The sequence below is a fragment of the Macaca nemestrina genome, chromosome 1 (assembly GCF_043159975.1).
Source record: "Macaca nemestrina isolate mMacNem1 chromosome 1, mMacNem.hap1, whole genome shotgun sequence".
NCBI lineage: Eukaryota > Metazoa > Chordata > Mammalia > Primates > Cercopithecidae > Macaca > Macaca nemestrina.
In genome coordinates, this window is record NC_092125.1 from 195585276 (window position 1) to 195853852 (window position 268577).

Below are 268577 nucleotides of genomic sequence, written 5' to 3' on the forward strand. Positions count from 1 at the left end.
GTCACTCAATGTGACTGTGTGGGTACCTTCTTGGTACAATCAGGCCTAGACTAGACACATGAGTGCTCCAGGAAGGTTATATTTTGAACCACCTTCAATCTGATAGACTTAAAGGATTTGCTCATTATTTATTTTGAGGATAAATTGAACCCCGCCTGATGAAAGGTAGAGAAAGCAGATGTGTGGCCTCTCCTAATTTGTGTCATGTTCATTATCCCAGCAATTACACTCCACCCCAAACTTGCATGCCCTCATTTAGCAAAGCAAAAGCCCTGGATTCAGCTAACCCACTCTCCTTAGAGGGAAGTTTAGAAGCCACCTATTTTTCCTTTGGTTTCAGGCAGGGGGAATGGCAGTGCAAGGAGATACCTTATCCCTGCCCCTCACTCCCAAGCAGCTCCTGTTCAGCCATACCCAGTGTCCTCCCTGAGACAAGTTCTAGAAAACATAATTGACCCCATATTATTACATTTCCAGCATTGTTACATGCCCTAGCCTTGGTCAGTGGGAACTACCATGGTGAGGTGGATCAAGTCCCTGACCTCAGGAATGAACATTCATTGAGCACCTACTGTGTGCCAGGCACTGGCTAGTGGCTTTCATATCGTTCATCTCATCAAACTCTCACCATGGCCCCAAGATGTAGGAATTGTCATCCTCATTTCACAGATGAAGAAACTGAGGCTCAGAGAGATGCAATCACTTGCCTGGGGTCCCACAGCACAGGACCAGGGTTTATTCCCAGTTCTGCATGTCTGTTGCCCACCCTATCTCAGGGCACAGGATTTCTTTCTCCCTCCTCATATGGGCCCCACTTCCTAGATGGTGCAAACAACTCCACAGGAATAAACTGTCTGAGCCTGGTTACTCAGAAAACCAATCCTTTCTCCCACGGTCACTTGGAAACCCTGGGGTAGAGGGGCAGTTCTCTAGCTTGCAGTCCAGGTGGGCTTTCTGTGACCTCTGCCCTGCAAACCCCAACTGCTTAAATAGTACCTTCATTCGCAGAGACTGGCCCCCTTACTCCCTGACTGCTATTTAGCACCAGTTCCCCAAAGGGTTAAAAATGGGAACCAAATAATTTATTTCAAGATCTTCAAAAACAAATTCAAATTTTTTTTAATTATGTCAAATTAAGGCCATTAAAAGTTAAGCTGTGTACCCAGAGCATTTTCCTGGGAAAGGTGCTGTAACATCATTATTTCTCCCCAAAACGCACTTACTGTACATTTCTCAAAGCCATCAGCCTTGATTGAAGGCTAATGAAAAAGCTGTCCTGCGTCAGTTTATTCCTTGTATCCATTAAGAATAATTACGGCTGAACAATTTTTGATGCCTGTAACCTTCGAAAGCGTTGCTAATGGCATTATAAATTGCTCCTTGTCCAATGACTATGGCGAGATGCTTAATTCAAAGGCGCTCTGTCAACAGGACTGATTTGTGTGGCTAATGAGTGCGTTTAAAACAACAGCCTCGGCTCATGCATCCGAATGTCAATAAGAGGACGAGGTTCAATAAGGAGGCTTGTCCGTAATAATTAGCAGGGACAAGCGCTCCAGATCAGGCCCATTGTGGCTTTCACAGCACTGTTCTCAAGACAGCGCTAGCATCCCTGAGGCCTGCCCGGGCACAACTCTTCACTCTTGGACTGGAGTTAGAACCAGGACCCAGAAGACCAGGGCAAGGGACAATGGCAGAGGAGGACATGGTGACCACGGTGTTCAAGACAGTGATAAGAAGAAGCCTAGAAGTATTTATTAAGCACTTCGTCATTAATTCTGCAGACATTTATGGAGCACCTACTGTGTGCAGGTGCTGGGGGAGACAGTGGTAGGATAAACACAGATCCTGGCCTCCCCATGTTCACCAACTAGTGGGGCCAATGAACTAAGCCATCACCGGTGAGGCTGGCAAGTGTCATGCTGGGAAAGCAGAAGACGCAGCAAAAACAGCAAGCAGGGTGCCCAGACAACCTAGTACCAGGGGAAGTGGTGTTTAAGATGAGACGGAAGCATCACTGAGAGCCAGCCAGGCAAGAGAGCTGCCATCGAGGGAACAAGACAGGATGAGGAAACTAAAGGAAGGCTCACCTGCTGGAATGGTGGGAGGTGACACTGCTGGGGTTGGCAGAGTTGGTGGGGGGATATGGAGCCGTGGCTGCCATGCACATGAGGTGTGGGTGAGGAGATACCTAGGGGACACTGAAGCACTTTAATGTACACCTCTCTCCCCTGTCTCAGAATGCCCTCTCCTATCCCAGCCCTCTAAGTCTCAGTGCCAATGCCATCTCCCCCAGGAAGTCTGCCCTGATTTCTCCTTGCTTTCTTGTTTGGCTACAACCCCTGCTAGCAGCAAGGCTGCGCTTGTCAGCACCTCCTTGTGTCCTGCGTGTCATGTAGACAGTCATCTCCTTAAGAATAGAGACTGATGCCTTAGTTTGCTGTTGCCCCACAGAGCCAACCACAAAGTCACACACATAGCTGGCCCTCAGTCGGGGCTTGCGATCTCCCTGTTTAATTTTTCCTGGTATTCCCACTGCTATTGCTATTCCCTTGGTTAGCTTTTTATTGCACAAACATTTGTTACAAATTAGGATAGGGGAAGGAACAGGAGTAGAAGAGGAGATGCAGGAGTTGGAGGAGGTGCTCAGAGACGAGAATGTGAGCCCTGGCCTCCAGGACCCCCCACCTTTGTCCTAGATGTGAACACACACAGCATGTTTGCTGAACAGCACAGCTGGCCAGAGGCTAGGGTCTGAGACCCGTTTGAGGGAGGATTACAAGTGAGGCCTCGAAGGTCCAGTGAAGGCATTTGGCTTTTAATGTACAGCTAAGGAAAGCCAATGCTTGCTTTAGGCTTGGGAGTAACATCATAGGTAATATAAGGAGATGCCTCTGACTGCATGTGAGGACTGGATTGGAAAGAAAAAATCAGAGGGAAAGAAAGGGCTAAGAACTCAGGATCCAACTGCCTGGGTTCAAATCCCTGCTCTGCCATTTACAAGCCATGAGGTTTTCAGCAAAAGTTATTTGCCCTCTGCAGACTCAGTTTCCCTCTATTTAAGATGGCAATAATAAGAGAACCTACCTTACGGAGTTATGGAGAGGGTAAGGTGAGAAAATGTGTGTAAAGGATTTTGCATAGTCCCTAGCACTTAATAAGTACTGTTATTGCTATAGTCATTGTATATCAAGCACTCCAAAAGAAAAAAAATGGAACCTTGTTTTACCAAATGAGGAAACGAAGATGCAAAGAGGTGAAGTAACTGGCACAAGGTCACTTAGCTGGTATGAAGCATGAGAGGTGGCTCCAACCCAGTACACTTTCCTCTACTCCAGGGGCCTCCCCAGCACCGTGAGTGATGGTTTACAGCAGCCGGGCTGTGTGTGCATGTGTATGCATATGTGTGTGCGTGTGCACATGCGACACGGGTATTTGCAGGAGGAGCAGGGCGTTGCATCAGAACTGGATATGGTGCAGTCACACAGCCCTGCTTCAGAGTGGGGCTCTGTCCCAGGACAACCCTGGGCCTGCTAGGAGGGCTCCAGGTGTTTGCCTGCAGGAGCTGAGGGGAGCAGTCACGTGGGGGCCACTCCCCCGCCCACCCACTGGTGCCCCCTGCCTCCGGGGGTTCTCCAGGTGTGAAGGCAGCAGACAGGTTTCAGAGGATAGGCTGTCATGATCTGTCTTCCCTCTTTGGATGACAAGTCTCAGATTCCTATCTCAGCAGAGAGGTGCTAGTGAAATCCCGGAGGAAATGATAAACGGGGTGCTTGCTCCAATCAATCTCCGAGGAGAGATTTTGTTTGAATGCTTTCCACTTCCTCTCCTACCAAGAGAGTGAGGAAGCTGCTGTTGAGATCCTGTGCTTCAGTCTTCCGTTTTCTCCAGGACGGCGGGTGTTTGAGGCAGCCCAGTCTCTGCCTCAGTAAATGGAGCAGTTTTTAGTCCTTATCATAGAGGACCCCCCTGCAGCCTCTGACGCTTCTCACCTTCCGAAAGCATTCTCCTCCTCTGGCTTCCATGACAACTCTTCTGAGTTTCTTCCAAAATCTCTGGCTGGTCCCTCTTGGTTTCCTAGACAGATATTTCTTCCTTTGTCTTTCTTGGAACTATCCACATTCCTCTTATTTCCAACCTGTGTTCTCTTCCCACTCCAAGCCTTCTCCCTGAGTGAGTTCAGCTTCATTTGTCACCTAAAGGCTATGGCCCCTAATCTCTCACTCTGGCCAGTGCTCTGCTGACTTAAACCTAATGTTGCCAATTGCCCTTTGAATATCTCTATTCAGGTGACTTACAGCGATCGCAGCAAATGTCATCATTCACCATAGTCCTCCCCAGCCAGGTCTCTTCCTGTGTCCTTCAACTCATTAAAATAGTACCATCATCCATCTGATTGACAGATAGATGATATCTGTCTCCTAGAAACTTGACCTAAAGAAGCTTCCCAAAATGCCCCTCCTCCTACAGAAAACTGGGGAGCAAGAATGTTTGGGTTTAGATCCAGGCTCTACCATTTACCGGTTGTGTGACCATAGCATGTCACTTAACTTCTCTGAGCCTCAGTTTCCTCATCTACAAAATGAAGCTAATAGGCCCCACCTCAGGAGTTGCTGTGAACCACAAATGAGTTAATATATGCAGAGTTAAAAGAGAGACCCCTATATCTAATTAGTCACTAATTGGATCAGTTCTAACCCCTAAATGTTTCCTAATCCTCTACTTCTTTCCACGATATTGTCAATACTTATAGTAAGTTCAGGACTTACTGCAAAACCTGCCTAATGATGCTCCCCTCCATCTGTCTTGCTCCCTTCATGAACGGCCAGAGTGAGTCTAGAGGACATATCAGATCATATCCCTTCTGAGGCTCCTCATCACCGTGTGACAAAGTTGAAGATTCTGACCTGGTTTTGTCAAATGGGGCCCTTCAGGGGTTTTTCCCCCTGTTTACTTACCCAGTCCCTTCTTTTGCCACCTTCCTCTGAGCTCTGGGCTTGAGCCACATTAAATTACTTGCTCTTTTCCCAAAACATAAGGCCTCTGAGCCTTGCATATGCTGTTCCCACTACCACCACCACCACCATGAACAACAATTTCATCAGAAGCAGTCTTGCTCCTTCTTCAAGTCTGGGTGTAGGCCTTGCTCTCTGGGAGGCCCTCTGTAGTGGATACTGTAGTGTGCTACCCAGATCTCCTCTCAGGACCAAGGTGCTCATTCCCAGCTGCTGGGAGCAGGAGCACTGGCTGCCTCCCTCATGGTTATGCCCCATCCCTGGGGCACCCACATCCAGTGACTGGTTGGTATAGTGTATAGGCCTAGCCCCTTGCCTCAATTCTGGACAACTCTGTCCTTCCCAGCTCCAGGACTCCCTGTGAGACTGGCTGAGGCCTCTGGTGCAACTGCTTAGCAATTAAACCTCTCCTGGGCCAGGGTGCTCCCTCATCTTCTTATGGGCATGACTTCCCAGAACCCTCTCCTGTAAACCTCCCCCATACAAATCTTCATCTCAGAGTCTGTCTCCAGGAAACCTGACCTAAGATCCTTCTTAAAATGCCCCTCCTCCCTAGGCTGGGCTGGGTTCTCTTACTTACTGCGGCTCCCCACAAAGCAGTCTCCCTCTGCTACCTTTATTAAACTCCTGCAACACTGGATAAAATCAGTGGTTTCCTTGTCCATCCCCCTCATTAAGTGGAAGCTACCTGAGAGGAACCACACTCATTCCTCTCTGTCTCTACAGTGTCTGGCCTGGTGCGTAGAATGGTTTCATGATACTTAGACTCAGAGCTTTGTTTTGTTTTGTTTTGTTTTGAGATGGAGTCTTGCTCTGTCACCCAGGCTGGAGTGCAGTGGTGAGATCTCAGCTCACTGCAACAGACTCAGAGATTTTTATGGAGCCATCTCCAGAAAGGATTTTTGATGTGGCTTATACAACAAATCATTTAACATTTTGTTCTTGGTGGTTATCAAATAATAGGTATGATAGCCATCTCAGAGCATCATTCCATCCTTGGACCTGAAGGATGTAGGAGGCTTGAGGATGCTATAAGAGATGGTAAGAGGCTGGTGGCTCACGCCTGTAATCCCAACACTTTGGGAGGCTGAGGTGGGCAGATCACCTAAGGCTGGGAGTTCGAGATCAGCCTGGCCAACATGGTGAGACTCATCTTTACTAAAAATACAAGACATATATATATAGGACTCAAGGCTCAAGTTTCTTCATATATATATATATATAAAGAGACTTGAGAAAAGATGGTAGAGACCAGAGAGAGTGAGGGACCAGGAAAAAGATGAGGATTAGTGGAGCATGCCTGATAGTCACGTGACTTGGTAATGGAAAACAGCATCTTTCACACTTTGATGCAGCCAGTAGGGTAGCAGAGCAGCCATATAAAATATGCCTCATGCCCTAGCATGGCATATACTGGGTGCTCTCTAACAGTCTATTCAATGGCTGCAGTTGCCCCCCTGATAAAACCTAGACTGCTTAGCAAGTCTCATCATGGCCCTACGCCAGCTAACCCTTGCCCACTTTTCTGGTCTCATTTCTTGCCCTGCCTCCTCACATAACCTCCTGTTCACATGCTCCTGCCTATGCACAGGCAGCTCCTGCCTTTCCCCATTTTTGCCACTCAGGGAATTCCTATGCAACTGAAGCCCTCCCAGATTGCTCCAGGAGGCCATTTCCTTTCCTTCTCTGATTGGTTTTGTATCACTCCGCATTGGGATCACCTGTAATCTTGTCTGTCTCCCCAAGCAAACTGTGAGCTTCCTGCAGGCAGGGAATATGACCAATCTGTCTCTATCTCCAGCACAGCGCTTAACCTAACCCAAAGCATAAGATCACACATTGTTGGCTAAGGAGACGGATGAAGTTTCTCTGCATCTGAGTTGGCTCAGGGCATGCCTTTGGGTATGATCTTCAGCTCCCTGGGACATAGATTGAGAAGAAGCTTAGAGCACTCTGGCACCTCTGGAAAGCATGTAGTTAGAGACCCAGCCACAGTCTCCAGAGAAGGTGCCATGGACTTGGTGAGTAGAGCCACAGGTTTCATCTAGATCTCACTTGGGGGCAGTGGGGACCAACAGCCTTTTAGAGCACCTGCCCCAGCACCATCCCAGCCCACAGTATCTCTACTTCACAGCAACCCTGCAGTCGGGTGTGATGCTAGCCCTATTTGACAGATGGTAACTAAGGCTCCTAAACTCCTTACAGCTCCACCATTCCTTGATTCAATGACTCTTCCCAGATCTTGTCCATCTGTGACTCTGGCCAAGGAGAGCCATGGAACCCAGTGCTGGCCCTAGCTCTAGAGCCCTTTGCTGAGAGCCAACTCCTGCCCAGAGAGCGGCAACAGGACTGGGGAACAGAGGAGGCATCTCTTTCCTTTAGAAGGGCTTACCCTGACCCTCCAAAGTTGGCTAGCATTTCAAGACCCTGCCAGCTTACCCTCCAGTTTGGGCAGGACTTAATCCACACTTGGTCTCATAAACCTCCCATGGATTCTGAGGCCAACCTTGAGATGCCATTTACAGGACAACTGATACAGCATGCATGATTGGGCTTTTGGAATTGCAGAGTGTCACAAGGAAGTTATTATTATTATTGCTGCATTGTTATTTTCATATATTTTATTTTGGGGGAAGAGGGTTCCTGGCATCCCTTTGTTCATAGAAATATATTCAAGAGCCATCCTGAATATGGAACATTTCAAATAAACCATTGAATAGAATCTGTGATTACTTTTTAAAATACAGTTTTTTATTCTAGAAATATCTCAGCTGGGTGCAGTAGCTCATGCCTATAGTCCCAGCACTTTGAGAGGCCAAGGAGAACAGATTTCTTGAGCCCAGGAGTTTGAGACCAGAACTAGGCGATATGGTGAGACCCCATCTCTAAAAAAAAGAAAAAAGAAAAATCTCAAACTTGTCAGAGATTAAACAGAAAGATAAATGATCAGGATGATTTTGAAGTTTTTTTTTTTTAGTTTGCAAATGTATTTATATATTTTAACTCACAAATCATCTGTGGGGGCTGGGAGTATTGTATGTGTGTATATGTGCACACATGCACACACAGCCATCTGAATACACATGTATGTAGATACACCTTGGCTGTAATGTCTAAATTTTGAGTTCCCCAAGGGCAGAGACTGTGTCTTCTTTCCTGTCCCTCACACAGAGCCTGGCACATGACTGATGCTCAATAATTACTTGTTGAGTGAAAGAAAGTGAAGACAGTCCGGTCAATAAGAAAGAGCTGATGTAGCAACCTTCCCCTGGGCAGCATCTTGATGGGCCGTGACCTTCTGTCAGTTACCAGCAGAGGAATGGGGCAGGAGAAAGGGACTGAATTGCTAATGCTATGAATCTGCAAAGTACCAGGAACTATTTCCCAAGGTTGTCACTGTGCCCACCCCTGCACCCTCATCAGAGGTTGGCTTTCTTCTTCATCTACCACACATCAACATGTGCACACACATGCATGCACACACACACAAACAAACACACACTGTCTCCTCTAAGGGCCCGAATGGCCTCTACCATTCCTGATATTGTTGTCTTCAGTGCTCTGTGTCACCTCTCCTCCCTCTTTGAAGACCTTAGCACCTGGATCTCAGTCTACATCCTAGAGGACCTGTGTTGGGGCTGATGGTCTCTCCAATCCCCTGGACTCTCAGGTGGCCTTAACTGCAGTAGATTGGAAAATACCTCTTCCTTGTGGTTTCTCCCATAAAGATGAGGAGATTAGTTCTTGTCCCCTTCATTTTGGACAGGACTCCATGCTCCCTTTGGCCAATGGAAAGAGGCAGAAGTGATGTTGTGCACATTCTCAATCTGGGCCTAAGCTGCATGACGAGACAGACACACAATGCCTGGTCATCTCCAACACCCAGCCAATGGCCAGTCAACCAACCCCCAGCCATGTGAGTGAGGCTGTCTGAGACCAACCATGCCAGCTGACCTCAGACACATGAGCCAGCCCAGCCAAGATCAGCCAAGCCTGGCCAAGATCAGCAGGACCTCCCAGCTGACTCTAGACATGGGAGCAATAGCAAATGGTTGTTTCCAGCCACTAGGTCTCTGGGTGGTTTGTCGCCCTTTAGTGATATCCCTGCACTGTGTCTCAGCTGCCACTCCATGACCCTTTTACAGTCCCTTTTACCTAGAGCCACAACACCCCTGAAATGGGTGACCTATCTATCTACTCTTGGACCTGAGCCCCTGGGCCCTCCAGCCCCTCCACCCTCTTATTTTCACTGCACCTGTCCTTTGATCTCCACAAAACCGCCAACTTTTCTTCCCCTCTGAGTTTTCCCAATCTGCCCTTCCAGGCTTTCCTTTCCTCCCAATTCCACCGAGGTCCCATGGTCTATCCCATCATCCATGCTTTGCCAGTGGCTTTGGTTCCTTTGTCCCTTGTCTTTCCATCACACCCTTAGAAAAAACCCACTCCTGGGTCAACCCAATGGTCCCCTTGTGTGCTGCAGCATCTGTGCTGCTGAAGGAACTCACCCACCCGCAAGTTCATGCTTATCAACAGCAGTCCTCTGCTGCCCACCAGGCCCTCAGAGTTTTCTTGTCACATGGCCCTCTGAGACCTGTCCAGGCCCTCACCTGTCCTCCCTCCTTACTGAATGCCCTGCACATCCCACAAGCAGGCGACCTCCCTTCCTACTTCACAGAGACACAAGGCCATCGACATCCTGCAGCCACCTGTAAATGTGTCTGCCTCCCTATGCCCCCGTTTTCCTCCCACTTTCTACAGTCAGAAAGTCATCCTTCTTTTTGCCCAAGACTTCCTCCTACCTGGACTTCCTACTCCAGAACAGTCAGGCTGCCAGGGTGGTTAGAAGCACAGGATTCAGTGTCAGACGATCTGGGTAGGTAGAAAGTACCCTGCACACATGACCTGGCCTTGCCATGGAAGGGTGACCTGGAGAGCTGAGAGCTGAAGGACCCATTTCTCTTCCAGCATAAGATCGCCTCCTGTCTCTCTGTCTCTTTCTCTCTCTCCCTATCTCCCTTGTCTATATGTCTCTGTGTGTGTCTCTCCCTCCAGATGCTCATCGTGTGTGTGTGTGTGTGTGTGTGTGTGTGTGTGTGTACATATGTGTGTAGAGAAAGAGAAACACCCACACACACACAGTAGAGTGGAGCCTGGAGGATTAAGAGGGATGATCTTGGAAAGGTGGGGAGGAATCCCGCCAGGGTCTGGTGGGGAGCCTTGAAGGATTTTAAGCCAGGGAAAGACATGGTTCAATTTGCATTTTAGATAAATCGCTGTGAGAGGAGAGTGGAGAATGGGGTGAGCTGGAGACAAAGAAGCCAGCACAGAGCTGTCAGGAGAATGCGCCTGGCCGGAACCCAGGGAGCCTCACTGGAGAGGGGCAGGGGGAGGCAGAGAGAGACAGACATGGAGGAACGGGAAAGACCCACAAAAGAAAGAAAACAGAAAGAGATGGAGGTACAAACCAAGAGAGCATCTCAGAGACACGATGAGAACACAGAGAAGCAGAAACAGAAACAAAATTGGGAGGGGAAGAGAGAGACAGAAATTCCATCCATCCAAGGAAAGTGTGGCAGAGAAACCAGACAGGAGATGCAAGCAGGTGTTGGTGATCTCTGCAGGACCGGCCCTCATGGGACCCCCTCCCTCCACCCTCTCTGCCACCCCTGGAGGTACTGAGCCTGAGGGAGAGAGGCAGAGAAGAGAAAAATTTTAAAAAGAAATAGAGAAGAGGATGGGGTGGGATGGAGGAAGGGTGAGGGAGGGCGACCTCCATGCAGGCCAGGCCCAAGAAGCCCAGTGGCCATAGCCCCAGCCAAGCTCCTTAACAGGCTGGCCTCTGCAGTTCCAGCCTCTACACATCCTGAGACAGATTTATAACTGGAAGTCTATCTGAGTTTATCAAGCAGGGGAGCAAGGCGGAGTTGGATATTTCTCATTTTGGTGGTCCCCAGAGGCCCATGTCTGCATTAGCGAACTGGAGACATCATCGGAGATTCATTCCCCTGCCCTTCCTTATAAAGCAATGGGAAGAAAAAGCTAAAGGAGAGAAATGCTTGCCTCAAAGAACAACACAAAAAGCCAACTAGAATTGGGAGGCCCCATTCGGAACAGGGAGGCCAACTACTCCAGCTGGGGCCAGTGACACGGATACCTGCCCCCAACTCCCACGTGTCCTCCCCAGCATGGCTTTACCTCCTCTGCTCTCCTCCTGCCCAAGAGAGGATAAAGACTCCAGTCTAGGCTCACAGACTCTCTTTGCTCCTCAGAGAGTAGCCATGGAACATTGGGACCTCTCCCAGACGTGCGGAAAATCTGTGCCTCAGAGTGAGGCCAAGTCTGCAGGCCCACCCCACCTTCCAATCATTAGGTGACCCAAGACAGATCACTTAGCCTCTCTGAGTTTACCTTTCTTCATCTCTAAGATTGAACCCCAACCAGGTGCCCGGTGCCAGACTTGAGTGGATCTGGTGAAATCATCTATGTGAAAAAGCCTTCTGTAAACTGAAGAGGGTGGTGCCCGTGTGATCTGTCCAGGCAACGGAGAAGACCATGTAGCACTTCCTCCAGCACAGTGCCTGTCTCTTCTCCAGAAACGTGCCAGGGCATCAGACCTCACACCCTGGCCCCTGGCTCACATCCCCCTTACTCTCTTTGTGCAAGTCTTATCTTTCCACACGGTCAGAGTGATGGAGGCTCAAGGCTCAGGAGGCAGGCCCAGGGCCAAGGGAGGAAACATCCACTCAAGCTGCCTGTCACGGCGCTCGTCAAAGAGCTGCCAGGCCAATGCCAGGGCTGGGTCAGGGCAGCTCTGGAGAGAACAGAAAGGGGCTCCTGGGAAGAAACCAAGTGATGGGCGGCTGCCCAGGGCAAGCCTGGGCCATTTCACAAAGGAGAACAAGGCTTGAGACCATCTGCATTTAACTGAGGGTCTCTGGCCAGACCCCAAGCAGCCAAGGAGAAGCAGGCTGATGAGTGGAGGCCCGAGGAGGGGACCCCCGTCAGCTGGGAAGACAGCCTACGCACCTCCAGGGCCATGCCACACCCACCGCACCAGATTCAACAAAAGGAACCAACCAGCCATGCTTGGGTTGGTGGGGGCGGGGGTGGGACACAAGGCCCAAGACAAGTGTGAGGAGGAGCGGGATTCTGTCCATAAACATCTCAATAGCGTGATTAACTGAGCATCGCAAATTGTAACCCTTTCCTTTAATGCACTTTCCCTGAATTACCACAGGAGCCTGTGGTGGAGGAGCCTGTACAAATTGCTGGAATGGGCAGTTAAGCGGGGAGGTCGGAGGTTAAATGAACACGGTTGTTTATGAAGACACAGCCCGAATCCATTTGCATTTTAATATTCTCTCAGTGAGACGGAAAGCCACTTTGAGGACAGCTTGTTTGGAAATCCCATTAACGGGTTATTTATGGGGCTCGTGGCTGCGTGACCCTTGCCCTTGTTTTGTTAAACATGAACCAGACATGAATCAGACGGGCAGCGGGCTAGCTGCTATTGTTTCCTGTAGCACAAAATGTCATCGGATTCAATTATTCTGAGGCTGACACTTTCTGAATTATCACCCTCATAATGCTCAATTTTCCCTTTTTTCCCCTTTGGTCAACCTGATTATTTCTGTCTTTGTAGAAAGCTGAAATCTTGAAGCAGCCATTTCACCACCACTGGCTGTCAAGGGGGCTGGAGGCACCACCGTTTGGGGCTGGATGAGGCCCCCGAGAGGCTGCCAGCCTTGGGGGATGGATGGCGCAGGTGGTGTTGGGGAGAAATCCACCCCCTGAACAGCTGGCAGCCTCTCCACCCCACTTTTAGGTGTGGGGACAAGCTCCGGGGCCCTGTGTTTCCTTGAGAACTGAATTCATGGGCTCTGTCACCTGGATCTCTGAAAAAGCCTTTTGATCAACATTGAAATTGACTTCTCTGAAAAAATGAACTGGAAACTTATCATAAAGAGGGAGGTGGGCACGGAAAGTCAAGGGATATTCTGGCATGAAAAGTTCAGTGGATTAAAAAGTCTTATTTTAACTCACATGATAAAACAGAGGCAGGGAATACTCCAAAGTGAGGAAACAGCCCAGAGTTTAGTCTCACGCTCAGATGTTTGCCATGTGGAGGCAATTCACTAGTTCTCAGATGGATTTGCCTTAAAATGGATGTCATTTTAAAAGTAAAAAGGGATCCTGATGTCCTGGACCCCAAGTTTGGGCCATGGCCTGGGGCCATCTCTCCTCAGCACATTCTGGCTCCCAGCCTGGGCACATCCAGGGCTAGTAGGGCCACTTCATGGGTGTGGTATCCATGGCTTCTCTCTGGCTCAGGAGACCAGGAGGTGGTCAGTCTGTCTGGCCAGAGCTCGGCCTTGCAGCCCCACAGTCCAGCACCATTCAGCAAGTGTCACTGGCCTACTAGGCCCAAGAGCCAGATCTGGGTGCTGGGAGAGGTGACAGAATCAGACTGACATTGTCACCTTCCCCCTGCCATAGAAGCCATTATTTCAGAACAAGGAAAAGCCTTGAAGGGCATCCCAAAATACCTGGGGATATTGTGACCCAGAGAGAGGGCAGGAGGAGCTCAGGCTGACAATTTGCCAGGCAAAGAACTGGGACTAGAACATAGGGCTTATCTCTTTGGCATGGCCCCTTCTGTGACACAGAAAGCTGACATGGCACCTGCCCGTCTGGAATAAAAGAAGAGCTTGATGGCCAGGCGTGGTGGCTCACGCCTGTAATCCCAGAATTTTGGGAGGCTAAGGTGGGGTGATCACTTGAGACCAGGAGTTCAAGACCAGCCTGGCCAACATGGCGAAACCCCCTCTCTACTAAAAATACAAAAATTAGCTGGGCATGGTGGCACATGCCTGTAGCCCCAGCTACTCGGGAGGCTGAGGCAGGGAATCTCTTGAAACTGGGAGGGGGAGGTTGCAGTGAGCCGAGATTGTACCACTGCACTCCAGCCTGGGGAACAAAGCAAGGCTTTGTCTCAAAAAAAAAAAAAAGAAAAGAAAAGAAAAAGACGTGCTAGAACCCAAGGAAGTGCCTTGGGATGGGGTTTGGGAATCAGAGAGAATACCAGTAACCAGGTAGGATGCGCTAGATCCCGTCACACTGACCACTCCAGGCTGTACCTGCCTGGCTCCCTACAACCTTGCAGAGGGCTATCTCTGGCTGCTGGAGCCCACGTTGCCACCTTCAGGGTAGAGATGAGGGAAGCCAAGAAATGAAAACCAATACATTTATGGAGCAGCCCTCCATGATGCCTTTTAGGATTGGGCGTGATAAACAGCCCAGCTCCCCAGCCCTCGTGGAGGCTAACTCTAAGAAGCATGGTCCCCTCTGCCTCTGGTTGCCCACAGGCGTGGCTGACTTGATGCAGGACTCTTTACTGGCCCCCCCAGTCCCCCAGCCCTGACATCTCACTTCCCTGCTCCCCTCCCTCACTCCCAAATAAGCAATTTGTACTTAAATCACTGTCTAGGGGACATCTGACCTCAGCATTTACACCACTCAAGGCTGTACCCAAAGGGGGCCAACCTGGGGTGGGCATGAGAGGGCTCAGGCCTGAGCGCCCTGCTCCCTCTGCCCAGGTGCAGGGACTGCTGCGAGAGCACCTGCATCTTCTCAGGAACTCTCTTCCTAACACTTGCCGCAAAAGCCTTTCCACCAAGTTTAAAATAGATTTCTCCTTATGAATGGGCCGTCTGAGGAATTCTCCTCCAGTGGTTAATTCAATCTTAATAGAAGCTGATTTTTTTTTTCTCCCAGAAGAGAAGGGAACAATACATCTTTAGAACGGGGTTTATAAGTGTCATGATTTTTCTACTAATTTACGCTGCATTCTCTGCTTTAAAATGTGAAATTACCTCATTGTGTCTCTGAATATCCTCTGTGCTTGGGCCTGAAATTAAGCTTGCCGGAGAGAGGCCTAAATGACCACAATTTGCTGTGTGAAATGCCCTGATTGCAAGAGCAATCCCCAGCAATCCCCAGCTCCAGCGCAGCCCAGCTCACTCAGGCTGATTGGCCTTCCCCACGCAGGAGGCTTTGCCAAATACACCTGGTGCTACCTGCTGTGTGGGGGAGGGGCGGTGGCGGGGAAGTCGCCCGCCTGGGCCGATCCATCTCCAGTCCCCACACAAGCCACCTCCCAGGAACCAAAGAGGATATGCTCCCTGCTCAGCCACCAGGTAAACAGGGTGGCCCCACAGATAAACACGGCCCACGGCCCACCAGTCCTCCCCGACCAACATCTCACCTCCAGCACAAGTGTTACTAACCCTCCACAGCCTCTGGATTGCTCCTCGTTCTTCATCAATTGCTCTGTGGTCCCCAGCTTTTTCCACTTCTCCCAGGGCTTAGCCTCTCATGAGAAGATTCTGTGTCACTGGGTGCCAGGCCCAGCCTGGGGTGGGGGTGAGGAGGTCAGACTCCTTGAGTTCGAATCCAAGCACTTACTGTGTGACTGTGAGTCACACATCACTTCCCCGTGTCTCAGTTTCCTCCTCTGTAAAATGGAGACAGTAATATGTGCAAAAATAGCATTGTCAGTAGGATGAAGAGAATGCAGTGAAAGTGTCTGGCTGTGCTGGGTACTCAGTCAGTATTAATGGGTCTGTTTCAGGCCACAAACTCAGGTGTGCATAAATTTGAACTTTATTTTTCTATAATGCACACTAATGTCTCCTTTTTCTATAACACACACTAAGTGGATTCATTTCCATGCAATGAAAAACACTTTCATTTGGGAGAAAAGCAAGTTGACCTGGGAGAGTCTAGAAGCTGAAATTAGCTCAACACAAGCATCTTCTCTCATGTGCCCAGAGGCAGACATCCCTGCTTTCTGCTCTGGGTTTCCAGGTGGGGGTTCAAGACCCCCAACCCTGAGCAATGAGTGGCCCTCAACCCAGCACCAGAGCTCCGCCTGGGCTCATATACTTGGGACCAGCCCCCTCCTCCACCCAACTGTCCCCAAAGGACCAGCAGTTCCTCCTGGGCCTTTTTAACCATTGTGGTTTGGGAACAAAGACAGCCAGTGGCTTCAGCTCCAAGGTCCTACCTGCTTGGCTCCCACCCTCCAAGGTTTCCTGGAGCAGCAGAGAGCAGATTCACTCATTCCAGCTGGTCCCTCAGGCTGAATCCTAGCTTCATAGACTCAGGGAGTGTCCGAGTGGGCGGGGCTCCAGCTAGCATATTCATTTCCTGGGACTGCCTTAACAAAGCACCACAAACTGAGTGGCTTAAACAACAGAAACATGGGGTCTCACAGTTCTGCAGGCTGGAAACTTGAGATCAAGGCACTGCCAGCGTTGGTTCCTTCTGAGGGCTGTGAGGAAGACTCCGTTCCTTGCCCCTTTCCTAGCTTTAGGTGGTTTGCTAGCAATCTTTGGTAATCCTTGGCTTGTAGACACATCACCACAATCCCTGCCTTTATCTTCACGTAGGGTTCTCCATGTGGTGTGTGTGTACAGGGTATGCGTGTCTATCTACAAATTTCCCCTTTTTATAAGGATGCCAATTACACTGGATTAGGGCCCACCCTAATGACCTCATTTTAACTTGATCACCTCTGTAAGACCCTATTTACAAAAAAGTTCACATTCTGAGATGGGGAGAGAAGTTGGACTTCAACATATGAATTTTAGGGGGACACCATTTAACCCCTAACAGCTAGCCATTCCCTTATTTCACGGATGGGGATGCTGATAGCCAACAGGGAAAGGGTTTGCCCCCCTCCATCAGCAACCTAGTTTCAGAGGTGGGATTCCAACTCAGGACTCTCTTAGCCATGACACATCTCTGACCTCTTGACATTGTAGCCTGGGAGAGGTGGGAGAGGCCTGAAGGAAAAGACTTGGCTGTGACCCAATAGAGCTAACAGTGACAGCATCTCTGACCGGTCCCATCCAGGCCCAGAAGCTGGGCCCACGCACCCCGCTCCAAGCTGAGTGTTCCTAGTGGTCAATCAGGCTGTACCAAAGAGCTTTTTAACAAACATCATTCATCTTATTCCGGTGCCAGCAATGGGACTGGCTCGCACACAGGGAACGCAAATCCTAAATGCAGCATTAAAATGATTTTAATGTTCACCGTCAAGTGCCAAAGCTTGGGGCTCCCATCTCCACCACAGCCCATCTTGACGTGGAAGTTGGGATCCTGAAAGGCAATTTTGTTAATGCTACTGGGAGGAGCATTCAGGTCTGGAAACTCATCCATCATCTTAACACACTTCAGGATGGACTGGGAAGATAAAGCTTTCATTTTCTCTACCAGGCAGAGTCTCTTCAATTAGGCTCTGAGGGATGCAGGGGAGGGTAGGAGCAGGGATGGGCACCCTGAGGGTGGAGGGAAGGGGTGGAAATTCCTTGTGTACAGAACAGCCTGGGGTCAGGGGAGTGGCACAGACCCTTCATCCTGTAAAATAAGGAAGCAGGCTGGGTGTAGTGGCTAATGCCTGTAATCCCAACACTTTGAAAGGTTGAGGTAGGAGAATTGCTTGAGGCTGGGAGTTTGTGATCAGCCTGGGCAACATGGCAAGACCCCATCTCTACAAAAAATTTTTTTTAAAAATTAGCCAGGCATGGTGGTATGCATCTATAGTCCCAGGTACTCAGGAAGCTGAGGTGGGAGGATCGCTTGCGCCCAAGAGTTCAAGGTTACAATGAGCTATGATCATGCCACTACACTCCAGCCTAGGTAACAGAGTGAGACCCTGTGTCCTAAAAAAAAAACAAAATAAGCACAGTATAGAAAATGAAGGGCTGGGTCTGCCCCAGCTCTGGTAGGGGAAGCTCAAGGTCTGAGTCTCAAAGCAGCCCCTGGGAGAGTGAGCAGAGGGGTCAGAAAACAGCAACCTCAGAAGGGGTCCCGGCTGACCTCTCCATCTGCAGCTAGGAAGGGAAAGGCAACAGCTCCAGGATATGGACAAGAGGCCATGGCTGTGCCACAAAGAGAAGTCACCAGACTCAGAGGCTAACCTAAGTAGACTGCTGGTGGGCCTGGAGCAAGCCAGGAGGACTTCCCCAGAGGAAGGGCTAAGTAAAATGCAAAGTTTGCCTGAATTTGGACTTGGGGCAGGGTATTTGCACTGCCACTTACCTGATATATTGTCACCTGCCACGGCTGGACTTTCCCAGAGTCAATTGATTATTGATCAGGCTGCCAATAAGTCAACTAGGAATTTACTGAGCAATATCCACTAGGTGCTTAATGGGCCTTGCCCTCTACCGATCAGCCAAGAAACATTTATTGAAACTCTGCAGTAACAACAACAACAATAATAATATGACAGCTGCAGCTTATTGAGCACTTACTATTCATTTTAACTGCTTTACATGTACCATTCATTGCTTTTCTTGCCTGCTTCACCTTCCATCTCTCCCTGCCTCCTGCTTTATGCCCCAGTAATACCTGTCTGCCCACATGGTGGTTCATATCTGACACCCATGCTATTTCCCTGTCCAGAGCACCTTGCCCATCCTTCTTCAACTGACTATCCTCTTACTCATTCTACAGATGTCTGCTTAGAGATCACCTCCCTAGGAAGCCCCTCTGAGCTCCAGCTGGAGCTCAGAGTCCTTCCTACATGTTCCGAACTGCTCCCAGCTGAGAAGGCAAATGGAATCATGATATTCCCATGGCTTCATCCATGACAGACATCACTAATAGATCACCACACTGTTTCTGAGAATTCAGGGCTCGGCTAGAATTGCCTGCCATGAATGCACAAAACGGGTGATTAAATCAGAGAGCTGAACTGCAGAGCTTAGCATAACACCTGGGTCATAGTGGCACATGTTCAGTGCTGTTGCATCATTGTGTCCCAACACTGACCCCCACCCCACCAAGGACCCACATTTTGTCACTTTGGTGGGGTAGTGGAGGGGAGAGGAGGCCTAATAGACAAAGAACAGAACAAGAAGAGAAGGGCCCTTTCTAGGGAAGAATGTGAACTAATAAAAGCAGGGGAACAAATGGCCCGTGACTTCTGCCCACAGCTATGGGTGGGTATCTATCTGAGCCTGGGTCAGATCAAACAGTAGAGTCTCTTGGAAGGATGGGAGAGAAGGCCAGACTGGGGCATGTGGTTGAGTTTTTGCTTCCTAAACCTAAATAATAACTACCACTCGCAGATGCCTTACCTACCCAGCACTGCACAAACCACTTTACATGCACACACTTCATCTCTTCATCCCCAAAACCACTCCATAGAGTCGATGTGATTATCCCTATTTTACTAGTAAGGGAAACTGAGGCCCCAATGGATTCCTTGTCAAATGTCAGTATGTCCTGCATCAGCAGCTCATGGAGGGTGGCACTGGGATTCAATATGGGGCTTTTGACTCCAAAGCTCTTCTACAGCACACCTTGCCTTTCTGTCCCATGACTGCTCACCTTTGAAATAAAAATTCTGCATGTGTGTGTGTGTATGTGATGGGAGTAACAGGGCTGGGGAGGCTTGGCAGAATTTAAAAACAGATCCTAAAGGTTCACAAGGGCATATGTAAATAAGGAATAAAATTGCTCTAAAAACAAATACAGAAACTAAATAGCATGTGCCTGCCCAACACCTCATTTCTTCCTTTTGTTCAGCCTGCTTTCCTCCCCCAGCCACCTACTCGGTCTGATGGCCCCTTCAGAGTTGCCTAGAAAATGGTAGGAAGGGCAGGAGGCTCCCTCATCCCGGATCCACACTGTTTCAAGTGACCGGTAACCAGGAGTCTCCTTTTTTCTGAAAACGGAGCGGTTTCCTTGTGTTCTATGTAAATCAGCTGTTTGCAAATGTGCATCATTAATGGAGGAGCTGTCAGGTTGGGCTAGAGGATGGCTGGGATGGAAGAGGACAATAGATTCCACGCTCTGGGGTCAGGCCTGTAGGGAGGGGACTGTGGGGCTCAGGAGGCTGGGAGAACAGGAGCCAGATGCAGGGGTCGGAGAGCAGGAGTGACAAGGCCCAGGGCTGAGCCTTGCTGAGACCTGGAGCCTCAGGCATCAAGGTGGCAAGGAGCAGGGAGCCTGTAGTGACAGCTGGGCTGGGGGAGTGCCATGTGCTAGGGTGAGGAGGAGAGGCCTCAGGCTCTGGGGCAGCTGGGCCACCCCCTGGGTGCCAGGAAAAGGCCTCAGGGCAGCCTCAGAGCTCCTTCAGCAAGGGTTGTGTGCTAACTGAGGTACTGCAAGTGAGTGAGGGGCCCCATGTGGCCTGCACTGCAGGAAGTGACCTGCTTAGGTTCCACAAAGCAGGAAAAGGCTCCGCACAGCCCCTGATGGATACAGTGGCGCTCAGTAAATGGTAGTGTTGATATTTAAGACTTTAATTGCAAGTAAAAATAAGGCCATTCTCATTAGCTTAAGCAGAAAGGAGGAATTTATCATAAGGTCCTGGGGTGTCTCCTGGATGCCAGGGGGAGGATGGAGCTGGGGCTGGCCTCTCTCTGTCCCCTGCAATGCCTCTCAAGTCTCCTCTCCCTGCAAACCAGCTCCTTCCACCTTAGCATGGGGTGAAGTGCCACCCTACCACCCCTGAATTCACAGGTCTGAATTTCTGCCCCTCCACAGCCTCATCAGCTCTCAAGCCCAGTTCCAAATTCCCCGGAGAGACAATCTCGTTGGCCCAGCTTGGGCCAGAGGTCTAATCAGTCTAATCCCAGCTAGGGAAGCGGGCATTGCGTTGCCGTCATTCATTTACTTAATCATTTGTTCATTTAACAAAGATTGATGGAGAACCAGCAATGTGCCATGTCTGCTATAGACGCAGGCAGCCAACAGGAAAAGCCTCTGCCCTCAGGGAGCTTACGTTCTAGTTCAGAGAAGACAGAAAAGAAACAGCTGACAAAATGCACAGGATGTCAGGACAGCAATATGGCAGGGCAAAGAGAGAGATGGGTGGTGACAGGGATGAAATTCCGTAAGGTGGACAAAGAAGGCCTCATAGACAAAGTGACATTTCACAAGAGGCCTGAAGGAAATGAAGGAGACAGGCAGTCCAGATTGTGAGGGAAGAGCCCTCCAAGCAGAGAAAAGCAGGTGCCAAGGCCCTGGGGCAGGAGGCTTGAGAAGGGCTGAGGACAGGCAGGGCTTTCAGTGCTGCTGGAGTAAAGCTCACCATGAGGGAGAGGAAGGAGCAGAGCTCAGAGAGTGGCAGGGCCCAGATAGGGCAAGGTCTGTGGGCCAGTATGGGGTGAGACATCATGAAAGTTCTGAATGGCATAATCTGATTTTCTTTTCACAAGGCGTCTCAGAACCTCCTATGCACGGCCTCAAGTCCTCTGGGCCTCACTCACCATCACTAGTGCGCTTGACCTCTTGTTTTGCCCCAGCTGCTGCCGCAGGGACCAACTCCCCAAGTGAGCCGCATCCCAGCCTCAGCTGCAGGGACCCTACAATTCTGTAGCCTGGGGCCACCTCCAGGTCCGCAGGATCCTCCCTCCACTTCTGCACCCAGAAAAAAGTTACACCAAAAGGCATGTTTTCTGATTTCTTCAGGGTCACTGAAGGGGTGGGTGACACCACCCAGGAGTGCAGGAGAATTGGTGGTCCATGGGGCAAGCCTTTATAGGAGATGGAAGGAAATCTGAGGATAAATTCTCTTTACAACCCACCCCCATCACCACATTTTCAGGTCTATTCAGATACAGCGTGGATGGCACAGTCCAGTTTCATGCTGCTAATAAAGACATACCTGAAACCGGGTAATTTATAAAGGAAAGAGGTTTAATTGAATCACAGTTCAGCATGGCTGGAGAGGCCTCAGGAAACTTACAATCATGGCAGGAGGGGAAGCAAACACATCCTTCTTCACATGGCAGCAGCAAGGAGAACTGCCGAGCAAAAAGGGGAAAAGCCCTTATAAAACCATCAGATCTCATTAGAACTCACTCACTATCATGTGAAGAGCAGCATGAGGGTAACAGCCCCCATGATTCAATTACCTCCCACCAGGTTTCTCTCATGACATGTGGGAATTATAGGAACTACAATTCAAGATGAGATTTTGGTGGGAACACAGCCAAACCATATCAGATGGTCCTGAAAGCAAGAAGATATACCTGGGACCAAGCCATCAGCTACACTTGTTACAAAACTGTGTATCAACAAAGCTCAGCATTACGGTTCCTTTGGTTCGCTCTCCTTCTCTCCCTGCCTCACTCCCCACTGCCCTCAATCTTGCAACCAAGAGTCTGCACTTCTCATTAATGTGATTACATGAGTTTCTGCCTCAGGCTCTGTCTTCTGGGAGGACTAAGGCGGTTGGTACTAGGCATGGCCCTCAGGATGGGATTTAGGAATCGGATTGCCTACCCATGTGAAGACAATAGGGACCCCATTGCTGCTGGTAAATGGAGTGGTGACCTCTGGAATGCAGGGCTTCACCAATGCTAAACTTTCACCTATAGTTAGTGAGATGCGGTACAAGGAAGAAGGCGAGAAGCTTCGGTGCTTGATCAGTCTGGAGGAAATTATAAGGACTGTGGTGGGGGGTGGCTGTTTTTGACAGCCTCGAAAGCCTTGCAAAATAAAATGGGGGGTCCGGGGAGGCTAATTGCCAGCTGAAGGCATGCCTTGGAAGGCGGAGGATCCCATGGCATCTTTAAAGGAGACTCATCTCCTCCTGCCACAAAGCAGACTCTGCTGAAAATTGGGCTCAGGATTTGATTATTAAGGGAGAGACCTGCAAAGGAGATGAATGCATAGTCTCACTGGTGACCTTCAGGTCTGTAACACGTAAGACGTGGAACCCTGACAGAATGGAGGAGAATATTTGTATAGATAAGCCTGAAAATCTTGAACCGCAAATTCCCCTGGAGCCCTCTGTACCAGAAGAAGCAACCCCTCTCCTTTTCTGGTAGAAAACAACCTGCTCTCACCTGGAGACCATGCAATGCCACCACCCACAGCAGAGTGAGCTGGAAAGGTAAGGTGGTGTTCCGAAAGTGGGATGCTTGAGATTGTGGAGGGGATACAGTTAGTGTTAGTGATAAGCACTGGTGTGTGACCTTAAGAGTGACAAGTGGAACTAGGTGGAATGAAAGGGGCCAAGGAAGTGAGAAGCAAGGCTCGGAGAAGGATCGTCTCTATGCATGATCACCAAGAAGGATTGTCTCTATGGAAATCACCAAGAACTGAGACAGGGCAGTGTTGCAGAAAGAGTGCTCAGCATTTAAATATCTTCAGGGAACAGTAGAGGGGAGTGACTAGGGCTCTATATATGACTGCAACTAGGAGTATCAAAGAGGTGTGGTCTGACGGCACTACTTCAAAGCCACAGTTTCGCGGGGATGCGCAGGAACAAATGATCTGACAGTGGCAACAAGGAGCAGGGAGGACACCTACCCCACCTGCCAGTGGTTCAGGGGCTGCGGGAATATGAACAGTCACCACTTGAGAGGGATTCAGGAAAGGCAGCGTCCTTGAAGGGGAGCTAAGTTTTCTCTAGTGTAAGAAGGAGAAGGGGAATGTTCAGGGACAAGGATGAGGTTATAGGATAGTTTTCTGGTAACTAACCATAGGAAGCCCAGTGGAAGGATTTGGGGAGTAGGAAAACAAGAGAGTTAGGTCATGTTAGGGGATGTACAGAGCCAGATGAAGATCAGAGGGCAGGGGATGAGGAGTAAGCTAGGAGTGTGGGGATTTCACAACGACTAATTTCAAAAAGGGTAAAAGGCATAACGAGATTTGTCTGGATAGCCTCCAAGGCGGATGGTTGTGGTAAGGCTGTAAGTGTTGGGAAAAGAAAGAAGGGGACCTTGAGGAACATGGAGTTCTGGAGTCCTCCCATTTTTGAGACAGGGTCTTGCTCTGTCATCCAGGCGGGAGTGCAGTGGTACAGTCACGGCTCACTGCAGCCTCGGCCCCATGGTCTCCAGTGATCCTCCTGCCTCAGCCTCCCTGGTAGCTGGGACCACAGGCGTGCACCACCACACCCAGCTACTTTTTTTTTTTTTTTGGTAGAGATGGGGGTCTCTCTATGTTGCCCAGGCTGGTCTCAAACTCCTGGGCTCAAGCGATCCTCCCACCTCACCACCCAAAGTGCTGAGATTACAGGTGTGAGCCACTGCACTTAGCCTGGGGGCCTCCTCTTTACTCTTGCCAAACGCATACAGACCTGACTGCTGGGGCCCAACCCTGAGGATCAGAAAGAAGGTCAGATTCTAGAGAAGGCATGGATAGTCATTGACTGGAGAGACACCCCAAAAGGTTGAAATCTGAGTCCAATTCCTCACTCTGCCTTAGCTGAGTGATCTTGGGCAAGTCCCTGAGCCTCTCTGAGCCTGTTTCCTCATCTATAAAATGAAGAGGTAATACTTCCATCATGGGATTATTGGGAGGAGTCTATAAGATGGGCAGTAAAGAGTACTGAGCACAGAGCCTAGCTCATCCCAAGCCCTTAGGAAGATGTCACTCTTTGTTTGAAGAGACTGCGCACTTAAACCATGCAATCTGGTGTGGCATCTTGACTGCAAATCTCAGAAGGTCTCCCCAGTTCTGATCCCTCTTTCCTCAGCAATGTCTGTTGGAGTTCTTTGGACTGAATATTTATTTTTAAAATGGCTAGACTGGGAATGAATGAAACCATCATGGAATGAACCACATAGTTTTCTAAAATGTTAACTTTGGTATACACATAGACATGGCACACTCCAAATACCCTACAGAATGGGTCTGATGTCTATACCTGGGCTGCCACACTGAGGTTGTTGTAAACCTCCAAGATAGAAGTAACTGAGGTCCCTGCCCCAGCCCCTGAGAGTGCTCCTTTGTGTCTAGCATGGATTCATTCTAGACCCATCACTTCCTTCTATCAAGGCATGTGTAATCATTTAATAATTTTTTGAGTGCCTATTGTTTGCCATGACTTGTATCAGACAGTTCATTCAAGAAAACAGAAACTGGAATTCCTAGGAGACAGGTACTTAAAAAAAAACTTTGAAAGGGCTGGAAGGACATACGTTAATGAAACTCACCACTATATCTTAAGAAGTTGCATGAAATAAGGAAAATGGCCAAAATGGTTGTTTCTACTTCCAGGGCTAAGAAGGATACTTTCAGGGAAACCCCAGAGCCCACTGCAAACATGTCATATTTACCAAAACCCATGCATCAGCCCATTGCTTCTGGAAGAACAGTAATATAGATTCTGCTTCTCTTCCACCTTCCAAATCTTATGTGTGCCATCAGCAGAATCAAAATAAGAATTCTGGAAAACGTAATTTCCAAGTGTCTAGCCCTTATGATACAAGAATGTGCAAAGAAGAGGGGAAATGGTGCTGAGCTGCTACCCAACAGTCCAGCATAGGTCTATGCTAGGTGTGGGGCTATGATGGAAAACAGACAAAGCTCTCACCCTCTTGGAGCTTATATTCCATGAGGAAGCCAGATGAGAAAATGAATTTAGCACAGATAATGTCATTAATGAATGTTATGAAGACAAATCTGGGTAAGGAAAGAAAGGGACAGATTAGGATGTCCTTTTAGTTAGGGTGGTCAGAGACTTGAATAAAGTAAGGAAGCCATGTGGACATACAGGGGCATAATGTCCCCCTTCTGAGGGGACAGCAGGTTCAAAAGCACTGAGTCAGGAGGATGCTTGACCTGTTCAAGTAACAGCAAGACCATTGTGGACAGAGCAGAGGAAGAGAGGGGCACAGTGGTGGGAACTGAGATCAGAGAAATGGGCAGAGTGGGATGGCACAGGGCCTTGTGGGTGCTTTTCTCAAAGTGTGATATGAAAGCATTTGAGCAAAAGAGTAATATGATCTGACTAAGTTTGTTTTTTGTTTTGGGGGTTTTTTTGAGGCAGAGTCTTGCTCTATTGCCAGGCTGGAGTGCAGTGGCATGATCTCAGCCCATTGCAACCTCCACCTCCCGGGTTCAAGCGATTCTCCTGCCTCAGCCTCCCGAGTAGCTAGGACTACAGGAGCGCAGCATCCCCAGCTAATGTTTGTATTTTCAGTAGCGACAGGGTTTCACCATGTTGGCCAGGATGGTCTCAATCTCTTGACCTCGTGATCCACCTGCCTTGGCCTCCCAAAGTGCTAGGATTATAGACATGAGCCACCGCGCCCAGCCCTGACTTAAGTTTTAACAGAATCACTCTGCTGTGTGGGAACTGGGGAGGGTGAAATGGGAGAAGTGAAGCATGGGACCCGATGAGAAGGCTACTGCAATAGTCCAGAAGAGAAATGTTGGGCACAGCTGGTGGGAGCGGGGTAGACCAAGGTGGTGGTAGAAGAAGTGGTGAGGAAAGGTCAGATTCAGAATCTGTTTCAAAACAGAACTGGCAGGACTTGAGGAATGGGAGGTGGACTGTGAAAGAAACATGGGAGTCAAGGATGACTCCAAAACTTTTGGCCTGAGCAACCAAGAGGTTGATGATACCATTGACTGAGGTGGGAAGAAGCAATGGAGGACAAGGGAGACAAATTAAATATTTGACTCCTGACATGTTCAGTTTAATATCATTTTTATATATCCAAGTGGAGATATGGGGTAGAAAATTAGATATACAGGTACATAATTCAGGGAACAATTCAGATCCAAGGACAGACATTTGGAAACCATCAGCCAGCAAATGATGTCTAAAGCCATGGGACAGGAGGAAATCACCCAGGGAGTGAATGCCAACAGGAGAGAGTTCTGGAGGCCAGATGTCTGAAATGAGTCTTCCAGAGCTAAAATCCAGGTATCAGCGAGGTTCCCTCAGCAGACTCCAGAGGAAAAGCCACTCCCTGCCTTTTCCAGCCTCTAGTGGCTGCTGGCATCTCCTGGCATTCCTTGGCTTGTGGCTGCATCGTTACAATTTCTGCTGCTGTCATCACGTGGACTTCTCTTCCATAGTCAAATCTTCCTCTGCCTCCCTCTGACAAGGATGCTTGTGTTGATGTTGAGCCCTCCCAGATAATCTAGGATAATCTCCCCATCTCGAGACCCTTATCTGCAAAATCCCTTCCGCCTTATAAGGGAACATTCACAGGTTCCAAGGTGACGGAGGTTAGAGCAGGTAGGACCTTAGCCTTGGTCAGGGTTAACACTAGCCGCTGCATCACTAAGTCCTCCAAAATCACAGAGGCTTAACAGGGAATCTCTGCTCACTTCCCAGCTTAGAAACTCTCAGGTCCTCCAGGCCTCCAAGTGCTTCGCGGGGTCTCTCATATTCATTTGACAAATAGAGGAAAGAAACAGCAGGGATCTCTCCAGAAATTTTAGGCCCCAGGCCTGGAAGCCTTGGACATCATTTCTATCTACTTTCCAGTACCCCGAGCTAGTCATATGCCCCCTCATAGATACAAGAACGAAAAGAAATATAGTCTTCCTTTGTGCCCATGAGAAAAATGACCTGGCTTGGTAAACCTATAGCCTTTTCTTTGCCACAGCCCTGTAGGACATTGTAAGAATTTCAACTTTTACTTAAGGGAAATGGGAACCCTCAGAAAATGTTGAGCAGAGGAGTGACACGCTTTGACTTAGTTTTTTGAAAAAACACACTGCCATGGAAATGTTCCCTATCTTGATTGTGGTGGTGTGAACTTGACGGTTTACATTAGTCAAAACTCATTAAATTGTACACTTCAAACTGGTGAATTTTATTGTATGTAAATTACACCTCAATACAGCTGATTTTTTAAGAAAAGGACCACACAGACTGCTATTTTGAGAATAAATGGGGTTGGGGTGCAAGAATAAAATCAGTGGGACTAGTTGGCAGGCTATCGCAATAATCTTGGCCCAAGGTGGTAGCCGTGGGAGTGGCAGGAAGTTGGGTTTGGAGTATGGTTTGCAGGTAGAAGCAAACAGGATTTGCTGACATACAGATATGGGGAAGAGGGTTAAGGCACAGGCTGTAGGCTGAGGCTTCCCAGGACTGAATTGTGGCTCCACCACGTATGATCTTGGGCAAATGGCTTAATATCACTAAGCCTATCCAGTACCCTGAGCTAGTCATATGCCCCGTCTAGATACATAGATACAGATTTTTCTGTGAAATAAGGATAATAGAAACAACTTCATAGCGTTGTTGGGAGGTTAAAAGGAGATAATGTATGAAAAATACTGAGCAGAGGCCCCGGCATAAAATGAGGACTTGGTACATTTCAGTAGAGGCGATAGCTACCCTGGACTGAGTGATTACAACAAGCCAAGCCATGTGTACATTCTTTACATCTCTCTTCCCATGATGTGATGGTCAAAGAGCTGGTCTCCATGTTTTTCTGGTCCTGAACTGCAGTGACCACAGCTGGAGACTTTAGTGACCAGAACCTGGGGTCAGAGTTCCCAGCTCAGACCTCACAAGGTCTCTTTCAGAGAAAGAACCCCCAGAGAGCAGACCTGCTAACACGAGAGGCAGAATTCAGGCCTGCCACCCCACAGGGAGGGCCAGAGCACTTCCTTGTAGGAAAAACACAATTTTACAACAAACTCTTACAGATTTTCTTTGGTTTTGTTTTGTTTTGTTTTTGAGACACAGTCTTGCTCTGTCAACCAGGCTGGAGTGCAATGGTGCAATCTCGGCTCACTGCAACCTCTGCCTCCCGAGTTCAAGTCATTCTCCTGCCTCAGCCTCCTGAGGTGCCACCAATCCCAGCTAATTTTTGTATTTTTAGTAGAGACAGGGTTTCACCATGTTGGTCAGGCTGATCTTGAACTCCTGACCTCGTGATCTGCTCACCTCAGCCTCCCAAAGTGCTGGGATTACAGGCATGAGCCACCACGCCTGGCCAATGTTTTTTTAAAAAAAGAAACAAACTACAGGAGGCAGTGGGAACTTGTCACTTCAATTGCTTGAACAAGACCCTCTCTCTCTTTGTTTCTTAGCAATTCTTAGATTCTCTGGGAATCGCTAAGGGAGAGGCAGGAATTAGCATTCTCTGAGCGCCAGCTAAGTTCCAGAACCTAAATAAGATGCTTTCACAAATCACAGGCAACCTCGGAAGAGCCCTACGTGATAAATAATCACAATTCCCATTGTCTGGCAAGGAAGCCAAAGTTCAGAGAGGGTAGGTGACTTGCCCAAGATCACATAGCTGGTAGGCTGTAAGGGTGGAATTTGCCATTTTACAGGGAGCCGTGATTTACTCAAAGTGATGCAATAAAATGGCAAGTCAGTACAGGGGTTGGGAGCACAGACCCTGGAACCACATTGCCTAGGTTTGCAGCCCAGCTCCACCTCTGACTGATTGCAGGGACCTGTGCAAGTTACTTAACCCCCATGTGCCTCAGTTCCTTCATATGTAAAATGGGAATAATAATATTGGTTCCTAATTGTTATGGATTAATTTTATGTGTCAGCTTGACTGGGTTAAGGAAGAACCAGACAGCTGGTAAAACCTTCTTTCTGGGTGTGTCTGTGAGGGTGTTTCTGGAACAGATTAGATTTGAATCAATGGTCTGAGTATAGAAGATCCACCCTCACCAATGTGGGTGGACAGCCCAATGAGGGCCCAAACAGAACACAAATGGGCAGAGGAAGGGCAAATTTGCTCTCTCACTTTACATTCTCCTGCCTTTGGATGTCAGAACCCCAGTTTCTCAGGCCTTCAGACTCTGGGACTTACACAAGCATGCGCATGCACACACATACACACACACACACACATTCTCACACACACACACATACACACACACAGACACACACACACATACACACACACACAGACGCATACATGCATATACATACACACACATATACACACAGACACACACACATATACACACACAGACACACACATATACACAGACACACACACATACACACACACGGACACACACACATACATACATATACAAACACACACACAGTCACATACACACAGACACACACACATACACACAGACACACACATACACAGACACATACACATATGTATACACATACACATACACACACAGACATACACACACAGAGACACACACATATACATATACATTCACACACATACACACACATATACACACATGTACACATACATATACATACACACATATACACACATATACACATACATACACACACACACACAGACACACACACATACACACACGTACACACACAGAGACACATACACACACATACACACACACACACACACACACACACACACACTAGTGGTTCTCAGGCATTCAGCCTCAGACTGAGAGTTATATTGAAACTGCCTTTGCAAAATTATGACCAAGACAGTGAAAGAGATCTGACCTAACCAACTTCATCTTGGTTCTAACCTTTAAGCTGTCCTTGTTCCTTTCTGGGTGTAGGCTGAACTAACTTTGGGAGGAACTTAGTTTATAGTTTAAAACAAAGATGATAACAGCCCTTTTCCAAAACAAACCTCCTTCTTGCCTGGGGACTAGACTGCCTTTGTAGGACTAACAAATTAGCCACAAGATTAGAAATTATGGTTTAGGAGTCATGCAGCTGGAGGCCAAGATTCTGACCCTCCCTAAACTGCTCCTAAGATCAGTGCTTGAGATACTTTGCAGACCCTGCAGTTGATGGATCAGCTGGCACCACCCAGATAGATAAGCTGGCTCATCTGCTCTTGTGGTCTACACCCAGGAACCAACTCAACGCAAGAGGACAGCTTCCGTTCCCTTTAATTTCATCTCCTACCTAACCAATCAGCACTCCTGGCTCACTGGCTTCCCCCCACCTACAAAGCTGTCCTTAAAAACTCTGATCCCTGAATGCTCGAGGAGACTGATTTGAGTAATAGTAAAACTCCAAACTCCTGCGCAGCCAGCTCTGCGTGAATTACTCTATCTCTATTGCAATCCTGCCTTGGGAAATCGGTTGTGCCTAGGCAATGGGCAAGGTAAACCCACTGGGTGGTTACCACTGGCTCCCCTGTTTCTCAGGCCTTCCGACTTGGACTGAATGCACCACCAGCTTTCCTGGTACTCCAGCTTGCAAACAGCAGATCATGGGATCTCTTGGCCTCCATAATCATGTGAGGCAATGCCCATAATAAATCTCCTCTTATACACCTCTGTATATGGCCTATTGGTCCTGTTTCTCTGGAGAACCCTAACTAGTACACTACTTGTATTATTTCGTTCTCATGCTCCTGATAAAAACATAGCAGAGACTGGGTAATTTATAAGGAAAAAGAGGTCTAATGGACTTACAGTTCCACATGGCTGGGGAGGCCTCACAATCATGGTGGAAGGTGAAAGGCATATCTCACATGGCAGCAGACAAGAGAAGAGAGCCTGTGCAGGGAAACGTCCTTTTATAAAACCATCAGATCTCATGAAACTTATTCACTATCATAAGAACAGCATGGGAAAGACCCACCCCTCCCCCACCTGCCATGATTCAGTTACCTCCCACAGGGTCCCTCCCACAACACGTGGGAATTCAAGATGAGATTTGGGTGGGGACACAGCCAAACCATATCATTACTTTTCAGCATCATTGTTAGGATTAAAGGAGTTAAAACATAAATAAAGAGCTAAGAAAGGCATGTGGCATATAGTGAGATTTATGTAAGACTTAACTCATTATTATTGATTATGGCAGGCCCTCATGCCAGTGCTCAGCCCAGCACAATAACTTAAGGAACAAGAAGAGAATCATAAAATTTCTCATTGGAAGAGCCTTAGAATAGGGGTTAGGAAATTATGCCCCCTGCACCATATCTGGCCATTCATCTGCTTTTATAAATAAAGTTTTATTGAGACACTGCAAGAGTCATTTGTTTGTGTATTGCCTGTGTCTGCTTTTGCCCTATAACAGTAGCGTTGAGTAGCTGGGACTGAGACTGTGTGGCCTGCAAAGTCTAAAACACTTAATTTCTGGTCCTTTATAGAAGAAGTTTGCTGGTGCCCCTAGGAGATAGCTAGTCCAATGCCTTATTACCTCTATCATTGCCACAGCTGGACTTGATGGAATAACTCCAGAGATGGAGAGTGTTCTCCCTTCCAAGATAGCCCAGCCATGTTTCAGACAACTCTAACGTTTAGAAGATTCTTCTTTAAGTTGATAAAATCTACCTCCCTGTAACTTAAAATCATAGGACATTATGAGATCCAACCTTTCACAACGGGAGCAGGGAAACTTGCCTAAGGCACTCAGTAACAGACTTCAGAGCTAGGATTTCAACTCACTCCTCACCGTTAGACTATAGATTCCTCACGTCACAGAGGTAAGCCTGGAAGCCAGTTCTCAGTCACTAAAAAAAAAGTTACTCCATGTACTGCTTCCCAAGACAGAGAAGTATGTAATATATTTAAGAAAAACCTTTGGCCGGGCGCGGTGGCTCAAGCCTGTAATCCCAGCACTTTGGGAGGCCGAGACGGGCGGATCACAAGGTCAGGAGATCGAGACCAGCCTGGCTAATACGGTGAAACCCCGTCTCTACTAAAAAAACACAAAAAACTAGCCGGGTGAGGTGGCGGGCGCCTGTAGTCCCAGCTACTCGGGAGGCTGAGGCAGGAGAATGGCGTAGACCCGGGAGGCGGAGCTTGCAGTGAGCTGAGATGCGGCCACTGCACTCCAGCCTGGGCGACAGAGCGAGACTCTGTCTCAAAAAAAAAAAAAAAAAAAAAAGAAAAACCTTTACCCTCCAAAACTATTTTAAGTTTACAGTTTCAGTGTTCATAGGAGTAAAACTTCTGCTATTGGTAATCTCTTAAGAATGACTCATTTTTTTTTTGTAAAATAAAAGACTTGCTTTTTAAAAGGATGCAGGGGGCAGATAATAGAGTAATTGACAGCCGGGGCTGAGAGGTCAGACAGACCTGGTTTTCCATCCTGGCTCCACCACATAATAAACATGAGAAGGTAGATTCTCTGAGCCTCAGTTTTGTCATCTGTAAATGGGAGCCACAGTGGTACCGATCTTCACCGGACTATTGTGACGGTGTGACGATATAACACAGGTAATGCACCTAGCACAGTCCTGGCACTACACATCTGCTCCATAGGTATCTGCCCTTATTATAACTGAACATGTACTACGTGGCTTTCTCCTGCCTTCCTTCTCCCTTCCTTCCCTTCCCCAAGCTGGCATAAAAATTATTTTCCGTTTCCTTGCCTCCAATTAGATATTGATTAGAGTATCTGATTGAGAATGGGCACTTAATAAAAGTAAATAAGTTCTGACATTTTATTTTTGCTCTTGAATAAAAATGCTCACCATCCTCCTGAAAATGAGCCGTCACATTTTATTTAACAGCAGAAAAGATTTGTACATTTGGCCCTGCAGGAGCTGAGGAATCTATTTTCATTATAACAAACATTGATTTTGCATTAAAAAGTCTCATTATTTGAGATAATGACTGCTGGGCTCCTTAGTTATTCTTTTGGTTCCTAAATCATTAAAACTCTAACATTTAAAGAGCAAGTGGGACCACAGTGACTCCCAAATTACTGCCAATGAGTCGCTCCCTGGGTGACCTAGTCACGGACAAGATTCAGGAGCAGGGCAGGCCCCAAAGCACACGTGGTGAAGTCCAGTTCTTTCTCTTGCAGTTTCAGAATTCTAAATTCCAAATGGACTTGTTTTTCTTTTATGACCATTTTACAAAATGAAAAGAGAAGGGAAAAAAAACCTCTAGTCTCTGTGTTTACGTGCAATCAGTTCTTTGAACAAATTCTAATCTCAAAAGAACTGGAAAGGAAGAAAGCAGCGCTCATCCCCAGGACTGGGAGTTGGTGGCATATTGGGTGATCATGGCGGTGGCAGAGGTGCCTGGTAGGCCTACCTTCCACCAGCAGCAGATGAATTATTGACTTCAAGAATATTCCTCAGTGGATGGTTTTCCACTGTTACACTCTCTCTGATCCAGGGCATTTATGCTGCCTGAGACCCGCTGGACCCCTCATTGGCAAGCCACGTGTGACATAACTGAGTTTTGCAGAATTTCAACCACATGCACCAATTTGGATAATGTATTCTTTCAGATGCCAGGACTGAGCTTTAAACAAAACATAATCCTGCCTGCATATCAATTTCCCAGGACTGTGAGAAGGAAAAGGAAAAAAAAAAAAAAAAAACCCAGAACCACGATGCTTTCAGCCGCAGCATTTCCATTTGGGGGTTAGCAGTGGGGACGTCCGAACAGTATGCACAGTCTCCTGGTTCATTAGGAGGAACACAAGGAAGGAAGGGGGGAAAGGTGGGGAGTGAATCATAAAATATGAAAGGGCTTCCCTGGAAATTGGCATCAATGTGATTTATTCAATCCAGACCTATGCTCGACTATTTAAAAATAATTGAATAGTTAATACCCACTGCCACTTGCAAGTGGTGGGAACACGGGCCGGGAGTGCAATGAAGGAAGGTGCTGGGAGGAATTTGAGATGTCCCAGATTTCAGCCCTACCCAGCCTTCTGAAAGAGGAAAAAGAACTCTCCCTAGACCCCGCCCTAACCACCAGTCACTTCTTGTGGGATGCTCCTCATTCCATTCCTGTCCACGCAGACGTGAGTTTCTGTAGAGTTGTAACCACCATATGTAAGCAATTTTGCATCCTACCGTCTATATTTGGCATTGTGTTCGAAGCATTTTCTCTTTGTAAAAATCATTGGTTTTAAAAACATTACATAAGCAATATATGCTTATGGTAACAAATGCAAACTATGCAGAAATATATGATATAAAAAAGGGAACATTGCCCCTCCCCAATAGACATCCATTCCCTAAGATTGCCACTATTAACAGTTTAAGGCTCATCCTCCAGACATTTTTCTGTATCTATAAACACACACACACATACACATACATGTATACTTTAAGACATTTTTACCAAAAAAAAAAAAAACAAATTCTGTTTTGCAAGTTTTTTCTGTAAAAATGTTGTGAAAATATTTCAAGTCAGTATATATGGAGACCCACTTCTACCTTTTGGTCTACTTCATACATTCCACTGCTTATTTCACTTACCCCTCCATTGCCAGGTGATTAGAATATTTCCAATGTTTATCGCACCGTGCCACCATACATCCCTATACATACATCTGTGCAAATGTTTCTGGAGAATTGATTCCCAGAAGTGAGAGTGCAGATCTGAGCATGTGACCTACAAGTGTTTTCCATGTTGTTTCAGGCATCCCAATGATCACTTTTAATATCTGCAGAACCACCTTTTGAATCCAACTTAGCTGACTCGCATAGCGGAAGGGAAAACAAATCTGCTTAAAGCTCTCCTTTCTGCAACGTCCTTCCTATAGAAAAAGGAAAATAACTTGGTGAGCCCCTGAGGGTGTGAAATGTAAAGTGTCCACCCCAGGACGTGGTCTGGAAAGAGACGGCACAACTAAGAGACGGTTGAACTGTGTGTAGAATGTGGAGTTTCCCAAAAGATGTGGGAGAAATGGATGTGTGGGGAGTTTATGGAAAGAGAATACCAGCAATATGGCAGAAAACTTAGGGTGCTATGAAATAATTCCAACAGCAGGAACTTTCCCAGCATGGGTTTGGGCTGAGGGGTTTTTATACAGGCCCGGATATACAATCGTCACTTAAAAAGTGTGATTTGAACTGTGCATAATCAGTGGTATTCCAATGGGGGATGAAGAACCAACTCTAGGGAAGGGCCTGAAAGACCTTGATGTGCAGCATTTGCTGATTTCCATGATCTAAATACCCCTCCCACGGTGAGAGTCTGCTGGAGGGTACAGAATGCCCCACCACTGTCCTGTAAACCATCGACAAAAGTCTACTCCACCCAACCTCCCTGGGCCAGTGGACTCCCGGAGCAGAGGAAATCAGGCAGGGTCCAGCTTGGAGTGAAGAGATCAGCAAGTGAGGACAGGTGCTACAGGATCCAGAGGGAGCTGGGCAGCCGGCTGCAGTGAAGACTGAAAAAAGGATGGGAAGCCTCCCTTGAGAATACTTAGGGGCTTCCACTGTGTGGAAAGGGCTTGAGTTCCTCTTTTAAATGTAAAGGAATGACCCCAAAGGCCTGGAAAATGTGGGGACCCCTGGTGCCCCGTTTGGGGTGACGCTAGTGTTGCACACTTGAGCCTCTTGCATTAGTGGCTATTTCAGCTAACACTGGGATGAACTCTTTAGCATTCGTCCAAGACTCTGCAAGCTAACCCTCAGTTCCTTTTCCACCCTACCCTTCCTCTTCCCACCTGCACACTCTCTGTTCCATGACACCACAGTCCTTGCCAGTCCCCTAATACACGCTGCATGCACCCAACTGCAGTCTTTGCCCAGCCCTTCCCTCTTCCTAAACTGCCCTTTCCCTCCATTTGGGCTAACCACTGCTATATCTATTCCTCAAGGCCCAATTCAAATACTCCCTCCCCAACAAGCCTTCTCAGGCAGAATCTGTCTCCCTCTCCCCTGAAGTCCCACAGTCTTTTGTTTAAATGGGTTCCATACCATTAGCCCAGAGAGCTCCACTGAGGAGGAGACCTCACTGTCTCCCTGTCCTCAGACAGCACAGTGGTTTCCACAAAGCTGATCTTGAGTCACCATCTAAGAAGCTTGTTATGTACTCTGAGCCCTACCTCAGCATCTGACAACATCTATGTGATGGACCCCGAAAGGTAAAAAGAATTGTTCTTATCACAGAGGGAAAGAAGCTGGGCTCAGAGAGGCTTGGCACCTTGCTTTGTCATCCAGCAGCAATGCTAGAGCTCGGGTCTTGCCCTTAAAGTTCAGCCTTGTATTCTGTCTGTCCGAAGGAGGAGAGATCTGCAAATGATCTATCCCGAGTGCTTCCGACCTGGGGCCTCAACCTCCTGGGGATTTGCAGGTTTATTTAGAGGAGACCTCGTGTTCATTTGCACACAAAGGACAGATGAGAAAATCCATGTCTCTTTGCCTCTTTTTTGTTTTGTTTTTGTAGTTTTGGGGTTTGGGGTTGTGTTGTTGTTGTTTGTTTGTTGTTTTTGTTTTTTACATTGAAAGAGGAACCACTGAGGAGTCCATCCCAGGTTTTACTGATGACAAACCTGAGGCTCAGAGAGGGTCAAGGACTTGGTCAAAGTCACACAGTGAATGTGGAGGCTTTGTCCTGTATCAACATGGCAAAGCTGGAACTACATGTCCTAGAATTTCCTTCCCTGCACAGCTCTGGGTTAGGAGTGGCCACAAGAGAAATTTGTGTGAGATTTGGAAGGTGGAAGTGGAGCAGCAGCTTCGTTTGCACTCAAGGTCCATGTGGGTTTGGGTGATTCTCAGCTCATGCATGTGCAGCCCACCTGCTGGCTCACCTTATTGGCTTAGGATCTTGGGGTAGCAACCCCAGATCGATCTCCTCTTTCAGCTTCTCCAAACTCTGGGCCAGGCTTGTGTGCGGCTTTGTGGAAAAGCGGGCTAGTTCTTCTGCAGATCACCCATATCATCAGTTGGAGGCTTAGAGGCAGTGGGAGGCCACCCAGGTCCCAGTGAGAAGCAGATGCTGTCCCAGCAAGCCCTCGACTGGTGATGCTCTTCCTTTTGTGTTCAGGCCATTCTTTTGGGTTCTGCCTTGTCCTTGCTCACTTCCTCTTCCTGTCCATCTTCTCTTGCTGACCATCGGCCCTGCTGACTCCAAGTCTGGAGCAGACAGGTGGATACAGGCTGACACCACTGCCTAGCAGCTCCCATGATCAGGAAAGGCCTTGCCCTGAGCATAAAGCCCTCGGATCACACACGTTCTGCTTCTCTGATAGAACTCTGATAGAACAGTGAGCTCATGCAGAATTAACAGCCTGGGGCTCCTGCCCCTGTTCCCAGACTCCTTGCCACTCTCAGGAGCTAGGATGATGGCCTGAGCCCGAGGCCCCAGGCCCCAGGCCCTCCCCAGCGAGACCACTGCCTCCATCAAAGGGCTCTCAGATCTCCCCCAACCCAGTGGCCAAGGGAGAGAGATGTCTGGCCTGTCCCCCACCTCATCAACATGGTCCTGCAGGCTCCAGGGATCCCAATCCTTTCTCTCTTCATATAGCCCCCAGCAGACTGCGGGGCAGACATCTCATCCTGGCTCCACATCTTCCCCCACCAGGCTGGGGTTTTTGAAGGCTATTTATTTCTCCTGGTCCCCAAGCCCATAACCTCAGAGCTGCCTTGGATGCCTGCTGTCCCAGGCACTCTATAAATAATCAGACAGTAAAGATGTCACACCACCAGCTTGGGTCACTGCCCAAGCAAGCCTGCGGCTGGCCCTTCCTCATGGGCACCTCCACCCGCATGCTGAGCTGGGACTTATTACCGCTCGCCCCATATAGGGTTCCTGCAGTCGGGCAGGACAGTCTCCACCCTGCAGCACTGAGCAGGGATTTCAGGATCAACTGTTTTCTCCTGTCCTCACCAGGCCCTTCCTTTCTCTGGAAAGCCCCAGGTAGCCCCGGAGACTCTCCCTTTTTGGAAGCTACTTCGAAGGAAAAGGTGATGGTAACACTGTGAAAATAAATGGATCTGGATTCCAGTGTCTCGACTGCCACTTGCTAATTCTGGGACCTTGGAGAAGTCTCATAACCTCTCTGGGTTTTAGGTACCTCATTTATAAAATGCGGATATTAAGATGAACCTCATAGGAATGTTGTGAGGATTCAATAAGGTGCTAGATGAAAGCACATAGCCCAGGCTCTGGGCATGTTATAATATACTTTACAAATGGGCACCATCTTGTTATTATTCTTATTTGTTTTTTATCACTATGGCCACCAAATTGCATGCTCCATGAGGATGAGGACTGTGCCCGACTTGTTTTCTCACTCCCTAGGACAGTGCCTATCACATAATAGCACTGAATACCTACTTGTTAAGTGAATGAAGGACTATAATGATGCTGACTGATTAGGGCCAGTGTATGTTTAAAGTAGCCAAGACTGGAGAACATTTGGAGATTTCAGTAGGTGAGGTTGCTAGAACATTTTTTGTCAAGTGTGACCATCTGTGTTCTCTTGAAGTTTTTCTTTTACCACCTGCGGACGACTACCCCACAGGCAGTGACTGCACTGGAATTCACCCATGGGGCGAGGACTTCCACACCTGCCAGCAGTGCAGAGCCAAGCAACACCTTGCTCCGGGTGCTGCACCTATAATTAGGGCAACTTTGACCCCCAGCCCAGCACTCCTTCACAGCAGAATGCAAACAGGGTCCAGTCCAATCAAAAGGTACGCCCTATTAATATCACCCATGTAACAGAGGAGGAAACTGAGGCACAGAAGGGTTACAGAAACTTGTCTAAGGTCACACGGCTAGTTAGCACTGGAAGTAGGATTCAAACCCACCTATTGCTTATCATAGACAGATCATATGCAGATCTTATAAACTGTGTAAGGTAGCTATTAATATCTTCATATACAGATAAGGAAGTTGAGGCTCAAGGAGGGTTAGTAACTTGCCCAAAGCCACACAGCTACTACAGTTATCTTATATAGCATATGAGCATTTGGTTCCAAAATTGGTACATCAGGAAAAAGTTGCATAGAGTTCAAATTGCTCTTCAGTTCCCTGAAATCGGCTCCTTGGTTTTCTTTTTATATAGCCTAGTACAGTAATTTTTACCTAAACACCTTTGAGTTTGAGAGCAGATGAGCTGAACTGAAAGAAGGACAAGAAGGAAAGTCTAGGCCAGGTGCGGTGGTTCATGCCTGTAATCCCAGGACTTTGGGAGACCGAAGCAGGCAGATCACCGAAGCAGGTCGAGAGTTCGAGACCAGTCTGACCAACGTGGAGAAACCCTGTCTCAACTAAAAATACAAAATTAGCCTGGTGTGGTGCCACATGCCTGTAATCCCAGCTACTCAGGAGGCTGAGGCAGGAGGATTGCTTGAACCTGGGAGGCGGAGGTTGCGATGAGCCAAGATCACGCCATTGCACTCCAGCCTGGTGACAGAGCGAGACTCCATCTCAAAAAAAAAAAAAAAAAAAAAAAAGGAAGAAAGCCTGGGAGAAGGCATCAGGACATCAGGACACAACATCATTCAGCTGCTTCCCCCTTTTCTATCATGATTAGCCCCCTGGCACACATGAAGCAGGGGAGGCGATGTGAAGCATTCCTACCAGGCTCACTCAATTGAAATTTAATGTTAGTGCCCACTGGTCTTAATAGATATGAATAGATGTCATTGCTAAGCCAATTAAATGTGTAACATATGTAAAAGCACCTGCACAGTGATGGGCCTAGAGTAGGTGCTCAATATATGTGTGCAAAATTTGAATCTACAATCGTTCATTCGTTCAGTATGTATCGAATTTCTACTAGGGGCCAGGCCCCAGGGGAACAGCAGAGAACAAGACGGGCAAGATACCTGTCCTTATGGAGCCAACATTCCAGTCGAGGAAACACACAATGAGCAAGGAAACTACTAGGTATACAATAAAATGTCAGGTAGTGATGGGAAGAAAAATAAAATGGATGGGGGAAAGAGAGTAGTGGGGGCGGCTCTTAGATAGGGCAGGGAGGGCCTCTCTGAGGAGGTGGCATCAGAACCAAGAACTAGTCTGGCCCGGACAAACCGCCCACACCATTGTCTGAAAAGTACAAAACCTGGTCACCTGCTCCCTGCCTTTCCAAATTCACATTTTATTTTGTGGCCTCCACTGAACAACCATCACTGCCACGCCCTTAGGCGTTGGGCTCATGACCTCTTACAGTGGGATGGTAGGGGTAAGGAGGGGCTGCTAATGTGACTCCTCTGTAAAAGGCAAATCAGGCTCATGCCCATCCGCCTGACACCAGGGCCCCAGGTCTCTGTACCACAACATGGCTTTGGTGCTAGAAAAAATCCAGCTGTAGCTGTGCAGACAAGACACAGCAATGACTTGAACCAGAGTATTGATTCTAGAATCTCATGATGCCTCTGATCTACAGGGTTCTGGACCCAGGAAGGGTCCTCAGACACACCTAGCACTTCACATTCACTAAGTCATGCGTGATCATCATCTCATCTGATTAATTCCCTTACTCTACAGGTAGGCAGACTGAGGTCCAGAGGCCATGAGACTCCACAAACCACAGGGCATCAGTGGTGACTGAGATAAGAACTCAGCTCTCCCAGCTCCCAGTCTGGTGCTCTTTATACCAAAAGTCCACCTTCCAGTTCACGGGTAATGCAAAACTTTTGTTTGGTCTCGGGTCGTTTCAACAGTAGATGCACTTGTCTCTGTGCAGGACCTGCCTCCCAGAGGAATACGGTAGAGGCGAGAAGAGGGTGCAGACGGACCAAGGGCTGAAGATGTCCTGGGGATGGGGTGGCGATGGTGAGTGTGCCTGCTGAGCCCAGGAGATGGACCACAGCACCGGGCACTCGGGTGGGGTCCAGAGGGGAGGAGCCACCTGCAGGACAGCAAAGCTGAAGAGGGGACAACATAAAGCCACTTCTGTCTTTACCTCGCATTGCCTTTGCACCACGTGCATTTGAGTGCGGTGCAAAGCTGCTCACGTTTTATTCCTAAGTCTGAAACTGCGTAGGGGGAGGAGGGAGAGGAGAGTTCTTTCATTCTCTAAGGGCCTCCCGTGTGCCCTATGCTGGGAACTTCTCCTTTCTCATTTTATTTCCTTCACGCAGCAACCTTGTAAGACGGCGATTCTCATGCCTGTATTACAGATGGGGCCTGAAGCTCAGTGTGGGGGCAGCTTGCGTAGCAGCCCCCTCCACCCTCTCGCCCCAGGCCACCACTCAGAGGTGCAAGGGAGATTCCAGCCAAGGTCTGCAGAGCAGAAGCCTGTGCTCTCTGAGGCCTGGTCTCCCACGTGGCCAGCAGGAGGGCTCCTCCGGAAGGGTTTCCAGGGAGGCCATGCGGGCTGTCTAGATTGATAGCGAGCTCCCCACATCCTATAACCCCCTCCCTGCCAGGCCTGTGCCCGTCGCTCTGGCTGCAGGTGGGGAGCAAGGCTGGGCACTAATTTACACTTGTTTAACTACAGCTGCCGCCCTCCCGCCATGTGTCTATCCGCCATTTATTGCGCTTTCCAAAGCCCTGCCCGGCACTCAGGGGCATTTCCTGCCTGCGCTAATGGAGGAGAATAGACGCATTATATGTGAATAATGGATTATGATGATACAATTTGGGTCTCTTAGCTCTCACCGAGCCTAGGCTGGCCTTGCATTATTGATAACTTACACACACCTTCCCGAGCGTGTTTATGTAAATATTTAATAGGGAAAGCAAGTTAACCCATTGGTTTCAGCCATTTCCATAGCACTAGAAGTAAGGGCCATAAGGGGTGACTTGGGGGGCGCCCAGCAGGAGTTAGGTCTCTTTGGAAAAACCGGGAAGTTGCCAAGACGCTCGCTTGGTCACAAGGAGTGTATGGTCTTGAGGTTTGGGGTTTTCCAAGAGCTGAAACAAAAGGGTAGGGCTGCCTCACTGTGGGAGATCACCTCCAGTCAAGAAGACGAGTTGCCCAACACAGGCAGAGCACGGCGAAGATGTTGGGATGAGGGGTGCAGATTACTGGAACGCAGCTGTGGTGGGTGTCACCACTGAATAAATCGAACCGTTGCTTCCTATCTCACATGGCCGATTTCCTGCGCTTCCCCATGGCTTCCACATTTCACACTCCATTGCGTGTTGGAAGGCAATGCTTTAGAGACTGCCTGGGTTTCACCCTGGGCTCCACCATATGCCCACTGGATGGCAAGTTAGTTAATCTCTCTGTGCACTGGTTGTCACATCTGTAAAATGGGAAACTAATTTATTTGTCTCATAGGTACCCATTGTTGGTGCAAGAATTCAGTCAGATAATACATCTGAAGTCCTTTTACAGTGCTAGGCAATACTACCTATTACCATATAAGCTGCCACTGGAAAGATGCACACACTTTCACATGGGTCTTCATGCCACGGCACACATTAGCCGGCAGTGTTTCTGAGTGGTGTAGAACATAGTTGTGCATCCCAGACACAGTGAAATATGGTTATTTTGCTAATATCCTGTTTCTGGCAATTAAACTACTATGTCTCCTTTGGGAAATCACGAGGGTGGGTGTGTGCCCCATCTGCTTATGCAGAGGGTGGAGGACCAGGCAGAATCGGGAGGTCTGAGCTGGCCTCCCTCTGCACCCCGCCCCAGGCACCTGCCTCCTCTCCAGCTTATCTCCCCCATCCCCTTCCCAGGTTGCCATTGACAACCTGCCATTCTCAGAGCATGCTTCTGAGCTGCCAAGCCTTCACACCTGCTGGCTCCTCCACCTGAATGCCCTTCTCTCCATCCTCTTCCTGGAAACCCCAACTGATTCAGGATACAGTTCAGTCATCACCTCCTTCATCCAGTCTTCTCTACTTCTTTGTCTTAACATTGAAATGGCCAGCGTGTTCTTCTACCTGCCCACTAGACATGCAGGCCTAAGGTCCCGGGAGGCAGATGCCGACAGATGCATCTCAGTATGCCCGGCACCTCCACCCCACAGGGGCTGTGCTGGTTGCTGTTGGAATGCTGCAGGGCACAAAACGGATAATGCTGGAGGGAGAAGACAGCCAGCAAACACAAGGCTCAAGAAACTCTAGTATGTAAGAAGAGGACACACATGATGGAAGAGGGAAGCCGCCATGCAGAGTGCCTGGTGCACTTTTAAATGGGAGAGTCAAGGTAAGCTTCACTGCAAAGGTGACCTCTGAGCAGAGGTCTGAGGGAGGTGAGGAATAAGAAGAGTGAACAGCCAGTATGAAGATCCAAGGTGGGAGTGTACTCCCGGTGTGTTCAAGGGAAGCACCGAGATGGGCATGGCTGGCACAGAGTAAGAGAAGGAGGTCTTAGCAAGTGGGAGGTTCTGGTAGTGCAAGGCCTTGTGGCCTTGGCAAAGACTTTGCCTCTTGGAGGATTATAAGCAAGGTGTGACTGGGTCTAGTGTTTGTATTTTAAAGGGATCATCCCGGCAGCTATGTAGAGCATTACTATAGGGGTCAAGTACCGCAGCAGGGACAGCAATCAGTAGGCTACTGCAAGAGTCCAGGTAAGATATGATGGTGCCTTATGCTAGGGTGGGAGCGGGGGAGGTGGTGGGAGATGGCCAGTTGCTGAGGTTCTAACAGAGGTGGAAGATGGAGCTGTCCGGGTTTCCTGACGGTTTAGGTATTTGAAGTGAAAGAAAGAGCAGAATCAAGGATGACTCCAAGGTGTCACCAGAAGGATGGAGCCGTCATTAACCAAGTGGGGAAGACTGTAGGGGTGGTGGGGAACAGGTTTGCAGAGGGAAAGATGAGGAATTCCGTTTGGGATGCATCATTTGACATATTAGATCTGAGATATCAAACATCTAAGGGGACAGTTCGAATGGGCAACTGCTTGTAGGAGTCTGGAATTCTGGGAAGAGGATCGAGGCTAACATTAGAAATATGAAAGCCATCAGCATACAGATGGATGAGCTCAGAAGTGAGAGAGTGTAAGGAAGAAAGAGCCACCGAGGCCCGAGCCCAGTGCGCTGCAAGGAGTAAGGTGGGGAGGGAGGAGAACCAGCAAAGGATGCAGGAAGAAGTGTCCATGGCAAAGGCGAAAACCCACTTGTTGAAGCTTCAGTGCGTTGGCGCTGTAATAAACAATTGTAATAAAATAGCCGCCATTAATTGAGTACTTACTCTTTGTTAGACACTTCACATATAGTTTTCCCTTTGATCCCAAGATTTGGCAGTTCTCATTCCCATTTTACAGATAAGGAAACTGAGGCTCAGAAAGGTAAAGCTGCCTGACTAAGGTTTCACAGCTAGTTATGGCAGTGCAGCAAAAAACCCAAGCTTCAAGTCAGCCCAACTAACATTTTTTGACCATCTGCTGACAGCTGAGTGCTCTTGATAGACATTATCCTGTTTAACACTCTCAATACCCTTGCAAAAATACGTGTCATTTTCTACCCATTTTACAGATGAGGAAACTGAGGCTTGGAGTCTCATTAAGCGACCTAACCAAAAGTTACCCAAGGAAAAATTGGCTGGCGGAGATTTGAATCCTGGTCTCCTGCCTTCCTTTAGACACTTGGGGTGCTCCCGAGTCTGCATTTGGAGAAGGGAATAGCATTAAGGTATCAGCTGAAGCTTCTCAGCTTGAAATTCTAGTCCTCTTCCAGAGGCCAGATGTTAGGCTGGTGTCATGGGGCTCTCTGCTGAGTCCTAGGCTGGGAACAGAGAGGGAGGGGACTCTGTTACCAAATCCCAGACCGGGCACTCCCAGGGAGTCCCTTCCTCCCCACCTGCCTGGCATCTGGCCTCCGCCAGCTCCTGCCTGGCTGCCAGATGTACCAGCTGTGGCTCCTCTCCACGGAGAGTCTCATTTATTAATTAACGTGGACGCCAAGGGGGCAACTTCTCAGACCCAGCCTCAGAGCAGATCTTGGCACATTTTTCAGACTTTGTTTAATAATTTATCATCTTTTAATCATAAAAATAATTAGCACAAGAGCGATAATCTGTGCTCTGCCGAGAGCAGACCAACGGAGGAATTTTCAGACAGTTCCAGAACCCAGAAAGCAGAGCTTTGGCAGCGAGGAGAGGAAGGTTGGCTCCAGGCCAGGTGTCCTTTCCAGGACTGGCCCCTGGGAGTCAGATGTCAAAGATGCCATCTGGCTTTTGGGGGAACTCGAGGACCATGCTGCTTTCCCAGGAATTTGAGACTCCTACTCCTAACTCTGACTTGGCTCACCGGATAGCTCTCTGGGAAGTTCCTTCTCTCTCTGGGTCTTAATTTTCCCACCTGTAAAATGGGAGTTCAATTAGACAATGAGCAAGGACACTTTTGTTTAAGGCGCCATGATCCAATGAGATAGCAAACGTAGCAGCAGTGGCTGTGGCAGTAAAGACAGTGAGCTGGAGTGCCCATGAGAGCCATGAAGCCTTCCACAGTCCCCGCTGCCTCCCACCCCGGCCAGCTTCTGCATCCCCAGGTGCTCAAAGAGCCCTGGGACAGACTCAGTTCCATCAGGGATAAGCCGTGTGGCCTGGGGCAAGTCCATCCCCTCTCTGAGCCTGAGTTTACTCAGCTGAAAAGAAAGAGTGATCGCTCACAGCTCTCCCAGAGAAGATCCAAGGGAGAGGATGATGGGGTTGCCCCTTGGAGACATTGATCTCATTCTGCCCCACATTTAACTGCCACTCCCTGTCCAGACTTTGGGTTCTAGAGGGCGGGGCAGGACTGCCTCATCCTCTGTGCCTAATAGCCCTGGTAGTGACCAAATGAGCTAAATGTTCTGCCAATTCCAGCAACCTGTCTTGAGATTGTTCAACCTGTACAGGCAGACACATCCTCCTCGCACGGTGGCAGCAAGGTCCAGTGACTCTGGATAAAACCACAGCAGTTCAAGAAAGCGACTCCTCCTTTCTTGTGGGGTCTTGTGCAAGCTGCTTTGCCTCCAGCTGCCTCAGCCTCTTCATGTGAAATTGGGGATATCTGTCTTAGATTGGAGGTCCCCAGAAGCAGACCCAGAGACAAGAATTCAAGATCAAGTCATTTATTTAAGAAGAGATCCTGGAAGCTCCAATAGGGAGTGGAGAGGTGAGACTGGGAAGGGGAGGAAAGCAATGAAAGGTGGGTAATTAGCTGGTGACCACGCTGGACCCAGGCCCACTGGGGCCATCTCAAAGGTTGGCAAACTACAGCCTACAGGCCAAATCAGGCCTGCCTCCTGATTTTGTAAATAAAGTTTTATTGGAACACAGCCATGCCCACTCATGTCTGTATTATCTATGGCTGCTTTTCTGCCGCAATGACAGAGTTAAATGCTTACAACAGACACCATATGGTCCTCCAAGCCTAAAATATTGACTCTCTGGCCATTTGCCAACAAACTTCCCCAGCCCCTGGTCTAGAACATAGTATAGAACTGACCTCAGAGCTGTCTCCTTTGAAGGACAGGAAGCTGGGCTCTTTATGCTTCCACCCCAGTCCATTGCTGACTGTTCCTAGGGGCCCTAACACCTACTCCCCTAAACATACACTTCCAGTGCCAGGGAAGCACACTCTGGCAGCCAGAGGAACCCCAAGGAAGAGTCATGGCAGGTACGGGGCAGTGAGTGCCCAGGAGAAGTTGGAGACCAGGGCCGCAGCTGCAAGATCTCAAAACTGTTAGGAGGACTAGATCAAATCATGTTTGGAAGTACCAAGAACAGGGAGTGCTCCCTAATACTCCACACCTTCCATCATTACCACCAGCCCCTAACCAAAGTCTTTCCTGGCTGGCTCATTCCCAAATGATCTGCGTTCACCTCCTTGCTGGGCCTCTGCCTGCCTGTCTTTCTTAGGTGCTGCTGATTTCTGAGCTCCAGGTGACTCTGGTCCTGGGAAGAGGGTTCCTCTCCAGGCTCCAGCTCTGGTCACAACTGCACTCGCATTGTCCTCTCCCTGGCTCTGGCGGGCAGCCCTGCCTTTCCTGCTTCATTCTCAAGTGCCTCCTGCCTCCTGCCTCCTGGGACTCCATAAGCCCACCCACCTGGGCTCTGTCCTCCTCGGCCTGAATTTTGGACCTGCTTGAGGTGGGCAGGGGACACTGCCCTCTGGTCTCCGTCCCAGCAGGCAAGTCTTCTCTCTCTGGTCAGTTATGTCACCCCTCGACCCCACCACCACTCTTAGTCCATTCTGCTCTTGCTCTCCTGTGCCATCCAGAGACTGTTAGCACCACCTGGGCCCGGCCCTCACCTTTTACCCACCCCTCCTCGCGAGTATTGCGGGCAGTCGGCTCTGGGCTGCTTTCAGAGAAGGACGTGGGCAAATAGATTTGACCAGAAGGCAGTTAGCATGATCAGGGCTCAGTCTGGGGTCATGGTCAGGGCTCAGTCTGCTCAGTCTAAGACCAAGGTCAGGGCTCAGTTGAGCAGAGGCCAGAGTCACGGCTCAGTCTGGGTTCCAGTTCAGGATTCAGATTGAGGCTGGAATCAAGGCAAAGCCCGAGGTCAAGGTCAGGGCTATACTTGGGCCGAGGCCCAGGGATCAGTCTAACCAAGGAGCACAGCACACCCAACTGGTTTATCTAACCGCTCAGCCCAGGCTATAGCTCCTGCCCCTTGGCTCGCCCCTCTGGCCCTCCCTGGGAACCTCCACCCCATCCCTCCCTACTGGGGTGCCTGCATTTCCATTCATGTGTGCGCCCTCCTGGCCAGGCGGTGAGGATTCCCAGGTCCATCTGTCTGCTGAGCTGTCGTGGGAACCAAGCTCAGCGAATGGGCCCAAGCCTGTCTCCCTCCGGAGCCTGCCTCCAGACTGTTGGCGTTCACGGCTCTGCCTCGCAGCCTCCGAGCTGGGCTCGTGCTGCTGAGTCCAAACGCCGTCCACTGCTCAGTTCCAGCCAGCCACCAAGCACTCCCCAGATGGGCAGGGACCGCGCCATGCCTGCCTGCCTCCTGCCTCAGGCACTGCTCGCTCCCTGCCAGAGGCCCAGGGGAGGTGCCCAGTCCCCAGACTCACAGCCCCGGGGGCCATGCAGGGCCGGGGGAGGGCAGGGAACCCATCTCCACCAGCTCCAGGGCCCTGAACACCATCCAATCAGTGATTGCCTCCAGCCTGGCCACTGGCCCTGGTAAGGCCTGGCCTCCCTCCAAGTGCCTGTCGGCCTGTGTCCTCTAACCACACAACTGCGCAGAGGTCTTGGGGAAGCCAAGGTGATCCATACAATGTGACCCCCAGGGACTCTGTCTGAGAAGCTCCAGGCAGCATAGAGTCCAGAATCAGGCAGCCCTGGGCTTGCATGCCGCTGCTGCCACTTCAAGCTGTGGGACCCTTGACGAGTTACTCTGTGCCTCAGTTTCTTCATTTATAAATGGGAGCTTCTAGGTTGTAGTGAGGGCTATTAGAAGGTGTAAATCCCCTGCAGGGGCAGGAGCTTGCAGTCTCCATCTATTGTCTTTGTCTGCCTGGCACCCCTGCCCCCTTCTGGTTGTGACACCCCCTCCCTGTACCAAGCTGGCCCTTCTCCACAACCTGTGGGTCTGGTGGGGCAGCCAGTCCTGGGAGCTGGCCCCCATGGCCATGGAACAGGCACAAGCTGGCTCACTGACAGGAGCAGAGCAGAGACGGAGAGAGGTTGCATGAATGGTTGGTCTATTGACATCACCTGGACCCCCAGAACCCTAGGGCCAGGCCCTCCCAAAGCTCCCAAGAACAAAGCTAATACCTCCCTTTTAGCTGAAGCTGTTGGACATGGGCTCCTATCTCTGGTGACCTGGTGACAGGGTTCAGAAACAGACAGGAAGCACATATTAAGGTTAAGAGCCTAGACCCTGAAGCCACAATATTGGGGTTCAAGTCCCAACTCTGCCACTTCTTAGCAGTATCACCTTAGATGAGTTACCCAAGCTCATGGGATAGCAGTTTCCTCATCTGTAAAATGGGGATGACACTAGTATCCACTTCCAGGGTGGTTATGAGGATTCTTTTAATTAATACATGGAAGACACTTAGAACAATACTTGGCTCGTAGTAAGCACGGTGTATAAGTAAGTATGGTGTATAAGCATCTGCTAGTATTTTTATTTTTTTTTTAATCATCCCCTGCTCAGTTGTCCAGCCTAGAGGATAAGATGGGATACTCGACAAATATTTATGGGGTCCCTACTGTGTGCTCCACTCTGTGATGCACTGGCCATAAGGCTGCTGTGGGCTCCATCCTCCAGGGGCTCACTGCTGGTAAGGCTGGGTGGCAGAGGAACTGCTACTCCATGGCCGCCAAGATGAAGCTGCACCCACAGCACCCACGGCACCCACAGCAGCCACTGCACAGTCAGCTACTTTCTAGTAAGCCTGTGGGGTGGCCAGCCAGGGTTTGGGCCAGGGCTCCCAGTACTCATTTGGTCCCTGGAATCTTTATCTGATGCTGGGGAATTCTTTCTAAGTAACTGGGGCCCCCAAGACCCTGCTGACCAGTATCCTTGAGAAACCCCCTCATTTTCCCCAAACCTGACATCCCCAGCTCTCACTCAGGACCATGGAGAACAGGGGATCGTGGACACATTGAGAAAATCATGCAGAGATCTGGGAGAGAGGGTATGGGCTACAGCAACGAGTGGCCAGAAGAGTTTCACGGGGACCCCAAAGGACAGAAAGTGACTTTGTTGTCCAAACAAGAACATTAAGAGAGGAGGAAAGAGGCAAACTAGGGCAGACTCTTAAGTTCGTGTAATTAAGCACCCCTACCCTAGGCCACATTAAGAGTGGGTTGTACCCTCTGATAGAGATTCAGCTGAATGGACAGAAAACCTGGGTCAGTCAGCGGCTTCCTTGACAGCCAGATATCCCAACCTGAGCCATCTGGGAGGCAGAGGGGCTCAGACCAGTGGACAGAGAAAGGCAGGTTGAGCGTGTCCAGGAAGTGTCAGGGTCTGCACACTACTGCCAACCTAGTATGGGCACCAGTTCCAAGTTTTGGTTAATTAAACTTTGCAATATAATTTTTGCAAAATTATATGAAAATTGTGTAATAATCGTTATTAACAGTGACATTTGTATCACAGTGAGAGGCTACATGGCATGAGGGTTAAAAGTGGAGCTTCAAGGCCGGGCGCGGTGGCTCAAGCCTGTAATCCCAGCACTTTGGGAGGCCGAGACGGGCGGATCACGAGGTCAGGAGATCGAGACCATCCTGGCTAACCCGGTGAAACCCCGTCTCTACTAAAAAATACAAAAAACTAGCCGGGCGAGGTGGCGGGCGCCTGTAGTCCCAGCTACTCGGGAGGCGGAGGCAGGAGAATGGCGGGAACCCGGGAGGCGGAGCTTGCAGTGAGCTGAGATCCGGCCACTGCACTCCAGCCTGGGCGGCAGAGCGAGACTCCGTCTCAAAAAAAAAAAAAAAAAAAAAAAGTGGAGCTTCAAAATGCCTGGGTTTGACCAGTTTCACTACTTAATGGTTATTTCGCCTTGAAAAAAAGCACTTCCCCTCTCTATGCAGCAGTTTCCTCATCTGTCAAGTGGAAATAATGAAATAACATAATAGTATTCACCTCATAGAGTTGTGAAGAGAATTACATTCTAAGACCTACATGGGAAGTCTTAGAAGAGAAACTGGCACATAGTAATAAATGTGTATTACTTGTTATTGAGCACTTACTATATATCAGGTACTGTGCTAAACACTTTATTTGCATCATTTAATTTAATCCTCACAACAATCTAGGAGATAGGTGCTCTTTTAGCCCCCATTGCACTGATGAGAAAAACAAGGCACAGAGTAAGAGCTTTCGCCTGGGCTCCCGTGGCTCTTAAATGGCTAGCTAAAATTCAGGTTCAAGATTGTCTGAATCCAGTTTAAACTCTCAATCAGGGATCAAATACAAAAATGGGGATGATAGAAATGAGATCCAGCAGAAAACAAAAAATCGAGCTAGTTGCGTACAGTAGAGACATGGGGGGTGTGGTGAACTGAAACCCTCGTGCCCTGTCTAAATGGTCTAAATGGAGCAGACCGCTCAGTGCCAGCTGACCAATGCCCTGAAGGGCTCCAAGGGCTGGCATTGTGACTGGGCCCCAAGCTGAGTGAACCAGGTCCCCTGACCATAGAGCCTGGAGGCAACCATCTTCAAGAGACCATTGAAGCCAGCCTCCCATGCTCATAGCCCCACATCAATGCTCAGAGTGTGAGTCTGTGGGTCATTAGTCTTCCTCCACACCCACCAGCCTCATAATGCTGTTGCGTTATGTCCTTGTCCCGCTTCTCCAGTCCCTCCCTCAACCCCTAAACTCTACCTGGAGCTGGAAATCCAGAGAGCTTCCCTAAGGGTTCCCTCCATCTCCTGCCTTAACTGGAACCAGGCTCTTTCTCAAAGACACCTCCTCCTCTGCAGCCCCCCAAGAGATGTTGCTTTCTGCTCATTTACCCTGTAAGAATCAGAGGTGGGGTTGGTATCCATCTTACACTCCATTGCTCCTCTTCGGCCTAGAAAATAGCACACCTTCGAGGGCCATGCCATTCAGCTCTGCTACCCTTTCCCCTTGCCTCATTGTGGTAGACATTGTTGTTGATATCACGATCAGCCCCCAGAAGCCTTTGGCACCTGGCCGAGGTCTTCTTTTTCACTTTAAGCTTTTATTTCATGCTTTTGGCTTTTTTACCCTGTGCCTTTATCTTGGGTGAATTTGACATCCACAGGAACTATCCATGCAGCACGCAGGCTTCTCAGGTCCTCAGTCTCATCTCCAATAATCCTCTCTCCCACATCCCCCAGCTACTCATTCCCTGTCTCATCACAAGCCTTGCCATGACCCCAAACTGTAGCCCCCAGCATAACTAACTCAAGCATCCTGCTCTCTGACCAGCCTACTCTACTTCCTTACAAGCTTGCATCATGGGCCTTCTTTAGCTTCCTCAAGACTTTCATCAACCTCTTCATCTTTCTCTCAGCCTATCAGCTGTCTTCCTCTGCTTCTCCTTTTATCCTGGCATAGATTCTGTGGTCCATCATTTTACTAACACTCCTACAAATACTCCAAATTCTCCCCCACCACTTTCTCTTCTCTACCTGTTTATCAAAACCCCAATCTTCAATGAACCCAAATCTTTGCTGTCTCGTGCTGCACACAAACCTACAAAATTCATGATCACTGGCTTCCTGTGATTCTCCAACGTTTTTTCATCAGCTTCCTCTTTTGCCTTCCATGACTTTCAAACATTCCCAGACTCTTCAAACCTCATATGCTTTACTCCTTCCCTCTCACTCTCATCAGGTGACCTCACCCCTTCCCGGAGAAAATGGAATTGATCAGAAAGGAACTCTCCTACAAAACTACCTACATCAGTACCCATTCTCTCTCCCACCGCTGCATGAGAAGAGGGGTCCTTCCTCCATGCTCCTCCTGTGTTTTGAACCCCATTGTCTCCCACCCCACATTATTCATTATTTCTTCTCTCTCCTCTGTATCCATCCACTTCATCTTAAAAGGATCTTTCTTGTTGACATTTAAACACTTATGTCTCTCCCATCTTAGGATAAACCCTCCTTGGCTACAGGTCTCTAGTTATAGGTCTCTCTCCTCTCCTTCACTGCCAAACTGCCTGAAAGAGTTGTCACTATGTAATCCCTTGGTATAAGTTATTGGCTGGGACTATGGGCCCTGGAGCCAGACTGTCTGCTTTTGAATTCCAGTTCCATTTCTCACCAGCTGTGTGACATCAGGCAAATCACCTAACCTCTCTGAGCCTCTGTTTCCTCTTGTCTATAAAATGGAAACACATGTACCTACCTCAAAGAATCATTGTGAGGGTTAAAGGAGTTAATACACATAGAGCACTTAGAACAGGGCCTGCCCATAGTAAGTGTTCATTTCCTATTTGCCATTGTTTGCTATTATTATTATTGCTCTGATTGCTTCCTCTCCTCCCTGCTCCTTCCTCCACCCAATAATCTGATTTCTGCCCTTTATTCTACCAAACAGCTCTGGCTAAAGGTACTAGTGTTCTTCTTATCTCTTAATCCAAAGGACACTTTCCAATCCTCTTCTTATTCGACATCTCAGCGAGTTGACCATTCCTTCCTATTTTAAACATTCTCTCCCTTCTACCTCTCTGAGGGTTCCTTTCCAGTTTCCTTTGAAGTTTCATCCTCCTGTCCCAGACATGGATTTGGGTGGCATTGCCATGAGTAACTCCCTACCCTCCTTAAGACAGGGTCTCCCCAATTGATATTGACAACCCAAGGCTCTCCTCTGACCTCAAGACAAAATCCTACTCAACACTTAGCGTTCCCAAACACTCTTGAAATCAAATACAACCAAAATGAACTCATGACCTCCCTCCCATTCCATTTTCCCAAAACAAACCTGGTCCTCTTTGAGATGTCACCACCATCTATCCGGTTTTGCAAGTCAGAAACCTGGAAGCTATCATTTTTCTCTCCTGCTTCTTCATCCCCTCCAATCATTCCCCAAGTAATTATTACCTCCTAAAGAGCCCTCACCATTTCTACTGCCTCCTCTCTAATTCAAGCCAATCTCATCTCTTCCCGCTACTTGCTGACTAACTGGTCTCAATGCCAGATCCCTCTACCAATACTAATTTCCACACAGCACCCAAACTGATCTTTTCAAAAGACAGACCCAGTTTATCTTCCCCTCACAGCCCTGTTCTCTTCCAGGTTGACTTCTTGGGCTCCAGGTATTGGAAAAATGGCTGCCACAGCTCTGAGCCTCACATCCTTTGCCTTTGAGTCCAACAGTCTCTTATCCAGAATTTCCTTCAAAGTCCCATAGCATCTCCATGGCTGTGATCAAACCATGTGCCTATCCTCAAACCAATTATTGTGGCCCAGGGGGTGCAAAGTTGTGAGTGACTTAGCATGGGTTATGTGCTCACTGCTGAAGTTGAGGAATAAACTCCCAACTACATCACATGTACTAAAAAATTGGGGAGGGCTGTTTCTGCAAGGAGAGCCAATGGCTGCCAAAAACAGATGGTGTCCACTACAGTTGCCAGTACAAACATGAGTCGTGGTATATCAGTATTTCTCTGACTGTGTTCAGCTGAATACTAAACTCTCAAAATCCTCTTGAGTGGGGACCAGAGGATAAAAAATATTTTTGGGTAAGTAAATTTGAGAAAACTTGAATTTTATTCCCCTGCCCTTACAGATGCACAGTACATGTTAGCATATTAGGAGCACTGAAATCTCCTGCAGCTAAGAAACCTGTCTGGCTTTCTTTAACCCAGCATTTCCTAAACATATTTGAGTGTATATCCCTTCTATAGTTACTATGTGTCCCCCAAAGTTCATGATTTGGAAACTTAATCTCTAATGCAACAGTGTTAGGAGGTGGGGCCTAATAAGACTTGATTAGATCATTATCATGAGAGTGGTTTTGTTATAAAAATGAGTCTGCCCCCTCTTGCTCTCTTGCTTTCAAACTCTCTGGCCCTTCCACCTTCTGCCATGGGATGACACAGCACAAAAGCCCTTGCCAGATCCTGGTGCCATGCTCTTGGATTTCCCAGCCTCCAGAACTGTGAGCCAAATAACTTTTGTTGTTCATAAATAACCAGTCTCAGTCTGCTATTCTGATCTTGGTGCCATATTCTTGGATTTCCCAGCCTCCAGAACTGTGAGCCAAATAAATTTTGTTGTTCATAAATAACCAGTCTCAGTCTGCTATTCTGCAACACAAAGCAACCCCTTTCCCTTACATTCCCCTATAGGGATGTTTTTCAACATACTTTGAAAAACCTCCCTGGATGAGAAGACTTCAAAAAGTTTGTGGAAACATGAAATTAAAAGATAAAAATAAAAACTATAAACTTTATTTCTCAACATAACCTTCATCAAGGTCAAGTTTCTTTTGTAAGCAATGATACAAGCCATTTAGTCCATCTCTAAAGAACTACAGGTCCTGGGAATTTGACCATGTCAATACAGTCTTTTTTACATTATTAACTGAAGAAAAATGGGTACCCTTTACAGATTTTTTTAAGATTGGGAAACTAAAAGCAGCCAGAAGAAGCCAAATCAGGACTGTAAGGTGGAAGCCTAATGATTTCCCATTGAAACTCTTGCAAAATTGCCTCTGTTTGACAAAAGGAATGAGCAGGAATGTTCTTATAGTGGGGGAGGACTCTCTGGTGAAGCTTTCCCAGGTGTTTTTCTGCTAAAGCTTTGGCTATCTTTCTCAAAACATTCTCATAATAAGCAGATGTTATCATTATTTGGCCCTTCAGAAAATCAACAAGCAAAATAATTTGAGCATCACAAAAAAAAAGAAATGTTGCCATGACCTTGCTCTTAACTGGTCCACTTTTGCTTTGGCTGGACCACTTCCACCTCTTGGTAGCCATTGCTTTGATTGTGCTTTGTCTTCAGGATTGTACTGATAAAGCCATGTTTCATGTCCTTTACAATTCTTCAAAGAAGAGCTTCAAGATCTTCATCCCATTTGTTTAAAATTCCCGTTGAAAACTCTGCTCTTGTCTGTAGCTCATCTGGATACAATGGTTTTGGCACTCACCAAGTGGAATATTTGCTCAACTTAAATGTTTTAGTCAGAATTGTGTAAGCTGAACTAATTAAGATGTCTATGGTGTTGGCTATTGTTTCTGCTGTTAATCACTGGTCCTCTTCAATTAGGACATGAACAAGATTAATGTTTTCCTCACAAATTGATGTGGATGGTCTGCAGCTGAGGGCTTCATCTTCAACATCATCTCATCCCTTCTTAAAACCACTTACCCATTTGTAAGCTGTTGATTTCTCTGGGGCATTGTCTCCATAAACTTTTTGTAAAGCATTAATGATTTCACTGTTCTTCCACCCAAGCTTCACCATAAATTTGATGTTTGTTCTTGCTTCAATTTTAGCAAAATTCGTGTTGCTTTGATAGGGGCTCTTTTCAAACTGATGTCTTATCCTTCTTAGTGCCTCAAAATAGATCCTGTTCAGACATGTTATAACAAGTTAGTGCGGGTTTATTTTGGTGCAAAAAGATTTTGAAATCCATCTATAGTTTTTTCATTTTTATCCTTTTTCATTTTTTTTTTAAGATAAGGTCTCACTCTGTCACCCAGACTAGAGTGTAGTGGCACAGTCACGGCCCACTGCAGCCTTAACCTTCCAGACTCAGGTAATCCTCCCACCTCAGCCTCCCGAGCAACTGAAACTATAGGCTCCTACCACCACAGTGAGCTAATTTTTCTATTTTTTGTAGAGACGGTGTTTTACCATGTTACCCAGACTGGTCTTAAACTCCTGGGCTCAAGCAATCCACCCACCTTAGCCTCCCAAAGCGCTAGGATTAAAGGTGTGAGCTGCTGCACCTGGCCTAGTTTTTTCTCACTACATATTTTCATGAAGTTTTTGAAGACATCTCATATTGAGTTACTCTGTGTGCTTTTAGGGTTCTCTCTTCATTCACTTTCAGCTGCTGCTCTGGGTGTTTTTACTTCTAGAAGCCACTCTCCACCTCTTTTTTCTACTTCTAAATCCTCTGTAGGCTATACAAACACTAATGAAGACTGTTAAAAACTATTCATAACGTAAGAGAAAGGGACTCTGAGCAACGTTCTGGTGCATCCTCCTGTGAGTAAAGTGTGGAGATGCTACAGCATTTTGTCTCTGTGGTTCTAATTATTTTAGGTCTCAATCTTGGCTGGAGAGGAGTTGTCAGAGAGCTGAGTTTTGAGACATGCTATTCTATACTGACCCCTCTTCGTAAGAAAGTCTTGAGGGTCCAGGCAACAGGAGAGTGCTACAGAACAGGAGAAGGCAGGGGTAGTCTGTGTACCTCCAGGGAGTTCCTATCATGGAACACCACTAGAACAACAGCAGGACAGCCCAGGCAGGCTGAACTCTGAACTCTGAAAATGCATTTCAACAAGAGGGCCTTTAGTCACACTCAGGAGAGATTTTATATGGAAAAGTGGACACAGCAGCCAACATGAGGAACAATTGTAAGGCAGAGACCAATAGTGATTCTAGGATCGTGTGTGAGCTTGCTAGCATGCATGCAAATATAGACATAGACGAAAGGTTGCCTTTCCGGAACATAGGGACACACAGAGACAGGGCTATGTGCACAAGAGAAAGGGAGAAAGAGACTTTGACCGGATCTGACCCAAGGAAAGATACTTAGATAAATCCAAGGTATAGAGCTGTAGTGATGACGTTCTCTGAAGCCTAAATCAGGAGCCGTGGACATCACTGTGGTCTGATATGTGGGTTTCTTCCCAATTTGTCTCATGAACCTCTGACACATAATCTGCCCCACGGGCTGGCCTGTGGTCTGACTTGTGGTCTGCCAGCGTGTTCTGTCACAGCTCTGCAGGGAGACTGAGTGTCCAAAACTGGGCCAGGTACAGGGCACGCTATCCAGGCTGGAATGCTCAGCTCTCCTGCAGTCTGTCTAGACCCCCTTTCAGAGGAGAGGTGTTGGAGGTCCCTGTGAGTTATGACTTTTATTATGCAGAAAACAGGCACATTAACTTCAGGTCTTTGAAAAATGTGATCCTGTAATCAGAGTCTGTGTCTGTCCTGATGCACAGTGGCACCAGGCCAGAGAAGTGCAGGGATGAAATAAACATTTAGAAAGACAACTGCATTTGCAGATCTAAGAATTGAGTTATATTCATTTCTGACAGCTTCCTGAATCACAGCCCACGTCTCCGCTTGGCAAAACTGGGACCTGGCCCTTTAACTGGACTCCATTTCACATAATTAAAGACTCACAAAATTAAATGGCCTGAATGGAAAGTGGCTTTCAGTGGACTAAATGCCGGGAGCAATCTCCTCGCCAGAGTGGAGAAGTGACACTAGCTTGCAGATCAATATCATCTCTGTTATTAATATCAAAAGCACATTACTTTGTTTTTGCCTGGCTCTCCTCCAAGCCTCCGGCCCTGCCGCGGAGCAGCCATTTGCTTGGGCCATAATTTACTTTGGTGAGTTTTTAAGGTATTGTTTTGTCAGGACCAATCACCGTGACGTTATAAATGGCTGGGAGGACTTGCACTCTCCTTCAGTGACATATGCAGCGAAATTAATTTTTAAAAGTTTCACGTCAATTACTCCTGTCCTTGAGTTATGCAAGGGGACAAAGGAGCAGAGACGTAAGGACGTGAGTGATCTCAAACAGATGAGGTAACGACACACAGGAGCTGAGGCTGAAGACCAGAGCAGACATTACACTATCTTTAATTGATGCATTGAATTAAACAATGCTAAAGCCAAATAAATATTGGCCACTTAGCAAAAGAACCATTGATTTTTATGATGGACAACAACGCCATCCTCCACTTTGCTGGTGGAGGGTTTCAAGCCGGGGTCTTATCCAGTCCAAAACAGCCACTTCACTGGATTACACAGCAAGATGCCACCGCTCTTTGGTGGGACTGTGCAAAGTGAGTCTAACTGTTTTCACTGTTTCTTGCTCGACCGAGCCCATGTTCCCTCTCTCATTCACTTTTTTTTTTTTTTTTTTTTTGAGACTGGGTCTCACTCTGTCACCCAGGCTGGAGTGTAGTGGCTCAATCTCAGCTCACTGCAACCTCCACCTACTGGGTTCAGGTGATTCTCCTGACTCAGTGTCCTGAGCAGCTGGGATTACAGGTGTGAGCCACTGTGCCTGGCTAATTTTTGTATTCTTTTTTTTTTCTTTTTTTTTTTTTTTTTTTTTAGTAAAGATGAGGTTTCACCATGTTGGCCAGGCTGATCTCAAACTCCCAATCTCAGGTGATCCACCCGTCTCGGCCTCCCAAAGTGCTGGGATTACAGGCGTGAGCCACCGCGCCTGACCTTTAAGGAGACCTCAGGCTGGGTCTTGCCTCACTCTGCTTCAGTATTGGCAGCGAGGGCAGAGGCACTGAACATCCTTTTTCCCGAGATCTCCAGGTATGTCTCATCTTCCTCCTATGCCACCTCCCCCAGCAGGCTGTCCCTGAAACCAAAGAAGTGGCTTGCCTTCAGCCCTGAGTACAAAGGGTGCCTCTTCCTGCTCTGCCTAAAAATCAGGGCAGTGAGGAAGACACAGGAAGGGGGACCCAAAAAGATTCATGTTGGAGAGAGAAAGAGATCTACAACTTACAAGCCCCCAGGATGTGCCCAGCGCCATATCAGACACCGTACAACATTATCTTCATTAATTCCCCCAGAAACTTGAAATGTGCACATTAGGGAGGCAAACTTGAAGATGGATATTAACTTCCAGGAGTGAGCATCTAAAGCCTGAAGACCAGGAATCAGACTCTGTCAACCTCACAGACCCCAGGTGCCTGTGTGTCTCTCCCCAAAAACATCCAGCCCCTTTCCGCTGGAATGCAGGTTCCATGAGGGCAGAACCTTATTTTGTTCTCCTATATTCCCAGTGCTAACTGGCACTTGCACGTGCTATGCTCTTAGTACCTATCCATGGAATGAACAGATATTACAAGAGAATCCCTGAGATGTGAAGATTAACATCATCAATGGAGAGGAGCAGGTTGCCATTTGGCACCTAATCACACAGAGGCACCTGCCAGGATGGCTTCAACCTGGAGGGGTGAAGGAAGGAAGCTGCCAAGCAGCCACTGTGCTCAGGCCAGGTACACACATTGACTATCTGCGCTGGGGGTTAAGAACAACAGTGTCTAGCATAGCCTTGAAACCTCCCATCACATCAGGCTCTGAGATGTCAGAGCAAAGCAATCATGGATTTAACCAGAGTTGGGACAAGGTCCTTTTTCTTGATTCTCTACTCTGATGTCAAAGGCCAAGATAGGATGAGGGCAGTGGGGAGTCAGTAACACTTGCCTGCACTTCGGCAGTCAGATACGGCCACTAGTCTTTGGAGAGCTTTCTTACAAAAAAATATATTATGATTCCCATTTTACAGGTAAGGAAACTGAGGCTCAAAGAAGCTAAACAACTTATCCGGGGTCTTAGTGTCTTTGCCAAACAGTCAAGTGAAAACTGCACATTTCAGTGATCCAGTTGTTTCCCCTGTATCTCATCACTGGGCATCCCAGTGCCATGTTCATAGGACTGCCTGGTGTGAGGACATTCACAGCGCAGTACCCAGGCTGAGTGTGAAGTAGATCCCTCCCAGCACAGTGAAATCAACTGGCAGGCCTCAGGCCCAGCCATACACTGTCATGGTGGGAGGAGGCGCAGTTGAGTTCGGTGGAGGGAATCCTGGCCTGTACATGCCAAGGTTCGCTCATGCCTCCATCAACAAGCATCTGCTGCTGCAGGCAGATCCCACGCTAGGGCAGCCTCAGCAAATGAGGATCCCGTTACCTTCCTTGCCCTCACCAAGCTTACAGTTGGTAGAGAATGAGACCCCACCTTGTTTCAAAATTTTTTAATTTTTACTTGCATAGACCATGAACAAGGAAGACAGCTTTCAAATATTCCTAGCTTACTAAGAAGCTGCACAGTTCTTCTGTATCAGTAGCTGAATTAGAAAAATATCAGAGAGCGTACACAGCATCCTGTGACAAACACAGGTTTACAACTGCACGTGAACAAACACCAGGATTTACAGGGATACAGGAAGATTTTAACAAATGTATTGTTTCCAACACGAGTATTTACAAGAAGTATTATAACAAGCGTATTCTCTTTTTCACAAACATTCCTAGTCTCAAGGTGGCAAGGGAACAGTCCTTGAGAAAGAACTATTCAAATTTTGACGATCACAGGCTATTACCGCTTTTAGTAAACACTTGGAAACTCAGCATCCAGATGCCAAGATTTCTAGTAAGTATGAATTTAAACTAAATGCTGTGGTAAGTAGTATGTTACTGTACTTCTAATCTTATTATTTGTTTACACAGAGGGTGCTTGCTAACCTCGCATTTCTGTCAATGACTTGGGCACTCAGTGAGTTCGTGTCGACCCAGAAAGCATTTGTTCAGTTGGCAGGCACCCAGGCTGGGCCCGGCTGTGCGCAGGTCCTGGGCTCTCACAGCCAAGTCAACTGCAATCCTGATGTCTGAGGAGCTCCTGGTCCAGTCGGGGGAGGGACCCAGAAACAGGCTGAGTCTGCTCACGGCTGGAATTGGGTAATGGCAATGAGAACATGAACTTACCCTTACTGTGGGTGAGGGGGAGGGCCCATCAGGAAAGTGCCTGGGGGCGGAGTCCTGAAGAGTGAACAGGAATGTTCTAGAAAGTAAGCAGAAAAGCATACCTGGCAGAGGGTTTTGCAGGTTAAAGGACCTAGAGGTACGGCAGGGTGCGGTGCACCTGGAGGAGAGTTTGGCATGGGTTAGGATTTGTGGCTGTCAGAATTCTCGATAACCTGTTCTCAACGTGGAAAGCAGAGTGATCCTTTACAGGGCAAACCAGACCACATTTCTCCCCGATCCAAGCCTCCCAGAGCTATGGTTACACTTAGGGTAGAATCTAAAGTCTGACCATAGGCTCCGAGCCCCTGCAGGATCTGATCCCTACCCACCTCTGCCCCTGCTCTCCAAGCTCCAGCCTTATTTCTCTTCCTTGAGTTGGTAAAGTCCATTCCAACCTTGAGACCTTGGAACTTGTAGCTCCCTTGGTGTGGAATATTCTTCTTCTAGATCTTCCTCTGAGTGGCTTCTTCTCATTTAAATCTTGGTTCGAACATCCCCTCTATGGAGTGGATTTCCCTACTTGCTAGCAAAACAGCTCCTCTCGCATCCCCCAGTCACTTCCAATCACACCCACTTGCTTTAGTAACATCAAAGCCCATGCCACTCCCTACAATCTTCTTGTTGATGCATTTGTTCATGATAACCTCCATGCGGACAACAACCTGCCCTGCTGTGTTCACAACCCCTACGACAAAACCCAGAACATACCAGATGCTCAGAAAGTATTTGTTGAATGAATGAGTGAAGAGCCTGGAGGTCTTTGGGCTTCTCCCAAGTCTTAGAACATTTGAGAAGCGGAGAAAGCAGAGGAGGAGGCTCCTTCCCCTGCCATGCCCAGGCTGTGGGAGGAGGGGAAAGGCCCTAACAAATGGATGGAGGGACAGAATCGAGTTTGAAAGCACTGGATCAAGTCCAAGAGGGCCAATTCATCCATCACAGGCCAGGAGCAGGCAGCACTGGGCTTCCCTGATACTCACAGGAGGTGAATGGGCCTGGGCCTGGAAAAAAGAGTGGGGAGTGAGGGCAGAGCTGATGAAAACTCAGGAAGCAGCCCAGCCCACAGCCTATGGGTCCCTCTCCCACCTTGAGCATCTTTGCACCTCAGGGAGGTGGAGATTGAGACTAAGACCAGAGGGAATCCAACACTGCATCTGGCCAGGCTCAATAGTCACATCCTTCAATCAGCCTTGCTCTTTTTTGCCTTCCTGCTCTGCCTAGAACATGATCCCCTATCATTTATCTGACAAATCCCTACTCATCCTTCAAATGTCAGCTTAGAAGCCACTTTCTCTAGGAAACCTGCCCTGACAGTTCTCCGCTCCTCGCTGCCTTTGCCAGGCTGGGTTTGGAGATCCTCCCTCATTATAGCAGTCACCACCCTTTATCATAATTACCTGCCTCTGGAATCACGAGAATCTGGGCTTAAGTTTCAGCTCATGGAATTGCTGCTCTTTGAGTCTCAGTTTCCACATCTATACAATGGAGAAAATAATAAACATCATGCAAGTACATTGTGAGCATGATTTGGGACAGTATGTGTAGCTGGTGAGTAATAGGTATTTAATCAATATTAGACATGGTAATGATGAAGAAGAAAAATTCCTGAATCTACCTCCAAATGCCTAACAGGTGGTCAGCTGGGCTGAGGTGGGAAAAAACCCATTGGACTTGGAATCCAAATCGTGGCTCAGTCATTATAGTTGTGATTTTGGCAGATGTTATGCTCCCTCTCAGCTTCCTATTCCTCTTCCGTAAGATGGAATTCCCAAACCATCCTCACAGGATTGCTGTGAGGGTTGGATTTATTTAATCATCTTTCTTTTCTTTCCCTTTTTTTTTTTTTTTTTTTGAAATGGGATCTCGCTCTCTTACCCAGACTAGAGTACAGTGGCACAATCACAGCTCACTCCAGCCTCAAATTCCTGCGCTCAAGCGATCCTCCCACCTCAGCCTCCTGAGTAGCTGGAACTACACGTGTACACCACCATCCCTGGGTCCAATCGTTTTTCAAATATATATAGACTAATATGTGTCTAGTACTAGCTTAGACTTAAGGTGATTGAGGTCTGATTCTTGTACTCACAGGGGATGAGGGTCATAAGGCAGTGACAGCAGTGTCATTCAGGTATGCAGGCCTGCTTGCATTCAGCAGTTCGTGTTGAGTGCCTACTACGTGCCAGTGTGGAAAAAGAATAGAAAAGACTCCTGCCCTAATAATATTAATAGCAGCAGCTAATATTCATTGAACATTGACTGCATGGTTCAGTTCTTTAGGCTTCCTAAAACACAGACACAATTAACAGCTACCTCAGAGAGTGGCAGGCAAGATTATATGAATTAATGCATGTGACGCTCAGAGCAGAGGTCCTGGCACCTCGTAAGTGGTCAATAAATGGGAGCCCTAATTCTATTTATTAGTTCACTAGGTAGCAGCCTTGTGTTTAGAGCTTTACATGTTTTATCTCATTTAATCATTTAATCCAGGGTGATAAGTACTAAGATACAACACGTGAAATCGCCTATAAACTTAAAAGCCTTTCCACATGTGAGTGCTTGTTAATGTTTCAGAGGGGACAGCAGAGGACCATAGAATGGGATGGAGCAGTCAGCATGCGAAGAGATCAGCCAGAAAAGCTTCTGGAAGGTGAGCCTGGGGATGAGGCAGGGATCTGGAGCCACCAGGGCTGAACAACAGAGGGCAGGAGGAACAGCCTCTCTCCTGCAAACCAGGGCGTTTCTGCTGCAGAAGGCCAGATTCAAACAGGGCAATTTAAAAACATGTAAAAGGCATAAAGCGAGAGCAGCTGTGAACAGCTGCCGCCGAACGCTCCATCGCTGCCTCGCTGTGGACTCTAAATGACAATAAACCTTCCACCCCTTATAAATTAAGCAGACTTTCAAAAAAACCATATCTCCTCCTGCAACTTTTTATGGCTGTTTGGCAACTTTAATCATTTTGCAAAATGCAATTCCTGGCCATAAATTCTCTCCCAAGTACAGATTTAGGGAGATCTAGAGGACTGCGGCGGGTTGATAGGTAAGTTTTAATCTGACAAGGCCAAAAAGTCTATTAGATTTATGGGGAGGCAGCAGATACCTTGTAATTACACCAGGCTCGACCTCCGGGGAATCTTGAATTCAAGGGGGGTGGTGGGGAGAAAGTGGGAGGGAAGTGGCTGGGGCGGTGGCAAGGGCAGGCTGGAACCCCTCAGTCGGTCAGTCCCTGGCCCCAGCCTTTTGGTCACAGCCCATGGTGATTTCCTAGCAAAGGCTCAAAGACCTTGGGTTCCAAGTCACTGAAGCCTGTGACTGATACACATGCACACACACGCACACATCCACAGTGCCTGTCAAAAGAAGCTGAGCTCTTGTGAAGGAGGTCACATATCCCTGTGCAGGGTAAAGAGTGAGTGAGAAGGCAGTGGATTGCATTCAATTACACATCCAACAAGAATTGATTCCACATGCATGCTGTGTCACACACTGTATGGGACACTAGGGACAGAGCCAGGGACAGTGCATGGGTTATGCCCTGCACAGAGTACCCGACTAAGAGGGCATTTGGCATATGACCCAGTACAAGCAACTTTAGCCTGGAGGCAGGAGAGCCTTTCCTGACCTGGCTGCCCAGGAATGCGCCTCTGACTACCCTGCCCTAAGGTGCTAGCCTCTCTGCAACCCCAGCTTCAGCTCACAAGGTGGTCATAGTCTAACAGGATCCCGAGGAGCAAACTGGCAGTCTGCAGGCTGAATTTGGCCAACATCATGCTTTAAAATTTTTGCATGTGGAAGGGCTTTTCCTTTGTCACCATGCTACCACTACTTACTACCCTACACTCAGAGGATTAATTTGCATTTGCTCCTGGCCCCTAATGTGAGTTTGAAACCCCTGGAAGAGGGCTAAAGTAGTGATGGGATAAGTAAAGGATGTTGTAGAGCCCCAGACCCCCTGTGGAAGTGTGCTGGGTGGAAGAATGGCCCCTGAAGAGGTCCACATCCTAAACCGCAAAACTGAGAATGTTATGTTATGTGGCAAATGAGAAATTAAGGTTGCAGACAGAATTAAGCATACTAATCAGCTGACTTTAAAATAGGGAGATTATCCTGGATGATCTGAGAGGTCCCAATGTAATCACATGGGTCATTAAAAGTAGAATCAGAGGGCAGAAGAAGGGCCAGTGTCAAAGTGACGTGATGTGAGCAAGACTTGACTGTCCGTTGCTGACTGTGCAGAGGCAGGAAGGTGCCACAAGCCAAGGAATGCAGGCAGCCTCCAGAAAGTGGAGAGGCAAAAAAGGCACATTCTCCTCTCAATTTTTTTTTAATTGAGGCAGAGTCTCTCTCTGACGCCCAGGCTGAAGTACCATGGCACGATCTCAGCTCACTGCAACCTCCGCCTCCCAGGTTCAATCAATTCTCCTGCCTCAGCCTCCCAAGTAGCAGGGATTACAGGTGTGCACCACCACACCAAGCTAATTCTTGTATTTTTAGTAGAGACAGGGTTTCACCATGTTGGACAGGCTGATATCTCAAACTCCTGACCTCAGATGATCCTCCCACCTTGGCCTCCCAAAGTGTTGGGATTACAGGCCTGAGCCATTTTGCCCGGCAGTCCCCTGGATCTTCTAGAAGGAAACACAGCCCTGCTGACACCTTGATTTTAGCCCACTGAGACCCATCTCAGACTTCTGCCTCCTGGGACTGTAAGATAATAAATTTGTTCTGTCTTAAGCCACTAAATTTGTGGTGATTTGTTACAGTAGCAAGAAGAAACAAGTGACATTTAAGTGGAGGCCAGAGAGGTGAATAGATTTGGGCTGGAGGTATTTCAGATTTGGGGGAGAACACACGACCTCATTCCTCCATGCTCCCTTTTTGCTCTCCAATGCTCTGGGCTTGGCTCTGGTGATCCTGGGGATGTGAACGGTTTGCAGGTGTGGTCACAACAGGGGTACAGGGAGCACACAGAGACTACCAAAGGAGACCAAGTCACAAATGGGTTACTTTGGAGCGATATTTATTAGACCTTGTACCAAACCTGTACTCAGTATCTTACGTGTTTTATTTTCACAAGCAGCCCTGGGAGGCTGGATTGCATGGTGGCTAACAGTCTGGGCCCTGGTGCCAGAGCATCTGATTCAAGTCCAAACTCTACCTGCTACTAAGTATACGGCTGTTACTTAAGCTCTTGGGCTGCCATTTCTTCATCAGTACAGTGGCAATAATTATGGCACATCATGGGGTTGTTTGGAAGATTAAATGAGGTAGGATACAGCACCTAGAACATTGCCCAATGCTGAGTAGTTACAGGCTATCATCTTCAGATATGGTAGACAGGCCTGAACACTATGACTCCAGCCCTCCTGGTGTTCATGCTTCTAACAGGATATGGCAAAGGTAATGGGCGGTCTCTCCCATTATTACATCCCATTCCCAAGACCATCTTAGCAGGCTGGAGATAGAGGCTCTCCCTGCTGGCTGGATGACATAAGCAGCAATGTTGGAGGAGCCCACATGGCAAGGAACTGTGGAACTAGGAGTTGCAGGCTACCTCCTGCAACCAGCAGGAGCCAGAGCCTTCAGTCCTACAACTGCAGGGAAGTGAATCCTGCCAACAATCTGAGTGAGCTTGGAAGCAGATCCTTCCCCAGTCAGTCCTCCAGATGAGAATGCATCTTGGTTGACACCTTTACTGTAGCTCTGTGAGACTGTCAGAAGAGGATCTAATCAAGCCTTGCCAAAACCCCTAACTCACAGAAACTATGAGATGTGTGTTGTTTGAAGCCACTACGTTTGTGGTAATTCGTTCAAATTTATGCAAAAATGTACAATTAATACATCAGTTAAGTACTATAATTTTTCCCATTTGACAAATGGGAACCCGGCATTTGGAAAAGGTAGGTTCCTTGCCCAAGGTCACAGAGCTAGTTAGAGGCACAGCTAAAACTCAAGTCCAGGACTGTCCAGTTCCAGGACCCTTGCTCTGAATTACCACACCAATCTGCCCTGCTCCCTCCAAGGTAGCCATCTCCTTTGGCACAAGCCCCTTCAGGCTCCTTCATCCCTTTCTTGACTTTCTCTTCTTCCCTCTTCTTTCCATCCTCCTCCAGCCCCTTGTCCTTCTCCCTTAACTTCCTTTCTCCCCTCTCCCCTCCTCCTCTTCCCATGCCCACTTCACCACCATAGGGTAGTTGCTTTGTAACAGTCCCTACCTTCCCAAACCTCTCCCTGCAGGGTCACTAGGGCATCCCTTCCAGGCTCACCCCTGCAGACACAGTCGAGGAATTGACAGCAGCTTCAACCCAGCTGGCCAGGAACTAGGTGCCATGCTGCTCTCCCCTGACCCCTGAGCCTGAGTTCTTCTCCCAAGGAACCAGAGTCAGAACTCCCCAAGGCAGGGCTCCTAGGCTCAGGGACAGCCCCCCCAGCCTGGCCCCAACCCACACCTGCAGCTCAGCAGACAGACGATAAGAACCTCCAGGCCCTTCTACTCTAGCCCTTCTGCAGGTCTCTGGCCCCACCTCCCTTTGCATGAAAGAAAGAGAGGGTTCTTTAAAAATGGAACAGAATAAAATATAGATAAGCATTAGTCAAATGAAATTAATGCTTCCAATATTGTTTTAGGCTTGCACATATGCATCAAGCATTTATGAAATTGCAGTTTATCACGTGAGAATATTGCAGTTATATATTAGCTTACTGTCTGGTGGCCACTCCACGGCTCTCTCTGGACCCTAGATCGCCCTTCACAGGCAAAGTCAGCCTTGCCGACATCTATCGCCTTCCTCTGCCGACAAGTCCCCAGATGCTGATAAAAGGCCTTGCCCCCAACAACATATGAATATTTAAATGACAGTTAATTATTCAGCATATAATGATGTTATTAGCATCCACTTCATTGCTGGCTGTGGGCCCAGCCAATTCTTGTCCCACGCTGAGGGGTGCCGAGGAAAAGCCTAAATCAGGCAAGCCCTATGTCTGCTGCATCTGCAGGGATGCATTGTTATTTGGGGGAGATGTCAATTCACAAAAATGATCACTGAGGATCTCCACCCCCGACCTGTTCCATGTCAAGCCATGTGGACATAGATCACAGGAGGAGTGTTCTAAATCTTCCCCTCTGGGGAGGAGATTTAGCCAACATAGCTCCTGCTCACAAAGTGCTTACAGTCTCATGGGAGCTCACATTCACCCTGCCAAGCACTTCACAGGAGCATCATTAGTTTCACAAAACAACCTTACAAAGTGAGGGCTTTTCTTGCCCCTCTTTTGTTAGATAGAAGAAAACTGAGGCCAGGTGCGGTGGCTCACACCTATAACACAAGCACTTTGGGAAGCTGAGATGGAGAGATCGCTCGAGCTCAGGAGTTCAAGACCAGCCGGGGCAACGTGGCAAAACCCTGTGTCTACAAAAAATACAAAAATTAGCCAGGTATGGTGGCACGCACCTATAGTCCCAGCTACTTGGGAGGCTGAGGAGGGAAGACCGCTTGTGCCCGTGAGGCAGAGGTTACAGTGAGCCGAGATTGCCCCACTGCACTCCAGCATGGGTGACAGAGTGAGACCCTATCTCAAAAAAAAAAAAAAAAAAAAGGAAAAGAAATAAGAAAACAGAAGCTTAGAAGTAAAGTGCCGTGCACAAGGTCATGAGGTACATGAGGGAAGCGGGATTCTAACACAGAGAGCCTTGCTCAGAGCTCTTGCTCTACTAGCCACGAGCAAAACTTGTGCTCCCAGACAATGGGAAAAAGTGCAGCAACACACACACAAGCCAAAGGCTCTGAGATCCAGAAGCGAGGATGCATTCAGATGGAGATACAGCGGAAAAGGCTTCTAGAAAAAGGTAGCATTGGAGTTGGACCTGGAAGAATAAATAAGTAAGCACAGGATGCGGGGGTGGAGAGGGCACCCCAGTCAAAGAGAACAGCTCACACAAAGGCACTGGAGAAGAAAGGTGCTTTGAAAATGGCGAGATTCCAGATAAACTGCAGCACAAGCTCTGTGTGGGGTGCACAATGGGAAGATAGTTTGGAAACAGGTGACAGAGGGTATAGAGGGTACGACTGTATCCTGAGAGCACTATGGAGTCTGGAAAGATCGCGGTAGACTGCAAAATGGTACAAATTTCCCCTTGCCGTAAAGACACGGAATCTGTTTGCCCTCCCCAGTCTCCCCACTACATCTGGACATAAGCATGTCGGCCATGTGACTTGCTTTGCAGAAGGGGACATTCGCACAGGCAGCACAAAGGTTTGAAAAGTGTTCTTGCTGTTCTTGAAGTCTGAGACCACCATGGAAACAAGCCTAAGAGGCCACATGGAGGAGAAATGAGGTGTCCCAGAGGAGCCCAGCCCAAATTACTGGCAACCTGCCAACAACCCAATATGTCAGCGAGTCCATCCTGGGTCATCCAGCCACCAGTGGTCCCCAGCTGACCTGCCAGCAGACACATGATAGAGCCCAGCAGAGGTCAGTGGAGTTGGCCCAGCTGACCGAGTAGGATCGTAAGCTGAACAGAATAATGGTTGTTTTAAGGTATTCAATTTTGGAGTCGTTAGTCGTAGCAACAGCTAAGTGATACAAAGGTTTAAAGAGGAGTGGCCTGACCAGGGGTGTTTTAGAAAGAGTGCTCTGGCCACGGGGTGGAAGATAGATTAGAAATGGTGAAACTGGCAGCTGGAAACCCTCGAGGAGGCTGATATCAGAGTCCCGAGTGAGAAGATGAAGGTGAAATCAAGGCGACGGGAATGGATGAAGTGAAGGTCCTCCCAGTGTCTCCCAGAGAGGCACTATGATGCCACTGAAGCAAGTCTTTGGGCCAAGCCTGGTGGATCACTTGAGCCTAGGAGCTCGAGACCAGTGTGGCCAACATGGTAGAAACTCCGTCTCTACCAAAAATACAAAAATTAGGTGGGTGTGTTGGTGCATGCCTGTAATCCCAGCTCCTTTAGTGGCTGAGGCAGGAGAATCGCTTGAACCCAGGAGGTAGAAATTGCAGAGATCGTGGCCACTGCACTCCAACCTGGGCAATTGATACAGTGAGACTCCGTCTCAATTTTAAAAAAGAAAGAAAGAAAGAAAGTCTTTGGGGAACTTCTACAGACACACATGCACCCTACACCCCACGCCCTGTGTTACCGTGGGGGATCCCACACTTTGAAAGCCAGTGCCCTCCTGCCTGTGCTGTTCCCTCTCTGCCCACCTCCACCTCCATCAGCTCACTCCCGCACCCCTACACTGAGCACTCCGCTTCCAGCTTCCTTTCCATTCTGAGAAAAGATTGCCTTGCGCACAGTTTTCACTGCCTAAGGAGTCTAGGCTCTCACCTGTGTTCCACTCCCAGCTCTAACTCCACCTGTGACGTGAGGAAGGCCTCTGCCCCCCATCAGGCCCCAGTTTCCTCAGATGCCTTCTGCTTAAACACTGGGCTCGTGGCCTGGCCCTTTGGCTTCCCCAGATTAGGAGGCCTCCTCAGGTCTCACTGCCACACTGTGTTCCACCTACACTTGAATTCTTGGGAGAGGTAGAAGAGATACCCACTCACCCACCCTACTCTGGTCCTGGTGGTATCATGGGGGACTAAAAGAGACAGCCACTGACCTAAAGCATCTTCTCAGATTCCAGCCCTTCAGAGCCACCACTCAGGGCCTACTGAGGACATGATCATGCCAGGCTGACCCAGCACGATGGAACCTGGGCTCCAGACTAGAGCATCCACTGGACATGCAGACCCAAAAAGGACATCCAGGGAGAGGGGCTGGACCGGGAGAAAGACGATCTGAATACGAAGCTAGCTCTACCCCTCAACTGACCTTGGAAACTTAAGTGAGCCACCTGACCTCCCAGAGCTCCCTGTGTAATGAAAGCATCACAGCTTTCACACCTGCCCCGTCCCTGGACCCCAACGGTTACTTAACAAGTGTTCATTTTCTTCCCTGCCCCTGCCACCTCCGTGCCCCAGCTCTTCATCTATAAACTGAGGACGCCAATCTCCTCTTCTCCAAATTGTTTTGTAAGTCCATATAAGAAGCTCTGCAAAGCACTTGGCATATGATAGGTAATCATCAAACCTTATTTCATGCTTTCAAGTTGAACGCCAAGAAAAGTTCAAAGGAACTAGGATACATTCCTGATGTGTTACAATGTGATGTGCACAGTACTAGGGACATATTCTTGTAAACAGTGTAATTTGAATCTAATTAAGCATCTAGGATGAACACCCAGCTTACAGGAAAAAATGAAGATGGAGAAACAAGTTAAATGACATCACATAGAAACAATCAGACAAATACAGTGTGTAGAGATTTCTACTATACAAGGAAACTGGCCTAGACTCTTCAAAAAACTAATGTGATAAGAGAAAAAAAAAGTTAAAAGGGCTATTCTAGATTTTATTTACTTTTTTTCCTCCTAGATACACAGTATCTTACTCGGTTGCCCAGTCTGGAGTGCAAGGGCACAATCAGAGCTCATTGCAGCCTCTAACTCCTAGGCTCAAGCAATCCTCCTGCCTCAATCTCCTGAGTAGTTGGGACTACAGGTGTGTGCCACTACGCCTGACTTTAGAGATGGGGGTCTCACTATGTTGCCCAAGCTGGTCTCAGGGACTCCTGGCCTCAAGCAATCCTCCCACCTCAGCCTCCCAAAGTGCTGGGATTCTAGATTTTAAAAGACAAAATGCAAAGCATAAAATCATATGCCACAATTGAGTTCTAGTTCAATTTTTAAAAAAAAGCTATAAAAAGCATTTTAGGACAATTGGGAAATATGGATAGAAACTGGAAATTAACTGATATTATGGAATTACTGTTCATTTTCTCACATGGAATAATGGCATTGTGGATATGAAGAAGAATGTCTTTATTCTTAGGAGAAGCATGAGAATTATTTGGGGATAAGAATCATGATGCCTACAACCCATTTTTGAACATTATACCAAAAAAAGAGAGATAGCAAAGACGGCAAAATGTTAACAAATGCTGAATCTAGATGGAGAGCTCATGGGTAATAATTAGACTATTCTTTCAGTTTGTCTGTAAATTTGAAAACTTCCAAAATAAAAAGTTGGGGGTCAGTGGAAAAAACCCAGGATTGAGAACTGCGGAAGCAAACTCAGCCAGCTGCAGAGACCCCGCCTGGCCCCATGCAGCCCGGCTGTCCAAGGACAAAGGCTGAGTCACTATTGGAAGTGGTCCTTCCGGCCCTGGCTCCAAGCTGGGGACGGCAGGGGGTCGGGGGCCCAGCTGCGGCCCCACCTCCCCCACCACCCTTTTCTTGGAAATGTCAGCTCCCCAGGCTTCAAGGAGGGCCCTGTCCTGGTGCAGGCTGGAGTAACCAGTGTTCTGTGAAGCTCACTGCTTCTTGGCCGGGAGGTGACCGTGGTCACCAGCCCCTGGGGACAAAAACGCTTTTGTTTGCACCAGTGTGAGCTTTTGGTCCGTGGTGCAAGAGTTGACATTGGTTCCCATTTCCAAATACTCCTGTAGCAACTTCTCTCCATTTCCTTACTTCTGCTGGATGATGGGGGAACAGGTATCTGGGGTGGGGGATTGTTCGGGGCTCAGATCACTAGGATTTCCAGGCTACATGGGCTGGGCCAGTCAGAGCAGAGCTAACTACTTGGGGACACAGCAGAGAGGGTGCCTCCAGAAGACAGAACTGGAGAGTGGCTCAGACACCCCCCACTCCCAATCCCCAAGAGTCCAGGTGGGGCGTAAATAAGCTTTGCAGGGCACAAGGGTTGTCATGGGCTCTAACCTATGCAAGCGGCTCTGGGTCTTCCATGCAACCTAGATCCCTGAGATTTTGGCAAGATCTCAGAATCCATGGGAAGTAGCTGTGAAATTCACCGAGTCTGGAGGCAGGTTTTAGCCTGGTTTTTTTTGTTGTTGTTGTTGTTATTGTTGTTGTTGTTGTTCGTTTGTTTGTTTTGAGACTGAGTCTCGCTCTGTCACCCAGACTGGAGGGCAGTGGCACGATCTCGGCTCACTGCAACCTCTGCCTCCTGGGTTCAAGTGATTCTCCTGCCTCAACCTCCTGAATAGCTGGGACTACAGGCACATGCCACCATGCCCAGCTAATTTTTTGCATTTTTAGTAGAGACAGGGTTTCACCGTGTTAGCCAGGATGGTCTCGATCTCCTGACCTTGTGATCTGCCCACCTCGGCCTCCCAAGGTTTTAGCCTGTTTTTTAACCTGAGTGAGGATATATTGAGGGTCTGGAGCAGTGCAGGTGGAGCCCACAGCAGCCAGCATTTGTTTAATCCTTCCCAAGTGCCAAGCACTGGGCTAAGGGTGGTCTGTGGGTTACCCCATTCACTTCTACTAAAAGTCCTGTTTCAGCTCCTTAACTATAATCAGAGGATGTGGACACAGCTTTCTACTGTGGCTGAGAATGGATAAATAAACCCTAAGGAAATACTAAGGAAATAAACAATGCCCAGCTTATGGAGCAAGGTAAACCAGGACTTGAACCCAAATGTACAGTCACTCCTGTCCACAGAGAAGACAGTATTTTTCCTCTGAAAATAGCTCTAGCTTCAATCCAGTGCATAACCAAATGGACCATCAAAAATTCAAGTGTTTGGGAGGCCTAAGTGGGTGAATCACCTGAGATCAGGAGTTCGAGACCAACTGGCCAACATGGCGAAACCCCGTCTCTAATAAAAATACAAAAATTAGCTCCAAGTGGTGGTGGGTGCCTGTCATCCCAGCCACTCAGGAGGCTGAGGCAGGAGAATCACTTGAACCCAAGAGGCGGAGGTTGCAATGAGCCGAGATCACACCACTGCACTCCAGCCTGGACAACAGAGCGAGACTATGTCTCAAAAAAAATCCAAATGTAGGCCATAACGGTTTTCCAGAGTGGGTCTTTTTTCCCATGAGATAGTCCATAAAAAGGGGGTTCTGGCCCACCATGGTGGCTCACGCCTGTAATCCCAGCACTTTTGGAGGCCAAGGCTGGTGGATCACTTGAAGTCAGAGTACGAGACCAGCCTGGCCAACATGGTGAAACCCTGTCTCTACTAAAAATACAAGAATTAGCCAAGCATGGTAGTGTGTGCCTGTAATTCCAGCTACTTGGGAGGCTGAGGTAAGAGAATCTCTTGAACCCGAGAGAAGGAGGTTGCAGTGAGCCTAGATCGCACCACTGCATCCAGCCTGGACAAAAAGAGTGAGACTCCATCTCAAAAAAAAAGCGGGGAGGGGTGCAGCAGACAAGGTCAAAAGAGCCCTTCCATGACTGGATTCTAAGACGAAAGTGGGGGCAGGGCAGAGTAGGGGTGATCCAGGGTGATCTATTGGCAGTTCCGAGGAATGATTCAGTCATTAGACCGGTTGTTCTACACACAGAGCTCAACAGATCATCCCCTGTTTAAATGAGACCTCAGCTCCACTAGAACAACAAAAATTCTCATATGAGTCAGAGTTTAACCATGAAAACAGAAATCACCTTAAGAATTTATAATAGAAGGAATTTAATGCAGGGAATTGGTTACATAGGTCATAGAGAAACTGAACCCCCAGCAGGTGACAGCGAGGTGACCAAAGATAAGCAGGAAGTCACTGTCACCTCTAGATTAAAGAGACAAAGGGAGGAGGTAATGTCATGGGCCAAGGCCACTCAACAGACTGGAGCCACAGAACCTAGAGCAGTTGGAGCCATGGAGGGGATGCAGCCACACCTAGAGAAGCCACCAAGACAGAAAGGGAAAGGGACAAATATCCTAGGTTCTCCCTCTTCCTCCACCATCTCCCTCTTCCTCTACCATCAATGTTTCTTATTGGCCAAATCCAGGCAGCAGGCAGCTGACAGAGTGTATTAGCCCATTTTCATACTGCTGTGAAGAAATATCCAAGGCCAGGTAATTTATACAGTAAAAGAGGTTTAATGGACTTCACAGTTCCATGTGGCTGGGGAGACCTCACAATCATGGTGAAAGACGAAGGAGGAGCAAAATCATGTCTTACATGGCAGCAGGCAAAGGAATGTGTGCAGGGGGACTGTCCTTTATAAAACCATCAGATCTCTTGAGGCTTATTCAGTCATAAGAACAGCACAGGAAAAACCTTCCCTCGTGATTCAATTACCTCTCACCAGGTCCCTCCCATGACACATGGAGATTATGAGAGCTATAATTCAAGATGAGATTTGGGTAGGGATATAGCCAAACCATATCACAGAGGATCCTGGACATGAAGTCAGCAGGGTTAACTCCCCAAAAGGGATCCGAGTGCAAACAGACTCAGGATATACACAGTTCTCAGATCCACATTTCACATGAACTTTTGAGCTTCATGTTCTCCTTCTGAAGGCCCCCAAGGGAAGAGAAAGGGAGGAAGAAGTATTGGGGATCCTCTGGCTCCATTCTGACTGTCCCAGGTACAGGCAGGTCACTCCTTTGAGCACAGGCAGGGATGCAGAAGTCAGACTTGCATGGGCATAAGCATGCCACTTGGCAAGCCCTGCCTACTTTCCAAAGCTTTAAGTTCAGTGGAAGTCTTGGGTTGAATTTAAAATCCCACAAGCTTCAGGCAGAGAGCACCTGAGATCTTACCACATTTGACCCTGAATCCTGGCTACCCAGGACAAGCTATGGTCATGCCAGTCTTTCTCAGTGTAAAACATATGGTTTCACATGTATGCCAAAAGCATCAAGCATTGGAATGCTGCAAAGGTCCCAGGTGGCTGGTGCAAGTCAGATTCCCCAGGAAACACTCTGAGATGGAGATTTATGTAAATGGCGTTTATAAGAAACTCAATGCGTGTCAAGGGTGAAGGAAGCAGGATTGGACAGAGAGAGAAATTGAACTGTAATGCAGTCTAAATGAAGGCCTCAGCCACTCCCACAGAGAGCTCTGAGGCTTGGCTGGGACTTCAGAGAAGGTTCGATTTGAGGCCAGGGGCAGGGCCTTTGTGCCCTTGCACAGCCGGTCTTTGGATGTGGACTGCCCCCAGGGAGGAGACAGAACCTGGAGCTGGCCGGGTGTCTTCAGCCAAGAGCAGTTCCCGGAAAGGGACTCCACAGGGAGCAGTCAATGCTGCAGAAGCCGGGGAATGAGTGCCTTCATCCCACAGAAGGGATCCGGCAGTCACACACAGCATTCGCTACCACTGCACAGGACCAAAAGAGTTCTCCAAGAAGAAAGGCCCAATGCTGTGCGAGGTGTCTGGGGAGCTAACTGTGCTCTATGTTTTTATTCTTGTTGCTTTATTTATACATCCCAAGTAAACAGAAAGATGAGAGTGGGGGACACTACGTGATGGCCAGTCATGAGGACTGCAGACCAGCATCTGCGCCATGGACTTTCCCACCCACCCACGACGTAGTGAGACCTGGAAGTTCATCTTGCTGGGTGAATAAATGAGGTGCCCCGATACTCGGGTTTATAAGCCAGTTATGTGTCAGAAGTATTATGCCCAAAAAGGATGATGTAGGGTTTAGAGCTTTTAGCCAGAAACCCTTTTTTCTTCTTTTTTTTTTTTTTTTTTTTTTTTGAGGCAGTGTCTCACTCTGTCACCCAGGCTGGAGTGCAGTGGGGCAATCGCAGCCCACTTCAACCTCCACCTCCCAGGCTCAAGAGATCCTCCCACCTCCACCTCCTGAGTAGCTGAGACTACAGGAGCACGCCACCATGCCTGGCTAATTTTTGTACTTATTACAGAGATGGATGACATGGGGTTTCATCATGTCACCCAGGCTGGTCTCAAACTACTGGACTCAAGCAATCTGCCTGCCTCTGTTTCCCGAAGTGCTGGGATTTACAGGTGTGAACCACCACACCCAGCCTAGAAACCCTTCTTTTAAACAATCATTAGCAAAACCAACTGTCTTTTTTTTTTTTTTTTTTTTTTTTTTGAGACGGAGTCTTGCTCTGTCGCCCAGGCTGGAGTGCAGTGGCCAGATCTCAGCTCACTGCAAGCTCCGCCTCCCGGGTTTACACCATTCTCCTGCCTCAGCCTCCCAAGTAGCTGGGACTACAGGCGCCCACCACCTCGCCTGGCTAATTTTTTGTATTTTTTTTAGTAGAGACGGGGTTTCACCGTGTTCGCCAGGATGGTCTCGATCTCCTGACCTCGTGATCCGCCCGTCTTGGCCTCCCAAAGTGCTGGGATTACAGGCTTGAGCCACCGCGCCCGGCCTCAACTGTCTATTAAAGAAACTTATGGTTTGTTCCAATTAAACCATGCAGCATCCAGAAAACTGCATTAAATCTGCGGCGTCCGGAAAACTGCAGTTCCTTCTCTTCTTTGGAGGTGAGGGGACAGGCATCTGGCCACCCAGAAGCTGGAGCAAGTGTTCTGACAGAAATTAGCATAATGAGTGGGTCAGGATTTGTCACTGCCCTAGCCCTGATCAGTCAAAAGACTACCAACCTCCCCTTCTGACTTGTAGTAAAACTGGTCAGGCATGACCCAGTGCAATTGTGTATGAAGACTTCAGAGCATGGCTTTTAGAACATGCTGCTGCCGCCAAAAGAATATTTTCCAGGCCAGATTATATCTAGAAATAACATTGCCTTGTGAAAACCTAAACTGATTATGACTCCCCAAACCATCACCCACCCCACCCCCTGCAGCCCAGACAGGCCAGGAGTTTGAGACCAGCCTGGCCAACATGGTGAAACCCTGTCTCTACTAAAAATACAAAAATTAGCCAGGTGTGGTGGCAGGTGCCTGTAATCCCAGCTACTCAGGAGGCTGAGGCAGGAGAATCACTTGAATCCAGGTGGCAGAGGTTGCAGTGAGCCGAGATCGTGCCATTGCACTCCAACCTGGGCAACAAGAGCGAAATTCTGTCCCAAAAAAAACAAAACAAAACAAAAAAAAGAACAGGCTGCCAGCAGCACAAAGGAGAAAAAAGCATCTCCTTAGAAATACAGTTAGCATTGGTGTTGTATTTGAAATTTGCAACTGTAAATTGCAACTGTTCACGCCTGTAATCCCAGCACTTTGGGAGGCTGAGGCGGGCAGATCACGAGGTCAGGAGATGGAGACCATCCTGGCTAAAACAGTGAAACCCCATCTCTACTAAAAAATACAAAAAACTAGCCAGGCGAGGTGGCGGGCACCTGTAGTCCCAGCTACTTGGGAGGCTGAGGCAGGAGAATGGCATGAACCCAGGAGGTGGAGCTTGCAGTGAGCCGAGATTGTGCCACTGCACTCCAGCCTGGGTGACAGAGCGAGACTCCATCTCAAAAAAAAAAAAAAAAAGTAAAAGAAAAAAGAAAGAAATTTGCACTTTTCGGACCAAGTCCTGGAATTCGATGCTGTTGGCATTAAAAGAAGTGACCCTCCTGGTGCCAATGTATGCGATTGGATTGCCATGGGACACAGAAAGAAAACACAACAGAAGAAAGGGCCATGACTTCTTTCAGCCATCTACGTACTGAGGACCTGCTGTGTGCTGGGCATTGAAATATAAAGGTAAGCAGAGAGATATGGCCCTACCCTTCTGGAGCTTACAGACCAGTGCAACACGGTGTGGAAGAGCCATTGTCACCGGTAGAGGTAGAATAACAACTGTAACAAGTGCTGTGAAGAAAAGGAACACCTGTGACTTCGCAATCTTAAAACAGCAGACCTGACCCAATCTGGGGAGCCAGGATACACACAGCCCCACCAGTGATAGGCCTTCATCACTCTGCAGGAGGAAGATCTAGAAGTTAGTGTGAGGTCCAATCGTGCAGCGTGTGTATATTTTTGTACATTTTCTTTAACCATACATTTTTCTATTTCTATGTATACATACATGTTTATATATGTATTTATATAACTATGCATATAGACACTATGCCTAGATACTTGAGTTAACCATATAGTAAACTGTATGTCATTCTCGTTCCAGAGCAGATTGTGCTGGTCTCAATTAATTCTGTTGTTGACTTTCTGCACAGGAAGCCCCTTTACAGAGTGTTTACAGTCATTGGTGTCCAGAGTGAGCGAAGCAGGGAAGAGCCCCCATCCAGAGTGAGTGAAGCAGGGAAGAGCCCCCATCCAGAACCAGCCCTTAGCCAGGGAGCATCCTGTCCCCGTGGACCACATGTCTGAATAGACAGGGGAGTGTGTATGAATCTGGACAAGGGTATGCCTGCAGGCCTATGAGGGAGACCATGAGGACACACGAGAATCTCTGTGTGCCTGCATGTGTGGACACATGTGTCGGACATGAAGTGAGGGCACACGTGTGTAAGTGCAAATGCTCTGTGTTCTGCCAAGAGAGGGGTGGAAGGGAGCGCCTCATTTTCCTGGGTTGGCAGTTTTGTGGCTCGATGCCTCTGGGAGTCGGGTACTTGTCGCACGTCCTGGTGTTCCTTACAGCCGTTTTGCCTGCAGCGGTCACACAGTTGAAAAATCTGGGTCCATGTGACTGCTCAGAGACTCTGCAAAGGCAAACAAGTAGGACTTGTGGCCATTTTGCAATTCCTGCTCATTAGACATGTCTGGGGCCTTGCGAGTCAGCTCTGAGGATAAATAAGTATAAATATTATATTTGCCTCCAGGTTATCTTTAAAAATGTATTTCCCTCTCCCTCTACCCCCCCAACCCCCACCAACAACTGTCAGTGCCTCCTGAACGCTCCTGGGTATCAGGAGTGCCGTGCTGAGAGTCTAGGGTCCTGAGCAAGTGGCCTGCTTCCCCTGGGCTGTCCCCCATCACCCAGGGCATGGGTAGCCAGAGGTGGCAGGGCACCCCAAGAGCCTCTTGATGCCCCCTAGGTGGGGAGGGGGACGCACATGACCCCTGTGGTGCAGACAGTCAGCCTCCAAACAACACCACACAAAGAGATGATGGGGCTTCGTCCTCGCCAGTAGGTGTGGCTGGCATGGCCAGGGCCACAAAGGAACTGAGGTCAGAGCCAGGGGCTGGGTATATCAACCCTCAGCTGCCATGATGCCAGCTTAGGAGGGACTAAGGTCCCCATGTTGGGGCTAAGGGTGTCCAGGCACCTCCAATTTGTGGGTCATTGGATTTTAAGAAAGCAAAACCTACTCAAATAACTCAAGGAAAAAGGGGGGCAGGGAAGAAGATGGGGATTTTGCATCCCCATTAACACCCACACCACTGCCACTGTGATCTACTGAACTGGCCGTGTTTTCCTGGTGTTTGGGAACTGGCGTATTTAGAGAGCGCCTCATGAGAGCCACCAGTGTGAAGTGAGAAGGGGACGGACGGGTGCAGAGCCCCGCTGGGCGGGCTGTGAGCGGCAGAGGCGGCACTGTCACAGGACACCTTCGGCACTTCCCTCCCTCCTCTCCGGGGCTACCGCCAGCATCCGCTCTCTGCCCATAACAGCCTTTCAGTGTGTGAGGAAGAAAACAGACCCTGCATGCATCTCCAGGCTAAGCTGCCTCAGCTCCGCCTCATGGGACAATATTTGCAGTCCCCTCGCTGACCCCAGCTCCCAGCCACTGTCCTCCAAATGAGCCCCATCTGCCAGCGTTGCATAAAATACGGGTCACAGTGGGATCGGCTCAGTGTGGGACCAGAATCGCAGGTCATGGGCTGCCCCAACCACCCTGGGAGAGACTGCCTGTCCTCCCTCCCTGTCGCCTGCCCCAGACTCAGGCCAAGAGACCTTCTTGGGCTCTATATCGGGAAAGCGGTGGCACCACCCCAACGACATGAAAAATGTCCCCAAATGGCATAACAATAATAGCTACCACGTGTTTAATACTTCCTGTGTACCGGGCACTTGACTGATGACTTTGCACACATAATCTTATTTTGTCTTTACTACAATAAAGGTAGTGTTATTTTCATTTTGCAGATGAGGAAACTGAGGCCTAGAGTGGTTGGATAACCATCCTAAAGTCATATACACGGGAAGAAACAGAGACAGGCCTTGAACCTCGGTCTTTCTCAGCCCAAGGCTGTGATCTTAACCATAGCTCTACACTGCCCATAGGATTTTCATAAAGTGACAGAATCCAGCTGTCTATGTGTCACTGTCTCAGTGACACTAAGGGAATGGGAGCTCCAGAGTCACCACATGGAGACCAGAGCTCCTCCAGAATCCTGTGAAGAGGTGAAGCATCCCTAATCACCGCAACATGACCAGTCTACATCTACTACCTACACCCAGGATCATGCCATTTCACTTTCTGGGCTCCCTGTGGTGTGAACAGAAACCATGGACTATGTCAAGCCTGGAAAATGGAACTTAGGTTAGTAAGATGAGAAGAAATTCAGTGATGGAAAACCCCTAGAAGGCACCCAATCTAACCCCTTCATTACACAGAGAAACCCATAACTAGAGAAGGGAAGAGGGTTTTCAGTACCACCAAGCTACTTAGAGATGCAAATGGAAAATGGATTTCATCTCATATACCAAGTCTGACCAGTTGGCTGGCTTTGAGCATCGTATTAAGAATTCTAGGGCCATATCTGGGTTCAGTGGGAAGGAATGCTGTAGTTAACCAGCAGTGCTTACCATGGTTTCTAGAAGTAATGGTAGCAAGCATGCAAACCCAAGATTAGGTCTCAGGTCTCCTGAATGCAAGTACAGTGCCACACAAGCACAAGCACTCTAATCAATTATAAAACACTCTAGAAAAGCCTATTCAAGAAAATTATGAAACAAAAGCGTCGAGAAGTGTCTCAGTGGTTTTCTTAGGCACGACATACTTGGTTGCAAGGAATGGAAACCCACTCAAGTTAGCTTAAGTAAATGATAATTAATTGTCAGGATATCACAGGCAATTTCACAGACACTCAAGGACAGGAAACAGCACATCTAGCCCACAGGAGCCCAGAAGTGGATTTGAAACCTCAGGAACAGATGCCATTCTCTTTACCTCTTAAAGCTGCATGTGGCAGAAAATGTTGGCTAACTATTCAATAGCTATACCCCATCCTTCTTCCTTGCTAACAGAATGCAGAGTTTGCTCAGATATCAGGCTATAAAGAGACGAGCCCAAGGGAGCATCATGACTCATCTAAACCAGCCTTGATAATCCTAGTCTCCTTTGTCAGTGATTGGTGTATTCCAGTTCTGGGCAATGACATAGAAGGAAAAGTCTGTATGGAGCTTAGTGGAAGAAGGAGACACATGGAGAAGCTTATCCTTCCCTTCCAGCCTTAGATGTGGCCACTTGAGGTTGTTTCCATGTGATTGGTCCAGATTGGTGGGTGTTTCCCCCTGCTCCAATCATCCGTGAGTAGCTCTGAGATCACCTGCTACAGTTGGCTGACCAAGATGAGATCACTTACATTCTGAGGGTAGTAAAATGAAAAGCTGACAAGAAACTTGATGAGACTTGAACCACCAGCTACAGCTTTCCTGGATTTGCCCCATCTTCTCATGTCCCTCTTAAGTGAGAAAATAAATGGGCATATCATTTAAACCTTTTTAGTAGCTCGGTGGTACTGAAAAGCCTCTTGCCTTCTCTAGGTATGGGTTTCCTTGCATAACGAAGTGGTTGGATTGGGCAAATTTCTAGGGGTTTTCCATCACTGAGTTTCTTCTCATCTTACTAAACCTTTTTTAGTTTAGTCAGTTCTGCTTCTTTTTTTTTTTTTTTTTTTTTTTTTTTCTGAGACAGAGTCTCACTCTGTCATCCAGGCTGGAGTACAGTGGCATAAACTCAACCCACTGCAACCTCTGCCTCCCAGGTTCAAGTGATTCCTATGCCTCAGCCTCCCAAGTAGCTGTGACTACAGGCACCTGCCATCATGCCTGGCTATTTTTTCTTTATTTTTAGTAAAGACGGGGTTTTACCATGTTGACCAGGCTGGTCTCGAACTCCTGACCTCAAGTGATCCACCCGCCTCGGCCTCCCAAAGTGCTGGGATCACAGGCGTAAGCCACCGCGCCCGGCCTAATTCGGCTCCTTGACACTACAATATCCTCCATATCTTATTTCATCCTCTCCATGAGTCAAAGTCCTCAACTATAAAATGTGTAATAATAAAATTGTTCTAAAGATTAAAGGAAATGGTGTATATAAAGCACTTAAAATAATGCTTTGCACAATTGTTAACAAGCTTCACCAGTTACCATTAGAAATCATTATTATTTATGCTAGCTTAGGTCCAAGACAACCACCATCAATTCCTTCCCTGCCTGTACCACTGCCATTTTCCCCATCGAGAGGTGGAGTCTATTGTTCCCACCCCTTAAGTCTAGGGTAGACTATGACTGTTTGAACCAACAGAATAGGGTAGAATTGACATTATGTCAGTTCCAGGGCTAGCCCTTAAGAAGACTGGCCATTTCTGCTCCCCTACTCTTTAGACACTTGCTCTTAGGACACTTCCACTTAGAACCCAACTACCATGCAGTAAGAAGCCCAAGCCACATGGAGAGGCCATTTGTAGCTACTCTGCAAACAGCCCTAGCAGAGTTCCCTGTCTATAGACAGTGTCAATTGCTATGATTGGCATCCATCCCAGCTGGGCTTGCAGATGACACCAACCCCAGCTATAGTCTGATTGAAACAGTATGAGTGACCCCAAATGAGAAGGACCTAGCCAATTCTAGTCAACCCACAGAACATGAGAGATAATAATTAATTGTTGTTATAAGCCACTACGTTTTGGGCTGGTCTGTTATACAGCAAGAGGCAACCAAAACATTATTAATATATTTATTATGTCTGTTTCTCTATATTCCCCCATAACTGACTTTCATGTGAAGGGGAGTGTGTCCCAGGAGCAGGAGCATCTACTTTGGCCCCAGCTCTACATGACTATTCCATTCTAGTGCCCAATACCATCTTACTGATTTAGTCCCTGTGTCTCAGTTCCAAGTGCTAAAAGAATAAATCTGATTGGTCAAGTGGAGCTAGGTGCTCACCCCTGGTAAAATCATTTGTGGTCAAGAAAGAAGGTCATGTGCTCCCTAGTACTGTATGGAGTAGGGGTAGGAGGGTTGTGGGTACAGAATAAATAGTATGTGTCTCTTTCAAGATATCTCTCAATTCATCTATTTTATGTTGGTTTTTTCCTCAAGCACAACCTAATTATCAAGGTGGCTTCAGGAGCTTCAGCCACTACATGCTCTCAGGTTCAAGTATATGAAAGACAACCACACTGTTTTCTGGTAGCTCCTCCCAAAGTCCTGGGATTCACCATGAACGAATTTGCAATCAAGGAGAAGAGATGCTCTGACTGGGGAGGCCTGGACTATAGACTCTCCTTGTGGAATCTAGAGCTGTTTCCAGGCAAGGGTGAACGGATGTTGGTGTGTGCATGTTGCAAGGGAGGGTACAGGGAGCTAAATAACAAATCCCCACCACGCTCACCAAATACGAGTGGGAATTCCCAGAAACTTCAAGGGGAGGGGGGATGTTCTGAGCAACGAACACTATGCTGATCAATGGAAGGCATAGCTCATTGGTAAACAAGAGATGGCCATCTCCTTAACCTCTTACTCTTAGGCAAGCATCACCAGTCTCTGTGAGTCTTCTCTTTTCCAGGCTAAACGGTTCTGGCTTCTTCTACCCTTCCTTGTAGATCTTAATCGCACAGGATCATGGTGGCCAGGCCAGTGGTCACCCCTATGAGGGGCCTTGCTGCCTGGACACCTCTTCAACACTAATTATAGCAAAATAATATCTCTAGAAATCCACACCATCACAGTCAGGCCCACTTGGGGTAAGTTGGAGGCAAGTCTCTATTTTCTTAAGCCATATCCTTAAGCCTTCGTACTTCTAGCTATTTCTCTTTACCTCGGAGTCCTGTTTCTATTAACATTTCTACTGGTTATAACTGCCCTCCAGTAAGGCAGGTGGAAGGCTTGTCTCCTTAAGAATGACAATTATGTTGCATGAGGTGAAAAGGCATTCTCAGTCCCAGGATGGCTCTGTGGTTTTCTGCCTTGCCCGAAGCAGCCATTTGGGAGGGGGTAGGGAGAAGTGGGCATCAGAAACCCAAACTCTGGGCCTCCGAGTCATCCATCAGGGGCTGATAGTCTCTTCATTGGTGGCCCAGGGCCAGGGCAGTGAGTGGCTTATTTCTATTGCATTACAGTTTGAGCCCATATGCAAACCAGAGGACTCTGTCTATAAATAAGGTATTATAGTTAAATCAATATTGATTATTAGGAGTTAGTGTTATATTTAAAGCCATAAAACTGAATAAATATTATGGTGAAAGTGTCCTAAATCTCATGGGCAAAATCACTAAGCAAGACAAAACCACAGGCCTTGCATGGATGGAGGAGTGACTCGGCCTCCCACCCCCCAGAGGAGGTGTCAAGCAGATGGCTGTCCCTCGTAGGGTGGGGAGAGGGAAAGGCAATCTGGGGACAGTGTAAATGTCTTTCAACCCATTTCTCAGCCACATTCTTGGTTTTGTTCAGGGTCTGCGTTACACATCACTTAGTATATGCTCAGCTGATTTTCATGACTGGTATTAAAAGACTGGTCTATTCAGACTGTCATGATGATTCTATTCATCAATGTAATGACAAATTTATTTTTCTAAGATAACCTTTTTTCTGATTGGAAAGTAACTCATGTTTATTATAGAAACTATTGAAAGGTGACCAGGCATGGTGGCTCACGCCTGTAATCCCACCACTTTGGGACGCCAAGGGGGTCAGATCACCTGAAGTCGGGAGTTTGAGACCAGTCTGACTAACATGGAGAAACCCCGTCTCTACTAAAAATACAAAATTAGCCAGGCATGGTGGTACATGCCTGTGTTCTCAGCTACTCGGGAAGCTGAGGCAGGAGAACTGCTTGAACCCGAGAGGCAGAGGTTGCAGAGAGCCGAAATCGCTCCTTTGCACTCCAGCCTGGGCAATAAGAGCGAAACTCCATCTCAAAAAAAAAGGAAAGAAACTATAGAAAGGTAAAATAAGCAAAGAGAAGAAAATAAAATTCACCCAGAATCCTACTACACAAAGATAATCACCGTTAGCATCTTGATGTACATCCTTCCAGTCATTTTTCTGAATGTGTGTGTGTGTGTGTGTGTGTGTGTGTGTGGTCTGTGTGTTTGATATAATTGTTTAATAGGGTTGAAATAGCCAAGCTGTTTTGCAACCTTGACAGATTAATTCTATTATATGTACTGAAATTTATTTAATCAACCTCTTATTACTACATATTTAGATTGTTTCCAAAACTAATTAAATTACTTTTCCGTTTTGTTCATTCTTTTAATAAGTGGAACTAAAAGGTGCTTCTCTTTAATAAATAAGACATTATTTCTTGGTAGTTGATAAGGAGGAATAAAACCTGAGACAGGAACAGGGTCCCTTGTGCAGTAAAACAAAGGAAGTCACTGTATTCCTGACTGTAGTGTATGCCTTAGTGTAGTTCAGAGGCAGAAGCATGCGGTGACGGGCTCCAGTGGAAACCCCAGGTCAGTAAGGCCTCCCCACTCAGCCTCTGCCACACATCTCCTCACCTCACAGAGCCTGGAGTCCTCTCGAGGCCCTGTGCTGTACCATCACAGCACTAACTGCTCCATCTGGAAAAGGAGGGGTGCCCTCCTCACTAGTGAGCACTGGTTGGGAATAACCACTGTTGCATAGAGCTTTGGCAAAAGGGTAATTCCTGTGTCTACTGCCCACTACTCCGCACCAACTATGCACATAAAGAGGGCTCTAGCCTTCACCTGTCTGCAGGGATTGGGGAAGACAGGACCTAAAGTCTGCCAGCCAGTCACTGTCTCCCGGGAAGCTGAATCCTGAGCAAAGGCACAGGGATCACGGCCATTTGGAGGCTAACTTGAACAGTGGCAGAGCCTGATCCTGCTGAGAACCAGTTTCTCAGCTTCCTGCTTCCTGAATCCAGACTGCCAAGGCTTCCTCAATCCCGGCCTTTCACAGGTGTGAGTTCCTAGCCTCCTGTTAAGTACTGTATTAATCAGGGTTCTATGGAGGGTGAAAACCCCCCACAATCAGCCATCTGCAAACTGGAGACCCAGGAAAGCCAATGGTGTAAATTCCAGACCAAGTCCACAAGCCTGAGAACCAGGAGTGCCAATGCAAGTCCCAGTCCAACAGCATGAGAAGACCAATGTCTCCGCTCAAGCAGATGGGCAGAGAGAGCCAACTCAGCCTTCCTCTGCCTTTTCGTTCTACTCAGGCCCTCAACAGATGAGATGAGGCCCACCCACACTGGGAAGGGTGCTCTGCTCTACTCTGTCCACCAATGCAAATACTAATCTCCTCAGGAAATACTCTCTCAGACACACCCAGAAATAATGTTAACCAGATATCTGGGCATCCTGTGGCCAGTAGAGATGACACATCAAAATAACGATCACAATTGGTGGTGCTGGGTTAGTTCTGTTGCTTGCAGACAAGAATCCTAACAGAAATCTACTTCCTCCCTATTCCCCTCACTCATCTTTCAAAGCTCAAGTTAAATGTCATCTCCTCTCTGAAGCCATCCCCAAGTCCCCTAAAGGTAATCAATATTACCTTTCTGCCTCACTTCCACAGCCCTTTGCTTTATAACTCTTAGAGCACTTACTTTATCCTGCCTATCATTTCAAGTAATTTTTAACCTGACGCAGAGCCGAAGTTGTGTCTTATACTGTAATTATAGGAGCTTGTTGAAAGGAGCTTATGGGAATAAATGGATATGCATATATATATATATGAGAATAGGTATAGCACACTTTGTGTTCAGCCATCAACTGATTAACCAGTGTTAACAAGGACACTGGTTATTGTTCAGTATTTAGTGAAAATGAAAAGTCACAACCTTTCCATCTTCTACAGATGTGAACAAAGTATTTCCGGTCAGGATACATGAACATGAAGTTGTCAGTGTTTCCTAGTGCTTTATATTTGCATTCGCTGTGAGCTGGTGCACCTGGCTACTGTTAGACCCTAATTATTCCCCGGTGACTCTATATCAGGCTTCACAAACTGGCCACCTGTGGGCCAAATGCATCCTGGAACTCTTGTTTGTCCCACATTGGTATTTTTGTTTAATTTACTTAGTTGCCAACATTTAAAAATCAGGAGATCTCCCATAAAATTGCAGATTTCTGACTTCTCTTGAAAACTCAGAAGACCTGGCAACACCAGGTTCAACTTCCCAAACGTCAACAATCGGCTGGAGCTAAGCAGTGGCTACTCTTCTTCCCCTGACTCCCTTGGGATGGAGCATGAACGCTCATGCTGACCGCAGCCCCCACAAAGCCCACTTCACTCATGCCCTGCCTGGTCCCTGAACATATTACTACCCTTGATCTCCACTTGCAAAGGTTGATCATTAAGGGTGAAAAGATGGCTTCAGTGTTTCCTTCATATCATAATCAGGAAAAGGCATATCTAGAGAATCCTGGGAGACTACCCTCCTCACTCCATTCCCACCATCCCTCATGGAGGATTCACCCGCTTCTGCAAAACTAAAACAAAGTTCTTCTTTTCCCCTAAAGCCTCCAGAGACACAAATTCATCCTTCCTAACAGACCAGAGAGGGGAATTCTAGCACCCAAAGTCTCCAAAGCCCAAAATGGAGTCAGAAGTCAAGGCCTTTCCATCCTGCCATAACCCAGTGGGATAGAATTAATTTGCCCCAATATACGATGAAGAAAGTGAAGCCCAGAGAGGTGAAATGATTTACCCAAGGTCACATAGCTGAAAAGCAGCCCATGTGGGACTCGTGCCCACTGCTCTAGCCACTGCCTGGAGGCATCTGGAGCTCGGCCAGGCTGGGGTGGGGCGGAGCCTATAGGTGATTGTATGACTTTCAGCCTTCCAGGCAGTGTCAGGGAATCTGCGTCTCCATGTGGGAGCATCTCCTGGCTAACATAGGGCGGCAGGATGAGGGCTTTAGCTCTAAGGACAAGGAGCACTTGGGAGTGGGAGGATGACCCAACTCTCTCCCCGACGGCTCAGTTCATGATGCGGCCCACCCCAGGTTCAACCCCAAGCCAGGATGCCTCTGGGCAAGACAAGTGTGGCGCCAGAACCTTTCTGTGCCAGGGTGTCAGTGCAGGAGAGGGGGAAAGAGATGGAATTCTTGTTCAGGGCTTGCTCTTTTTTCTTTTCATAGGGAAGGAGAAGGGTAAGGTCTTGAGGAGACATCCTTGCCTCCTGTTTCTCTCACACCCCACCATTCAGTCCATCCACAGACTGATGGCATCACCTCCAAAACAAATCCTGACCCCACCACATCCCTTCCTGTCCTAGTTTCACAACTTCATTCTAGCCACACAACTACAGTGGCCCCTGTCTCCCTGCCTCTGCACTTGACCTCATGCAACCCACTCTCAGCACATAGTACAAGCTTTTTTTGGGTTTGTTTTCTTTTCTTTTTTTTAAATTGAGATAGACTCTCATTCTGTCACCCAGGCCGGAGTGTAGTGGCAGGATCTCAGCTCACTGCAATCTCTGCCTCCCGGGTTCTAGTGATTCTGCTGCCTCAGCCTCCGAGTAGTTGGCACATGCCACCCTGCCAAGCTAAATTTTTGTATTTTTAGTAGATACGGGATTTCAACTTGTTGGCCAGCCTGGTCTCGAACTCCTGGCCTCAAGTGATCCACCCACCTTGGCCTTCCAAAGTGCTGGAATTACAGGTGTAAACCACTGTGCCCAGCCCAAGCCTTCTAAAATGTAAATCAGAACTCATCTGCTTAAAATCCTCTCAAAGGCTTCTCATTACCCTCAGAATACAATCTAAATTATCTACCACGGCTTACAGGGTCCAGTATGTTGTGGCCTTTACCTGCCTCTTGAAATGCACTTCCTGCTGGTCTTCTCCATACACACTACACCCCAGCTCCAACAGCCTTTTTCTGTTCCTTGAACCCAGCCAAGCTAATTCCCACCTCAAGTCCTCCTCACCAGCTGTTCCCTCTGCTTGGAATGCTCTTTCACCCATCTTTGCATGGCTGCTCCTTCTGGATCTCAGCTCAAATGTCACCTCCCCAGACAGCCCTTCCTGACCTTCAATCTAGAGGAGTTTGCCTCCAGTCACTTTCACTCACATTATCCAATTTTACTTTCTTCACAGGACTAACATTATCTAAAATTATCTTATCTAAGTGTTTTATCTATTAAAGCTCTCTCTGTACTAAGAATCTGAGCCCACGAGAGCTGAGCAAATGTTTTGTCTTGTTCAATACCATTTCCCCGAGAGAGTGGCACATAGTAATATGCAATAAATAGTTGTTAAATTAATTAACTAATTAATTATCCAGGTGAGAGATGACAGGTACATAAAGTAAGGCAGTTGCATCAAGAGTGAAATGGAAAGAATAAATGTGAGAGGGATTTAAGAACCAGAATCAATAGGGCCAATTCTAAAGAGGAGATGGGACAGCAGGAGCCTCAGGCTTAAACAGCTTGGTAGGTGGTAAAATAAGTCATCAATATTGGTCATGTATGGGGAGGGGCAATAATGAATTCAGTTTTGAAAAGTTGATTTTCAAAGTACCTGAGCTACTTCCAGATGACGTCTGGTTGTACTTTGAGGAAAAGATTTAGGATGCTGGTTGAGATCTGAGAAAATCCTGGGGGAATAAGCGGTAAATGACTGGAGCTATGGCTTGATCCTACATGCGGTAAGAGGAGGATCTAAGATGCAACCCAAGACAACCCAAAATTGAACAAGACAGGTGGAGCAGAATCAGAAAAGGCTCCTGAGAAGGCATGCCTGGAGAGATGGAAGAGCAGAATGAGTGTTGCTAGGGGGCAAACCTTTCAAGGAGAAGGGAGGGCTCAACAGTTTCAAAAGGCAGGAGAAAGTCTGAAGATACAACTGGAAAGTACTGACCTTCCCATTTGGGGACCACCAGGGACCTTCTTGGAACAGTCTCCATGGTGGCCTCTGGATGGACACCAGATTGGAGTGGGTTGAGGAGTGAATAAGAGGGAAGGACATGGACACAGTCATGGAGTAGAAACTCATCTAGTCAGTCTGGCTGTGAATGGAAAGTCAAAGACATGGTGATAGGCAGGGAGGACAAGTGATCAAAGAGTGATTTTTTTTTTAATTGGGAAAGACTGCCATCTCTGTAGCCCAAACTTTTGATTGTATGCTAGTCTATAACGTGGTTTAACTTCTTTCCTAAAGGGCTGATAATGACCATACAAATCACCAAATATAGTGTGTTCTAGGACCTCAGCAGCATTTATGGTATGAATGAATGTTGAAACTGCCCAAAAAAAGAAACCCTTGAGCCAGGTACCAAATTCCTCCACCAACCTAGGAGAGTAAAAGAAGAAATGACTGTGAGAAAGAAATGCATTGAGTGATGTAGTAGATAATATGTCTCTCAAATCTTTGGTGGGATGGGAGATGTGGGTGATATGGGCTCAGCTTTAATGGTCTTTGGATCCCCCTGCATGGCTCTGATAAAAAGAAGCTGAGTAAAACAATGTAATAATAACAACAAAGCGGCCGGGCGCGGTGGCTCAAGCCTGTAATCCCAGCACTTTGGGAGGCCGAGATGGGCGGATCACGAGGTCAGGAGATCGAGACCATCCTGGCTAACACGGTGAAACCCCGTCTCTACTAAGAAATACAAAAAATAGCCGGGCGAGGTGGCAGCGCCTGTAGTCCCAGCTACTCGGGAGGCTGAGGCCGGAGAATGGTGTGAACCCGGGAGGCGGAGCTTGCAGTGAGCTGAGATCCGGCCACTGCACTCCAGCCTGGGCTACAGAGCGAGACTCCGTCTCAAAAATAATAATAATAATAATAACAACAAAAAGACCTGGCCCTGGAACCCTTATCTGGATTCTACTTCCAGCTGTACCACCAGCTGTGTGACCGCCCTTTGGGCCTCAGTTTCTCCATCTGCTCTTTGGGGACATTGATCTAGACCTTCCCTGAGAACCTGCCACCTCTGACACCATCTCTGAAACCAGTCAGCCTGGATTTATATCCCAGCTCTGCTATTTTCTACCTGTGTGACCTTAGATGAGATACTTAACTTTTCTGTGCCTCAGTTTCCACATTTTTAAAATAGTGCTAATAATTGCCCTACCTCAAAGAGCTGTGAGGATAAAATGACAATTAATAAATGTAATACTCTTCGGATAGTGCTGGGTACCTAGAAGGGCACTATGTAGGCTTTGGCTACTGTTATTATAGTAGCCACTCAGTCCAGGGAGCCCCAGAGTTAGTAGATGACGGATGCTGGCCTCATTTAAAAGGGCAAGAGAGAAGACACCCTAGAATAGAGGTGGGCAAATTTTCCTACACAGAACCAAGTAGTAGATATTTTGGCTTTGTGGGCCCTATGGTTTCTATTGCAACTACTCACTTCTGCCTTTGTACTATAAAGTAGTTGGCCGGGTGCGGTGGCTGATGCCTGTAATCCCAGCACTTCGGGAGGCTGAGGCAGGGGGATCACCTGAGGTCAGGAGTTCAAGACCAGCCTGGTCAACATGGTGAAACCCCATCTCTACAAAAATACAAAAATTAGCTGGTCATGATGGAGGGTGCCTGTAATCCCAGATACTCGAGAGGCTAGGCAGGGAGAATTGCTTGAACCTAGGAGGCAGAGGTTGCAGTGAGCCAAGATCACACCATTGCACTCCAGCCTGGGTGACAGAGCAAGACTCCATCTCAAAAAAAAAAAAAAAAAGAAAAAGAAAAAGAAAGCAGTCACAGATGACATGCAAACGAATGGGCGTGGATGTTTTCCAATAAAACTTTATTTACAAAAATAGGCAGTGAGCTGGATTTGGTACAAATGTCCCTGGAAAGAGGGATAGTGAGTTTTCCTTTCTGGTGGGTAGAACTAAGAAATCCCATGCATTCCCCGTCCAAGCCGGAGCTCTGACCACTCTGGCTGCATATTCACTAAAAAGCAAAGCTCCCAACTCACAGAACAAGCAAATAATAAACGAGTTTTGAAAATAATTAAAATTGAAAATTGATTGTCTGGGCCAAAGCAGATTTATGCAAAGGGTCCCTGCTCCACTGGGAGTGGAAGGAGGGTTTCTAAGCTCTGTGTTGAACAAGCTAAGCATTTTTTCAGATTATTCCCAGCATAATATGCCAAAGGGAATAGGCTCCATTTATTATTTCCTTAAAAAAATCAATGAGCTGAAACATTCCCTCTAGACCTATAATATTTATTTCAATGTTCTGTCAATAAATATAACAAGGTTAGCTTTCTATCAGTTTAGTTGGAAGAATCATTTGAGGGAAGTTCTATTTGTTAAGCTCGATTACAGAAAGCAATCAATAGAGGAAAATTCCCTGGTCACTATAGGCAAGAATTATAGAGCTCAGAGGAGCCATCCCAGGAAGGAGATTGATGCTACTGTCCCATAATCCTTCCCTCCTTCCCCCAAAGGTAGGAGATGTGGGTGCAACCTTGAGTTATGGAGTGTCAGGCTGGAGCAGTCCCCATCTGGTGCTGACAGGGAAACTGAGGCCTGGGAGAGAAAGGGAATTATTCAGATCATAGAGTGGCAGAATCAGAACTAAAATCTAGATATTCTAATCTCAGATTTCTCCCAGGCCTTGAGCTATTCGGTTGGCTCAGGTTGGACACAGGATACAGAGACCCTTGGAAAAGGAATGCTTTTCTCTTTCATTTGAATTCAGCTTTGTTGGACAAGGCTTTTCAAAAGATGAATCTGGGTAAGATGGTCTCAGAAAGGTGTTTGAAAATATGCTCTTCTGTGAGTTGGGAATTTCTGAGGGCTTGGAGAGTTGGGGGAGATATTTCACCAATTTACCCTCACCCTCCTACACAACCACATATACCCACACATGGGACACACACTTTCCTGGCTAAGTTGGCAGGTGTGTCTGCTCTCATAGAACTTGAATTTCACCTTTTGGCATTGCTATTGGACTTGGCTAGATAAACCTACTCAATTATGCCTCAGTCTTCCACAAGATGAGTCATGGGAAATACAGGATTTGGGGTCAGAAAACTTGACTAGTTGGCTCAGCTCTGCCATATTCTTAGCTAGGTAAAGTCATTTCCTCTTCTCCAAGCTTCTTTTTTCCATCTGTAAAATGGGAATAATAATATTGACACTTTTTCATAGATCAGAAGTATAAAGAATACATGATATTGCTGGAAAAATAACAATTATTACTACGATTGATTATTTAATGGTTAGTAGCATTATTGAATTTTTGGTAGCATTTATTGAATGCTTTCTATATGCCAACATTGAACTAAGCATCTTACATGCTTTATCACATTTCATTCTCACAACAACATTATGAGGTGGACGATATAAATATCTTTATTTTACAAACATGGAAAATAAGGCCTGAAGCTTAAATAACTTGCCCAAGGTCACAAAGCTAGAAAATGGTGGATTGAAGACTGAACCCATGTCATCCAACTCCAAAGCTTATACTTATAACCGCTACAATCAGAAAGATTACAGTAGAATCCTGATCTGGAAGGAGGGAATTGCCTTTCCTCTCCACACCCATCTCCCAATCCACCTCACTCATAAAAGCTAAGTCCCAGGATGCCTGTGGGTCTTCATCTTTCACCTCCTTGAATATCCAAAGGAGGCTTCAATGAGTCAAGAGCTATATGGAGACTACCCCAAGACATGCTCATCAGCAAGAGGTCTTCAACCTTAACCAATTCACCCCTCACCTAGAGATTCAATTATCCTAAACAAAAAGTTGTAACAACTCTCCTGATCTGTCATTGAGTTTGGATGTTGCTGGGGGAATTGGAGAGAAGAATTTAAGATGAACAATTATTCACTGAGTTCCTACCATGCCAGGCATTATTCTAGACACTAGAAATACAAATACATTCCACAGCCTGCTGAGCGTTACTCCCTGGATGTTTCTCAGTATATCCAAAACTAAATTCAATGTCCCACCACCCAGTCACCTAAGCTAGAATCCTGGGAATTTTCAGACTCTGCCCCACCTCTCACACCACCCAGCACACATCTACTGAGTCCCTACTAAGTCCCAAGTGGCCAATCACCAGGCCCCGGTCATTCTGAGACACCACTATCACCATCTTTAGATATTATATTCAAGGCCATGGGGAATTCAGGCTCTGGGGAGACTGTCTGGGTAGCCAAAATTATTCCAGGAGATCCATGAAATAATAAACATTATAATCCAAATGCACTGGGCTTGACTAGCCCCTGAACACCAAGGCAGTCTCATTACTCTGAGAACTTGGAGCCCCCAACTAACTGATAACAAGAAATCCAGTCTTTTGAAGAGTTTTCTTCAACTCTACTTCCTTGCACCTCCCCTACAAGCATATCTCTGAGAATCTCAAGGGCCACCATTGTGTTTCCACAAACCAGTCCTTGACCCCCTTCATCACAGTGAAAATCAACTAAATGCCATAGCCTTGGGACTCAAAAGTTTTGCAGGGTTACCACTCTGGGTGGCTCAAACAGAACTGAAACTTGGAGTCTTTGCTATCCTAAAGAGAGAATCATCTCTCTCTGTTAGGCTAAGCTAGAGAGGTCTCACCGCATTATTGATGGAGTTTCAATATTCAATGGTTAAATTATTTAATGCATACATAGAGCCCTTTCCTCCCAGGAAGCAGCTGCCAGTAAGAGACCTAAGCAGGACTTGCCCTAGAGCCACTGACTGGCCTTGGAGGGGACAAAGAGTGCTCAGACAAACGTCTGTCCATGCACTAAGGCAAAGTTCTGAACAAATTGATCTGAAACAGATCAAGGGAACTCTTGTCCTATTGATTCTGTTCACTATAAAATATCCTGCGTCCACCAACTTCTCTCTCCATCTCTACCACGACCATCACACAAGTCCAAATCACCACCTTCTTATGTCTTAACTACTATAACTGTCACCTAACTTCCTAAATCCATTCCAACCCTTCCAATTCACTCTTCACACAGCCACCAAGGTGATCTTTTTAAAATACAAATCTGATCATGTGCCACCCTTGCTTAAAACCCTTCAATGAATTCCATTGCACTTACAGCAAAAATTTAAATTTGACTGTCTTCTTGTATTCTCTCAAAAGCATAGCTCTGGCCATATATTCACATGAACTTGGGTGCAAGAGATAGTTCCCAAGAGGCACAAGTAAAGTAGGGAATGGGGAAAGTTCACAGGGAGGGTAGAAAAGTTCTAGACATATTCCTCATTGTCCCCATTATGTAACAGCAAACCTAGCTCCTCTCTCTGTATGCTGGTCTACTGGCATAAAGAACCCAAAATAACTTGGTGGGAATCTTTGGTTTAGGTTCAATAGAATCCTTACTATTCCCCCTAGTGAAAGTGCCTCATCCCTTGGGACCAAGACCTCTAAATCCACAGAGCCTTAAGATTCTCGGATAAGAAGTACAAGTTCCCCCAAGTTGGTCCCTGGAAATGATGGTGAAAGGGCAGAATCCCACTTTCACCCCTTGATCCCTAGATCCATATATTCTAGCCATTGTAACATGACACTACTCAATGGCCATTAGTGTTAACATATACACTGCATCCTGGAGAACAGAATTCTAGACTTACAAGTACCATTCCTCAAACTGCCACCTTAACTGAGTTTTTATAACATTCTATCAAGCCAGCAGCTTCCAAGTAATTTGGTATGTAATAGGACCAATGCATCCCAACGTCATTTGTTCATTGTCATATCTCCTTTGCTGTAAAGTGGGGGGTCTGGATCTGAGAAGATGCTATGTAGAATTCCATGTCACTAATCACTCTGTAAGCCCCTGGGTAGTGGTGCTGGCATAGGTACCATGGGCTAGGAAGACAAACCCATGTCCAGAGTTTTGTCAGTCTCAGTAAGGACAAATTGTTTCTTCTTCCAGAGGCAGTTGCCACCAAATTGTTGGTCATTCTCCATAAGGCTCAGTACCATGCTAAGGGTTCGATGTTGGGCCCTGCTGTTGACAAGTCACACATTTAGCAGCTGCATTGGCTATATCTGCCTTGGTGAGAGGAAGCCCATGTTGTTGAACCTATGCAGAGCCTCCATCCCTGCCACCATACATGGGACAGCTGAGGACAGAGGCTGGTTGACACTCAATGGACAAGTCTTGTCTTCTAGTTGTCTGAAACCTTTTCCACATTGGATGCTTTCTGGGGAGCATTAATATCAGACACAAGAATAAAATTTTGTGTCCATTCCTATAAGGCCATCCATGTTCCTTATCCCCAGACTCCTTAGCATTGATCATTTCATCTTGCTTCTTCCAGGCCCCTGACCAATTAGCCAAGCAATTCGCCATTGCCCAAAACTTTATGTATATACCCATGTCAGACCACTCCTTTCTCCACAAAAAGTTAATGATCTAACTGTACTGCCTAAAGATCTCCTCTCAATGCTGCACTTTAGGGTCACCACTATATTGAACTGACCCATGTTTGAATCAACCCAGGATTTTTCCTCCTCCATTAACTGGTCATAGGAATCTCCTGACAAGAGGATATATGTGAACTGAGAGGAAGATGTTGGTTCAACCAAGATAGATGACATGGGAGTCTAACCCACCCGTTCATGCACTTACTTGAGCCTCTGAACCTGTTCAGATCTGACTCAAATGTACCATTTCCTTCATACGATGGATTGCTAATATGTCTAGCCAACCTTGTGACTCAGACATGATAATACCTAGCTCATGATGGCCAGCTGTGGCCATACAATCACTTAATGGTCCATGGTCAGGTGCTCAGTCTCTGCTAGGGCCCAGTAACACCCCAGGAGCGGGGTTTTCAAGCACTGAGTAGTTCTCTACTGAAGAAGGCATAGCCTTGCTCTATAACTCTAAGGATTTCCCCTGTGAGTCTCCTAATAAAGCTTGTCAGACTACAGATACTTCTAACACTATTGGTTTACCAGGGCATATGACACAAGAAATAGGGAAGTTTACACTGCAGCCCAGGCTTGCTGCTGAGTCCTCTTTTGATCTAAGATCCATTCAAAGCTGGCAGCCTCCGGGGTAACTCAATACGTGGGTTAGAACACTATTCCTAACTATAAGTATTAACTACCTCAAAACTCCAAATAGGCCTACCAAGAACTATGCCTCTTTCTTTATGGTGAGAGATTCAAGGAGCAATACCTCTAAATGCTTGATTAAGGCTTCAAGCCCTGAATCTTTGTAAGCTTTATGTCCTCTTGACATGCATGTCTCTTACTACAGCATCCACTCCTTGCCACTTCCTTTTCGTTGGATTTGTTGAGAATGATGCCATCAGTATAGTGGACCAGCATGATGTTTTTGGAATGTCAACACAATCAAAGTCCTTTTAGACCATATTGTGACAAATAGCAAGAAAATCAACATAGCCTCGAGGCAAGACAGTGAATATATATTGCTATCCTTCCCGTGTGAATATAAACTGCTTCTAATCCTTTTTTCTGATGTGAATTGAAAAGATCAAATACCATGTATCAAATGCTGGAGGCTATGTTGATCTGTTCTAGTAAAGATACCATATCCAGCACAGCAGCTACAATCAGAGCTACCCCTTGTTTTGGTGGTCCACTGGTCATTATCCTTGACCAATCTGGATTTTTAGGTCCCTATCAATAAATTGAATGGGAATGTGGTGGGGAAAACCAACCCCTAAATCCTTTAAACCGTTGGTGGCAGTGCTAATTTCTACAATGCCACCTAAGATATGGAATTGCTTTGGATTTAATATATTGGCCAAAGAGTTAAAGAGCATTTTTAAAGACCTCAACTTGGGCTTCAGAACCAATATGAAGGTTCTGTCAACAACTAAGTATATCCATGCTAATTACATACTCAGAAACGAGGAAAATCAACAAAGCTGCAGTGTGGGCATCTATTGAACCCACTGTAAGACAAAGTTAAACCAGGGTTCCCTTATCATCTGCCCTCAATATGCCCAATTCTAATATGGGGGCGATTGTGGCATTTGCACTCCCAGCTGACTCATACTCCACAGCTCTCAAAACATCTTATTACTCCCTCTTTTCCTCATGTACAGGCACTCTGATAAATAGATATAAGTCTCTTTGGAGAAGGACTGGGGAGATGTTTATTGTAAACACTTGAAGTGGCTTTGCAGAGTCCTTCCTCAAGGGGACTTGGCCTCCTCCTCAATCAATGGACTCTGGGTCTGAAAAGGGGCTCAGATCTGGAAAATGGCTAAAGATTCATTATTTTCTATTATGCAAGCTGCATTGGCCTTGATCTTTTTTGCTCACCTGTTCTTGATCTTTTTTGGTTGTGTAAGGTAAGTAATACTTTGTGGGTTGCCCATATGTCCAGTTCCTAGGAATATGGTCTGTTAGCTATCAGCACAGATCCTTTGGGTGAAGACCTCTAGCTGCCACTTGACTCTACTGCTTGATGTGGCGAACAAGTCCACCTTTCCTCTATTACTCGCTGGCACCTGGCCTCTGCTATTCTAAATTCCATCATTCCCATTGTCATTGAGGAGCCCAGTTCCAGTGCAGCATCTCTTACCATCAATCCTGCCTGAAGAAGATAGCCACTACTGGCTCCTCAATAATATTGTATATCCCTAACTAGTGCCTTTCTTATTGCTTTAGTGAGGGGAATATCCTCTGGACTTTTCTAGAAAAATAGTCAGTGGGTATCATAGTCTCACATCACATCTCTAAGTCTTCTGATTACTTCCTCAATACTCTACCAGCAATTCCAGCATCCCTCCATCTAATTAACTGCAGGTCCAAGCTTCATGGAGACATCCTGGCAGCATCTTAGCAGTGATTCCAAGTGTCCTTGCCAGACATTAAATCCTTAATCCCAGGCAAGGGTTCCTAGATCAATAAACACTCCCTGATCTAGACTTATATTTCCACCCCCAACCCCGCCCCAGTCTGGGATCCACCTCTACATGGATGCCCCCTGGTTCCTCCTGGTACATGTTGGCAGCTCATTCGGTAATTTTGGTGAATGAGGTATTTCCTCCTGGAGCAGGGTCTGTACTTACTTGCTCAAGCTATGCTGAGACCTGACCCTGGTTAGTTTTTCTCCTTCTAAGTGACTTTGCAACTCTCTCCATTAAGAATGGGAGAGCCACAAAATGGAAGGTGCCTGGGTCCCTGATTGCCACTTGGAAGAAAGCCACCGCTTATCAGAACATCTATTTTGGAGACAAAAAATGAACTTTTTTCTGTTAAGATACCAAGATGTTAAACGTTTATCTGTTATAGCAGCTGGCCTTGCCTTAACTAATACAATGTTCTAGTTACCTCCAGGCCTCAGAATCCAGAACAAACTGAACCAAGACTCCAGAAAGAGGAGGAAAATGTCCCCTCCAGCTAAATTCCACCTCATACCTCCTCATTTTCTGCTCCAGGATTCACTTCCTCCCAGGATGACTGAAATTGGAAATGTCATTCCTTTCTAAGAGAAGTCTTACCCCCAACCCACATAAGTGCCATCAAACCCTAAAGCCTTAACAAGCAATAATCGGCATTAGCACATTTCCTGAAGTCTGAGGTTTTCTGCCTTAATCCTACATACGGGTCCTCACCAGCCCCACAGGTGGGGCTAACTAGGCTAACTGTGCTCAATCTAGTTTCTTTGGGCTGACCACAGCCCAAACGTTTCAAAAAGTCTCTCCCAGAGACTTATTGTAAAATAAGTCTCTGACCTTATTTTACAAAATGATTTTTTAATCAAAGAAGAGGAAAAAGAAGAGAAAAATGAAAAGGAGAAAAAAGAGGAAGAGAGGTAGGAGGTCTGTTTGTAAAAGATGCTACTTTGCTATCAGTACCCCACAAATCATCCACACTGGAGACCTTAGGAGGTATCTGTTTTGTCAGAGTACAGGCCAGAAAGTAGTACGGTGTCTGAGAAGGAATTCTACTCAGCATCTGGAGAGCAGATTCTGGAGCTGACTCTGCCACTCACTGGCCCTGAGTCTTGTCTACTCTCTGGGTCTTTGTTTTTGCATCTGGAGATAATTCCTATTTCTCAGGCCACAGAAGCTAGAGGTGAGAATAAGAGTAAATAATAGCCCAAAACAGATGGAAATGGATCTACCATCACTGCTTCAGTGCCACAGTCACTATCACTGCCACTGAAACCACTATGATACCATTCAATCGTTCATGCAACAAATATACATTGCATGTGCTAGGAATACAAGAATAACAAGGAAGCCGTGGCCCCTGCTCTCCTAGAGCTTACATTCTAGTGGAAGAAACAAGTGTTCATAATATAATCAAACAAATTAGTATATAATTACAAACTGACATAAATATTCTGAAGGAAAGCAACACATTCTATGAGAGCAAATAAAGAATAAGTTGGCTTAAATGCTTATCCAAGGACGTAACATTTGAACTGACATCTGAAGCATACGTAGGAGTTAACCAGGCAAAAATGAGAGGGTGGGGGAAGAACATTCTGAGCAGATGGTATAACAGGTGCCAAGGCTCTGCAATGGGGTAGAGGGACAGGAATGTGTCAGTGAAAGTAAAAGGCCAAAGGGGAGACTGCTGTGAAAGGAGGCTGGAGAGGCAGGCAAGGCTGAATCCTGTGGTCTGAAGAACACATTAAAGGTGTCGATCTTCTTGGTAAGCGCAATGGGAGGCCAGTGAAGAGATTCAGACAGGGGAAGGAACGTGACCAGATTGGTGTTTGGAAAGGATCGCGATGGCTCTGGTATGGACAATGAATTGGAGGGAAAAGGAATAGAAGCAAAAAGGCAGTTAGGAGCCCTTTACAGTAATCCAGGAAAGAGATGATGGAGGCTTAGACCATGGGTGTAAAATCAACAGGACTTGGGGGATGGGTGGATAATGGGCTACGAGCAGCTGCTGCTGACATTTTGTGCCCTCTATGTCTCATAAAATTTGCAAGGTTCTTTTGGTTTTGAACAATGGAATCTCATCTTACACAGAGGTTAGATTTTGAAGTCTGTGCATAAGACAAGAATTGCATATAGTCTAAAGTACCCTTGAAAAACGCAAACCACTCATAAAGTACAGTATACATGGGTTTGTTTATACAGCCATGAACAGAAATTTTTAGGCACACTAAAGTTAGAGAGCCACCGAACTAGAATAAAGAAAGCAACAGAAGGAAAGCCCATATGCAAATGTCTGGGCATTCAAATCACTCTGCCTTTAAGACAACTATTCAAATCCCTTGCAGTGAATGAGGGGATTTGGGGGAGGGGGAGGGGAAGGAAAGAAACATACATGTAGGAGGCAGGGGTAGGAATCTTTTTAATGGCCCCACTTTCCTGAATACTTATTCCATTCAGCGTTACTATGACGCCTTTACAACTCTAACACATGTTAATATATTAGTTGTTTATATTAGTCAGGCTGCTGATACAGTGTTGGATTCCTACCCCATTATCTACTCCAATCTCTACTCCTTCTTCCCTGAAGGTGAGTTATTTCCCCAGAGCTCTGCCTCTATCCCACTCTAGATATATCTAAATGCTAAGATGAGCTCAAGATGAGTCAGGGCCCTTGTATCACACAGGGTAGACTCAGTCATGCTGCCATAACAAACAACCCCTTAATCTTAGCAGCTTCAAACAGCAAATACTATTTCTCACTCGTGCCACTTGTGCATCATGGGTTGGTGGGGCTCTGCTCCATGTATCCTCACTCAACTGATGGAGCAGACACCATCTCGAACATTGCCAGTCTCCAAGGCAGAGGCAAAGAGCTCTGAAGGGCTTCACGCAGCAATTAAATGCCCATACATGGCACAAGTCACTTCCATTCACAACTCATTGGCCAGAATTAATCACTAGGCTTCACCCAACCACAAGAGGGCCAAGAAGTGCAATCTTTCCATGTGTTCAGCAGGTGCATCGCCAGAAATATTTGACAAACAACACTAATGACTTCCACATGCTCTAAATGTACAATGACAAGAGAGAGAAGAGACAAGCTTTAATTATTCAGCCTGTGTTTGGTTCTGGGGCCCTGGCCCTGGGTAACGATGTGGCTGAATAAAATGTGCCCCACTCATGCCCCAGAGGCAGAGTCTGTGCCCAGAAATAGACTCCAGACAGCATTTGAACTGCTATCTTGGAAATTAAAGCAATGTCCCCATAGAGGCAGCTGACAGCCTGTAGCTTGGCTTCACTACATCTTTACCCCCTGCCCAGGATCTATGGGGACCAAACGCAGAAAGAGGAATATTAGGGCTGGAGCTCACTCTGTCACCAGAAATCTCTGACCACTCCTGGAAGTGCGTGGGCTAGGGACAACGCTATACAGATGAATCCCTGCCCTCAAGGAGCTCCCAGTATCACGGCGTTACATGCTGGGGTAGATAGTTTCCAGTGGTCTTTAACTACTCCCTCTCATCCCTAGATGGAAGTGATGCTCCTCCCATCAGCAGGTGGAGCTTATTTCCCCTCCCCTTGAATCTGGCAGGCCTGTTACTTGCCTTGACCAAGAGAGCGTGACAGAAGTGAGGTTCTAAACCTTATAAGCCCCATCCCTAAGAGAAGCGGCCATTTCCACTTTCTCCCTCATGGAATCCAGCTACCATAACATAAGGAAGCCCAAGCCAGACTAGGGAATGATTAAAGGCCATGTGGACAGATGTCCTGGAGGATGAGCATCCATCCTGGACATTCCAGCTACAGTGGAGCTCCCAGGTGAGTGCAGACACATGAGTGGCCTAAGCTACACCAGGTGATGCAGAACTGCCCGACTGAGGCCAGTCAACCCATAAAATCATGGGAAAAAATGTAGCATTATTTTAAATCACCACATTTAGGGATGGTTTGTTACACAGCAACAGGATAGCTGAAAAATACATAATAGCAAATATATATGCATGATTCTGAGAGAGCCCAGAGAAAGAAAATCTACGAATGCTTAAAGAGGTATTTTCTCTGGAAATAGACTTTGAAACACGGGTGCCTGAGGATCATTGCAGCAGGAGGGTTGCTCTGGAGAGATCTGCCTATAAAGATGGAGGAAGCCAGGATTGGCCCAGTAATATGGTTGCAACTTAAACCTCACCTATGAGAAGCTCTGAAGGTAGGAAGGAAATTCAAGGTTGTCCCAAACTGAGGGAAAGGAGGCAGGCGTTTGAATCCTTCTCAGCCACCGTTAGCTGTGGGCTGGTCCTGGAGGGGGCATAACCCTAGGGAAGGCAGCTTCTAAGCAGGGCAGAGATGTGGTGAGATATCTGAAAAGATCCCTGTAACAGCAACATGGAAAATAGAGCCGCAGGGTGGAAACCAGAGGTGGCAAGCCTGTCAATGACGCAAGAAAGAAATGAAGTTAAACTCCCGGCTCCTGCTGGTATTCACTGGCTGCATCCTGCAGTGACTTCCTCCCTTAGCAGCCAGGTTATGTTGCAGCTTAACCCAAGTTATTGGTCTGGTTGCTGGAAGAGGAGGTGGGAGACCATATGCTGGGGCAGGAATTGGGGGAGGGTGCATGATGCATGGCATCTTGTAAGGTAGAGGCCTTTGCATCATCCTCAAGCCCGGGTGTATTAGGGTTTTCTAGAGGGACAGAACTCATAGGATAGATATAGATATAGATATAGATATAGATATAGATATAGATATAGATACAGATACAGATACAGATATAGATATAGATATATAAAGGGGAGTTTATTAAGTATTAACTTACATGACCACAATGTCCCACAATAGGCTGTCTGCAAGCTGAGGAGCAAGGAGAACCAGTCCAAGTCCCAAACTGAACTTGGAGTCCAATGCTCTAGGGCAGAAAGCATCCAGCATGGGAGAAAGATGTAGGCTGGGAGGCTAGGCTGGTCTCTCCTTTTCACATTTTTCTGCCTGCTTTATAATCGCTGGCAGCTGATTAGATGGTGCCCACCCAATTAAAGGAGGGTCTACGTTTCCCAGCCCACTGACTCAAAAGTTAATCTCCTTTGACAACACCCTCACAGATACACCCAAGATCAATACTTTCTAGCCTTCAATCAAGTTGACACTCAGTATTAACCATCACAAGTCCACCCCTTGTCAACTTGAACCCATACACATCTCCTGAGATCATACGTAATCTTCAAATAAAGACAATAAGGTCATAATTATGCCTAATATAATACAACTATCCTTCTTACAACCTGTAGCTGGAACAATCCCCAAATATTATTACATAAAGTTAACAATACTTAAATGCTGATATGAAGTCAATAAATCTTATGTCACATGATAAAGGAAAAAGGAAATAAAATGAAGATATTTTCTTAGTACAAGCGTACACATCCACAAACATGTTTTTAACAAAAGAAGGAGGAAATACTCATGACAATCACCATCCTCATTTCTGCAGCTGGTCACGCGGTTGTAGCTGGTATTGATGACTACCTTCCTCTACTACCAATTCTGTATTCCCTTTGCCTTCAACAAGCACCTCAGCAGGTCGTGGGGGTTTTTTCCTGGTGGAGTGACCCAAACCTTCATTTCTGATGGGTCTGGGCCATTTGTAGTCCTGCCTGGATTGGGCTGTTATAGTTTTCCATTGACCTTAATCACAGGGCATGGTAATACTAAAAGACACTCTAATGGTCTCCTGTGTTCCATGCATACTCTTCCTTACCTCCTTTGTAGAGTGAACTGATTTCATCTTGATAGTCCGGGTAAATCACCCCAGCTAACACTGTAACTCCCTTCTTAGCCTGTTGACTTAAAGGTAGGAGGCGCCCAAAGTGTGCAGGTGGCGATCTTAACTTCCAGTTTAATGGGATCATTGCTGTTTCTCCCGGTGGCAGCATTCCTCCCTCTGGAACTAAGACCTCTAGGCCAGCAAAACATAATGTCACAGGAACAGGAAGCAAAACTTTTGCTCACGGATCTCTAGGGGTGATTGTGAGTCATGCCACTTCCACTTCCACCCCTTAATTCCTGGACCCTCCTGGCTATGGGAGAAACAGTAACATATATTGGACCCTGATTCAGAGCATACACTGCCTTCTGGAGAACTTTACTGCAGCCCTGCAAAGTATTGTCACCTAGTTGGCATTGTAATTGTGACTTCAAAAGGCCATTCCACTGTTCTATTGATCCAGCTGCTTCAGGATGATGGGGAACATGGTAAGTCCAGTGAATTCCATGAGCATGAGCCCACTGCCACACTTCTTTAGCCATAAAGTGTGTGCCTTGGTCAGAGGCAATGCTATGTGGAATACCATGATAGTGGATAAGGCATTCCATGAGTCCACGGATGGTAGTCTTGGCAGAAGCATTGCATGCAGGATAGGCTAACCTATATCCTGAGTAAGTGTCTATGCCGGTGAGGACAAACCTATGCCTTTTCTATGATGGAAGAGGTGCAATATAGTCAACCTGCCACCAGGTAGCTGGCTGATCACCCTGAGGAATGGTGCTATATCGAGGGCTCAGTGTTGGTCTCTGTTGCTGGCAAATTGGGCATTCAGCAGTGGCTGTAGCCAGGTCAGCCTTGGTGAGTGGAAGTCCCTGTTGCTGAGCCCACGAATAACCTCCATCCCTGCCACCATAACCACTTTGTTCATGGGCCCATTGGGCAATGATCAGGGTGGCCGGGGAAAGAAGCTGAGTGGTGTCCACAGAATGGGTCATCCTATCCACTTGATTATTAAAATCCTTCTCTACTGAGGTCACCCGTTGGTGAGCACTCACATGGGATACAAATATCTTCAGGGTTTTTCACCACTCAGAGAGGTCCATCCACATACCTCTTCCCCAGATTTATTTATCACCAATTTTCCAAGCATGCTTGTTCCAAGTCCCTGACCATCCAACCAAACCATTGCCTACAGTCTCCATGAATTAGCATATAATTGCACACCTGGTCATTTCTCCTTCCATGCAAAGTGCACAACCAGGTGCACTGCTCAAAGTTCTGCCCACTGAGAAGATTTCCCTTCACGGCTGTCCTTCAGGGATGTCCTAGAAAGGGGCGAAATTGCTGCAGCTGTCCACTTTCGGATGGTGCCTGCATATTGTGCAGAACCATCTGTTAACCAAACCCTAATCCTCTCTTCTCCTGTCAACTGATCATAGGGAACTCCCCATGAGGCCATCGGTGCAGCCTGGGGAAGAGAAGGCAGGGTGGCAGGAGTGGAGACCATGGGCATTTGAGCCACTTCCTCATGTAACTTACTTGTGCCTTCAGGAACTGCTCGAGACCGATCACATATATACCACTTCCATTTGATGATGGAATGCTGCTGTGCACAACCCATTTTATGGCTCCATGGGTCAGAAAGCACCCAGTTCATGATAAGCAGTTCAGGTCCCATGGTGACTTGATGTTCCATAGTCAAACGTTCAATTTCCATCAAAGCCCAGTAACAGGCCAAGAGCTGTCTGTCAAAAGGAGAGTAGTTATCTGAAGAAGATGGCAGGGCTTTGCTCCAAATTCCTAGAGGCTTCCTCTGTGATCCACCTATGGGGGTCTGCCAAAGGCTCCAAACAGCATCCCTATCTGCCACTGACACCTGCAGCACCATTGCATCTGCTGGGTCCTACAGTCCAAGTGGCAGAGCAGCTTGCACAGCAGCCTGGAACTATTGCAGAGCCTTCTCCTGTTCTGGACCCCATTCAAAACTGGCAGCCTTTCAGGTCACTCAATAAATGGGCTGGAGTAACATACCCAAATGAGGAATGTGTTGCCTCCAAAATCCAAATAGGCCCACTAGGCATTGTGCCTCTTTCTTGGTTGTAGGAGGGGCCAAATGCAGTAACTTATCCTTCACCTTAGAAGGAATATCTTGACAGGCCCCACACTACTGGACCCCTAGAAATTTTCCTGAGGTAGAAGATCCCTGAATTTTAGTCGGATTTATTTCCCATCCTGGGGTACATAAATGTCTCATTAATAAGTCCAGTGTGTTTGCTACTTCTTGCTCACTTGATCCAATCAGCATAACGTCATCTATGTAATGGACCAGTGTGATATCTTGCGGAAGCAAAACAGCAATCAAGGTCTCTCCGAATAAGATTATGACACAAAGCGGGAAAGTTGATATACCCTTGAGATAAGACAGTAAAGGCATATTCCTGGCCTTGCCAGCTGAAGGCAAATTGCTTCTGTTGGGCCTTATGGACAGGAATGGAGAAAGGTGTTTGCCAAGTCAATGGCTGCATACCAGGTACCAGGAGGTGTGTTAATTTGCTCAAGTGATGAAACCACATCTGGTACAGCAGCTGCAACTGGAGTCACCACTTGGTTAAATTTAATCCACTGTCATTCTCCAAGATCCATCTGTCTTCTGCACAGGTCACATGGGAGAACTGAATGGGCATGTGTTGGGAATCCCCACCCCTATGTCTTTCAAGTCCTTGATGGTGGCACTAATCTCCACAATTCCTCCAGGGATGTGATATTGTTTTTCCATTTACTATTTTTCTAGGTAGAGGCTGCTCTAATGGCTTCCATTTGGCCTTTTCCACCATAATAGCCCTCACCCTACCAGACATGGAGCCAACGTGGGGGTTCTGCTAGCTACTAAGTATATCTATGCCAATTACGCATGCTGGCACTGAGGAAATGACCACAGGATGAGTCCGGAAAGCCACTGGACCCACTGTAAGTCAGACCTGAGCTAAAACTCCATTAATTACCTGACCTCCACAAGCCCCTACTTTAACTGGAGGACCACAGTGATGTTTTGAGTCCCCCGGAATCAATGTCAGCTCAGAGCCAGTGTCCAGTAGTCCCCGAAATGTCTGATCATTTCCCTTTCCCCAGTGCACAGTTACCCTGGTAAAAGGCTGGATATCTCCTTGGGGAAGGATGGGAGAAAGATTCACTGCATAAATTATCAGTAATGTAGTGGGGTCCTTCCTCAAGGGGACCCTGCCTCCCCTTCATTCAAGGGGTTCCGGGTCTGTAAACTGGCTCAAGTCTGGAAAATGATTGAGGGACTGTGATTCTCTGTTTTTATAATTCAAATTAGTCTTTTGTCCATTCAACCAGGAAGTTTTCTGCTTGTATAAATTAAGTAGGAATGCAGTAGGCTTCCTATCAATTCCACTTATAGGAACACCATGATGAATTAGCCAAGGCCAGAGCTCTACATGAGTCAGACTATTCTGATTGCCTCTTTGCCTCTGCTGCCCATTATGGTAGCTATGCCCACCTTGCCTTTGATGGTTGAGTGCTGCCACTTGGCCCATGCCACCTCGGGATCCAATTATTCCCATTGAATTTAAATTTTGTAGTTGAGTGACTGTGGTTCCCACTGTTAGATCTGACATACAGAGAAGAGAAATTACAGGGCTCTTCAAAGATGCAGGTGCTGCCCTCACAAATCTATTTCACAAGGTATTGGTCAAGGGTATATCTTCTGGACCCTCCCAGCTGGGATGAGTAGGTCTAAAGTGACTAATCTACTCCACCATCCCAATCTTCCTAAGCCTTTGGATCCCTTCCTCTACATTAAACCAAGGGAGATCAGACATTTCCAGTTCACTCACAGTGGGCCATCTTTTAATCCATATTTCAGCTAACCAAGCAAATAACCTATTAGAACCTTTTTTAACTCCCCCAGCAGCAACATTAAAACAAGAGTCCCTGCTTAGAGGGCCCAAATCAATGAATTCAGCCTGATCCAACTCTATGTTCCTTCCGCCATTATCTCATACTCTTAATATCCATTCCCATGCCTGTTCTCCAGATTGCTGTTTATATAAATTAGAGAACTCACCTATTTGAGTGTAGCACACCTGCTCATGGATCATACTCTCAACCTCACCTTCAGGGGCCTGCTGGGACTTTATTCTAGTTATAGGTCTAGAAGCAAACAGGGGTGTTGGGGGTGGCTCCTGAGGAGAATCAACATTATTTTGCCTGGCAACTGCCTCAGGGGAGGCCGTCACTGTTGCCTCAGGCAGTGCAGGGTTTATCTCCTCAGGCAAAGGTGGAAAGGCTGATGGCAGTATGGGTCCAGAAGGGGATGTTGCCACTACTGGGGATGGCGAAGCTGTTCCTTCTGTCATAAAAGGTTCATCAGAGTTTACAAACTCAGTGTCTCCAGCATCATCAGGGAACTCCCACACATCCCCATTCCAAGTTTCAGGGTCCCATTCTTTTCCAGTCAATGCCCTCACTTTAACAGTAGACACCTGGTGAGGCTATGCATGCATCTTTGGTTGCAGGTCAGCCACTCACATGATAAGAGCTTGTGTCTCTTTTTCCACAATTTCAGCTCTTTCTCTACAGGAGATAAGACTCTCACTCAGGGCAGTCTTAGCAGATTTGAGGCTCAATATCTGCTTCTGAAGTCAGGAGACAAAATTCTTGAGTTCATTATTTTCTTTCATCACTTTGTCCACTGAACTTAGGAGCAACCAACCAGCTTCATTATGTTCTTTGGTTCTCCACATATGGTCAAAGGTATTGTGTATAGAATCACTAAACTCCTTGCCTCTCATGAGCAGCAAATCAGGAGTGTCAAATGCATTTATTTGCATAACTCTCTAAACAGTTCACACCAAGGACTATCAGTGTTCTCCATACTATTATAAGTAGAGTCTTTAGCATTTTGAGGTCAAATCATATTAAGCAGCCAACTCCAGAAACCCCAAAACCAATAAAAGAACTCCATCCTTAATATTCTGTTCCTCTAGAACCCACTCCTGGTTCCAGAATCTGTATTAGTCAGTGTTCTCTAGAGGGACAGAATCAATAGTATACATATATATGTGAATTTATTAAATATTAACTTACACGATCACAAGGTCCCACAATAGGCTGTCTGCAGGCTGAGGAGCAAGAAGAACCAGTCTGAGTCCCAAAACTGAAGACCTTGGAGCCTGATGTTTAAGGGCAGGAAGCATCCACCACAGGAGAAAGACACAGGCTGGGAGGCTAGGCCAGTCTCTCCTTTTCACATTTTTCTGCCCGCTTTATATTTGCTGGCAGCTGATTAGATGGTGCCCACTCAATTAAGGATGGGTCTGCCTTTCCCAGCCCACTGACTCCATTGTTAATCTTCTTTGGCAACACCCTCACAGACACACCCAGGATCAATACTTTGTATCCTTCAATCCAATCAAGTTGACACTCAGTAAACCATCACACCAGGAAAGCTCTAGCCTTTCACAGGAAGGCAAAGGACACTCTGGCCTCAAAGGGCTCAGGGTGACCTAGAGTTTCAAGGCATTCAAGGGAATCCATACAGATGCCCCTGTCCTAAGTGTCAGAGCCCCCAGTCAAGCCCTGATCAATCAAACAGAGCTGACAGGCTATGTTGAGAATTCAGTTTTCTTTGGAAATCTGCTGCTCTTACAATGCATTCCTGGGCCAAACCTCAGTTTATTCTGCCTTCCAGCTGCAGGAGAAAACCTCTTTATCTGATGGCAAGGAGGCCCTCTGGCTTTCACACTTCACCTTAAATTGGTGATTAAAAACTCTCAGCATTTCATTGTCTTTTTCCAATGCCTTTGCTTGCCCCCAGCAACAATCATTTAATTCCATAGATTTTATAATTATCACTCCTCTGAGCCTCTCGAATGTCTGAGAGAGTACACCCAATAGTACTTTCCCTTTCACAAGTATCCCATCCCACTTCCCCATCAGTGAAAGTTTTAACAATTGCACTGCTAGAACATGTCAGGGGCTATCAGTACCTCCACCCACCACCAGTGATGGGGTTCTTATTACCAACTGGCCGGTGGATGATCCAGCTCCAAAATCCCATTTTAGAGTCCGTTTCCTAGGAACCACTTCTAGCACCAACTGTAGTAGTAGGTCAGGTTCCCCAGAAATAGATCAAAGATGGAGATTTGCATGCAGAAGACTTATTGGAGAATGATCTTGGGCACGACACCAGCAAAGAGGAAGGGAAGCCAGGCTAGGCAGAGAGAGAAGTTGAACTCTGATGTATTGACAATGGAGGTAAATCTGGGCTGACCAAGGACTGGTAGAAAGTGCTAGAGCAACTATGACCCTTTAGAGATGTCCCAAAATGAAGCAAGAGTTATCAGTTATTGAATTTGAACTATCTCCAGGGAGGTGTTGTACCCTTTGGGAAGTGGTGTAACCCTTGGGAGGTGGCATAACACTTGGGAGAGACAGTTCCATGTGGCCAAAGGCAGTTCTTGGGAAGAGACTCAGAATGTTGTTGGCCACAGATGCTTTCATTGACTGGGAGAACAGAGTGCCTCAGTGAGTCCTTTTGCAGGAAAGCTAGGGAGACATACCACAGTATTCACTATACCCAAATCAGGGAAATAAAGATGGAGACTGGTGGTCAGTATCGTTGCTGAGGTCAAGTAAGCAACCACTGGACTTGACAACAAGGAAGTCACTGGATATTGGGAAGTGAGTTCATTCAGAGGAGCAATGGGGAAGAAGCCCATGCAAGAGGTAAAGAGTGAGCAGAAGATAGGAAGGAAAGATGGCTCTTTTGACCCTGCTAATGACTGGCTTCCTATATAGGCCTACTACCTAGGACCAGTTATCCTTTAGGAATGCACAGCTTTGAATTAGCTTGCATTAGCTCTATGCAATCATGTGTGCAGACACACGTACACACACAGGTACATGTTGAGCTGTCCCAAGGCAAGGATTCCAGTCAGAGGCTTGTAAGCAGACCTCTATCCTCATTAACCAATAATGACCTCTGCAGATCAGACTTCTGTACACTACCTATCCCTGTACACCTGGAAAATCAAGATTTCCCAGCTGGAGTTTTGGCTTTGTCTTCAAGTCTGATAAGAATCCTGGCAGCAACCCAAACCAAGGAGAGCCCAAGGTACTAACAACATTGACAACACGTTAATATTCAGTGACTACCAGCTTTGTCCCAAGCACCTGCAAGGTGCTTTGCAAACATTAGTTCACTTCGTCCTCCTAAAACCCTGTGAGATGGGTACTTCTATTATTCCATTTTACCGATGAAGAAGCAGAGGCTCCAAGAAGTTAAACAACTTGCTTATAGTTTGCACAACTGGTTGGTGGCCAAACTGAGATTGAGACTCCAGTGAAACTGATGACAGACACAAGCAGGACATTGAGAAATGAGCAGGTTCATTCATTCATTCAGCAAATATATATGGAGAGCCTACTATGGGCCAAAACTGGCCCATTCCAGGCACTTGAAAAACATCAGGAAGCTGTACTAACAGAGATTCCCTTCCCTCCTGGGACTTCTTTTCTAGAGGGAAAGATAGACAAACAGTAAATTTTATTTTTTATTTTTATTTGTTTTGAGACAGTCTCACTGTGGCCCAGGCTAGAGTGCAGTGGCATGATCTCAGCTCACTGCAACCTCCGCCTCCCAGGTTTAAGCGACTTTCCTGCCTCAGCCTCCCATCCCAAGTACCTGAGATTATAGGCACATGCCACCACGCCTGGCTAATTTTTGTATTTTTCCTAGAGACGGAGTTTCACCATGTTGGTCAGGCTGGTTTCTAACTCCTGACCTCAGTGATCCACCTGCTTCGGCCTCCCAAAGTGCTGCCATTACAGGCATGAGCCACTGCACCCAGCCAACAAACGATAAATTTTATATATTGATATTTACTCATTTATGTATAGTAAAAGGCAGAGTGGACGCTGTGGTGTGGCACCCAGTTCTCCACTTCTGAAAGGACGCACTCACCCCCAGCTGCTAGGAGCACTGGTGGCCAAAGCCATTCAGCTGAGTCCTTCCCCAGAACTGTGCTCAGAGAAGACAGCTGCTTCACCCAAGGTCACTCCCCTTCCCTGGGGGCAGCCCACACCCAATAGTAGGTAGATGAGGGGCTATACAGGCCCCAGCCCCCTCACCTTAATGCAGAGCGATTCTGAAAGTCCCCCCAGCTCACAGCTCCCCATGGGGTCAGCTAAGTCCTTTGTTGTGACTATATCACAATTCAACTTTTCCCTCTGCCTGTTCTGCTTCCTCCACTCCCTGAAGGTCTTTATGTTATGTGAGAGCCTTCCCCAGTAAACTTTCTGCAAGCCAAAGTCTCTATCGGAGTCTGTTTCCCAGTGCATCCAACTTGTGATAGAAGGTATATGCTCTGCTGAAAAAGAGAAAAAGAAAAAAAGGGAATAAAAGCAGAGTAAGTGGGATTGGGAGGGCAGGGGCTGAAGAGGCAGCAGGTTGCAGGATTCAATAGGATATTTAAGGTGATCTCACTAAGAAGTGACATTGGAGCAGGCCTGAAGGAGGAGGAAGAGGGTTATTCAAGTAGAGATCGGGTAGAAAAGCATTCTAGGCAGGGAAACAGCAAAGACTCTAAGGCAGGGGTGCAGTAAGGAGGTCATTGTGGCTGAAGAGGAGTGCAGGAGGGAAAACAGGGGAGAAGTCAGGAGCGGGTGGGGTTAAAGGAGCAGATCACATAGGGACTCGCAAGCCCCTGTAAGGTCCTCAACTATTTCTTCAAGAGGAGCAGAGAAGGACAGGATCTGGCTGCCACGTGGAGGGGAGGAGCAGGAGCAGGAAAGCCTGTCTGGAGGTTGCTACAGTAAACCAGGTCTTCGTGGGGTTGGTCGAGGTGGTGGCAGTGGGGGTGGTGAGAAGCGATCAGATTAGGAATATGTATTTAAAATACAGCCAGCATGATCTGCTGATGGACTAGAAGTAGGAAGTGAGAAAAAGAGAGGAGTCAAGAATGACTCCAGGGTTTTTTTGTCCTGAGCAATGGAAACAAGGACTTGCCAAGAGCTGAGACGGGGGAGGACTGCAGGAGAAGCAGGTTTGGGGGAGACCAGAAGCTCTGCTTTGGAGTGTCGAGTTTCAGATTTACAGAGTAGCATCCAAAGGAGTGAGCCAGCCCAAACTCTGTGACAAGGTACAATCCTACTGGGGCTCAGGAACCCAGTGGAAATGAGTGACACTGGGGGCTCAATGGCACAGGGGTCTGAGTCTACGATCTCATCACCTGACATTCCAAGATCCACTCCAAGCTCCTCTGGCAGCCTAATTCTGTGAGCAAAAGACAAAAAGACAGGCAGACGGAAAAGTCTCCATTTGATGGTGGAGAAGGGTCCAACTCTGTGCATGTTTGGGACTGAGCTGAGGGTGTGCTCACAGGTGGGAGTAGGGAGTCTATGCAAGTCAAGTGTGATTGTGCACATGGAGATGCTGATTGCTAGTGTGTGTGTGAGTGTGTGTGTGGCAGTGCAGGTCCAAGAACTGGGCTCACCCTGGAGTGTGCAAGTGTGTATAAGACTGATGCAGTGGCCCTAACTGCCGGGCACACTGCAGTGTGAGTGAGGAAACGAGGCCAGCCCAACGCATCAACACACAGTAGCCTCCCATGGTAGTGGAATGTGTAGATTAAACACAGGGCTGCTATCAGCATTTGAAACAGAGCACTTGGGTCATCCGGTAGGTGGGGGCAGCATTGCCCTCTTGGCCACCCTGAGCCATACAGGTCCCCTCGGAGCCCTGCACAAATAGTCCCAGGACATGGAGGTCCCTGCAGCTCCTCCATTCCATGCCCTCCTGTTCCCCTGGGCTGCTTTCGGCTGGGCTGGGAAAAATGCCGACACAGCTCTGGGGAAGGAGGAGAGTTAACTCTCCATTTGCCATTAAACATAATCAGGGAGCAATCTGTGTGGAGCCCGCTGCTCTGGCCGATAAGTGATTCCCCAGAACAACAGATAAAAGCCTGGCACTAAAGTGCAGCCAGAAACGATGTGTAATTGGGATGAAAGAATCCTTAAATCTGCACGCTGCTTTTAACTTGGGAGGCTTAAATTACAATTAATAGTTCCCTTGAAGAAGGCAGTAGGGGAATAGAGGAATTCCGAGGCCTCGAGCTCAGAGCCCAGGGCTGCATTCTCAGCTCTCCAGTGCTGGGGGAGGACGGGGTTGCTGAGGAGTAAGGTGGAAGAAAGAAGCTGGGGGTGGGAGGGTATCGTTTTCAAGGTCTTGGGCACCCTGATGGGTTGCATTCGTTATGAGTTCCAAAGCCACCAGTTCCCAAATAAGCTCATCCGTACGCCTGGACTTTTGCCCAGTTTCCCTCACAGTGTCCCTGGGATGTTGCCAACGGTAAAAACTCATCAGCCCCATTTTGCAGATGGGGAAACTAAGGAGACACACCTGCCCTGGGACCCTGAAGTGTGGCTAATCCACCTGCAGTTCCCAAACTAGGAGGAACCTGAGAGCTCATCCCTCCTTGTGATTCACTGGGGTACGGTGGTGAATCCTGAGACAGGAGAGTGTCTGCCCAACATCGCAAAAGGCTGCAGTGTGCAGCTAGTCAGTGCTAGAACCCAGACCTCTTGACTCCAGCAGCCATTCCTTCCTCTGCACCCCATGCCAATGAGCCTGGAATTCTCTAAGGAGAGTACAGTTCTCTGGCACTAGCCATGCAGCCCCTCCCTTCCCCTACCTGCTCCCAGGGGTCCAGGCAGTGGCAGTAACATTGCCAGAGACAGAAAGTCAAGGAAAGATGGGAAAGGCTCCTCCCCAGCTTTCCCTCTGAAGACTTCTTACCCTCCCCCTCCCCTGCCAGCTCTCTCTCTGCCTCACCACGTGGGCCTCAGTGCCCAAGGCTTCCTGCTTTCTGCTCTAGGGTCACAACCTAGGCTCCTCCTCTGGGGTCCTGCCCTGAAGGCAAAGCTGTGGGCAACAGGGCTGCGGACAGTCAGGTGTGGCAGCAAGGCACAAACCAGAATGGTGAAGCTGGCTGGCTCTCCTCCAAAGAATGAGGGCTTTGGCCCTCAGATGACACCAAGAGACTGTCAGAGGAAGCTCTGAGAGTGGCCCGGCATTCCCAGTGCTGGCTGGATGGCTGCCCCTGCCGCTCAGGCCAGAGCTAGGCTCCTGTGTTGGCGGGAATTCCAAAGCTCCCCACACATGAGCTCATGGATGGCCGGGTGCCCAGCCTTGCAGTTCATGGCTTTAGAATGCATTCTCTGAGCTGGCCTGCTTCAGTTCCCCCATCTCACCACAGCAAGTACTGCTGTGTGCTCTTGGCCCTTCAAAGACAGGCAAATCCCATAAAGGGCTTTTTTCTAAAACTGCCAAATTTTGCAAGCACATACATGCACATGCGTGTGTGTGTGCAAGCAGCATGTGGACAAAGCATCCTGTGTGCATGGGTGAGTTCGTGTGCACCTGTCTCTAGCATGACTGGGCATACGTGTGCATATGTGTATGTTGTGTGTGTGTATTCTGTGCATGTGTAGTTTTAAAAGAACGCAGTGGGATCCGCTTGGGGCCTTGTGTAGCTGAACCTTATTTATAGCTCTCCTCTGTCTGGTTCGTTTCCTCTAACTTCCCTGCAGAATGATATGAATGAAAATGACACTATTGACTATCTTGGTAACCATAAAAGACCTTATAGAAATAAGATTTTTATAGTTTGTGGACTGGGAAAATCAAAAGACTAAGAGTTATGGACTCTGAGGATAGGAGAGAACCAAGCCGAGCCGGTCGGAGAGGTCCCCGTGGTGGATCGTCTGTGGGTTTTTTAAACAAACTCATATAAATAAAGTGATTGTCTTGAAAGAGTTATGAGAGCCCTGAAGCTGGTGGGCAATATCTCTGTGGCCTCTGCAAAGGTGGGAGGGCGGGCGTGCTGTCTGCCTGAGAGGAAACCCACACTTTGTCTGAGTCCAGGCTTCCGGCCTCCCAAGGGAGGCTATGGAGGCAGCAGCAGAACCAATGCTGCCCTTTGTTCTAGAGAGCCATCTATTTGGCAGCCCTGGGAGAAGAGCCCCAGGGCTCGCCCAGCAACTAGCTAATGGGAATGTGAAGACCCAGCGTGGACAGCCAGCCCCTGAGGCTGAGCCTGCAGATTCTGGGGCTGCAGCTTCTCCAGGCTTGAAAGGAAAGGACCCTCCCACCCAATGAAGAGTGAGCATTTGAACCCTGCACAGGGACTTGCCCAGACCCTTCATGGGAAGCCACAACAGCAACCCTGCCTAGAGGGTTCCTGCCTGAACAGGTCCCTTTTAGCAAAATCCAGAACCAGTTGCACACATCTTTACCAGCTCCACTTTGTATTTGTGCTTTCAGAGATGAAGCAGAGCTCGCCCTGCCCTCAAGGAGCTCCTTGTCCGGTTTGGAGGGTGGAGAACGGAAGAGTGGGCAGAAAGACATTCCTGCAAAAGACTGATGCATGGAAACCAAGGCACACTCTCCCACTCAGGTACACAGGTTCACAGGTAGACAGGTACACAGCGAGGCAGGTACAGACAGAGAGCGGTGTTGAAACTTGGTGATAAAACTTCTGATCCTGTTCATCCCAGTGGACTCAGTGCTGGGCCCTGGGCACATAAAGCTGAGTCAGACTCAGTCCCAACCCTAGAGGGGAGCTCTCACCTAGAGGGCAGATGGACAGATCCCCACAACATAGTATGTTAAGGGCTGAATTGCACGAGTTCCCCAGGGGCCATGGGTGACCTCAGCCTGGTCGGGTGAAGCTCCTCAGAAGAGGAGACATTTCTGCTGAGCCTGGAAGGACAGGAAGGAGCTTACCAGAAAAAGAAGGAAGAGAAGGCTTGCCTGGCAGGGAAAATGGCAAACACAAAAGCCTGGAGGTGGGAATGTACAAGGCGTATTTGGGAAACCGCTCAGGTGTCCTAAAGGTTTGCTGGCTGGCAGGAGGAGGGTATCTTTTAAAAGGGATATTAGAAGCAGCTCTTGAGTCAGGAGGGAGGGACCATCTGGCCCAGGGGTCCAGGCAGTGGCAGTAACATTGTAGAGACAGAAAGTCAAGGAAAGATGGGAAAAGCTCCTCCCCAGCTGTCCCTCTGAAGACTTCTTACCCTTGCTATTCCTGTTTTTACAGGCAAAGAACGGGACAGCTCCCTTAGCAGCCGACCAGCCACCAGCCCAGCTCCCCCAGTGCCTCGCCTTCACTCTCCCTTCTTATTCCAATATCCCCACCCTCCAGCCCCACCCTAGCCCAGTGGGGCAACACCAGGTCCATGCCCTCTTCCACCTTGAAAGGAACAATTCTAAAAACCAGAGAGAAAGCCATCTGGTCAGGCTGCTCATCAGAAATAACTGCCAAGTCTGAGAGGTCATCCTGTCGCTGTCTCCTCTCCCCGGGGACCTGGGGACATGGGGTGACGGCCAAGGAGTGCCCGTGGCACCTGTCAATGCACGGACTCCTTGTCTGCAGGCATTGATTTCTCTCCTTCCTGACCTTTCAGGAGAGGCGCCCTGAATTCCATGCCAGGTCATTACAGAGCCGGTGGCTGAGACTCTAGGAGACCCAGCCCCACTGGCTGCAGCCCCTTCGGATGCATCTATGAGAGCAGCCTGGCCATCACCCGCCGGCCTGGCCCATGCTGTCAGCCGGCCAGAGCGTGTCTGAATCGAGGAAAGCTGACTGGTGCTCGATTCACACTGACTCAAGCCGCAAGGCGAGTTTATGGTTCTTGATTACACCCAGCAGGGAGGCCTTCTTAGTGATGAGAGAGAAAATATTCAACAACCTGTCTTTGCAATGTGCTGATCTCTTGGAGAGAGAGAGTGTGTGTGTAGAGAAAGTGGAGGAGGGGTTTCAGAGGACAGTGATTTATGAGTGAAAAGAAGGTCTTCTAAAAAAAAAATCCAGGGCTCCCCCAAACTGCCTCAACATTTCCTCTTTCTCATCGTTGGGTTTTGCCTTGGTATAACTTTGAGGCACAGTGATTGCAGCCCTGTGGGCTTCTGCAAGCTGGTGCAAAGCTTTAAAGGATGCAGGCCCGGAAGGCGCTGTAGTCCGTCCAGCTTTCACTCAGCATTGCCTCGCAGCTGGGAGAGGTCTTGGACAGCGCTGCCTGCAGAGGCCCGGTGCAACCCAATCCCCAAGCCCCTTCTCTCCTTCACAGCCCTTTTCATGTTCTGCTTCATACTTAAACTGCATCTGCTTGCACTCGGCACCCAAACATGGTGCCTGGCTCATGCTCGGTGTTAATAAACGAACAAATGTGTGAACGGGTATGCATCTACTCTCCCTTCCCAGGCCGTGCCTCCCAAAACCTCCATCCAGTAACCTAAACAGAGTCAGCCCTGATGATGTGTTGGGATGAATGAGTGAGTAAGTAACACGATCCATACCCTGTAGAGCCTGGGCACTCTAACTGGGCTGCTTCGCCCTGTGTGGTGTTTCTGAAGCTCACTCTGGTTTTAAACGACACATCCTAGGCTCCCAGAAAATGGGATGCTGGGGGAAGAAGGGGGACTTTTCTGAAGACATTTTCAGTTACTTCTTAATAATTCATGGGAACTAGATATTTAAACCATTGGATCTGAAAGCACCTCCCAGCAGTCACTGAGCATGTGGTGGGGGGAAGGAAAGAGGAGCCCAGGTTTCTCCAAGAACCCCAATCTCTTCCTTCCCAAAGCATCAGAAAGGAGTCTAGGGGCTGGCCATGTTCCCCTTTCTTCTCTCCCTCACGCCCTCTCTCTGCCCCCTTAGCTTCCCTGGGGCTCTCCTGTGGCCCAACTAAGTCTCCTGCCACTTCCCTTTCTGCCTCAGCTCCCTACTTGAGGGATAAGGAAGGCATCTCAGAAGAAAGAAGGCACCCTTATCTTCATATAAACATCAGGATTCCAGCCTCCAGGATGCATCCTGGGTTCCTATCGCCAAGGCAGGAGGGAGCCAGTGAGTGGAGGGCGGCGATACCAGGCTTGCCACCACCAGCAGTAGTGAGCCTAGTTTACCCAGACCAACCCCTGAGGGAACCTTGCAAAATCACCGAAGTCCTGCAAGCTCAGTGTCTCTGCCCCGGAGAGAAGCGTTGGCACCTGGTCCCCACCGAGGCAGGCTGGGTCAGCCAGCTGGGGGACTCTCCAGGCTGCCAGGGAGAACAGCCGCTGAACCCCCGGGCTGCTGAGAACTCAGCCAGCTCTCCTTGACTCTGGCTCTGTAAAGTTTGGTACCCACCGAAAGGGGAGGGGGCAGTGTCACGGGGACGGTGCTCGAGCTTCAAAACTTTACACTGAAAGTTAATCCACTGAAGCGGAGCCCAAAATAAGCGCACTGCCTAATGTGCCGGGAACTGCCGGTCGCAAGGCCAGGCTGCTAGCGGATGCCGGCGCATCTCCGCCCGCCCGGAGCCTGCATTTAGCGCCAGCGAGGGAGTCTGGGCTGGAGCGCTGCTTTCACACCGACTCGAGCCGCGAGTTTATGGATCTTGATTGCACCCAGCAGGGAATCCTTTTTAGTGATGAGAGAAAAAATATTCAACAACCTGTCTTTGCATTGGGTGTGTTGGACACACTTCCCTGCTTCGGAATCAGACATATGTGAGTTGTGGGAGTAGAACTGCTGTCAGCAGGCCAGAACGCGCCTCTCCTCTCCTCTCCTCTCCTCTCCTCTCTTCTCTTCTCTCCTTTCCTCTCCTCTCTCCTCTCCTCTCCCATCCTATCTCCTCTCCTCTCCTCTCCTATCTCCTCTCCTCTCCTCTCTCCTCTCCTCCCCGCGTCCCCATGCAGGGGGGCAGGGGAGCCTTGAGGGGGTTCTGTGTGGCCGGCCCCAGCTGCTCCGGGAGAAGACAGGCAGTCCCCCCAACCCCGCGAGGCCCCCACCCGGGCCCTGGGCCCTCCGCCTGCTCCGCCGCCCCGGCCGCCGCCTCCCTCCTCGGCCTGCGCTGCGCGGCTGGGCCGTCCTCGGGGAGCCGGCTCCCGCGTGGGGCCCGCTGACAGCGCGCCCAGTAGAATATTGTATTAGTTGGTTGTGAGCTGTGTTCTCGTCAGGGTATCTGAGTTTCACAGAACAGACGGGGTGAGAGTTTTTGTGCTATATCCAGATTGGCTTAAAATAATGTCGTTTTTGTAGCTTATTAAACCACAGAAACTACACCAAAGTCATCCAGGCTGCTGCCAGCAAACTCTCTGAGTTGGGGTTGAGGTAACAGCCGAGTTCAGCCCAGGGGTCAGGTCCCTGGCTCCCGGAGCTGGAGCCAGGGGGAGAGGGGAGTGACCACCCTCTGCTGCCTTCCTTGTGGGCTCTGACTATGGGCTCTGACCTTGGAAGGATGTAGATGGGTCTGTGGCAAGGCTGGGTCCTGCCCTGACCTCAGAACGCCCTCCAGGTCCTCTGAGAGCTCGAGGACCACTTACCCTGGCTTCGGGTTAGGGCCTGCAGGCAGCCGGCAGCTGGAGTCGAGGCACTGCCCTGGCGGGAGAAGGTGGGCTGAGCTGGACACTGTCTGCAGCCAGGGGGAAAGGCTGAGGCGTGGCAGGTCCAGATCCTATCTGGAGAGGCCCATGTCTAGGCAGCGGAGATGGGGAGTTGGGGGGTTGCCATTTTTTTTCCAGGATTGCAAGAAAGAGGCAGAGCCTGGAATTGCCAGGCAGTAAAGACTTACAGGCACCCCTCCCCTTCTTCTGCATCCCCAGTTCCAAAAGAATAGCCTTGTCCCCTCCCTGTGGATGGGGGGAAACCTCCTAGGACACACATCATAGCTGCCCTGTTCCCTGTCACCCTGCGCAGATCTCAGCATCATAACAAGTTGCCGTGGAGGTCCTTCACTACCTTAAACTTCACAACAAGCCTGTGAGGTATGTGTTAGAATGAGCCCTAACTGCCAGATGAGGAAACTAAGGCTCAGAGAGGTAGAGTGGTTTGCCCAAGAACACCCAGCTACAAAGTGATAACTTTGGAATGTGAAGCCCAGCTAACCACAGAACGAGAGTTCTAACCACTGTAGCACAGGGCTTCTCTGGAATTTCAGATTTAAGAATGAATGATGAAGCCGGGTGCGGTGGCTCACGTCTATAATCCCAGCACTTTGGGAGGCCAAGGCAGGTGGATCACTTGAGGTCAGGAGTTCGAAACCGTTCAGGAGTTGAAACACCATCTTTAGAAAAATACAAAAATTAGCAAGGCATGGTGGCACGTGCCTGTATTCCCAGCTATTCACGAGGCCGGGGCAAGGGGATCGCTTGAGCCCAGAATGCGGAGGTTGTAGTGAGATGAGACCGTGCCACTGCACTCCAGCCTGGGTGACAGGGTGAGACTCCGTCTCAAAAAGAAAAAAAAAAAAAAGAATGAATGATATAGAGTTTTCCTTCTCTGCCATCTCCTGTTTGAGTGTTTTAGAAACAGAGGAGTCAAAGGAAAGTGAAAATGATTCCAAAGGAAACCAATCCCTGCCCCTCATTTCCTGATGTGTCCACTGCCATGCCTCTGCCCTCCTGCCTCCCCAGCCTCTGGGGTCCAGCAGGAAAGAATCCAGGGCTGATCCAAATCTCTCCAGGGTCATGTGATACCTGGCCTAGGGGAAGATGCCCTGGTCACTTTTCCTGGGCTCCTCCAGGTAGCTGAGCCTCAGCCACCAGGGCCACAGACTTCCTGCTGCCTTGAGGGACCTACGGGACTAGCAGGAGCTGCTCTTCCTCATACGACTCCTATCCCCCCCAGGTACCCAAAAACCTAGGTGTCCTTCTCAGCGACTCCCTTCCCCCACCCCATCGTGTCCAGTCTATCCCCAACACTGAGGCTTCTACCTCTTAAGAGCATCTCCCCGTTTTCACCTCCTGACCCAGCCCAGGCCTTATCACCTTTTGCCTGGGGGTTTTGGCATGACGCAGCTCATCAACTGCTCAGTCTCCAGTCTCTCCTGCTCCAGTCCACACTGCACCAGAGTGAGCCTTCGAGGATGACCATGCCACTCTCCTGTGTGAAACCCTTATCAAAGGCTCCTGCCCCCATGCTATAGGATGGAGGTGTCATGACTTAGTCTGGCCGACAAAGTCCCTTTACACATCACCCCTGCTCACTTCTCTGCCTCATCCCCCTACACTCCCTGCATCCTGCCATCCAGGATGAATGGCTCCCCCAAACCCAAGCTTCTTTGATACCTCCTTGTTTTGGCTCAGTTAGGACCTCCTGCCTGATACTTGAACTTTGTGGGAACAACTTCACATCTCCCCAAAACAGACCTGCTGGGGACAAAGAGCATGACACACAGAGAGAGCATCAAAGTAGCAGTCCAGAAGCCCCAGGCAGGAGGCAGGGTCCAGGACCATGCCCTCCAGGACAGGCTGGGGGCCGCAGTACTCCTCAGTGGTCAAGACTTGGGCCTGGGCCCAAATCCTAGCTCCGATATTGGGGCTCGTCATTGAACCCCTCTGTGTCTCAGGTTCCTCACCTATAAAATGGGGTAATAATAGTATCTACCTCCTGAATTGGTTGCAATGATTTAAAATAGTTAATTATGTAAAGGGCCTGGAACAGGCTTGTCATACAGTGTTACATAAATGCTAGCTGCTTCTATTATTATCACCTTGCACAGTCCATCCAAGCCCTGCTTCCTTTGACCTTGACCCTTTGATCTCCAATGACCTAACAATTCTCTTCCTCTTACACACACATCCTCACACACATATGTGCTGATGTATACACACACACCCACGTATACAAGCATGTGCCTTGCCAGCCTCCCCACCCTCAGAACTCTTCTCACACTTCATGATCCTTCTGAGTCAGTTTCAGAGCCCACGTTTCTAACTCTCTACCCATTTGCCACATCAGAGTTCAAAGTCAAAAGCTTCCCAAGAACCCCACCCAGGTTCTTCCTGCCACCCAGAGGATTAAACACATGGATCCCCAGCCATTCCTGGCCCCTGCTACACTGCTCAGTAGGTGGGGTGCTGGTGTCTGCTGGGGAGGGACTGAGGCTGGTTCAGTGTAACCAGCAGGCATGTGGACAAATGGAGATGGTCCCTGGGAATACGGGGAGTTCGTTCCAAAATGATTCCAACTCAGGAATGATGCCTCCTTTTTCAGCTCCTGCTCCAGCAGATCCCAGACTCACCCCACTCTATAGCAGACCCCAAATCAGGAGGTCCCACCTGAATTAGACATTTTTGGTACCATAGGCCTGCTGACATGCCACGGGCAGGAGGCAGGACTTCCCTCGTGGTCTCACAGAAGCTTCTAGGCAGGGCCCTTCCACACCCGGAGCCTTTGTAACACCCAGCTCAGACTAGCACTTTCTTACACACGAGGGTCTCATTGGGGGAAAAATGGGGAGGGAGGTGGAGTAAAGCAGAATGGAATTCAACTCCATTACCTCTTCACTGTGTGATTTCAGGGACATCACTTGACCTCTCTGAGCCTGCTTCCTCCTAGAGACAAAAATGTATACTTAGGGCGATTGCGGGGAATGACAAGGAAAATGGATGAGAATGTGCTGGAGAAATTCTGAGGCATTAGACAGATGAAAGGTTGTTTACCATCACCTTGGAAGCTGTGCTTTCTGTCCCCAGATTCATTTTCTGCCCTGTTCTGGGCCCTCCAGGGGCCTTCCCTATGAAGTGTGTCTCCCAGGCTCTCCCACCCTCTGGCTTCCAGTCCACTCCAGCTAATATGTGGCACCAGCAGGGAATCAAGGGCAGGAAAAGAGAGAGGTTGGGAACATGTCTCCCATCTCCTCTGACTCACTGCATTCAGGCACTGGCTGAGTTATTCTATGGCCACAGCTCTGTCCAGCGGCCCCATCTCTGTCCTTCCTTCCCTTGCCCCTTCAGGCCTAAGAGCTGCCACAACTTCCTTCCCCCATTGCTAACGTCCAGATGCTTCAGCTTCTTGTATTCTTTCTCTTAGCCCTGCCTCTCCCTCTCAAATCAGAGCCTGTTTGTTGAAGACTTTTCAGGTGTGCCGACTGCCCCAAGCTGACCCAGTGCAGATCCTAACTGGCCCTACCAGCATCTTCCATGCTTACCCAGCTGGCCCATGTATTGAAGATGCCCTGGGCTCCCAGCTTTGCCACCCCAGCTTTCTGAGTCTCCGTGGATCGAGATCACTGGGGACCGAGCAGGAAGAAGTTGGAGAAGATAGGAAGGCAGGACAGGACTGGAATGATTCTAGGATGACCACCCCACTGGCCCTTGCAGAAGAAGCCTCATCCTGGGCCCTCTCTCTGCCAACGCCCTCTCTCCGCAGAATGGGCAGCCTATCTGGGTAAAGACCTGCCCAGACCCCGCAGCCAAGGGCAGCCCTCAGAGATTCAGGCCAGGAGCGGCCTTTGTTCCCCACACCTGGATCTCAGAGCTTGCTTTGCCTGCGGTGGAAGCTCTGGTTTAATTAAGGATCTTAGGAGAGAATTCTCTCTTGTTATTTTCTGAATAAATTAAGGAAGTAACTTTGATGCAATATCATTTTCATCTAATCAGGAACATTCTGAAATTACCATATTGTTTTCCATTAGAAACCCCATCAGCCCCCAAATCAGATAACCAGGCTGGAGGCTGCCAGGGCCCCTCTGTCCTGGGGCGGGTGCGTGCTGTGCTGTGAGGACACAAAGGGACTCTCTGCTCCTGCCATGATCCCTTGTTAAGTTCAGGAGATTGCTCGTGGCTTTTAGCAGGGCTCCTGGGCCTTGGCCGTGGCTGGGGAGGGGTCCCCCAGGCAAAAGGCAAAGGAGGGGCTCAGGAGGCCTGCAGAGCAGGTTGGGATGGATCATAACCTGCCCAGGAGCTTCTTGACAGTTCAGCTGGAAAGGAGGAGAGGTCAGGCTCCTTATCTTGAACCCCCAGTCCCACCCCCTCCTAGGTAGCCTCACAGGGACCAGAGGAAGGTCCAAGGTCACAGCCAGGGACAAAGGAGGGCGACCCGAGATCCAGGATCTGAGGAAAGGCTGAAAGCCATCCATGTGAGGTGCGGCCAGAGGCTGCTGAAAATGCACGAAATCCTCTACAAAGCTCAGTTCCAATCTCTGAAGCTCCCTGAAGCCTTGAGCTGAGGGGTGTCAAGACCGCAACAAGGTGGGGGCCATGGAGGGGAAAACAAGAGCATCCCAGGGCCACAGTACCCTCAAAGAAACGTCACTGCCACTCTCTAAGGTCTCCTCCTGGAGGGTACCCTCCAGCCCTCACAGCAGGAGTGGGCACTGTGGCCAAATGCAGCTGGAGTCCAGGACAGGACCCAAGCCCTTTCTGCGGCCATCCCAGGGCCAGGCATCACATACTGCATCTCTTCACGCACTGAGATAGATCCAAGTGCATGCCTAAGAAAGGTCAGCGATTTTTTTTTTTTTTTTTTTTTTTTTTTTTGAGACAGGGTCTCACTCTGTAACCCAGGCTGGAGTGCAGTGGCACAGTCTTGGCTCACTGCAACCTCCACCTCCTGGGCTCAAGCGATCACCTTGCCTCAGCCTCTTGAGTAGCCCGGGACTACAGGCACGCACCACCATGCCTAGCTAATTTTTTGTGTTTTGTAGTGACAGAATCTCACTATGTTGCTCAGCCTGGTCCCGAACTCTTGAACTCAAGCAATCTGCCCACCTTGGCCTCCCATAGCACTGGGATTACAGGTGTGAGCCACTTCCTGGCCAACAGTGATCTTTTACAAGTGCCTGGTAATAGAGTCAGAATCTCTGTCTGTTGGTTCGTTTGTCCCAATTCTATTTCTCGGTCTCTGTGGCTTTCTTTCACTCTTGTTTCTATCTCCCATTCTCTCTTTCTCTTCCTTCCTCCCCCTCCTTCTCCTCCCTCCCCTCCCTGCCATGCTTCAGGCCCTCAAGAAGCCAAAACTCCTAACCAGAACCCAGCAGGGACAGCCTCCACCCACCCACATGGGTTCCAACTGGCTCTGCTCCTCCCAGCGCCAAAACAGGAGTGTCAGCTGCCAGAGAAGGGTCCGAGACCCTCCACAACACTCCCGCCACTGTCCCAGAACCAAGAGGACACAACCAGGTCACCAGGTGTTGTCATCCAGCCAAAGCAGAGTGAAGAAAGAAAAGGAGGGGTGGAGCAGAATGGCAAGGAGGAGGAGAGTGGTTGTCACATGGTACAGAAAAGTGTGTGAGTGTGAGGACAGAAGTGGGAGTGAAGGTGGGGGAAGGGTCCAGGAAGGATATAATCCCAGAATGGAGGGGTGGCCAGCTTGAGGGTCTTGCCAAGCCCCAGAGTCACTGGGTGTCCTTTGGAAGGGATGAGCTAACTATTCTCCTGGTCTCTGGGCCCCAGAGTTCAGTAGAAGGCCAGATACACAGAAAGCCGAGGAAACATTTGCTAAACAAAAAATGACTCAGAGGACGATAGGCAGAAATACAGCCAGGGGTCCCTGGCACATGGGGGAAGGGAGCTCTGAATAGCAGCTCAGATCCACAAGGCGGGGAAGGCCACCACCAGGTGATGTTCTGGAGAGCGGGGTTATAGCCTTTAGCCCTGGGGCAAATGCTGTCTGCCCCCTCTTCCCTGCTGGGTTTGGGACTCTGAACCCACAGACAAGGAGCATGGCCAGAAAAGGTCACGGCTCAAAGATGGATCGGTTCACTCATTATGCAAAGATGTCTGGAGGGCGCATTCTGTGCGAAGCTCCTGGGTGAGGCCTCCCTGTGCTTTCGGGTGTGGGATGTGCATGGAGGTGGTGGGCGCCAGTGTATGCAGGGGTGGCATGGGTGCGCTTGTAGACAAGTGGGATGGGGATAGGAGAGCACGTGTGGGGAGGGCCTGAGTGTGCTTTCAGGCATAAATGGGGACTGCTGAGTGATGACAGGGCAGCTGGGAGGGGCCCCTAGCCAGGAGGCTCGGGCCCATTCAGCAGATAGTCAAGGGTGGGAGCATTTTCTCCTAGAGCCCTCCCCGTACATTTTCAGGAGCCTCACAGTTTCTAGGGGGCCACCCATACTCCACCAAGCCCGTGTCAACCACTTGACTTTAGCAGCCCACCTTACCACATGTGAATCTCTGGGGTCATCCGGAATCGGAAGTTACCAAGAGGTGCTTTAACGTATGTGGCTTGGTAAATACTTCCCACCGCCTCCTCTGGCTTTTCTGCCTGTGATTTCCAAGTTAATGCCAATGAGCACACCACTGGGCACACAGTGGCATTCTTCTACTGGCCCACACTGCTGGACCAACTTCTTCCTGACTCTCACCCCCGTCCCAAGCTGAGACAGGTCTCCCAGTTCCCCTGGTCATTTGAAAGTACTGACTTCCCTTGTTTCTGGACCACAAGTCTCTGGCAAAATTCCAGTCCTAAATTGCTCTCCCTAGTCCCAACTCTACTTCCCTGCTGTTTCCCCAAATGCACCAGCCCCCAGGGACCCCGCAGGGACGGGGGGAGAAGATCCACTTTGGTTCACTATCGGCTGTTTCCAGACGAAGTATTGGGTAGCACTAGGCTACCCAGTTCCCTGCCTCAGCCTGGCTGGGACCCAGCCAGCGCGTTGGGACGCCCCTGCCATGGCTGGCTGAAGCTTGTTGTCTAACCCGGCCTAGGGGTACCTGGGAGCGGGTGGAGGGTGGCCTGGCAGGGCTCAGAGAGCAGGCACACCCTGGGTGAGGTCATGCCTGCCTCACACCTCTGGTATTCCCACTGATCCCTATCTCCTCCCCCAGCCCTCAGGTTCCTGGGGCGGAGATGCAGGCAAAAGAGGTACTGATACTACGGTCTGGCCCCAGGCAAGAGAGGGGCTGCAGCTGAGCCTGTACCTGCCCGTCCTCTGCTCCCACCGCCACCCCCACTCCACCTCCTGCCTCCACACCGGCGGATAGACAAGGCTGGCCGCCCCATAGGAGAGACCCCTCCCCCCAATTACTGACCCCTCCTGGGAAAGGCCCTCCTTACCATTCCTCCTCAAGGAAGCCAGGCAAGGCAGAGGGGCCCTGGAAGGCAGGTTTCCAGAGGGCTTCCCTTGGAAGACACCCAGTCCCCTCCCACACCGCACCCTCTCAGCCTCCTCCCCTCTACCTCAACCGAACTTTCATCATTTCGGTAACCATTATTAGTAGGGAGCCATATGGCTTATCATGCAAACTTTTGAGAATGAAAGGATGATTATCGGAAACTGACTGTCACAGGCAAACTGGACACATGGGTACCCTGATTATTGAGACCCCTCTGAGCGCTGGACCCCCCAAGAAGGCATATAAGCATTTTGATGAGCTCAGGCTCAGGGAGGGCCAGCGTCTTTGGGGCTCTCAGGAGCCAGAGAAGTATCCAGCCCTGGATCCTTTTACTGCACAGAACGAGGGGTGGGAGAGGCTCTGCGGGGACTAGAAAGGAGAGGATAAATGCCGGCAGTTCTCGGGAGAGTTCTGTATGTTTCTTGTTCCCTTTACTAGCCCCATCCCTGGCCTGACCCAAGAGTCAGGAAAATCAAGACCCTATGACAATGACAGGGCACACTCTCGAGGGACATGATCTTCCCAGGTGCCTGAGCTGTCCTCTCCCCTTCCATTCCACCTTCCCTCCCCAACACCCCCACCTCCACTGCCTTTCCCCCCACCAGCCGTCCACCTCCTTCATATGCTACAATCATACCAGTGGTTCTCAAAGTGTAGGCCCCAGGTTGGCCACATCAGCATCACCTGGGAACTCGTTAGAAAAGCACATTCTTAGACACCACCCCAGACCTACTGAATCAGAAATTCTGCAACAGAATCACCCCGGAGGGTTTGTTAAAACACGTTCTGTTGCCTGCTCATGTGGAGAAGCACCACTCTACTCTTCTCAAGCTTTAATGGATGTACAGATCACCTGGGGATCCTATTCAAATACAGATTGTAGGATGAAAATGCAGATTATGACTCAAGAGGTCTGGCACAGGGCCTGGCATTCTGCATTTCTCTGAAACTCCTAGGTGGGCTGATGCTATGAGTCCTCAGACTACACTGAGAATAGCCAGGCTTCAGTACACCCCTGGTTCTCAACCCCAGTGGCACTTTACAATCGTCTGGGGAGGCTTTAAAAAATGCCAGTAGCTGGGCCCTGGCTCCAGAGGTCCTGATTTCATTGATCTAAGGGGAGACTGCAGCATGGGTAGATTTTACAACTTCCCCAGGTGATTCCAAAACACAGCCAACGTCCTCAGCCTAGCGTGATGAGTGGACATGCTTGGCACCCCTACACCCCACGTACCCACTCACCCTCTGGGATCCCCCTTCTCCTTTCAATCCTCCTTATCCACTTCCACATCTCCTTCCCCACACCTGCAGACACTTTGACACGCTTAAACACAAGCACGTGGACATGGAGAGGGATATCTAGGCAGCTGTAGACTCAGACACACAAAAATGCAAGCGGTGGACAGTAGGCATGCGGGCATGAGTGTGTATACACAGGCTGTACACACGCGGACCAACCCATTTGTCAGCGTGCTGCGGACACTCCTACATTTATACAGCTAGATGGACACACGCAAGTGTACACACAAAACATGCAGGAGTACACGCCAGCCTCAAAGGAGCCAAAGACCTCCTCTGTCTGTCTCCAGTGGGGTGACTCTTGGTCTCATTGCACCAGATGATGAGGTCCGTGGCCCCAGCAGTCCTGTCTGTCCCTCAAGAGACAGGTCAGCCCTCAGCAAACCAGAAGTCTGGGCTTGGGTCTCTTTTCTCATTGAGCACCATGGAGGTACTACTCTAGGCTGGGTGCGGTCCTCCCCGGGAGGCATTAATTTCCTATGGCAGCCAACTCAGCCTCAAGATCTCCGAGGGGTCTCAGAGCCATGCCTGTCCCCTAGTGTCCAGGTCAGCCATGGAGGGGCCCTGCCACCAGGAGGCTGCCCCTTTCTGGGAGCTGTGGGTGTCTTCTGTCCCTCAGTTCATCACAGTGCTGCTGGGTTGGGGCCTCTTTTGAGTTTAAAATCCAGCACCCCCACCCCACGTGCAGGCTGGGGCCCTCCACGAGCGGGGCTGATTGATGACTCAGGGGGACTGCGGCTGCCGCAGGTCTATTTTATGATGTCATTAGGCAGCTTCAGCAGCGGGAAGGAATCCCTCCTGACATCATAAAAGACTTGATATTTCGCTAATGTTATCTTGGCGGCATGTCGCCCTGACATTTTCTCTTTGCAGCGCTCCCCGCAGGACCGGGAGTTGTCTAACTACAGCCCGGAAAAAATGCAAAACAGACAAATGCACCCTCGGGGGACAGCGGGAGAAAGCTAATAGACCAGTCCCCAGCTCCCCACCCACAGAGGTGGTTTAGGTGGGAAGCATGATGTGTTTGTCAAAGGAGACCCGGGGCTGCCTTCCCACTGCCAGCTCTCCCTACTCGAGATGCAGCAGGATGAGTCAGTGCTGAGGTTCCACAATCCGCCCTGCTACCCTGAGGCTATGTGACTTAGGCAAAGTCCTTGCCCTCTCAAGGCCTCAGTGACCCCATCCATGCTCCCACACAGGGGATTTGGACTGGACCATTTCAAAGGCTGTCGGGTGATGTTGAAGACCTTGAAGCTGCCAGGGAGGGTGACGGTGCCACAGAGGAAGGAAGGAGGGACCCCATCCTAGGTTCAGAACTGCAACCCTGCACAGCTATTGGGGGAGGATGGGTGATACAGTTTACAATCCATCCCCTTCCCCAGGAATGGTTTTGGAAGCCAGACAGAGGAGCGAGGTGTTTCCCTAGCCTGAAGCCATTGTCTTCCAAAGAACAAGATCAATTACTGGTTCTGAGGCAAATTGGAAATGGCACTGGGGTAAATTCGTTGCTATGGGCCTGGTGGGCAGAAGCCAGCACAAAGTAACCATTCTCAGATTCCCAGGGCGGCCGGGGTGACTCAGGGCTTGGCAAAAGAGAAAGATCCTACGGCCCTGGGTACCTCCTAGATTCACAATCAAAATCCTCTCCCACCTGGGCAGAAATCACCCACCCCAGCCTGACCCCAGAATCCCTGACAGATGGGCCTCCAGCTCACCACCTCCAGAAATGGGGTGCTCACCCCTTCCCCCAGGCAGCCCAGCCACCTGCCTCCAAGTGGCATCCCCCTAGGGTTCCAAACTCTGCCTCTCAGACATGTATCTCCGCCCCCAGGACAGCCCTGCAAAAATATGCACAAACACCTCCCCCAACCCCACCCTCCAGTGTGCAGGAGGAGAAGCCAAGGTTTGTGCTCTGTTTTCAGAGGCTGGAATATTTGTCCTCGAAAAGAGCGTAACTGGCCATTTTAACTTGGGATCTATGGTTAGAACCGTAACCATTCCTTTGTAATCCTATGTATCTCATTTTATGCATTTAAAAACACTGTTTTGGTCTGGGCATGGTGACTCACACCTGTAATCCCAGCACTTTGGGAGGCCGAGGTGGGAGGATCACTTGAGGCCAAGAGTTCAAGACCAGTGTGGCAACATGGCGAGATCCCACCTCTACAAAAAAAAAAAAAAAAAAAAAAAAAAGTTTTAATTAGCTGAAAGTGATGGCACGCACCTGTAGCCTTAGCTACTTGGAAGGCTGAGGTGGAAGGATTCCTTGAGCCCATAAGTTAGAGGCTGTAGTGAGCTATGATCATGCCACTGCACTCCAGCCTGAGCAACAGAGCTCTGTCTCTACAAAATAATGTCTCTAAAAACCCTGTCTCTAAAAAATAATAATAACAAAGAATAAAAACACGACTTTAGAAGACTGCTAAAGAAGTTCATGGCATTAAAAAAAAAAAGAAAGGAAGAAAAAAGTAAAGAACCCTGTTCTAAAATTCAGACAAAGCCATATTTAGCCATGAATGTGTCCAGATTAGGGAGATCATTCTGACCTGGGTTCATCTCTAGCTCTGGAGAAACCCTTGTGCCCCTCTTGGAAGAAACTACTTTTAAAATAAAGGTAGATTACAAAACATTGTTTAAAAAAAAGAAAAAGGAAATAAAGGTATTAGGTTGGTGCAAAAGTAATTGCAGTTTTACCAAAGTTAACGGCAAGACTGCAATTATTTTTGCAACAACCAGATTAGACCATCCTCCCAGCCAAAACCCCCACCCCGTCTTCTCCAAGGCCTGTTCTGAGGTCTGATATGCACCATCAGAGGTGCCTAAACCACCCAATTCCTAGACTCCTGGCCTGAGCTGAACAGGCCACACAGCCGACGTCAATGGCACTTTTCAGGGCCGGGCACCATTGTAAGCACTACAGGGACAGGCAAAGATGGAGCAGACCCAATCTTGGCTTCAGGAGGTTCTCACAGGTAAGTAGACACGTTCCAGCCACACCTCGCTGCCTGTCCCTCCCCAGCCAGTGCACCAAGAGCCTCCTACCTGCTCAGCTCTGCCCACGCTGCTCCCTGGACCTGCAGTGCCCCGCCCGTGCTCTTCCGGTAGCTAATCCTCCCTTAACTTTCCAGCACCGACTAAAATACCTACCTTAATCCGAGTTTATTCCGGGTTCTGGTGCCCTTACCATGGAGAGGCCTGGCTGAGTGCAAGCCTCCTAGAAGGCCCGCCTTAGACTTGGATATGCTTGCAGCCATGGGGCAGGGAGCGCACAGAGAGGCTTCCAGGGAGCAGGATCCCTGATGCCTGGCTGCCCCGTGAGAACACACTGTCGACTCTTCCGCTGAGTCAGGAACCAGCACCTGGTACTTCCTCCTGAGCTGGCTGCCCCAAGCGGAAGGACCCTGGGGTTTCCTCCCAAGGGCCCCTACTGCCTCCCTAACGAAGTAATACTGAAATAATGCCCTTTCAGAATTGCAGAACGCTGACCTCCGATTGCCCAAGTTGGAAGATAGCTGCTCCTATGTTTTGGCACCCTCCAAAATGATGAGCAATTCATTCATTCAACAAATATTTATTGAGTGCCCGTGACTTGCCAGGCACTGTTCCAGATGGTGAAAACAAAGACAAAACATCCCTGCTCTCAAGGAGCTCACATTCTCTCGGGGAGAGACAAGCAACATAGACAATCAGTCAGCAAAAAATATATATATACTGGATGGTGACAAGTGCCACAGATAAAGGTAAGTCAGAAAGAACAGGGTCTTCCTTACGGAGAAGGGGACACTTGGGTAAAGACCTGAAGGGGGTGATGGAGGGAGGCACAAGGATATCTGGGGGAAGAGCATTCCAGCAAAGGGCATGGTGTGTGCAAAGGCCCTGAGGCAGGAGAGTGCCTCACATGTTCAGGAACAGCCAGGAGGGCAGGAGGGCAGTGGGGCTAAAGGGAGGTGCAATGGGGGAGAACAGTAGAGACAGGGATGGGGGCCCTGGGGTGAGGGATGATTGACCATGTGAGGCCTTGAGCTTGCTATGATGATCTTGGTTTTTACTCCCAATGAGGTAGGCATCACTGCAGGCTCTGAGCAGATAAGTGATGTGCTATGACTTAAATGTTAATTAACAGGATCACTGTGGCTGCTGCGTAGAGAATAGACCACTGGGCGTGAACCCCTACTATGGCAGTGGCTGTGGAAGGAGTGGTTGGATTCTGGCTGTCTTCTGAAGGTGATAGACACGAGGCACTGCTTCTGGCCCTGTGCACCATTTTCTTTCTTTCTTTCTTTTTTCTTTTTTTTTTTTTGAGACAGAGTCTTGCCCTGTCACCCAGGCTGGAGTGCAATGGTGCAATCTTGGCTCACTGCAACCTCCACCTCCTGGGTTCAAGCGATTCTCCTCCCTCAGCCTCCCGAGTAGCTGGGATTATAGACATCTGCCACTATGCCCGGCTAATTTTTGTATTTTTAGTAGAGGTGGGGTTTCGCCTGTAATCCCAGCACTTTGGGAGGCTGAGGCGGGCAGATCACCTGAGGTCAGGAGTTCGAGACCAACCTGATTTTTTTTTTTTTTAAGATGGAGTCTTGCTCTGTTGGCCAGGCTGGAATGCAGTAGTGCAATCTTGGCTCACTACAACCTCTGCCTCCCGTGCTCAAGCAATTCTCACACCTTGGCCTCCTGAGTAGCTGGGACTACGAGCACCCACCACCATGCCCAGTTAATTTTTGTATTTTTAGTAGAGACAGGGTTTCACCACGTTGGACAGGCTGGTCTTGAACTCCTCCTGCCTCGCCTCCCAAAGTGCTGGGATTGCAGGCGTGAGCCACTGCGCCTGGCCCCTCTATGCCCTTTTCTATCAGCCTCACAATCACCCCATGAAGTAGGGCCTTTCTCCCCTTTACACAGATAAGGAAACTGAGCTTCAGAAAGCCCATAAGTGGGAGATTCAACCCAGGCTTATCAAGACCAAAGCCACGTTCCTCCCACTCTACTGCACCACCTGCCTGGTCAGGATTCCACAGACCCCAAGAGAGGGGAACAAAGTCAAGATACTTACCAGCTGAGAACTTCATGCTAATTTGGAATCGTCCACAAATTGTTATCTTCACATGTTTTCTCTTCATGTTAAAGCTCAAATGACACATTGATGTTAAGTGTTTTTATTTTTATTTATATAGTTTCCATTTTTAATCAATATTTTTATTTTAAATTGCATCCAAAATCATCAGTGAAGGGAGAGAACTACAAGGAGAAGGGAGGGTGGGGGAGGCATAATCATTGCAAGATGTGAGCTGGGGTATCTTGTTTCTTACCAGAATCATCCTTCAGCACTGCAGTGGGCCAGGCCCTGGGCTAGGGAACTGTTGGGCAGGCTGGGATGAATCTGCCCGAGTCCGTGCCCAGAAGGACCTCTCAGCAGGTGAGAAGAGAGGGGACATTTCCAGGCAGCACATGAGAGGAGCCATATCCAGGGTGCAGCTGTCTGAGAATGATCTGGGTGACTAAGCAAGGAGGACCAGCCAGGGAAGGCAGGACTCAGAACGCATACAGGAGGAAGCGTTGCCCTAAATCAAATCCCAGGAAAGGTCCCACGATGACAGAAGGGATCGTCATGGAGCTGAGGCAGAAGTACTCTGAAGCCCAAGCTGGCAGGTCTTCCAGCAGGCAGTGCAGCTGCCTTTTGCCAGCAGTATAGGAGCGGTGGGAGAGGGCTTCTCAAAAGGGAAGGAGAAAAGGTCATGGGTTCTCACTCGAAGCTACTGCTGGGGGCTGATGATTAAAATGCAGTGGGGCATGCAATGGCTTTAATTTACAGAGCCCCTGGAGCCTGGGTGGATCTGGAGCTGCATCTGCATGGGGGCGGGAGTGGGGACCCCTCTCCAGAGGTTGAAGTGTGGCTTCTGAAACGTCATTTGTCACTCGACAGCAGCCCAAGACCCAGTCTCTTCAAGCGAGTTGCAAAGAGGGAAGGAAGGAGAGAAGGAAAGAAAGAGGGAGAGAAAAAAGGGACAAGGATGAGGAATGGAAAGAAGAAAAGAATTTGGAAAGGAGATGAGATGAGGAAAGAGTGAGAGGAGGGATAAATAAGTCCAAAGGGCAAAGTGTGTCCTCCTTCAGGGACACCAGGGTCCAGTCCTGTCAGAGGCAGCACCCTGGGAAACCCCCGAGCAAAGCTTCCCTTCAAGCAGAGGAAAGGAACATGAGAGTCCAGGAGACCTCAGCCACAGCGCAAAGACGGAAGTGATGACCTGGAGCCACTGCAGACACAGGGAAGATTCCATCCTGCTCAACCTGAGACAGCCACGCCTGCATCCCGAAGTGGATACCAATACCCTCACTAGATGTACACACTGCAAAATACACCAACCTACAGACACAGCTGCAGAGACACTCACAACATGCATGGGCAGATTTACACACAGGTACAGGACACAAAGAGGCACTGGAAAGAACAAACATGCTCATAGAGGTAGATGACACTTGCACAGATGCTAACAGAAAGCATGGACTCATGTCTGCAGATACTGACAGAGGTCATCAGACACACACCAGTGTGGACCTACCTGCGTGGACAGTGTACAAGCAGGCATGTGCAGATGCAGGCAGAAATGCACAGACACACACGGATACTGACAGATGTATGCATGCAAGAAGTTCGCTTATACACAGATGTGTAGGCTCACACTGACAGACACACCTTGATACACAGATGTGCACAACTACTCTGGGTGCACCTGCTCTTGCACTAATAGACATGCACCCACATTTATAAGAACACACGCACCCAGCATACCCTCAGACACATACATGCACACAAAGACAAGCTCGGAGACACCGGCCGACATGCTCAGGCACGCCAGCAACCAGGCAGACACTCATGCTGTGGGCTCTGTTTTGAGCTTAGGCCCTGGGTCTCAGCTTCCCTGAGTAGCTGTCCTCAAGCCAGGCCCTCTCCTGCCCCACTCCTGCCAGCTGTCCAGTTTTGGCGAGTTCTCTGGCCAGGCCCACCAGGCCCACCCACCAACCCTTGGTCAGATCCGCCCACCAACACTTGGTCTGCCCATTGGCCCTGTCCCAGGCCCCAGGCTCCAGGATAGCAATTGCTCCATTCTACCAGGTGCCAACTCAGCCAAATTTCACACCCAGAAGTGGAGCCAGGCCAACAGGGCTTGTTGCAGCCCGCGTGGGGCATCAGTACGGGGGTGGTGTGGGGGAGCCAGGATCCTGTAGTGGCACAGAGAGAAGCAGCCCCAGCTGCCGTGCAGGCCTGCCCGGCGATGCTGCCAGCTTCTTCTCCAGGTCATCCACCCTCTCCAAGCCTCAAGCTCCTCACCTGTGAAATGGGACAATATACCTGCCCTACTGACATGCCAATTAAATGGACATCCCCTCCCAGATGACAAAGAGATTTTGCCTGAGTTTCCCTTGCCTCATCTTTACAATAACTTTAAGACAAAGGTTTTATTTTCCCTGCTTTATACTAGGAAGCTGAGCTAAGGAAGGATAAGTAACTTAATCAAGGGAGCAGACAGGACTGGAACCCAGGTTCCTGCTCCAAATTCCGTATCTTTCATGGTAGGTAAGTATGCAGCACATGACCTCCCAGAATCCAAACACTTGCCCATGGGAAATGTCACTAAGAGCTCACAGTCTCTTTTTTGGTCAGTTTAGACTTGGCCTCTGAATCCTTCTCAACACACCACTCCGAGCACCATTCATAATTGGCCAGAGTTGGCATGTGGAATGAAACCTACTGCCATCCTGTCCCTACACTGAATTCATCTAATTCAGAGGGTTGATGGGATGATTAAATGAGATCAAGGGCAGAAAGTACTTTGTAAGATTACAAGTGATGTGCCTATCAGACAAATTGTAGTACAGTTTTCTTTTCTTTTTTTTCCAAGACGGAGTTTTGCTCTTTTGCCCAGGTTGGAATGAAGTGGTGTGATCTCGGCTCACTGCCGCCTCCACCCCCCGGTTCAAATGATTCTCCTGCCTCAGCCTCCTGAGTAGCTAGGATTATACGTGCCCACCACCACGCCCAGCTAATTTTTGTATTTTTAGTAGAGACAGGGTTACGCCATGTTGGCCAGGCTGGTCTCGAACTCCTGACCTCCAGTGATCCACCTGCCTCAGCCTCCCAGAGTGCTAGGATTACAGGTGTGAGCCACCGCGCCCGGCCTGTAGTACAGTTTTCAAAGGCTATTTACATCCAAGTTCTCCCAAGTCTCCCTATGCTGGGGTGGATGGTTAGGGACAAGATAGTCACTGTCATTGCTCCATTTCACAGAGGAACAGACTGAGACTCAGGCAAGTGAGTCCAGGGTCACATGGATAGGTCAGAGTTAAGACGGAGGCCCATGCACTGACTTCTGTTTCAATGCTCTTCACAGTCAGGGCCCCAGCCAGACAGGACGCCAGAGTATGTGGGCATTTGGGAGTCAGTGCTGGGAAGGGAGCAGGAAGGCCCAGTCTTCTCCCAGGAGAAAGGGACAGACCCTACAACTAATTGGTTCAGAGTGCTTCTTTTGACCCTAATTAGTTATTTGTCATGTCTCCATTTGCATACCAGAAAAGATGCAAATTTGCATATTTGTAAATGAGGCCGGGCCTAGATGTGGGTTCTGGAAGAGCTTGGCAGTTGCTGGCAGGCAGGGAGGCAGCTGGCTCTTGCCACTGAAGCATGGGCCGCCGAGGAAAGAGGAGATTTGGGAGACAGCTCCTTGGCTCAGGCCTGCAAGGTGCTCTCAAAGGGGGTCAGGCAAGATGGCCCGCCTCGCTCCCTCCCCCAGGGCTGAGGGGTGGGCAGGGAGAATGGGTGAGCCTAATGCTGCTATTTTGATTAGATGAAACAAGGAGGGGGGGAATATAAAGTAATTTCAGGACGCTCTGTGCTGGGAAACCTTCTGTTCACGTCCTTGGATAGAATCTGTAACACTTGCAAAGGGGGAAACGTCCCCCTCCACCTTCCTGGAGAGGAAAAGGTTTGGGAGGAAATGGAGGTCAGGAAAACACACCCTAACACACACACACACACACGTGCACACGCACATTCTCTCTCTCTCCTCCAGACTCTCATTTTACACACACCTACAATTCACTTAATATACATACACACTCGCACACACACGTCTGGGCCCCCCAGAAACACCCTTATTTACACACGACACCCCCAGCCCCCCCAGAGGTACACACGCAACGCTAACTGGAGAGGCACATTCGCACATATGCAAGCATTCCCAGACTTCCCGCGACACACACATTCACGCCCTTACACATACAGACACACACTCAGACACTTGAACATAGATGTAGGCACACAGACTCACTTAAGCTGTGCGTAAATATTTACATACACACACACAAGACGTGCTCACGCAAGCACATCCTCGCTAAGACCACATTTCCTGGCAAATCCTGGTAATTCTGACCCCTCTGCCAGAGTTCTGGGTGCCTCTTTGGGAAGAGACAAAGGAAGCTAGGGACCTGTCCTTCCTAGAAAGGGAGTAATGTGGCCCCAAGGAATTGGACCCCAAATAAGGACTGTTTCTCTCCCTGGAAAGCCAATGACTAGCAAATGCTCCAGTGCCTTCTGGGCTTCCACCTAGAGCTTGGAGCAGGGTCTGGGTGGGCCTTGACAAACGGGAGAGCAGAGGGGGAGAAGCAGCAGTAACAGATGCATCGGTGGGTCCCGGGTCATGAATTGGGCAGGAAAGCATCATTGCCTGAGAATTTCCATGTTGACCTCAGAGGCCAGTGTGGAATGGGGTGGTGTGAGCTGCTGTACCTGCAGCCCTGAGGGCCCCAAGAGGCCAAGCTCCAAGAAGCTCCAGACTCCCGAAGCGGGGCTGGACCCTGGAGCTTAGAGGCACAGGGTCAGGACCAAACTCCTCAACCACTGTTCCCATTCCCCAGCACCTCCTCCCCAGTGCCTGCATCTCAAAAGGCAAGCTAAATGGCTCTGTATTTGTAAATTAAATATAGCTGCACTTCAGCTTTCCAAAGAGCTGGGAAGGAGAGAAGGAGAAAGAAAAAGAGAGAGAGGAAGAGAAGAAAAACTGCCGCCCTCAGGAAAGTCTGGCTGCTACAGATTGCCTGAGTCATGAATATTCATCTGGCGAATGAGGAGAGAGGGAGTTTGCATAACAGCTCCACCCACCCAACTGAAAGAAATGTCACCGCCTTTGCCAATAAAGTGCCAAAGGAAGCCGGTGGAGGCTGCCAGCCAGACGGTGCCAAACTGCTGACTTCCACTCTAAGGCGTGGAGAAAGCACATTGTTTCCGGCCCAAGGAGCCGCCACTTGGGGCTGGGGGAATGAAGCTGGCTTCTGGGAGAGAACCAAGAGGAAAAGTTTCACTTGCCACCCACAGGAAGCCTGGTGGGCAGAGCGCCTAGGCCACAGCCCTCCTAGGGCCCCTCCGAAGACAGGCTCAAAGCTGACTCTTCCAGGGCACCCACCCTGGCCAACCACCAAGGACCCAGGTTCCAGGCTGGCTCCAGCTGCAAAGAAACCGCAAGAGGATCCTCATGATTTCCAGGTGGTTACTAGGGACCAGGAAGGAAGGGGACAAACCAGATGTCACTTTGGGGCCTGGAAGTTTACCTTGGCCCCATTTTGCAGAAGGGATCACCAACTGCAGGGTCATACACACTTCCAAGGCCCAATCCTACTATGTCTTATTCCAAGACATCTTCCCAGATCCCCTGTCACCAAGACAGAGTCAGTCTCTGTGTCCTCTGTACACCCCAGTCCGATAGCTTCCTTTGATCCCAGCCCTTTCTGGTCCGTGACTGCTTCCTCCCCTGGCCTGTGAGCTTAGAGAGTAGGCTCTTCCTGATTGATCGGCCTCAGTGCCCCAGCCCAGCATGAGATTCAGAGAAAGCATCTTGAGCAATTTGTTGAGCAGAGTCGATTCTTCCATGCATTCCCTTCCCCATGCCTGTACCTGGCCCTGGATCTGTCCTTTCTTGGAATCGTGCTTGTCAAGTCCCTGGGAGGAGAGGCATTCCATCCCGGCAGCTCAGTTTGGGCCCATTGAGATCAGGACTGAAGCCGAGCAGCTGGCCTCCCATCCTCAGCACCCCACTCCCCATGAAGAGCACAGACAGGCTCCAGCTCCCGCGGCACCCCATCCTCATGGCAGCACCCATTAGGTGGTGTTACAAATGCGCCTGCCTGCCCGCCAGCCTCCCGCAGCTGGCTCCCTCCAGTAATTACCTAAATGAATGGGAGAAGCAGAGCTGAAGAGAAGACGTTCTCTTAGTACAGAAAAGCAATTAGGGCTGTGGGCGTCTCCAGCTGCTGCTCCTGTTATGTAAAGTTTGGGATGTGTATTTGGGACTTAATGAGGATATTCGTGTGTTCACATCTTACCTTCGCAGACTGCTCATTTCAAGCATCCCAAGTCCGCCTGGGTGCCGTACACAGCAATACAAGCTAGGCTCCAGGCTCTGAGGGAGGAGTACCACTGCAGGGCAGCCAAGGAGCCCCTCTCCCAGGACTCATGGAACCACAGAAATCTATGATGACAACCCCCTAGAACCTGGCTTCCTTCTGCAGGAGTCCTGCTAAGTCCACATTCTGCTTGAGGCCTCTGGGAACTCGAATTCCTTCACCACCTCTTTCATGGGTTAAACATCTGCAATTGCTTTCAAAGTTCTTCCTTGAACTGAGCCAAAATTTGCCTCTTGGTAACATTCCTACATTTGCCCAAACAATTCCGTATGTCTGGGACAACACAGGATACGTTGTTCTCTCTGCCCCAGGTCAGTCGCTAGTCCTGCAGGAGGTAAATCGATAAGGAACTGAAAAAGCTTCTGTAGTTGAATAAGCTTGAGAAAATTCTACATTAAACAAGTTTCTTTGCTGCAGGACTTCTCAGAGCCTTTACTGTACTCATGTGCACTGAGCTGTGGGTGCTGTATTTCATGAACACGTCTGCTCATAGAACCCTTTTCTGTGAAACAACCTCAAGAAACTAAGATTCCAAGGAGAATGTTTTTGAAAGCACTGCTTCGGCAGGTTAAAAGCAAACATCTAATTCCTTGGCCTGAGCTCCTTCGAGCATTTCTCCTAGATGGGCATGATCCCCAGCCTCCCTTGATCCTGGCCATTTTCTGTGGCTGAGCTCTGCCCATGTGTCTGCCTCTCTCCACTGCTCCAGAGATGCTCTGGCCACTGAGAGTCCAAAAGAGCATTTATCTCCACTATCCAGAACCCCATGCTCCCACTGATGCAATCAAAACACCATTGGAGGCCCAGCAGCCGAATCACACTGAATATGTTCCTTAAAAGTCTTCCCAACAAGCCACTACTGAGCCACAACTCCTTGTTCTGCTCCCGGGCACCCACAGGCAGACCCCTCCATGCTCAGTGTTCCAGACAACAGAGTGCCCATGATGCCTTCTCTGGACAGCCAGACGGTGGGCCGTGGTGAGTCCTCAAATATCTGCACACCAACTGGTAGTTCACACACAGCCAACTGTGAACCATGAGCCATGCTTTTTACAGCATCACAAAAAGGACAAACTTGTTCTCTTGTTCTCGTGCTTGGTCAACTCAGACTCACTGGCAGAGTGCTCCACTCATCCAGGCTCTGGCCCGGAAGCCTCCCCAGACTGAGCTCACCATCCATGCCTGCATGGATGGGATGTGCTGGCTCCAACAGGCCTCGGCTTTCCTGCTCCTTCCATCGCCCCTTCCATGTGTTTCTTCTCATCATCCTGCAAGTATGTGTTCAAGCCCAGGCATGGAAAATAGGTTCGTCTCAGCAGCCAACTCCAAGAACATGGTAGTGGCTCCCTGAGCTGGCTATTGGGAGGAAGATTTTATGGCTTCATCTGGGCTCGGCAGAATGACTAGTGATGCCTGCCAGGGCTGGGGAGTGAGCAGGGAGGCACACGAGCCAGTTATTGACATCTCTAATCAAGGCTCAGTCCCTTTCCCTTAAATCAGCTCCCCCAAGCTAAAATCCGCCTTTCTCCCACAACAAACTCCCTAACTCCCACACACGACAATGCACAGCCTCATTCCTCCACTGAAACTGCTCTGTCCAAGGTCATCAACAAGCTCCTATTTGTCACGTCTTGTGCCCTTTCCCCAGCCTCCATGCCTTTGCATCATTAGATATGGTTGACCTTTCCCTAGAAATTCGCCCCCACACCCATGGAATCCTGAGACACTCCATGCTCCTGTAGCTCCCCGCCTTCCTGACCACGCATCCTATTTCTTCACCCATCTTGTCACCATGGCTGTGTTCCAGGCTCAGTTTCCAGCTCTCTCCTGCTCCTGCCAATGCACTCTCTCCCTCTGAGATTTCATCCCTAGCTCTGTCCTTGGGGAAAAGCCCACCCTGGCCCTCCCGTTCTAAGAGGCAGCCGTACTGCCCACCAGCCACTGACACTGAACAAAGCCCTGAAAACCCAGGGCCTCCTTCTTCCTCTGGCATCAGCTCCTGCTCTGGGTTTGCCATAATGCATGAGCCTTCTGGGCACCAAGGGGCAAATTTCTGGCTTATGTCTTGACTCCTTATCCACATCCGTTTAATGACCACGTGCTGATTCCTCCTATTTGGTATCTATCTTATTTCCAAAATGCTACAAATAGAATTATTATTTGTTCTGATTTAAAAACATGATATATCTTCATTATAAAAAAACAAATCTAACCAATACTTAAAAGTACAAAAAAGAAAGTAAAAATCCTACCTCCCAGATATAACCACTCCAAGAATTTTGGTGAACAGCCTTCCAGACATATCTCTATGCATATATACACATAGAGATCTATGTATATAATTTTATAGACGAGGAATTGTATTATACATACTGTTCTCGCTGACACCTGCTTCTCTATCTCAACAATATGTCCTAGACATCTTTCTATGTCAATAAATAGAGCTCTACAAAATTATTTTAATTACTTCATAGTATTCCATTATATGTATGTATCATACTTTATTTAACTGGGTCTCTACCGATGATCATTTAGGATGTTGTGAGAATTTTGTTCTCATAAACAATGTTGTGATAAATATCCTTGTGCATATTCTCTTTGCTCATTTTTGCAACAACTGCCTTAGAATAAAATCCAATAAATGAGATGGCTGCAATTAAGGGTATGCTATTTCTAATTTTGCCACTCTGTCCTTCAGAAAGCTTACAACAACAAAATTCTCATCAACTGTGCCCACATATCAGTCCAGACCCTCATCAAGCCTGGGTTTTGTCAGCGTTAATGTTTGGCCAGATCAACAGAAGGCAAATGATGCTTGTTTCTATTGGCATTGCTAAGATTATAGGGAGGGGAAAATAAATGTCTTTTTGTTTTTTCAGGCATTTGTGGTTATTTTCTTTGTGAATTGCCTGTTCATGTCCTTTGCCCATTTTTCTAATGAGATATTTATATTTTTCTTAGTGATTTGTAAGAGCTCTTTGTACAATAGAAATAAGATTAAACTTTTGTCATATATACACACACACACACCACTCTTCTAAAATTTTCTTGCAATGTTCTTTAAGGTACTTAAATGTTTAATTTTCATATAGTCAAATTTATCAGTCTTTTCTTTTATGATTTCAAATATCATGTCATACTTAGAAGAACCTTCCCCATCTTAAGATGATCAAAATATGCACTCATATTTATGCCACGTGGTCTTCATTGCTTGAGCTTATTAGATCAAGTCAGAGAGTTCTTACCCCAATAAGGAGTGTTGCTATGGCCAGCCCATTATCCCAACACCATTTATAAAATAGCCCATATTTTCCCAACTCAATTAAAATGCTGTTTTATCATATAAAAATACCTTAAGGTTGGGTGCAATAGCTCATGCCTATAATCCCAGCACATTGGGAGGCCAAGGTGGCAGATCACTTGAGCCCAGGAGTTCAAGACCAACCTGGGCAACATGGTAAAACCCCATCTCTACAAAAAAATCCAAAAAATCAGCTGGGTGTGGTAGCGTGTGCCTGTAGTCCCAGCTAATCAGGCGGCTGAGGTGGGAGGATCACTTGAGCCTGAAAAGTCGAGGCTGCAGTGAGCCAAGATCACACTACTGACTCCAGCCTAGGCGACAAAGTGATACTCTGTTCCAAAAACAAACAAAAATTCCCTTAAATATCTGGGCCCATTTCTAGACTCTATTCTGTCCCAGTGATCTGTCTGTCTATTCCTACATAAGAATTTTAATTATATTATGCCTTTATAAAATATTTTAATATCCGATAGAGTAAATATTCATCGTTTTTCTTTTTTGGAATTTTCCTTATTCTCATTTGGTATTCTTCCAGATTAGCTTCATAATTTTTTTGTCAAAACAAATTCTAATCCTGTTGGGATCTTGACTGGATTATCTTAATTTCATACATTTGTTTTGGAGAATTGACATCCTTAAAGTATTAAATCTTTCTACTCAAGAGCTAGGTATATAACATATTTATTAAAACTCAGAAGAGTTTTCTTCATCTAATTCACATTTTTTTGTAAAGTTTATTTCTGGGTATTTTGCGTTTGTGTTTTACAGTATGGATGGAGCTTTTATTTTACCTCCTAGATAGTCATTTTATAAATAGAAAAGCTTAGTTTGTGTAAATTTTTTTGTTACTGGCCATTTTACTAAACTCTATTTTTTTCTGGTTGTTTTGCAGAATATTATCTTGAGTTTTCCAGATAAATAATCATCTTATCTGCAAACTATGATTATTTGCTCCTGTCTCCCAACATTTATACTTTCTGTTTCATCTTCTTATCTAATTGCAATGCCTAGCCCTTTTGGAAAAGTGTTTTTTAAATGTTGATAACAATGGTTATCCTTATCTGGTTTCTGACTTTAATGACAAAACATCTAGAACTTCACCAACCTAGTATCTCTTGTTTCATGCTCTCCATCTCCGTAGCCACTATCTTATCTAGCCCATCCTAATTTGTCAACTGTGTTACCATAAATGTGGTGAATAAGGATACAGGGTTTGAAGTCAGATGACCCGTGTTCAAGTCCTGCCTCCACCATTTGCTAATTATATGATCTAGTCAAGTTACCCAAGATTTTGGAAACTCAGCTTTAAAAAAAAAAAAAAAAAAAAAGAGGGGTGGGGGAGGCCCTTTTAAGGATTAAGTGAGATAATACATGAACTATGTGTAGCATCCATAAATGATAATTTTTAAAGTCTCAGCCCCCAATTTCTCTTTCCAATCCTACACACACACACACACACATATATATATCCCACTCTTACGTTGATCTTCCCAAAATATCACTGTGTTCACATCACTTATCCTTTCCTTTCTTCTGCTCACAAATCTGAAGCTACACCCCATTGCCTACAAAATCAAGCCCAGATTCTTAATCTTGCATTTGAGTCCTTCTATTATTCAACCCCAAACTTCCTTCTAGTCTCATTTCCTATAGGCCTCAGCCACCCTCACCCCACAATGCACCCCGACCCACCCTTTACTCCCGCCTACAGGGTCTCCTCATTGGCTGCCTAACACCAAGTAGGCTCTCGGCTCCCGACTCAGATCCCTCCATCACCTCCTGTATCAGTTTTTATGTTGCAAGTAACACAAAAATGAAATCCAAACTGGCTTAATAAAGCAGATTGATTACTTCATGCAATATTCCAGATGCAACAGACATCAGGTACAGTTTGACTGGGGCTGGGACTCCATTTTTCTGTGATTTTCCAGGTTCTTCCCACCTCCATATGTTGGCTACATTCTCAGGTTAGTGATCCTAGTCACCAGATGCCTGTCAGAAACTAGGCCCACATGTTTCCTCATTCAAATCCAGATACAAAGAGATTAGATGTGTTTCCCCAGTCATCTCACCAAAACCCTGAGTTTCTGTCTGATGGGGCCAATCTGAATCAATCCCAGTGACCAGGAGAATGTATGTATGATTGGTTTGGAACCAGCCAATGTGCCAAGGTCAGAGAAGGGGGCATTGTCTGAACTGGCCAAACCAATCAGGACCCACCTCAGAGACACACACAGTGATGGAGACAGACGTGGTGTCGACAACCTCACTTGTACTACAACCTCTTCCACTTCTCTTCCCTGAGGCTTCTTTTAAGGCCCAAGTCAAGCCCCAGACCTCTGGCAATATGCCCCTCCGTTTGGCTCCTAGAGCTCTTACTCTGCTTGACACACGGTAACCACTGCCATATATAATTTATTTATGTAGTCATTTGTCTCATCTTTCCAATTAGTTATCACAGAACTGATTGAAGCCTACAAAGCACTTTCCACAAGCTAGCCCTTTTGACCTTCACCACAGTCCTGTGAGACTCAGAGGGGTTAAGTGACTTGCCCTATGTCACACAGCCAGAAACAACATTGTCCCAGAGGCCTCTGCAGCAATTTCATACACATACACACACACACACACACACACACACACACACACACACACGCACCACAATCCCTCCTCTAACCTGCAACATTGGTCTGACCTGAAGATGCAGAAACCCCCCCTGGAACCACCTCCTTTTTCCACTTCACCTCAATTTCTAGAGCTCTTAGTCTTCCTCCAAAAAGTACAAGGAAAGTTTTCTTGCCAGACAGCAGTTTCTAAGATTTGTGTGACAAGGCCAGGTAAAATTCAAATGACTCTGGGTGATTTAATCTGCTTGGGGCTGGGGTGGTAAATCAGGGCAGCCCAGGCCACCGCAGCCGCCCCAGAAACGCACGAGCCGAGCTGATGATAGGAGTCGATCTGCAGATCTGCAGGTGGGGGCCCTGGAAGCATGAACTGTGGCCAGGGGAGTTCCCCTCCACCGCACTCGGAATACATTTGGAAGGTCCTATGGCCCACAGCCTCTCTCGACCTACATGTTCCACCAGGAACCATCCTTCCCAAGGCTGCAGCCCCAGTTCCTCCCTCTCCCACCCCCAACCCCATCGTCAGAGCTGTTTCCCAAGTCCACACTGGACTTTTCAGGGGAAGGAAGCCAGCATGGGTCAAGCTCTCACTGAAACTGCTGCCTCAATGCCAGGCCCTCGTGTACCCATTACCTCATTTTATCTTTACAACAACTTAATGAGGGAGGCATGCCCATCCCCAGTTTACAGGTGACTTAATTGAGGTTCAGAGTGATTAAATTTCTCGCCCAGGGTCATTATGCAGCTAGTAGGAGGCAAAGCCAAGTTTCAAATTTAGTCTCATGAGACTCCAAAATCCCCATCCTTTTGACTCTACCCCACTATGGCGGCCAAGAGGAGTAAGAAAATGGCAGCTTCACTTGGGACCATGTTGTTTGAGAAAAGAGAGGAGCAGGCCCTTGTGGAAGGGAAGTTGTTATTGTGAGCAGATGAAGCAACAGTTTTCCCACAGAGAGGAAACATCAAAGGAAAAGGTAGTCACACTTATTTATGTGTGTATATCTGGGTACCATGTGCCAGGTGCTCTATGTCCATCATCCAAACCATAACTCTATATGCAATAAATATTTACTGTTAGCTGGTAAATATTAACCAACCAGCTTTCTGAAAGAAAAAAGGAGTCCTGATTTGTAGCATTTGCCAATTTCTATGGTGTAAATACGCCCACGATGGTCAATTTCAAACTACCAATGGGATGTCAATGCATGCAGAATTGGGAAAAGATGCCCTCGTTTGGTTCTGTTAGCCAGTAGGAAACCCCTCCAGCACTCTACTGTCTGTAAAAGAGGTGTTGTTAGGCCGGGTGTGGTGGCTCATGCCTGTAATCCCAGCACTTTGGGAGGCTGAGGTGGGCAGATCACTTGAGGCCAGGAGTTTGACACCAGCCTGGCCAACATGATGAAATCCTGTCTCTATTAAAAATACAAAAAAAAAAAAAAAGCTGGGTGTGGTGGCACATGCCTGTAATCCCAGCTACTCTAGAGGCTGAGGCAGGAGAATCACTTGAACCCAGAGGTGGAGGTTGCAGTGAGCCAAGATGGCACCACTACACTCCAGCCTGGGGACAAAGCAAAACTCCATCTCAAAAAAACAAAAACAAAAACAAAAGGTGTCAGTAAACCCACCTAACAAATGAGATCATACAAAAGGTACTTGGGCTGAAATCCAGGCCTTTATAATTTTCTAAAGTCCACATTCCCTCCATAGCTCCATGTTCCCAGAAACAAAGATGATGCAGGGAACCACAATCACTGATCTCTAATCTCTGAAGGAGAGTAGACGCCAGTGAAGTCCTGAAGGGCAGAAGAAGGCCAATGGGTAAAAGCTCAGCAGCTCAATATTCAATGTACAGAAGAGCTTTCTGAATGCCCCTCTAGGCTGACAGCTACAGAAAAGCAGTATCCAGGCATGGCTGGCACATAGTAAGTGCTCAGTAAATAATTAATGAATGAATGAGACATTATACACTGTTCCATTGATACCTCAGACTCACCAAATCTAAAACTCAGCTCATCTTTGTTCCCAAAAAATCCCTCTCTCCTCCTCTGTGTCCTGTCTCAGTGAATATCACCGAGCCAGAACCTGAGAGTCCTCGTCTCTTCACCTTCCCCACTCCCCATATCCAGTCAATCAACAAGTCCTATCTATTCCACTTCCCAAATACCTTGTGAACAGGTGCTATCCTCAGCATCCCCACTCTGCCACCCTGACGGACCACCACCATCTCCTGCTGAACTGACACACAGCTTCCTGACCTGTCTTGTCAGCACGTATCTTTGGCCTGTATCTGCTCCCAGCCCCTGTCAAATCCAAGATCAACAAAGCTGCCAAAGTGATCTTTCAAAATTGTACCTCTGAGCATGTCACTCCCACAGCTTCAATGAGTCCCCATTACCCAAAGGATGGAATCAAATCCCCTTGGTCCTCCCAAGGTCTGATCCCATCTCCCTCTCCTAACTGATGACTTGCCTCCTCCCACACCCCACATTGGTCTTTTGTGGGTTGTTTTTGTTTTTGTTTTTGAGACACGGTCTCACTCTGTCACCCAGGCTGGAGTGCAGTGGTGCCATCTTGGCTCACTGCAACCTCTGCCTCCCAGGTTCAAGTGATTCTTCTGCCTCAGCCTCCCAAGTAGCTGGGATTATAGGTGTGCGCCACTACACCCGGCTAAATTTTGTATTTTTACAGAATACGTGTTGGCCAGGCTGATCTCGAACTCCTGACCTCAGGTGATCCACCCACCTCAGCCTCCCAAAGTGCTGGGATTACAGAAGTGAGCCACTGCACCCGGTCACATTGGTCTTTAATCTTCAACATCAGCCTGCTTAATGTTCACTGCACCGTGCCTCCACCCATGCCTTTGTTCATGCTATGCCTCCTGCCTGGAATGCCCTCTTTTCCCTCTTCCATCTTTTGCTTTCCTTTGCCTGATAACTCCCACTCATCCTTTAGGATGTAAAGGAAGATAGTTTAAGTGGATGATTCCTGGAGATCCTTTTAGTCCTAACATTTCATGATTCTAATGCCAAGTCTTGATATTCAAGGCCCTCTGGATACTATAGTCACCTTCTTTCTCCTTAGGACCCTGCAAAGGTCTTTAGGGATCCTGTAGTCCAATTCTACCATTTTACAGACAGAAAATTGGATGCCCAGAGAGGGAAGAGGACTAGCCCAAGTTCACACAGCAAGTCAATGGTAGAGCCATGGCAAGAAGTGGGCACCTGCTTCCCAGCTCAGGGCTCTTTTTTGCACTACATCTTCCAACCTGATCCCCCTCTGCCAACATGGATATTCTCACCACAACCATCACTACTTCACTCAGACTTACCTGCTCTCACCAGAGCCATACTCACACCTTGCCTGCCTTTGCCGAAGATGTTGCCAGGCTGTTCCCTCAACTCCACTCAACTTTCAGGGTCCTCTATCTCCAAGAAGCCTACCTTCATTATCAGGCCAAAACCCTCCACACCCACTCTTACACACCCTTCCCCAAACCACCCATGTTTGTCGGAGCCCAACAACTAGGGCTTGTTTCACTCACATGCGGTCAGTGTCTCGTTCAGTTTCACCAGGCAGGATGTCCACTCAAGGCTGGCTGGTGTCTCTTCATCTTCTTTCTTCTCCTCCCTTTACATCTCCCAGCTCGATACACAACTGCTCAGGGTAGCAAAGTATAGCCAAAAACAGCACTGTGTCAGAGGTCAGACAGATGGAGGTTCAAATCCCAGCTCTGTATGCCCTGCAGGGTTGACCTTCAGTCATCTGAGCCTCAACCTTCCTTATCTGTAAAATAGGTCCTACCACCCAGGGTTGCTATGAGGACTGAATGAGCTCACCCATATTACAGGCGTAGCATCTGGTGGGCCCTTAATAAATGAGAGCGCCCTTCTCCACTGCCTTTCTCACTGAAGCCCAGGACACTTGGAGAAATTGACTCCTCTGGGCTGGAAGAGGGGCAGCCTCATGAATGCTTTCTCTCACTCTCATCCTCAACAGGCTATGAGCAGCCTGCATGCAGAAACGTGGGGTGTTTCCAACCCCCTTCCCCACCCCCAACAATCTGCTTTAACCTTCCCATCACAAACGCCTTGTTTATTTCAATATCACCCGTTTTACTTTTCCGTTCACGCAAGAAAAAAAAAATTACAAAAACAGATTTAAGAGGAAAAAAAGTATTTAATGAGTAAAACTGTCTGTAGCTCTGTTTCTTTCTCAGGAAAAAGTGGCTGTGATTCTGGCATAAGAGAGGGAAGCTCAACAGCTTCACTTCATTGCAGCTGCCAGGAGAAGCACATTTCAGAGTGGAACAGAATCTCCAAATTAAACAGCGCGTCTTCCAGCCAGGAGCTTCCTGTGCCGAATTCAGCTTGGCAGGTGACATCCCAGCTCAAGCAGAGATCCAGCCCCAATGTGAGCAGCTGCAAGGCTCCCTCCTCTTGCCCCGCCTCCAGCATAGGAGAACCAGCCTGGCCAGGCCCTGGCGAGCCACTGACCACCAGGCAAAGGGCGCTCAAGAAGGGAAGGAGACAGCTGGAAAAGGAGTGGATACACCTGGCCAGTGGGAACTAGGGAACCAGGAGCTCTCCCTGTTCCAGAACATTCAGAGACCAGCACTTTCTGCTCCCTGGACTGAGGGTAATTGGGCATAAATAACAAATCCAAGACAGACTTCAAACAAAAACCCAGAGAATCTGCAGTGTCTTTCCCACCTTCAAAGGTGTCATTTTGGAGGCTGCTCTGGATGGAATCCAAGGGTCAAACTCCGGAAGGACTCTGCCTCCCCTAAGAACTTGAAAAGAAAGGGAAAGAACTGGAAAAACAGAAAATAGCACATGACCTTCAAATATGTACAGTAGAAACTGCCCCAGGGCAGAGTGTGAACTGAGGCTAGAGAAAGGCCCCCCTCCCTTGTCCCAAACAACATATTTCTATCAATGTAGCCTACCGACTCATGCTGAACTTACTGGCACTTGAGCTTCTAAATCCTTCTCTTGAGCTGCCCATCCTTCTACAATTTTTCCTGTAGTCAAGATGGGCCTCAGCATTTTTCCCTGTGATATTTCTTCATGCTAAATTCACCTTGCCACGCCAGCCTGTCAAGATCTTTCTAAATCCTGATTCTGCTGAGATTTTCTCTGTCCCTTGGAGCTTTCTACCACCTCCAACTTTTATAGGCCTGCACCCTCCATGTCTTCTTATAGGTCCTTGGCATAGACTGATCAAAGCAGGGTGGACAGTCCCATGGCAGTGTCTAGAGGCCTTTTGTAGACTGACCTGGTTACACTTACGTGAACATTTCATGGCTGTTGTTTGGCCCAATGGGAGCCCCCTTTGTGCCCTCTCAGACATCCTTCATGTCCTCAAGAGCCACGAGGGACTCTACCCAGCGTCTTAGGAGACAGTATGATATGGCAGAAAGGGTTAGACAGATCCAGATTTGAATCCTAGCTCCAACCACCTTGGGCAAGTCACTTCCCGGAGACTCAGTTTCTCATCAGTAAAATGGAGATTGTCACGTCTTGTTTAATCCACAGCTCGTGAGGATTAAATAAAACCATATGCATGAAGTGTCCAGCACACAATTGGTGCTCAATAAATCACAGATTCCTCTCCACCCATGCCGGCTCGTTTTCTTTACCCACGAGTCATTAAGCTGTCAAGAACCTAAGAGCTGTGCCCGGTCTTGGTGAACCCATGTTGGCTCCAGGGATCACTGCCTTCTTTTATATGTCACAGATCTCACCATCCATATTAGACCCTCATACTAATTTGAGATTGGCCAAAACCCTGGATCTTTTTTGTCTGAATTCCTGTCAAGACAGTCCTTCCTTCCTGGACCTGTACAGCTTTTTAAATAACAAGAATAACAGTAGTAATGACAACTTGATCCTTCCAATCTCACCATGAGATTTTTTTTTTTTTTGAAAGTATCTGCATTGTGCCTAGGAGGAAACTGAGGTTCAGAGAGGTTACATAACCCTCCCAAGGTCACACAGCTGGAGAGTTGAAAGCTGAGTGCAGCTGTCTGACCCTGACCATCACACTCATGTATTAGAGAGTATTTCCTAAATGCTGGCCTAAGGGGGCATGTCGCCTCTGGCCTTGCTGCATGTGTCTTTCAGCCTCTGCCCAAAGTTTCACTTGGTTGAGTGCCTTCTGGGTCCTGACACTGTCGTCCACAGGGTGGCCTCCCCTCACCCCACCTCCCAGCCGCTCTGTGCCCACCACCTTCACATTAAACGAGACTGGACTGAGGCGCAGACCCCACCACTCCCTGAAGACTGAAACAGTGGGCTTTTCATGTTGGCCCCCAAGCCCACATCACACCCTAAACTCTTTGATGCCTGGGCCCCTGATGCCCCCACAGCCTAAGCATAGGGCCAGCTTGGACCCTCTTTTCCAACCCCTCATCAGGGCTTGGCCACCTGCCACCAAACCCTGATGCCTCTGAACTGACCACTGCCCCCGAATCCCTGGTGCCAGGATTACCCCCTGCCCAAGTGGCACCCCAAGACTCCTCTTCCCAGACTGTCCAGGTGCTGAGGCCAGCTGCTGCCCATGTGGCTGTCCTCCAACACGGACGATAGCCTTTGCCCTTCTCCTGATGCCTCCCAGCCCAGAGCTCAGACCGTGCTGCAGGGTGAGGGAGTTCTCTAAGCATGAGGCCCAGATGTGCCCATGGGAAAAGGAAGGGGTGGACCCAGGAGGCTGCCAGGGACGGGGCTCAGGTTTGCAGCCACCAGGTTTGCAGCCCATCAAGGAAAAGATCCCTAGAGATTCCTAGGGAAGCCATTCATGGGTCTGTTGGCAAACCTTTGAGCAATACCCAAGCAGGATACCCCAAACCTGACAGGCTCTATCAGAGACTTGCCCTTGGGCCTCAAAGGACATAGTTACCCACATCATCAAACACAGTCACCCACATCATTAAAAATGCAGTCCTGACTGGGCATGGTGGTTCGCGCCTGTCATCCCAGCACTTTGGAATGCCAAGGTGGGTGGATCACTTGAGCTCATTAGGAGCTCAAGACCAGACTGGGCAATGTGGCAAAACCCCATCTCTACCAAAAAATACAAAAAAATTAGCCAGGTGTGGTGACTCACACCTATAATTCCAGCTACTAGGGAGACTGGGGTGGGAGAATGACTTGAGCCCAGGGAGGCGGAGGTTGCAGTGAGCAGAGATTGTGCCACTGCACTCCAGCCTGGGTGACAGAGTGAGATCCCATCTCAAAAAAAAAAAAAGAAAGAGAAAAACATGCAGTCCTTGACCCTTCACTATCACACACCCACCAACACACTTTATAAACACATTCACACAAAACACTTCAAAATCCCACTCATGCCCTCATGACACACAGAATCCCATCCATCCACTCAGTAAATATCGATTACGCACCTGCCAGCTACCAGGCACTGTTCCAGGCACCCGGAAGACATCAGTGGACAAACTGAACAAAGGTTCCACTCTTTGCTTGGGCTTTCATTCTAACAGGGATACTAACAACTTTTAAAACTTAGGATAGTACATAACAAATAAACAAAGCTAGGCGTGCTGGCTCACGCCTGTAATCCCAGCACTTTGGGAGGCTAAGGTGGGTGGATCAACTGAGGTCAGGAGCTCAAGACCAGCCTGGCCAACATGGTAAATCCCATCTCTACTAAAATAGAAAAATTAGCTGGGCTTGGTGGTGTGCGTCTGTAATCCCAGCTACTCGGGAGGCTGAGGCAGGAGAATTGCTTGAACCCAGGAGGCGGAGGTTGTAGTGAGCTGAGATCGCACCACTGCACTCCAGTCTGAGTGACACAGCGCAACTCCCACTCAAAAAATAAAAATAAAAAGTAAATGACAATTAGTAAATCACTTGGTATACTGGAAGGTAATTTAAAAAAGAAAAATGAGAACAACATAAGAACTGGAGAGCTGTGGGGAGGGGCGGGCAGAATTTTTTTTTTTTTTTTTTGAGATGGAGTCTCACTCTGTCGCCCAGGCTGGAGTGCAGTGGCACGATCTCTGCTCACTGCAACCTCCGCCTCCCGGGGTCACGCCATTCTCCTGCCTCAGCCTCCCGAGTAGCTGGGACTACAGGCACCCGCCACCACGCCTGGCTAATTTTCTTTTTGTATTTTTAGTAGAAACGGGGTTTCACCGTGTTAGCCAGGATGGTTTCAATCTCCTAACCTCGTGATCTGCCAGGGCGGGCAGAAATTTTAAGTGGAGTGATCAACACTGATTCAGAGAGTGACACTTAAGGGAACTCTTGAAGGAGATGATTAAGTTATTCATTCATTCATTCAATGAATGTCCTTGGACATCTGCTACAACACCATGTGCCAGGGACTGTTCTAATCATGGGAATACAGCCATGAACAAAACAGGTAAAACTCCTACCTTCATGGGGTTTACATTCTAGCTTTCAGGAGAGAAACCATAAACAAAGAAGTAACTATTAATACACAGTGTGTCCAATGGTGATCAATGTTATGGAGAAGATGAAAGCAGAGAAGTAAGAACGGGGAGCCTCCCGTATCCACCCTCACAAACCCTCCCACTAGGCAAACACACACCCGCAGGTCACCTCCCAAGCTCACTGTCACACACGCTCACCCCGGACTCTACACGGACTCACAATACAAACACAGGTGCATGGCATCCTTGCTGCTCTAAGTACACTCACCTGAACACACAAATACACCCACATGCAGACAAAAACACATGCACAAACATACCTACAACACATCGACACATGAACATGCACACAAACATACCCAGCGTCAACACGCAAATGCTCGCCAAACACACACGCACACCCCAAGCCCAGCTCATTCAAGCCTTGGAGAAACACACCCTCAAGGTCACACAGAGAAACTAGACAGTCAGAACTGGCAGAAGCCTGGGGAACCAGAAGAAGCTGGAGCCCAGAGAAAAGCGACAGCTTGCCCGAGGCCCACAGCATGACAGTGGTGCTGTGGACACCAGTCTGGCCTTGAGTCCGGGCATGGCGGTAGCACTGTGGACACCAGTCCCGTCCTGAGTCCAGTCCCAAGGCTAGCACGATGCAGCACACATTACCCTGTCCACAGACTATCAACCTCAGCACTCAACAAAGACACTCACACCTGCAAAGCACTCACAGATACACACACACACGCTTGCACACAGGGACACACACAGAAGCACACACGTTCATGCAACAGCACGAACCTCATTCCTCTCCCATGTAACAGGGTGAGGTCTAGAGAGTTTCTTGCAATTTCAGCATCCCTTGTCCACTTCACCATCTTCCACCCACCCCATACATCACAGCCGTTCTAGCCACTGATAAATTTTCCTCCTGCCCTTACCTGTGGCCGTGAGCTGTTTGCACATGCAGATGCATCGTGCGTGATTGCGTACATGTGTGGTGTGGAAATGGGTGGACATGTTTGTAAGTATTTAAGTTTGCAGTGTGTGAACACCCTTATGTGTGTATCCAAGTGTGTGTGCACCTATCTGTATATGCATGTTCTCAGGAAGGAAGAGATTTACAATCTAAATCCTGTTTCTCCAGGGGATGAAATAAAGCAAAGCAAAGTTCAGCTTTAAATCACACCACCATGGGCAGGAGAGGTTCCCCTGCCCTACTTGATTATCTGCCGGTGTGCAGCGGGACTGGCTGGCAGGCAGGAGGCGGCGAGCAGCCCATCAGCAGGGAGCCATTTGTTGTCTCCAGGCCCCTGGGACCTGTTGTGGCTGCTCCAGGAGTGGGAGACGAGAGCACGAGAGCACGGCGACAGCAACAAGCACACGCCCATCCCAGGTGCTGGGGGATGGAGGAGGAAGGGCCCTGGCTTCCAGCTCTGGCCTCCTTGTGCTGTAAGGAAAGCAAAGGGAGAAGAGAAAGGAATCCCCAGGCCAGAGAGAAGCCCAGGCACTTCTTGGCCTGGAAGGAGGGAGAGGATCCAGGCAAGAGGTGGCACGGGCCCCACGGTGGGCCCTGCCCTGCCAACCTCTTCACTGGCCAGAAAGGCATCCACAGGACTCCAGGCAGTCAGAGCCTTAAGCAGCTTGACCTTGCCTCTGACTTCTTTCTCCTGGAACACAGTCTCTTCCTCACACCACCCCCATCTCTCTCTCTCTCTCTCTCTTTGTTTCTGTGGGTTTGCTCTTTGTCTCTCCCTATCTCTCTGTCTCTATGATTCTTTCACCTCTCTGTGTCTGATTGTTTGGCCTTGTCTCTCTCTCTCTCTGTCCATTTCACTCTCTTCTTTTCAAGTTCCTCTGTCAGCCTGGACCTCAGCACCTCCCTCTGCCAACCCTGTCACCTGCGGCCTTGCTTCTGACACACCAGATACCTTCCAAGTATTTTATCCCATTGGAGCCTCTTACCACTCCTTTGGGACAGTCTAGGAGGGCTGAGATTAGAAATCCCATTTTACAGATGAGGAAACTGAGTATCCAAAGCTTACCCAGGGTCACATAGCTGACACAGGATTAAAAATCCAGGCAGTGGCTCACGCCTATAATCCCAGCACTTTGGGAGGCTAAGGTGGGCAGCTCATGTGAGGCCAGGAGTTTGAGACCAGCCTAGCCAACATGGCGAAACCACATCTATACTAAAAATGCAAAAATTAGCCAGGCGTGGTGGTGTGCGCCTGTATTCCCAGCTACTCAGGAGGCAGAGGCAGGAGAATCACTTGAACCGGGAGGCAGAGGTTGCAGTGACCCAAGATGGTATCACTGCACTCCAGCCTGGGCGACAGAGTGAGACTCCATCTCAAAAATAAATAAATAAATAAATAAATAAATAAATAAATAAAAATAAATAAATAAAAATCCAGGTCTTTCTACTGCACAACCAGCTCCCCATAACTCTATATCACCTAGAAACATGAGCAGTTCTCCCCAGTACCCCACACCTCGAGAGATTTAAGAACCCAGTGGCATAAATCAGCGCATTCCATGCCAGCCCAACCACTAAAATTGCCATCAGTTAAGGAAAGGTCCCGGAAAACAATAAGAGCTGAGATGAGAGGCATGGAGACTCTGTTTCTCTGTGTGTCCCAAAGATGCTCCATGCCAGCCCCCTCACCCCCAACGTCTGAAGTACATGTACCTCCCACAGTCCCCAGGCCCACCTGGGATGAACAGACTTCTCGCCTCTTGAGTAGGTGCCTCCTGAGGCCTCCATCTTCCCATCTGTACAATGGAGTGATGGGTCTGGCTCACACTGCTGAGTTGGGTTCCTGCTCCAACACTCGCGGCAGCGTCTCCCCCTCTGCAGGGCTCCCCCTAATCCCTAAAAGGCCTTAGACTTTGGCCACCAAGAGCCCTCAGACACCTCTGGAGGACTGCTGTGGTTCTCTGGGCCTGAACTCACTTTGGCCACACAGGCAGCTGGGTGGCAACCGTGAAACTACAGGCCCAGAGGCAGAGTCCCATCTGCAGCAACATCCAGCCACCTCCAGAAGCCTCCACCACTGCCTCCAGCCCCCACCCGAGAGGCGTCAGCACCAACGACCCGCCAGGGCCTGCCCATTTTCCTTTCTTTTCATTGCCGGCTCTGCGCACAGTTATAGAACCAGGTCTCCACAGAGTAATTTACTGGCAGAATCTCTCCCAGAATCCAGCTTGAAACCAAGCTGTAAAAACAGCTTCGAGTGTAAATAATTCATGCAGACAATATGACTTTTTTATGTAAATTCGGTGCATTAACCCTCTATTATAATGATGGACGACAGATAGGGGCGACGTTGCCTTGGTAAGAGCTAATGGATGGCCGCCATAAATTCACTGCACATTTTATTGTGTTGCTGGAAATTGTGCCTTCAGGCAATGCTGTTTACTTTTATGTAAAACTCTAGGTTCCCTAAATATTACAAATATTTTACATCCAGCTCCTCAGCATTTGGGCTCTGCCCACAAATCAAGCTTTCTCCATGTGAGTTGTAATTAAAGGTTTGTTGTTTTTTTTTTCCTGGGACAATTATCTTCAACTATAAAGAGAAATATTTTTCCCCTTTAGATGTTCCGTCATTGACTTATTAACAAATCCTTTGAAGAAGGAGGCTGGAAGTGACTTGTGGTAGAACTTGGCAGGAGGTGGGTCCACAGGAGAAGGGGCTCTGTGGGTGCAAGAGCTTGGTGGCTGTCTTTCATGTCTGGCCGCCACTCCGTTTTATTTACACATATGATATTCTGGGCCTTCCTCCCCCCTCTTCCTTTCTATAATTCATGACCACTTTAGCAGGGTAATTCCTCTCACCACCTTTGCAAGAGATTGGTCCCTTGCAAACCCCCTCCTGGCCCAGCCTCCTCTGGGAATGCAGACGGCTGGGGCCTCAGGCCTGCGAGGGAAGGAAGTAGGGTCCTCACAGCTGGCTCCCATACACAAGCCGATTCATCCTTCCTTTGCCCCATGCCCATTCACATGGCCCAGGCCTCCTTGGACGGAAACTCAGAATTTCCTGCATTGATTCTCTTTCCATCCAAAATGTTGGAAAAGTGCTCTTTCAGCTCACCCCTACGCAGACAGAGGTCGTGAAGATGCCACTGAGTCTTGCCAGAGGTCTGGGGAAAGGATGGCTGAGAATCTCAGCAGCTTATTAATGAAGGGAGGCAACAGCTGGAGCAGCAGCCCTCTTTAAAAATAATCCTCACACTTGTTTATTATTGTCATTAATATTAATGGCCATGCTATTAATATTCATATAGATGCATTAATATCATCCAGGAGCACCTGGGATCTCCAAGCACTCCTAATGGCAATGGGACTCTGCCTCCAGGGCCCCCACCTCTCCACCTGCCCCTCTCCACGGGGACGATCGCCCTACACAGGTTCCAAACCATTCTCCCATCTCCTCTCCACCTTCTCTGATTGGCGCTTGCCTTTGGAAGCCCAGAGCCGCATGGGACTTGGAATCATTTCTAAGTCCCAGGGGCTTTGCTGTGAGGATGGGACTGCAGGCCAGGGATCCTGGACATTTCCTGCCTCCCCAAGGGGCACAGGAAGGTTCCTGACAAAGGTGGCTTAAGAAAGAAAGATGGTTCATTTCCCCCTCAAGGGCTCAATTTCCTGTGGAGTCGAAAGAAAGACACATTGGTTAAAAACAAAGATGAGATATCATTTTTCACCGATTAGATTGGCAAAGATCATTATAATAATAATGGCAACAGCAGTGGTCAGCTTACTGCCTATGTGAGAGTGCTGTGCTTAACCCTCCACGCTCGCTCTCTTACTGAACCTTCACAACAGCCTCGTGGCGTACCCTTTACGGGATGGAACCTTTGTAAAACCTCGGTGGGAAGTAATTTACAATATGTGACAAAATGCAAAGTCTGCTTACCCTCTGACCCAGCAATTTCATTTTTAGGAATTTCCTGTGTGATAATAATTAAAAATACTGTTCCCTCTGAGTGAAACCCTCTTGCTGTTTCCCTCCCATGCTCACCAGTGCTTTCCTCTTCATCCTGACTCTGCCTTTTACCCACTCATCTTTCAAGCTGAATGTCACCTCCTCAGAGAAGCCCTCCCTGACTCCCAAGCCCAGGTTACCTTCTCTTGTTTCATTCTCTCATAGCCTGTACGTTTCCTTTGTACTATGTGTACTTTTCCTTCATACTACAGATCAACTGCTAATTGGATAATTATCTGTATAACTGCTTAATACATATGCTCATTGCAAAAAACTACTGTCTTCCCTGATGGCAGGAGCCAGACACCCTGTCTCCCCACTATATCATAAACTCCAACAGAGCCAGGACTGCTGACCATGTCTGTTTTATTCATGATTTCTAAGCCTGGCATTGGGCTGGTACATTTCATACATACCTGGCATTGGGCTGGTACATAGAACACACTTAAAAAACATCTGTAGCATGAATGAATCAACGAAACACACAAAGATATATGCACCCAGATGTTCATTGCAGGGATGTTCATAAGACCAAGACAATTGGAAAAACATATATCTCCATCAGCTGGGGACTAAGTAAGTAAACTAAAGTATATCCAGATACTGGTATATCCATACACATAATACAGGCATTAAAACCGTGAGGTGGATCTATATGAATTGACATGAAGGATGTCCATGACATATTGCTGAGTGGGGAGGAAAAAAACAGGTGACAGAACAGCATGTGTCGTCTGATTTCACTCGGGGTGGAACTGCATACGTGAAATCTATTTGTGTATATTTATGCAAGGAGAGAAGTCTGGAAGGACGTTCACCAAAATGTTATGTGGTTATCTCTGGCTGGTGAAATCTGAGGTGGTTTTTACATTTTTCTTTGAACTTTTCCATATTGTCTGAATTTTTTGCAATGAGCATCCTTTTTTACAAAATGATAAAGCTGCTTTCAAAAGAAAAAAGGTATAGGTGCATTGGAAAAGGTTGGGGGTGCTTTGCGAGGGGCTCAAATGTAGGAAACCAGGTAAGCTGGAAAGAAGCTGGGGCCAAGAGGTCTCCCCTCCTAGCTGTGCTGGGCACCCTCCCAGGCTACAGGGAAGGGGCATCTAGGCCACACCCCTCCCCTACCCAGTCCTTCCTCCGGGCGCACCATGCCTGTCCAGAGTGGGGTTTCTAAATAGGGATTTCCGCATTTGATTTTTCTGACATGCTTTACCGCCTCAGAGCTGTTTTGCAAAATTCATAGCGGTTTTCACAAGCTCCAAGCTTCCTGGGACCAATTCCATTTTGAACAATAGCAGAGTGCCTGCTTGCGGGAGGGGTCGGCCCACCCAGAGCAGCCTCCCAGCCTCTGTGAGCTGGGACTAAGGGGCTGAGTGTGGAGGCCACAGCATGAAAATACATGAGCTCATCCTTGTCCTCACCCTCCTCCTCCTCTTCCTGTCAAGGAGAAGGAAAAAGGAAGGCAGCTGCCCCCCACCGCAGCAGGCGTGCCTCCTGTGCCCTGAGGGGACCCTATATCCCAGGAAGCAACACAAAGCCCTTCCCAACGTCCTTCCCTTTTCTAACTGTGTCTCCTCACCCAAGGTCCACCTAAAGCCCTGAGAAGCTAAGTGGCCAACCAAGGTCACAGAGCCAGGGAACAGCAGGGTAAGGTGTAGAAGCCAGGGTTCCCACTGCCTGGTCTATGGATGCTTCAATCTATGTTTTAAAACAGTTTTAAAAAGTGGCTCGTGCCTGTAATCCCAACACTTTGGGAGGCTGAGGCAGGAGAATCACTTGTGGCCAGGAGTTCAAGACCAGTCTGGGCAACATAGCAAGACCTAGTCTCTACCAAAAAAAAAAAGAAAAAATACAAAAATTTGCTGGGTTTGGGGGCGTCGGTGGGGGCAATGTGCACCTGTAGTCCCAGCTACTCCAGAGGACAAGGTCAGAGGATCCCCTGAGCCCGGGAGTTCAAGACTGCTGTGAGCTGATTGCACTACTGCATTCCAGCTTGGGCAACAGAGCAGGACCCCATCACAAATAAATTAAAAAAAAAAAAAAAAGAAGAAGAAGAAGAAGAAAAAGTTTGGTGCCCTATCCCTTAAGATAAATCCAAGATGTACGGCAGCATGATCATTACCCCAACTAAGCCACAAAAGACTTCACCGACCTCCCTGCCAGGAGGCCAGAGTGCTTTCTAGAAAACACAAAACTAACCAGCCACTCCTCTGTTTAAAAGCCTTCAGTGGCTCCGCGTTCTTTATTGGGGGCATGGGGGACTTAAGCTCCTTGGCTTGGCACTCAAGATCTTTTGTGATATGGCCTCTGTCATATCCCACTGCACCCCTCCACTCCTGCTCCAGCCACATGAAATGATGTCCTATCGCACCTCCACCACCTCCAACCTTTGTGCTGCTCCCTCCCCTCTTCCCCTGACTAATTCCTACTCATCCTTTAGGACCCAGCTTATGCAGCACCTCACTGAGGAAGTCTTTTTTAATACCTCTACCCTTTGGTGAGTGAGAGGCCTCCTTCAGCTCCTACAGATCCTTGTGCTATTATCCATTCAATCAATTATTTATTTAACAAATATTTATTGAGCACCTGCTATGTGCTGGCCACATCACAGCATCTACCACATTGTAGTGTCTGTTTCTGTGCTTGCTTCTACACTGGACTGTAATCTCCTTGAGGGCAGGGACACATTACCAGGACCCAGCATTAATCTACTTCACAATTGTGCAACTGTGTAGCAACGGCCCAGATCATCAGCTCCATTTTACAGATTGGAAAACCAGGGACTCCTTGACAATGGACATGGGCAAGAAGAGGAAAGGTTTTCTAAAGCACACAGCTGACATGGCAGCCCCCACACTTGCACAATCCTTCCATGCCTTCCCACTGTCTTCCCTAAAAGGTTAACCTATTTACCCCACCCACAGGCCTCTGCATGACAGGTCTCTGCTCTCTCCCTTCTCCTACAGTGGTCCCACCTTCTGGAGCCTTTGTAATTCTTTCTAAACTCCACCGTCTCTCTGTCTCGTTCATCTTGGTTTCTCAAATGCCTGATAACATGGTATATGTATGAGTGAGTGAAGAATGAATGAACAAATTACATTTCATTGGTATCTGAAACTCAAGATGTCTAAAACTCATCACCCTCCCTCCAAAGAAAACTCTTCCCTTCCCTGTTCTGTGTTCAGTCTCCGTGAACATCCTCATCAACCATCCTATCTCTGCAGCCACAAACTGGATGTCCCCCAACTCCTGCTCCTCCCTCTTCCTCCCCTCACTTTGTTGTCTAATCAATCTCTGCATACTATTTATTTTGCCTCGGGAATACCCTCTGCTTCCATCCCCTTTCCTTTCCCCCTGCTACCGTGGCTCCAATCTCTGTCTCCTGGCATATCCCTCTGAGTCCTTCCTCATTGTGAAAGCAAAGTGATGTTTCTACCCTGACCATGACCCTGTCCTTCTTGAAGGCCTCCCGTGAGTCCCGCTTCCCTCAGGATACGCGCCCTGGGTGGTCCAGTCCAGCTATCCCGACTCCTGACAGTGAGCTCCTGGTCTCCAGCCTCTCTGAACAGGTCAGGTGCTGTTACAGTGCCACATCCGTGCTCCTCAGACTTCACTTCTCATCTGGCTAACTCCTAGTCAAGCTCCAGGATCCCACTCAACAGCCGCTGCCTAAGAGACTCTCCCCAATCCCACCTCACCCCGACTCCTACTCAAGCAACTGAGGTTCCGAGGAGCACCCTGCGCTGGCCTCTGCCATCACCCAGTAACCCGGGTGCTCACTGCCCACTGATGGGCTCATCTCTCCCACTGCCCTGTGAGCCCCTCAGCGGCAGGGTGCCCAGGGTCCAGAGAATATGCATGTCATTGTCTCCAGTGAGTTGTTCTTTCCACTGTACTACAACTTCATTTCACAATCACGCTAGCAAGCATTTCACATGCACACACACACACAAATTGAGATATGCATAGGAATGCGCATACAGAGACACACACATAGTTCTACTGACACACAGATGCACAGACACAAATAGCAGATTCCACAGACATGCCTAATGACCCACACAGAGGCATTCACTTGTGAGCAGCCACTGATATACACATATGAACATGAACGTCCATATTCATGCACATATGTACACGTATGCACAGCCCACATGGATGCACAGAAACACACAGACACACCCAGTCACAAATACATAGACCAGCAGACAAGCACAACAGGCACACAGAAATGTACATACACGGGCGGGGCAGGCGTGGTGGCTCACGCCTGTAATCCCAACACTTTGGGAGGCGAAGGTGGGCAGATCATTTGAGGTCAGAAGTTCAAGACCAGCCTGGCCAACATGGTGAAACCCTGTCTCTACTAAAAATAAAAAAATTAGCCAGGCTTGGTGGCAGGTGCTTGTAATCCCAGCTATTGGGGAGACTGAGGCAGGAGAATTGCTTCAACCTGGAAGAAAAAGAAAAGAAATGTATATACACACACATTCTGAGATGTACACATATAAAACCATAGACTCATATGCACTCATGCCCAGACCAAAACAGGCACACACACAGACACAAGGGTGCCCTCGTAGACAACACTCGTGTCTATACAAGCAGCACGTGTGTCGTGTACAAGGGCATCCTTGTATCTGCTTGTAGAGACACAAGCAGCACATGTGCATCCACACACAAGGACACATATGCATACCACAGACACTCACAAGAAGCAGCATTTACCTTGGCCAACACACACAGACGTGTGCATGTAGACAGGCTCCCCGAGACAGGTTAGTGAATGGTGCAGGTCAAACGGAGCTGTCTGCTAGGGGCGGGGGCCTGTCTGAGGTACCTTGGGGCGCTCACATTTTTGCAGCTCAGGAAGGCAGCTGACATACCAGCCCGGCTGTGATGGTATTTTGCATAAATGCTAATGTATTAATTACCATGTACAGTACACAGAGCTGCCATTTAAAAGAAAAAGTTAAGACTTTTTAATTCAAAAGCCCCATGAGGGGTGGGGGTGGGTGTGGGGGACCTGCCCTGCACGGAGGGTGGAAGCAGGCAGGGCAGCCACACCCATGCCCACTGCACCTGCGCTTGGGTTGCCAAGCCTTCCCCAGGCCAGCCAGTCAGTCCTCTGCTTCTAGATTCTTGGTGCTTTCTGGGGACTCTGGCACAACCTGGAGCTACTGGCCCAGAAGAGGGCTAGGGAGAGTGTGGAAGGCAAGTAAGGCCTAAGCAGACAGAGTGGGGCATCCTCACAGCAGGGCCAGGGCAGGCATTACAGTTAGAGGTCGCCAAGCATCACAGTCCCTGCCACCATTCAATCCATTCTCTGCACAGCAGCCGGAGCCATCCAGACAGTGGATCAGACTACATCACGCCCTGCTTCAAACCTTTCAAGGGCTTCCCATTGCTCTCAGAACACAGTTCACACTCCTTAGAAGTGCCTGCAAAGCCTGGCATGACCGAGTTCTCTCCTGCCTCACCTGACCCAGCTTCTCTCCCACCTCTCCATGCCTTTCCTGTCACACTCCTCCTTCCTCACTGGTCACCTGAGCTTGCCTGCTCTTCCCCTAAACTTCTCATCAGCCAGGCCTCAGCTCACCTGTCACCACCTCGGGAGACCTCCCCTGACTGCCCCTGACTGCCCTGTCTGAAGGAGCCCTTCTCCCCCTCGCCCTCTTTTACATCTCCGGGGTTTGGATTTTGGCTTTTGTGTCTTCATAGAAGATTTTGTTGTTTCAACCCTCCTTGTTAATTTTTTTACTATCTGTTGCCCCCACTGTACAATGAGCTTTAGAAAGCCAGAACCTGAATGGCCTTGTTTCATCACCATATCGCAGCCCCTAGGACAGGGCCTGACACTGTGCAGGTGTTCAGTGATACGTTTGTTAAAGGAGTGAGTGAACTTGGAATGAATGAGGGATGCTGTTTCTGGCCAGCTCTGTCTCAGTGCCTAACTCTTGCAGTAGCACTCTCTCCACCGGCCTGGCAGGACCACCCTGGCTGTTCTGCCTCCCATCGGGGGCTCACACCCCAGATCAGGAAACCGAAGCCCATCACGGGATGATGTCCACCATCCTGTGACTTTTTAGAGGCTGGCTTCCAGGCCTCCTGAGCCTCCCACCAGCCCACCTCCCCCACCACGCAGGAAAGGAGCCTCAAATGATGTAATTGAACAGCAAAAACAAAGAGCTCCTCCACCCTCACCTTCAAGGTCCACTTCCATTTCATTGTCGTATGTAGGCCCAGTGAGGCAGGCATCGTTTCCCAAATTTCAGAAGAAATTAAGGTCCAGAGATATACGTGACTCCCCTAATGTCTCACAGCCCATCAGAGTCGTCAGGATTTAAATCTGTGTGTGAGGTCAAGTTCGGGACTTCCTCCGTTTGCCACTGACCTACTCTCCCTGAACCCTGACGGATGCTCCAGGAAGCCGGGGCTCAGCAGACATGGAAATCCTCCCATATGCCCCCCAGGCCACCTCTTCCCCCAGGAGGCAGGAGAGTCAAGGTGGGCTTGCCAGGCAGGTGGAGAGAGCACCTGAGACACAGTTGGTTGGCTCAGTTCCCAAACACAGGGTGGAGTCCTCAACCCCACCTTAAGGCTTCCTCCCACACCCCCTCAGCCACCAGGTGCCACCATTCTAGGCCCTACATCTCTCCCAAACCTGCCCTCTTCTCCCCATGCCCACTGCCCCTGCCCTAATCCAGGCCGCATCTCCATCATCTCTCACCAGTTCTCTTCTGACAGCCTGCAGTCTGGACCCCCATCTGCCCTCCACCCAGAAGCCAGAGTGATCTTCTCGGACCTTGAATCCCATTGCCCTCCCCAGCGGCTTCCCTACTCCCCATCCAAGCTCCTCCTGAGACTGTCCTCACGGTGGTTTGCAAATACAAGTTGATGGGTGCTGACGAGTTGATGGGTGCAGCACAGCAACATGGCACAAGTATACATATGTAACAAACCTGCACGTTATGCACATGTACCCTAGAACTTAAAGTATAATAATAATAATAAATAAATTTAAAAAAAAAAACAATAGAAAATTGTAAAAGTTTTAGAGACAAAATAAAATAACTATTGAGGAACAAAAAAAAAAAGAAAGAAAGAAAGGCCTTACCTCTATTGCTATTTGAATAAAATCTTACTTTTCCATAAAAAAAAAAAAAAAAAATACATGTTTCTGTGCCCGGGGGTGGTGGCTCATACCTGTAATCCCAGCACTTCGGGAGGCCGAAGTGGGCAGATCATTTGAGGTCAGGAGTCTGAGACCAGTCTGACCAACATGGTGAAATCCCGACTCTACTAAAAACACAGAAAAATTGGCTGGGTGTGGTAGTGCACGCCTGTAATCCCAGCTACTCGGGAGGCTGAGGCAGAATTGCTTGAACCTAGGAGGCGAAGGTTGCAGTGAGCTGAGATCGCACCACTGCACTACAGCTTGGGCAACAAAGCAAGACTCTGTCTCAAAAAAAAAAGAATGCATATCTCCTAATTTCAGATCCTAGCTCTGCCACTTACTAGCTGTGGAAGCTTGAGTAAGTCACCTAACTTCTCTGTGCCTCAACTGCCTAGTCTGTAAAATGGGAATAATAATAGTATCTCCCTATTACAGGGTTGTTGTAAGGACAAAATTAGTTAAAATATGTAAAGCACCAAGCCAGTGCCTAAAACCTGAAGGACACTACATAAAAAGTCTGTTGTTATTCACAATTGTGTGTGTGTATGTGTGCGATTATCTGAGTTGTGTTTTTCTCCTCCATGAAATTAAAAGCTCCAGGAGGATGGGGATTAGACTGGGATGGCTGCTCAGATGCTTCTTTGCCTGCAGCTTGAGTTTCTTTCTGCCTGCAGCCTTTGTTCTATTTTCCCCAGTTCTGGCTGGGTGCAGGCCCTCGAGGGAGGGAAAGGGCATGCCCTCAGCAGGAAATGCTGTCAGAGGCAGAGTTCCAGTTATGATGAAAATGACAGGCGGCAGCCAGAGAGGACTGCCCCCCGTGGAGGGCTGGGTAGAGGCTATACCCTCCAGAGCACCAAGTTCCCGGGAGCCCCCACAGGGCCAAAGCTCCCTTTGTCCAGAAGGTCAGGAGCAGCTGGCCAGCTGTGGGGGAGTTCCACCACCCTGCTCCAGCCAACAGTCCAGATGTGCGTGTTTGCACAGCCGAGTCTGGCCTCTGAAGGAGCCTTGTTGAGCATCATGAAAGGGGGCTTGTGATGGGACAGACGGCCTCCACACCCTGGCCTTCCTGCCTCCAAGACAGCAACCAGGAATGCAGCCTCCAGGAAGCCCTTCCTACCAGGCCTGCCAAGTGCCCTTCTCCCTGAGAAGTCAGGGCCACTGGCATGAACAGGTTTAGCGTGCCAATTGCAGACCAGATGCCTGGGATCTGGTCCTTCCTCAGCTTCCTCTTCTGTAAGATGCTGGGAGGCCCCTGCCTCTCCCTCCACTCAGGGAGACCCACGTGCAGTGTGGAAATAGGCAGACCTCGCTACGGGTAAGAGCTCTGGAGTCACAAAGACCAGGAAAGAACTTTCACCTTTGTGAACCTCAGTTTTTCCATCTGTAAATGAAGATGCTAACTGCTGCCTCATGGGGTAGTCCCGGGGATAAAATATGGGGAAGAAAGGACCAGGCATGTGCTGACACATGACAGGACAGGTGCTCAATAGCTCTGTGTGCTTCTTTTTTTTTTTTTTTTTTTTTTTTTTTTTGAGACAGATTCTTGTTCTGTCACCCACACTGGAGTGCAGTGGTGCAATCTCAGCACACTGCAACCTCCATCTCCCAAATAAAAGCGATTCTTGTGCCTCAGCCTCCTGAGTAGCTGGGATTACAGGCATGTGTCACCACACCTGACTAATTTTTGTATTTTTTGTAGAGATGAGGTTTCACCACGTTGGCCAGGCTGGTTTCAAACTCCTGGCCTCAAGTGATCCATGCAAATCTCAGCCTCCCAAAATGCTGGGATTACAGGCGTGAGCCTCGGTGCCCAGCCCTCCGTGTGCTCTTTCTCCTTCCGTATTCACTAGGTGCCAAAATGGGTAGGGAGTCTGAGAGTTCCTGCACAAAGGGCAAGGGGCCCTCCTCCCACTGTCCCAGAATAAGAGCTGCTGCCAGAGGCACTCACACCAGGCATGTGGCACGCAGCTGGGCAGCCTGTATGCCAGGCACACAACTCTATGTCCACATGGGAGAGTCTGTCCCCAACTTCCCCCTATCCAAAGTCCCTGGGCACAGCTTGTTTCCTGACACAGCTGGTCCCTGGGCACAGCAGGCCTCGGGTCCCTGGATAGAATCTATCCTTGGGCCTCATCCAGCCCTCCGCAGGGCCAGTGCCTGGGTTCAGCTGTTTGCCAGGTACAGCTGTCCTTGAACATAGTCGATTGTTGGAAAATGCTAGTCCCGGGACACAGTTGGTCCCTGGAAACAGTGTTTAAGCAAAGTTGGTCCTGTGTACAGTCTGTCTCCTGGCACACAGACACTCTCTGGGCATAATCCATCCTTGGGCACAGGTAGAGTCTGGGTCCAGTTGGTTCTCAGGTATAGTGACAGTGGGCAAAGTCAGTCCTAGGTGCAGATGAGCCCCAGACACAGTGAGTGTCTGAGAACAGGTTCCTGGGCATAGTCATTCCATGGACACAGTTAGTGACTGGATATAGCTGATTCCTGGGCATCGTCGGACCCCCAGGGCACAGTCAGCAGTCAGTCCCTGGGCACAGTTGTTTCCGGGCTCAGCTGGTCCCCAAGGCGGTCAGTCCCTGGGGAAGAGTCCATCCTTGACCTCAGGGCACAGTCCACCAAGACTACCCCCGGTTGATTAACACGCATAGGCCCATCGCCCACTCCCTTGTGGCCCCAGTCCCTCCACAGGACCTGGAGAGCTGGGCCCCACAGAGGGGATGAGAAGCATCCTCTGAAGTGCCGGGAGCCCTGGCATGGCCTGCTTTACGGCAGGTAGAGGGGGCAGGCATTCTGCTCCAGAACTGGAAGGGAGAGAACTAGGCCTGGCCCCCACCCGGTGTCCTCTGGAGCAGTCTGCCTTCCACAGCGGGGGGAGCTGTAAACCACGCTAGAAAGGAGCCTCTCTCTCTGCACTACCCTCTGTCTATGCAGCACGTATCCACAGGCATTTCAAAGGAGCATAGGCTGGCCAGCTACTGATCTCCCTGTGGCGGTGGGTAAGGGCATTAGACAGGTTTCTTCCAACTGGGTGGCCATCCCCAGTCCTCTAACCAACATCCTCATAACCTTAGGCATGGCACGAACGAGAAAGGAGGAGGTAGCCAGTCCCAGGGGATTTTCAGCCTCCAGGAGACAGCTGGTGCTGGATTTCTAATGCTTCCTGAGTCTGATCAGTCCCACAGCTCCCTGCAACCCAGTCCAGCTGGGAATGGAGCAGCAAGCCCCAGGGTGGGAGTCCAGTCTGCACAGCAGGGCAGGGGGCGTTCCTCAGGCCTGTTTGGCACTCATTACCTCCAGCCCTTGTTATCCTCTGCAGGGGGCATGGTTTCTGCAGGATGATAATGTGATGTGGCATCCCATTAGCCAGCACCTGCCCTTTCTGCCCACCTTCCTCTCCCAGCCCCCATGCACATCAATGCTTCGTTACGTTGTCAGTGTAGTAGTACAAGTCACATCTTTGTCGGGGTCTAGAAATGAAGTGAGCAACACCAACCAGTCACCCAACACAGGGGGCACCACTCACACATCAGCCCTGACATCCCAGACAAGCCACACTGCTCAGGGATAGCTCTAGGTCTGCTCACTTGGACTCCCTGTGTTTGCACCATCAAAAAGAAAACGAAGGAAAATCTACTTCTGGGGCTGGACAGGATGTGGGGAAGGCAAGCAGCCAGGGGATTCCACAGGGACCACTGGAAGGGGAATTTGAGTCGGATGGACTTTGCAGAGTTAGCCAAGCCAGGGCTCACCGGCTGGGGTCCTTCAGCTGTTACACCCCCAAGGGTCCAAGGGCTGGATCCTGTCAGGTTAATAATTTACTTACACTCTCCCCCTCACTAGTGTCCCAAGCAAAGCCATCCAGCCAGGAGTCCAAGAGAAGAGTTTCCACAGGGAGCCCCAAAACTCTAAGACTGAAAGGCAAGTCAGCCTGAAGACACAAAAGGACTTACACTAGGTCAATCCAGTTCAGGCTGGTCCCAACTGGCTGCAACTAGATCTAACTGATTTAAGCTGGCACCAATCAAACCAGACCTGTTGGGGCCAGCTCACAATGTGTGCGGCTGGCCAAGACTGGATCAAGCTGAATCAAACTGGTTATAGCCTGCTCATGTCACCTGGAGCCATTGGAAGGCCACCAATTTTGACCTCTATTTCTTTAGTGTTAGCCTTCGCCTAGTATATCTTTATTTGTCCCTTTCTCTTACAACATCGTGAGTCCTTTTGTTTTCAGTATATATTGCATAAACAATGATTTAATCCAAGCTCTACATCACATTCAAATTATATATAATACATACGTCTTCCCTGCTATGGTGATATAGTACAGTGGTCCCATCCATGTGAACAGCCTGGGTTCCCATCCCCACACTGCATTTCCCTAGCTTGAGGTCTTGAGTAAGTTACCTAATCCTGCTTACTCTCAGTCTCATGTGTAAAAAATTCAGCTAATTGGCCAGGTGCGGTGGCTCATGCCTGTAATCCCAGCACTTTGGGAGGCCAAGGCAGTTGGATCACCTGAGCTCAGGAGTTCGAGACCAGCCTGGCCAACATGGTGAAACCCCGTTTCTACTAAAAATACAAAAAATTAGCCAGGTATGGTAGCGCACACCTATAATCCCAGCTACTCTGGAGGCTGAGGCAGGAGAATTGCTTGAACCCAGGAGGCGGAGGTTGCAGTGAGCCAAGATCACGCCACTGCACTCCAGCCTGAGTGACTGAGTTTAACTCTGCCTCAGAAAAAAAAAAAAAAATCAATTATAGAATCTGCCTCAGAGAGGACAGTTTTAAAAACTGAGGCATAGATATAAATGCAGGGATAGATAAGAGCTGTGCCTTCACACATAATAACTGCTCAATATATGGAAGTGATTATTCTAGATTATTATATTATTATTAGTTATTGGTTCTGAGCAGTCACAGCACAGCCTCTAGAGTCAGATGATCAGAATTTAGATCCCTACACTGCCTCTTCCTTACTTTGTGAACTTGAGTAATTCCCTTAACTTTTCTCAATCTCTCTATTTTTATTTTTATTTTTATTTTTATTTTTATTATTTTGTAGAGATGGGATCTGACTATGTTTCCCCAGACTGGTCTTGAACTCCTGAGTTCCAGTGATCCTCCCACCTCAGCCTCCCAAAGTACTGGAATCACAGGCACCAGCCACCTCCCCTAGCCTACTTAACTTCTCTTAAGCCTCAATCTCCCCAACTGAAAATGAGGGTACTAACACCTGCTGCAAGGATTGTTTTGAGCATTTAGATGTCCTGCATAAAGCACTTAGCACCACGGAATTTGATAAACACAGTACTCAATATATATTGGCCATTATTATATTAATAACAAACACTCAATGCTAGTTCTATGCCAGGCAGTGTGCTAAGTATTCTGTGGATATTAATCAATCCTCACAACAGTTCCAAGAGATAGGTACTGTTTTCAGGGGAGAAAACCAAGGCTAAGAACATACTACAGTGCCTGGTGATTATAAAATATCAGGCTGGGTACGGTGGCTAACGCCTGTAATCCCAGCACTTTGGGAGGCCAAGGCAGGCAGATCACTTGAGGCAAGGAGTTCGACCAGCCTGGCCAACGTGGTGAAACACTGTCTCTACTAAAAATACAAAATTGGCCAGGCATGGTAGTGGGTGCCTGTGATGCCAGCTACTTGAGAGGCTGAGGCAGGAGAATTGTTTGAACCCGGGAGGCGGAGGTTGTGGTGAGCTGGGATGGTGCCACTGCACTCCAGCCTGGGCAACAGAGCGAGACGCCATCTCAAAAATATATATATACATATATATACACATATACGTATACATATATATGTATACGTGTGTGTGTGTGTGTGTGTGTGTGTATATGTATTTTAGGGAGGACAGGAAAGTGTACATTTGTCAAGGTGGAGAGCAGTGGAAGATCAGGCCAGAGAACAAGTCTTGGGAGTAGGTGGTGTATTAAAAAGAAGACAGGAAAAGGCAGCGGGGGCAGACAGCGGCGGCCATTCCACAGTGGACATGGGCTGTGGAGCAGCTGCACAGTGAGCTGCTGCCCAAGAAGAACATTATCAAGTATCTGCAGGACCATGGCTCAGATTTGTTTCTTGCAGAAACAGGAATTATTAGAAAACATTTAAAATGTGGCCAAGGGCGGGGCGCGGTGGCTCACGCCTGTAATCCCAGCACTTTGGGAGGCGGAGGCTGGTGGATCACAGGGTCAGGAGATCAAGACCATCCTGGCCAACACAGTGAAACCCTGTATCTACCAAAAATACAAAAAATTAGCCGGGCGTGGTGGCGGGTGCCTGTAGTCCCAGCTACTCAGGAGGCTGAGGCAGGAGAAGGGTGTGAACCCAGGAGACAGAGCTTGCAGTGAGCTGAGATTGCATCACTGCACTCCAGCCTGGGTGACAGAGCAAGACTCCATCTCAAAAAAATAAAATAAAATAAAATAAAAATAAAAATGTGGCCAAGGCAGCTAATTAGGATCATTTGGTTACAGCCTATAACCATTGTTTTGACTTATACCGAAAGTATAAGTATTTGAACAAGTGAGAAGTGTGAAGTTTAATGAAGAGAAACCCAAAGAGACAAGTCTGAAGAGACTCTGGATGAGGGTCCTCCAAAATACATAAAACCTAGCTGGGCACGGTGGCTCACACCTGTAATCCCAGGAGGGGATTTGGGAGGCCAAAGCGGGTGGCTCAATCACCTGAGGTCAGGAGTTCAAGACCAGCCTGGCTAATATGGTGAAACCCTGTGTCTACTAAAAATACAAAAATTAGCCAGGCATGGTGGTGGGCACCTGTAGGCCCAGCTACTCAGAAGGCTGAGGCAGGAGAATCACTTGAATCCGGGGGGCAGAGGTTGCAGTGAGCCGAGATTGCACCATTGCATTCCAGCCTGGGCGACAAAACAAGACTCCATCTCAAAAAAAAAAAAAAAAAAAAAAAATTTATCCACTGTCCAGAAAAAGAAATAATAAACAAATAAAAGGGGGCAGGGGCCGGGCGCCGGTGGCTGATGCCTGTAATCCCAGCACTTTGGGGGGCCAAGGCGGGAAGATCACGAGGTCAGGAGATCGAGACCATCCTGGCTAACACAGTGAAACCCCATCTCTACTAAAAATACAAAAAATTAGCCAGGTGTGGTGGCGGGCGCCTGTAGTCCCAGCTACTCAGGAGGCTGAGGCAGGAAAATGGCATGAACCCGGGAGGCGGAGCTTGCAGTGAACCGAGATCATGCTACTGCACTCCAGCCTAGGCGACAGAGCGAGACTCCATCTCAAAAAATATATATATGTACAAAAATTAGCTGGGCATGGTGGCATGTGCCTGTAATCCCAGTTACTCGGGAGGCTGAAGCAGGAGAATTGCTTGAACCCGGGAGGCGGAGCTTGCAGTGAGCCGAGCTCATGCCACTGCACTCCAGCCTGGGCAACAGTGCGACTCTGTCTAATTAAATAAATAAATAAATAAATAAATAAATAAATAAATAAAAGGGGGCAGGCTTTGAAGTCAGGCAAACCTGGATTCAAGTCCCCAGTTCAAATGCTGTCTAGGCCTCAGTTTTCTCACCTCTCAAATGAGAGTAATAAACTCCACCTCATGGAATTGTGAGGATTAATTTTGGTATCAGTTATAGCTTGCCCATAATAGGTGCTCAAAAAATGTAAGCTCCTTCTCTTCCACAATGACATTGGGCATCCAAAATGGTGTGCACTTGCATAGTGACATGTGTCTGCAGTGGACTGTGTATGGTACACAAACAAAACTTTCTCAAAATCTTCAGATGACATCTGCCCATGTGTGTTGTCCACCTCGAAGAGGCCACCCTCCCTCCTCTACACACTGAATGCCTGTTAGCAGAGACAAGCATGACTCCCAAATACCCCATTGTCTTGTCCAGGTTTCCGCCAGAAGCAAGCAGAGTTGTCCTGGTGGAATCAGCCAGACACATGTGACAAGCTGCACCTCAAGACAAACACGTGTGTTGAGTGAAAGTCCAGTGAGGAAGGGGAAGGAGGCCTAGGTAGGTGTGCATCCTCCGGAGGACAGTGCTGCAGGGCTGGGCCCAGGATATCTGACCAGGAACCAGAGAGGATCTATTTGACCTTGCATCTGCCGAGTCCTCCACCTGGGACTGCCTTGGGGCTGAGACCCTTCCTGGATGACTCTCTTCTCTGCTTCCCTCCTAGATGTAATGGGAAACAATATCCCCTGATACCGCTGACGATGACAGTGATCACAATGATAGTGATGGTGATGACAACATCTGACATTTTTTTACAACACAATGTGCCAGCCAGGCTTTATAAAATATATGATTACATCCTCAACTTCTGAGAAACTGGGACTGTTACCACTATTTGACAGAAACGCAGAGAGAATAAGTAACTGGCTAAGGGACTTGCAGCTGTTCAGTGATGGAACTAGAGATTTGAGTCCATATTGCCTCATTCCAGAGAAATATCCTAGGGAATGTTTTCTGCTGCTATCTTGATGGACTCAGAAGTTCCTTTTCTTACTCCCTTCCTCTACAAATATTAACATCCTCTGTGCAGCAGACTAGGCCCTGGGAGAGATACAAAGATACATGGTCACTAACCTTATGGAGCTGAATGCCATAAATAAGAATCACTGCAAAGTCTAGTTGGGGAGGGACAGGGCTTAACATGGGGCACTACACAGGTGATTAAATAGAATCAATGCCCAATGTGAGTGAGGAGTGTGCTGGACCTATCAGTTAGGTTTGGCAAGGCTGTGCTACAGTAACAGCAACTACTACAACAAAAAGTTCAGTGACTTAATACACAAAAGTTTATTTCTGCTCATACAAAATTCACTGTGGGCCAGGTGCAGTGGCTCATACCTGTAATCCCAGCACTTTGGAAGACCGAGGTGGGTGGTTCACCTGAGGTCATGAGTTCGAGACCAGCCTGGCCAACACTGTAAAACCCCATCTCTACTAAACACAAAAAATTAGCAGGGCATGGTGGTGGGCACCTGTAATCCCAGCTACTTGGGAGGTTGAGGCAGGAGAATTGCTTGAACCTGGAAGGTGGAGGTTGCAGTGAGCCAAGACTGCACCACTGTACTCCAGCCTGGACAACAGTGAAACTCTGTCTCAACACAACAAAAAAAAAAGGAAGTAAAAAAGTTCACTGTGGGTCCAGCAACTCTTCAGGGTGACTCTCTTCCCAGTGGTGATTCAGAAATCCAGCCTGCTTGTGTCTTATAGCAATGCCATCTGGAAGACTTGGCTTCCGGGTCGCCATGGCAAGGAAGAGAAGCCTGGAACATCACTCCCTGGCTCTTAAATGTTTCATCCTAGAGTGTCCGCATATCGCTTCAGCTCACAGGCCACTGGCCAGACTAGTCACATGGCCCCACCTGGCCACAAGGAAGCTGGGAAACATAGGAGCATATGACTTCAATAAATAGTATGTGTTTCTGCCATAGAACAAACTATTCATCCCAGTCAAGCTGCATCATTAAAGGTCTAATACCCAATCTGAAGAAGGTGATGGGTCTGTTCAGCTCTATCACTCCCAGGCCACACCTGGAGTGTTAGATCTAGTTCTAGGTATTGTATTTCCAGAGGCTCCCACATACATTGGATTCCCAATACAAGAAGAGACCAAGTTAGGGAGGGGACCTGAAATTTAGTCTTGTGAAGAGTTGAAATGATGTTTCCTGGAAGAGAAGAGGCCTTGGATATCTAATTTCAGATTTTTTTTTCCCCAGATTCTTATAAGGCTGTCATGGGAACAAAAAAAAAAAAAAAATTACTTTGTGTGGCTCCATGGGACAGAGCCCAAACCAGTGGAAGTTACGTGGATGATGCCAAGGGGATGGTGGGTGCTGAGCACTTTTACTGCCTCAGGACAGCATGTACTCTTGTCCCAGGAATATGCAAGCAGAGTCAAGAACGCCATTTGGTTTGGATGTTGTGGAAGAATCCCTGTATCTGAAGGAGTTGCAGTAGGCATCGAGTAAGCATCCTCACAGATAGAGTTTGAATGGCAGGGGCAGGGAGCACAGCCACATTCAAACCCTATAAGCCTGGCATCATGGGGTATCAGAAAGGACCTGGCGTCCGGAGTCCCTGTTAGTCAGATTAGGCTAAGCTTTGCTACGGTAACAGCAGCAAAAATGCAAAACGAAAGCTCCGTGGCCTAACAAATAACAGATGTATTTCTCTGAGTCAGGATGGACTGTCCAGACCTGTCCTCCCCGGACTTAGCCTTCTCTCCTCTGCTCTTCTGGTGCGAAGCTCTGCATCTGGGTGCCTCCCACTCTCAGGGACACTTATGAAGGACACCCAATGTGAAAACAAATAAAAGGAAATCACCCCATCAGAGCTATAAGTAATAATCAATAATTCAAAGCCTTGATAAAGTCTTGCTGGAGAGCGCTTCAGAGAGAAGGCACGGGCTGAGTTTCATGGTTAATTCAATGTCAATTAGCTGATTGCTAACTTCCCTCCAGCGAAATCGCATGCAGTGCAGGGGAGAGAAATCAAACGTGCTCTCGCTTTAACAAGCCTGGTGCTTCAATCATTCATCTCTGGCCGCAGGCTCAGAATCAATGTCAACAGACGTTCCCTCACAGTTTTATCAACCATTTCTACATGTCACTGTTTTCTCAGCTGCCCTTAATTGTCCCAGGACCATCTCTGGGAACCAGGGCTACTTGAAATCCTAAGTAAGTCAGAACAGCCTTCTGCTTCCTGGAAGGTGTAGGACCCACAGGTCCTGAAACACAGTTTCCCATGATAATCTCTTCCTCCAAGAGACACTGTAATCAGTCAATATGATACATGTAAAGTGAACAGCACCAGGCTTGGTACATGGTAAATCCTTAATTAGGGTAGTTTTCCTCTGCCTTCACAAGTCCTGAGGTGGGTACCCTGCTCACCTCCACTCTTCCAAGACCCTGCAGAGGCCACGGCCACCTTCAGCACCATGGCCAGAGCCTCTGTCCGGAAGTTGGAGGTGGGAGGGGAGGAACAGGCTGAAGAGAAGCTTCAGGGCTCAGAGCTGGAGAGTCAGTGGGAAAATTCGTGTGAAGGAATCCCAGGGATCACTGAAACCAGCCAGCTCTCTTTGCATAGGAGGAAAGGAGACCAGAGAGGCCAAGGGATTTGCCCAGAATCACAAAGAAGATGCCATGTCTCTGGCTCCCAGGCACAGCATCTCCACACCTCATGATCCGCAGATTATAAGGTCAGGATCCAGGGTCCCCTCTTCCTTCCTGGGAACCTTTCGGGATGGGACACAAGAGGAGAGTTATTGATGTACAGGGAGAACCAGGAAGGGTCTGCTTGGGGGAATAGATGGCAGCAAGAAACCTGGGCTCTCCCTGGGGGCACAGCCCTAGCCAGACCTTCCTGGAAGAAGGTCTGCCTATCTCTTCTCCCCATAGTTCTGAGCTGGGGCTTTGGTTGATCTCTCACAGGCCTAGCACTGCACAGCACTGGGAAGATAGGGAGAAGTTCCCTGCATGCATCCAGCAGCTTCTTTTCGGAGGCAGACAGACATCTCTCACAAGCGTGGAGCATGCCCATACCTTGTGGACCGTACCCATGTATAGAATGAGTACAGATGCTGTGTCCTGTGCAAGACCGACGATATTCCTTCCATGGCCCACAGATCCTTTGGATCTCCTCTCCTTCCCCTGGGCCATGGTGAGGAAGGCCACACTCTTTGGTCTCCTCTATCACAGCCTGGCTAGGCCTTGCCCAGTGTGGCCCAGGCCAGGGCTGGAAGACCTAGGAGTTGTGCCTCTCAAGGCCATTTGTGGCTCCTCCTGGCTAGGGATATGTAAGATGTTTGCTTTTTTTTTTTTTTTTTTTTTTTTTTGGCAGAGGGGGAAAAGTCTCACTCTGTCACCTAGACTGCAGTGCAGAGGCGCGATCTTGGCTCACTACAACCTCCACCTCCCAGGTTCAAGAGATTCTCCTGCCTCAGCCTCCCAAGTAGCTGGGATTACAGGTGTGCACCACCACACCTGGCTAATTTTTGTATTTTTAGTAAAGACAGTGATTCACTATGTTGGCCAGGCTGGTCTCGAACTCCTGGCCTCATGATCCGCACACCTCTGCCTCCCAAAGTGCTGGGATTACAGGCATGAGCCACTGCGCCTGGATGGTTGCTTTTAGAAGAAGAAAAACTACAATTTCTGGTCCCTGTTAGGCAGTGAAGCATAACAGTGAAATCCTACAAAGGCATCGAGACCTGGGTTTGAATCCCAGCTCCACTATGTACTAGCTGTGGGATACTGGAAAGGTTACTCCCAGAGCCCCAGTTTCTTCATTTGTAAAACGAGGATAATGATAGTTTCAAACTTATAAATTGTTCAGAGAATTAAATGAGATAATTCATGCAAAGTGCTTAGCATGGTGCCCAGCACAGAATAACTATTTCATAAATAAAGATGATCTTTCTTCAGTAAAAGTTTCCTTTGGAAAATTTCCAAGCCTCAGGGGTATTCCAGGCATCTGTCCATAGCAGAATTAGTATGAAAGTATTCAGGGGGTATCCCAGGCCTCTCCAACCTCCTGGTCCAGATGCTTTTGGGGCAAAATCGGAACCATGTTCAGGGACCATGTTCAGGGGCTGGGGTTAGGGTTCAGTGTGAGGACAGGTTTCAGGCTCAGTCTGGGCCCAAATTCAAAGCTCTGCAACTAACTCATAATATAGCCTTGGGAAAGTCCCTTCCCAATGAGCCTCAGTTTCCTCATCTCTAAAATGGGAACAACATCCTCACCCAGCTTGCCTCCCGGAGGCACTGGGGGAGGACTGTCGAATTATGCGTGTGCAGGCTCGTGCGAACCCCAGGGATCAGCCTCACTCTTCAGTGTTCCTTCTGTTCCTCTGGCCCTCAGGCCTGCTGGATGAGAGATTCTTCTCCCTGTTTCCATGAGCCCACAGTGGAGGCCATTCCCCAGGGCTAGAGCAGCCAGGCAGGGGACCCAATGGAGACGGGGCAGGACACCCCAAGGCACTGCTGCCCCTCCCAGAAGCTGGGAACAGAAGGCTTGGAATTCACTACGCACATATTTGCTGACTTCTCTGCGCTCTGCCTGCTTCGGGCATTCACTTCCCAGAAGTTTATTTGAGGAGACGCAGATGAGCCGGATTTGAGTTCCGCAGACCTGCCCAGACAAATGGCTGAGCCCTTTCTCACTCCCTCGCTCACACACTCTCCACCTCCCTCGCTTTTTCTTTGTCTGTCTGTCTCTCCTGGAAGACCTGCCCTTTGCTCTCGCTTTCTCCCTGTGCTGTTTATTCTCCATTTGATCCCCGGGCCCAGATTCATGCCCTGCCCTTCTCAGCCCTGCGCTGTGCCCCAGGAGAGTGACCCCAGAGAACTGCCTGGCCTGCGTGCCCCTGGTTGGGTTCAGCTGGTGGGAGGCACCGGCAGAGGTTGGAGGGAAGGGGAAGAGGGAGGTCAGGGATTCCCTCCTCACTCCCTCCCTCCTGGGCAACATTTTTAGCAGTGGCTGTGTTTCTCCATGACTACGGCTTGCACCAGGCATTCCCTCCTCCACAACACCATTCCCTCCCCTCATCCCATCAGCCCTTGAGGTGGTAAGGGCTTCTGACTGGTGCTAGTCCCTGGAGCCCCACCTCTCTTGCTGCTTCCTAAAATCTCCACCCAGGCCTCTGCAGGTAGCGCATTCATCACAGTCTCTGCATAGAAACCATTAGGAGTGGATTCTGTTTGCTGCCAGGCCCCTAACCAGACACTCCTCAACCCCACCACACACTTCACCGGTCCCGTATCACTCACCTGTCTCTGATACAGCTCTCCTGAGCTCAGGGTGGGAAACATTGAGAATGTTTCTGTCACATCCCTTAGTGGAGACCACCCAAGGGTGCTGAGGGCTGGGGGTAAGGGGTTCCTGCTGTTACACCCACACACGCGGAACCAAGAGCCCCTCTCATCTTCTGCCCAGGTCAGGGAGACTAGGGACAGCATGAAACTTAGAAAAGCTCGCTTAGAGCACCCCCTTTACCACAAACCAGCCAAAGCATTTAATAACCTCCATTTCTGCCAGTGTAACATAAAGAAATGCAGACCTCTCCCTGAGCGGTTAGGGGATCTATCTGGTGGGCTGATGGACGTGGGTATGGTTTGTGAACTGTAACCATGAGACAGATGTGAAAAATTATTACGGGTTCTCACAAGAGGCCAGCAGGACTCCTCCCGTCTCCAAGCTGTAAGGCACGGGGGGGAAAGGATGACAGGCCTCTGGGACAGTCAACATCTGAGGAACATAGCTGCTCCCTGCCCACAGGTGAGGAGGAGCCACAACTTTTGATCAGTGATGCTGGGGGTGAGGTCTGGAATGGGGGCTAAGGTGGAAGTTGGATCTGTATTTAAGTTGGGGCTGAGATACAAGCTGATTCTGAGATGGAAATAGGGGTGGGGCTATGGCTGTGATTCGGTTGGAGCTGGGGTGGGGTCAGGTGTTGAGTTTGGACTTGAGGCTGAGATCAGAGTTAGAAATGGATTAGGGGTTGAGGCTAAGTTTGGAGTTTGAGTTGGGTCAAGGGCTAAAAGTTGATGTTGAGGTGAAAGCTAAGATTGGCACTGAGTTGGGGCCTTGGCATGAGGTTCCAGAATCCTCCCTACCCACTCAGACCTCCACTGGACTTTGGGAATGTAACTGACCTGCACAGAGGAGGTGTGGCCATATTGACATCTCCTCCTTCCCCTCCCTGGTGTGACTACATTCATTCATTCATTCATTATTCCATCCAGTCACTCGATACAAAATTTATCCATCACCTTTATGTGCTGTATACTATACTAGATCAAGGAAATAAACTGGCTTGTCAAGCAGGTGTAGCCACTACCCTCATGGAGCTTATGCTTTAGAAAAGAAGAAAGACAAGAACTCAATAGTCCTGGAACTAGATGCATAATTACAAGTGTGCAAAGGCCCAAGGAGCCATGTGTCAGAAAGCACAGCAGGTAGAGAGTCATGGAAGGCCACTGAGTGTGAGCAAAGCCTCCTAAGTGGTTCAAAGTCAGTACAGGAGAACAAACAGAGGGGATGACTCTAGCTAGTAACCGAGAAATGCTTGTGGAAGGGGTGGCACTGAAGTTCTCTACAGTCTCTTCTAACTATGACACTAGGAGGCAGTAGATGCAGTAGATTTGGAGCCAGATAAACCTAAGCTCAAAGCCAGACTGTGTCAGGTACAAACCAGCTGAGCTGTGTAACTTCGGGCAAACGACCTCCCCTCTTCAAGCCTCAATTCCATTTTTTAAGATGGTGATAGTAATTCCTAGTTTGTGGGGCTGGTGTGAGGATTCAAGACGATGTATATAAAGTTCCTGGCACTTGTTAGGTGCTCAGTTAATAATAGTTCCTTCCCCATCCAGGGCAAGGAGAATAGGAGGAGCTCAGTGCAAGCAGCCGACTCCCCACAGGGTCCAGCTGTTCAGGCTTGAGCTGTCACCCCTGCAGGCCCAGGCGTGATTTCTCCCTGCAGTTCACGCTCCCCAGGGTGCAGGCATGATTTACACAGCCATCGGGACAACTCCGAATTGGACTAAAACCTAATGACTGGAAACAAGACAAGTAATGAAATTCTACGCAGAAAATTTACAGGGGAGATTTATTAGGTGAGTTTTATTTATGATGCTGAGCACTTAGGGCTCTGGGGTGGGGTGTGGCATTGTACAAATAAATCCAGTCCGCACGCTCCCAGCCCAGACATCACCTGCCCTGGCACCACCTCCACTCCACAGTCCTAGACTCCTGCTGGGCAGGAGACCTCTGCCCAGGCCCCCTGTGCCCACTGAACTCACAACCTTCCCAATCTCTTTCCTTTTTTGCCACCTCATCCCTACATTGCCAGCCTCTCCAGGCCCTGGGTCTCTCCTGCATTCTTCTTGGGGCAGATTGTGCCTGGAGGCTGGACCTCAGGAACATGGAGGGAAGGGGCTGGAAAGCAGGAGCTCCAAGAGTGGCCAGTCCACTGTTAGCACTTCACAAGCCTGACCATGGAGTCAGTATTCCCTAAGGTGTGAGGGGCAGGCAGAGAGGGCAGCAGAAACCCAAGGACGAGGAAGATGCCATTTCAGACCAGCAGTGCCCTTAGGGCAGGACTTTCTTGTGGCCAGGACAGAGGAGCAACTGGTAGGAGTCTAGAGGGGAAATCGAGGCAATTCTGCATTGCAACTGGGTCTACAAAGGGCCAAAGACCCAGTCAAGAGCTGCAGGACTGTTTTTGGCTACAGAAAGCAGAGCCCTCTCTTGCTCCCTCCTCTCGAAGCTGTCCCTCTCCTGCTTCTCATAGGGCAGAAGGAAAAGCTGTTGCCTCTCATAACCCTCTCCATGCCCACTCTATACCACCACTGCCACTAGCCCTTCTTTCCCTCACTTGCCTCTCTTGACTCCAATAACTCCTTGACAAATTTTCTCCTCTGTTCTGCCTGCTCCAACCACACTGGTCCCCTTGATGTTGCTCAAACATGTCCAGCAAGTTCCTACCCCAGGATCTTCACTCGGCCTAGAATGTTCTTCCCCCAGTAAACAGTACAGCTCACTCCCTCACTTCCTAAACTGTCACCTTCTCAGTGAAGTCCGACAGGCTCCTGACCAACCCATCAAAATCTCAACGGCCCCTGGACACTTTCTAGCCTCTTCCCTGCTTTATTTTTCCCCTGAGCACATATCCCTAAATGCTTTATATTTTCATTCTTTATCTTGTTTATTAGATGTCTCCCCCACCAGAACATAAGCTTTGTCCAAGAGAACAAAGTTTTCGTCGGTTTTATTTACCACGATAAACCCCAGCTCCTGGAACAGGGACTGGCATATGAAAGGCACTCATCAAAATGTGCTGGAAAATGGAGCCCAGGCTCTAATAAGCACAGCTGCCCCTTACTGGGCATTGTGCACAGGCATGTGTGCCAGGTGCCAGGTGCTGTGCCACATGGTTACCCCCACTAGCAGGTCATTCAGCAAGCACCCTCTGCACTCGCTCCTGGGCCAGGTACTGAAGGCACCAGAAGAATCACACCCAGATACTGTGCTCAAGCAGCTCCCAGTCTGGGGGTGTCAGGAGAGACCTGGGCCCAGTAAGGACAATTCCAAGTGCATAGCTCTGGGGAGACAACAAAGGAAGTCACAGAGGCCCAAGTACCAGGACAGTCACAGAGACTTGTAGGAGGCACCCACATGCAGCCCTTGCAGGGAGGCAGGGACAATATAGTATCTGTCAGCACCAGCCATGGAGCCAGATAGGGGTCATAGCTGGGTCCCAGCTCTGCTGTTTACCAGCTGTGTGGCCTCAAGTATTCCTTAACCTCTCTGTGCCTCAGTTACCTCATCTGTAAACTGGAAATAATACTCACTGGATGTGAAGTATGAAGTGAATCTTGTAAAGCTCTTCCAACAGACCCAGAAAATAATTAACAAGCACGTAAGAAATGTTAGCCAATATCATGACTCCTCTTATTATCATTATTGAAAATTAATAGGCAAGGCCAGGCGTGGTGGCTCACACCTGTATTCCCAGCACTTTGGGAGGCCGAGGCGGGCGGATCATGAGGTCAGGAGATCGAGACCATCCTGGCTAACACGGTGAAACCCCGCATCTACTAAAAATACAAAAAATTAGCCAGGTGTGGTGGCGGGTGCCTGTAGTCCCAGCTACTTGGGAGGCTGAGGCAGGAGAATGGCATGAATCCGGGAGGGGGAGCTTGCAGTGAGCCAAGACCATGCCACTACACTCCAGCCTGGGCGACAGAGCGAGACTCTGTCTCAAAAAAAGAAAAGAAAAGAGGCAAGAGGGAAGAGAGGAAAGACTTCACGGGAGCAGTCGGCGAAGAGATAAAAGATAGAAAAAGTATAGGTGTGGCCGAGCACAGTGGCTCATGCCTGCAATCCCAGTATTTTGGGAGCCCAAGGTGGGTGGATCACTTGAGCCCAGGAGTTCGAGACCAGCCTGGGCAACATGGCGAAATCCCACCTCTACAAAAAATACAAAAATTAGCTGGGTGTGGTGGTGCACACCTGTAGTCCTAGCCTCTCAGGAGGCTGAGGTGGGAGGATCGATTGAGCCCAGGAGGTGGAGGTTGCAGTGAGCCAAGATTGCACCACTGCATTCCTCCACCCTGGGTGATAGAGCCAGACCTTGACTCAAAAAAAACAAAACAAAACAAAACAAAACGGTATAGGCATATTCTAGATGAGATGCAGCAGAGCCTTCCATACTGGTCCAAGAGCTGTGCTACTAAATGTCTAACAACTGGCACTAGGGGTGCAGAACCCTGATTTGTAGCATTTGCTGAATTATGTAATGTAAATCCTCCCGCCATGACCAATTTCAAACAACCAACGTGACGTCACTGAATAAGAAGTTGGAAAGAGATGCACACCTGGCACCTGTTGTCCCCTAGAGCCATCTCCAGCCTATGGGCCAGATGGAAGGGGCGGGCCCCTACCCACCCCACCCCACCCAACCGTAGTCCCTGACAGGGTGGCTCCATCTGTAACCTGCCTTTGGCACCCATGTTGGGCTCTAGAAAGGAAAAAGATTAGGCGTGGGGCGGGGGGGCAGGGAGAGGTCAGCTCAGATATGGCCTGAAGTCCATGTGTGGCTGGATCTCAGAGATCTCTTATCATAGCGGACTTTGGGAGCCAAGCGCTCACTCTCTCATGCTCTCTCTCTCTCTTTCTCTCTCAAATACACACACACACACACACACGTACATTCACACGTGCATACATGAACACACACACAAACACACACACCCCTGAATCCTCAGCTCTGAGCCCCATGTACCCTAGACATGGGCACATCTGCCTCGGGGGAGGGCCAAGGTGATTTGAGCCGTTGGTATCCTAGATGGATTGAGTGACAGGACCCTTCCCAGACCCCACATTCCAACCTCCCATGTGATTTCCCTTTAGGAGGCCCTGGTCCCTTCCCATGGGCTTGGATGGGGGAGGTTCTAGAAACCAACTTCAGAGACTTGGGGCCAACCCCCGCAGAGCTGCTCTACTGACAGGGAAGGGACCCTAGAAACTCCAGGGTTTGCCACCTTGCTCCCTCCCTCCCATCAGCCCTCCCCTGCAGGTTATCAGCGTGAAAACAGGAAGGCTGGCAGTGCTATTAATAATACATGAAGCCGAGCTCTGCCCTGATCAGGCGGGCAGAGGCGGAGAAGCAGCTCCAGCCCCCAAGGGAGGGAGAAAGCCAGGCTGCTGGGGGCCTGCCTTGCTGGGCCTTGGGGCAGGGGTAAGGGAGCCCCTCTCCTCCTTCTCCCATTTGTTTCGTGTGCACCCAACACTGAGGCCAGACACTTGTGCTTCCTCTATTTGCTGTCGTTTCCCTTCTCATCCACTGCCTGCATCCCACAGAAGAGCCAGCCAATATAGAAAATCTTCTGGCCTGAGACACAGGACCTGGGTCCTGGAATGTGGGAACCCACAGAGGCCAGAGGAACAACAATCTTTGGTATCAAACAGATCTGGGTCCGAATCCCAGTCTATGCCCTCCTGCTATGTGACTTCAGACAAATCACCCAACCTCTCTGAGCCTCAGCTTCTTCAACTGCAAAATCAGAGACTACTAAGAAAATAATGCGAATAAACAAAAGAATGGATATGAAATCCCTAGCATAGAGTAGATGTTCAATAAATGGTAGCTGGCTATTACTATTTCCATGCCTATGAACTTGGGCAAGATTCTTCCTTCCCTAGACCTCGATCTCCTCCTCCATAAAATGGGGGGATTGAACTAGTTATCTCTAAGAGCTTCCCAAGTGCCAATGGGATTTTCATGACTACAGGATGAGAAACCCTAGGCCATGTATGTAATGTTACATGAGAGTTAACGTTCTGCCCAAGGGATTGGAGAATACAGAGGCATTTGTTTTGGCTATGATGGACAGAAAAGGCCTCCCTGAGGAAGGGACATCTGAGCAGAAATCAGAATCAAGTGAGAGAGTGAGCATATGGAGAGCTGGCAAATCAGTCCCTGCAAAGGGAACAGCAAGCAAAGGCCCTGGGGTGGAAATAAGCTTAGCAAGTTTAAGGAGTTACAGTGTGGCTAGAACAAAGGAGCATGTGCTAGCCACGCACAGTAGGAGGGAAGATCTGCAAGGAAGCAAGAGGGTGAATTACCCTCAAAGGGTCTTGAAGGCCATGGTAAGTAATTGGCTTTTATCTTGTGTGACGGGAGCTTGTAAAGGGTTGTGAGCAGATGGGCATGGCGGTGCACGCCTGAGTACCAGGTGCTCAGAAGGCTGAGACAGGAGGATCACTTGAGCCCAGGAGTTCAGGGCTATAGTGTGCTATAATCATGCCTGTGAATAGCCACTGCATGCCAGCCTGGGCCACACAGTGAGACCTCCATCTCTTAAAAATAAGAAAAGTAGCCAGGAGCAGTGGCTCATGCCTGTAATTCCAGCACTTTGGGAGGCTGAGGCGGGCAGATCACCTGAGGTCAGGAGTTGGAGAACAGCCTAACCAACATGGTAAAACTCCATCTCTACTAAAAATAAAAAAAATTTTAAAAATTAGCCAGGTGTGGTGGCACGCGCCTGTAATCCCAGCTACTTGGGAGGCTGAGACACAAGAATTGCTTGAACCTGGGAGGCAGAGGTTGCAGTGAGCTGAGATTGTGCCATTGCACTCCAGTCTGAGTGACAGAGTGAGACTCTGTCTCAAAAAAAAAAGAAAAAGAAAAGTCATAATAATAAAGAGTTGTGATCAGAGAAGGAACATAATCACCAAGATCTTAAAGGATAACGCTGGTTGCTGTGTGAATAACAGACTTCAGAGCAGCACTGTCCAACAGAAATATGTTTCAAGGCACATGCATAATTTAAAAATTTCTAGTGGCCAGATGAAAAACAGTAAGGAATCAGGTGAAATTAACTTCAACAATATATTTTGTTTCACCCAAAATACTATCATCTCAACATGTCATCTATATAAAAAAAAGTATTAGCGATGTTTTACATTGGTTTCTTTATACCACGTCTTCAAAAGCCAGTACATATTTGTATTTACAGCACATCTCAAGTTGGCCTAGTCACGTTTCATGCGCCCACTGGCTACATGTGGGGACTGTACTAGACAGCACAGCTCGAGTGCGGCAGGAGTGAGACAGCAGGAAGACCAGGTAAGAGGTGGTTCCCAGGTGCTGAGGGGCGGAGCTTAGAGTCCCACCCCTGCTGGCAGCAGCAGAAGGGGCAAGTCCTACTTCGTGGGATCGTTGTTGGGGTAAATGAGGTAGGAAGGGAATGAGAGTGCTGGGTGAACGTTATGGTTTGGTATTATTATTTACAGTTACCTGACCACTGCAATCTCTGTGCAGCAAGCACAGTACCAGAGACTAACCCTCAGAACTTCAGTGGCCTCTCATCTGATCCCTTAGACACTCAAGAAGGCCAAACCCTGGCCCCAACAGCAGGACTGGGTATAGAGAGGGAGATATGAGCCTGGAGCAGTGGTCACCTCTGAGACAATCCGTCCCTGAGCAAGCAGAGCCTCCCTGCCCAGAGATGCCACGTCCTGTCCCCTAGCCATGGACCCCAAGGATGGGGGAGAGAAGAGGCTATGGGGCTGAGAATTGAGGCTTGAGCCCAGCTTGGGAACTGGACACCAGGGCCCGGGTCTTCCTCGGCCCAGAGCATTGTATGACCTTGGCCCAGCCCTCTCTGCCTTATCTGCAGAGTTGCCAAGTGAGGAGCTTGCACTGCATGAGGTTATAGGGATACAGGGCAACACATGGGACTCCTTGTTCACTAAAGAAATAATTCCTTATGTGTGTGTGCATCTCTTACACATGGAATCTACAGTCCCACCAACCTGGAGGATCAGGTGTTATCTTACAACTAAAAAAATAATAATAATGATAATAGCTAACATGGGCCATTTTGTGTTCTAAGTACTTTGATATAGATTAACTCATTTTGCCCTTATTACCCAAGGTCACCCAGCTTCTGACTGGCAGGGCTGGCATGTGAACCAGGCAGTCTGGCTCCAGCCCCCGAACCACCACATCTCCTGCCTCTCTGGTGGAGCAGAAAGGCACCAGTCGTCATCACTCAAAACCATCAAGCACCTTTCATGTGCCAGACAGCACAGGGCCCTGCCCCTTCTGAGCTTACCCCCTAGGGGATGAGTTCTCTATGATTTTTCTTCTGGGAATGCACAGGGGGGTTTTGCCCAGGGTGGAGAGGTCTGGATGAACATTCCCTCCTCCTACAACTTCTCCCTGATACACACAGATACCTGTCTGATGTCGATGAGAATTAGAAAGAAAACAAGGATGGGAGGGAGGGGAGCTGAACTGAGTCCAGGCTGGTGTCCAGTGGTTAGCGTTAGTGTCATAGGTCAGAATCCCTGGAAATACTCTGAGACTGTGAGATTGGTATTGGCAAGGCAGAGAGGGCTGGCCCAAGGTCAGGCAAGGCTTCTGGGCTGAGAAAGACCCAGGCTCTGGTGTCCCAATTCCCAAGCTGGGCTTAAGGATCAATCCTCAGCCCCATGGGGCAAGCCTCTTCTCTCTCCCATCCTTGGGGTCCATGGCTAGGGGACCAGACATCGCATCTGTGGGCATGGAGGCTCTGCTCACTCAAGGATGGATCGTCTCAGAGGTAACAACTGTTCCAAGTTCACATCTCTTCACCAGTTCTGTTGTTAGGGGCCAGAGTTTGGCCTTCTTGGGTGTCTAATCTCACAGCTTCACCATCTCTGGGGGAGTTTACTGGGGAGTAATCCCAAGAACAACAGGAAGCAAGGGAAGCAGTGTTGGGCAAATGGAGAAATTGATCTGCCACGCAGTCATACCAAAGGCCTCAGCCAATCTCCCAAGGACCTCTGGAACTGGGATGGCCCTTCAGTAGTGTCACAAGTTGATGCAAGGGGACTTGGCCTTTGTACAACCCCCCACTCCCAAAATCAATAGGCCATTGGATACAAGCTGCCCCCGGGGAGGAGGAATAACCTTGGGCAAGGTTCTCCCCCCACTTCCATCAAAGGCAATTCCCTGAGACAGATTCAGCTGTGAGTCATCCACAGCCCACACACCCAGAAGCTGGGGAGCGAGTGCCTCAGACCTGAAGGGGAATCTGAGCAAGCACCACAGCATCCACTACAGTCAGCAGCCGGGACTTGAGAGCGACGCACCTCCTCCCAGGAAACAAAGCAGCACTGTCATGGTGGCAGGAATGGTGAGCACAAGCCTGGCCCGGGAACACAGCTGGGGAAGACTCGGTCACGGCAGGGACTCGGGCCCAGCTGGGGGCTCTGTCTCTAAGCCACTCATCACCCCCACCCTGTGTTACCCACTCCAGCCAGTCCCAGTTCCAGTTCCAGCTCCCATCCTGCATCATGGAGGATCTCCAATCCCATCTCAGCCCAGCTATCAGGAGGCCTGAATGAGTTTTGGCAAGTGGGAAAGTTTGTTCACTGTAGGGTGCTGTCCACACAGGAGGGGGCTTTTCTTAAGCTATCATTACTCTCTCCATCCCCTGCCTTTGGAAGACCTGCTCCCCTGAGCCCACCACACCCCACTTTGTTCCCTTGCCCCGGACTCCCCTCCCCTGATCCTTCTCTTCACAGTCCTTCGAATCTTCCCTCTCTCACTGACTCTGTCTTGCCTTTCTGAGTCTCTCTCTCTCTCTCTCTCTCTCTCTCTTTCTCCACCCTCCCCACCCACCCCCACCCCCTCAATCTCCATATCCCTCTGCTCTATTTGCATCTCTATCTCCGTCTGATTTGGGTCTTTGCCTCTGGGCCCTCTGCAGTTTCACTTCCAGCCAACACAGCTCAGCGCCTAGCCCGTGTGCTGCCCCACATCTGCTGTCCAAGCCAGGTCTGGGTGGGGCCAGGAGAACTGGCCTCAACTCTCAGGCCCATAGCAGCTGCTGGGTTCAAAGCTCATCTACCCACTCACCCCTCCGAGAACAGAGATGGCAACTACCGCAACCCTTCCTGGTTCCCAGGCCCAGAGTCCCAGACTTTTTTTTTTTTTTTTTTTTTGAGACAGTTTCGCTCTTGTTGCCCAGGCTGGAGTACAATGGCACAATCTCAGCTCACTGTAACCTCCACCTTCTGGGTTCAACTGACTCCTGCCTCAGCCTCTCAAGTAGCTGGGATTACAGGCATGTGTCACCATGCCCAGCTAATTTTTTGTATTTTTAGTAGCAATGGGGTTTCACCATGTTGGTCAGGCTGGTCTCGAACTCCTGACCTCAGGTGATCCACCTGCCTCAGCCTCACAAAGTGCTGGGATTACAGGCATGAGCCATCATGCCTGGCCCCAGACCGTTTTCTACAGTAGTGTGGAGAGGCTCTGCAGGAATACAACTGTATCACTCTAAAAGCTTGGTGCTGGCTGGAGGCCAACAGCCCCTCAGCATCATGGGCAGGCTGCCAGGCAACAAGGCCCCACCCCTGGAGCAGCGCAAAGCCCTGGCCCCGCTCACCTGGTGACCACATTGGCATCCTCCACAGCTGGGACTGAGAGTCATAGGCCTGGTGCAGCAGGGGTGGCAGCAGCATGCAAGATTCCCATTAACCAGGGTGCCCAAGCCAGGCAGCTGCTGCCAACCCCACAGCCAACACAGAGCCCCTCCTCTTGGCTCTACAGAGATGGAGGAACTTCACTTCACAAGGAGCTCTGTACAACCTGGGTGAGGAGAGGAAATGCACAAACAGAGGGGTCCTAAAAGCATAAATACTGACTAGCTCCCAGCACATTCACTCAGTAAGCATAACTGAGCTGGTGGCTGCATCAGGCAAGCAGTCAGTGGCTGGGTGGGTGGGTGGGTGGGTGGATGGATGGAAGGAAGGAAGGAAGGAAGGAAGGAAGGAAGGAAGGAAGGAAGGAAGGAAGGAAGGGATTATGGATGGTTGGCTAGATGGATAGACGGATTAATGGAATGACAGATGGAGTCATGGTTTCCAGGTTAGCACAGCCCATCATACAAGACCTTCCTTTTCCTTCACCCCACCCAGAAAACCCCCTTTACCAGGTTTATTTATTCACCGAAGATTACTGGAACTGCCAGATCTGTTCCATGGCCTCTGAATTTTGAGCAATTTTCTATTTAATCTTTTCTGCCCCTTTTCCTCCAGGGTGAAGAGGGTGAGGAGCCCTGATCACAGGCACAAGCTGGGTGCACAGGCACAGGTAGGCAGTCAGGAACTAAAAAGCCTGCCCTGGCTGAGGCCCTGTGAGCTGATCATCGTAAAGAAAGGACAGAGTGAGTCAGGCAAAGTGCGAACCACCCTGCTGCCCCCGGCAGAGTTAGTGAAGCCACAGGGAGTGTTCGGGGACTGCCCCATCAGAAAATGGATTTTTTTCTTTTCTCCCTGCCAGCAGTCTCAGACCTGAACTGGAACGTGGCTCCCTAGGTAGAGCCCAAAAACAGGGCTTAAGCTACACAAAGGGGTTGGACGGAGGCCAGGAGCTGCGTGGTAGAGAAGGGACAGAGAAGGTATAACTGGAAGCCCCCTGGGAGGGGATGTTCTGAGGCAGGCCTGACTGGAGAGCACCCTTTCTAGCCTGTCTACTGGGTGGCTCCCAGGAGGCTCACAGCCTGAGCCTCAGCAGGGCCCAGTCAGGATGGGAAAGACCCTGCAGCAGTCATGTTCTCAGAACTGCCCCACCTCACCCACTGTGGAGATCCTAGTCTTCCTGGGTGGCACACACTGGGTGCCTGAGGTGGCTGGGAGATGGGAAGACGGTAGAGGAATCAGAGGAAGACCAACTGTCTCCCCAGACTTCACCAACTCAATGTGGTGCTGTGAAGACTAAATGAGATAATATACATAAAGTGCTTAGAAGCAGTGAGCACCAAATAAGTGTTAGCCATTGGCACCTAGGATAGTGCCTGGCACAAAGCGAGCACTAAATGTTTGTTGAAGGAATAAATGAATCCTGTCCCCGCTTGTCCCCTCTACTTCAAATACTGGATCATTGGAGTCAATACTGTCTCCACAGCTACTGTGGAAGGTGGATGTACACATTAAGTTCATTCCCACCCCAGGGCCTTTGCACTCGCTGTTCCCTCTGCCAGGAGTGATTTCCCACACATTTTCACATAGTTCAGTCACTCACCTGATTTAGATCTCTGCAGCTGGAAATACAAAAGTGCTCTGACCACTGCCTGCTGGGAGAGCTCCCCACTTCCCAAAGTTGTCTCTCCTTCTCCAGACCAGGACCCTCACCAAGTCTACACACAAACACACACACACACACACACACACACACACACATCCAGGCAATCCTGACTAGACAGCCTCAGTGTCCCTACCCTATCCAGGACTGGGCCTTGAGCCAACAGAGGATCTGGCCTGGCAGGTGTCCCACCCATCTGCTGATGACTATCAGTGTCCCTGCATGACAAGGGCTCACTCAACCCATAGCAGAGGTCATGCTCTGTTCCCAACCATCTGCCCTCCCAATTGACCTTGGCAAAAACCACAGTACCATGCAAACAGGAGGGTGCAATGAACCAGGATTTAAGAATCCTTGCTGTACCACTTAAGAAAAAAACACTTTTACTGAGCACTTACTCTGTGCCAGTCACCATGCTAAGCTGTCCACACACTTGAGCCCATTTAACTCACAAAAACTAAATGATGTTGGTTTTATCCTTATTTTACACCTAGCTGAGGCAGAATAAACTCTCAAGTGCTTGGGCTCTGGAATGAAACAGAGCTGGGTTCAAATCTAGACTCCTCCACTCACTTGCTGTGTGACCTTGGGCAAGTTACTACAGCTCTCTGATCCCTGCTTCTCCCCTATAATGAGGAGATATGCCATTAATTGCCTGTCTGGGCCTTTGTGAGGATTAAAGGAGATAATGGATGTAAGTACCGCATGGTGCCAGGTACAGAGCCTCCACCAAGGTCAGGGCCTGCCCTTCCCTCCTTATCTCACCAGTTCTCCTGCCAAAGTTTACAGGCTAGGACTGATCTTCTCCACAGTTCCAGTCACAGGGCTGGGCATTGCCAGCACACAGAATATTCTTGCTGATTGGCAGATTTTCTCAATTCCTGTCCCAGGTCTTGATTGCAGAGAGCACTCCCTTTCTCAGAGCATCTAAGCAGAGGATTCCTGCCCTGGGCACCACCAGGGTGCAGGTACTCTGCAGAGACAGCCTCTGAGTTCTGCCTTGTTTGGAAGCCTTTCCCACCACCATGAGTCCTAGAACCTGAGCTTGTCCTGGCTCCCTGGGTCTGAGTTCCCACCCAGAAAATGTGGCTGCCACCAGGCTCCTCCAAGACCATGGCCAACTGTGGGCCCACAGTCACTCACCCCAGTGCCTGGAGCCCTGACCTGCGCCCAGCCCCTTGGCTGGACCCTGCCACATGCTAACAGACATCCGCCACTCACACCAGCTGCCCAAATCACCCTAGAATACCAGGCTCCAGGCTGCTCACTGTGCCCTCTATGGCTGCCAGCCACTACCCACGGCTGTCACTTTCAGTCCACCCGAGAACCGCCACTTGCTCACACGGAGCCTGCAGCCATATCCATGCCAGCCATGCCCTTGCAGGGCCCAGAAGCCTGGCAGAAAAATCACACAGGCACTTTGACATTAATCAAAGACACTCATCAATAAATATGTGTAAATTGTATGCAAACCAAGGTAGGAATTTACATCTTTCTCTGCTGAGTCAGCATCTCAAGGCACCAGGGAGGCTGCCTGTAGCTCAGGAGGTTTGGGACAAGAACCCTCAGCATCTAGGGGTCCATCGAACAGTCCCAAATTCATCACCTGAAGTTCTAGAACTTCTAAGTTTGAAGAATCAACCACCATTTACTGACTGCCTGCTACACACCGTGCATTATCCTACATACTGGCTACTACAGGTATGAAATGAGATAGCCTGTAAAGTGCTTAGAAGCACTTACTGCTGGCACCTATAAAGACCTAATATGGCCCGGCACAGTGGTTCCCGACTGTAATCCCAGCACTTTGGGAGGCTGAGGCGGGCGGATCATGAGGTCAGGAGATTGAGACCATCCTGGCTAACACGGTGAAACCCCATCTCTACTAAAAATACAAAAAATTAGCTGGGTGTGGTGGCGGGCACCTGTAGTCCCAGCTACTCGGGAGGCTGAGACAGGAGAATGGTGTGAGCCCAGGAGGCGGAGCTTGCAGTGAGCTGAGATCACGCCACTGCACTCCAGCCTGGGCGACAGAGCGAGACTCTGCCTAAAAAAAAAAAAAAAAGACCCAATATATGTGAGCTCTGATTAATATCCTCCAATTCAACCCTCACAATGACAATAATCATTAGTAAAACTACCATTAATATTATCAGTAATAATTACTATCATCGATTGGGTGCTTCCCATGCCACAAGCTCTCCATGAGTAGCAGATAGTGCTGGCACTCCACCCCCATTCCTCCAGGCCCTACCGTTTCAGTGTACTCCAGCCTGACTTCCAAATGCCTGCAGCTGCATCTTTGCCTGAGGGCTTCTTCTGGTCTCCAGGAGGCTGCTCTGCCCTCCCAAGGCAGGCCCAGAGTGCTGGAGAATTAACCTCCACTCCAACCCCCAGAATGACTGACATGACAGTACATAAATGGCCTGGCTCCCTCATCTAGCAAGTGGGGTAACTCTCAGAAGTGTGTTCAACACAGGCACCCAGTGATCCTCAGTGGCACAGTTAACCATACTGTAACTCGCAACTTGCTCCAAGGGGCTCCCTCTGTGTCTTCCTCCCCTCCCAGTCTCACAGGCCCACTCCTTACCAGCATTTCCTGGAATCACTTTCCTGCATGCGTTCAAATCCTTATCTCAGGATCTGCTTCTAGGGAAACCCAAACATGCATATCTTGTTGAACCCTCATGAGAACCCTAAGAAATAGAAATTCACCCTCAGCAGGATGTCAGACTCCTGACCACATTCTGCAAGGGCCTGCTAGGTCTGCATCACCTCCCTCTTGGATCTCAACTCCAGCTGCTCTCTCCTCTGCCACTCAGCTCCAGCAACACCAGCCGCCTTCTGTTCCTTGGACACACAAGGACACCTTGGCACCTCACAGTCTTCCCTGCCAGGACACTCTTTCCATGGCTCTCAGCGTGACCGGCCCTTCTCATCCCCAAGCCTCAGCTCCCACATCACATCCTCAGAGAGGGTTTTCTCAACCACTGCATCTAGGCCCCTCCAGCAACTCTCTCATAGCATCCGATACGGTCCCTTCAAAACTCTTAGTACAATCTGTAGTCATCTCATGTGAAACTGTTTACTTCTTTCCTGTCTGATTCTCTTCCCTCCTCTTCTAGAATGTACATTCTCTGAGGACAGTGACTTTTTCTATCTTTTTCATGGCTACATCCCCACTGCTTGGCCCAAAACAAGTGATAAAAAAATATTAGTTGAGGCCAGGCATGAAAGCTCATGCCTGTAATCCCAGCACTTTGGGAGGCCGAGGCAGGTGGATCACCTGAGGTCAGGAATTCCAGACCAGACTGGCCAACATGGTGAAATCCCGTCTCTAATAAAAATAAAAATAAAAATAAATTAGCTGGACGTTGTAGTGGGCGCCTGTAATCCCAGCGACTTGGGAGGCTGAGGTAGGAGAATTGCTTGAACCCAGGAGGCAGAGGTTGCAGTGAGCCCAGGTCACACCACTGCACTCCAGCCTGGGCAACAAAGCGAGACTCCATCTCAAAAATTTAAAAAAAATTAGTTGAAATGTAAAGACAAACTATCTGTAGGCTGGTGCGGTGGCTCATGTCTATATTCCCAACAGTTTGGTAGGCCCAGGTGAGAAGATCGCTTGAGCCCAGGAGTTCAAGACCAGCCTGGGCAACATAATGAGGTCCTGTCTCTACAAAACATATCTTTCTTAAATAGCTGGGTGTGGTAGCATGCACCTGTAGTCCCCAGCTACTCAGGAGGCTCAGGTGGGAGGATCGCTCGAGCCCAGGAGGCCGAGGCTGCAGTGAACTGTTATCATGTCACTTCACTCCAGCCTGGGCAACAGAGTGAGACCCTGACTCAAAACACACACACACACACACACACACACACACACACACACACACACACCCCTATTTGTATTGTATTCCTGGGTTAAAGTTAAGTATGGCTAAGACAGTTTAAGCAAATTGCCCCTGGTCACACAGCTGGTAAGAGGCAGCACCTACACTCAGAATCAGGTCTGCCTTGCTCCAAGCCCATGATCTGAACTACTGTGGTACTCTATTTTCATTTTACAGATGGGGAAAACTGAAGCACTGGGAGGAGCCGGAACAGGGACTTGAGCAGGTCTCCAAGCTGTAAAACCAGCACTCCCTTCCCTATACCTCAGGTCCCACCCACGCTCCCCCCAAACCACAGCCTGATACATAAATCCTCCTGCGGCATTCCTGAGAGCAGCTACTCTGCCTTTACTCAACTCCTCCAGAGTCAGGGAGCTCAGTCTGTGACAAGGTGGTCCTTAGAATGGGGAACCCGAACGCTGGCTCCCTAAAATATCCATGGTTTGATCTGAACTCTGCTCCTTCAGGTCACAAAGAGTTTATCTGCTCCCTGGGGCCCAGGACAGCCCTGCAGACAAGAGGCAGAAGCTGCAATCTCAATGTCCATCAGTAGATTTTAAATAAATTACAGTGCATCAACACAATGAATACTGCACAGCCATTTCAAAAGAGTAACATAGATGTATTAAAAAAATAGACACACATCCAAACACCGTGAATTTAAAAAAACAAGTTAGAGGCCAGGCGCGGTGTCTCACACCTGTAATCCCAGCACTTTGGGAGGCCAAAGCAGGCGGATCGCCTGAGGTCAGGTGTTCGAGACTAGCCTGGCCAACATGGTAAAATCTCATCTCTACTAAAAATGCAAAAATTAGCCAGGCGTGGTGGCACGCACCTGTAATCCCAGCTACTCGGGAGGCTGAGGCAGGAGAATTGCTTGAACCCGGGAGGTGGAGGTTGCAGTGAGCCAAGATTGCGCCACTACACTCCAGCCTGGGCAGCAGAGCAACACTCCATCTCGACAATAACAACAACAACAAAAAAAAAAACAAGCTACAAAACACTATATGCACTGTGGTTCCATCTTCTGCCAAAAGAATTCATATCTCTATCTATCTATATATCTGTACATAATAGATCCATAGATACTGATACAGATTACTACCTGGATAACCTTGGCAAGTTTGAGTTCAACTCGCTGAGTCTCAGTTTCTTCATTTGTAAAATGGGAATAATAGTTGCAGCTAACCCATAATGTTTTTGTGAGGATGCAATGCGTAAACTCAGGTAGAAGCATTTAGCACAGTACCTGCACATCATAAACCCTCAATTAACCTAAGCTATTAAGTTATTAAGTACTGTGTGTCCACACAAAAAAGGTTCTGGAAAGATATAGCCACCAGGAGTAGTTATGAAGAGTGAGGCAGAGAGGCTGATGGAGGACTTCCATTTTCTATTCTGTATACTACTTTTCTAGTGTTTACAAATGAGCTTGTATTGTTTTGTTTTTATCATCAGCAAAAAACATAAAGATATTCCTATTTGGTGGAATAAAAGTCACAAAAGCAGAGATCATGTCCTCGGAACATTCACTTCTCAGCTACCTCTTCACGGTTCCACATGGCCCCCTACTCTGGCCTCTGTCCCCATACACATTCTTAGGGATCCATGTCCCTCTGAAGCTGGTTAGGTGCCAGGGTGTCCTGACCAGTGAAAGCAGCTTGCTCTGGACACAACATTGATATTGATAACACTTTTTGTGACTTTCCCTCTCTGGCAAGACGAGCATACCTAGGAACCCTGTAACTTCTCCATTCGCGCTGAGCCAGGCCTCTATTCTCCCACCTGCCCCCGAGGAGTTGGGTTTGGACCCAGGTCAAGGTCCTGACATTTGCCCGACACAGTCCTCCTTATTAGACTTAGTCCCATCCCTGCAGCCCACAGAGAGGCTATTATGTCTGGATTCATTGCTGCCCTCAACCTTCACTGCACTTTCCCACTCCTGTCAGCAGCAAATGTATCGACTCTTACCAGCCTATATATCTTCGTCTTGGTCAAAGATAAAGAACCTTGGAGAGGACAGGGCTCCACCAGGCTCTTGTCCAGGGCACTCTGGGTCCATTACCCAGTGCTTTTGGCTACAGTCAACCAATCAGGTATGAAAAAGACATGCCGTCTTCTCTGAAGCCCACTTCTTCTTCTGAGACTGAAAACCAGCGTCTATAGTATCCATCTTACCCCCATTTAAAAAAAAGAAGGAAATGAGATCACAGGGGCACAACCTGTGGTCATTCAACAGGCATTGTTTATTGGTGCCTACTATAGACCGGAAATTGAGCTGGGTGCTGGGGGGCAGAGGTGAAGCAGATCCAGTCCCAGAGCCCCAGAGCTCACAGTCCCATGGGAGAGACAGACACACAAAGAATTAATGACAACACAGGCCTGTAAAGGCTAATGCACAAATGGACTGTGGAAGCAGGACAGTGGCTTAGTCTAGAGCAGAAAACTTCCCAGGGCTGGTGACCCTTGTGCTGGAATTTGAAGGATATAAAGCAGAGACGGTGGACGTTCCAAGGATAGGGAACCATGTGTGCGGAGATAAGGGGTCTCGGAGGGCCACGTGTGTTTGCAGGAACAGAGCTCAGTGTTGCTGGATTCAGAGGGTCAGCAGAGGCAGGATTACCAGGGACTTTGGGCCTGATGATGTACATAACAGGGAGCAATAGAAGTGTTCTCAGGAAAATTAGCCAGGTGTGGTGGCACGCACCTGTAGTCCCAGCTACCCGGGAGGCTGAGGCAGGAGAATAGCTTGAACACGGGAGGCCGAGGTTGCAGTGAGCCGAGATTACACCACTGCACTCCAGCCTGGGCAATAGAGCGAGACTCTGTCTCAAAAAAATAAATAAATAAACAAATAAATAAATAGAAGGGTTCTCAGGAGCCAAGTGCCAAGTGACATGTCCAAGTTGTATCTTAGTGGGAACACTGTGACCTGACTCAAGTACCTAGATGAGGGATTGGAGGAAGGGAGAATCATCCTAGACTGGTCGCTGGATTTTATAACCTATCAATCTCCCCATACGTTCTTTTGACTTTGGTTTCCCAAAGCCACTGGGGTTGTAGGCTTTGGCCAGTGCTCGAGGTACCCAGAGCAACCAGGTCAATGGGCCAACAATTGAAGGTAAACTGAGGCATTCCACCTAAGATCCCTTTCCTCAGTAGAAAGGAGAACAGGGACATGAGCCCTGTACACACTCTGTGTTCAGCCACAAACCAAAGCTGAGGCTCAGGGGTGATTTTATCTGCAATGACAAGTCCATCCCCAGGCTCAGACAGGTATTGTTCCAGGCCCAGCAGATGTTCCCAAGTTAAACACACATCCAGGGCTCAAACAGACATTGCCCCCAGGCCAGGAAGATGATGTACCAGGCCCAGACAGATGTTATGCCAGGTTCAAACACATGTCCTGAGCCCAGACAGAAGCTGTCCCAGGGCCAGATAATGTGCTGGGCTCAGCCAGGTGTCCCAGCCTCAAACAGATGTTATCTCTAGCCTAGGCAGATGCTACCCTAAGCTCAGACAGATGTCTGCCACCAGAGATATAGAAGGATGCTGAGAGGTCCCTGGCAAAATATAATTCCTAAATCCTCCTTCACCACTTCCACCCTCCACTTGCTACCCCCCAAGAAAGCTGAAAAAAGATCAGCAATAAGCCCAGCCAACTTTCCCCAGACCTTCCCACCTTGCAAAAGCCAAGTCGTTGTATCATTCCATTCTTCCCCCTGACTACAGGCTAGACTACTACATTAGAGGTGTGGGGAGACATACAGTGGGATGATGAACGAGGCACATGTACAGGAATACAGGGCACCTGTGCCATCTGGGGAGTAGTGAACGGTGATGCCCAGGCTAGCCAAGCTGACCCTATATTAGGACAGGGAGGTGGGGGTGGTTAGAGGAAAATGTGGGTTGATGTAAGGACTAGGCCCATTAAATCCCACCTCAAACCTCACACTCTGTGACTAGAGGGGAAGGGAAAGTCCTGACTTCATCCCCGTACACACACGCTCTGCTCAATACCCAGGGAATATGATTACTGGGTCATGTGAAGGTAATTACTACTCCAAAACTGGGCTGCATTAAGCTAGGGAGAAAGAGAGGAATAAGAAGGCTGATCCAGTGTGAACAGAGAATGGGGAGGTGGTCCCATTTATCAGCTTAATCCTGGCTGGAAGAATAACCTTCCTTCCCCAAGATCCCTCACAGGAGTGTCCAGAAACTGACAGCTTCCTGATAGAGTGGCCACATTACTCTTACCCTACTGGAAGCTAGAGTTATGTGTACTGTGGCTATGCAGAGGTCAGGTTTCAGGAATTGTGGGTGTTGGAGGTTCCTGAGCCATGGGGTGGAGGCAGCCACTACACCTGAGAGGTGTTAACAGTGACAGCCTGACCTCCCCATCTGCCCTAAGAGGTCTCCCACTTGGGCTCAGACTGAGTCTCTTCAAAAGAGCTCCCCAAGCCACCAGGCAGCTAGTCATGATTATGTAAATCAACCTTGAGCCACACCCCCCAGCAGGTGCTGGTTGGGACTGCCCTCCTGTTCTACCTTCTTCCCCTAGGGAGCTACCCTGAGGCTGAGGAGGGTGAGATGTGGTCTCCCACCAGAGGGGATGTACTCACACACACAATAACACAGTATCCCAAAAACCCTGTCAAACAGAAGCACTGTCTGACGCAATTACAAACCAAGTGTCTGACACTAATACAAACCAAGCAAAAGCACCCTAACACAAGCACACAAATGGGCATCTATAAAGTAGAAACATATGAATTCATGCAAGCATGCTAACATAAAGTCACCATATATACAAGCACACCAAGCCACCTACACACTATTATAAACATCATAACACACATAATCACAAGGGAGCTGCCCCCCCTTCCTCCCATCCCACCCAAACTCCCTACTCCCACCCTTCAATGGGACTACAAAGTCAACCCCAGGCCCAGGAAGGCATCTCACTTTTCTAATGATGGTGACAAGGACTTAAATTATCCTCCACTGCTCCCACCCTATCCTGTGGTGGTGAATTTTGCAGCCATCCGGATAAAAAGTATGTTTAAAAAAAAAAAAGAAAGAAAGAAAGAAACTAAAGCCTGGTCCCAGCCTTTCAGAGTGATTAATCCCCGCTAATGATTTACCGATTTGCAGAGAGCGTGTTCTGCCTAACCGGATTGTGGGCATTAACACCGGCTCAAAGGCTGACATTCTGCTAAAAATGAAAGTAAATTTCAAGAGGAATTGACCACCCCTAATTTGAATATTCTACTGACACTCTGGGAGGACCCCTACCCACACCCATTGCCTAGGGGCTGAGGCAGAAAAACAAAAATACAAGGAAAGATTCTTCCCCAAGAGATAGTTCACCTTCCGCCCCTCCTTCCCTTCACTAAGACCTGAGATTAAATAAGTTAGATCGCTCCTTTCTCTTCTGCCAAAGGCAGCAACGGCCCTGCAGTTACTCCTCTCCTCTGCCTTGGGCTCTAAAGACCACAAGGAGGGCAGAAGAACTGGACACCTGGAGGGGCTGAGCTTCGAGGGAAAGAGGTAGGGGCTTTGAGGGCTCAGAAGGGTGAGCTCATCCTATGTGAGGAAACTTTAGGATGGTGGCAAGCACTACGAATCTGTTTAGACGGCACCCACCCTCACCAAGGTAGTGGATCAATAAGATGACCCTGGCACCCTCCTAAGACTGGGAATTTATGACAGCTAGGACCCTGCCAGACTCTTCCAGTCAAAACCACATTGCAGCTCAGAATGAGTGGGCAGCAAGCCCCAGTGGGCGTGGTCCCTCCTGACACACTTTAGCAAGAACTGGTTAGGGGAGTAGGCAGGTTCCACGCCTGCTTACACAGCCTCTTACTCACCCCAGATGGCCGGCCAGGGAGGGAAATCAAGCCACACTTTCCCTTTCCAAGTTTTCTTCAAGCAGTGATCTCACCCCCCATCTTCTCAAGCAGCCAACAGAGACCATATTGCCCAATTTTTAGATGAGGACACAGAGGGTTCAGAGGCTGACACTGGCCCAAAATGAGGCCTGAGTCAGGGCTAAGATGAAACCCAGGACCCTTGACTGCCAAGTCAGACCACTCTGAAAAGGCAAGATCCAGGGCATAAGGAGACTGCCAGGAGGGAAAGGAAGTGGCTCGTGGGTGCTGCCCCGGTCCAGCCAGCCTCAAAAACTCAAAGTCCCTGCATGCAGGAGGCATCCTGAGATACACAGCCCATCCAGCAGCACTTCCCATGGGCCCCATCTCTCCTCTTTGTATCTTCTCAGCATTCCTGACTTGTGAGGAATCCAGGTGGAGCATCCTGGAGCCTGTCTTCCCCCAGCACTGAAAAGGCCTGAGGCCTGAAACTGCATCTGCTCTCAGCCCATCCTGGACTCCTAACCAACTGACCAACTCGCAGAAGACAGCTCAGGGGCTCAGAGACCAAAGGGGGAAAGCAGCCAGACCCAGCTGCCTCCAGGAGACGCTGAGCAAGGCTCTTCCTCTTTCTCCTTCCCAAAGCTGTGCTCGGCGTGCCATTGTCAGGCCCCGGTCATCTGGGATGTGTGTCTGGAATACTGCCCTGTGTATGTGGCCGCCAGGGTGCTGATGGCGACTGACTCGTGAGTATAGTTGTATTCTAGGGCCCACGTCTGTAACCCAGGGCTTTGCAGAAAGAGTATAAGGAGCTGGAGCTTGTGTAGCCTGTCCTTCATCCCTGCAGAGCCTCCCTCCCACTCCCAGCCCCCCACTGCCCCCGGCTCAGAGACCCCCCACAGCGAGGGCCCCATCTGCTGGAGGCTCGGTGACCTGTGTCAAATGAGCAGGCGCTCGGTCACACTCCAGAGCCTGGAGGAGGCCGCTGTGCTCTGGGAAAGCCCAAGCAGCTCCTGCCTGGGGGCGGGCTGGGCAGAGGCCCCGCTGGGGAGGGAGGCCCGGGAGCCTCTGAAACTGGCGGCGGCCTGGCTGGGAGCTGCCCTCCACAGACAAGGAGAGTGGGAAAAAATATGAAAAGAAAAGCCTTCCCTGTTTCCTTGTACCTAGCGCTGCAACCAAACCATGTGGACCATACTCTGGGCTGGATGCAGCCCCTTCCTCTGCTTTCTGATCCCCTGAGCGGACCTGCTATTTCTTACAGGGTATGGGTAGATATATCTGTGTGTCTCTGTGATGTGTGGGGTGAGCCTCTTTGTGCATCTGGGTGAGAGGGTGTGCATGGCTGGCTCCACGTGCTCATGTGTGTGAGTATGACGGTGTGCCTCTGTGTGTGACTTGGCACACCAGCTGAGAGTTTCCACATTTGTGGCCCCAAGAGCCTGTAGGTTTCAGGTATCTCTGTGTCAGCAAAGCAGTGCCTACTTGAGCCTATTTCAGCCTATTGCGGGTTCTGTGTATCTCCCCATTTAGACACATGCCTGTATTTACCACTGGGTGTTGCTTTGTGTGACTACGAATATTCAGCCTAATGGTGCAAGTTTGTGTGTTCCTATTGTGAATCTGTACATTCGGCCCTGTGCTAAATTGCAGGGTTGTATCTGTGTGTGTGTGTGTGCGCACACCTGTTCTCATGCCCAAACCACTCTGTGTCTGCATGGGCCAGGTGGGTGTCTGACCTCTCTGGGTACACCCTGCCTACGTGTTGTGGGTCTGAGGATGAGTTCTCACCAGGACCTGAGAAGGTGGTGCTCCAGGACAAAGGGGTTGCTCAGCTGCAGATGTTTCTACCAATGGCCATGTCTCAGCCCTAGTGTCCCACACCGAATCTTGAGAGCGATGTCAAGACTTCCTGGGGGAAACTTAACTCAAACACAAGAAAATTCTGACTCAAGACCAAACCCATATTCTTGTAGAAGGTCTAAAATTTCCAAAGCAGAGAAAGGAATTATATCTTTCCTACTTCAAACTTCTTCCCACCCCAGGCCAGCATCTAACATTTAAAGGGCACCTAAATTGCATGCCTTATTTCATCTGTGGAGCCTCAGAGCAATCCTGAAAAGCAGGCATTATTGTTCTCACTGTAAGATGCACAAACTCAGGATCCAAGAGGCAGTGTGGCTCACACAAAGTCACAGGGCTGCTAAGGGGCGTGGTGGGATTGGGACTTTGATTTGCTGGGTGACAAGCTGATAACCTAGAAGCCTGGCTACTGCTCTACTGCTGATGCCTCTCAATTCAGCACAGACCTGGGAAGATGGTTTCAGGAGCCCCAGCAGGCCCTGGCCTATGCTTGAGAACTACCAGAAACAGGGCTGTGGGCTCTCTTTGCTGTGCCAGCCAAAGCTGCTGCCTCCATAGGCCCCCATCACATGGTAATGGGAAGAATGATGAGTGGAAACTCACAGGTCCTGTGCCCTTGGACAAATCTTGGGTCCCTTATCTAGGCAATGAAGATAATAATCTCAGTGCTTTCTCACAGGGCTGAGAAGTACAGGTAAAACGATACATGTAAAAGTACTTGTTAAAATACCGTGCCTGTGTGCATATCTGTGTAACAAACCTGCACATTCTGTTCATGTATCCCAGAACTTAAAGTATAATTTAAAAAAAAACAAAAAAAGAACACCTTGCCTGTTCGTCATTGTTCTTCTAGCCTCAGTGGAAATCGAAACACCTGCCCACTGTCCAGACTTCCTCCAACAGGAACTAAGACAGATTCACAGAATCACAGACCATGAGAGTGAGAAGTGCCAGAGAGGTCGACTAGTCCAAACCTCTGCAATCCCATGCTACAGGTGGAGAAACTGAGATTTAGTTAGGGAGGGAGAATGCCTTGCCCCTCACTGAACAGCAACAATGGAAACGACCAGAGTAAACATCTATCTGAGAGCTTTACGCCCCCTTTATCTCACACTACTATCTGACCTACCTTAGTGAAAGAGGTGGGCCGCCTATAGTACTGTTATTCCCAACATACAGGAAGGAAAACCAAGAGCGAGGCAGGCTGGACCGGAGTTACTCCTGCCCAGGGAGATGATAGCAGCTCCAGGTTGAAAGCCCAAGCTTCAATATCACACAGGCCTTGTTAGGGCTGGCACAAGCAGAAACTTCACTGAGGGATTACCAGCCTTCCCCCTACCTCCTGGGCCTGAGAAAGGTGAAAGACCTGGGCTGCCTCAAGGTGACCATTCCCTAGGCCAGAGTCCAGGAAAGCCCAGTATCTCTAGCCGGGTTCAAACACAGAGCTCCATCGCAGCTCTTACAGCTAGGGTGGGACCACGGAGCCTGCTCAGGGCAGTGGCCAATGGCCAGACAAGGGCCCTGCTCTGTCCCACTCCTTCCCTGGCTGGTCCTAGTACATTCAGGGCCCACATGATCAAAGTCTGTGCCCAGGGTGACCCCTGTCACTGTCAACTCTGTCCCAGAACCCTGGATCATTCCAATGGCAGCTACCACCTGAGCCCCCAGCACCTTTTTTCACACTAAGGCTTTATTCCACAGACCTGACTTGCCCAGTGGGGCCTTAGCTGGGCCCCCAGCTCAGTTCTGTGATCTGGGACCCCAGGGCCCTGTAAGCTATAAATCCACTTGAGGCAAGATCCAGGAGAGAAAAGAGGGAGGACTAGGAGCTGAAGACTCCCTGGGACCCAAGCCTCAGTGTGGGGAAGAGGGGAGAACACAGTTCAGTCCTCTCAGCCTGGTCGGGTAAGAAGGCACAGAGGAACTGCAGTGAGGTCCAGCTCCACTCAGGATCCTTCAGGGAGTCATCAAGGGCTGGGGTGTGAGGAGGTAACTGAATTCCACTGCCCACCTTTTCAACAAGGCCTCCTCAATCTCAATTCCTTTTTCAGCAGCTCCAGGCAAGTCCGGGCAAACTCCAGCCCGGGGCTCTTCGCAAGGCTGGACAGCTCCCGGCCTGCACGCCAGATTTCTGGAGTGCCCGCAGCCCTTCCCTGAACCCATCCTTCTCCTCTCCTCTCCCGGGGCGTGATCCCACCACGACCACAGCCGATGAGCCGTTCAAGCTGGGAGAAGGATCGAGAAGGCTGCAGCGGCGAAGGTCAGATACCCCTGGGCCCAACGTCCACCCCCTGCTAGCGCCTTTGCCAGCAGCGTTTTCCCCGGAGCCACAGTCTCCACTTCCAGATCCTCTCCTTCTGGAACCCCGGAGCGCGGCCAGGTACCAGGGGCTCGTGTAGGACTGTAGAACCGCTGCCGCCCGCCGTCCCTGCCCCAGCTGCCCGCGCGGTACTCACCTGGGCCGCAGTGCCCGGGAGAAGAGGTGCCCGCGTGAGGCGTGAAGCCCGAGTCCGTCCGACTCCGCCCGCGCTGGATGCGCTCTCAGGGCAGCGGAGGTCGGCGGACTTGTGACGCTGGGACTAGAGGGAGGAGAAGGAAAGCCGAGACGGGCCGGGCAGACGCGCCGAGGAGCGCCCAGTGCACGGGGCAGCCGCGGGAGGCAAGGCGGGCGCGGTGAGCAGTCGCGCCGGAACCGAGCCGCGAATCCACGCCGCCTCGCGCTCGCAGCCGCCAGGACCCGCGGGAATCCTGGTCCGCCGGCAGCGGTACTGCGGAGGGAGGGGCGCGGGGCTGAGCCGCTTCTCGGAGCCCGAGCGCCTCCCGGAGCCCGCAATTCCTGCTGCCCAGGCGGGATGCGGGCGAGAATTCAGCTCGCGTGGAATGTGGGACCGGCCGGGCTCGGAGTCTCCAGCGCTGGGGGAAAGCGGGGCCCACACAGCCAGGACGAGAGGGGGTGCGGTCCGAGGGCCACCCCCGCGCCACTCCCCACGTGGCGGCCGCGCCCCCGGGGCGTGAGTGTGTACGCGGACGGTAGGGGGGCCGTGAATGAAGCCCCAGCGGCCAATCAGCACGGCCGGCGCGCGGGACCCCGGGAGCGACGCCCAATGGAGAGCTCTGGGCGGCCGGGCAGGGCGGCGGGCGGGCGCGGGGGGCGGGGGCCGGGCCGGGGAGGCGGGAGGCGGCTCCGCGGGCAGCCAATGGGCGGCGGGCGGGGTGGGGCTCCGGAGCGCCGAGCGGGTCGGGTCTTTAAGCCGGCGGAGCGAGGCGGCGGGGCCCGCAGACGGAGCGGAGCGGCGGCGGCGGCGCGGCGCAGGGCGCGGGGCGGCATGGCCACCACCGCGCAGTACCTGCCGCGGGGCCCCGGTGGCGGAGCCGGGGGCACCGGGCCGCTCATGCACCCGGACGCCGCGGCGGCAGCGGCGGCGGCTGCGGCCGCCGAGCGACTGCACGCAGGGGCCGCGTACCGCGAAGTGCAGAAGCTGATGCACCACGAGTGGCTGGGCGCGGGCGCGGGCCACCCCGTGGGCCTAGCGCACCCCCAGTGGCTACCCACGGGAGGAGGCGGCGGCGGAGACTGGGCCGGGGGCCCGCACCTAGAACACGGCAAGGCGGGCGGCGGCGGCACCGGCCGAGCCGACGACGGCGGCGGCGGCGGAGGTTTCCACGCGCGCCTGGTGCACCAGGGGGCGGCCCACGCGGGCGCGGCATGGGCGCAGGGCAGCACGGCGCACCACTTGGGCCCGGCCATGTCGCCGTCGCCCGGGGCCGGCGGGGGCCACCAGCCCCAGCCGCTCGGGCTGTACGCGCAGGCGGCCTACCCGGGGGGCGGCGGCGGCGGCCTGGCCGGGATGCTGGCGGCGGGCGGTGGCGGCGCGGGGCCGGGCCTGCACCACGCGCTGCACGAGGACGGCCACGAGGCGCAGCTGGAGCCGTCGCCGCCGCCGCATCTGGGCGCCCACGGACACGCACACGGACATGCACACGCGGGCGGCCTGCACGCGGCGGCGGCGCACCTGCACCCGGGCGCGGGCGGCGGCGGCTCATCGGTGGGCGAGCACTCGGACGAGGATGCTCCCAGCTCGGACGACCTGGAGCAGTTCGCCAAGCAGTTCAAGCAGCGGCGCATCAAGCTGGGCTTCACGCAGGCCGACGTGGGGCTGGCGCTGGGCACGCTCTACGGTAACGTGTTCTCGCAGACCACCATCTGCCGCTTCGAGGCCCTGCAGCTGAGCTTCAAGAACATGTGCAAGCTCAAGCCGCTGCTCAACAAGTGGCTGGAGGAGACCGATTCGTCCAGCGGCAGCCCCACCAACCTGGACAAGATCGCGGCGCAGGGCCGCAAGCGCAAGAAGCGCACGTCCATCGAGGTGGGGGTCAAAGGCGCGCTCGAGAGCCACTTTCTCAAGTGCCCCAAGCCCTCGGCGCACGAGATCACAGGCTTGGCAGACAGCCTGCAGCTGGAGAAGGAGGTGGTGCGCGTCTGGTTCTGCAACCGGCGGCAGAAGGAGAAGCGCATGACCCCTGCGGCCGGCGCGGGCCACCCGCCCATGGACGATGTATACGCGCCTGGGGAGCTAGGGCCCGGCGGGGGCGGCGCATCGCCACCCTCCGCGCCCCCGCCGCCCCCGCCGGCGGCGCTGCACCACCACCACCACCACACACTGCCCGGCTCCGTGCAGTGACCCCGCGGGCCGGGCCCCCGCCGGCGCGCTGCAGGGCGCGGGCGCGCAGCCCGCCCGCGCGGCCTGGACTCTTTTTGTTCGGTTGCTTTGGATTTTACAAAAAAAAAAAACAAAAAGCCCAGAAACTTTCGAACAAAACCAAACACCCGGACGACCCTCTCCGGTGAGCGGCGAAGACGGCCCGGTAGGCTGCGTCGCCCGAGCCCCGGGAGAGAGGAGCGAAGATCCGGAACTTGCCAACTCACCCCGGGCATCCTGCCCGCCGCCTGCTCTCTGCCCCCATCCCCTCGACGACCCCCGCCCCTGCCCCCCGGGCTGTTCGGGGCCGGATCCCGGCAGCGGCCTCCCCAAAGCGACAGGTAACGCGGTGCGGGGTTAGGGATTCCCCGGGAGAGAGGACCAAGCGAGGAGAGTTCTCCATCCCCTCTCCCCGCGTGGACTCCTGAGCCTGCGGGTCCAGGGTGGGGGGCTGTCACTTTATTCGCTACACACCTCTTCTCTCCTATAAGGATGCGCCCCACCCCCTTTTCCCCTTTCTCCGGGCTTGGTTTTTTTACGGTTTTTATTTATTCGTGGAGCCTCTCGGCTCCTGGGGTCCTTCTAACTCCGCCCGCGCCCTTAATTTAAATCGCTGTATACTGTATTTATCGGGGCCCCGGAGGGGAGGTCGCGAGAGCCGCGTCTGTGTATAAAAGCAGGAAATAGCCAAAGCTTTAATCTAGCCTAATTTATTTTTCCCCTTATCTTTCCCTACCCTCCGCGCCCAAAAAAAAAGCAAAAAAAAAAAAAAAAAAAAAAAAAAGCTAACAAAAAAAATTTCGAGTGTTCATTTTTCATTTCGTTTCATCCGAGCCCCAGCTTGGTTCCCGGCCACGCCGGAGGGGTCTGCGCTCCCACATACCCAGATGGGAAGGGGCCTCTGCCCTGCTGCAGACCGACCGCCGCACAGCGGGGCCCCTGCTCCCCGCGGGGCCCTGCCCTCCTGGCCACACCAAACGAAACTTGGAAAAGTTAGAGAGATTTTTTTTAACCAGCTGTAGAAATAAGCCGTTCCCTGAGAACCCTCCACCTGATTCCCTGCAGCTTCCCTCTGCTCCCTTTCCAGCCCGCCGGGATTGCGGGATGCCAGGGGAGGCCGGGAGAGAAATTCCCCAAGTTTGGGGTGAGGTGGGAACCATGTAAATATGTGAGATATGTACACACTGGCGGGGAGAAGAAACATTTTGTGCTTGGTTTTTATTTTTAGTTTTCCGGGTTACCCGTCCTTCCTACCCTAAAGGATTTTGTATACTGACTAATCCGAAAAAGATATTTTAATATGATTTCCGAATTTCTGACCCATCTCTATTTATTTTCTGGATGTGTTTGGAGCTTCCCCCTTCTCCATTTCTTCTTCTGTTTGTTAAGGTTTGAATTTAAATTTTGTTATTTTATTTTTTTTATTTTTTGAAACAATGTTTCGGTGCATTCTCTTTGTATCTTTATTGCAAAAAAAAAAATAATGTAGACTGGGAAGTTCCCTTTATATTTATGTTATAGTAAATATTTTATTACTCACATAAACATGTACCCCAGGGCTGTGTCCTGTCCTCTTTACTGCTAGGGCTGGGTGGGTTTTGGGGTGAAGCGATGGGATCCCCTGCTTCACCTCCCTAAAGTTCTGATCTCACTAAGAGATCTTGGAGGAAGATGACCTTGCAGACCTTCCAGATGGATATCAGGACATGGGCAACAGTTGGGCCCCTGCCTCAGGTGCATCAGTTTAGGGAAGATGAAGCTGCCTCGGGTCCCCCTGCCATAGACAGACTCTCCTAGACCAAACCAGGGCCTGGGACAGTGAGCGAAAGACACCACATGGAATTCGGATCAGCCATCGCCCATGCACAACTCGACTGCTCTTCTCCACCAAGAAAGAAGCCCGCCTCGGCCTGGGTCACCAGCCTAGAATCTATAATCCCCCACCTGACACCTCAACCCACAACTTTCATTTCACCTTGCACTCTATATGAGGGGTCTGAGCCAATTTTACCATTTCCAGTCCTAGGGCACCTGCAAGCCTAGTCAGGCCCCACCATCCTACTCCAGCAGGCTCTCCACCCAATCCCCCCTGGATGCACTGTGAGTTCTAACAGCTTAGACAGAGGTGGGTTTCATGGTCCTATGTGAGCTGGGTCAGCCTAGGGAGGGAGCTCTGCCAATTTGCTTGGACAAAGCCAGTCCTACATCTCTGCAAACAAACCACTGCCCCAGCTTCTCTTGGGAGGAAGTGGAGGCATGAGCAACTGTGCCACTAGAAAGACCTGATATCTCCTCTCCAAGGGTGGGTACCCAAGACCCTCACCACCACCACCACTGCAGGGAGTGATGGGAAGGAGAGCACAGACCTTCTCAGATGCTGTCTTCTGGAGTGAGTCAGGATATCTGGGGGCAGATCTGGTTCCCAGTGCAGAGCCGCAGACTACCTGGGTTCCAGTCAAGATCTTATTTTCTCCTTTAAAGTAACCCTTCTTAAAAATACTGATAAAAGAGCTCTTCCTGCTTCCTCCGTAGAGGCAGTTCTTTTCCCCCCTCAGGAGAAGCCACATGCAGTTTCTCTCACTCTGTGAAGTCAAAGCTTGAAGGCACAATCTCTTAGCTGGGGAGAAAGTTGACCCTAGTGAGGGGGCGTGGGGGGCCCCTCATGCCAGGGAAGCGGCCTAAGTCCAGGCCTGTGAGAGGCCTGGGCTCCAGCTGACAGCGTCAGGGATGTCCAGAGAGGTGTCCCCAGGGCCCCAAGTTGGTGCTCCCTGGTGGAGCAGGGGCCTCGGGATGGCTGTACCATGCTGAGAGTTCTGGTGACTTTCCGCGCTTGGCCCTCACTCTTGGGGCGAATTGTCTCTGCAAGTATAAAGGCTGCCTTGGTTTCCAGAGGCCCAGCCCCTCCCTCCCTGCTCCTTTTTTCTTTCCCTCCTCAGTCCAGCCAGGTGAGCAAATAGCCCTGTAATTGGCACCTGTGTCTCAGCTGTTCCCCACACTGGTGTTTCCTAAAGAGGAAGATGGGAACCTTCTTCCCTCCCGTGTTTCCTAAAGAGGAAGATGGGAACGTTCGGGCCAGCTGGGCAGTGGCACAGCCAGGAGCCACTGACCACCCTGCCTCAGCCTCTCATTTCCTACTCCACCAAGTACAAAACTTGGAAGCCGCCATACACTCCTCCCTGCTCCCTCATTTCTCCATTCCTGGATTTGTCCCAGCCTCAAGGTTCTGAAATGGAAGTAAATGAAGCTGAGAGCTCCCGCCGCCCGCACGGCCCAGAGCCTCAGCAGGTTTTGAGGTTGGAAAGGGCCACCAGGAAGATGAGGCCTTTCACCGGCCTCTGCCTGCAGCTGACACCAATTGATTGATTGATTTCCTAATTGTCTGCTTAATCCTCTACAAGAGGGTGGGTTTATTATTTAAGCAAGTCAACTCAAAAACAGCAAAACAAAGCAGGCTCCCAAGAACCAGCAGCAGCTGAGGAGTAGAACAAAAAAAATGAAAAAAAAAAAAAAGTGGAAAAAGGGATGGAAGAAAATCTTTTACTTTGCAAGGATTTGGCTTAATGAGACACCAGCGTGGGATAGCTACCCGGTGATCAACCCCTCGGTCGCAGAAGGCCCCTAGATGGTAGGAATCTCAGCACTTCACAGGAAAGAGAAATATTTTTCCCTGGATAGAATAGAGTTAGGACAAGCACAGCCAACTGTGGGCTTGATGCAGTCTCTCTGTCCAAGGGTATGTGTATCTACCTGCTTATGCCTGAGAGCCTCAGACTTCCTTTTGTTCAAGAGAGGTATGTGTCCCTAGCATCGACCTCCAAGGAAGTTCAAGCTTTCCCTAGCATATTGGGAATTTTCTGATCCCATCTCCCTCCGCATCTCACTTGAACAAAATTATTGTTTATGTTGATGTGACCACAGATTCTGGTAGTTAGAACTCTCTCCCCATGTGAACCTCTGCAAGTTGGTGTAAGAATTTGTATGTATGCTGTTGTGTGTGCAAAGCCACAGCCAATCCCAGAGGTAGGAGAGGGAAATGGAAACCCAGGCCATACTGCTAACGCTTTGAGCTAGAAGAACTTTTGTAGAATGGAGGTTGGCCAATACCAAAGGGAAGGAAAATGGTCATATTGGTCACCTGTGGTCATCAAGGCAAACCCAGAAGGTAGTCTGCCCTGAGGCGTGAGGACATTATATTCTCCCCCACCTACTGCCTGGAAGGTTGCGCTAGTTTATATGTTGCCTGCCTTAGGTCCTATGCAATCATCCCTTGACCCTAGGACTTGACTTGATGTCCATAGGACTAACTGATCCCCAATCACAGCTGCCCACTTAGGGCTGTTTAGAACTCAGCCTCCCCTGGAGAGGCTCTGGGCCTCCAATGACACACCCAGGGCCAGGCTGCCTCCCTCCCTGGAACTTCCCCTAGCAGGGCTTCAGCTCCAAAAAGGAGACCCACCTAAGCAGAGGATGGAGTGAGAGGAGATTGGTTATCTGGCCTAGTTGCTCTCCTAAGCTCAACCGAGATGATCTACCCAGGGCCTCTGGCTCGGAGACTGAGACCAGAGGTAGCTGGAGGAGCCATCCGTTTTGTCCCTGCCTGTCATATTTGAAGGCTTTGGAGTTGAGCCTTTCAGGGTGTTTGGCCATTCAGGGCTCCCCTTGCTGCCTCTTGAGGCCTCCGTGTGGGAGGACTGCCCTCTATTGGTCCCTGAACTGGGACCTGGCAGCAGTTACCAGAGCCACCTTGAAGCTAAGCGTCCCCTCAAAAAGTCAGCTTCAAGTGGGCTCTTCGAGGACTGCCAGTTAGAGCAGAGGCAACTTTAGCCTCCAAAAGAAGCAAGCCTGCCTCTCTCTCTCTCTCTCTTTCTCTCTCTCTCTCTCTCTTTCTCTCTCTGTCTCTCTCTCACACACACACACTGCTTATCCATGACCCTTCCCTCTCATCTTCCACCCCGCCCATTCACACAACCACTCTCAGAAACCCACGATCATATACACCTCCTCTCTCCACTCATCCCCATCCCCATCACTCCTTCCTTCAGCCAGTTAAAACCCTGATCCAGGCTCTCACCACCTTGCTCACTCACACGCATGCTAAGGCACCCATGGTCACACCCACACCACAGTTTGGGCGGTCTAAGACCAGCTTTCTGGTCTTTGGCACTGAGCTCTTGAGAGTCACTGAGTACCTGGCACATGTAATATTTGATTAAGCACACACAGCCATCCTTTGCAACATTTGACCCGGTCCCCTTTCTCTCAGGATTTCCAAGCACTTGCACCTAAACTGCTTTCCAAACACATTCCTGTCCATCATTGTCCCAGCTCCTCCCAGATCTCTTCCTGCTCCTTTCAGATAATTAAAGTTAGGCTGTGTGTTTGTATGTATGTGTGATCTTATTTTTTAAACACACACCCCCACACATACATATGCGTGTATATATACAAACACACACAGCAATTAGATCTATCCATTCCTGCCGTAGTCCTTCTTGTGCAGTAAAACCTCAACTATGCATATGCCCCCACATTGCTATGCAATGAACCCAGCATCACCTAGTCACGGGCTCCTGATGTCACACACACACACACACACACACGCACAGTGGCACATTCACATGGTTACACTGGCCTTTCTCCAAGGGCATGACCCACCTCCCACTACCCACCCCGCTCCTGGGCATCTGAGCAGGCTCTCCTCAGACGACCTAAGGACCAGGAGAGCTTTCTCCAATCTCTCCCCCCAACACACACACGCCAGTGGACATGTCTCCCGCTGAGCCTGACCAGGGTGGGTCTGGGTATTATTAGGCTGCAGAGACAGCACGGAGGCATATGGTCTCGTACACAAGAAATAATGTTCATGTTAAATCAGACCTCATGCATAATGCATGGTGCCTGATCTCACATTATTTTGGGTGTTCGTCAAAATCAGTGTTCTTTCTTATGAGGGCTCCTGAAAAGAAGTGAAAAGGCATTTGCTAATTACACCCACAGCCTGGACCCAGAGAGCTGGGAGTGCCCCCGGGAGCCTCGCTCTGGCCCCACTTCACCCACCAGTGGGTCCCATCTCTCTGCCCCACTCTGTCTTCCCACTTGGAAGGAGGGGCTGCCTGGGGTTTGTGGCAGGCGTAAGGCCCCGTGTTATTTTTATTTCTTTTCTCTCGGCTCTCTGTCCCTGGAGGGTTCTGGGGAATAGCAGTGGCTCTGTCGCTCTCACACCCGATTCATTTGCCGTTTTATGAACTCCCCGTTGATTCATCGCCTCCCTAAGTCAATGATTCACTCCTGATGGCTTTTCAGAAATCCTTCTGCAAAGGCTCCAGATTATTCAGCTCTGAGCAAGAGCAAGAGCTGGAGCAGACCTGGACCCTGCGTTGCCACTGCTCCTATGGCCTGCAATGGGATATTGTCCCCATCCTTGGGCCTTCCCTGGAGCTGGGCTGGCCTGGGGAGGAGGGAGTGCTCCATCCACACAGAAGCTGGTAGAGCTGACCCAAGCAGCTCATGGACAGACCTAGCCCATGGTCAGGCACCCTCCAGCCTCTGTGGGTCACCTGCCTTCTTCCCTTGTCATCACAGTCCCTCCAGAAACTATCCATGCCTCTGAGGAGGTAAAGAGCAGAATGGTGAAAGAGGGGCTTTGGGACCAGACACCTGGGCACAAATCCTGTCTCCACCTCTTAGTTTTGTGACCTTAGGCCAACTACTTACATTTCTGTGGCCCCGTTTCTTGGTATGGTAACAAAGGCAGTTCCCTGATCATAGAGTTGTTTTGAGAATTAAGTGGGATAATATGCATATAGAGTTTACATAAGTGATGAATAAATGAAAGCTGTTTTTTTGTTTTGTTTTGTTTTGTTTTTTTGGAGACGAAGTCTCTCTCTGTGGCCCAGGCTGGAGTGCAGTGGAGCAATCTCAGCTCACTGCAACCTCCACCTCCCAGGTTCATGCCATTCTCCTGCCTCAGCCTCCCGTGTAGCTGGGATTACAGGTGCCTGCCACCACTCCCGGCTAATTTTTGTATTTTTTAGTACAAAATTACAATGCTGGCCAGGCTGGTCTCCAACTCCTGACCTCAGATGATCCACCCACCTTGGCCTCCCAAAGTGCTGGGATTACAGGTGTGAGCCACCACACCCGGCCTGAGAGCCATTTTATTGTGAGGCCTGAACAGGGCATTGTGCAGAAACAAGTGAACAGGGAAGAAAACCATAAGGTAATGAACTTTTACCATGGACCCCACTCTGTCCAAGGCATTCTGAGATACTTTCCCATCACTCCTTTGTGTTTTATTTTCACTACTTCACATTAATTATTTGCATTTTATAGATGAGGAAAGTGGTGCCCAGAGTGACTTGTCCAAGGCAGCAAGATTTGTTAATGACAGAAGTTGGGATAAAGCCCATTTTCTCTGACTCCCAGAGCCCACTCAGATGCCCTGGATATGGACCTGGGACATGGACTCCCAGGTCCATGGCACCCCCTGCTGGGGCAAACAGTGTGTTCAGTACTTGGGTATTTGCCCAAGGAAGGGGAGGTTCCAGGACTCAGGACTGGGCCAGGGAGAGAAGCTGGGGACCAAGGGTGATGGGATTCATTGGCTAGAAGCTGCTCCTCTCTCCACTACCCCACTATCAGGGTAGGTTTTGAAAACACAGGGACTTGTTTTATCTATCTCTGTGCTCAACATAGGGCTCTTATCTTTCTCTGTGCTCAACGTAAATCTCATGAGGCTCAAGGAAGTTGTGTAACTTGCCTGAGATCATCAAGACCGTCAGGAAGCCCTTCTGATTGATCCACTCCAAGCCGCCACGTACTGAACAGTTACATGTAGCGCCTAAGAACGTGGGCCCTGGCAGCTGCCCAGACATTCATCCTGGCTGCAGCACCTATTACCCATGAGATTTTGGCAAGCTACTTAAGCCCTCCAAACTTCAGTTTCCTCATCGGTAAATGAAGTAATAATAGTGCCTTCTTTGTAGAATTGCTGTGAGGAGTAGATGAGAGATTATATATGTAAACACTTAGAAGACAGCCTGGCACATTGCAAGTGCACATTAAATGTTGGCTATAAAAATAATTTTTTATGTACAATATATATTATTATATTATTGCTGAGCTTAAGCAGTGCAGAAAAATAATGCCTAGTGCTTCCTCGGCCTAGAATTATTTCTCTTCATTCTCAAAACCACTCTGGAAAGAGAAGCTCAAGATCCCCATCCCCAGCCTACAGGTGAGGAAACTGAGGCCCAAGTATATTGAGGGCCTTACCTGAGATAACCCAGAAAATTAGCAACAGATATAGTCTCTCAACCTATTCTCTACTTCTGCCACTTTGTAGCATCCCCATGACCTCAGTCATGTGCACTGGTCCCTTTCTATGGACTAAGGTTCTGTCCTGGGTTCTGGGGAGATAGCACCCAGAGGGTCAGGGAAGGCCTCATACAGGGTGGTACCATTAAGCTGGGTCATAAAGAGTAAGTGAGTGTTTGCCTGGGGGAAGGATGCAGGGGGGTCCTGGCTCTGGGCCTAATCCCAAAGAACCAAAGTCACTCAGCCTGAACCCTTAGACTCCACTCATTTACTTTCTTGCCCTGCCCAGGACCCTTCCATCAGTGGCCCCCTGCCCCCTCCTTTAACTCCAGCACAGAAAATTCAACTCAGGGTCAAAAACCCTGTAGAGTCACACACCATGAGACTAAGTCTGCCTATAGATTCCTTTAGGTCTCAATTCTTGCTTCTACTGACTCCCTGTCCAGAGGTTGACCACCAAACCATGCCACAGGACAACCAAGCCTCAAAGGTGGTGCCCAGGTACCTGCATCAAGGCCTCACTCCACTGTTCATCCCAAGTTGGGTCATTTGTCATCCCTGGACCTCAGTGTATGAAATGGGCATTCTCCCATTCATTCATGCATCCATCTATTCTACATCCATCCACTCACCCATTCATCAACCCACCTACCCATCCATTCATCCATCTACCCACTCATCCACTCACCCATTCATCCATCCACCCTTCAACTACCTATTCAACCACTTACCCATCCATCTACCATCTGCTCATCCAATTATCCAATTTAACAACCAGGCCCTACGTTGAGCACAGAGATAGATAAGACCAGTCCCTCTGTTCTCAAAACACTCCTAGATTAGTCCCTTCCCTAACTCTGAAGTCATATAGGGTAGGTATATGAAGGCCTACGTGAAAACATTGGGAGTAAACAATGAAGTTGATTGTTGCATCTATGCATCCTATGTGTCAGAGATTGGGAACCTCCATGCCCCACTCATTTCTTGAGGGCCCCACAGAAAGTGTAGTCCATATGGACTCTGCATGGCCCTAGGACTCCCCTTAGCTCTATTATTTTTTCTCTGTTGTCAAGGCTGGAGTGCAGTGGTGTGATCATAGCTCACTGTGACTTCAAACTCCTAGGCTCAAGCAATCCTCCCACCTCAGCCTCCCAAGTAGCTAGGGCTACAGGGTACAGGCATGTGCCACCACGGCTGGCTAATTTTGTTTTCTTTCTGTAGAGACAGGGTCTCTCCCTAGGTTGCCCAGGCTAGTCTCAGTCTCCTGGCCTCAAGCAATCCTCCCACCTTGGCCTCTCAAAGTGTTGGATTACAGGTGTAAGCCACCGTGCCCAGCCTCCAATTCCTTACTTCAGGGACGCAAGTGCTAACCTAAACTAGAGAGATTTCAAAGGAAGTGGGGAAGAGGAAGGAGTTCACCAACATAACTTCTACCACAACTGAAGTCACCAATGGGACTCAGTTTCTGTCAGAAATGGCAGCAGCATCTCCAGGAAGATATAGGGAGACATCACCACCAGCTGGGGCCTGTCACCACCTAGCTGTGTGGCTTTGAGCAAGACCCTGCCATTCTCTGGATCTCAGTTTCCCCAGCAGTGCAGACCGTGGGGTCTGTGGGTTTTCCCAGTTTGAGGTGGTCCTCTTCAGTTCTCACTTCCCTTCCAGCCTGGGTGGGCCTGCTCCCCTGACAATGGGCCCTCTCTGGCCGTCCCACACACGAGGCGGGGTAGGAGATGACGTGGTTGGCGTCCAGGGCCTGGAGTTCTCTGGCTATTCAACCCCCTCCCCTGACACAAACAACCCTCAGTTGCCTCCCCCTCCCAACCCCAGAATCTGGGCACAGCTGGGGCCTGCTCTGCCCTGGCCACCCCATGAATCACCCCTCTATGGTCCCCGGGGGAGTGGTCCAGGGAGCATCCTACGCCCCAAACGGGGTGAGGGCCAGAATCTCGGCCCTCAAGCAGGCAGTGTCCACAGGAACAATGGGGGCCTGTGGCTAACAGCCGGAATGCAGCCATTGTCCAGCCCTGGCCCCCAACCCCAAGGCCTCAGGTCCCCAGGCTGGGCAGGCTGGCGTGGGTCGGTGCGTCAGGCGCTCGTGTGCCAGGGCCGGGGACACGTGGCCTTCTACTTCCCTTCACTGGGGAGGCAGGCGGGTAGGCTGATGGGCCAGACCCACCTCCACACCCAGCCTCACAAAGAGTCCCATGCATAAAGAGTCCCATGCACAGGGTGAAGAGAGGCAAGATGGGGTGCGTGGAGCAGATTCTCAGAAAAGGGGTCTAGCAGCTCTAAGACCCCAGCTATACATCACAGTGGGGAGGGGGACCACATTAGACTAATGCAGGATTAGAGTGGGGTTGCTATAGCGACGCATGAGGGCAATACATCTAGGGAGCCCAGCCCCTTGGTGATGTATGACTCTGCTCGGCTGTGGGGAGCAGGGGGAGGGGATGTGTCCCACCCCAGCCTCCAAGGGGAGAGCAGACACCAAACATTCTCTTCACCTGGGGGAGAACATCTGCCTTGAACTCCAAATAGAGGCATCTCAGAATCCTGTCAAGAATGAAGGAGAAGCCCTTCCAACCCAACCTCCAACATCTCACTTTAGTCCATGTTCGACTCGGCTCCAATTTCAAATTCCAGCTCTGGCCTCAGCCCTGGCCTCCGCCCATTCTCAAACTCAGCCCCATGGGGTTATACAAAGCCTCCATCCCAGCCCCTTCAGGCCCTGTCCTTTCCACTCCACTGCTAAGGACCATTCCCATACTGTCTCCCCCAGTACCTGAGGAGATTCAGAGGACTCTATGCAGGGTGGCAGCCAAAGGACACAAAAGGGAGGAGGCAGGATCACCCAGAAACACTCCTTGGCCACACCACCTGAAGTTGTTAATTTGAGAGAAGCCTGCAGAGTTTGAGGGCACATGTGCTGTCCCCTCTCACCCAGATGCCTCCTCATGCCCATGCCTAGGTGCCCCACCCTCATCTCATCCCAGGCAGGAGCTTAGCTTCCTGCCCCAAACTCTCAGGGCCACCAGAAAGGTTTAGGGGTGGACCAGCTCTAATGAGAAAATTGGATGGTTCTCCCAGCAAAGGAGTATTCATTGGAAAAGCTTCACATAATATATGTAATGTTATATGACAAAGTCGGGCCTTGGGCTTCCTTTTAGCTGCTGTGTCATTCACACCGGTTTGCCCCTTCTCTGAGGCCCTGGACCTCAACCCCCTGGGGACTTCAGGGGAACAGTCTCTTCAGATAACCCCCTTTACTATATCCACCTTAGCATCTTGGTGAGGGAAGAGGTGGGGCAGATAAACCCCTTCAATAATCCTAAGTGTGGGCTGGGTGCGGTGGCTCACGCCTGTAATCCCAGCACGTTGGGAGGCCGAGGTGGGTGGATCACCTGAGGTCAGGCATTCGAGGCCAGCCTGGTTTCACATGGTGAAACCTCATCTCTACTAAAACTACAAAAAAATTAGTTAGGCGTGGTGGCAGGCACCTGTAATCCCAGCTACACGGGAGGCTGAGGCAGGAGAATTGCTTGAACGCAGGAGGCGGAAGTTGCAGTGAGCTGAGACCGCACCACTGCACTCCAGCCTGGGCAACAAGAGCAAAATTCCATCTCAAATTAAAAAAAAAAAAAAAAATTTTTTTAAAGTAAATAAATAAAAATAATAATCCTAAGTGTGGCCCAGGCACAGTGGCTCACACCTGTAATCCCAGCATTTGGGGAGGCTGAGGTGGAAAGATCACTTGAGCCCAGGAGTTTGAGACCAGCCTGGACAATATAGCAAGACCCCATCTTTACAAAATATTTTTAAAATTAGCTAGGTGTGGTGGCATGCACCTGTAGTCCCAGCTATTTGGGAGGCTGAGGTGGGAGGATCATTTGAGCCCAGGAGGTCAGGGCTGCAGTGAACCACAATTGCATCACTGCACTCCAGCCTGGGCAACAGAGTGAGACCCTATCTAAAAAAGATTAAAAAAAAAAAAAAGTGACACTCTGGCTCTGTCACAGCTCTGGTTCCAACCTGAGCTGGAAGATGCTGACCATAGAAGTCACCCCCCCACCAGAGGAGGATACAGGTCAAAGGACAAGGCAGAGCAGGGGGCACTGCCCTCCACATGAGCAGGTGCATCCACTCCCATGCACACACATGCAGAGGCACTCACACATACACCTTGGGCCCATCCGTAGTGTTGTCCCCACAGTGGAAGAAACTCGGCCTTTTTTTTTTCTGTCACCCAGGCTGGAGTACAGTGGCCCGATCTCTGTTCACTGCAACCTCTGCCTCCTGGGTTCAAGCAATTCTCCTGCCTCAGCCTCCCAAGTAGCTGGGACTACAGGTGCCGGTCACTATGCTCGGATAATTTTTTTTTTTTCTTTTGAGACGGAATCTTGCTCTGTCGCCCAGGCTGGAATGCAGTGGCGTGATCTCGGCTCACTGTGATTCTCCTGCCTCAGCCTCCTGAGTAGCTAGGACTACAGGTGTGAACTACCACATCCAGCTAATTTTTTGCATTTTTAATAGAGATGGGGTTTCACCATGTTGGCCAGGCTGGTCTCGAACTCCTGACCTCAAGCAATCTGCCCACCTTGGCCTCCCAAAGTGCTGGGATTACAGGCGTGAGTCACCGCACCCGGCCTCACCCAGCTAATTTTTGTATTTTTAGTAGAGATAGGTTTTCTTTTTTTTTTTTTTTTTTTTTTTTGAGACGGAGTCTCGCTCTGTTACCCAGGCTGGAGTGCAGTGGCCGGATCTCAGCTCACTGCAAGCTCCTCCTCTCGGGTTCACGCCATTCTCCTGCCTCAGCCTCCCGAGTAGCTGGGACTACAGGCACCCGCCACTTCGCCCGGCTAGTTTTTTGTATTTTTTAGTAGAGACGGGGTTTCACCGTATTAGCCAGGATGGTCTCGATCTCCTGACCTCATGATCCGCCCATCTCGGCCTCCCAAAGTGCTGGGATTACAGGCTTGAGCCACCGCGCCCGGCCAGAGATAGGTTTTCACCATGTTGACCAAGCTGGTCTCGACTCCTGATCTTAAGTGATCCACCTGCCTCAGCCTCCCAAAGTGCTGGGATTACAGGCATGAGCCACTATGCCTGGCCTTTTTTTTTTTTTTTTTTTTGGACACGGAGTTTTGCTCTGTCACCCAGGCTGGAATGCAGTGGCCCCATCTCTGTTCACTGCAACCTCCGCCTCCCAGGTTCAAGGGATTCTCCTGCCTCAGCCTCCAGAGTGGCTGGGATTACAGGCACACACCACCATGCCCAGCTAATTTTTTGTATTTTTAGTAGAGACAGGGTTTTCCCATGTTGCCCAGGATGGTCTAAAATTCCTGAGCTCAGGCAATCCGCCCACCTCAGCCTCCCGAAGTGCTAGGATTACAGGCGTGAGCCACTGCGCCTAGCTGAAACTCAGTCTTTATTCCTGATGAGGAAGAACCCAGAAAGAGGGTCTCTTCTCTCCCTTTCACCGTATGCCTCACTTCTCACATTCACACAGACATACACTCTCACACACAAATACACACACATTGTACACATGCTCCCACACGTGGCAGAGCAAAGAGAAAGACTAAAGAAGAAGGTAGGTGGAAGGCAGAGTGTGTGCCCAGAGGGCAGTTCCTAGGGTGGGGGTGTCAGGGTGCCCAGGGCATGGAGTGGGCAGGAGCCTTCATGGCTTCCTCTCTTCCCTAGCCAGCGACCAAAGGTCAGCCCAGGCAGCTCATCCACGTGCGGTCCACCCACCCTGCCTGGTCAGGTCATGTGAGACCAGGACCGAAGCCTCATCAACACTCCATTGTCTTCCAGAGCCCAGCCTTATGCTAAACCTAACAAAAGCCCCTTCCAGCCCAGGACTGGTTGGTGGCCCTCCAGAACCTTTGGTTCCCTCCTGAGGGATCCTCTGCAGGGGTCTCACAGCCCCTGCCTTGAGGAAAAGCTGGGTGATGTTCAGCCAGATCCCAACCTTCTCTGGGACTTTACATCCCCTTCCGAGAAATGGGGAGGAGCTGGCCTTCCATTTGCACAGAGAAAGCCTAGGGTGAGGAGTGGGGAGCAGGGGAAGAAGGACCCTCTTTCTCATGTTCCCTCTGGGGGCACATACCCCATCCCATGCCACCTCCTTGCCCATTCTCCAGATGCTCAGCAGGAAAGGAGAGAACAGCAGAGGGCCAAAGCGCGGCCCTGAAGGTCATCTTGCACGTCAGCACTGGGGCGGCCCCAGAACCCCTTGCGCCCTGGCTCCCCGCCTGGTCCACAACACAGGCTCCATTGACTCCTGTGCGCCCTCCTTCCCAAGATGCACACAAAGCCGTGGGCTCGTGGTTACTGCCCACGGGCCCCTGAGCCCCACAGGACCCACCCAGGGAAGGAGGCCAGAGCTGGCTGGCCGCAGCTCCCAAGGGGCTGACAGGAGGGAAGGATCGTGTACCTACGCAAGAATCTCCTGGTTCTGGGCAGAAAGCCCTCATAGCCGACCTCTAGGCCCTGTTCTACCCAGGCTGGAATGGAGTCAAAGACCTTGGGGACCCAGCTGGGACAGATTCTCTGCCAGTGCCACCTCTACCCACCCTTCATCCTGTTTACATCTTGCAAAATCAAGGACACCCACCCTTGCCACTGAGACTAAACCTGGAGCAAAGCCACCCTGGCCCACCCTCTGTCTCCCACAGGGGAAGTCAGGTGGGGAAAGATGCTTGTGTCTGGGGGAGGGGGACTGGAGGAAAGCTGGGGCTGAGAAGCTCCAGCCCCTCTGGGGGCTTCAGTTAGGGGAGGGCTGCCCCAGCAGGATGACAGAGAGATGATTAAACCCACAGAGAAGATTGATAAGGGAGCTAAACAGCTGCAACTCTGCAAGGTAGGCTGGGACAAATCTCATCTTGTCCTGGCGGCACTCAAAGCACTGTGGGGCTGGGCCAGCCTGGCTGAGCTCATGACCTACACAAGCTCCAGAGCAGGAATGGGGGCAGGGGTGGTAGGCTGCTCCCACCTTCCTCCTCAGGGCCCAGCCCCCATTCCTGCCGCCTCAGAGCTCCCTCCCTGCACACCACCATTGGCACCTAGGCAGCGTGCCCCTCCTCCCCGGTGCCCCTTCACCCACAGCACCTCCGTCTCAGCTCTCACTCTCGGTATTATTAGATGTGATTTACAGCGGAAACGCTGAGTCAGACAAAGCAAGACTTCCCCAGACAGAGGCAGTGGGAGAAGAGAGGAAGAGTCCAGGGCAGCTGGCCTCCCTGGGCAGGGTCCTCAAAGGGAGTGAGGAGATGGGGACAGGGTTCCCCAGCTTCCAGGATGAGTGGGAAGTTTGCCCCTCCTGTTTCTCCTTTCTGTCTTGGGCCCAGGATCCTCATCTGGGACTCCTGGATATTCAGACCCCTTTTCTGACTCCCAAGCAGCCTCTCAGCCTCAGTCCTGCCAGCCCCTGTCTCTTCCTTGGCAAGTTTGAGAAAAACACTCAGGGATCCTGGAGCCTGGAAACAAGGTGTTTCTGCTGGACCCTGTTTCCTCACACCAAGGCCCCCGTTCAGAAGGCAGCCCCTGACTCCCAGAGATGAGAGGCAGGAAAAGTGCATGGCTGGGGTCCCAGTCCCCTGCTCTACAAACAGAAACACAGGCAGTGTGTGCTCCTGGGGCATCCAAGGACCCTAGAACCGGTGGAGAGCACACATTTCTGCTTCTACCGTGTGCGGAAGAGCACAGCGGGCAGGTCCGTCTCTGCTCCCTGGGTCTCTGACTCCCTGGCAGGGAGGAACTGGGCATTGTTGCCAAAAATAAACGTTCCCTCTCCCGCTCCCTGGCTCCCGGCTCCCGCTCATTAGGATGCGTGGCGTTTGGCTGCGGTCCCACACCTTGCAGCTCATTATAAATATGCAGTCGCTGCTGGCGCTACCCCAATCATCTCTGCAATCAGAGCTTTTAATTAGGTTAATTAAATTGTATCAAATCTCGCAGGGACGCAGTTCACTGATGCTGATGAGGCAGCCAAAACAGACCCCAGCTCCTCCGCTAATGAAGGCCGCTGCCTGCCTGAGCCATGAGGGAGCAGGAGCGCATAATAAACGGCACGTCCTCTGGGAGGAGCTGCTGCCCAGGCCCTGAGCTCTGGGGACCTGGCAGGGGATCTGCATCAATCGGTCCAGGCTCCAGCTGCAGCAGAGGCTCCCACCCCAGGAGCCGGCCCCTTCACACGAGAACTAACCAGGGCAGCTTCAGGAGCCCAGGCGCTGACAGCCTGCCACCCTTACATGGCAAATTTGAGGGGGCCCCCAAGATCCACTGACCCTTGGGCTCCCCTTTACTTCTCCCCCAGAATGGCCCAATAAGGCCAGGGCTCCCCCTCCTACACACCTACACACACACACACCGGCAGTTAGCCCTGTCACTGCCCCCGGATTGTCTTATTAGCCAGAGTGGCCAGGCTGAGACTAGAAAGCCCATCCTGCCACTGCCGGCCTAGTCTCCATCTGCTATGGAGACCATCTGCCCCTGGTGGGGGGCGGAGGTGGTCTACAATGCTACCAGCCAGCCAGAGGAGGGGGTGCTGCCCCCTAGGCTCCATGTGCCAGATGGACCTTCTATATTTTACCTACCACTCCACCTCAAGAGCCCTCTGCTAGGGAGGGACACCTGTCCCAGACCTCCTGGGATCAAATTAGCTAGGGAGGGGAGATGGACCCTTCCTTCCCTGGTCCCTCGCCACCCTGAGCTCACTGTCCCATGCCCTGGCAATCCACCTCTGAGCACTGGAGACCACAGGCTTCACAGCTGGAGGGCCCTGCAAAGGTCCTCCCCTGTCTGTAAGCAGGAAGGCAGGTGCTGCCACCTCCAAAGGGGCTGTCCCCAGCACTCCACTCAGCCTGGCTCCACCCCCTCCCCTTAACCCCTCCGTCACTGGTCTCAGTGTCTCTGAGCAGATGAGGAGAGGGATGGGGAAATTTTCAGTGCTCTCGGGACAAGTTGTTTCTGCTATAGAAGCTGGTTTTTTTTGGTTTGGAAAGGTGTTTTTTTTTTCTTTTTTCCACCCAGTAATGTGAAAACATGAAACCCGAAACCAACCCCCTACATTTGTCACCTCTGAGAGAAGCCTTTGGGGTAACTGGGAGAAAGCTGTAAATGAGTCAGGCTGATTCAGGGCAGGGGGGGGCTGCCCAGCTGCCTGGGGCACCACAGTTTCATTAACCCGATCTGAGCATGGCCGTCAGGTGACAGACGCGGGGAGGGGAAAGGGCTGCCTTTCCATCCTCTGCTTACCCCCAAACACAGCAGTTCCCTTGACACATTCCTCTTGCCTAGAAAAAGCTGGGTCCTTAGCTCCGTTCTGGACGAGCCTTTCCTACCACCACGAAGGAGCATAGGGCTGGACTGTGCAACCACCCCAGCCCCCAAGCAGTTTGTTCCCTTTGTATCAAGCGAAGCAGACAAGACGAACAGGGAGAGCTAGGTGTACGCTTCACCTAGGAGAAGTAGATTGGACAAGACTTCCTAAATGTGATGATGATGGATCCAGGAAGAGGGAGCTGGGAGATTCCTTACAGGGAGCCTGAGAAGCAGCGGAGACGGTCTTCCCTCTGGCCAGAGCAGTTTAGGAAGAACAGGCAGAAGCATGAACTAGGCAGCCTCCTCTACACTCCAACCTCTCAGCAGTAGGCTTGGGAAGGGAAGCTCTGCCTCCCTTTGTTTCACAGTTTCTCTCTGATCCTTCCCTGCACTTTTTGCTGAGACAGATCTATGGAGCCCTAGTTGGGTACAGAGAGCGCACCCTCTGACCCAGGGAGGCAGCTGCACAAGCCCAAGAGGCCTGCCAGCTCCGCCTCAAGACAGTACTTCAGGTCCGCCCCCAATTCCTCCACTCACCTGCAGCTTTGAGCCAAGACTCCCACCCACGGTTCAGCCCGCCCTTCCCCAACACCCTGAGCATAAGGCTCCAGGAACTGGCATGCTGGGAGAACTTGAAGGGGGAGCCCAGCACCACACACCCACTTGCCTCACTGTTTCAAGTCCCAACAGGCCCTGGCCTCACCGGCCTCCACAGGTAGGCAGAGCGAATCTGCATCTGTTGGCTGCCTTCCCCGCTGGAGGACGTGCAGCTCTAACTGCTCAGTGCCCCACAGTCAGGAGCATGGGGGAAGAGGACAGTGAGCGATAAACAGATGATTAAAGCTGTACAGAGGGAGACCCCTCCCAGGTCTGGGTGGAACCACCCTACGGGAAACTTGGGGCTCTGTGACGGAGACCTCCCTACATGGTCCTCACTAGAAACAGGAAGGAAAAGTACCTTCCTGCCCAGTCTTCCTCCTGGGGCCACACTCATCTCAAACTCAGCGTGAGAAAATCCCATTTCTTCATGGGCGCTCGCCCCCCGGCATTAAATTCAATAAGCAAACACATTCAAGTACCTCCGTATAAGGACACTTCTGAAAGAAGCCAAGTGTGTTGGGTGGGTGGACACCAAGTCCCTGAGAAGGAATCCCAGCAAAGAGGCAGCAGCTCCACCTGCTGGGCCCTTTTCCACCCTGGCACCAGGAAGCAGTTAGAAATCAGAAAAAGATTGGCTGGGAGCAGTGGCTCATGCCTGTAATCCCAGAACTTTGAGAGGCCTAGGAGGGGTGGATCACCTGAGATCAGGCTTCCAAGACCAGCCTGGCCAACAATGCGAAACCCCATCTCTGTGCCTGTAATCCCAGCTACTAGAGAGGCTGAGGCAAGAGAAACGCTTGAACTCAGGAGGCGGAGGTTGCAGTGAACCAAGATCACGCCACTGCACTCCAGCCTAGGCGACAGAGCGAGACTCCATCTCAAAGAAAAAGATGAACATATTCAAGAATAAAGCTAGGGCTTGACACTCTCCCACTTTGGTGGGAAGGGCCCAAGAATGTGGCAACAGACTAAGACTGAGCCAGGCTCGTTGAACTCTCTGTTGGACAGACCTGCAGGGTCCACATCACCATAGAGCTGCTATTTGGAGACTTGGTTTGTACAAGAGACCTGAGCCAAACAAGTCCTGACTCAGAAAAGCCCTCCAGCTCCATAGGCTGCCCACAGCCCCCTTGGCACAGCTAGAGCAGTATGCCACCAACAGCCCAAATCACCCCTAGGCCAAGAAGGGTGGATCCTAAGCAAACAATACTCTTCCCTCCCCAACAAGTCTGGGGTCCCACTGAGCACGAAAGCAGCAAAGCCCTGGCCGATTCTCAGAATCCATGGGGCTGGGGCCTGTCTTTGCTCAGTCACAGGGACAGCCAATCTCTTTGCTTAAAATCCTTGAGCCTTGGAGACAGCACCCAGTATAACAGCAATTCAGAACACCCAGCTCCCCTTACAGCATTCCGATTACCTTCAGCCTGGAACTCACAGTACACCAAAAGGATGGAACTTCCTGCTCCGTTTGGCCTAGGAGCGCACCTCTTCAAGTGTCACTGTGCTCCTGTGCCAGAGGGTGTGTAGGTATGCCTGTACCTGTTTATGAGGCCTGGGTTATACGTGCCTTGTGCATCTGTGAACATGAGATTCCATGAGGCGAGCCTATCTTCATGTGGGTGTATGGTTTGTGAGGAGGCATTTAGGTCCATTCCCTGTCCTCTCCCCCACTTTCCCACCCAGCAGGGGCAAAAGACGGAGCAGCAGCATCCAGCTGCTTGACCCCCGGATCAGACTGCTGCTTAGTCTGCTCACTCCCCTGTCCAGTATCACCATGATGAGCCCATTCCCTGGTTTCATCCTCAAGTCTCTCAAACTGTCAGCACTGACTGAGCTCAGCACGTCCCCAGAAGGGAGTGCACACACACAATGGGAAGAACTTCCTTCCTGAAGGCAAAACCTACTGGCTTCTGTTTCCTGGCCCTTCCTGTTTTCCAAGGCCCCTGATGTAAATTCCACTGGGTACACCCTGAGGAAACAGGCTTCCAGTCTAGGCTTGTACAGGAACCTCACAATCACGGGCACTTATTAAGTATTAACAAATTTCTTTTAAAGCCTTAAAATCCACACATGGCTGTTCTCCCTCCATGGGGTAAGGGCTGAGCAAGCCCCCCAGAACCCCGGTCCCTGTTCTCCCATGTTTGCTCTAAGCATGTTCAGTCCTGTCCTTACTGGCCTTGGCCTATAATCCTGACATGAGCAAACAAAGGAAGGAGAGAACCAGGGAAGAGAAAGAAGCTGGCTAACACACCCAGGGGTCCATATTCCCAGAGTGAAGATCTGCACCAAGCTATTCTGGCCTTGGAATTGTGAGTTGACATGGAGTGCAGAGGGCAGAGACACAGCCAGGCCTATTCTGATTTGGGCTTCATCAATAAAGAAGAGGTGCTCCCGTAGGTTCCTTGTTCCAAGAGTTTCTATCTGCAGCTTTAAGTGAGAGAAAAAAATTCCTCCTTGGATAATTTATGAAGCCACCTGAATAGCTAATAAAAGAAGAATGAGTGACGGTAAAATCAGTCTATCCACTAGATAAAACACTATGCAATCACTAAAAATAATGTCTATTTTAATGTTTACTCTAGCATGTATTACTGTAAAAATTTTTGTGATGTAACAAACTGGGAAAGAGCTAATGATTTAATTAAAAAGTAGGACATCAAGTTGTTTACTGTAAGTACAAAACACAAAAACATGGACAAAAAGTGATGCGTTTTACAAAATGGAGAAAATCAACTAGACTACTCACAGTAATTGTCCACCTCCACAGCTCTAGCTCCTAGCACAGTTAACTATGCAATAAATATTTGTTACTATTGAATAAGCACTGGGATTAGGAATGAATTAATCTATTTTCCAAATCTGCTGTAATGAGATCCTATGTTTCATAATAAAAAAAATTTTGGGCCGGGTATAGTGGCTCAACTCTGCAATCCCAGCCCGTTGGGAGACCAAGGTGGGAGTATCGCTTGAGCTCAGGAGTTCAAAACCAGCCTGGCCAACATGGCAAAACCTGGGCTCTGCATAAAATGTAAACGTTACTCAGACATGGTGGCACACGTCTGTAGTACTAGCTACTCAAGAGGCTGAGGCAGGAAGATCACTTGAGCCCAGGAGTTCAAAGTTACAGTGAGCCATGATCACACACTGCACTTCCAGCCTGGCAACAAAGACCCTATCTCAAAGGAAAAAAAAAAATTATGTATATAAAAATAAGACTAATTTCACAAACCAAAAACAATTACAGAAGAGAGGGAGATTTAATGTTGTCCATAGAAAGACATTAAATGTCAGACTGACAATTTAGTTATGGTTACAAACCATGCCATTTGGACTAATGGAATTTGAAGTTACTAGAAAAAGACAACAGATTTTTGATGCAGAATGACGAGGCTTATCTATAACATGTCAACGTTTTCGACGACTCTGAAATTTATAAATAGCTGGCGAGTTCACCGTTTCTTTCTTCACCTTCACTTTCTGAGTTTTATCCTACAAAAGAGTAAAAAGGTAATCAGTAAAGAGAAAGAAATGGTTTTGTAAAATCGAAAGGTTAATAAACTACCTATTAGCAGCCCTTTTCAAAGTTGAGAACACACAAAGCCCTACTGCCCAAGGCATCCACTGTAGGCAATGAATTAACTTCTCCCCTGGGCATCTAGAAAGTACTAGCTGTGTACAGTCCTGGGAAAATTGAAAAGAAAGGTGTTCAAGTATTTGTTTCATTTAAAATTATAATTTTAATTCTCTCACGGAACCCCAGTTGAGAAAGGCTAACCTAAATGATCTACAAAGCTAAAGAATTTGACATTTAGAGGAATGATAAGAATATGAAAGAGGCATCTTATATTCCTCAGCTCTGCTATTTAACTACACAATGTTGTCTATTTTTAAACACCAATGAGTGACATGCACTGTTTTGTTAACCTGTTTAAATGTTACGGGAGCTGCTCATAAGCTATAAAGTTCATATGCTACCCGATCCTACCCTTTGCTGTTCCAAAGCACTGACTAATAACCCCCTTATTACCTTCTTAATCAAGGCACATTTCAACACTGTCAGAGTAACAGACACTGGCTCAAACCACTGCCCCTGAGGAGCAGACATTTTCACTGGGGTTGATTTACACACAGCTGAAATCCAGTCTGAGTTAAGACCTTTACAAGAAAGAAAAGGGAAAAAAAAAAAAGGCCTAAGGCTCTCTCTCCTCACCATAAGATCTTTGCGTGTTTGAATTTTCTGAGCAATAACGAACAATTTCTTCTCTCGTTCAATCCGCTGTGTCAGGCAGTTATATTGCTTTTGCCTTTCTTTAGCTATTCGCTGGAGAAGAAACACACACATTCTCAGTGAACAATGAACAGGACAAAAATGAGTAAGAAACTGTTTCTTAATCCATTTAAGCCAACTGCATAGTTCATCAACTCCCTCCTTTCGCCAGAATCAACATAATATGGTAACAATAAAGTTACCCATTTTAGGAACATCACATTCTGCAGCTGAAAGGAACCCTGGGCCAGATGTAGTGGCTCACGCCCGTAATCCCAGCACTTTGGGAGGCTGAGGAGGCAGGGTCACTTGAGCCCAGGAGTTCAAGACCAGCGTAGGCAACATAACGAGACTCTCTCAAAAAAAAAAAAAAAATTAAAAAAGGAACCTGTAGACTATCTTATCAAAACCCGTCATTTACAAATGCAGAAAAATGAGGCCCAGAGAAGAAGTGGTCCAAGGACACATGGCTCACCTGGAGCAGAGTCAGGACTGTCCCCCTCTCACAAATCCCAGGAATCTTTCCACTACTACACTAAGCTGCTTCAACCTTTGTGTGAGTGCCACAGTCACCTGAGATGATAGCAGGAATGAATCAGTGTTGGAAACCCTACACAAAGCGAATGGAGAGCAACAGAAGAGTCCGCAACAGAAGGTCCCCAGGCAGTGTGCTGGTGCCTAAAAATCTTACCACTCAGAAAGCAGAATAATTTTTTCAGCAGAAGCTGACCAGAGAATTCTCACTGCTAATGACTCCTCAAAGATCAGTGGGGTCCTTAGGTTTTGGGAAATCATCAACCTTAGAGAAACTGATGAAAGCTCTGGGATCTTTCTTCTTTTTTTTTTTTTTTTTTTTTTTTTGAGGCAGAGTCTTGCTCTATCGCCCAGGCTGGAATGCAATGGCACGATCTCAGCTCGCTACAACCTCCGCCTCCTGGGTTCAAGCAATTCTCCTGCCTCAGCCTCCCTAGTAGATGGGATTACAGGTGCCCACCACCATGCCTGGCTAATTTTTGTATTTTTAGTAGAGACAGGATTTCACCATGTTGGCCAGGCTAGTCTCGAACTCCTGACCTCAAGCGATCCACCTACCTTGGCCTCCCAAAGTGCTGGGACTACAGGCATGAGCCACCACGCCCAGCCTGGCATCTTTCTTGAGATAAATGTACATACATGTTTGTAAAAGGTTGTGCAAGCACATACCTATCTGCACAAAATACCAGTGAGAAAGGGGGATTTTCACAGACCTCCTAAAGCTCACTCATGGGTTGTCTACCCACTCCAAGTTACAGACAAAATATCCTTGCAATCCACCCACCAGCAGTGTCTTAATAAAAATAATTTTGCAGTAAACAAAACAGAAAGAAACAACACTACTAGACAAAAATGGCAAAAATCTAAACCTCCCTAACTTCTCAAAAGCTATGCTGATGAACTATTCTACATGGAAATTTGGAATACTAATCTCTCTAGGGACTACCACAACTCTTGAGAAGTGTCAGTGACATGGCTAATTGAAAGTACACCTGCCGGGCGCGGTGGCTCAAGCCTGTAATCCCAGCACTTTGGGAGGCCGAGACGGGCGGATCACGAGGTCAGGAGATCGAGACCATCCTGGCTAACACGGTGAAACCCCGTCTCTACTAAAAAATACAAAAAAAAACTAGCCGGGCGAGGTGGCGGGCGCCTGTAGTCCCAGCTACTTGGGAGGCTGAGGCAGGAGAATGGCAGGAACCCGGGAGGCGGAGCTTGCAGTGAGCTGAGATCCGGCCACAGCACTCCAGCCTGGGTGACAGAGCGAGACTCCGTCTCAAAAAAAAATAATAATAATAAAAATTAAAAAATAAAAGAAAGTACACCTAATTGCCAGGCGCGGTGGCTCATGCCTGTAATCCCAGCACTTTGGGAGGCTGAGGCGGGTGGATCACAAGGTCAGGAGTTCAAGACCAGCCTGGCCAAAATGGTGAAACCCCGTCTCTACTAAATATACAAAAAATTAGCCAAGTGGTGATGGACGTCTGTAATCCCAGCTACTCAGGAGGCTGAGGCAGGAGAATTGCTTGAACCCAGGAGGCAGAGGTTGCAGTGAGCCGATATCATGCCACTGCCCTCCAGCCTGGGTGACAAAGTGAGACTCCGTCTCCAAAAAAAAAAAAAAAAGTACACCTAATTGACAAACAACAGGGTTATCACAAGAACACTCATGAGCAAGCTCTTTGGCTGGAAGTGTTATCTACAGAGGGAAATATTACTGGGCCTCAGACTTCAACAATTCACGGATTCTAGCACAGTCTCACAGCAGTGGTTTCAGACAGCTTTTGTTTTCGCTTTATTGCACAGACTGTCAGATTTATGGGATTACCCAATATAGTCAAACTAATTAGGGGTATTTATATTACTAAAGCAAGTTTAGCTGCCTCTGAGCTAGAGAAAACTGCTGTGAAATTAAACATTGGAAGCAAAACTGATGCGGTGTAAATGATTCAAATCAAAACAGAACAGCTGTCTGCTTGAAACACATTGACAGCATTTTTTTTTTAATGAATCAGTCAGAAGAGTTCAACTCCAGAAGGCTTTGAGGAAAAGCATGTCTTCTGCACAACCTAGTTACAGTGATGGAAAGCACCATAAGGAAAAGCCAAAACAAAATTTTTGCTACAATACACAATATGAAAGACCTTTTGGGCAGGCATGGTGGCTCACGCCTGTAATCCCAACACTTCAGGAGGCCAAGGCAGAAGGAAACACTTGAGCTCAGGAGTTTAAGACCAGCCTGGGCAACTTAGCGAGATCCCGTTTCTACAAAAAAAAAATTAAAAATTAGCTAGGCATGGTGGCACACACCTCCTGGTGTGTGTACCCAGTTGGCTGAGGCAGGACGATCGCTTAAGCCCAGAAGGTGGAGACTGCAGTGAGCCATAATCACACTATTGCACTCCAGCCTGGGTGACAGTGAGACCCTGTCTCAAAAAAAATAAAAATACACAAAGAGCTTTTGATGTGCGTATTCAATGCTAAAGGTTCAATATTGGCCAGGCGCGGTGGCTCAAGCCTGTAATCCCAGCACTTTGGGAGGCCGAGACTGGCGGATCACGAGGTCGGGAGATCGAGACCATCCTGGCTAACACAGTGAAACCCCGTCTCTACTAAAAAAGATACAAAAATATAGCCGGGCGAGGTGGTGGGCGCCTGTAGTCACAGCTACTCGGGAGGCTGAGGCAGGAGAATGGCGTGAACCTGGGAGGCGGAGCTTGCAGTGAGCTGAGATCCAGCCACTGCACTCCAGCCTGGGCGACAGAGCAAGACTCCGTCTCAAAAAAAAAAAAAAAGGTTCAGTATTAAAGTTCCAAATCCTTTAATCTTCAGTAATTCCTTTCAAGTATAAAAGCACAAAGTGCGGGTCAGAATTGGGATTCAAACTCAGGTTAAAGGCCATAACCTAAGCTTCTGACCACTATACCACACATCTTCTGATCATAGAAATCAGAGAGCCCTTCTCCACTTCCATCCCATCATCAAATCCTCCTACAAATCCACTTTTGTAAGGGAACTCATGAGTTTTCCATAAATAATTATCTGAGACCAGCCACAGTGGCTCACGCCTGTAATCCCAACACTTCAGGAGGCCAAGGCAGGTGGATCAACTGAGGTCAGGAGTTAAAGACCAGCCTGGCCAACATGGCGAAACCCCATCTCTATAAAAAATACAAAACTTAGCTGGGTGTGGTGGTGCACACCTATAGTCCCAGTTACTGGGGAGGCTGAGGCATGAGAATTGCTTGAACCCAGGAGGCGGAGTTGCAGTGAGCCAAGATCGCACCAATGCATTCCAGCCTGGGAGACAGTCAGACTCTGACTAAAAAATAAAGTAAAATAAATTTTAAAAATTCTTTTAAATGCAGTGGCAAAAAAAAAAAAAAAAAAAAAAAAACCCAAAAAAAAAACCACCTAGATTCCCCTAAACTCACATGTGAAGAACAACAGATAAAATTACCTTAAGTCCAGTCTGATTGGTAACTCCTTTCACTTTTTCTTTCTGTAAGGTCTCTATCCTGGGCCTATTAAAGACTCTGTCGACTAGCTCCGGGGCTGTTTGCAGGTGAGTTGCAACGTCAAACTGTTCAACTAAAATTCAAGACAATCCTTAAGGCACTGTCTGTTTCTAACACCAAACGACACAGACTGGCATGGTAGACTGTCCCAGAAACCTTCAAACATTTCATACCTTCCTTTTTGGTGTCAAAAAAGAACACATGCTTGTTCTGTTGCTTCCCCTGGAAATCCAGCAGATGGAGCTCTGATTTTAGTCTTTCAATTTTCTAGAACACAAAATATGGTCTCACTTTATATTAGATTCTTCTGGGGTACCAAAAAAAAAAAAACTGCAAAAGTTTAAACCATTTCACATCATTATTGCCAGCCAGCAAAGAACTTGCTTTATTCTTTTAAAGGAAAGGATCCCAACACATATCAGGTACTGGGCACTTCCCAGGATGCACTTAATCCTTGTAACAGGCCGGGCGCGGTGGCTCACGCCTGTAATCCCAGCGCTTTGGGAGGCCGAGGCGGGCGGATCACGAGGTCAGGAGATCGAGACCATCCTGGCTAACACAGTGAAACCCCATCTCTACTAAAAATACAAAAAAATTAGCCAGGCGTGGCGGCGGGCGCCTGTAGTCCCAGCTACTCCTTAGGCTGAGGCAGGAGAATGGCATGAACCCGGGAGGTGGAGCTTGCAGTGAGCCGAGATCGCGCCACTGCACTCCAGCCTGGGCGACAGAGCGAGACTCCGTCTCAAAAAAAAAAAAAAAAAAAAAAAAAATCCTTGTAACAGTCCCCTGAGACAGAAATGAGGGAAGAGCCTCAGGGAGTTGAATTTGCCCATTGTCATGAGGCTAGTAATTGGCAGTGCCAGAACTCAAACCTAGGTCTGTCTCATTTCCAAACCTGAACTCTTTCCACTCTACCATGCTAACTATACTTCTAAATCATTATTACAATCAAGTGAGATTGTAAATGCCAGAAGAAATTAACAAATACCTTGAGATTGATATATTTAAGTTTCCTTTCTTAACCAATAAAACGAATCAGAACAAAGAATGAATTACCTTAGCTTCTGCAACCCTCTTCATTTCTATATATTTGACGTCCTGAGTTCTCATCAGCTTTAGTTGTTCTGGGGTTACTTCTTCCTTAGTCTCCTTAATAATATGTACTCCATCCTAAAATCCAAATTTAAAAGATATATTCCCTATTACATTAAAAATCATTAATAAGTTGTTGGCACAGTGCATGTGCCATCAATCTAGAACAAAGACAACCATAGGCCAAGTGTGGTCACTCACACCTGTAATCCCAGCACTTTGAGAGGTCAAGATGGGCAGATCACTTGAGGTCAGGAGTTCAAGATCAGCCTGACCAACATGGTGAAACCCTTTCTCTACTAAAAATACAAAAAATTAGCTGGGCACAGTAGTGTGTGCCTGTAGTTCCAGCTACTTGGGAGGCTGAGGCACGAGAATCACTTGAACCCAGGAGGCAGAGGTTGCAGGGAGCCAAGATCACACCACTGCACTCCAGCCTGGGCGACAGAGAGACTCCATCTCAAAACAAAACACAACAAAACAAAACAAAAAAAAGACAACCAAATGCTGTATGCTAACAGCAATCCTAGACACAGGCCCCTGAGGCACACGTTCAGCGTGGCACCTCCAGTCATCCATCCTAGAACAGCTCCGGGTGTAAGATAACCCACAATCAAAGGCAGAAATGCACACTCCTCTGGAAGTAGAAGGTTTGCCTTGGACACTGACCAAGAGCACCTGGAGTAACCAGAGAAGGGTTAAATTAAGGCCAAGGATCCTTCTTCTCCATCTCCTCCCTGCCCTTATTTTCCAATGTGGGGAGCTCAAAACACCAACCAAGCCACTGGGCACTCACCTGGAGTTTAACCCGAGTCATTTTGTAGTAGAATTCATCTGGATTTTTTTCAAGAGCCTTCTTACGGAGAGCTCTGAGGTATTCCTGTTTTTTACGGTAGTCACTAAAAGACAGGTTAAATGAGGTTCATAGCAAAAAACAAAAAGATAATTTTTAAAAACCAAAACCCACAATAAGCAAACTTTACAAGCATCTAAAAGGCCACACAAAGCAAAACTCAAAAAAGCCAAAGCAAAGACTGGATCTGATGGACACTCCACTGTCACTGAGCTGAGCTCACGCTTCGCAGGGTCCACAATCTAATCAACAGTTCCTACTCCAGTGGAACCTGAAATTAACTGTCCCCAGCCCACATATGTTTCAGTGCCATTTATATCATTACAGGGAAACACCAAACAAAGTACAAATTAAAAGTCCTTAGCCAGGATATGGTGCAAGCTTGGGCACCAGATGACCACATATAACTCAGAAACTACACAGTACAGTATAGCACAATGACTAGAATCATGGACTCTGCAGCCAGACAGCATGCGTTCAAATCTGGACTTGACAACTTCTGGCTAAGTAACCTTGGATAAGTTATCAAACCATCCTGCATCCCAATTTCACTTGTAAAATGAATACGATTATAGTAACCTATCCCAGAAGGTTGTTGGGAGGGAAGAATCAGTGTAAAAATGGTAAAATATCCTAGAACACTGCCTGGCCCAATAACAACACTTAATTATCATTAGGCTTAAAATCTCTGGGACCTACAGAAACCCATTTAATCCATCACCACCATCTAGACCAGGGGCATAAGAAGGACCTCAGCTGGCCAGGCACGGTGGCTCAAGCCTGTAATCCCAGCACTTTGGGAGGCCGAGACGGGTGGATCACGAGGTCAGGAGATCGAGACCATCCTGGCTAACACAGTGAAACCCCGTCTCTACTAAAAATACAAAAACTTAGCCGGGCATGGTGGCGGGTGCCTGTAGTCCCAGCTACTCGGGAGGCTGAGGCAGGAGAATGGCGGGAACCCGGGAGGCGGAGCTTGCAGTGAGCTGAGATCCGGCCACTGCACTCCAGCCTGGGCAACAGAGCAAGACTCTATCTCAAAAAAAAAAAAAAAAAAAAAAAAAAAAGAAGAAGGACCTCAGCTGACATGTATGGCTAACAAATAATTAAGAAGTATTTTGCAAATAAAGTGCTAATAGAGAAGAAGAATGGGGATAATTGTTTTATAAAATGCTTTCAGAGTTCATTATCACCCACGCTTGGTCTCATGAATCCATCTTTCACATCTCTTCATTCCACACCACACACATGGTATGTAAGAGACTCAACAAATGGAATTTCAGATTGTATCTTGCACTTCAAGAAAACAAAGAGAAAAAAGATTCAGCTTTGGGCTCAAACACCAAGGCAGAGCCAAATCAAAGCCACTATGAGAAAATGATCTGGAACAACATAATACAAATAATTCACAATGCAACTACAGTTAAATAAATAATGATCTGCCTAAACAAAGAGAGAAATTTAGGGTCACAGAAAAAATTATCTGACAGGCTGCCAGAGCTTTGGCCATTTTATCAATGGCAGGAAATGATCCCCTGTTGGACACTCAGGCAATTCAGCTGCAGTGCAAGGAGGTTGTAAGCTTCTTGGCAGCGCCTCCACCAGAAAGACTGAACTCACTCTGCACGAAGTTTATAATCTTTCTTTTTCTCCAGCAAGCCCAGATGTTTTCGAAAGCCAGGCTAGAAGACAAAAGAAAAAACAACATTGTTTAGTTTCCTCCGCGAACACATATCCAAATCAACATGACACCTAACAGGCACAGGAGTCTCTGAAGCGCTCAGTAAATCCAGTCCTTGGAGCTAACCCATGACCCTGTCCCCTCCCCTCTCCACAACTGGGCTCTGCCCAAGGATGAGAGGGACCCTGCCAGCACCAGACAGGTCACAAGCACTGCTGTAGTAGGTTTCTTGGCCTATTAAGGACAGAGAGAGGCAACAATGACTCGGCACTAAGCAAGCAGTTGCCAGTTGTACTAAAATTACTACCAACTTAATCCAAGGGTTTATAAAATACTACAAAGGGAAAACATAGTAACAGGGAGGCAACTGTGGTAAGGGAGCTAAATTTAGAGTCTGGAGATGTGGGTTCAAATCCAAGTTTTACCTCTGAACAATCTGTGACCTTGGGCATGTCACTTAACTTCTCTGAACGGCTATTTCCTGACTGTAACATGAAAATAGTACCTCCTTCTCCGTGTCATCCTGAGGATTCAAGGAGCTCGTGTAAGTGGTAATGCCTGCACATGGCTTGACACATAGCAGCTATCCAGCATGAGTTTACTATCATTATTATACTTGTGGTACTAGGTATGAGACAAAAGTATGACAGAAAGTCCTTTCTCTGACGTAGGCTTGAAGAGCACGGAAGGTATAAGGATTAAATCTTGGTATGATCTTTCTACATACTACTATTTGTTGAGCACTTAGTATATGTCAGGGTCTTGCAATGTGCTATGCTCATTACACAATTTCATTTAATCCCCACAACAACCTTGTAAAGAAGGTGAAACAGGCACTATTGCTACCCCAGTTTTCCATAAAGAGAATGACGTTTAGAGAATGATATGCCCAAGAACACAGAACTAATAAGCAGCAGAGCCAAAACTAGAACCCATTCTCCCTGGGGCCATCACAGTAGACTGAGTCCTCTTCTGTTGCGAATAATGTTAACATTTTGGGAAATGCACACACTTCTCTAGTGTTGCAAACTTGTATAATAGGCTGGGTGCAGTGGCTCATGCTGTAATCCCAGCACTTTGGGAGGCCAAGGTGAGTGGGGCACCTGAGGTCAGGAGTTCAAGACAAGCCTGGCTAACCTGGTGAAACTCCGTCTCCACAAAAATACAACAATTAGCTGGGCATGATGGCAAGTGCCTATAATCCCAGCTATTCGGGAGGCTGAGGCGGGAGAATTGCTTGAACACGGGAGGCGGAGGTTGCAGTGGGCCAAGATCGCACCACTGCACTCCAGCCTGAGCAACAGGGCGAGACTCCGTCTCAAAAAAACAAACAAAAAAAATTTGTATAATAATAATTTGGGGCCGGGCGCGGTGGCTCACGCCTGTAATCCCAGCACTTTGGGAGGCCGAGGCGGGCGGATCACAAGGTCAGGAGATCGAGACCACGGTGAAACCCCGTCTCTACTAAAAATACAAAAAATTAGCCGGGCGCGGTTGTGGGCGCCTGTAGTCCCAGCTACTCGGGAGGCTGAGGCAGGAGAATGTCGGGAACCCGGGAGGCGGAGCTTGCAGTGAGCCGAGATCGCGCCACTGCACTCTAGCCTGGGCGACAGAGCGAGACTCCGTCTCAAAAAAAAAAAATAATAATAATAATAATAATAATAATAATTTGGGTAAGATTTTTTTTTTTTTTGAGACAGTCTTGCTGTCGCCAGGCTGGAGTGCAATGGTGCGATCTTGGCTTACTGCAACCTCCGCCTCCTGGCTTCAAGCAATTCTCCTGCCTCAGCCTCCCGAGTAGCTGGGAATACAGGTGTGCACCACCATGCCCCACTAATTTTTGTATTTTAGTAGAGACAGGGTTTCACCATGTTGGTCAGGATGGTCTCCATCTCCTGACCTTGGCCTTCCAAAGTGCTGCAGTTACAGGCGTGAGCCACTGCGCCCAGCCTAATTTGGGTAGGATTTTTAACAGTCATCTTTCTCATCTTTTATCCTTCAAGTGATGCAATAAATAGCTATTTAAGGCCAAGCTCACATGTGCAATCCCAGCACTTTGGGAGGCTGAGATGAGCAGATCACTTGAGCCCAGAAGTTCGAGACCAACCTGGGCAACACAGTGAGACCTCATCTCCACAAATTAAAAAAATAAAATAAAATTAGCTGGGTGTCACAGTACACGTCTGTGGTCCCTGCTACTCAGGAAGCTGAGGCAAAAGAATGGCTTGAGTGAGTGGGTCGAGCCTGAAGTGAGTCGTGATTGCCCCACTGCACTCCAGCCTTGGCAACAGAGGGAGACACTATCTCAAAAAAATAAGTAAAATAACACCAAACCTCCCCTAATAATTTTAACTTTAATTACAGCAGACAAAGGGAGGTTGACAGAGTAGAGAAAGTAAGCTAAAGGGTCAAAAGAGCAACAACATGAGGTGAGGCAGAACTCTTGAAATCTCTCATGTCCACCTGAATGTACACCCGCATTACAGAAGGAAACCTGGTATTGGATCTAAAACAGTTTACGTAATAACACATACACCTTTCATATAAAATATCTTCAGTAGCTCCCCCACTGCCCTACTGAAGGATCTACAGGATAAAGTCCAAACGACTCAAATATGGAACGTTTGTGTCAATGGTTTACCCACATTTTCAGGATGGCCTTTTTCTCACCTCTTCCACATAGGCCTTCCATTCCTACTCAGCCATGGCCATGCCATGTCCACAGCCAGCTTTGAAAGCCCTCTGTTTTCTCTGCTAATCCAGTTCCACTACTTACAACTGTGACTTTGGATATACTATTCAATCTTAATCTTTAAGCAACAGATTCCTCATTTGTAAAATGCAGGGCTGTGCCTAGCATATAGTAAGTGCTCAAAAGGTGATAGTTTTGGCCAGGTGCAGGGGCTCATGCCTGTAATCTCAGCACTTTGGGAGGCCAAGGTGTGTGGATCACCTGAGGTCAGGAGTTCGAGACTAGCCTGGACAACCTGACAAAACCCCATCTCTACTAAAAATACAAAAATTAGCAGGGCATGGTAGTGCGTACCTACAGTCCCAGCTACTCGGGAGGCTGAGACAGGAGAATCGCTTGAACCCGGGAGTCGGAGGTTGTAGTGAGGCGAGATTGTACCACTGCACTCCAACCGGGGCAACAGAGCAAGACCCCATCTCAAAAAAAAAAAAGTTTGATATATGCTATTAAGCAGGAAGACTGAACTGTAGTTAAGAGGCCTTAGTTCGGCCGGGCGCGGTGGCTCAAGCCTGTAATCCCAGCACTTTGGGAGGCCGAGGCGGGCGGATCACAAGGTCAGGAGATCGAGACCACGGTGAAACCCCGTCTCTACTAAAAATACAAAAAATTAGCCGGGCGCGGTGGCGGGCGCCTGTAGTCCCAGCTACTCAGGAGGCTGAGGCAGGAGAATGGCGGGAACCCGGGAGGCGGAGCTTGCAGTGAGCCGAGATCGCGCCACTGCACTCCAGCCTGGGCAACAGCGTGAGACTCCGTCTCAAAAAAAAAAAAAAAAAAAAAAGAGGCCTTAGTTCTATCCCATCAGTCAGCTGCACAACTCTTTCCTCTCTCTTCCTCATCTGTAAAATTAAGAGGGAGCACACACGTATGCTAAGGGCCTTTCTGAATCAGATATTAAGCACGGGATTCCTGACAGTGTTTCAATTGATTCTGCATATAAGCTTATTTCTACTCAACCTCCCTACACAGACGCACCCACCATAGAAATCCTAGAACTGTTTACTCTGCCTGAATCTGGTGTTTGTAACTGGACAAGTCATCACTCTGGACCTCAGTTTCCTCATCTGTATAATGGGAATGGAAAAGGCCAACATTAAGGGGTAAGACATAAACAAATAGCACATGTGGCAGATCTTCATGAACCACAAGCCCAGTGTGATGATGATAACACATTAGTAAGGACAGTCTCTTCGGTCAGGACCCCCATATGCAGCAGGCGGAGCTGAGCATTAGACATGGGATCCAATTTCAGCCCGGCAGTTTTGCCTATATGAGCTCTAGACCTCAACTCCTCAGAAAAGGCCAGGCACTTGACAGGCATTATCTTACTCAATCACCACACTGAAATCTTCCAGAGTAGGTTTTATATCCCCAAGGAAAGGGGTGCAACCCTGCTCTTCCTAGAACGGAAACGACAAATCCCCTCCACTCGTTCCCACGAAGCTCCGCCCCAGACACACCAGCGTCATTAGCATACATTTGCGTGCATTTATATACAGTTTGGACCCGGATCCCACAGTGGCGACAGGGTTGGGGAGAGAGTAACACATGGCGACAAGGGCCAGCACTCGTGGGGCCTGTGTGGTCCTACCTGGCTTCGCTCTCGGTGTTCCCGCTGCCGGGACTTAGCCGCCTTTCGAAAAGCCGCCGCCATCTCTATGCAGCCTTGGAAAAACTCACTGGACAACGCCGGATCCGCACTGCCTCTGCCGCCGAATCCACTAATTCCTACCGGAAACAGGCCTAGCCCCCCGTGGTTTAGAACAGCCCACTTCCTCTAAGCAACCTATCCGGAGCCGGTTTTCCGGATGTACGCCATCCAACACAGGCAGTCACCGCAGGCTGCTTCTGGGAAGTGTAGTTTCCTAGATCTAGTCTCGTGACTCTCCAAGAACCAGTTCTTATTCGCTAGCGCCTCTCCACGCTACCCAGATCTCGCCTTCGCGCTCGGTCCGCGTGGGCACTTGGGAACACGTGGCTGGCACTGGTCTCCGTCTGAGCTGGGCTCGGAGTGTGCGCATGTGCGGTCACTTACGGCTCGGCACGGGTTGCTGTATTTAGGCGGTATGTTTAAAGCTAGAGCAGTTTAAAGCGGATTTTAGGATTTAACAGTGTTGGGGCTGGCCGGGGGCGGTGGCTCACGCCTGTAATCCCAGCACTTTGGGAGGCCGAGGCAGGCGGGTCACGAGGTCAAGAGTTCGAGACCAGCCTGACCAACATGATGAAACCCTGTCACTCCTTAAAAAAAAGTATACAAAAATTAGCTGGGCGTGGTGGCGTGCACCTGTAATCCTAGCTACTCGGGAGGCTGAGGCAGGAGAATCACTTGAACCTGGGAGGCAGAGGTTGCAGTGAGCGGAGATTGCGCCATTACACTCCAGCCTGGGCAATAGAGTGAGACTTCGTCTCAAAAAACAACAACAACAAAAAAAACAGTGTTGGTGCTCAGGACACGCCACTCCAAAATATGACTGTGGGAGGCCAGAATATGCCACCCCAAAATATATATTTCTCTGGCTTATTTTTTTCAGCTGGTTATGCTGAGAAACTGCAGACACGGGAGTTGCTCTGAAAAGCTGTCCTTCCTTTTGTAGAAATAAATTTACACCTACAAAGGAAATCTACATTTTTAGTGAGGTATCTGTGTCAAGAAGAGGACTGACAACTATTACTTCCTGAGAAATTTTATCTCCGTAACAGGACATTTCTTCCCCTCACCTTCCCATAATTTGTGTTGCCACCGGCCCCCAGAGGCTCCATGCCACTATTCTTTTCTGTGACTCAGGACATTATATAAACGTCATTCATCTGACCTGTCCATTTTTTGCTCCTCTACAACAGTGTACTGGAAAAAACATTCTATAGAGAGACAAGAGACCTTAAAACCATACCTGGCTCTGCCACTCACTTACAGGTTGTGTGATTTTTGGCAGGTTTCTTGACTTTAATGAGCATCATTTTTCTCAAGCATAAAATGAGGATAATAATAACATGCACTTCTTGCCTCATATTGCTGTCAAGAGCTCACAGTTGAACTGAGGAGTCATATCTGTAAAGAGCATAGAAGGGAATCACCCAATGACAATAGCTATAAAGTTCTGAGTCCCTCACATCCCCAAGGGAATGGCTGGTTGACGATACGAGAATCAGAGGCAGTACAAGGTAATGACCCATGAGGTGTGTTCTGATGCCACCCCAGTCAAGGTGAAGTTCGATTCACTGAGCCTCCATCTCCCCATCTTGAGGTAATAATAATACTATACCCACAGGACTGTTTTGATGATGAAATGAAATATGTTTAAAGTGCTTAATGCTGTTTTTATTCCTTAGCAAGTTCACAATAAAATGGAGTTACTATTGTTATTTTTATTATTACTAAACCTGCTTTTAAGTTTAGAGAGAGGATTGGGCACAGTAGAGCGTTCCAGAGGCATTTGGTTTCTTTTCCACCACATGAAACAGGGTGTATAATTGCACCCATTTCTCATGACAGGGGTAACTCCTCTAGCTCAGGAGCTCTAGGGAAATCCTCTCCTTAGTCCCCAGAAATGCCAGTCCAGTCGACCAGTGGGTATGAAAGAGCTGAAAGTATGAGTTTGAGCCTTGCCCATTTAGGGCCTCCTGCATTAACAAAATTCCATCTCATGTATCACTTATCATTGGAAGACAAGGCCCTTTATAATCTGCCCATGCTCACCTTTCCAGCCTCATTTCCATTAAGAAGACGAGCTATCAGGCAGGGTGACTAGGTGGCAGCCCCAGCCACTCCTGCCTCTTCCCCTGAAGAAGGCACTGGGTAACCAGTATACCCAAGAGAAGCTAGCTCTGTACATTAGACAGGGGGACCCTGGTGTCAGCCCTGGCTTTATATCTATCACCTATTGTCTTGTGATTTGAGGCTATGATGTCAAACTCTGAGCTTGTCTTACTCTGTCAAATGGTGATGATGATGATAATAATAATAACCACCTCATCTATTTTTTGTGAGGACAGAAGGAGGTAATGAGTACCACATGGCATGGTGCCCTTCACACAGTCAACATTTAACTACATTAATTCTTGCTCTGCCCTTCCCACTTCCCAAGCTCTGTGAAAGTCACTTACTTATTTCACCCTCTCCACCCACAAATTCAGTGTCCAGCTTGGGGTCACAAGGAAAGTTTCTAGGCGGCCAGGCACAGTGGCTCATGGTTGTAATCACAGCATATTGGGAGGCTGACGCGGGCAGATCACTTGAGGTCAGGAGTTCGAGACCAGCCTGGCCAACATGGTGAAACTCCGTCTCCACTAAAAATACAATTTGGAAGAGGTTATCTACAAAGCCTTGAGGCCTTCAAGGGCTCTAGGCAGCCAGTAAGTAAGAGTGAGCAATACACCCAGAGAAGAAAGGCTGTGTTCTCACTAGGGGGAAGGAGGGCCTGTGATTACAGGCATCAGAGAGTGATTCAGCACCCAGAGGAAACCATGAGAGGCCTGTCAGTAGCCACCCAGGGCCTCCTTTTGAAAACCCTTGCAGAGTGAAAAAACAGCAGGGGTGTCCTAAGCATGAGATAAAGAAGAGTGTGTGGGGACCTCTAGGGTGAGTGAGGGACAACAGGATCCTACTCACCCAAGGCCAGTCATCCAGCTCTCAGGCTTTGCTTCCAGCCCCAGTTCAGACACACCTGTTTCCCAGGGAGGGGGAAGGACAGATAGGGAACAGGAACAGGGAGTCCATGTGGTTGATCCCTGGACTTCCCTGGGGCACGTCCTCTTGGGCCAACGAAAATAGAGTGAGCAGGGAAATGTGAGCCTACTGGGGAGTGGAAATTGAGACAGGGAGACACAGCTTCACTGTGGGAGGCTTGCCCCTAGGCCGGTTTCCCTAGCCCAGGTGGCCCAAGCAGAGAGCTAACTTTCTCTGGCCCCCAGACTCCAAGTCCAAGTAGCTGAACCTTAACATTTGACCATGAAAAGGGGGACTGTCCCCACATACTGACAACCTATTGTGTGCTCTCATCCAATCCTTACAACAATGCTGTGAGGCAGACTTTTCACAGTGAGAAGACTGAGGTTTACAGAGAATGAATGACTACAGATACTAGAGCCTAATGGTGAAGCTCGTTTTTGGCATAGGGCACTACCACTTCTGACTGTCTAGATTTGATTTTTTTTTTTTTTTCCGAGACAGAGTCTTGCTCTGTCGCCCAGGCTGGAGTGCAGTGGCGCGATCTTGGCTCACTGTAACCTCCTCCTCCTGGGTTCGAGCGATTCTCCTGCCTCAGCCTCCCAAGTAGCTGGGATTGCAGGCGCCCACCCCCACGATCAGCTAATTTTGTATTCTTAGTAGAGGCAGGGTTTCACCACGTTGGCCAGGCTGGTCTCAAACTCTTGACTTCGTGATCCGCCTGCCTCAGCCTCCCAAAGTGCTGGGATTACAAGCGTGAGCCACCACGCCCAGTTGATTTGATTTTTTTCTAATAGAGATGGGGGTCTCACTATGTTGCCAGATCTGGTCTTTTTTTTTTTTTTTTTTTTCAGACAGAGTCTCACTCTGTCACCCAGGCTGGAGTGCAGTGGCTCACTGCAAGCTCCGCCTCCCGGATTCACACCATCCTCCTGCCTCAGCCTCCAGAATGGCTGGGACTACAGGCGCCCGCTACCACGCCTGGCTAATTTTTTGTATTTTTAGGAGAGACGGGGTTTCACAGTGTTAGCCAGGATGGTCTCGATCTCCTGACCTCGTGATCCGCCTGCCTTGGCCTCCCAAAATCCTGGGATTACAGGTGTGAGCCATCGCGCCTGGCCCAGATCTGGTCTTAAACTGTTGGGCTCAAGCAATCCTCCTGCCTCAGCCTCCCAAAGTGCTGGGATTACAGGCAAGAGCCACCATGCCCAGCCAACCATCGGAATTTGTATCCTAGCTTTGCCATTATTACCTGTGTCACCCTTGCCAGGTTACTTAATCTCTCTGTGCCTCCATTTTCTCATCTTTAAAATGAGGATGAAAATATATATTTAGGCCAGGAGTAGTGGCTCATGCCTGTAATCCCAGCACTTTGTGGGACTGAGGCAAGAGGATCGCTTGAGCTCAGGAGTTCAAGACCAGCCTGGGCAACTTAATAAGACCCCTGCCTCTACAAAAAATTTAAATTAAAATAAATTAGCTGGGTGTGGTGGCCCACGCCTGTAGTCCCAGCTACTTGGGAGACTGAGGTAGGAGGATCACTTGAGCCCAGGAGGTTAAGGTTACAGTGAGCTGTGATTGCACCGCTGCACTCCAGCCTGGGTGACAGAGCAACACACTGTCTCAAAAACAAACAAATATATATGCACATATATCTAATAAAGTTATTGAATAATCACTTTAATATATGTAAAGTGTTTAGGAGTGGTGCAAAGAAAGAACTCAGTAAGTACTGGCTCTCATTAAGACTATTTAGGAGAGATTAGAGCCATGCATCAAGAACAGAGATTCCAATACTCTGCCTTTTATCAGGCCCCTTCTGTACTCACTCATTTCCCCTTGCTTTCTGAAGGCTCCCCACCTTTGCGCTCCCGTCCCCCAGAGCTGACCTCCTCTTGGTACCCACTCCACCAAGGCTGAGTAGTCTTCACTGCACTCCCCTGGACTGGGAGTCCCTTACACCTGCCAGATACATCCCAGAGAGGCCGGGCATGGTGGCTCATGCCTGTGATCCCAGCACTTTGGGAGGCTGGGGCAGGCAGATCACATCACAAGGTCAGGAGTTTGAGACCATCCTGGCCAATATGGTGAAACCCCGTCTCTACTAAAAATACAAAAAAAATTAGCTGGGTGTGATGGTGCGTGCCTGCAGTCCCAGCTACTCGGGAGGCTGAGGCAGAAGAATCGCTTGAACCTAGGAGGTGGAGGTTGTATTGAGCCGAGATTGCGCCACTGTACTCCGGCCTGGGTGACAGAGCAAGCCTCTGTCTCAAAAAAAAGAAAAAGAAAAAAAAAATCCCAGAGAAAGGCCCCATCCATGGGCTGGATGCTCACTGCCTGGACTCCAGATAACAGGTGCCTGTGATACAAACCAAGGATGTTAGACGGGCATACATACTGAAGCAGTGTCTGCTATCCATTCATTCATCAGATGTTTATTATGTGCCGGATATTGAAGTAAGTACTGAGAAGGCTGTGGGGAACAAAACGGAGCCCTGCCTTCATGGCTCTTACCATTTAGGCAACAACAGCAATAATAAGCAATAATTTAATTTTGAAAGGAAACCAGGCCTGGAGGGTGACTTGGGACCCAGGAACCCAGGCATGACACAGAGATGGGAGGGAAAGGTTCTCAGGAGTCCCAGCCTGGGAGGGTGTTAGTTCCTCTGTGAGAGCTCCGCTGCACCCAGCCTGGGGTGTGGGGAGGCCTCTGTGGGCACCTGAATCTTCACTCTAGACGCTAAGGTTATTCCAGGGTTGGTTTGTTGTCTCTTGTTTCCACTAACAGCACAGTAGAGCCTCCTGCCTCCCTCCCTCCCCCACCCCTTCCAGACCGAGGCTATTTATTCCTAGTGACAAGCCTGAGGATCCCAGGGGGGGTGGCCTCAAGGACCTGGAGGGGCCTCGTGTCCCTAGCAGGCGCCAGTCCTCCCTCACGGACACAGGGAGGAAGCCAGAGGTTTAGACACTGCAGAGGTCCCCTCCCCTCTCCTCCACCACCCCTGCAGTGCCCCATCCTCTCACACTCCTCACACCCCACCCTAGAAGCCCAAAGATCATGGGGCCAAGGATTAGGGTCTCTCCTGGGCCTCAAAGGTCAAAACTATTCCTGGGCACTGCGGAAACCCAGGCAAGACAGGACTTCTCAGCGTCAGGAGGCCACTGGTGGTGGGGAGGTGGTTACCCCTGTTTTTGCTACTCAAAGTTGTGGAGTAAAACCCTTTGGAGGTCAAGGCCCTGTGGTGGGGAGGGGTCCTCTCTTCGCCCCATGTTTTCAGAGAACACATTGGTGCCCGCTGACAGGCTCATGACAGTAGAGTCAAAACCTCCTCCTCCAGGCTGGATTAAGGCCAGGTTGAGTGTCACCCCTAAGGGTAAGGTGAGGGGGTGGGGAAATCCGAGGAGGCCACAGGACTCTTCCCCAGTGGACCATGGTCTGTGGGGTCTGATGTCCCCGGCCTGAGATGGAATACAACAGTCTCCCTCTGGCAGCTGGGGACGGGGGGGTGGGAGGGGAGGAGAGCAGAGGCTGCGGGGAGGGGACAGGGGCGGGGTCCCGGCCGCCTGAAGGTTGGGAGAGCCAGGTTAGGCCGGGCAGGAGGAGGGGGCCGGGCCCGCTGGCGGCCGAAAGGGAGGTGGGGGCGGGGTCTGGCCCCCGCAGCGGGCTGGGGGGCCGGGGGCGGGGTCCGGGCGGGGCGGGCCCGCGCTCACTTCCTCGGGGAGGGGTTGGGGCCGCGCTCCCACTCGCCCACACGGTCCGTCTGCAGTCGGCAGCCTCGCCGGCAGCTCGCTCGGCCCCCGCTTGGCCCGGCCCGCAGGTAGGAGCCGCCGAGGGACGCGGCGCCCGGTTCCCCGCCCCGCCCGCGCCGCGCGCTCCCCGCTCCCGCCGCCCGCTTCGAGGTGAGCGCCCCGCCGACCCCGGCTCCCAGCCCCGGCAGTCCGCCCCCGCGCCCAGGCCGGGGAGCGAAAGGACCCGCGGAGGGCTGAGGCCAGCCGCGGCCCCGGCCCCCTGTACCCGCCAGGCTCTGGCCACAGGTGCCCGGGGCACGCCGAGCCCGGGAGAGCGCCCGCCCGAACTAGACCCCTCCGGGCTGCCGGGCGGGGCGGGGCGGGGGCGGGGGCGGCAGCGAGAGTTGGGCGGGGGAGGGGGCTAAGTTTGAAATAGAAAAGCCGGATAGAGACAGACCGACCAGAAGCGCTGGAGAAACTGAGGTTCTCGCAGAGCCCAGTGGAGCGAGAGACCAAGACAGGCAGGGACTCGAGGCACAGGAGGAGGCTACCGAGACCATTGAAACAAGGACACACCGGGCGTACAGTGTTACCGGTGGACAGACCCGAGACATGGGGGCCGTCCCAGGCTTTCTGGAGCATTTTCAGAAAACATACGTGGGACCCCAGCGAACACATTCCCTGGGGCCCTTCCCCAGGCCTTGGAGGTGCCCTGAGGCTTGGGCGTCATTGGCCTCAGGCTGAATCTGCTCTCTGAGGCCTGCAGAGACACTCAGAGACTAGAGACAGAGACACTCAGGTATGCAGAGGTGGCGAAAGAGACTTGGATATAGAGACAGAGAAAGGGATGTGGTGGGGATTGAGACATTCAGCCATGTAGACAAGAAGAGACCAAGACTTGAGATCCACAGAGGCATGGGCCGCCGGGGGACAGCCAGTCAAGATACAGAGTCGTCCGAAACCTAAAGACAGAAGCTGTGTCCAGACACAGAGATGCTGAGTGAAGCAGAGACAGACACCAGAGACTGAGACTTAGTGGGGGCAGAGAGACCTAGGTGGGCTGACAGCTTCCAGGACAGCCCCTGACTTACCCAGACCTGAACCATTGGGAAGTGAGGCTCTGGGGAAACAGAAACTCTGAGCCCACCAATCCCCCATGAGGCAGAGGCCCTGAGACAGTAAGTTCGAGATCAAGAAGAACCCCGTGGACACACACAGCCACCAAGACAGCCCCAACTTATTTTTAAACTCAAATCTTGGACAGGCTGCCTCTGCCCTGGGGGACCCAGGGTGAATGAACTGTTCCTCTCCTGTCCCCAGAGCAGCTGCGGGATCCTGCTCCCCAGCCCCCTTCCCTAGACTTCTCTGACTTCCAGGTCCCATGGGGGAGAGCAGAGCTTGGGGTTGGTGCCCGGTAGCAGAGGGTGAGGGTTGAGGGAGTTGAATTTCTCCCCTTAAGTCTCCTGTCAGCTTCTAGAAGGTGGGGGAGGGGTCTGTTCTGATCCTGACTCACAGCTGTGGGACCTGGCCGGGGTCCTCCTGGATAGTGGGCATGTTGGGGGTGGGGGACAGAAGAGTTGAATGGTTGGCATGGGGCATTGGAAAGGCTTCTGGGTGCCTTCCAATCACAGGGCTGGCAGCTGGGGAGAAGAGCCAGGCTCTAGTGCATCTCCTGTCCCCCTGCCCTTAAAAGCTGATCATCCCCTTCATCACCAGGGCAGTATTTTTAGGGAGACAGAAGAGCTCTGGCCTGGGAGGCAGGGGACCTGGGTCTTGATAACTGAGTGACCTCGGGCATAAGCCTGCTCTATTCCTGCCTCCTTGTGCTCATCTGTAAAATGGGGATGATACTCTGTCCTGCCTGCCTTTTGTGAGATCTGATGAGATGGTGGTGGGCATGGACTTTGTGAGTGGCAAAGCAGCATGCAGGTGTCTACACCTGTGGACCTGTGTGGGAGATCTCAAGAGTTATGCTTACTAGAGTCAGGCTGACTGGGCTGGAGCAACCACTGCCCCCACTGGTGTCCTCAGCAAGCCCCATGGGCCTGGGGCCTCCTATTCTCTCCCTGGGCCTAGGCTGAGAATGTCCAGGTCAAATTTCAGACAAGGCTGGGCACAGTGGTTCACGCCTGTAATCCCAGCACTTTGGAAGGCTGAGGCCAGAGGATCACCAGGAGTTCAAGACCAGCCTGGACAACATAGTGAGAACCCCATCTCTACAAAAAACAGAAAAACCTAGCTGGGCATGGTGGCATGTGGCTGTAGTCCCAACTACTCAGGAGGCTGAGGCAGGTGGCTTGCTTGAGCCCAGAGTAGGTTTTTTTTTGTTTTGTTTTGTTTTTTTGAGATAGAGTTTTGCTGTTGTAACCCAGGATGGAGTGTAATGACATGATCTTAGCTTACTGCAGCCTTCACTTCCTTGGTTCAAGCAATTCTCCTGCCTCAGCCTCCTGAGTAGCTGGGATTACAGGCGCCTGCCACCATGCCCAGTTAATTTTTGTATTTTTAGCAGAGGTGGGTTTTCGCCATGTTGGCCAGGCTGGTCTTGAACTCCTGACCTCAGGTGATCCACCTGCCTTAGCCTCCCAAAGTGCTGGGATTACAGGCATTAGCCACCTCACCTGGCTGAGCCCAGAAGTTTAAGGCTGCCGTAAGCCATGATCGTGCCACTGCACTGCAGCCTTGGCAACAGAGTGAGACCCCAACTCATAACAAAAAAACAAAAACAAAAAGGCCTAGCCGACACCAGCCTGGCCAACATGGTGAAACTCCGTCTCTACTAAAAATACAAAAATGTTTAAGCCGGGTGTGGTGGTGCCCTCCTGTAATCCCAGCTACTCGGGAGGCTGAGGCAGGAGAATTGCTTCAACCCGGGAGGTGGAAATTGCAGTGAGCTGAGATGGACTTACTGCACTCCAGTCTGGGTGACAGAGTGAGACCTTGTCTCAAAAAAAAAAAAAAAAATCTGAGCTGGCATGGTGGCTCACGCGTGTAATCCCAGCACTTTGGGAACCCAAGGCAAGAGGATAGCTTGAGCCCAGGAGTTTGAAACCAGCCTGGGCAACATATCAAGACCCTATCTCTATTTAAAAATTCCAGTCCAGGCAGGGTGCGGTGGCTCGTGCCTGTAATCCCAGCACTTTGGGAGGCCAAGGCGGGCAATCATGAGGTCAGGAGTTCGAGACCATCCTGGCTAACACGGTGAAACCCCATGTCTACTAAATATACAAAAAATTAGCCAGGCATGTTGGCACACACCTGTAGTCCCAGCTACTCGGGAAGCTGAGGCAGGAGAATCACTTGAACCCAGGAGGCAGAGGTTGCAGACAGCCGAGATTGCGCCACTGCACTCCAGCCTAGGCGACAGAGCGAGACTCTGTCTCAAAAAAAAAAAAAAAATTCCAGTCCAGCTCCTTGACCTAGACCTGCCTGTGAAACTATACTGGGGCTATCTGGCCCCAGTATGAGTGAGGGTGCTAATAGTAAAATAATAGCTACTATTTTCTGAGTATTTATTATCTGCCAGGTGCTTTACAAGTATCATTACATTTAAGCCTGACAACAGCCTTAGGAGGTAGGAAGTAGTAGTATCTCATTTAGTTAGATGGGAAAACAAGCTTGGGGAGCTTAAGTGACTTGTGCAAGATCATCCAGCCAGTACGTGTAGGAGCCAGGATGCAAACCTTGTAGCTTGAGCGGCTTCATACACCATAGCCAGTTACACAGCCATTCTGAGCTCCAGGAGGTTCACTGGGAGGTGCCTTGTGAGGGGAGATTGTTGGAGGTGCAGGGGTTGTGAGCCATCTGTAGAGGAACAGTCTCCCCCAAACCCCGCCCCACTGCCAGTCAGGAAGAAATACAAGACTGGCTCCCTTCAGTCTCCTCAGTCGCCAGCCTTGCCAGGGAAAAGGGCAGGGAGAGGGGTATGGGCAGAGACAGGTGGGCCTTGTTGGTGCCCTTTACTCTGTCCTCACCAGAGTCCAGCTGGATAGACTAGGGCATTGGGGGATTCTGGGAAGGAAATAGAAGCGATGCCCATACCCTATTTGGGTTACCCTGGTTTCTGAGTGCTGACTGTCTCCCAGGGGGTGGACCCAAGGCTAGCCTGGGCCTGAGAAGGTGGCAGCTGCAGTGGGCCAAGCCAAGAAGGAAGGAAGAGGCCCAGGCACCCCCCGTGGACACATTCCACCTGTGTGGCCCCCTGCTGCCCCGTGGCTGACAGCCCAGGCAATCCTCAGATGTTGGGCCAGAGGAAACCTGGGCCTGAGTGGCAGGAAAGGGGCTGAGAAAGAAGAGTATCTTCCCTACCCTTCACCGTAGCCCCCAGCCCAGGAGTTCCAGCTCTAAAGACCCTGGACCCTGGTGGCCTCATACCCTGGCCTGAAGTGGGAGCTGGCTGTTCTCCCATTGCACAGAGGCTTGATGTATGGAGAGTCAGGCCTCCAAGCTGGGGGCGTCTGCTGGTGCCTGGAGTCTGAACTTCAAGCCAGAGCAGCGCTTTTTGTCAAGAATTTCGCACTGGGGGTGGATGAGAAAAGGAGGACTTTTCCTTCAGCTTGAGCCAGGGCAGGCCCTGGTGACTGCCAGCACTGGGGCCTTGTGGGAGAGTGGGTTGGTGGATTCCTTTGTGTGTCACTGTAACTTCCCCGGGCTCATCCACAGCTGTGAGAACATCTCCTTCCTATGGGTCCTGGTGGTTCCTCTCCACTAGCCCAGTATCCCAGCTCTTAGAGAGCAGGCTTCATGATAGAAGAGAGCAGGGGTGGGAGCTCTGACTTTGGGGCTAGTGACTGGAATCGGGCAGCAGAAAGGTTTGGGAACCCCACTTCCCTACCGCTCTACTCCCCAGGCTCCTGTTCCAGAGGCAGCTGTGTGGATGACCTCATCCCACAAACATGCTTTGTTCCTGAGAAAATGGAAAGTGTCTGAGGTTTGGTCGGGGGCTGGGTGTCTCCAGCAGCAGCTCTCAGGGCTCCCCCTTGTCCTACTCCCCACCCAAGATGGGGCCTGACTGGGGACAAAATGTCTTCACTGGCTCTTGCTGTCTCTGCTTTCAGCTCCCTAGTCCCAAACCCTGAGAAATCAGAAAAGGTGGGAGAGACCTTCTCTCCCAGAGGCAGTGGGAGGGAAATCATGACCCCAGGGGATGGAAAGATACTGGGGTTTTGCCAGATGCTAGCAGGAGGTGGCAGGGGGCACACTGCACTCTCAGTCTGTCTCCAGTTCCCCTCTGCCTCCCCCGACACTTCATTTTCCTTTTTTCTCCCCATTGCTGGCAAAACCTGACATCTGGCCATCTGTGCTGCCACAGCTGCTGCAGATGTTGCAGGCCAAGGCTGTCCAAGCCAGTGTGACCAGAGACACAGTGGGGGTAGGGGGATGAGGGCAGAGGGTCTAGCTGGGGAAGCCTGGCTGTGTCCAGCCTGCAGGATTTCCTTCCTGCTTGAACCTCTTTGGCTGATGCCCCGGGAGGGAAGGCCTAACCTCTCACACTGGCCTCCTCCACCGTTCATCAGTCCAGCACCTCTCTAGCATTCCACTGTTTTCTGGATCAGGAGGGGCTAGGAACAGCCCATTCCCATCTCTAAGTTCCGTACTCCAGAGCTCTGGGTAAGGGTTCCTTGATCCATATTCCTAAAGTCCCGAGTCAGGAGAGGGTGGGAGTACTGCTCATCTGGAGTAGAGTGGGGTGGCTCCCTGCCCCTGCTTCTCCCACGCTGGGGACAGTCGGGACAGTGGAGGCTAAATGCTGGCTGAGGCAGGAAATGAGTCACCGACCCAGGAAAAGCCCCCTCCCCCTAGATCTGCTAGGGCCTAGATAAGAAAACAACTTCTGCTTCCTGGTTTTTTTTCTGACCTCTTCCTATCCCCAGTTAAATACAGAAAGAAACATGCGGGACTCCTGGTTTCCCGGAAGCACCCCTTCCCCATCATCACCTACTCTGAACTGGCATTTCCTATGCCGGGTCTGTTTCTGTGTTTTGAATGCAGAGGCCTATTTGCCAGGAGCCAAGTCACAGCCTCTCTGTGTGACCCCAGTTCCACCTTGTGCTCCTAACAGGGTTCTCTCTCCTTGCCACGATGAGCGAGTCATTTGACTGTGCAAAATGCAGCGAGTCCCTGTATGGACGCAAGTACATCCAGACAGACAGCGGCCCCTACTGTGTGCCCTGCTATGACAATACCTTTGCCAACACCTGCGCCGAGTGCCAGCAGCTTATCGGGCATGACTCGAGGGTAAGGAGAGGGCCAGGCCAGGCAGGAGGTGGGTGGTGACCAGTGGAAGGGGGCAAAGGATGGATCCACCAGGCCTGGGTGCCAGTGCCCCCACTGTGTTCCCCACAGGAGCTGTTCTATGAAGACCGCCATTTCCACGAGGGCTGCTTCCGCTGCTGCCGCTGCCAGCGCTCACTAGCCGATGAACCCTTCACCTGCCAGGACAGTGAGCTGCTCTGCAATGACTGCTACTGCACTGCGTTTTCCTCGCAGTGCTCCGCCTGTGGGGAAACTGTCATGCCTGGTATGTCCTCAGGGGCTCATCTTGTGTGAGAACTGGCATGCCTGGCATCTGCGTAGGGTCTTTGCATGTGTCTGTCTGATACATGGAGACTTGGTCTGTGTAAAGACCTGCACACACAGCATGTTTCTGGAAATTTAGTATATGCAGGATCTGTTTGCCTGGTATACTGGGGGTTACTATGTGCAGGCAGATTGACACATGTGATACATACTTGGGGGCTTAGCATGTGTGAATATCTGCATGTTTAGTACATGTAGGAACTAGAGGTGTGCTGAGACTGTCATGCTTATTGCATTGGGTCTTAGTGTGTGCAGAGGCAGGTAAACAGAGGGCTTAACATGTGTGGGGACCTGCATGCCTAATAGAAATGTTGGGACTCAGTACCTATGGAGAATGGTGTGCCAAGGAGATGCGAGGGCTTAGCATGTACTGAACCTGTCATGCCGAGGGCATTAGGGCATATACTTACTTGCCTGGTACATGTGGGGTCCCGTGTGAGTGCTGAAATCATCACATCTGTTATATGAGGGCTTAGCTCATAGTGAGACTTCATGACTGTTACATGGAGGCTCGATATGTGCTGAAATTGTCATTTCTGGGACATATGGGGGCTTAACATATGCCAAAATCCTCGTGTCTAGCTGGGTCATCATGTCCGGTGTCTGGGGAGAGGTTAGCATGTGTAATGTACATGGGGCAGGGGGGTTCTTGCTGCATGTGCACTGGACACCACCCTGCTCAGGCTGAGAGAGGAGTGGAGACTCCCGGGGAAGTTACAGAGGGTGGCCCTCAGGAGCATGGGACACAGCCTCTAAATGGGACCCCTGTTCCCCACAGGGTCCCGGAAGCTGGAGTACGGAGGCCAGACATGGCATGAGCACTGCTTCCTGTGCAGTGGCTGTGAGCAGCCGCTGGGCTCCCGTTCCTTTGTGCCCGACAAGGGTGCTCACTACTGCGTGCCCTGCTATGAGAACAAGTTTGCTCCTCGCTGCGCCCGCTGCAGCAAGGTGGGGGCTGGGCCAGCCAGGTGGGGGTGAGTAAGGCCTGTCGTGGGGTGGGAATCCCCACTCATACCTACTAATGAATGCTGCCCCCACAGACGCTGACACAGGGTGGAGTGACATACCGTGATCAGCCCTGGCATCGAGAATGTCTGGTCTGTACCGGCTGCCAGACGCCCCTGGCAGGGCAGCAGTTCACCTCCCGGGATGAAGATCCCTACTGTGTGGCCTGTTTTGGAGAACTCTTTGCACCTAAGTGCAGCAGCTGCAAGCGCCCCATCGTAGGTGGGACAAGGGTCAAAGAACGGAGTGGGTAGGGTGCAGGCAAGGGAGTGGGATGTGGTATTGGGTGAAGTTGAGGGCCGGACCAATTCTAGATCTGCAGAGCTAACTTCCAGCCTCCCTCCAGGACTCGGTGGAGGCAAGTATGTGTCCTTTGAAGACCGACACTGGCACCACAACTGCTTCTCCTGCGCCCGCTGCTCTACCTCCCTGGTGGGCCAAGGCTTCGTGCCGGATGGAGACCAAGTGCTCTGCCAGGGCTGTAGCCAGGCAGGGCCCTGAGCCAGGCTCCTGGACCCAGGCTTTCCCATACCACGGGCCCAGGACTGTAGCTCCTTTTCTAAACCACCTCTGGGACTTAGCCCCACCCCCCAACCAAAAAAAATGGGTCGCCCTCTGGGCTCCAGGATTGTTTCCCCACGCCAGCATCCCCAAACTGGTACTCCCTGACCCAGGCCCCCAAACCTGGGCTCTTATAGAGCCTCCATGAGTCAAGCTGCCTCCCCACACCTGGACTCCAGAACTCACCCTCTCCCCTGCAGTCTGGGTTCCCAGACTGAGTCCTCTCCCCAAATCAGGGCTCTAGACCCCAGCCCTCCAAACCTGGGCTCTGGGACTTAGGCCCCCTTAAATCTAGACTTCTCTTTATAGGTTTTAGGTCTCCTATGGGTGCCTGAGAAGTCCTCAACAGTGGACTGTTCTCAAGCTTGACCTGCCCCACCCCATCTCCCGGGGCTGAGGCTGTGGGGACAGCGATCAGGGGCCCACCGATGAGGGGGCCCTAGGGTACAGGGTGCTGCCCAGCTGGTGGCCACCGAGTGTCTTCTCATTTTATTTCAGCTCCATTTTGCCCATAGATGGGCAGAGGGGTGAGATTGGCTCACCCCCCTTCCAGATTCTGCAATAAAGCGGTGTGAGGAAGCAGGGGCCTCCGTGTGTGCCTCTGTGTGTGCCTGTGTGTGTGTGTGTGTGTGTGTGTGTGTGTGTGCGTGCGTGCGCGCGCGCGCGCGCAGGGTATAAAGGGGAAGGAAGGGTTTTTGCAGACTGGGAGGCTCAGAATCTCTTCTAGACCTCGTCCTTGCAGGGCGGGGTGGAGGGGGGCCGGGCCACGGGGTGGGAAGTCTCTCCCCATGAAGGGGATCCCCGCCACGGCTACCGTCCCTCTGGAGCTCGGCCTGCCTCCCTGCTGGCAGAGGGCTTTTTCCTCCATGCAGGGAAGGGACGGGTTTGGGGGAGGTTCCAGACGAAAGCGAGGGTGGCGATGGGGTGCCTTAATTGGCTGGTACCAATAGTCCCCTCCGCCAACAGCCCTTCCCAAAGCCCGCAGAGCAAGGACCCGGTTCCGATCCCCAGTCTGAGCCTAGACCCTCTCAGCCCCCTTCCCCCTCTTCCCAAGGATTAACGAGGGCGGCCCGGGATCCGCTCGCGACCGCACGTTTTTTGCCAAAAAAGGCAAGGATGCAGCTGCACACGCCGCGGGAACATCTGGATCCGATTCCCGGCATGAATGGGTCACGCCCCGTCCCACCCCCCCCAACAGTGATTCAAGTCAAGGGTGGAGGCGGGAATGAGGGAGGGGGGCTGTCCCCCAAAGTGGGGAGATGGGCGGGGTGACGCTTCCCTCGCCTGGCGTCCGATGCCCCTTGTGCCAGACCCTGGCGTCCGCGGTCTGGGCCTGGCGGTCCGGCTCTCCGGGCAGGTACGCGCACACAGTGGCGCCCACAGCTGCCTGCGGCGGGGCCCGGCCCTGGGCAGGCGGACCCTCGGCGCCCTGGAGTAGGGGGGCCCCTCCGGCCCAGCGGAAACCGCGAGATTGTATGTATCGCGTATTAAATCCTCCCCGAAATCCTGTGGGCGGGCATTATTACTGCCATTACACAGAGGTGGAGACGCGCGCAGTCAGCTGCCCCAAGTCACATAGGTAGTCACTGGTAGATCCTGGGCTCCAATCGCTTTCTGAAGCCGTGGTTGACATTTTCCTTTTTCTTTCTTTTTTTTTTTTTTTTAATTTTACTTTAAGTTCCAGGACACGTGTGCAGAACATGCAGGTTTGTTAGATAGGTATACGTCTGCACGGCGTTTTGCTGCACCTATTGACCCGCCCTCTAAGTTCCCTCCCCGACATTTTCCTTTTTTTTTTTTTTTGAGACGGAGTTTCTCACTTGTCACCCAGGCTGGAGTGCAGTGGCGCGATCTCGGCTCACCGCAACGTCCGTCTCCCAGGTTCAAGTAATTCTCCTGCCTCAGCCTCCCTAGTAGCTGGATTTACAGGCATGTGCCACTAAACGCTGCTAATTTTGTATTTTTAATAGATGGGGTTTCACCGTGTTGGCCAGACGGGTCTGCAACTCCTGAGCTTAAGTGATCCACCCGCCTTGGCCTCCCAAAGTGCTGGAATTATAGGCGTGAGCCACCACGCCCGACCCAGGGTTGTTTTTGTAAACATTTTTAGTAGAGACAGGGTTTCTCCATGTTCGTCAGGCTAGTCTCGAACTCCCGACCTCAAGTGATCCGCCCATCTCGGGCTCCCAAAGTGCTGGGATTACAGGCGTGAGCCACCGCGCCCCACCCTCCCCGACATTTTCAGGAAACCTTTATGAATGCCTACCATGTGTGTTTATACTTAATAATTACCATATAGGCTTACGGTTTTGTTTCTCTCTCCCACCAGCCTAAATAAGGACTGAGATCCTGCCTGCCTTGCACCCGCCTCGTTCTCAGCTCCTGGCACTTACTGTGTTCAATAAATACTTGTTGAGGAAGAGCAGTCCAAGCATAGAAAACAGCTGGTGCAAAGGCCTGGAGGTCTGAGAACATACGGTGCTTTGGGGAAGTAGCAAGTAATTCCATTTGGAGGAAGTGCCAGGAGAGTAAAATGGCAGGCAGAGCCCAGGTCCTTAAAAGCTGAATGCCAAGTTGCACAGACCTCACCCTGCAGGAAATGCAGCCTATGGAACTGTTTAAGCAGGGGCCTGGGGTGAGCGGAGTTGTAGAAAGATCATGCTGGCTGCAGCATGAATAATGGAGTGGAGGGGTAAGATGAGCAGGCTGGTTTGGAGGCCAGTGTAGTGGTCCAGGTGAGACAGCTTGCAGCAGGTAGCAGCTCGAATGGAAAAGGCAAGACTTACTGCCTGGAGTGGGGATGGAGAAACATTTAGGGACAGAAAGGCATCAGGTTTGAGACAGAGTGACTGGAGGATGGTGGTGGTAAGGCAGTCCACCCACCTCACGGGAAGTAAGAGATGTACAGCCACGAAACTGTTTGATTTATTTCAATACAAACATTTTTCAGACTTAACATCTTAGAAACCCAGACATATAATCAAGGCCAGGCGCAGTGGCTCACACCTCCCAGCACTTTGGGGGGCCGAGGCGGGTGGATCACCTGAGGTCAGGAGTTTGAGACCAACCTGGATAACATGATGAAGCCCCACCTCTTCTAAAAATACAAAAATTAGCTGGGTGTGGTGGTGGGCACCTGTAATCCCAGCTACTCCAGAGGTTGAGGCAGGAGAATTACTTGAATCCAGAGGTGGAAGTTGCAGTGAGCCAAGATTGCGCCACTGCACTCCAGCCTGGGGGACAAGAGCAAAACTCCATCTTAAAAAAAGAAGAAACCCAGACGTATAATCAAAGATGTGTCATTGTTTAATTGACAATTTTTTCTCTCTTCCTTAGTAAAGCATAAAATAATACTGAGTTTACATTTGATGGCATCTCATATTCAAGAAATACCGAAGTTTATACCCCCAAAAAACAAAACAAAACAAAAAATATTTGCTGAGTCTCCACACTCCCTGAATGGAGATTTCTACTTTACCTCTTTCCTAATGTCCCAGGAAAAGCCCCAGATGCATTGTGACTGGTTCCTTTCCCTAAGCTTGGCAGTCCTGCTTAAATTTCCGATATACAAATAAGATCCTTGTAACACCCCCATGAGTGGGCAGAACACAGGTCGTTATTTCAATTTTATATTTATTTATTTATTTAGACAGAGCCTCACTCTATCACCAGGCTGGAGTGCAGTGGCGTGATCTCGGCTCACTGCAACCTCCACCTCCTGGGTTCAAGTGATTCTCCTGTCTCAGCCTCCCAAGTAGCTGGGACTACAGGCATGCGCCACAACACCCAGTAATTTTTTTGTGTTTTTTGTAGAGACAGGGGTTTCACCATGTTGGCCAGGATGGTCTCGATCTCTTGACCTTGTGATCTGCCACCTCGGCCTCCCAAAGTGCTGGGATTACAAGCGTGAGTCACCATGCCCGGCCTCCGTTTTTTCAAACATTTTTTTTTTCTTTTTTGAGACCATGTCACCCAGGCTTGGAGTACAGTGGCATGATCATAGCTCACTATAACCTCGAACCCCTGGGCTCAAGTGATCCTCCTGCCTCAGCCTCCCATGTAGCTGGGAGTACAGGCAAGTGCCAGCAAGCCCAGCTAATTTTCTTATTTTTTTGTAGAGATGAGGTCTCGCTATGTTGCCCAGACTGTTCTAGAACTCCTGGCTTTAAGCGAAATTCCCAGCTTGGCCTCCCAAAGTGCTGGGATTACAGGCGTGAGCCACCGCACCCAGCCTGTTTTCAAACTTTTAGAAACAAAAAGTAATTCATGTTTATTGTAGACAAATTGGGCTGGGTGCAGTGGCTCACGCCTGTAATCGCAGCACTTTGGGAGGCCAAGGCAGGAGGATTGCTTGAGCTCAGGAGTTGCAGACCAGCCTGGGCACCACAGTGAGACCTCATCTCTAGTAAAAAACAAAAACAAAACAAAAACAAACAAAAAAAATTACAGCGGGTCTGGTGACTCATGCCTATAATCCCAGCATTTTGGGAGGCCAAGGCAGGAAGATCGCTTGAGTCCAGGAGTTTGAGACCAGCCTGGGCAACATGGCAAAAAACCCTGTCTCTACAAAAAACACAAAAACTAGGAGGGTGTAGTGGCGCGCACTTATTGTCCCAGCTACTCAGGAGGCTGAAGTGGGAGGATAGCTTTAGCCCAGGAGGTCGAGGCTGCAGTGAGCTAAGATCATGCTACTGCACTCCAGCTTGGCAAGACCCTGTCTCAAAAAACATAAAAACCTCGGCCTGGTGTGGTGGCTCATGCCTGTAATTTCAGCATTTTGGGAGGCCAAGGTGGGCGGATCACCCTGAGGTCAGGAGTTCAAGACCAGCCTGGCCAACAGAGCAAAACCCTATCCCTACTAAAAATACAAAAAGTAGCTGGGCATGGTGCCACACACCTGTAATCCCAGCTACTAGGGAGACTGAGGCAGAATGCTTGAACCCAGGAGGCGGAGGTTGCAGTGAGCCAAGATCGTGCCACTGCATTCCAGCTTGGATGACACAGCAAGACCCTGTCTCAAAACAAACAAACAAACAAAAAAATCCTTGACTGGGTGCAGTGGCTCACACCTGTAATCCCAGCATTTTGGGAGGCTAAGGCATGCAGATCACCCTGAGGTCAGGAGTTCAAGACCAGCCTGGCCAACAGAGCAAAACCCCGTCTCTACTAAAAATACAAAAATAAGCCAGGTGTGATGGCATGCACCTGTAATCCCAGCTACTCAGGAGGCTGAGGCAGGAGAATCGTTTGAACACGGGAGGTGGAGGTTGCCGTGAGTTGAGATCGCGCCCCCGCACTCCAGTCTGGCGACAGATCGAGACTCCCAAAACAAAACTTTAAATGTGGCTTTTGTTGCGTGGGTGACAGAGCAAGACTCCATCTCAAAAAAAAACAAACAAAAAAAAAAAAAAAAAGAAAATTAACCAGGGTGGTGGCCCCCACATGTGGGCGCCCCAGGGGTGGAGGCTGCAGTGAGCCATGATCATGCCACTGTACTCCAGCCTGGGGCAACAGAGAGAGACCCTATCAAAAAAAGAAAAAGAAAAAAGTGAACAATAGGTAAATTACTAATAATGTGATGTATTATGTCCTCATTCTTTTTTGTTAAACATAAATGTGCACATATGTATTTTCAGTTTTAAATTAATTTTTAAATTGAAAAAGTGTGTTTAAAAATAACTTTTCATGCTGTGCTTGGGGTGTATACAAAGAAAAATCTCCCATATCAGATCTCCAAGGCTGTCTGCTCAGGAACAACCACTGTTTACTGTTACTTGGATATCCTTACAGAAATAATCTCTTTGCACATCTATTTTTATACACACTTGTGCATCTAGCTTTTTTCAGTTTGTGTGGCCATCTCTCCATGTGAGTTCATATAGAGTTTTTAACAGTTTTATTGAAGTATAATTTATATACCATAAAATTCACCCATTTTAACAGTACAGTGCAATTAATTTTAGTAAAGTGAATAGAGTTATGCAACTGTATTCAATCCAATTTTAGAACATTGCTATCTGTCCAAAATGGATTCCTTGTGCGCATTTGTAATCACTTCCAATCTCTCCGCCGGTCACAAGCAACCACTCATATACTTTCTGCCTCCATAGATTTGCCTTTGTTAAATCAAGTTTAGCCTAAAGCTGCTTCCTTACATATTTTAAATTTAGCCTAAAGGTTTCTCTGTATATGGTGAACTATAACCTAAATGGAGTTGTAAACACACCATAGCCTACCCTTTGCCAATCACCGAGTTTTGGCCAATCAAATGGCAAACTATGCAAACCGTGTTCAAATAAGGCAAAGGCCAAGCTGTAACCAGTGTTTTTGGTTTGGTTTTTTTGTTTCGCAGGGGCTATGCTAATCTCTGTATGGTTCCAATTTTAGTATATGTGCTGCCATAGTGAGCACCAGTGTTTTTCTTTTAACACCGTTCTGGACATTTTATCTGAACATACATGTTGTTTTTCTATCTGGCTTCTTTCACTTAGCATGATGCTTTCATGGTTCATCATTGTAGTATTCATTTATTGCAGGATAATGTTCCATTGTACTGTATAGATATACCACACTTTATCCATTTGCCAGTTAATAGACTCTTGGGTTGCATCCAGTTTTTGTCTATTATGAATAATGCCGCCGTGAACATGTGAACACATGGACATGTTTGCATTTCTCTACCTACAAGTGAAGATATATAGACACAATCTTTTTTTTTTTTTTTTTTTTTGAGGCGGAGTCTTCACTCTGTCGCCCAGGCTGGAGTGCAGTGGCACCATCTCGGCTCACTGCAAGCTCCGCTTCCCAGGTTCGCGCCATTCTCCTGCCTCAGCCTCCCGAGTAGCTGGGACTACAGGCGCCCGCCACCGCGCCCGGCTAATTTTTTGTATTTTAGTAGAGACGGGGTTTCACCGTGTTAGCCAGGATGGTCTCGATCTCCTGACCTCGTGATCCGCCCGCCTCGGCCTCCCAAAGTGCAGGGATTACAGGCGTGAGCCACCGCGCCCGGCCTTTTTTTTTTTTTTTTTAAGGCTGTATAGCATTTCACATCTGGTCTTCCTCTGCTTGGATGCACAGTATTTTATTTTATTTTACTTTTTTTGAGACGGAGTCTGTCTCTGTCGCCCAGGCTGGAGTGCAGTGGCTTGATCTCAGCTCACTGCAATGTCTGCCTCCTGGGTTCAAGTGATTCTCCTGCCTCAGCCTCCCAAGTAGCTGTGACTACAGGCGTGTGTCACCATGACGGCTAATTTTTTGTATTTTTAGTAGAGACGGGGTTTCACCATGTTAGACAGGATGGTCTTGATCTGACCTCGTTGGCCCGTTGGATGCACAGTATTTTATTTAACACATTCCCTGCCGATAGACAAGTCGTTTCTACACGTGAATTTCTTTCTTCCTTTTTTTTTTTTTTTTTTTTTTTTTTTTTTTTTTTTTTTTTTTTGAGACTGAGTCTCATTCTGTTGCCCAGGCTGGAGTGCAGTGGCACGATCTCAGCTCACTGCAATCTCTGCTTCCCAGGTTCAAGAGATTCTCCTGCCTCAGCCTCCGGAGTAGCTGAGACTACAGGTGTGTGCCACCACGCCCGGCTAATTTTTGTTTGTTTGTTTTTAGTAAAGACGGGGTTTCACCATGTTGGCCAGGCTGGTCTCGAACCCCTGACCTCAAGTGATCCGCCCGCCTCGGCTTCCC

General features: G+C 49.3%; 3 protein-coding genes, 2 long non-coding RNA genes and 1 pseudogene across 8 annotated transcripts; 2 read left to right on the forward strand and 4 right to left on the reverse strand.

Annotated features, from left to right (window-relative positions):
- Nucleotides 1-7734: 7734 nt before the first annotated feature.
- On the reverse strand, nt 7735-17553 carry LOC105494761 (uncharacterized). Its single transcript, XR_011609334.1, has 4 exons — nt 16081-17553; nt 15280-15528; nt 8717-8853; nt 7735-7900 (listed from the first exon to the last, which is right to left on the reverse strand). It is a non-coding gene; the product is annotated as an uncharacterized lncRNA (long non-coding RNA).
- A 13583-nt stretch (nt 17554-31136) lies between these two features.
- On the reverse strand, nt 31137-209644 carry LOC105494763 (uncharacterized). Of its 2 annotated transcripts, none has more exons than XR_011622896.1 (4): nt 209165-209644; nt 153063-153142; nt 151895-152007; nt 31137-31220 (listed from the first exon to the last, which is right to left on the reverse strand). It is a non-coding gene; the product is annotated as an uncharacterized lncRNA (long non-coding RNA). The 2 variants fall into 2 exon arrangements; XR_011622895.1 differs by lacking the exon at nt 31137-31220 and adding an exon at nt 134416-142753.
- A 340-nt stretch (nt 209645-209984) lies between these two features.
- LOC105494760 (POU class 3 homeobox 1) lies at nt 209985-212977 on the forward strand. Its single transcript, XM_011763538.3, has one exon. The coding sequence runs from the start codon at nt 210035-210037 to the stop codon at nt 211388-211390; it is 1356 nt and encodes a 451-aa protein (XP_011761840.1). The 5' UTR covers nt 209985-210034; the 3' UTR covers nt 211391-212977.
- Nucleotides 212978-232889: 19912 nt separating this feature from the next.
- Nucleotides 232890-246102, reverse strand: LOC105494759 (UTP11 small subunit processome component). The gene is made up of 8 exons (XM_011763537.3): nt 245937-246102; nt 241536-241597; nt 239859-239961; nt 239027-239140; nt 238144-238237; nt 237913-238043; nt 233862-233972; nt 232890-233140 (listed from the first exon to the last, which is right to left on the reverse strand). Exons 1-8 carry the CDS (start codon nt 245997-245999, stop codon nt 233057-233059), a joined length of 762 nt encoding a protein of 253 aa, XP_011761839.1. The 5' UTR covers nt 246000-246102; the 3' UTR covers nt 232890-233056.
- Nucleotides 246103-252724: 6622 nt separating this feature from the next.
- LOC105494758 (four and a half LIM domains 3) lies at nt 252725-261464 on the forward strand. 3 transcript variants are annotated; one of them, XM_011763533.2, is made up of 6 exons: nt 252725-252829; nt 258802-258977; nt 259086-259260; nt 260098-260267; nt 260360-260546; nt 260671-261464. In XM_011763533.2, the coding sequence occupies exons 2-6, from the start codon at nt 258822-258824 to the stop codon at nt 260823-260825; spliced, it is 843 nt and encodes a 280-aa protein (XP_011761835.1). In that variant the 5' UTR covers nt 252725-252829; nt 258802-258821; the 3' UTR covers nt 260826-261464. The 3 variants fall into 3 exon arrangements, with proteins under 3 accessions (XP_011761835.1, XP_024652673.1, XP_011761837.1); XM_024796905.2 differs by having other exon boundaries at nt 252753-252911; XM_011763535.3 differs by lacking the exon at nt 252725-252829 and adding an exon at nt 253195-253918.
- Nucleotides 261465-267200: 5736 nt separating this feature from the next.
- LOC112429100 (U6 spliceosomal RNA) lies at nt 267201-267296 on the reverse strand (annotated as a pseudogene).
- Nucleotides 267297-268577: the final 1281 nt, after the last annotated feature.

Coding starts and splice junctions, on each gene's coding strand:
- LOC105494758 (XM_011763533.2), top strand. CDS start 258,822: ATGAGCGAGTCATTTGACTGTGCAAAATGCAGCGAGTCCCTGTATGGA. Junction 258,978..259,085: donor TTATCGGGCATGACTCGAGG/GTAAGGAGAGGG, acceptor TGTTCCCCACAG/GAGCTGTTCTATGAAGACCG. Junction 260,268..260,359: donor GCTGCGCCCGCTGCAGCAAG/GTGGGGGCTGGG, acceptor CTGCCCCCACAG/ACGCTGACACAGGGTGGAGT.
- LOC105494759 (XM_011763537.3), bottom strand. CDS start 245,999: ATGGCGGCGGCTTTTCGAAAGGCGGCTAAGTCCCGGCAGCGGGAACAC. Junction 241,598..245,936: donor AACACCGAGAGCGAAGCCAG/GTAGGACCACAC, acceptor TTTGTCTTCTAG/CCTGGCTTTCGAAAACATCT. Junction 239,141..239,858: donor TGACTCGGGTTAAACTCCAG/GTGAGTGCCCAG, acceptor TTTGGATTTTAG/GATGGAGTACATATTATTAA.
- LOC105494760 (XM_011763538.3), top strand. CDS start 210,035: ATGGCCACCACCGCGCAGTACCTGCCGCGGGGCCCCGGTGGCGGAGCC.